This window comes from Triturus cristatus, chromosome 4_1 (genome assembly GCF_964204655.1).
Source record: "Triturus cristatus chromosome 4_1, aTriCri1.1, whole genome shotgun sequence".
Classification (NCBI taxonomy): Eukaryota; Metazoa; Chordata; class Amphibia; order Caudata; family Salamandridae; genus Triturus; species Triturus cristatus.
The window spans coordinates 1,179,502,165-1,179,773,289 of NC_140585.1; the positions used below are offsets into that span (position 1 = coordinate 1,179,502,165).

At 47.0% G+C, this 271,125-nt stretch overlaps 1 protein-coding gene across 2 annotated transcripts; it reads left to right on the top strand.

Moving 5' to 3' along the window:
- The first annotated feature begins 95,472 nt into the window (after positions 1–95,472).
- On the top strand, positions 95,473–243,235 carry LPAR2 (lysophosphatidic acid receptor 2). Of its 2 annotated transcripts, none has more exons than XM_085654415.1 (3): positions 95,473–95,957; positions 209,044–209,795; positions 241,558–243,235. In XM_085654415.1, the coding sequence occupies exons 2-3, from the start codon at positions 209,063–209,065 to the stop codon at positions 241,854–241,856; spliced, it is 1,032 nt and encodes a 343-aa protein (XP_085510541.1). In that variant the 5' UTR covers positions 95,473–95,957; positions 209,044–209,062; the 3' UTR covers positions 241,857–243,235. The 2 variants fall into 2 exon arrangements, with proteins under 2 accessions (XP_085510541.1, XP_085510540.1); XM_085654414.1 differs by lacking the exon at positions 95,473–95,957 and adding an exon at positions 115,349–115,452.
- Positions 243,236–271,125: the final 27,890 nt, after the last annotated feature.

The window sequence follows — 271,125 nt, forward strand, 5'->3', positions numbered from 1 at the left end:
GTCTCCCCGGATAGCTGAACACCCAGGGTGCATGAGCAGAACGTCAGCACTGTTCGGGCACTAGTGCAGTTTATGGCCTGCTGCCAGTGAAGTGGCTGCTTACAAAGTGTACACAAATGGAATATGGCATTCCTACTGTGCCCAGCCAGTTCATTGCCATTCACAAATCTTTTCCTGCGGCTCAAAACGCCCATGCAGGGGTTGTCAAAGGCAGATTCCAAGCTTCTCAGGCGGTATATCAGCCAATGAGAAGGGTGTAAACATGCCTAGTATAAACTTATCTGTGAGTGGACAACAAATTAGCCACCAGCTGATTGGCTGATTGCAACTATGCCTCAGCAGGCAAAGACGACTCTGAGAAGTTGGCCTGGTATATGCTATCCACTAGTTAAAGTGGGCATCTTGCACCAGTCCAAACGACCCTTATGGTGATTAGGTCAAAGATAACCTTTATAGAAAGCTATCCTAGTGGTAGCTATGGAGAGCAGCCTTCAGGCTAGGTCTTGAAGGAATGTAAAGCAGCTTGTTTTACCAGAACAGAACCTCCTGAGTGATCAAATGAAAGGAAAACCACACAAGTGTTATATAAAAAATATGTATTTATTACTAAACACTCTCTACTAATCTCTATACGAGATTAGAGCACAAAGCACACAATACTTAATCAATAGAACAACAGTAAATAGCACAATACACAGCGGGCTCCAGGGGGAGACCGAACCATATACTAAAAAATGGTATAACAACAACAACTTCAATAGACACAGTGCCTAGAGCACGTAGAATCACCGGGACCCCAAGGAACCACCCAAAGGAGTGACACAGGGAGCCCACGGAGGACGGGTGCAGTGTGGGAACACAGATGCGTGCTCGGTACAACTCTATGGGAAAGTCGCGGTTGGAAAATTACAGTTTAAGGACACTTCGGAGAGAACTTTAAGCAAACCCTTTGGAACATAGAAGGATCTAAGGCCAGCACCCTTGTGAGTACTGAGGTACCGGTGTTACCTATCCCAGAGGAGCCGGGTGCATAGGGGTCCAGTGGTGTCGGAAACCCTTGTCGTTTTCAATGGCGTGATGCGAAGAAGTGCTGCTGCCGGAAAGATGAAAAGTGTCCGGTGAAATCCAAGCCTGGATCCGCGGTGAGAAGAATCTGAAAGCAGAGGGGACAGAGTCTGGGTCACTTCAGGGTGACCAGGGGCTCAATAGACGAATGCCCACCGATGTCGGGTGCTTCAGGTGTGAAGATAGGATGCTTGACTCTGCAGCCACGGGAACCAGGAGACGGCGACGATGACCAAAGTCCCGGGTGAGCTGTCCCATGAAGAATGTGGAATGCTGAGGGGTCAGTGTCCGGATTGAACACCAACTATCCTTGGCAAAGGCACCCCACGGGGAGCAGGAAAAAGGTTACGGTGTGGACCAGCAAGGTCCAGGAGACTCTCCAAGCAATGGTGAGTCAAGGCACGTCTGGAGCAACCAGGGAAGCCCAAGGAAAATCAAAGTGACCCTCGCCAGGACTCACAAGCCAACAGACCAGGGATCGCATGGGGACCTCAAGCGGAATCACGAAGCACCAGCCCACAGAGCACTCGTGGAGTGGAGTGGAGGCCAGAGATCTTCAGTGGAAATACTGCTCGGGGACGGGACTACATGTAGTTCAAAGACCAGCCTCAAGGATTGCCAAAAAGCATATGCTGCTGCAAAAGTGCATGGTGCACAGGGGTTAGGGTTGCACGGTCCCCACGAGGGATACTGGTCTTAGGATTACTGAGAGAGCAGATCGACCTCAGGGACGCTCAAAACCCACCTCTTGTGTTGCAGAAATCTTCGGAGTCCTCAGGAGCTCGGGAGATGCAAACCAATAAGATGCATCTAGGTGCCTGCTGCTGCAGGGGAGTAACTCCTTTACTCCAAGGGATATTCTTCTGTCGTCCAGCGAAGTGTAGACTGTCGAAGAACTTGGTTTCTGTTGCAGAGTTTAGTTCAGGTAGAATCCAAAGTCCTGTAATGAGGTTTCCCACTTTATACCCAGGGAAGGGGTTGAACTGACTCTGGGGACTCTCCTAGGGGAGGGGCAGGACAGAGGGGTGGCTACACCAATGTCCTTTGTCCAGATTCACACCAGAGTAGGAGCAAATGGCTCCTGGAACTGGTTTGAGCTGGACTATGCATGGGGACACCAAATGTGCCCCTAGTGCAGACTTTCTGGCACTCTCAGAGTGCACCCACCCAGCCCCAATACACTAAAGCCTGTCTGGGAGGTGGTAACACTTCCCTGTGACAGGAAACCTATTGTCAGGCCTTCCTCTGCTCGAGCTTTGCTCAGCAGCAGGAGGGCAGACTCGTGTCTGTGGCTGTCAGCATCCATTTTGTGATGCCCAGGTCAAGAAAGCTGGTACCGAGTATACCGGTGATCCACATAAGTCCCTCTAGGAGGGTGGAATCATACCTCCTCCACCAGTTACTGACAGGTAAATATGATTCCAAGGTGTTTGACACCAAACACGACATGTTTCTAAGCAGCCGTTTTAAAGTTAGCATTTACCATGAAGTTATAATGCACTTAAATATATATGGTTGGCTGCATCACAGACAACCCAGGAGAATAGGTTCCGAAGGCTGCAGAGGGGCCCTCTCACACAAAACCCAGCACCCTGCCTTCAGGACTGTTAAGGCCTGCCATTGGAGTGACTGATAGGTATATGTGTGTAGTGATTTCAAATAGATATGGGGAACATATATTTAAGTAAAGGGGTGCATGCACCTTCTTACACAGGCTGCAGTAGCAGACCTGTGGTGTCAGTTTGAATGGCCTCTCAGTGGTGGCACATTACAGGCTTCAGCCCCTGGGAGGTCTCTGTGGTACCTATGCCCTGGGTACATTGTGTACCATATACTATGGACTGATAAGGGTACCCCAGAACCCAATCTGGAGTGTACCTAAAGTACATGCAATCAATTTACAGGAGAAAGCAGATAGACTGGGGTCCTGAATAGCAGGATCCCAGTCAGTCTAAGTCAAAAACAGTGATACATCAGCAAAACGTTGGGGTAGTGAGGCAGATCCTACTCTCCTACACAACTCCTTCCCAAACGCAGGGACATTAAACTAACCTTGACCAGTTGAGTCTTCATGTTCTAAGTGGAAATATCTTGAGAGTCCATCTACATTGGCATGGTTACTCCCAGGTCTATGCTCCACTGTATAGTCCATCCCCTGTAGGGAAATGGACCACCTCAAAAGTTTGAGGTGTTCACCCTTCATCTATTTTAGCCATAAGAGGGGCTTCTGGTCTGTCTGAACAATGAAGTGAGTGCCAAACAAGTATGGCCTCAGATTCTTCAAGGCCCAAACCACAACAAAGGCTTCCCACTCAATAGCTGACCAACGTTTCTCTCTGGGGGTCAGCCTTCTGATAATAAAAGGTACTGCCTGATCCTGACCCTCTTCATTCAGTTGTGATAACACAACCCCTACCCCCAACTCAGATGCATCAGTTTGAACAATGAATTGTTTGGAATAGTCAGGACTTTGCAGAATGGGAGCAGTGCACTTGGCCTGCTCCAGGTCATCAAATGCATTTTGACAGCTAACTGCGCTGACCTTTCTTAGGCATTATTTTGGACTGTAAGTCATTCAAAGGGGTCACTGTAGATCCATATCCTTTGACAAACCTCCTGTAATACCCAGTCAGGCCCAAGAAAGCTCTGACCTGAGTTTGGGTAGTTGGAGCAGCCCAGTCCATGATGGTCTGGATTTTGCTCTGCAATGGTTGAACCTGATCTCCACCCACAAGGTGGCCTAGGTATGCAACTTTACTCTGCCCTGTCTGGCATTTGGTGGCCTTGATAGTGAGGCCTGCTTTTTACAGAGCCCCTAAAACATCTTTCAGGTGGACCAGGTGATCCTTCCATGTGGAGCTAAAGACAGCAATATCATCTAAATAGGCTGCACTATAGGCTTCCAGGCCTGTAAGAACTTTGCTCAACAACCTTTGAAAAGTGGCAGGTGCATTCTTCAAGCCAAACAGCATCATCACAAATTGGTAGGGCCCACTAGGGGTTGACAATGCTGTTTTTGGTTTTGCATCCTCAGCTAATCTGATTTGCCTGTAACCAGCTCGCAGGTCAAATGTACTCAAAAACTTTGCTGAGGCCAAAGTATCTATAAGTTCATCTACCCTGGGTATTGGATGAGCATCAGTCCTAGTGACTGCATTGAGGCCCCTGTAGTCAATGCAGAACCTCATCTCTCTCTTACCACCCTGGGTGTGAGGTTTTGGTACCAAGACTACTGGACTAGCCCAAGAGGTATCTGAGTGCTCAATTACTCCCAGCTCCAACATTTTCTGGACTTCAGTCCTGATACAGTCCCTGACATGGTCAGGTTGCCTGTAAATCATATTTTTAATAGGCAGACTGTCACCTGTGTCCACTTCATGAGTGCACCAGGTAGTCTGACTTGGAGTCAGTAAAAACATATGTCAGAACTGATTCAGGAATTGCCTACAATCATTTTGCTGCTGGTCAGTGGGGCTGTCTGCCAACGCTACATCATCAAATGACCCATCATCAGGGTTCTGTGAGAGCAGGTCAGGGAGTGGATCACTCTCTTCCTCCTGTCCCTCATCAGTAGCGATAAGCAAGTCCATGTCTGCCCTGTCCACATATGGCTTGAGCCTGTTCAAATGGAGCACCCTATGGGGGCTTCTGGGAGTTCCAAGGTCCACCAGGTAGGTAACCTCTCCCTTTTGCTCAAGGATAATATGGGGTCCACTCCACTTGTCTTGGAGGGATGCTGGGGCCACAGGCTCTAACACCCATACTTTCTGTCTTGGCTGATAAACAGTCAACACAGGCTTTTGGTCATGCCAGGCCTTTTGCAATTCCTGACTAGCCTCAAGGTTTTTGGATGGCTTCTTCATGTACTCAGCCATCCTGGAGCAAAGACCAAGTACATAGTCCACAATATCCTGTTTAGGGGGTTTGAGAGGTAACTCACATACCTCCTTCACTAGACATAATGGACCCCTAACTGGATGTCCAACCAGAAGTTCAAAAGGGCTGTAACCAACACCCTTCTGAGGAACCCTGTAGGCAAAGAGAAGGCAGGGCGAAAGGATGTCCCATCTACGCCTGACCTTTTCAGGGAGACGTTTAATCATGCTCTTGAGGGTTTTGTTGAATCTCTCAACTAACCCATTGCATTGTGGGTGATGAGGAGTGGTAAATTTGTAATTTACTCCACACTCCTTCCACATAGCAGTCAAGTAACCAGACATAAAGTTTGTAACTCTGTCTGATAATACCTCCTTATTATATTAAAACATTCCCAGGAGGGCCATCGCCACAACAGGAGCTGTGGTAGTTCTAAGTGGAATTGCTTCTGGATACCTAATGGCATGGTCCACCACCACTAGTATGAATCTGTGCCCAGATGCAGTCTGAGGATACGTGGGACCAACAATGTAAATGCCAACCCTCTCAAAGGGAACCCCCACCACAGGTAGTGGTATCAGGGGGGCCTTTGTACTACCACCTGCCTTACCACTGGCTTGACAGGTGATAAAGGAACGACAAAACTCATTTGTGTCCTCTGACATGTAAGACCAATGAAAGTGAGGAACAAGTGCGTCCCAGGTCTTGTTTTGGCTTAAGTGTCCTGCTAATGGGATATCATGTGCCAGTGTCAGTACGAAGCCACTAAACTTCAGTGGTGTAACCAAACTCATGATGGAACCAGGTTTGGGGTCTCTACCCTCTGAGTATAAGAGTCCATCATCCCAGTAGATCCTGTGGGACCCACTGGCACTCCCAGCAGCCTCAGCAGCAGCTTGCTGTCTGAGGGGTTCAAGAGAGGGGCAGCTGAGCTGCTCCTGGCTCAGATCTGCCCTGGAAGGGCCCCCTATCCCCAACAACTCAACCTGATCAGGTTCAAGTTCTTCTGAGACAGTTCCTTCTTCAGGACTAAGATCATCTCCCTCAAGAGACTGATCTAGATTCTGAGGCAGGGGGGAAGACACTGTCTTACCCCTACTGCTCCTACTCTTGGAAGACACCTGGTCCATTATTGCAGGAGCCAGGGCCTGTTCAGTGGAAGACATTTTTGCCTGTGACCTAGTCATGGCAAACACATCTGAAGGGATGCCCAGCATTTCTGCCTGTGTCCTGAGTTCTACTTCAGCCCATGCTGAAGTCTCCAAATCATTGCCCAATAAGCATTCTATAGGGAGGTCTGCACTTACCACAACCTTCTTAGGGCCAGTTACCCCTCCCCATGTGAAATTCATAACTGCCAAGGAAAGGTCTGTCCTAACATTGCTTGCATTGGTCACTTGGTACATCTCACCAAGTATGATCTGATCAGAGCCCACACATTCTTTTGTCACCATGGTGACACTTGCACCTGTGTCACTATATGCCATGGCCTCCTTACTATTGACCAAAGGCTGTTGTCTGTACTTGCCCATATTACAGGGACTGACTAATAAGGAGGCACTATCCATGCCTCCATCACAGACTACCACAGCCTGAGTTGGAATTCTGACAAGGCCAGAATCCAGCTCAGATCCCAGGGCCAACCCTACTACACCCTTATTCTGTGTACCACCACTTTGAACTGAGCTAGGGGGAACAGTTGCCTTAGGGACAGTGGTGGCTGGAGTAGATTCCTTGGCCCTTGGACAACTGGCATCTGTTGTCCAGTGGGACTTCTCTTTACAGATATGTCACCAAAGTTTAGTTTTGCCTTTGCCCTTGTTTGATTGTGACTCCCACCAGATGAAGACTTTTGGGGCCCTTGTGAAGACTTCTGGTCTTAGCCCTTCTCCCCACCCTTATCTGAGGTTTTAGAATCTTGCTTCTTAGAGTCACCACCTTGGTTCTGGTCTTTGTGCTTCACCCTGGTTCTGACCCATTTGTCTGCCTTGTTTCCCGATTCTTGGGGAGAGGTCAGGTCAGAATCAACCAGGTACTGATGCAACAACTGATTTTGGCAATTATTAAGGATCTCCTCCCTCATAATTAAATTATACAATCCTTTAAAATCACATACCTTACTGCCAGGAAACCAGCCTTCCAGAGCCTTTGTAGCACAATATACAAAGTCAACCCAGTCCTGAGTCTGTGCCTTCTAGGTGTCCCTGAACTTAATCCTTCAGTGGTTAAGCCAAACCCATCTATGAGAGCACTCTTCAAGACTGAGTAATTGTCAGAATCCTCTTCTCTAACAGTGAGGAGTTTATCTCTACCTTTGTCAGCAAAGGAGAGCCACAAGATAGCTGCTCACTGCTCTTGACGGACCCTCTGTACTTTACAGGCCCTCTCTAGTGCAGCTATCCATTTGTGGATGTCATCCCCACTCTGATAGGGAGGGACTATCTTGTTCAGGTTTCAATGATCATGAGAATACTCTCTAGTTCTAGGGATGCTGTTGCTGCCACCATGGGACTCTAATCCCAATCTTCTGGTTGCTCTCGGGAGCTCTAGGGATTCCCTGTCTAGGGCCAATTGCTCTTTCCTGAGCCTGAGCCTGATCTTGATTCTCTTAATCTCTAAACATTGGCACTGCTTATCATAAGAGGATTCCCTCTTATTGTATATGGCAGTCCCTACAGAAAGACCTGAGTGATTAGATTCCACAGAGGGTGATCTAGAACTCCAAGGTAAACTCAGTACTCTTCCTGGTGGGGTAAAGAGAGGACCACTGGGGTCTTCTCCCCCACCTACAGGAGGATCTAAGTTCTCCAGGTTAGAATCATCGTGATTGTCCTGGTCAGGGTTTAAGTCCAGGTCACCACAGTTCTCACTGTCTGGCCTTTCCTCACTCCCTGCTCCACCCACTCTACCTACCTCATATGACCCTGGGATCTTTCTGAGGTCATCTAGAAGTAACATCTTTATGAGGCGTTGAGTGCTGGCTCCTTGTCTTCAGTTTCCTCGATGTGCACATTTTTCTCAATTCTTGAAAGGAGAGACTATCATCTCTAGTTGTCAAAGGGCCACTGGCCTCTCCTCTAGAAGACATACTAGTGTTATGTGGTCTATGCACCTACCTAACCTAGTGGAGACTTAGGGGCATATCAACAACAACCGGCGATAATTATCTCTAAGCGCACTTAGCGCTAGGATAATTATCGCCAGCTAGCCTGAATTTTTATCGCTGAGATAGCGTGCTATTAGCAACGCCTATCTCAATAGCGATAAAAATCCTCACGCTAACAGGCTAATGTGAGATTATCGCTGGAAACCCAGCGATAATCTCACGTTACCTTGTTGATTGGGACAGGCAAACTTAGCCATGATATCCTCCTTCCATAGGATATCATGGCTAAGTCAGAAAAATAACAGACGTAAAAAAGCAGCGTTAACCGCGGTTAGCGCTGCTTTTTTTGTCTCTAACAGGGTTAGCGACATTCTTGATAATAGGAGAAATGTCGCTTAGCGACATTTCTCCTATTATTTTACTCTGGAACGCCCCCTTTGCATCTCATTAGAGATGCAAGGGGAAGCGTAGAGTAAAAGGGTGCTAACATGCAAATTTGCATGTTAGCACCCTGTTGTTGATAGGGCGCTAGTTTTATCTCTCCTTTTTTGGCTTTTAAAGCCAAAAAAGCAGAGATAAAGCCCCTAAACTCTCTGGAGCTGGAGAAAGGGTGTGCTAGACACTTGACTTACCCAACTCCAAGTTCAGCAGAACTTACTTTATTCTAATCTTGATGTATTATATGTACCTCATACTTTTAGTGGTTTTCAGTTAATCACTCCATTAGATTTATCTGGTAGAACAATAGCAAGCTTGAATCCCAACCGCTGCACACCAATGTGAGAGGTTGGCCTGGTATATACTGTCCACTAGTTAAAGTGGGCACCTCACACCAGTCCAAACGACCCTTATGGTGATTAGGTCAAAAATAACCTTTATAGAAAGCTATCCTAGTGGTAGCTATGGAGAGCAGCCTTCAGGCTAAATCTTGAAGGAATGTAAAGCAGCTTGTTTTACCAGAACAGAACCTCCTGAGTGATCAAATGAAAGGAGAACCACACAAGTGTTATATACAAAATATGTATTTATTACTAAACACTCTCTACTAATCTCTATACGAGATTAGAGCACAAAGCACACAATACCTAATCAAAAGAACAACAGTAAATAGCACAATACACAGCTGGCTCAACAACATGAATAGACACAGTGTCTAGAGCACGTATAATCACTGGGACCCCGAGGAACCACCCAAATGAACGACACAGGGAGCCCACAGAGGACGGGTGCAGTGTTGGAACACAGACGCGTGCTCCGTACAACTCTATGGGAAAGTCACTGTTGGAAATTTACAGTTTGAGGACACTTCAGAGAGGACTTCAAGCAAACCCTTTGGAACATAGTAGGTTCTAAGGCCAGCACCCTTGTCAGTAGCGAGGTACCGGTATTACCTATCCCAGAGGAGCCGGGTGCATAGGGGTCAATTGGTGTCGGAAACCCTCGTCGTTTTCAATGGCGTGAATCGAAGAAGTGCTGCTGCTGGGAAGATGAAAAGTGTCCAGTGGAATCCAAGCCTGGATCCGAGGTGAGAAGAACCTGAAAGCAGAGGGTATAGAGTCTGGGTCACTTCAGGGTGACCAGGGGCTCGATAGACGAATGCCCACTGATGTCGAAGTCTGGAGGTGAGCTGTCTCACGAAGGATGTCGAAAGCTGAGGGGTCAGTGTCCGGATTGAACACCAACAAGCCTTGGCAAAGGCACCCCACGCTGGCAGAGGAAACAGGTTACGGTGTGGACCAGCAAGGTCCAGGAGACTCTCCAAGCTATGGGGAGTCAGGGCATATCTGTAGTGGCCAGGGAAGCCCAAGGAAAATCAAAGTGACCCTCGCCAGGATACACAAGCCAACGGACCAGGGATCGCGAGGGGACCTCGAGCAGAATCACAAAGCACCAGACCTCAGAGCACTCGTGGAGTGGAGGCCGGAGATCTTCATTGGAAATACTGCTCGGGGTCAGGACCTAGTCCAAAGCACAGCCTCAAGGATTGCCAAAAAGCATATGCTGCTGCAAAAGTACATAGTGGACAAGGGTTCGGGTTGCAAGATCCCCACGAGGGATACTGGTCTCAGGATTGCTGAGAGAGCAGATCAACCTCAGTGACGCTCAGGAACCCTCCTCCTGTGTTGCAGAAATCTTCGAAGTCCTCAAGAGCTCTGGAGATGCAAACTGGTCAGATGCGTCTAGGTGCCTGCTGCTGCAGGGGAGTAACTCCTTTACTCCAAGGGAGATTCTTCTGTCATCCAGAAAAGTGTAGACTGTCGAAGTACTTGGTTTCTGTTGCAGAGTTTAGACCAGGTAAAATCCAAAGTCCTGTAATCAGGTTTCCCACTTTATACCCAGGGAAGGGGTTGGACTGACTTTAGGGACCCTCCCAGGGGAGGGGCAGGACAGAGGGGTGGCTACACCCATGTCCTTTGTCCAGTTTCACACCAGAGCTGAAGCAAATGGCTCCTGGAACTGGTTTGAGCTGTACTATGCATAGGAACACCAAATGTGCCCCCAGTGCAGACTTTCTGGCACTCTCAGAGTGCACACACCCTGCCCCAATACACTAAAGCCTATCTGGGAGGTGGTCACACCTCCCTGTGACAGGAAACCTATTGTCAGGCCTTCCTCTGCTCGAGCTTTGCTCAGCAGCAGGAGGGCAGACTCATGTATGTGGCTGGCAGCATCCATTTTGTGATGCCCAGGTTGAGAAAGCTGGTTACCGGGTATACCGGTGATCCACATAAGTCCCTCTATGAGGGTGGAATCGTACCTCCTCCGCCAGTTGCTGACGGGGAAATATGATTACAAGGTGTTTGACACCAAATACGACATGTTTCTAAGCAGCCATTTTAAATTTAGCATTTACCGCAAGGTTATAATGCACTTAAAAATATATGGTTGGCTGCATCACAGACAACCCCGGAGAATAGGTTCTGAAGGCTGCAGAGAAGCCCTACTCATGCAGGGGCACCCTCTCACACAAAACCCATTACCCTGCCTTCAGGATTGTTAAGGCCTGCCATAGGAGTGACTGATAGGATTATGTGTGGTGTCAGATTGAATGGTCTCTCAGGGGTGGCACAATACAGGCTTCAGCCCCTGGAGGCCTCTGGGGTACCTATGCCCTGGGTACATGGTGTACCATATACTAGGGACTGATAAGGGTAGCCCAGAACCCAACCTGGAGTGTACCTAAAGTACATGCAATCAATTTACAGGAGAAAGCAGATAAACTGACTGGGATCCTGCTATTCGGGACCCCAGTCTAAGACAAAAACAGTGATACATCAGCAAAAAGTGGGGGTAACCATAAGAGGCAGATCCTACTCTCCGACAACCACTTTGCAATCAGCCAATCAACACCTTTGCTTCTCCCTCATTTTCAGTCATTGTTCTTAAACATTTCACCAAGCTGCCCCTTAGAGCCTTCTCCTGGCACTACACTAGCTGCATGGAAACTCAGGTTAGCACATCGGCAGAGCTCACTCGCCCATATAGAAATTGCCTTTCCATTGCGAGTGGGCGAGCCCTGCATGGGCATGATGGTCACACATGACTCAGGTCTGAGCTGAAGCCTGAACATTGCCCTATTATTAACTAGAGTTTTGCGAGATCTTGAAACTGGACCAATTTACTGCTCACGATAATGGGGAGAGGAACCCATTTCAAAATGATCGGCATCCCATATAGCCTGTATAAAATTCACAATTATGCTCCTCCACTCTCGCATCAATCTTTTCACATATTACGTAATTAAATGTCACGGTTCACATGGGTTGGTGAGACACCTTACTTAAACGTTGCCAAAAATTTGCAGGCTCCCTTAGATGGTGGCCTGGGGCTTCCTTACTTCCAAAATTACTACTGGGCTTTACAACAAATTCCATTAAATGACTGGATTTTGAGTGACCAGGGAGTCATGGCAGTGCACCTAGAGCTGGCTATCTGCGAACCTGTGGGTATTTTATCCTCTCTGTATAGTGCGCTGGTCCCCCACATACTCCCTGTGATTGCTAGAATCCCCTTTGAATGATGGAAGGCAGCATTTCGATTTACTGGTGGGAAGCATCAGGTAACCGCTGAAACCCCCCCCCCCCCCTGTGACATGGCACACTTCTTAAACATGTAGTGAGGCTTTGTGGATTCCAGGCCTGGGAACTAAATGGCATCTCCAAGGGTAGGGATGTCTGGGTGGAGGTCACATGAAACCCGTTGAGCAGTCGGCCGAGGAGTATACCCTCTGCAAGAGTCCGTTTTTCTGATATCCAGAACTCAGGCAGGCATTTGCTGTTATGCTTCCGACCTTGACTAAGTTTCAGAACTTCACTCACTAGAAGCAAACCAAGAATCAAACAACTTGGTAAGAAGGGTATATTGCAGATCTACAGGTCATTAACTATTCATTCCCATGACCCATTCCTGAAGTTCAGATAACTTGGCACCATAGATGATGAGGCACAAATGGGACCTGGCTCCTGGCAATATCCTCTTGTCTTCACCTTATACAATTTTAATATCTGCACTGAGTATGCTATCACCCCCTCCAGATTGTGGTGGGTGCACATATCACTCTCTCCCACTCACTGGTGAGCCAAATTTTAAGAGGGCACTTTCCTGCTAATTATTTGGGACTGCCCGATCAAAGCACAGCACTGGTCGAGAGTGCATGCATCTCTGAGAACAGTATCAGGACTTCGCTGCCCCTTGACCTAAAATTTGCATTATTGGGGATCATGGATGGTCGAATAGTAGCCAGAGTGCTTGAATCCTTTGCGGACACAGGCTGGCTCCTTGCCAAACGAGATATTGCCAAGAAATGGCGGGTTGCTATTCTCTCACTCTAATTGAAGAACAGGGAGGCATGAATAGAAGTACAGCAGTGAATGGGTTCTATTTATCATTGAGCTGCCTCGCCCTTGTGCCTCACAAGGGGGCGGAAGGGTGACCCAACAACTAAGTCAAATTTATCAAGCCCTGCATGGCTATCTTGCGTTACCCTGCATGGCTTGCTGAATCTAGAGTAACGCAACGCAACTCAACGCAAATAACTATGTTGTGTTTCTCTGCCCCAAGGAGGATTTCCATAGGAGGGTGCTCCCACGCATCCACCTATGGATTTTGGAGAATTCCCAGATTTACCATTACTGGTAAACCTGGGAATGCGTCAAAATGCTATGCCTCCCCAGGTGAGGTGTAACAAGGAGAAATATCTTTATTCATCCACGTTCTTTCCTCTTTCCATGTGTTCTGCATTCTGCAGCAAACACGGAAAGAGGAAAATCCCTCTGAGGATTGTTTTTGTGCACAAAGTTGTCCTTTCGTGCACATAAACAATCCTGCCTGCAACACAAACACCCTTGCTCCTCTCCCTTTCACGCAGCGAAGCAAGGTGCCTTGCTGCATTGCACTGCATGAAAGTTTGATGAATGTGCCCCTATGTGTTCAAAGCCAGGGGCTGCCCCGATCAAAACCAGTGTATATGTTCCAGATGGAAACAATACATAGACTCCCGTCAAGTGCTGAAGCAGCGGTTAGTCTGATTCACTGGCTTTGTTTTTCATCGATGCGTCTGGTGTTCATTTACTCTTCTGTGCACCTGGTTCATTTTGTAAAAACAAAAAAGGGGGGATTACTGGATAATTCTTGTACTGAAAGAGCTTGTTGAATCCTTATATGTTTATTATGAAATGCAATAAACATTCTTAATGATAAAAAGCATTGGCATTGATATGGTCCCAGAGATAAACCGCTAAACACTATGATACGTTGTGGTGCCCCTTTCCTACAAATTTACGAATGTTGTAATCAGAGCTACCACTCTTCCTTCCACTTGGAAGGGCCACTGGAATTATTTGCCATTCTGTACTGAATTGTATTGTAACTTTTGTATAATGATTATTACCCCTGTGTGGAAGGCTGAAGCACTTGTCAACACGGATTGCAAGCTACACTGAGTAGTGTGTATTGTTGGAAATTATTTGTTTTTGTTTTGAACCTACTATGAAGAGCTGGTTGAGGTATCTTCTATCAATGGAGAAAGGGCTGGCTACTTCCAGGGACGGTCACTAGCAGGGGAAATCGATGGGATAGTGCAGGGAAAACAATTAAGAAAACCAAAATTTACCTGCAGCCTGACATTCGCCGCCTCTTCTGCTCCGACGATGTTCACACAGGCTCCCAGAGCCCCCTACGCCAATCCAGATGCTACTCTCATGCTGGTATTATCCAGCATGAGAGAAGTGTAGGGATTGGGTGGAGCTATCTGATACCATGCTCCAGCATGGACTGGGAGCCTGTCCTCCTGAGCCCTGCTGATATCTCCAAGCAACAGCCTGGAGATATCCAAGTGTGCATGTCGGTTTAGCCGACCTAAGAAGGCAGATCAAACCGACATGCTCATTGACAGTGCCCTGTGTCCACCCCTGCTCCTGCTGGCCCAGCCCTCAAGACTCAGCTGTGGCTCGGCTCTGGGATAAAATAAAATGATAATAAAGCAGTTTTATGAACTGCTGTATTATCATTTCATTTTACATGCGTCTGCTGGTATCAGCAGTGGAGTGAAGCTCCTCCGCCGTAACAGAGGAGCCGCCCCTGGCTACTTCCATCAACAATCTCAGACACCAGATTGCTGCATGTAGCCAAGAGGTGCAACAAGAAGTAGGTACGCGAGGGATGCAAAAAAAGCCCAGAAAAGAACTAAAGTTCATTAGTACTTAAGAGGACAAATAGGTAGGCGAAACCTGCTTTTCCTTGCATATTCAAACCTTATTTCATACATCCAATGAGGTAGCCAACATGTTTTTTATGTGCAATTAAGTAATTTTTTCAAACTTGTCAGATGACATACACAAACTTTTTTTAGGAAAATTAGAAAATATAAAACAATAAACAAATATCACAAAACTCTTTAAAAATTTAAGAATCATAACCTTGTTCAATAATCTGAATACTGGATTTTGTGGCAGAATGATCCAGAGAAAGAGTCGACATCCATACTGTGTACCTTAAATACAATAATACATTTGCACACATACTTATCCCAATTACCCATTATTCAAAAGTATAATAAATGCTGAAACAAAAATGTTATTTTGGGCAAATCTCAAAAAAGTGACTAGATTTCCTGGAGTTGCTGTTGATTATTAATGGATTTCTGAACATTATCGAAGATGATCTTGCAAATTTTACCATGGTCCTCTAACAAGTGTTAGATCTGGGGATTCCGATCAGAGCAAGCAGTACTCTCGAACTCAGCCAGCAAATAGGTGATTTTGGAAACGCTGAAAAGTAGTCGACAAACCCTAAAGTTTGAACATAAATGTGAGTGCTCATAGTCAGAGGCCGATGCTATTTGCTGTAAAAAAATACATTTAAAAAATACAAGAGAGCACTATTCTAAGATAAATTGAGTTTTCTTTGCAAATGTATTTTACGACCATCAAACATGCAACCGAATCTTTTCCAGGCTCCCAAATCTTTCGTAAACCGTTCCTGAACTCTTTCCATTGCCTCTACTTCACAGGAGTTTTGTGAAAAGTTATGCCAATTTTTAAATAAAAAATGAAAAAGATTGAATGCGAGCATAGAGAGCTCTCACTTCTCCACATTTATCCCCTTCACATCTCTTCCCCAATCCTCTTCAACCACCGAGAGATATTTACCTGCACTGATGCTAAAGAAGTGATCAAAAGGAGGAAGTAAATCATTATCTCCTGATAAATTAATCCAGTTTTCTTCTTTCCTAGTTGTGCTCCTCTACTGGCACCAGTTTCTATCGAGATAGGTGATTGTGGTGATCGAGGTCCACACAAGCAGTTATAGTTCAAGATTATTTATTGTAGATGGATACAGGATATGTAGATCAGCTGGAGCAGCCAGCATACTGCTCAGCTAACTCTAAACTGTCACATTTGCTCACAGAGTCCCAACATTCCCAATGACATCACCACTACAACATTCTAGTGGCTGGGCAAGTGGTGGAAAGGATATGTCAATAACATGGACAAGATACTAGGATACTACATAGCCCCCTTTCTTACATAATCAAAGAAAATTAGGAAGGAAAACTGAAACTGGAAAACCATAAAGAGCAAAGAAGTAGGAGAAGTACAGGAACAACAAAAATGATGCAAAGAAGTGAACATACTTCCCCTTCTATGGATAGCAGGAGAAGAGACACAGTGACAGAAAACAAAAAAAAGAATTATCAAGAAAGAACCAATGAATACACCTCACACACACCTATTGGCCAGACAGGAATGCGAAGAGGAAAAGCACAGCAGGAAAAATCAAGAAAACAGAGAAGAAGAGGAGAGAAAACAAAAGATCACTCATACTTCTCTGTTATAAAATATAAAATACAATATAATGTAAACATAACATTGCATTGCAAAATTGAGAATATAAAACAGTAAGGCATACCGTTGAGGAAAAACAGCAAGTGGGATAGAGATCCAGGACATACACCCTATGTGAGGATAAAGATGTACTAAAAGTATAAGAGAATGGGACTCAAACCCATGCAATACTAATACTAGAAAAGACAATTAACTAGAGTATATGGGTGGGAACACATAACCTGTCCCTAAGAATAGAGATGGTTAACAGATGCAAAAGGACTAACACATATGCATAGATGCCCTGGGAGAGGGTAGACACAGTGAATAACCCAGAAGATAAGTGTAATGTGAGCAAATGGGACTGAAACCCATTGTGAACAAATGGGGCTGAAACCCATTGTGATCCCAGAGTAGTGAAGACTAAAAAAACCCTAGCATGCATGTAAACTGAAATAATGGACTCTTGAAGGTGTGTACCTATGGTCCATGAACGTACAATGTTGATCCAACTGAACTCATTGCACAATCCTATGAAGGATAAAAGTTGAGAGAAAGAGAAACATCAGGAAATGTACTACAAGCCAAAACATAGATGCCTGTGATAAAACACAACCACACGATAGCCGGCTTAAATAAGAACCTACAATAATTTGTATCCGTTTTAACATGGTAGATGGGACTGATAACCCACCTTAACAACCCTAATGTAAAGAACAAACACTTGTACTTGCTTGACTAAGAACTGTGACCAATATGTGGTCACGTAATGCATTGCATCGTAACGGGACTGTGGATACCACCGAGACCCACTCCCATCCCTTAGGAAGGGATACCATGTCAGCAAAAAAATAAAATGTGATAGAACCAATGCCAATAAAACATGAACGCGAGAAATTCAAAATAACAAAGTTGACATAAAGCTATAACATGTCACTGTAAACACATAAGTTTATTTTTACTTTGAAAGAAGACATTCTAGTGTTAGATCCTCTAGACAAGAACCACAAACTATAATAACAAAAATGTCAATGGTGTGCCTGTCACCGCGATTCTGTAAGACAGGCAGTCGAAGTAACCAACAGCAGAGAAAATGGCTCCATGAGGCAGAAAAGTTCCAAGATGCACAGAAGACGCCCACTGAAGGTCGAAGGGCACTGGGGCTTGTAGGAAATAAGGACTCACCACTCAAATTGCTGGCAAAGTCCAGTATCTTCTGAACTCTAAACAAAGTCCAAACCTAGAGTCTGCCAGGAAGTCAATTATGGCCAGGACGACGGTTGCCTTGCTGAGATAACCAAGAGGCAAGAAACGGTCTCGAATCCGCGACGATGATGCTGAGTTTGAACAATCGCTTAACTTTATTTCATGAACAGACGTGGTTGGCAAGGAACATGGTTGGAGCACACTACCGTCCATATCATTCTGTGTAAACTGCCTGCAGCGTCCAAACCAAAGGTGGCGGCACGCTAAGCACGCCAGCACGGGGTGACTCACAGCGTGTGCGTGCGCACAAAGATGCAGTGCAGTGAGGCTTGAACGTCACGAAGATAACAATGGCAGGCCCGTCACAGGAGAGTATATGCCGACGTGGAGGAGGTAAGAGCGTACGCATAGGCAATGACACGCGCCTCGTTTTCAAATCACAACTCGGCGGTTGAACTGCCAAAAGTCAATGGAGCTCCCCAGAGCAATTTAATTTAAAAATATACTCACAAAAAGTCCCGCAACAGCCAGCGTAGTAGGGTAGGTCTCGCATAGACACTTGTACAGATTTGATAAATGTACACCCAGCAACGTGAAGTTTTAGGCTTCCTTCAGATGCGACAGCCTTTCACCTTGGGAAACGATCCTTGACCAAACGGCCTCCACTACAGATCGATTTAATTTGATAGTACAAAATGTCCACAGCTGAACCAGTGCTTTAGAATTTCAAGCATCCATTTTTGTGCTGGACCCAGTGTATAGGGATTTCCGCTGAACTTGTAGACACCATACCTTTTAAAGCTGAAGAGACAGCCAGCAAACAAAACATCTTGTAAAGCTCTCATGTGCGTAGCTTTCAAATAAGCAAAGTTGACATGTACAGTGACAAAAACTGAAGTGGCTAGATTTTCCTTGTATGCGCCGTTTCTGTAGATTTGTGCCATGTGAGCAAGACGCTTTGGTTGGAGCACACATCCAGATAACAGTGACATCTCGGCTAGCGCACACATACAGATAATAGTGACGATAGACAGTTGAAAAGCTGTTGTTCCTTACTTTGCTTAAATATACAGGTCCAGTAGATGTGGCTACATGAGATATAGGACAGCACGATGTATGGACACTGGTGGGGATACGAGGCGTGCTGTTCTAGTTACTCTTTTCTTGAGTTTCTTGTTGCTTCTCTCCAACATCTTGACTACTTTGGCAATAAATTCTTTTGTTTAGGACGTAGAACGAGGGTAAGTCACCAGATCGTCACCATAAATTTGTAGTTATCGAGGTCCACACAAGTAGTTATAGTTCAAGATGATTTATTGTAGATGGATACAGGATATGTAGATCAGCTGGTACAGACCCCACCAGGAGAAGCCAGCATGCTGCTCAGCCCACTCTAAACTGTCACATTTGCTCACAGAGTGCCAACATTCCTAATGACATCACCACTACAACATTCTAGTGGCTGGGCAAGTGGTGGAAAGTATATGTCAATAACATGGACAAGATACTAGGATACTACAGTGATCTACCCTTTAAATCAGATATTATCCCATAAAAGTCAAAAGCAAGAATCAGCACTCCGGATTGCAAAAAGGAAAACCATGGGTAGCTAGTTGGGAGAAAACTATAGACCCATCACTTCATTGCCCACTTTAAGCAAATTAACAGAGCAGATATTTCTTTGGATCCCTGGCACTTCCATGAATCATGGCGATTTGACAGCTCTGATCCTTCAAGACTTTTTGGGAGCATTTGACACAGTGGACTGTTCCATATTTATGACCTTACCGAAGAAATAAGGCACGCAGGACAACTAAGAAGCCAGAAATGCCCTCAATCAGTTAGCCTACAACTTTGTTGCTCCAAATCGACCATCATCTCACATGGAATACCACAAGGATCTTCTCTATAACCAATACAGTTTATTGCTTATGTGTGCCCTTTGATTTAGATAATTAAAACCTCAGGGTGTTCAGCAGTCACCTATGTAGATGATATTGCTTAGACCATCTGGACCCAAGTCCATAGCAAATCTGATGGACTGTATTTGTGGAATGCATATCTATATTTCCCAAAATTCTGCTCAAATTAAATACAAACATATCACACATCATGATGTTAGGTAATGATGCAGCAAGCAGTCAGGTTTGATTGTGATCTTTATCCATGGGGACCTCTCGCTGATCCAACAGAAAAAGTAAAATCTCTGAGTCATAATGAATAAGGATCTCTACTTGAAGACACACGTTCTTTCTTTTCCTACTCTCTAAAACTATTAGGAAAAATTATTTGCTTTGTACCACACAACCTTCATGTTTAGGATGTAGAAGCATGTTTCCACTCTAAATTCAATTTTGTCTAGTGCTCTCTATCTGCCTCCCAGGTACCACACTGGCCAAACTAAGAAGAATTTAGAACTTTGTAGTTCAAAAAGTAACCAAATGTCGAAAACATGGCCATGTGTCATAGGTCAGAATCAAAATCAATGGACGTCAAGTTAAGCAGAGGATTACTTTGAAGGGTCTTTGCCTTTTGCACATATGTTTCCATGGAACAGAAAAGACCAGCCTACAAGATCACTCCAGTATGTTTACAGCCTTCAGATGAATCTTTGATTTAACTTTCAATTGTTTGCTATGCCCTGTACCAAGCAGTCTAGGGTTGGAGGCCACTCCCTTCACCTTCTTGGCCACCGGCTATGGTGCCTTAAACCATCCACTCCAATGTGGCTTCTGGATTAGCAAAAACAAAATCCTTCACCACTAGTTCTTTCCTCTATCCATATTTGTTTCTAATATCAATATCAGTTCTCCTTCCTCTGAGCTTGTCCTCTGGTCCAAGAAGCCCGTGTGGGCATTATACAAGCTTAAAATAAAATAAAAATCAAACCAGCTTCGATTTGAGCTCTTCACATTCTGGCTTGCCCACATCTACTCCCTGAGGCACCAAGCAGACTGTAGTGAAACAGCCACTCTTGTGGTTGAGCAAGCACCCTATGATGACCTCCGATTACCACCATTTTAACCGACTTTAGTGTGTTATTTTGACCTAGCCTTGATGTAGGATGGTCCTGCGAATGACTGCTTCACTTCTGTCCTGTAATATTGCTGTCTTTCAATGGGAGCTGTCACGGATTAGAACAGTCTTGCCAGGAGCAGAGGGTGTGAGATGTGCATTTGAGGGCGTGAGATGGGGAGAGAGAGGTGTCAAGTGCACTTTTTGGTCTCAAAGTGATGTGTTGTGGGTGGTGGTACACACATGTGCTCGGTGTTGTGCATTGGTGAGAATTATTATGAGTTCTTACTATTTGCTTTGACATGGCCTCATGTTATCTTGCTTTCTGACTTTACCTTGCTTTAAGCTTTTCTGTGTGCCCAGTGATGCTTGCAAATTGTTTGGGTTATGAGAATTATAGGTGCTTACTATTGGCTTTGACATGGCCTCCTGTCTTCTTGCTTTCTGACCTTGCCTTACTTCTGCGTGCACAGATTCACATTCAAGGTCTTTCTGCTTCTCACTTGTTTTTTGCATTTCACCGACCAGAGTGAACTGGAATGTGTTGTGGGAAGTGTCTGTGGAATGTACAACTCTGCCTTGGAGTCAAAATACGGGAGCTTGGCCAGCCTCCATCTTGGCCTTGATGCAGACGGGTACCAGCCAGCTCGGTTTTTAGGTCTCGCCTGGTGTAGGCTGCGCACATGCGCAGTCTCGCTGGCGAGATTTAATGACTTTGGTTATTTTCTGCAAGGGGCATTAAGCCCCGCCCCTCTTTTCCATTGGCCGGCGTCATCGTTTATGCTAAACAATGGCCAGCCATTGGAAAAGAGGTGTTTGTGACGTTTTTGCTCGGCTTTCTGAGCCGTCCCATTTGGACGGGCTCGTCTGCCTTCCTTATGCCGTGAAAGCTTTCTTATCTTTATGGGGCCATGTGTTTCAAAACACAAGGCCCCATAAAGACAAGAGATCCGGGTGCAGCGAGGTCCTCTTTGTTTTACCTACGAACTAGTCAGTAAAAGTGTGTTCCAACAACGTGTTGAGAGACCCGCTCAGTGCGCGCAGCGACTTCCAAGCGCCAACAGCCAGCCTGCTCGCCTGAATTCAATGCACCGTTCCATTAGACTCCCTAATCCGTGGCCCTTTACCGAGCAAAGGAGCCTCCTGGTATCTCATCCACCAACGCATGTTATGCTTTCAAAGCAGACATGGTCATTCTTCCGACTTAATAGCTCTTTTCTCTACCCACTCGGTTTAACGAGACATGGCATTTTGGGACCTTGCAATGTTTACAGAAGTTACGCATTTCTGTTCAGGTTTACAGACCGGTTATTGGCAGTGTTTCCAGGTCCTGATCTGAATCAAGTCATGAATAAGAAGTGGTAGTGATTCTTGCCATAGATTTTATGTGAGAGATCAAGATGTGGTGGAACGTGCGTGTGTGTTGGGAGAGGAGGGTGTTCACTTTTCAAAATCAAGGGTTTAAAGTTGACAGTCTGTTACTGGCCGTACTTGCAGAGCAGGTTGCAGCATCAATTGTGAAGATCTCATCTTTGTCGTAATTTGTGCCCTGAATAGCTAGTCTGAATTATTTCTTAGCATATGCATCGAGAAAGGCGGTAGCCCCTCTGACTTTTGTAGTAAATGTTCACTAATGTTTAACGAATCAATGCTGGTACACCCATATTTTGCATTAAAAATTAACTGAGTAATGTGGGGGTGGGGCTGCTGTCATGCGGGGCCAGTCACCAGGACCCAGTGTTTTTGGAAAGCTGTGCACGCGCTGCATTAATCCCCGCGCCTCACACCGCCGAGCTGTCTCCTAATTAGAGCTGAGAAGGCAGGATGCGAAGGTGCCCTCCACCCCCCTCTCTACATCCCTCCTCCCTCATACCCCGGGCCTCTCTCCTCCATCCATCTCTCCCTTCACCGGCACCCTCTCTGTGCCTCCTCTCCCCCATCTGTTTTTAGTCGGCCCCCCTCCGCCTGTCTCTTCCATCTCCGGAGGCCCCCCTCCTCACCTCCCTTGAACACTGGCCTGTGGGGATTCATCGCTCTGCACTCCCCGCCCCCTGCAGCAGGGCCTGAAGGCACATACATCCTACACTGTCTGCCCCAGCCCCCCTCACTGCCTCTCGCTACTCAATGGTGATACCTGGAGCGGCAGATAGGCTGGACATTTTATTGACTTTTTTTATAAAGCGCCCACCAGCCTCATGGCTTAAAGCACACAAACCAGACGCTTTACAGAGCTGTGGACAATCGTCCCACGCTTCACACTGCAAGCACCCTCAGCAGCTCTTTCAGCCTCTCCATGAATTGTTTTCGTGTGATGATATTTAACGTGTCTGCTTTTTATACAGCGCTCTGAACCCCGTAGGGGTCATGTTCGCGCTATAGAATATTCCTCAAATAAATAACTAACACAACTACGAAGAGGCGCCTAAAACAAGCTAGAACTATTGGCTTTGACAGTGCTTGTTAGCATTATCAAACAAAAAAGTTACAAGGATGAATTTGTTGTGAATATGTCAATATTAGTGGCGGAGCAAAGCCGTAGGGGCCCCTAGAAGTGTACTGTCAAGTGCCCCATATCCTATCACGCCCCACCCAGGTTTATCAAGAAATATTTGGTGTCAGTGATTTACAAACTGGGGCCAAGGAGTGCTCGGTGCGTGGGGGCCCCCAGGGCACAGTCACGAGGCTGCGAGCACAGCAGACATGGCATGCAGAGGTGGGGCCTCTGTGCTGGTAAAGAGGCTTTTTTTGCACCGCACCAACAGCCCTTCTTACTGGTAGTTTTTAACTTTTCTCCATCTCATCTTTCCGAGTCTGCTGCCCATCTTTAGCCTGATTCTTTCATCACCTTTCCTGCTTTCCACACATCACCCAGCTAAGCTTTCTTCCAGCACTGCTGCTCCTCGTCAATATACTGAAGCTCCCCTCTCACTGGCGCTGCTGGCCTTTACCTCTGTCACTCTTATTTCTGTTTTTCATGGTTTCCCCCCCTCTCCCACCCTGCTCTCTCTCACAGTTTTCCTCGCTTCCCCACCCTGTTCTCCTCTCTCTCTCTCACAGTTTTTCTCACTTCTCTGCCCTGTTCTCCTCTCTCACAGTTTTCCTCACTCCCCATGCTGCTCTCCTCTCCCAGTTTTCCTCAGTCCCCCACCATGTTCTACTCTCACTCCCAGTTTTCCTCACTCCCCCAACCAGTTCTCCTCTCTCTCACAGTTTCACTCGCTCCCCCACCCTGCTCTCTCTCTCCCAGTTTTCCTCATTCCCCCACCCTGTTCTGCTCTCTCTCTCCCAGTTTCCCTCTCTCCTCACCCTGTTCTCTCTCTCAGTTTTCCTCGCTCCCCCACCTTGGTCTCCTCTCTTTCCCAATTTTCCTCGCTTTCCCATCCTGATCTCCACTCTCTCACAGTTTTCCTCACTTCCCCATGCTGCTCTCCTCTCTCTCCCAGTTTCCCTCAGTCCCCCGCCCTGTTCTACTCTCTCTCCCAGTTGTCCTCACTTCTCCACCCTTAACTCCTCTCTCTCATATATTTCCTCACTCCCCATCCTGTTCTCCTCGCTCTCACAGTTTTCCTCACTCCCCAATGCTGCTCTCATCTCTCTCCCACTTTTCCTCACTCCCTCATGCTGCTCTCCTCTCTCTCCCAGTTCTCCTTTTAACTCCCCTTCTGTCCTCTGGTTTCATCCATTTCTTTGAGTTTCCTCTTCACACTCAAACTTATGTCTCTTGTTCATTTGCCTCTGCCATGTTCCCTGCACACCTCTGCTACTCGTTCTGACAATTTTACTCTCTCCTCCATTTCTCCTAGTATTCTTTGCACCTCAGTCTCTCATTAGTCCACTCTATCTCTTCCAATATTCTGCATAGCTCCCACTCTCCTTTCGTAAACTGTATCTCTACTATCTCACTCACCTCAGTCTCGCACAGTTTCACTGCCACCCAACCGCTTGTTCTCCCACCCTACAGCTCATTCTCCCTACCGCTCATTCTCCCTTCCGCTCATTCTCCCTTCCGCTCATTCTCCCACCCCACAGCTTATTCTCCCTTCCGCTCATTCTCCCACCTTCCACTCATTCTCCCACCCTACAGCTCATTCTCCCTTCCGCCTATTCTCCCACTCTACCGCTCATTCTCCCTACAACTCATTCTCTCTTCTGCTCATTCACCCTACTGGTCATTCCCCCACCTTACTGCTCATTCTCCCACCCTAAAGCTCATTCTCCCTTCCGCTCATTCTCCCACCCTACAGCTCATTCTCACTTCTGCTCATTCTCCCACTCCTCCGCTCATTCTCCCACTCCTCCGCTCATTCTCCCACCCTACAGCTCATTCTCCCTTCCTCTCAATCTCCTACCCTACCGTCAGTCTCCCTACCGCTCATTCCCTCTTCTGCTCATTCTCCCTACTGGTCATTCCCCCACCTTACGGTTCATTCTCCCACTCTACTGCACATTCTCCCACCCTACTTCTCATTCCTTCGCCCTACTGCTCATTCTCCCTCCCTACTGCTTATTCTCCCACTCTACCGCTCATTCTCCCACCCTCCTGCTCATTCTCCCTACCGCTCATTCTCTCACCCTCATCCTCCTACCCTCATTCTCCCTACGGCTCATTCACCCACCCTATTGTTAATTCTCCCACCCTACCACTCATTCTCCCTACCTTTAATTGTCCCACCCTACCACTCATTCTCCCTACCACTCATTCTCCCACCCTACAGCTCATTCTCGTACCCTATCGCTCATTCTCCCTACCCCTCATTCTCCCAACCTACTGCTCATTTTCCCACCCTACTGCTCATTCTAAAACCCTATCGCTCATTCTCCCTAACGCTCATTCTTCAACCTGACTGCTCATTCACCCACCCTACCGCGCATTCTCCCACCCTATTGCTCATTCTCCCTAATGCTCATTCTCCCACCCTACCACTCATTCACCCACACTACTGCACATTCTCCCACCCTAGCGCGCATTCTCCCACCCTACTGTTCATTCTCCAACCTGACTGCTTATTCACTCACCCTACCGCTCATTCTCCCACCCTATCGCTCATTCTCCCTACCGCTCATTCTCCCACCCTACCGCTCATTCACCCACACTACCTCTCATTCTCACACCCTAGCGTTTACATTTTTTTTATTTTGGGCACATTGTTAAGTGATTTTACTGAAGCACGGAACGTTGAACCGACGCTGAGACTAGAACCTAGGTGTCTTGGCTTCTAAAGTCAGCAACTCTGACAAGAAGACTCCGCTTTCATTCCCGCATGACTTGTTCCCCTTAGCACTGTCAGCGTTCTTATGGCAGTGTAGAGCGCTATACAAAAAACTACGTTCTCTTGAAATGCCAATCCCTTTGACATCAGACAGTCATGGACTGCACTTCACCGTCGCCCGAGTCCAGAGTGGCCCTGAGGTGCAAGGAAGTCAGTCCCGAGCTGCACTGACACAGAAAAGGTAAATTAAAAATGCTTTATCAACAGCTTCCCCAAAGCCCAGGACACTTCCCCACCCCTCCCACCGCCAGCCCCGCCGCCTTGGTTTCTAATGTAGCACGAATTTGACCCTAAAGTATTGGGCCGCATTACATGAGCACCTGTCACTTTACAGAAGGACACACACGTTCGTTGTTTTCTTTAAATTCTTTTGGGCACGTTGATATTAAGTGATTTTACTGAAGCATGGAACATTGAACAGACACTGTGACTAGAACCTAGGTGTCCCGACTTCTAAAGTCAGCAACTCTGACAAAAAGACTCCACTTTCATTCTCGTATGGCTTGTTCCCCTTAGCGCTGTCAGCGTTCTTATGGCGGTGTAAATTGCTATACAAACAAATGTTTAAAATGCTATAGTTCTCATCTTTCATTAAGTTAAAGGCATTTGCTTTGTTATACAATACCATTAGCAAAGCAAATGGCTTTAACTTAATCAAAGGCGAGACCTATTGCATTTTCAATGCTTGTTTCTAATGAGAAGAGGGCAAGGTTTTCTAGAAGCTTCGCATCACGTTGAATAATGATATTTAAGCTGAGAACCTTCGAGGGCCAGGTGGAAGTTCACCACAGAATAGACGTATTGCTGTGGAGGTGACGGAACTTGAGTCCTGATTGAAACTCCTTCCTGGGCTGTTGAAAGGACTTCCCCAGCTAGAGTTGGCAAGGATGTTTTGCGACTCAGTCGGTGAAGTGTTCCTAACCATTTATATGTATATATTTTCTACTCTTTGCTACCTGTACATACTGCATTTTGTTTTACTTGTTCATTTAAAAGTGTTTGATACCTGAGAGTCTGCAATTACTGATATATTTGGCCTGCCTTTTTAAAATGTTGCATTAATAAACTTGCGTGTCAGTTTAAATGCACCAGAATTTGTTTTCTTGCCTCGCCTTTGGGAGTTCTGGGTTTTTGCCTCGCCTTTGGGAGTGCTGTGCAAAGTGTGTGTTTTAAAGGTGCAGTGGTACATTTGCCTCTCTATAGGGGAGTGCACGGTTTGGGTGTGGCTTATTGGTGAGAAGTCACATTCATTACATCTTGGCGTCACTTTTACAGGATTCGAACGTTAAATTTAAAAGGGGAAAATGGTTTCTAAAATACTTACAGAGTCCCAGATGCCAAATGAGTTATTTCAGGGGGAGCTGGTCTCTCTCAAAGAAGGAAAACAATTTGGTATGTCAGACAGTAACAGTGGTGTCATCTTGAATATATTGTTCAGCATGTATCAAAAATTTGAACATTTAGAACAAGAATGTAGTGAGCTGGAAAAAGAGTTGGCTGATGTTCAATTTGAAAATGAGTTTTTGAAAACAGAACTAAGCATGTACCAGGCTCTGAAGCCATTTGCTTTGACCAGCGATGAGTCACATGTGAAAAATGTGAACTTAGAGAACGTACCAGTTAATCTGCAGGCTTCACAGACGATCTTAATTAATTCTTTTGAGGAGGTTATTCAGCCGGAAAGAAATGTGCAGGGAGATAGACAGTCCAGTCTGTTAGCGATCGCTGGTTCCAGGTATAAATCGGACATGGCAGTGAATGATGAATCTTGCTTTACATGGAAAACTGCTATTTTTAAAAAGGAAATGCAGCAATGTGTTTTTGAATCTGCACAACAGACTGTGCAGAATGTTTCAAACATGTGGTCAATTCAGAAATGTGACAGTGTATCTTGTGTGTCAGTCCAGGAGCAGTGTGATATTTTTAGTTACAGTGAAGAACAGGGAAAGAAGAGTATACTTTTAAATTTAGATGCTGGACAAATACAGACGCTTTTGTGTTTTTGCGCATTGAAAGACACTGGGCACAGGGCAATAGAACATAATGTGATTTATCAATGGGAGGAAGCCAATGTTATAAAGTGGCATATACATACAGAAACTAGTTTTGCATGAACAGTTTGTGCAGGTCTCAATAGAAAGTCCAGGGGTGGAGACTGAGACACAGGATTCCCCAGTGAAGTGGTAGATTGTACTGCAAAGCGCAGCTACTGTGCATGACAGAACATTTAATTCCCTTGCAGATCAAAAGGCTAAAATCTTGGAGACAGAGGTGGTGACACACGATTCAGATTTGGTGTGAATAACTAAATACGAGCATCTAGGAGATAAAGACCATACAAATAGGTGGGCAGAAAATGAAGGGATGCATATCCCCCTAGATTTTCTCAGATTTGTGATTCTTTTGTGTCAGAATGCACAAGCCAGATCAGTCCCACAGAAGGTGAAGGGCGAGTTGAAGAAAGGAAAATTAACAGAGCAGACAGAGCAGATGGAGTGCCTTGGGCTTCTGCTAATTGATAAAGGGAGCACGTATCCTCAGTGAGTGGAGAAATAGTCAGGAAGGAGACTGCCCCAGCCCTTCTTACTGTGCAGGGAAAAAGAGAGTTTCACTCCAATACCAAGAATTCAGAGGCTTAAGCGTGGGTAGAATTCTCAGACAATTCCCCAGAGCCAGCAGTGAACCGTGCAGACAGGAATAATAATATTGTACTTTCAGAAATGCAAAATAGGGACAAGGAAAACGTGCGCTTTTAGAAAAATGTTTCTTGCAAGAAGAGTGATGCTTGTTTCTTTTTCAGGTCATCATACTGCGACTTGTTGGTAAGCCTGATGTATCTGCCCGTGTCTTCATATGGGTGGGACCCTTTCCTTCCCCTCCCCTCCCCTTCCCCCCTCAAGCCTGGAGTGATCACCGGACGAAGCTGACGTCCTGTGGCTGAACGAAGCAGAGGTGGACTTACTTTGCCAAGACCGATGAACTGTTTAGTGGAGCTAAAGTTAAATGCGAGAGGGCTGTGTGTCTTTCACACAGAAGGACTGTTGGTTTAAAAAGAAACAGAACAACAAAAATCTGCTGCAATTGAAACTGTTTTATAAACATGAGATTGAAACAAAATGCGAGAGGGCTGTGTGTCTTTCACACAGAAGGACTGTTTGTTTAAAGAGAAAAAAGAACAACATTGATCTGCATTTGGAGGGAAATGTTTTTTGAGTTAAAGAGTTGCTTTTATTTTTTGGCACAAAATATATAAGTTTGGCTGCTTCAACAGTAGAAGTTCCACTATTGGCCAATTGAGACATTAGGAGCATTACTGAGTTCATATGCTTGCATCATTTATCTTGTGTTATTCTTGCTGAAAATCTAGATATGCTTCAGTTATTTCTACATGCTTTGAATTAATTATTACATGTTTTATGATTTCACAGTATTATATTTGTGCTTTCAGTTCAACACATGAGTTACTGCTTCAACATGTATTTAGGAAATGTAGTTCTTTACTCACAGTTGTGTTTTTCAGTTATGAAATGCAGTCTTTCAATCATGGCTGTGTTTTCAGTTAAGACTTGCTCGGATGTAATTATCACATGCTTTTATGATTTCATAGTTTTATATTTGTGTCTTTCAGTTATGAAATGAGATTTTACACTTGTAGTTGTGTTTTCAATTAAGAAATGTAGTTTTTGAATAGTTTTTGATCTTTCAGTTAAGAACTGCAGTTTTTCACTCGTAGTGGTGTCTTTAGTTAAGAGATTCAGTTTTTGATATATGTATAAATGGTGATAGTCGAAGGTCAGGGGGTGGAATGTAGTGAAAGAGCCACTCTTGTGGTTGAGCACCCTATGATGACCTCCGACTACCACCATTTTAACGGACTTTAGTGGTTTTTTTTTTGCCCTAGTCTTGATGTAGGACGGTCCTGCATATGTCTGCTTCTCTTCTGTCTAGTAATCTTGCTGTCTTTCAATGGGAGCTGTCACGGATTAGAACAGTCTTGCCAGGAGCAGAGGGTGTGAGATGTGCATTTGAGGGCGTGAGAGGGAGAGAGAGGTGTGAAGTGCACTTTTTGGTCTCAAATTGCAGTGTTGTGGGCGGTGGTGCACACATGTGCTCGGTGTGTATTGGTGAGAATTATTATGAGTTCTTACTTTTGGCTTTGACATGGCCTCATGTCATCTTGCTTTCTGACTTTTCCTTGCTTTAAGCTTTTCTGTGTGCCCAGTGGTGCTTGCAAGTTGTTTTGGTTATGAGAATTATAGGTGCTTACTATTGGCATTGACATGGCCTCATGTCTTCTTGCTTTCTGACTTTGCCTTACTGCTGCGTGCACAGATTCACATTCAAGGTCTTTCTGCTCCTCACTTGTTTTTCGCATTTCACTGACCAGAGTGAACTGGAATGTGTTTTGGGAAGTGTCTGTGGAATGTACAACTCTGCCTCGGAGTCAAAATACGGGAGCTTGGCCAGCCTCCGTCTTGGCCTTGATGCAGACGGGTACCAGCCAGCTCGGTTTTTTTCTAATGAGAAGGGGGCGAGGTTTTCTAGAAGCTTCGCTTCACGTTGAATAATGATATTTAGGCTGGGAACCTTCGAGGGCCAGGTGGAAGTTCACCACAGAATAGACGTATTGCTGTGGAGGTGACGGAACATGAGTCCTGATTGAAACTCCTTCCTGGGATGTTAAAAGGACTTCCCCAGCTAGAGTTGGCAAGGATATTGCAGAATACGTCGGTGAGGTGTTCCTAACCATTTTTTTTTTTTTTTTTTTTTTTTTTTTGAAACTGTTTATTGCAATCTCAAAAAGTTACAGGTATGGGCCTACAACCATCTGGCCGGCCGCTAGAGTGACAGAAGCATATGACATACATACAGAAAAATCTCTTGGTGGTGCAAAAAGGGTAAATCAGGAGATGTCAGCAGTGCAGGCCACATAACTCCAAACCCACAATACGGTTTCCTTTTATTGAAACACAACAACACAAAAAAACCACACCCGCAAGGCAACCCGCAGTCCCAAGTGACAGCACGCGCTCCTTAAGTGGGGGACCCCAACCAATCGCCAAACTCTGAAGAGGGGAATGAGAACAGATCAGGGACTGGGGAACCACGTGCCCATGGCTGGGGGAGGGGGTTGGCTAGGGGGACGGAGCTGGTGAGGCAGCCGGCAGCAGTGGCGGCTCGCAGATGTCCCCGCGATAGGCGTTCCAGGGGCCCCAGATTTTCACCCACGCCCCAGGCTTACCCCTCGCAACATACACCACCTTTTCACGAAACATACACCAATCCATGTGTTCTTTCCAGGCCGACACCGCCGGGGGCCTCTGGGATCCCCACAATTGAGCAATGTCACGCTTAGCTATCATGTATCCCAGAGTCACCCACCGCGTCTGCGGAACCGAGTAGTCAGTTGGCTCCCACACATTCAGCAAGCATCTCCTCGCTTCAGGCAACAACGCGACACGCGTAGCCACTCGCAGGATCTCGTGCACACCACGCCAGAATCGCTCCACCTTGGGGCATTCCCACAGAATATGCAGGAAAGTTGCCAAAGCACCACAGCCACGCTTACACAGTCCATCCTCAGCAAAGCCCATACGTAAAAGCCTTGGCCCCGTCACGTAAACCCGGTGGAGGATCTTAAGCTGGACGAAGCGAAGGCGAGCCGGGATGGCCACCTCCTTCGGAGAGGCCACCGCGGAAATCCAGTCCTCGTCATCCAATTCCAGCCCATCAGCAACCCAGGCCTCGCGGAGGCCAGTCAGCAGGCCCGATCGGTCGTTGATCAATTTTTTATATATAAGGGAGATCGTGCTGTCTGGGACATGGCCATCCAGCACTCTGTCCTCTAGGGGGGAAGACTCCGGAATGGACGCGACATCAGGGAAGACGGAGCCCAGCGCGTGGCGGACTTGTAAGTATCGAAAGTACTCACTGCCTTGCAACTGAAACTCCGTCTGCAGCGTCTCGAAAGTTTTGAATCCCCCCCTCGTCCAGAGATCTCCCACGGTGCTGATACCGATCGTGTCCCACTTCTCGAAGCCCTTCGAGGTCCACAGGGAGCCCAACCTCGCAGACGCATAGAGCGGTGACGCCCAGGTCAAACGGTCCTTCCACCCCATAGCTGCGTTAGCCGCGTGCCATACACGCACCATGACACGCGTCGGTCCCGTCAGGCGAGGGTCCGGCGCGCCAGAATAGAGCGCTCGATTGTAGTCGCCACCGGGCAGGAGCATCTTGTCCATTTCAAATGCCGGGTTCAGGGCGGGCCCGTAAAGGCCATGATTAATCGCAGCTAGCTGGGAGGCCCAGTAATACCGTTTAATATCCGGGAGGGCGACCCCCCCATCGTACCACGGAAGCGTCAATTTAGCCAAGGCAATACGTGGCCTCCCATCCCAGAACAGGCGACGCTGCAAACTCTCCACCTCTCGGAAGTAGCGCGCCGGGACCAAGTCCATAGTGTTCTGGAGAGCGTACAGAAAGCGCGGCAACGACATCATCTTAAACAAGGCCGCTCGGCCGAGCGGCGAAAGCGGCAGACGCCGCCAACGCACCACGTCCTCCCTCAAGCGCTGGAGGGGGGCAGCAAATTCCGCTCGTAGCGGGCCACCGGGTCCAGAGTAATATATATACCCAGGTACCGAAACCCCTGGGAAGCAATCTGGATCGGACAGTCCCGTGGTAGGACCGGAGCCTCCCCGGCAAGCACATATACACAGGATTTCCCCCAGTTGATGACGAGGCCTGAGTTGCGACCGAATGAGCGCAAAACATCGACTAGGACGATCAGTGATTTACGCGGGGAGGCGAGATATAGAAGGATATCATCAGCGTAGAGAGACACACGGTCCTCATGCTCGGGGGTCCAGCGGAGACCACGGATGGAGGGATGCCACCGCAGCCACTCCGCCAGGGGCTCCAGGGCCAGTGCAAACAGGAGCGGCGACAGGGGGCAACCCTGTCGCGTGCCCCGTCCCAGTGCGAATGGAGCCGAGACTCGTCCATTCACCACCACCTGCGCTAGTGGGCCGGAATACAACAACTTGACCCAGCCGATGAAGCCCGGTCCGAAGCCAAACTTCGCCAGCATCGCCCAGATGTATGGCCACTCGAGCGTATCAAACGCCATGGTGGCGTCCAAGGACGCCAAGATGGCCGGCTCCCGCACGAACGGGACACGCGCGAGCACCCCGTGCAAGCGTCGCAGGTTAAGGGCCGTGTTACGATGGGGTATGAAGCCGGACTGGTCTTGGTGGACCAAATCGCCCACCACGCCGACCAGCCGGTTGGCCAGCACCTTGGCGAGGATTTTGGGCTCCGCATTCAAGAGCGAGATGGGCCTATAGGATGTGACCCGCTCACGGGGTCTCCCCTCCTTGTGGATCACCACGATCGTGGCCAGACGCTGGTCCGGCGGAAGGGAACCCCGCGAGCGGGCCGCCAGGAACATCGCGCGAAGGTGGGGCGCCAGTACATCCGGTCGCAGCTTATACAGCTCGATAGGGATGCCATTGGGGCCCATGGCCTTGCCAGATGCGACCGAGCGGATAGCAAGGGCAATTTCGTCCGAGGTGGGAGGAGCGTCCAGCGAATCCCTGTCCTCCACCGAAAGGGAGGGCAGCGCGATATCCCGAAGCAGGGCATGGGAATCCTCCTCCGAGCAGGGAGAAACCGGGGAATACACCTCGCGGAAATAATCCGCGAAGCAGGAGACAATGGCGTCCGGCTCGGTGACACCCACACCATCCATCCTCTCGATCAACGGAACCACACGACTCGCTCTCTCCTTTTTGTCCAACCACGCAATCAATTTACCAGCCTTATCACCCACATCATACAGTCGCCCCTGCTGCTCCCTACTGAGGCCCCTGGCCGCCTCCGTGACGAGGGCCCCATAAGCCGCCTGCTTGAGATGTAGAACATGCAATGTGGCATCCGTCACCCCGCTCCCCAGGTCACCTTCTAGTTCAGTAATTTCGGCCTCCACCCGGGTTACCTCCTCCCGCTCGCGCCTCCGGGCATGGGAGATAAGGGAGAGGGCCTCCCCCCTGAGAACTATCTTAAAAGCCTCCCAAAGGGAGATAGCCGAAGGGACAGACCCCACATTCTCGTCAAAGTACCGCTGCAAGGATTTGATCAATTCTGCTCGAATAGTGGGGTCGCGCAGGTACCAGGCATTGATTGGGGCTACCCTGCCCTCCCCCCTCGGGAAGACATCAAAGTGCAACAGTAATGGGGAGTGATCAGAAATACCCCGCGCCAAATGGCGCACCTCTCCCACTCTCCCAGCATAGGCCGCAGGGACAAGGACATAATCAAGCCGCGAGAGGCTACCATGGGCACCCGAGTGGAAGGTGTATTGCAGCTGCGCGGGATGCTTTAGTCGCCAGCAATCCACCAATCCTAGTGTATCTACAAGGCCGGACAGCCACGCCTGTGCCCGGGGGAGGTCCCTGGGGGGATGACGATCCATAGACCCAGAAGCCACCGCATTGAAGTCTCCCCCAACTACCAGAAGCCCACCCGGGAGGTCAAGGAGGAGGCGCCCCAGGTCCGCAAACGTGGTAGACTGCAACCCCGGCGGAACGTACACTGATACAAAAACGACCACTTTGCCCTCCATTCTACCCACCAAGACAGTGTAACGTCCCCTCTCATCATGGCGCACCTCATCAATCTCCAATGGGAGCGAGTTCTTAATCATGATGCCCACCCCCCGCGAGCCCGAGGTGAAGCCCGAATGGGCCGCCAAGCGATAGCCTCGCCGATTCATGGCATGAAAGGAATTACCTATAAGGTGTGTCTCCTGCAGGAAGACCACATCTGGTGAAATCCGTTTCAGATACTGCAGGACCACACCACGCTTAATCCTATCCCCCAGTCCGTTGACGTTCCATGATAACACAGTCAAATCCCTACCCCCCATCATACATGGAAGCCATCAGTCGTCCCCCAAGGAGCATCTCAAAAACAACAATACAGTAAAGGGTTCGCCTTGCGGTGCAAACAAACAACACTCCACCCCCGCCCACCCATCCCAACAGAACTCCCCCCTCCCTGCACCCCTGCATGAGCCCAGACAGCCCCCCCAAAGTGCAGTGTGCCTGTCGCCCCATAGATGAAAAACTAACTAGTCCCCCAGAGGAGGAGGGAAAGCCCCCAATGGACCCCGCACGACCTCCATGGGAGGGGAACATACACGGTCAGTGAATAGTAACAGGAATGTTGTCCAGAGCAAGGCCTACTATTCACCCCTCAGTTCTGATCCAGCGAGCCCTCCCCGCCAACCGCACCCCCCCCACCCCCCCGGCCCCGATCCCCAGGTAGAGTATCCAACCAGTCCCCAGCCGCCTCGGGACGGTCAAAAAAGTGCGTGCGACCATCCACCTCCACCCTCAGCTTAGCTGGAAAAAGCATTGAGTACTTAAGGTTCAGGTCCCGTAGGCGACGTTTAACTCCGAGAAAACTCAGTCTCTGCTTTTGGACTGTCGGAGTAAAGTCAGGGTAGAAATTCACGTCCATATTATCGAGCTTGACCGGTCCCTGTAGCCTGGAAGTCTGCAGGATAGCGTCTCTGTCCCGAAAGTTAAAAATCCGGGCAATAAGAGGCCGCGGCGGGGCTCCGGCCTTAGGTCTTCCTCCGGGGACCCTGTGAGCACGTTCCACCGCAAAAAGTTTACTCAGCCCCCGGGGCTGGAGACGGGTGAGGATCAGGTCTTCCACAAACAAATCTGCCGCCTCCTCCTCCCGTCCCTCCGGAACCCCGACAATGCGAACGTTGTTCCTCCGGGCCCGACCCTCGGCGTCCTCCAATCGACGGTCCATCAGGGCGCTCGCCTGGCCAAGCCGGTGCACCTCCTTTTTAAGGGCCGCCACGTCTGTAGTGAGACTCGAGGTGGTGTGGGCCAGGGAATCGACCCGGTCATTTGTTTTAGACAAGTCGGCTCTCACCAGGCCCACCTCCACCAGGGCCGAGTCTATCTTCTGCGCCAGAGTATCAAAGCGCTGGTCCACCGAGGCCTTCATCTCGGCAATGGCGCCCATGACGTCCCGGAGGGTAGGATCTGCGGGCTGAGCAGACGCCTCAGCCGGGCCCGCGGGGGATGTACGCTGTGCCTCTGGGGATCCCTTCTGGAGGGTGTAGCGGTCCATACTGTTTGACTGAAGTGCCGGGCCACGGCGGGTCGATTTCACCTTTGCCCGGTCGCCATCTTGCTTTGTGGACATGTCGCACTCCCAAAGTCGTGCCAATCTCCTCAAAAGGGCCGATAAACCAGTTCACGGGTTCCGGGGGGGGGTGACCACTGGACCGCAGGACAACTCACAGCCGGCGGGTCAGCCGGGCACCGGGACAAGGCCACACCACCGCACCCCGCTCCGCAACCCTACCTCGCTTGAGGGCAAGGAGGGCGCAAAAGCGAAAGTGAAAGCGCGGGGTACGCGAGTCGCCCAGCCCTGCCCGCCGCTGTTGTTCGCTTTGTCCCCGGATCGCCCCACAACTCCAATCCGGGGGGCCGGCGCGGAGAGGGCCGCAATCTTCGAGCGGTGCTCCCACCAGTGTCCGGGGTCCGATCCGAAAACGGAAAACGGGTGCCGCCTCAGCTCGGGTACACAGACACAGTCCCCTCGTCAAAAAAGGGAAATAATCAGGATTAATTCAGGAGGTCGCGGAGGTCCTCGGGAGCTTCGCACCTACGCGGCCATCTTGGTTGCGCGCTAGGCTCCTCCTCCCTAACCATTTATATGTATGTATTTTCTACTCTGTGCTAGCTGTACATACTGCATTTTATTTTACTTGTTCATTTAAAAGTGTTTGATACCTGAGAGTCTGCAATTATTGATATATTCGGCCTGCCTTTCTAAAATATTGCATTAATAAACTTGTGGGTCAGTTTAAATGAACCAGAATTTGTTTTCTTGCCTCGCCTTTGGGAGTGCTGGGTTTTCGCCTCACCTTTGGGAGTGCTGTGCAAAGTGTGTGTTTTAAAGGTGCAGTGGTACATTTTCCTCTCTATAGGGGAGTGCAGGGTTTGGGTGTGGCTTATTGGTGAAAATTCACATTCATTACATCTTGGCGTCACATTCACAGGATTCGAACTTTAAATTTAAAAGGGGAAAATGCTTTCTAAAATGCTTACAGAGTCCCAGATGCCAACTGAGTTTTTTTTCAGGGGGAGCTAGTCTCTCTCAAAGAAGGAAAACAATTTGGTATTTCAGACAGTAACAGTGGTGTCATCTTGGGGGCGCTAGAGGGCGCACAGCGGAATGGCTGCCTCTTGAGACAGCTCCGCCGGACGAGGACTGAAAATGGCGAAAAAAGCATGACCGGGGACGTTTTGCAGCCAGGAAATGTCCCTGCACTGATCGGAAGCTGCCCGCAACAGAAGGGGAGCATGTAAACAGCCCAGCTGCCCTGCAACTCCTAAAAACACGGGCTAAGGTGGTCTGGGATGCGAGAGACTAACGGCTCCCAAGATGGCGGCACCCGCTGAAGCGAAGACGCGATCGTGCAGGTAGCGGCCCAGCCACTGACGAGCGCTCAATGTGGGCGCTGCTGCCACGGAAGTGCCCTCAGCTCACCTTTGCTGGCGAGTCGCGGTGGCCCTGAAAGTTCGGACGGCGACCGGAGAGCGCTGCGGTGGCGCTGCGGACGGACGCTGCCCTGGACGGAGCGAAATGCTGATTGACGATCAGAGGTGAGGACTGGGCCATGGTGAGGCGGCGCGGCTGGAACAAATGCGTAACGCTGGGCTGCGGTAGCGATCGTAGGAACGGAGGGATGCTGCGGGAAGCCGGAGTGGAAGGATACTACAGACTGCCTGCCTGATATTGTGCAGCCCGGACACTGGTGAGAGACATAGGGGGCTGGGGCGGCGCTGCTCCCGCGAACATCACACGGAGCGCGCCCTGGGGGCTGCCGACTACGCAGGCCTGCCGGTGTGCCGGTGAGAGCTGGGCCGCGCGACGATCGCTGTGGTGCTGAAGGGCGGCGCTGGATCCCAGAGTGCCACAACACAGTGAGAGCCTGAACAGCGGCCATACTACCACGACACCCCCTACCCCACCCGAAGGACAGAAGGCGCTGCTCGGTGACGGTGTCGGCCGGCCCCGGAGACCCAAGGGCGCCAGTGGGCACAATGGGGAAACCAGAGAAGACTCAGTCAAAGCTTCCATTTGAGACTAAGCGCCAGACTAAAGGCGCTGTAATGCCACCAGATGAAGTACCAGGCGCTGAGGAATCGACACCACAGGGAATGGCGGAGACGCTGAAGGCCATCCAGAGGAGCCTACAAGATGTCCATGGCAAACTAGACACTATCACGCTACGTGTCGACAACATGGCGGCAAAACTGGACGCGCACGGAGAACGCCTGACAGAAGCGGAGACCCGAATTGGGGCGCTGGAGGACGTTTCGCAAACCACGACTCAAAAGTTCACGGAGGCTGAGAGACTGATGGAGGTGCTGAGAAACAAGGCAGAAGATTTAGAGGCGCGCTCACGACGCAATAACGTTAGAATCACGGGGGTTCCGGAGTCAACCAACACTGGACGGATGGAGACGTACGTCGAAGAGCTAATTAAGGAAGTTGTGGGCGCGGAGCACCTCTCCCCGATGTTCCTCATTGAGCGGGCACACAGGTCACTGGCCCCGAGGCCGAAGCCCGGGGCGCCCCCGCGGCCTATAGTAGCCAGAGTCCTCAATTACAGGGATCGCGATGCTGTCCTCCGCATAGCGCGTGAAAAACAACAAATCACGCACCAAGGGAACACTCTGGCGTTCTATCCGGACTTTACAATTGCAGTTCAACAAGCACGGAAAGAGTTTAACCCGGCGAAAAAGAAACTTCGAGAGATGGGGGTTGATTATGCCATGCTGTATCCCGCCCGGCTTCGAATAACACACGAGGGACATGCGGCACTGTGCCACTCGCCACGGGAGGCGCATGACCTGATCAAAAAAATCGGTATTAAGCGAAAGGACAAGAGGAGAATCGAGCCACACGAAGACGCTGACTGAACGCCTGTGCAAAAACAAAATGCCAAAAGAACGCCTAAGTGACTCCATACCGTGGGATGCGCCTATGGCCCTGACGGACTGGGCTGCGAAGGGCACAATGGCCGGTAAAACGACTTATGGCAAAGCACAGACGGAAGCTGCAACTGCTGCGTACATACACGCTGGGGACTGTGAGGAACGGATGGACGATGGCGGGGCCGATATGTCCGTCTTGGTGATATAGACCTCCCTAATGCCTGCGGGCCACCGGTGGTGGGACTCCATTGCCGGATGGGACCTGCGTGGCGTGGGGAACAGCCGATCCATGCTGGGAGAGCATAGGGGATTTTACAGGGACTGCGGATGGCCCCGCCAGAGGAGCAGCAGCAGAGACAATTCCTGCCTCCCAGGACTAGATCATAAATGCATAGGTAAGCTGCGGGAGGAGGGCCACCCTAAAGACTGGCGAGAACTAGTTGGCCAGCAGGACAGTAAAACTGTAAATGGGATATTATGAACGCTGCTGCAGCTGCGATGAGCCCTGGGGAAAGTCACTCGGATGCTTACACGGAGATGGGGCCCACTGGGGTCTGATCAAGTAGCTGTCCTTGTCCACATCCATTGAATTGGATGGAGTGGTGTGTTCTCGGCGGTCCCCCCGAAAAGAAGGGAGATCCCCGTATTCAGTTACTTTAATGTTTAAACTTAGTTATGGGGTATGTCTTTGGCATGGTTGGGGTGCTGAAGTGGGTGGGGGGGAGAGGGATCTGGTTGGGCAGTTGAAATGTTGGTCACGGTACAAGAGGCGCACTGCTGAAATCCAAGTACGTTTGCTGAGACAAAAAAACAGGAGGTCACTACCCGCTACGCAAATGATAGGGAAGCGCGCTGGAGGGGGGGGTACATGGGACATACATGCTGACACGAGGGAATGACTGATACAGGTCTGAAGGCGGGATATATTCGTTTATTAACATGGAATGTCCGGGGACTTGGTAACCCCAAAAAAATAAGGCACACGTTGGCATATCTAGACAGGCAGCGCGTAGACATTGCACTACTGCAGGAAACCCACTGCGCACCGTCACGCCGAATACCTGTGGGCCGTCGATGGGCTGAATCAGTGCACTATTCATCTTACTCCTCATATGCGCGGGGGGTGATGGTGCTCATCAGAAAAGGACTTAAATATACAATTGAGAAGGTTGAGAGAGATGACGTGGGGAGGTATGTCATTTTGACTGGTCTCCTGCGGGGGCAACGGCTGGCTGTGGTAAATGTGTATGGGCCTAATGTGGACGATCCACAATTTTACCAAACATTGTGGAGCAAACTGCGCGACCTGCAGACTTCGCACGTGGTGTGGGGGGGAGACTTTAATATTGCACTCTGCGACGCCATTGACCGATCAGGGGCGACTACAGAACCCCATAAGCGCGCACTCCATGTCCTTCAGGACATAATGGCAGATAGAACACTCACTGACATTTGGAGGAGTAGACACCCGGCTGAGCTGGCTGCTACTCATGTGACTACGTCGCGAGGTAGCTGGTCCCGTATTGATTACTGGTTGGTCTCAGGGGAGGTTGCACTGTGGACGAGGGAGATTTGTCACCTGCCTAGAACACTTTCCGATCACAACCCGGTGCTCCTCACCTTGGAGCTCCCAAACTACACGCCACCTCCATTTAGCTGGAGATTTAATGCTAAGGCTCTCATAGACCCCCTATACGCTGATACCATTGGGCAGGCGATACAGGACTACTTTGAAAATAATGCGTCCACTGCGCCTGACTCGGGGGTGTTATGGGAGGCCTGTAAGGCCACTATACGTGGCGTCTGCATCAGCACTAATGCGGGCATCCTTAAAGATATTCAAAAGCAAATCGGAGCCAAAGAGGACGAGCTCCGAGCACTGGAGCGTGAATACGAGCGCACTCAAAATGCTCGGACACTGGGGGACATTCGGACAGCTCTGACCGAGTTCCAAAAGCTTGCGGACGATGAAATTAAATATACCATGAAACGGCAGGTGGCGAGGGCATACGGGGAGGGCGGCAGGCCAGGTAGGCGGTTGGCGACTAACATATGCGAGGGACGTGCACCGCAGAACATACAGGTGATACGCGGACAACTAGGAGAGCGGAAATATGGGGAGCGCGAAATATTAGGGGAATTTATGACTGCATACGGGGAGCTGTATACCTCCAGACCTACGGCCTCCGAGGCTGAAGTCGGGGAGTACCTCGACGATGTGGCGATAGCGTGGCTTTCGGATGCACATCGTGAATACCTATCCCAGCCCGTCACGGTGGAAGAGGTCACAGAAATAATTAAGTCGCTGCCGAATGGTAAGGCGCCGGGTCCTGATGGCTTCACGTGCGAATTTTATAAGGCGTTTGTGGACCAGCTGGCCCCCCGGTTGGTGGAAATGTATGGTAATGCCCACGAGCAACAGCGCCTGCCGCCAACCCTACGCGAAGCCTTACTATTGGCACTCCCCAAGCCACAGAAAGACCCGGAGCTCTGCGACTCATATAGACCACTGTCCCTCATAAACGTAGACAACAAAATATTGGCCAAGTTACTGGCTGCCCGATTGAACCCGCTGATGCCCAGACTGGTCTTACCTGACCAGTCTGGATTCATACCTGAGCGCTCCACAGCGCACAATACACGAACGCTGTTTGCGCTTTCCCATTACTTGACACCAGAGACGAAGGCCGCGGCGGTCTTTCTAGACGCGGCCAAAGCCTTTGACTCGTTAGAATGGACATATATGACTAAAGTGCTGAGAAGGATGGGCTTCCCGCTCATGTTTCTCCAGTGGATTCATCTATTGTATGATGCACCTGTGGCGAGGATTAAGGTAAATAATTATATCTCAGACACCATAGCTATCCGGAGGGGGACGAGGCAGGGATGCCCGCTATCCCCTCTCTTGTTCGCATTAGCACTGGAACCTCTTGCCTGCAGGATAAGGCAGGGACATCACTATTCGGCCCTGCAGTTTCCGCAAAGGCCATTGCACATATCATTATATGCAGACGATATGCTGCTATATGTGAGAGATCCGCAGACCAATCTGAACCCGCTGCTGCGGGAATACATAAAATTCGCGCGGCAGTCTGGTGTCACTATAAACTGGGCCAAATCACTGATTATTCCCTTGACCGACACCACGCACCCGCACCACATAGACTACCCATTGGAGTGGAAAACGGACCCGGTAAAATATTTGGGTGTATGGTTTCACAGGGACCCGGAAATTGTGATCAGGGCTAACTACGGGACGGTGATTGACACGCTGGAGGAGAAGGTGGGGAGATGGATTCAACTGCCTTTATCACTGGCAGATCGTATTGCTATAGTAAAGATGGTGGTACTGCCGAAGTTACTCTACCTATTCGTCAACATCCCCATACACCCCCCACGGGAGGTATTCCGCAGGATTGTTTCGATGGTCCACAGGCTTGTATGGGCGGGAAAGACAGCTAGGGTGGAGATGCGGACGCTCACATTACAATACAGTCAGGGAGGGTTCGGGGTCCCAGACCTCTATCTATACTACCTCTGTGCGCAGGCGCAATACGCACATTACTGGTACCATAGGATTCCATTTCTCACCCACACTGCGATTGAGGAGGGAGATGCATTGCCAATCCCACTTGAGGCGATCATTACTCACCGTAGGCCCCCTTTGCACGCGCGAGACATAAATACTGTTGACGCCACTAATAAAGCATGGCACGCCATGGGCAAAATGGCCAATAAACTACCGCTGTATGCCCCGGCGCTCAGGCTTCAATGGCATCCGTCCATATCGGTAACGCAAGAAAAGTTGGGATTGGACCTCTTGCGCCAAGTAGGCATCGACACTGTAGGAGACTTGTTCGAAGAGGGGACGTTTAAAACACTAGCACAATTAACATACATTAGTAATATGTCTACACTTTTTCGTTTTAACTATCATAGGTTACAAAAAGCTGTAAAGCAGCTGTATCCAACGTACCCCCTAGAACCGCAGACATTAACAGCGCTGCAATGGCTGATAACCACACCTGCAAAAAAACACCTAGTATCAACACTATATATAAAAATGCAGGAGGACATAGCGGGAAACACGCACGTTTCCATGGACAAGTGGAGCAGCTGCCTAGACACGCAGTTAACGGAGGAGGAGTGGACAACGGCCTGCACACTGACGGGGATGCTGACGCCCAATGGCAACCTCCGCATATTACATTTCAAATACCTACACCAGACATACTACACACCGGCTAGACTACACCGGTATGGGCTGCGTGGGGACTCTAGGTGTAAACGCTGTGGGTCTGAAGGGGCAGATTTCCTGCATCTGGCATGGTCCTGCGCAGCAGTGGGAGAATACTGGGAGCAGGTGACGAAAATCCTGGGGGCCATGGTGGGAGGTGGGGTGCGATGCGAGGCCAAAACCTGTTTGCTGGGGCTGCTGCCCGACTTGCGGGCCCTAAAGCGTAGATTCTGTGTGGTTGCGTTACTAATGGCCAAGCGAAGGGTCTCGCTATGCTGGAATGGGAGGAGGAGCCCGAAGCCGAAAGACTGGCTTATAGACTTAACGTACTGCAGAGATACCCTGAAAACTTACGAAGAGGAACTCCCTGCGGGGTCTGCGCCCAGAGACTACTGGGTATACCTAACCCAATATTTGCAAACTGTTTCCACAGAGTCTGCGAACGATTAGTGCGCAAGTGGGCGGAAGATGTGTATAACAGTCCTCTGACCAGGAAATGAAAAGGTGACATGGATGTAGGGTGCTGCTGTGCTGTGACCACCATGTTTTGGTTGTTGTTTGTTTGTAAATTATAACAAATGCCAATAAAAAAAAAAATAAAAAAAACAGTGGTGTCATCTTGAATATATTTAGCATGTATCAAAAATTTGAATATTTAGAAAAAGAATGTAGTGAGCTGAAAAAAGAGTTGAGTGTTGTGCAAAGTGTGTGTTTTAAAGGTGCAGTGGTACATTTGCCTCTCTATAGGGGAGTGCAGGGTTTGGGCGTGGTTTATTGGTGAGAAGTCACATTCATTACACAAACACTGAGATCTATCTTAAAATCTCAAAAGTCCCGTCTCAGAAGGTAGACTTTTTGGACTTAATTTCAACCACCCAGATGGCCTCCCTCAATCTTCTCTCAGAATTATTGAAAAATATGTGGCACAACTCTTGGAAGATGTTTTAACCCAAAAGATAATTTGTGTTAGACTAGGCCCCTCCTGCCGGTTCATCCCAAACTTTCTGCCTTCACCCACTACCTGTGCCCAGGCCCTGTAAATGAAATGCTACTAGTAGGCATGCAGCACTGGGTGTGCCACCCACTCAAGTAGCACTTTAAACATGTCTCAGGCCTGCCATTAAAACATGTGTGTTTAGTTTTAAACTGCCACTGTGACTTGTCAAAATAGCCAGGCCCAAACCTTCATTTTCAATATATGTAAGTCACCTCTAGGATAGGCCCTAAAATGCTCACAGGGCAGGGTGAAGTGTATTTAAAAAGTTGGACATGTATTTTTGAGTATTAAATGTCCTGGTAGTGAAAAACTCTTACATTTGTTTTTCACTACTGCAAGGCCTACCTTTCCCACAGAATAACATTGGAGTTACTGTATTTCATTTAATAAGCACTAATTCCAATTAGGACCAGGTAGACAGGTCGAGTTTGGTGTCTAAAGAATTGCAATTAAAAGCCCTCTTTAATGGTAAAGTCTGATTTTTAATAACAATTCTGAAAAAGTCACTTTTAGAAAGTTGGTATGTTCCTGCATTAGTCATTTGGTGCCTACAGCCTGTCTCTGAATCACATGACTAAGTGTTGTTGACCGTTGGGCTTTGTGTATTCCTCCTAGACAGTCACACACAATTGGGAGCTTAGTTGTGCCTGGCTGGGCCATCAATGGCAGGATGGGAGGGGGGGCTGGACCCAGCCCCACTTACACTTGAAGAGGCTGTGCCCAGCCTCCACACAAGGAGTTGTATACCCCCTGTAGTTAGTCTGGAGCCAGGACCAGGAAAGCAGGGCACCTGTGCACTTCAAAGCCCTGCCTCTAAAGGTGCTCTGCTAGCCTCTATGGATACAGCAGAATCAATGCATCTCCTCTTCTGCGAGGTACAAACCTGAACAGAAGCGACACATCACTGTTGCTGCGTGGATTAGACCCATTGCAAACACCTGCATAGCTGCAGCAACCCGTAACCTCTGCAGAACCTCTAGTTCTACTGATTAGATTTTTGTCATTATGGTCTTGTTTAATTTATTACAGAATGCTCTGTTTTTTGTGGGAATCTTTTTGTATTTTTTTTTCACCTTATTACTGTTTGATGTGTTGAAAAATACTTTATACAATGCCTCTAAGCTAAGTCTGACTGCTCTGTGCTTCGCTACCAGAGGGTTGAGCACAGGTTAATTTAGGGTTGCTTTGTAACTCACCCTGACTAGGATTGTGATTGCTGCTTGACCAGGGCTTTTCCCCAGTTAACCGACATCCCAATTTCTTACAATTTGCAAGTGGGATTGTTTTTTCTGATTAAACCTACCTATGCAATCTTTGAAGAAATCCTACATTACAGTTCTTGTCATGGATTGTATACCTATCTGAGTCGTACATTAGTATATGCACTTGTTATCACTGAACACGGTTGGAATGGGCTATTTACAGTGGTAGTTTTTGCATAGAGCAGTGAAATGGCTATGCAATCTTTGGGGAACAGTTTGTCAGCGCTGTCTATTCTGTTACCAAACTGGTGGACTGGATGTATCTTCAAGGGGTTGAGGATGGGAAGTGGTCTGCAACAAAAAAGCACTGGAACCACAGAATAAAAAAACAGAACATCTTAGTACAGGGCTCCTCTGGTCAGCTTTACTTCGAACTTGGCATTGAGTGATTCCCCCGACATCAAAAGCAAAGGACAGACCTTAGGCCAGAAGATCTGTGACCCTTGCCAGTCATTCCTGGGTGGCAATACCGAATAAATAGAAGGTGGTCAGGCCAGAAAAGCTGGACATTTAATAGGAGAGAGCTTCCCTTCCCTTATCAGTGCACAGAAAATATTTTTCATTTGCATACAATAGGTGGCCCTTCTTATTTCCCCTTCCACATCTTTCTACCTTCCATTACTACTTTCCTTCCTATGCACTGTTATTTTTCATTACAGACCAAAGATGCATCTAAGCCAGATTTTCAGGATATCCACACATGGGAACTTTATAGATAATTAGGAAAAAATATCCAGTTAGTTATTGAGAAAATTTGACAGAGATCAGCACCTTTTGAGCCAACTCATGATGATCCTGTTTTAGTCAGAAGTACTAATGGTAATCTCCACACCTCCAGAGGCGGGCGTAAGTTGGAATATTTACTTTGTGGGGTCTTTCTTAAGTCTGAATCAGGACCTTTTGCATGTCAGGGCACTGTAAGTGGTCCTTCTATGATTAACATTACAACGCACATAGAAAATTGCTTCTGAGTGCAAAAAAACAATTAAGTTGAAAGTTGGCTGTATGGTATTTCTGGTCAGTGGGCTGCAGAGGGCCTATTTTTGTTCACTATCAGCTGTGTGATATCTGTATTGCCACTTTCTAAATTTAAACATCCAACGCACCCTTTCAACTGAAAAGAAACTCTGCTTTCTATGTAGTGTTTGGTCAAACGTCCTCCATTTTGCAAGTTTTTCCTGCAGTCGTCACTCTGCCCACATAGAGGCAAGGCGGGGTGCCAATTGTCCTGCATTTTGATGCCTGCCACTCTTGAGCCCCTCAAAGGACAATCATTAGAGGAGCAGTGGAGCTGCCAGGAATGCCACTTAGATCTGCCTGGCAGGGTGTCTAGCTCTCACTCTTACAGCCCTTTGTTATGTGTAAAAGAGGTGGTTGTTGGGGGCTGGGAGGAAGAAGCCACAGCCCTGGGGGTCCTGCACGATGCCGCTTCAGAAGCACATTCTGCTTTAGAGAAGTAAATACTGCATAAGCAGCCCTGAATGTGTGATTGAGCACAACGCTGGGGTCCTATAGTGAGAATATGCTTTTGGGGTTATTTGTTCCAGTAAACTAGTGGAATGAGGCACAAAGAGAGTATGAGTTGCCCAGGATCAAACAGTTTGTTGATGGAAGAGACCCGAGAATGCAGCACAGTTCTATTTGTTCCAAAGGCTATAAATTGACCACGATGTTGTACTTTGGCGAAATAATTTCAAATAATATCCACTCCAGTGTTAAAACGACACATTTTTACATTTATTCTAAATACTCTAGTTCTTGCTGAAAAGGAAGTAAAGGAATACGCTCACAACTGATTGCCACGGAATACACATTTTGACCAAATGTGGAGGCTGGGATTAAAAATCTTGTCTTATTGTTCCACAACAGTTTCCAACTAGTCCACAACTAAGGTGGCAGTGATTATGATGGCAAGACCAAACGACTACTCTGGCCAGCCCTAGAAAACTGTTTCTATTTTCAGGATATTTAAGTGAAGTAGGATGCTGATATTAGATGTCAAGAATCTAGCCGTGGGCGGCAAAAGAGAGGGTTGTGATTACCACTGTCCCCTTTTATTGGACAACTGGGTCTCTAGATCAATGGCTAAAACGTTCCCACTGGACCATATCTGGTTCTGTCATCTGCCCACCCCAGTGACTTCGCAGCTCATCAGGGGTTCCATAAAGGTTTGTTATAGAAACTTTCTTCCTGTATTGAGGCTGTTTCCGAGCTCCCCCATATTTTTATATAATGAGAAAACACATAAGTAGTGTATGAGGCCTTTTCTTTGCATCCTGCAATGGGCATAATGCTCTTTCCCACTATTTGGATAAGAGAATTGTTTATTTCTACACATGCCTCTCAAAAGTTACTATAGTGAGCAGTCAAGGCTTATTGAAGGAGGTGGTACAAGGATTTGAATTCAAATATAATATGATATAATAATCCCACTTAATAAGCTCAGCATGTGGCTATAGTTATTTATACATGTTTTAAGATTATTTTTATTTAAAGTAGGATGGTATAGAAAGAGACGCCAAATACTCAAACACAAATCATAGGCCTTCACTGCTCCCCAATGAAACCTCACACACACAAAGGGGCCTACTCACAAACTGTATTTTGTACTTATGTTATGTTATTTTATGCAGATTTGAAGAACGAACTGTCACCCGGAAGGGTAACCTGGTGCTGAGCAGGCGTGAATCTAGCTACACCTAGGGCACAGTGGGACTACTCGAAAAAAGAGGTCTTCAGTTTCTTGCGGATTTCAAGAAGTGAGGAGAAGGCTCTCATGTGTAGTGGTAGGTCATTCCATGTTTAGAAACGATGTAGGAGAAGACTTCACTGCCAGATCTGGTTTTCCGTATGCATGGCATTTGACCAAGTAGGAGTCGCGGTGAAGTGAGGTGTTTGGAAAGTTTGTGAAAGCATATGTGATTTTTGAAGTATGCTGGTCGAGTGTTATGTAGTTAGTGCCTTGAAAGTGTGGGTGGAGAGTTTGAATTGTGCTTGTTTGTGACTGGGGAGCCAGTGGAGCTGCTTCAGGTGTGGTGTGAGTGTGGTGTGGGAGGTTGAGTTATTTCAGCTGCCAAATTCTGAACGGTCCGCAGCCTGTTGGTGAGTTTTTTGTTTACGCCTACATCTGAATACAGTGGGTGGGACTCCATCAGATTGACGGATAACTTGTCACCACCGCCACAGAGGGGTGACTGGAGTCCCACCGAGATCGAAATCAGTCCAGTGGGCGATTTCAAACAGACAGGAATTGAACTTAATCCGAGTACTAGATGTCTTGCCCTTGAGGGAGCGAATGATTTGCGTGGTGTCATTTTATGAGAGTAGTATGTTTTGTTATACTACGATAATACTAGAAAATGCTATTCACAAATCTATGTGCAGAATTTCTGCTCCCACCTATCTTATCTGTATCTGGGTGGAGATCTCCGACCCAACTGCCAACTCTCCGCACTATGGTCTGTCGGGGGAGAGTGACTGGAAAATAAGGAATACTTAAGATTAAAGGGAGGGCGGATTTGAGTAGAGTAAGGAAATGTTTAGGAAGAATCAGAAGGGTGTTGACGGAGGGACGCCCACCCACCCACCCACAAAAGAATAAGCTGATTGTTATTCACAATCAGGGCTGGATTGGCTGTAGCGGGCTCTGGGGGGGTCTCCCGGTGGGCCAGAAGAGTGGGGTCCGGTTCTGCAGTGGCGGGGGCCGGTTACGCAGCATTGCTGTAATATTGGCCCCCTGTAACAAAAGCGGCAGTGGTGCTTTGACACTAGCACCACCATCTCGACCCACGCCTCTCCCTAGGGCCTGTTGAGAGGAATCGCCAGGGCTGGTTTCTGTTCCCAGTATGGCAGTGTTCACAATCTGCACTTCTAAAGTTACCACAGCTAAAAAGGTACTCAAAACAGCAGTAAATTACTCCAGCTCAGAGCTGAAGTGTAAATCCAGCAATTTCTTTTCATTAGAAACTTACAATCATGAGTTTGCCTCCATCTCTTTTCTCAGGAGGTGAAGACGTGCAAGTGAACACGTTTGAGTACTTTTACGCTCAGATTTCGTGAATAGCCAAAAGCAATAAAGTTACTCAAAATTGTTAGAATAAATTACACATTTAAATTACTCAAAAGTGTAATTTACCCTATGTGAATACCCCAAAAATGTCTCCGCTTGTTGAAAGTGTCCTGTGAAGGGACAGTAAAAAGGCAGCCACAGTAGTGATTGCAAAAAGAGCTTGGTTCTAATGTAAACTCTGCTTTTATATGCTGTCTTTTCTATGACCACATAGCCTGATGCATTGTAATAAGTCCAGGGTTCTACCTGCTTGGGAAGGGCCAAACTAAATACTTAATTGTGCCAAGCAGCAATAATGTTGTCAATCAGATCCGTGTCAAGGGACATTGACCTTATATCCCTTCTGGGTCTGAAGGCCTGTTTGTTGTCCTTTTTGGCAGGCTGTGTTTGTGTTGTTCGGATCAGCAAGTTGCCTGCCCATCCCTTTCTGTTAGAGGTCACCACTGCCGGCCGCTCAAGGTGTTCAATGACGAAGAGAAGGAGCAAGGTGTGTCTGCGCTATTTATAGGGTCAGGAACTTGAGACGCTGCCAGAGCGCCAGTTGGTGCTTTTATTTAAACTGTAGCTAATATTTGCACAATGCTGCAGTGCAAACGTTAAGGCCCAGAGTCAATGACCACACACAGTCATGCGCCTTTTGTATTAAGAATACACGCCCAGCCAGCAGTCACTGACAGAACGCAAAATGGCGGGCACCTTGCAGAATGTGATGAGGGGCTCCTGAGTCTCCCATATCACACAGATATTCATTGGCCTTGGGCTGAATGGGGGCCCTCTGCAGGGTTGGCCCCCTCCCCTTGCATCGCAGGAGCTGCAGGGGCCTATGTTACGGGTGATTTGTTTTCAAACATGGCAGCTGTTGGAAATATCTGGGTTTCATTTTTGCGTCGCTGTTCACTACCGCCAGAGGTAGGCTGATCAACCGTCCCTAAATTTCACAGACCTTCCATGATTTGGATCTCACGTCCGTTGTCCAGGACACCTTTTGTCCGTAATGTTGGAGTTTGAAGGGAGCAGTGCTGTTTCCCCTGTGAGAAGCCTTAGCTCCCTGATGGGGCCGCCACGCACTCATCCTCGGAGCACAAGTGCAGCCACTCCCCGGCCTCTCACGGATTGGGACGGACCCATCGTCATTCTGTATGCGGCTGATTGCCACATACAAAATGACAATGGGCCAGTCAGGGCTATTACTGCATGTAGTGGCCTCCTCCTGCATTGGTCTAGGGCAGGGCATTCTGTCAGATAGAAGAAATGTACAACAAGCATTGAAAATGCAATAGGTCTCGCCTTTGATTAAGTTAAAGCCATTTGCTTTGCCAATGGTATTGTATAGCAAAGCAAATGGCTTTAACTTCATAAAAAGCTAGACATATGGCATTTTTAATGCTTGTTCAAACAGGGAACCCTCCGTGAAAGCCTCACTTGAAAGAGAGAGTAGTCCACAGATGTGTGTGAATTCTTGACTGCAGGTGGCGGTAAGTTGTGGGTAATAGCGCCAGTTGTTTATCATTTTTTGTGACCTAAAAATTAATGCTAAATAATTCTAGTTAGGATCCCGTTGGTATTTAGGGAGTGAGGATCTTATGTGCACATGGCTGGAAAGTGGCTGAATATCCTGTGTGACGTCTTCCACCTCCATGCAATTTTTGATCCAACAGCGCTTTGCATTCTGGGACTCGCAGTTCTGTTTTGGTTTTCATTGCAAACACGAGTTTATAAATCCAGCATGCAAAGTGCTCTTGCTTAAATAAACATCTAATGCTGGTTAAGGGCTCACCCATATCACGGCGTCACCTCTCACCTTGACACAGATGGTATTTGTGCCGTTTGTCAGCCTCTTTTATAAGACCAAGGCTAATATTGTTTGCATATTGTGTTTATGTCCATTTTTCCAACGTTAGCACCCCTAGAGCAGTATGTTCCTCATAAAACTAGCACCAAGGTATGCAGTGCGACCTAACCACTCAGACACAGGGCTGGACACGGTTGTCCCTTATTTTGTAACGGGCACTGGTGAGTGAACTGGCACAAGTGTAGCGCGCTCCCATTTTAACACTAGTAAATGGGTCTAAATGAATCCACGTACATTAGAATTAATGTGCCTGCGACACATGGTTGTAGCAGCCCAGTGCATTATTGGAATTGTAGTCTCCCTGAGCAGCGTAAACGACAGACAGCGCCTACAGGGAGAAGCTAAGAGGCGCCAAGCTTCCTTGAACTCGTGGCAAAGAAGGACGAGAATGAATGTATTAATAAGGGTTGGAATCCCAGCCAGATAGGTGGACGGAGACATCCCACAGAAAAGCAAACACTATCGGCGGACATCCCAGCCATGACCTCATTAGAAAGAGCTGTGCCGGGGTTGGGGCAGAGGGTGCTTACCCTCGGCCCATACCACAGCTGTGTCCGATTCTGTTCCAAGCGGTTTATTCGGGTAGGAAATAGGCGGCAAAACCTCCAAAAAGTTCTAACAAGTATAAATATGAGCAGTATGGTGCTGCGCAACGACAAACAAAAAATAAATCACAGAGTATTTTCAAAGTGACTCGAAAGAAGGAACAAAATACTAAGGGAAGGAGTACAAAGGAGAGTTGCTTGTGACACCTCAGTTACTGACCCATTACTAAACCCTTAGCAGTAAAATATACCCACAACGTACCCCTGCCCAATAGCATTGGTCCTATTCTGCACTAATATATTTTAAATTTTTGGGTTAGGTGGTGGGAGAGAGGGCAAATGAGAAATCGGGAGTGGGTGTCAGTGGCATGCAACAAGCAGTCACGAGAGAAAGCAACACGACAAGAAATCGGGAGTGGGTGTCAGGGGCATGCAACAAGCAGTCATGAGAGAAAGCAACACGGAGGGGAGCCCACGAGGGAGGGAACAACAAGAAGAGAAAGCAACACAGAGGGGAGCCCACGAGGGAGGGAACAACACGGGAGAGAAAGAAACACGGAGGGGAGCCCACGAGGGAGGGAACAACACGGAGCAGGGTGAACGAGGCATAGGGGAGGGGAGCCCACGAGGGAGGAACAACACGGAGAGAAAGCAATACGGAGGGGAGCCCACGAGGGAGGGAACAACACGGAGAGAAAGCAACATGGAGGGCAGCCCACGAGGGAGGGAACAATATGGAGAGAAAGCAGCACGGAGGGGAGCCCACGAGGGAGGGAACAAAACGGAGGCAAAGCAACACGGAGGGGAGCCCACGAGGGAGTGAACAACATGGAGAGAAAGCAACACGGGGGGGAGCCCACAAGGGAGGGAAAAACACGGAGCGGGGTGAACGAGGCACAGGGGAAGGGAGCCCACGAGGGAGGGCACAACACGGAGCGGGGTGAACGATCTACGCTCGGGAGAGACTTACGTGCTCAAGCTGTCGCCAGAGTGCAGCGGTGAGAGACTCAAGGGCTCAAGCTGTCACCAGTTTGCAGCGCATTAGTGCTGAAGAAAGCAACATGGAGGGGAGGCCACGAGGGAGGGAACAACATGGAGCGGGGCAAACGTGGCACAGGAGAGGGGAGCCCACGAGGGAGGGAACAACACAGAGAGAAAGCAACACGGAGGGGAGCCCACGCGGGAGGGAACAACACGGAGAGAAAGCAACACTCAGGGGAGCCCACGAGGGAGGGAACAACATGGAGGAAGGAAAGATGGGGGAGAGTGCTGGAAATGACAAGTAGCTTTATGCATAAGATGGAGTCTCAGGCTGCTGCTATGTGAAGCAGCACTAATCACAGACAGAAAAGGGGTGGTTTAGTAGCGGGGAGAAGCCTTCTGCTTAAAATGCGTGACGAGCGCATCTAAATAAAACAAGCTCGACCCAGGCGGCCCGCACTCACAATGACAAACAAAGAGTATGTCCCAGCTAATGAAGGAGACTGTGTAGTGCTGCAAGTGAGAGATCCAATCCCGGTGGGCGGGGCCAAAAGTGGACAGGGCGGTAACAAGGAGGGACTAAGAAGCCTCCTTTTCAATCGTGAGCCTGTGTTTTGCATGGAGGATGACGCCAGAGAATGAAGAAGATGGGCGGGGCTTCAACTCCGCCTCCGAAAGCTTCGGAATCTGTATTGATTCCAAGAAGCCCTCGTATGGCGAGGGCCGAGCATGCGCGCTGCTAACGCCAGGCGAGACCTAAAAAGGCCCATGCTGCTACGTATGGATCCTGTTTATGAAAAGAAGCCAGCGAAAGAAGTTAAAAAGAAGGGGTTGTAGTTCTTTCACAGTCTCGTCATTTCAGAACTGATGAATTTTCAATATTATATTCAACGAAGCCATGGTTGCTGCTTTTTTATTTTATGCAACTAACAACCACTGACAAAGCCAATATTTCTGGCTTGTTATAGGTATAATGTTACGTGTTGTATTATTTATCTGGGTGCAATGACAGAAGAAGCAAAATACCAGTCGGGCGGCACCCTATGCTAAGCACAGATTTTTAGCTTAGCTGTTTTAAGCCACACCCTTAATTACATCAAACTCCCCCTTTGAAGAGACCCTCCAGTTTTTTCATCCCACTTAAAGCCCTGGAAACAACACCATGTCACAGTCACCTCACGTCATGGCACTGTACCTCATGCAAGACTCATGACTTCAATGTTTTCAGATTGCCTACATGCAGGGGCACAGTGAACCCTCCCATATCCCACCCCTTTCTTTAGGAACTACAGCATGGGTGGAGTTCTTAAAGGGTCTCTTCTGTCTGCAACTCTGCAGACAAAGGCTCAGCTCATAATTAGGGCTCCCTGTTTTCCGTTTTTACTGATTTCTACAGATAAATACAGACAGAAAACATTGTGTTTCCTGTCTGTATATATTTTTAAAAGTGGAAAAATACAGATAATTTGGCTTCTTTTGAGTGACTCCCCATGCTGAGATTAATGACTTTCAGGCCAGTAGCTGTGCACATTGACAGCATGGGAAGTTACAAAGCTGAATGAGATTTATTAAATTTCTAAATATGTAAACATGTATTTGTGCTATTATGCTAATTTGTTCATATGGGTTTACTATTTTTTGATTTTTGGCTTTGCAATGTGCTAAAACCTGAAAGGCCTCAAAGTATGAGCGCACATTTATATGTTAAATAAATGCAGAAATATACGAGTTATCACCTCATCTGTTCACAAAACACAAAATAATTATGGATAAATACCAATAAGATGGCCAAAAAATAAATATGGAGAAATACAGACGGAAACGTTAAAAAACATAAGTACCACAAAACCGGGAACCCTACTCATAGTTAATGTGACAAGGTGGGTGAATGAGTAAGTGAAGGGATGGGTGGATGGCTGGATGATTAGTGTAAGGGTGAATGGATGAATGAAAGGGTGAATGGGTGGGTAATTTATGTATTTATTTATAGAGTTTGATATAGCGCGAACATGACCCATGGGTATCAGAGCGCTCCAAAATGCTGTAAGTCGTTTAGAATACAGCAGGTATAGCAGTAGTAATATACACATGGTTCCTGCACATACCTTTTCGTATCAGTTTCAACAATAACAAGATTAGGATCAGTTTGGAGTACAACAGGTATCACAGTAATATTATACATATGGTTCCTATGTGTACCTTTCGTATCACAATTAGGGTCCATTAATTGTAGTAATGTACAGCCTAAAGTGCCTTCCTGCTAGCTGATGAGTTTATCCTTACATGCGAAGGATGGATGGATGAGTGAGTGGAAGGATGGCTGAGAGAAAAGGTAATTAGATGGATGTATGGGTGGAAGGGTAGATGGCTGGGTAAAAGGGTCTATGGATGAGAGAAAGGATGGATGGATGAGTGAAAAGGATGGAGGATGGGCAAGTGAATGGGTGGTTGGATGAGTGGAATGATGGATGGATTGATGAATTGATAATTGAAAGGGTGAATGGATGAAAAGATGAGTGAAAGGGTGGATGTAAGGATGGATGAGTGAAGGAGTGAAGGGGTGGATGAATTGAGAGAAAGGATGAATGGATGAGTGAAAGGATTGATGAGCAAAAGGGGCAATGGGTGGAATCATGAGTGGATGAGTAGATGGATGGGTGGGTGTATGGAAAGATGGATGGCTAAGTGAAAGGGGGATGGAGAGAGAAAGGGAGGATGGATGGATGGATGACTGAAAGAGTGAATGGGTGGAAGGATGAGTGGCTGGGTGGATGGGTGACTAAGTGAAATGATGGCTGGATGGGTGAAAGGGTAAATGGCTGGATGGATGAGTGAATGGATGGATGGGTGGAAGAGTGGTTGGCTGAGTGTACAGATGAATAGGGTGAAAGGATGATGGATGGATAATGGATGGATGAGTGAAAGCGTGGATAGAGGGATGGATGAGTGAAATTATGGATTGAAGGATACATGATGGATAGGTTTGCAAATGGTTGAAGAAGTTTGGATATGGATGGGAACACAGATGGAAAATGAACAGTGAAAGACTGAATGATGGATGAAAGAATGATTACACCTTGTAGCCTCCATTATCTTAAGTAACATTTCCTATACATTGACTTTCACATTTATGTGAGTCATTGTCGCTCTATAGTATGTGTGTGATGTAACACACTCCGACACCCTGCCCTACATACTTGGGATGAGTAGCACTATAAAATAAATTAAATACACATGAGAGAGAGTCTATGTGAAGATGAGGGGCATCACTGGAGGGTGGTAGCAAGGCTGGACTGGCCGGACCAGGCATCAGGTGTTTCCCTGGCAGGCTGGAAAGGTGGGGGGCGGTTTTGTTACTGGGGGCTGGCACTGCAAAGTTCCTTGTATATCCAGCAGTTTATAGGCAACAATAAAAGCGACCTCACTTATATTCAGGTGTGGTTCACCAGTGGCTGGTGACAAATGTATCTGCTGAGGCGAGGTGGGAGTTTTGTTTCGTGGCACAGAGGGTTAATATGGATGCTGCAAATAATTTGTACCATGCATATCAAAGAATAGTATTTTATGTGCAGCTCTCAGTGGGTTACTACTTTTTTCACTGAGATTCTTTTGTTACTGTGCAGTTCGTAAGTTACATACGTAATCTGGCTATGAACTGCCATCAAAGAGCTGCATACAAGCTGCATGGTACAGATTACAAAATTGTGTTTTATTCCCAGTCTTTCATTATCCTGATGTTGCTAAAAAAAGGTTTGTCAGGGTAGGAATACATTCTTATCATTAAAGTTAACCCTGTTCTGAATCCTGAGTTTGTGCTTCTTCAGGGCAAGCACTCTTAAAAAATGCCTACCAGTATAGGTGATGTGCATCCTACATCTTGCAGTGTCCCTTGCCTTATGTAACATGTGCTATACACTGATTTACACACATATGATTCATTGTTTCTGTATGTGTTTGTGATGTAAAGTGCTCTGACATCTTATACTGGTATGAGAAGGGCTATAAAACAAATGAAATAGATGTGAGAGAGGCGCTGTGGAGAGATGAGAGGCACTTTTGGTGATAGTGATGGAGTCATTGAAGAACCACATCAAAGATTGCCATATCCTGGTGCTCAGTAAGGTAATCATTTACTATGCTTTAGAAGCTAATACAATTGAATACATAATGCCAAATGTGTTGTAGAATGCACCATGTTTTTGCAAATTTTCATGGTTGTGCAAAAGCAAAGCCTGTAAGCTGCCAGTTTGTTTGTAAGACACAACAACTTTAAAATATATGTAAACAAACTGTGCAAATGTTTAAAACATATCAGTAGATAGGAGACCACAAATGGACCACTTGTTTGTAATTCAGAAGTGTATTAGAAACAGAGTTTTAATAGGATCAAAACAATCAAAACACTTTACTTGGTGATGTTCAAATGATACATATTTGCTAAAACCACATTTCAACACATTATTATTTGTGCGCTATATAGATTTATCAGTAAAACTGCATGATGGCATTTTGCTTCCATTTCAATAGAAAATGTTCTGTATGTAAATGACCGTGCCTTCTTCTGCCCTACAATAATGCCTCAACAGCAAATACAGTTTGTAGTCAGTAGCACACTTCTGTGCATTAATGAGAATCTGCTGTTTAAAGCTCACAGAAATGAAACGGCCCAATCAGTCTACTATTTGCAATATAGAGCTAAAATAATGAGAGCTGATATATGGCTAGCCAGGACATGATATAAAATAATGTCAACTCCTATTTACCCACTCTGACCCATAATAATACCAAATCACTCAGCAGTGTGCAGCCAATTATAGCTCATGCAGTCTGGTTAATAACTCCCTTTTCCTGCTTAATACCCTTAGCCTGATACAAGACCTGTCTTCTCTGGGTCTTATCCATCACTCAGTACTATACCAGCCCCTGTACCAGTCATCACCAGCTGAACAGAAATTGAATGCTTGAAGCGATCTGACACATGAAGCTGGTCACTCGGAGGACTGCACTCTAGTCCAGCACTGCAGGTCCCAATTAGCTGCATCATATGTGTGCCGCTTTACATCTCACAATGTCTATCCGAGCAGATCTTTCCGACCATTTCTCTAAAACAATATGCCTGCTCAGGACCATGAATTGTAAACAAAATATCAGACTGGACATCCAACTGAAGTAACCATACAAATAGGTTTTTTTCATATGAAATACCACAAAAGACCTTCACAGTTGCTCAAAGCTGCACGCATACTGAAAAAGCATGAAGTATACAATTGTCTCAACCTAATATAAACTTCTTTTGACTTTTTTTAATTTATTTTTTTTGCGTTTTATATAACGCAAACTAGACCCGAGGATTTCAGGTATCAGAGCGCTTTACATGAGCACCACTTTCGTTACAGATGGACACATTCACTGTTGTTAGGCACGGGGAGATTAAGTGATTGGCCCAGAATCACAGGAAGTTGAGTGTCATTGCCGAGACTCGAACCCGGTTCCCCAGCTTCGAGGTCAACCGCTTTAGCCGTAAGGCTACTTAAGTGGTCGTCTATGTACTTACTTATATACTATTGCACAACCTCCTCTGATGTGTCTGTAAAACTTACTTTTGTCCTGAAGTTTTGTCCTCCTGTCCGGAATTTTTGTCCTGAATTTTGACCCTTTGTCCTGAATTTTTACACTCACCATCCTGAATATGCACCCATGCCAGTTGGTCACCCTAACCACAGACAGAGTCACAGGAGGGTACATATCAGTTGGCGCTGTAAAAAGACAACACATAACAGGCATAAATAAGACTTGTGAACGGCAAACACTTGTATTGCACGAGGAGATCTTGTATTTTTGCTATGAGTAGCTGCCTCAGGAGAACAGCTGATGCGATGTGCCCTTAAAAAACCCTACCATATAACATTTAAACACTATTTCATAATATTTGGTGGAAAGTAAACCTTTCTTCCAAAATAATCTAGTATTGGAGTGGCAGTTGGTAAATCACAGACCATAATCACCTCAAAACAAGCAATGCAAAGACCACCCTGCCCACTACCAACACCTACAATACACCAACTGACCCTGCACACAAAGGTAAGTCAGACGAGAAGATGCGAGACGAGCACAGCTACAGGCAAAAGAAAGCGCCCGTTCGAGTTTCTGTCCCACACTGCCGCCAGCGCTTAGAAACGGAAATATTAGCACTATGTAGTCGGGGCGGAGAACTCAGCACATAAAAAGATAGGATATGCCTATCTTTTTTGGGGCGTAATTCTCTGCCCTGACTGCGGAGTCTCCACAATGGTAAACTTACTATTAAGTCAGTATTTGTGAATATCAAAACAAACGTAAACTTACACAAAAGTGTAAGTTTACCTTCATGAATTAGGTCCTTCAACTTCAAGTCCTCTTCTGGAGCAAATTAGAAAAAAAAGTAGTAAAGGTCTGGTGCGTAGATTCATGCACACGCGCTGCTGGCATATATTTACAACTCTCTCCATATTTATTAAAGTTCTATTCGCCATTGAAAGCTACACTGTTGGTAGATTTCCATGCCATAGCCTTTGTCCACTAATGCTATACACAGAGATCCTCCACAGAAAGAACACATTTTTAAACTTTTTTATTTCTGTTCAGGTGAAGTGCAGGTATTTGTTAATAGCCACAAATGTCCAAGTTTGTGTTCTCCACATTTAACTTGGAACTTTGATGGAAAGCCCCTCCCCAACCTCATCACCCATGGCATGGGAAGACCTGCTGATGCAAGTAAATCTGTATATTTTGTGTATTGTGCACAGTTAGTGAAGTGTCTGAACAGAAATCTGTAGGTCTTCAGCTTGTAAATCAAAATTTGTGAATTCCCAGATTTCCTCCAGTGCACTGTGGAGATTCTCCTTTGTCTCTAGATTCATTCAGCAAAATCAGTGCAGGATCTCAGATTCCATTGTTACTTACAGTGCCACACTTTATACTACACACTCCCTATAATCTGGGCAATGGGTAGTGTTAATCATAGGGCTTTTGTCGTGACGAAAGCCACAGGTCTGTCTCAAGCGGCTAAATCATGTTGATCACATAAGGAACGACAGGACCATACCCACCCCTAGTATCGTGCCCATGTTTAGGTCGAGCCTATAATAGAGTGAAGATATCTGGCTAAAAAAGACATATTGTTAGCTTACCAAAAATGTACCGTGGTCATAATGCGGCCCATTGCTTACTATTGGTTGGCTTTATTGTCACTCTAATTTACGTGCTTCTTATTCAACAGCTCGCCATGTGTTTTCCCCGCCCTAGAGCATGACCTTGTCACTTGTATCCTTCTGCTGCTCAGTTTTAGAGGATTACATTTTCTTTTGCTTAAGCCCTCCACGAGAGTGCACGTGTTTTCTAGTTCTCTACCTCATAAGCTTCCCTCCTCTCTGCTCTTCATGTGATCTCTCATTCGTGTGCTTTCCTGCCATATTTCGCGCTCTCATAGTGTAATTCTCCATCCCCTTACCCCATATTCCATTTTGTTGTCTCTTGCTTGGGTACTTTTTCCCGTCCCCAATGTTGCTCTCCCCGTGTGCTGCTTTTCGTCTCCCCACCCACTCCTTGTTGCTTCCCGCTCCTATATTGTCACTAACACCTGAAGTTCCATTTTTTATTATTTTTTATTTTCACTTTTTTTTGGAGGAGCCGGAAGCAAATTGCTGCTGGCCCGTCCTCTTTCAAATAAACTTTTGCACTACTTCATTTTGATATTGTTTTTTACTACCGATCGAACTCGGATCAGTACATAAAAAAATAGCATCTGTGTCACACCCATTTGGCATGTTGCATGCACACATCTACAAAATGATGTGCAGATCCAGTACAGCACTTTTTAAAAAAAAATTGTTCATGCTATACAGCGGTGCCGTACAGCATGAACAAAGATATTGGCAGAGCAAATAGGACTCAAGGCGATACCTGTTGGCTTTCGCCAATGCTTGTTAATCTTACCACAAGAAGACCTTAATAAATCGGTAATTAGTGTGCCTCTAGGCAATTTTAAATATACTATTGGAAGCCCTGCACAGCTCACTGAGAAACTTGGGTAGATTAATGAAGCGTTCATGTGTAGGCGAATCGCTCGCTTTGGAAATCGTAGTAGATGATAAAGTGTCCTAGCAAGAGCGCCTAACCAGGGGTCCTCACTAGATATAGAGCAACTTGCCCAGAGTGAAAAACAGACCCAATGATGAAGCATGCCAATATGGCGGGTGTGGGTCCAGCGTCCTTAGATGAGGACTCCTTTCATGAATCTAAATAGGTGTAATGTCTACACTAGTACAGGAATAATTAATGAGGGATCTCTGGTTTATCATAAACTGGTTAATGTATTGATAATAAAAGGAGACTATACAATAGGCATAGTTATTGGCATGTTTACCACGTCTCCATTAATATACCAAACTAGCAGATGAACCATTGTTTCCTGATGGGAGGGTGTCTCCAGAATCATACCTTTTGAAAATGCCCCAGACGTATCTTCAGAGCTTCTTGCAGATGCCCCAGGTTTTTGCAGATTTGCATCAGTTTTTTCTGAAGATTCTCTGGGGTGTGTCAAAATGTGCTTCCTTGCCTCTTGAAGATGCTCCAGGTGTCTCCAGATTTGATCCGGTGCCACTCAAAGAAGGCCAAGGTGTCTCCATATATGATCCAGTGCCTCTTGAAGATGCCCCAGGTGTCTCCAGATTTGATCCAGTGCCTCTCAAAGGAGGCACGGGTGTCTTCAGATTTGATCTAATGCTGTTTGAAGATGCCCCATGTGTCTCCAGATGTGCCCAGTGCCTATGGAGGTGCCCTAGGGGTCTCCAGATTTCATTCAATGCCTCTTGAAGATGCCTCAGGTGTCTCCGGATTTGCCCAGTGTCTCCTGAAGATGCCCCAGGTTTTTCCAGATTTGGTCCAGTTCCTCTTGAAGATGCTCTAGGTGTCTCCAGATTTGACCATTGGCACTTGAAGATGCCACAGGTGTCTCAAAAGTCGATCCAGTGCCTCTAAAAGGAGGCCAATGTGTCTCAAAATTTGACCCACTGTCTCTTGAAGGAAGATGCCCCATGTGTCTACAGATTTGGCCACTGCCGCTTGAAGATGCCCCAGGTGTTTTCAGATTTGATCAAGTGCCTCTCAAAGATACCCCAGGTGTCTCCAGATTTTGATCCAGTGCCTCTTGAAGGTGCCCCAGGTGTCACCAGATTTGCCCAGTGCCACTTGAAGAGATCCCAGATGTCCCCAGGTTCGATCCAGTGCCTTTTGAAGATGCCCCATTTGTTTCCAGATTTGATCCAGTGCCTTTCAAAGAAGGCCCAGGTGTCTCCAGATTTGATCCAGTGCCTTTTGGAGATGCCCCAGTTGTCTCCAGATTTGCCTAGTGTCTCTCGAAGATGCCCCAAGTACCTCCAGATTTGCCCGGTGCATCTTGATGATGCCCCAGGTGTTTCCAGATTTGATCCAGTGCCTCTTGAAGATGCCCCAGCTGTCTCCAGATTTGCCCGTTGCCACTTGAAGATGCACTAGGTGTTTCCAGATTTGCCCAGTGCCGCTTAAAGATACCCCCGGTGTCTCCAGATTTGATCAAGAGCCTCTTGAAGATGCCTCATCTGTTTCCAGGTTAGATCCAGTGCCTCTTGAAGACGCCTCAGGTGTTTCCAGATTTGATCCAGTGCCTCTCAGAAAAGGCCAGGGTATCTCTAGATTTGATCCAGTGACTCTTGAAGAAGGCCAAGATCTCTCCAGATTTGTCCAGTGCCTCTCGAAGATGCCCCAGCTGTCTCCAGATTTGATCCAGTGCCACTTGAAAATGCCCCAGGTGTCTCCAGATTTGCCAGTGACTCTCGAAGATGGCCCGGGTACCTCCAGATTTGCCCAATGCCTCTTGATGATGCCCCAGGTGTTTCCAGATTTGATCCAGTGCCTCTTGAAGATGCCCCAGCTGTCTCCAGATTTGCCCGTTGCCATTTGAAGATGCACTAGGTGTTTCCAGATTTGCCCAGTGCCGCTTAAAGATGCCACAGGTGTCTCCAGATTTGATCAGGTGCCTCTCAAAGATACCCCCGGTGTCTCCAGATTTAATCCAGTGCCTCTTGAAGATGGCCCAACTGTCTCCAGATTTGATCAAGAACCTCTTGAAGATGCCTCTTCTGTTTCCAGATGTGATACAGTGCCTCTTGAAGATGCTCCAGGTGTCTCCAGATTTGATCCAGTGCCACTTGAAAATGCCCCAGGTGGAGGAGCTTCGCGCGCATCCAAGATGGTCGCGTGAGCACAGGGCTCCCCGGACCCTTGCCGCTCCTCGCAACTTATCCTGACATTATCCAGGATTTGTGGACGGATTCTGGAAGATGAACCTTGGCTGAATCCATAACTCTTCTCAGAACGAAAATCGGACCGGGGAGACCTGAAATACAGCGTCTTGCATTTTGGAGGCCCACCTGGAAGCTGTGCCCGGTGCTTTGGTGAACCGTGGGGCCGGGGAGTAGTTAAACAACAACGGCATCGGAGCCTTGCCAATGACCGCGCCCCCACTTTCAGTTTCGCTTTTGCACTTCTGTATGTCCTGATCGAGGAGCTACTTGGCACGGCTGGGGCGTCCTCCGGCCTTGGTGCTGGACTGATTTGTGTCTTTTCCTCAACTCTCCCAAGCGGGCTCTCGGACAGTCTGTGTCTGATCTGCTGGTGCCCCTTTGCTACCGGTCCGGGCGGACCCCACCGGTGAGCATTGCCCAACATGGGGGGCAAGGGGGATCCCGAGAAACGGAAGACCAAGACATCCCAGCATGGAGGACCAGTCCAGAGTAACATCATGGATGGCTATACCCAGGGTAAAGGGACCCCCGGGCCGGCGAGTGCCGTCGTGGAGGACTCCGGTGGGGGCCCGTCCGTCCCCACGGAATTGTCGCTGCAGGACGTTATGGGCGCCATCAACGGCATAAGGGAGACCATCGCCCAGCAGTACGAGGCTCTGGCCCGTAAAATTGACACGGTTGCCATTGATGTTACGTTAATCCGGGCGGATCTCTCTAAGACTAACGAGAGGGTTCAATCGCTGGACTTGAGGACATCCACTCTTGTTGCGGATGTATCAGACCTCCAGGCAACTCTTGGCGATCTAAAGTCTGCAAACGACGCGATGTCCCGGCGGCTGGAGGATTTCGAAGGTCGGGCACGACACAATAATATCCGTGTCATAGGTGTGCCGGAGACTTCCAACAATCGTCCGGTGGACCTTATGGTCGAGGATCTCATCCTCAATCATCTTGCTCCTTCCGGCCTGAGCAAGTTCTTCGCCGTGGAGCGTGCCCATCGTGTCCCAGGCGGTAGGCCTCGACCAGGCGCTCCCCCGAGGCCTATCATTGCAAAACTTTTTCATTACAGAGACCGGGATGCGATCCTGCAGGCCTCGAGAGTGCACGGCCCAGTTAAATATGAGAATTCCTCCGTCAACCTCTTCCCGGACTTCACCCAACTCGTTCAGAAACAGAGAATGAGCTTTCAGGGGGTGAAGCGCCGTCTTCGAGATCTGGACATCAAATACTCTATGCTTTTCCCTGCCAGGCTTCGTGTGGAATATGAAGATCGGACTCTCTTTTTTGAACGCCCCGACACAGTGAGTGACTGGTTGGATTCCCTGCCGGAACCGGGAGACCGAACTGGGCGTACTGGCGGTGCCGAGGGCGGTGGGCCTCTGCAGGAATGATTCTTGGTCCTCCACTTTGACATTTCCTTCTGTGCTCAGCCAGGTTCTACTTCAACTGTATATTTTGTCTATTAATGTTTCGTCTGGGTGCGGGCGGGGACGGGTCCCTTTCCTCCTCTAGGGTCTTTTTGTAGCATGGGATTGTTAGGGCGACAGGCACACTGCAAGTTGGGGGGGCTGTATAGTCCGCAGGGGTGCAGGGTGGGGGGGGGCATTGGTGTGGGGGTGGGAGGGAGGCAGTGGTGGTTGGGTTGTGTGTTTTTTCTTTTCAAGGTGGTGTTTTTGTTTCCTTTCAGTTTCAGGTGTCTGGCTGCGTGCCCGGGGACTCCAGCTTCTTGTGTTGGGATGGGGGGGGGACGGGCTGAAACTGATGTCTTGGAACGTCAACGGATTGGGGGACCGTATCAAACGTGGGGTTGTGTTGCAATATTTGCGTCGATTGGCCCCTGATGTGGTATTTCTTCAAGAGACGCACTTGGTGGGAAATGTATGTCATGCTATGAACAGGGGGGCTACCGACTGGTCGCACACTCTGGCTTCACCACTGGCTCCAGAGGGGTGGGCATCTTGCTGCGCTCTTCCCTCCCACTTGAGATTGACAAAGTTACTCTTGATGATAGAGGGCGCTATGCGTCTTTGACTGGACGGTGGGAGGGGCAAACTCTTTCATTGGTTTCGATCTATGTTCCCCCGGGCCTCCAGAGCTCCACTTTCTCTGATGTGGGTCGTATGTTACTTGAACTTCCTGATAGTCTCCTGCTTGTGGGTGGGGATTTTAATTCCGTGATTTCTGGCGAGTTAGATCGTTACCCTCCCAGGGCCCTCTCTGCCGCCCAGGCGTGGCTCGGCGGGTTCTTGGACACTTTCGGTCTGGTGGACTGCTGGAGGTTGATACATCCGACACAGAGTCAGTACACATTCCACTCCGGGGCCCACGGGAGTCTCTCCAGACTAGATTATTTCCTTATGCCCGCGGCCCAGACCACCCGGGTCCGGGAGGTTAAGCACCTGGCCCGGGGCATTTCCGATCATTCCCCATTGTGGCTCCTCTTCGATACCGGGATGCGATCCGCCGGGCGGATCGCCCCCATTAACCCCTGGTACTTGCGTGACCCCAAGATTCGCAAGGGTCTCATTAAGTCGCTTGATCAGTATTTTCTGGAGAATGAGGGGTCCGTCTTGTCCTCAGTGTCCCTGTGGGAGGCCTTCAAAACGGTCTTCCGAGGACACGCCCTATCCCTGATCGTGGAGGCCAAGAAAGCTAAGAACGGGGAGGTGGTTGCGTTGGAGGCTGAGATATCGGGGTTGGAGGCTGCCTTAAAGACGGGTGTCACTCAGGACGGGCTCCACTCCCTCAACCTGAAGCAGTTCGAATATAAGTCCCTTGTTACGGATGCTGCTCGGACAATGTATAGGGAACAGCAGGGTATGATGCTGGGGATAAGGCGGGTAAATTGATTGCTTGGCTTGATAAGAAGGAGAGAGTGAATCGAGTGGTCCCCGTGCTTCAGACGTCTGAGGGAGTCAGTGTGACTGACCCTGGTGAGATTGTGGAGTGTTTTGCGGACTACTTCTGTGCTGTGTACTCCCCGGTGTCTGCTAGAGATGAGGCTGACGCTCGTCACTTGTTGAAGGATATTGCTTTGCCCTGCTTGTCGGTGGAGGAGCGTGAGCAGATGGATGCCCCACTTTCGGTCGACGAGATTGCAACCGCGATTCGTTCCCTTCGCTCAGGCAGGGCTATGGGCCCCAACGGACTCCCGATTGAACTCTATAAACTGCAACCGGATAAACTTGCGCCATTTCTCCGTCATATGTTCTCGGAGTCGCTTGAACTCGGCTCTCTCCCTGATGACCAACGTCTGGCCACTATAGTCGTGATTCCCAAGGACGGTAAGCCTCGGGACCGTTGCACCTCGTACAGGCCTATTTCTCTGCTGAACGCAGAGCCGAAAATCCTTGCCAAGGTTCTTGCGAACCGCCTGCTTACTGTTATTTGCGATCTGGTGCATCCGGACCAATCCGGTTTTATCCCGCACCGGAATACGGCCCTTAATTTGCGGCGCCTACACGGCGTACTTGCAAGGGCGGAATATCTTTCAGAGCCGGCCATCTTGGTTTCCTTGGACGCCACGATGGCCTTTGATACGATAGAATGGCCGTATCTTTGGGCCGCCCTGGCAAAGTTTGGCTTCGGGCGGGATTTATTAGTTGGGTTAAACTCTTATACGCTGCCCCGCTGGCACAGGTGGTCGTTAATGGGAGGGTTTCCCGGCCTTTCGTTCTTGGGAGGGGCACTAGGCAGGGGTGTCCGTTGTCTCCCCTGCTCTTCGCGTTGGCTTTGGAACCGCTCGCTGCTTGGCTTCGTTGTGAACCGTCGATAAGAGGGATCCAGTGGGCCCCTGGCTTCGAGGATCGTGTTTCGTTGTACGCGGACGACATTCTCTTGTACCTCACCTCACCACGTAAGTCACTCAATGTGCTCTTTGACATCCTCACTTCCTTCGGCAAGAACTCTGGTTTGATCATTAACTGGTCCAAATCTTGTGTCTATGCTATATCCGGTGGCTTTCCTCTCCTGCCTTCTCGTTTTCCCATTAAGGCGTCCAGCTTCGGCTTTACGTACCTGGGGGTGTACGTCTCATTGGATCCTGCTGTCCGCTACGAGCATAATCTCCTCTCTCCACTTCGGGGATTGAGGTTAGACGTGGCCCGTTGGCGTAAGTTTCCCTTTTCCCCCCTTCGGTCGTGCGGCACTTTTTAAAATGATGTCTCTTCCCCGATTCCTTTACGCACTTCAGAACTCCTTTGATATTATTCCGGCGGCCTACTTCCGGGAAGTGGAGAGCTTGCAAAGGAGACTTGTTTGGGGCGGTCGTGCACGTATTGCTCTTGCAAAACTGACTCTCCCCTGGTACGACGGGGGCGTCGCGCTCCCGGACATCAGGAGGTACTATTGGGCTTCCCAGCTATCTGCTATTAACCATGCAACGTACGCACCTGGTCCGAATCCGGCTTTCGAAATGGATAGATTTTTGTTGCCTGGCGGCAACTTTAACAGAGCGCTTTACTCTCGATCGGCTGGGAGGACCTTAACCGGTCCCACTAAGATTGCAGTACGCTTGTGGAAGGCTGCGAATGTGGCCATGGGCTGGAATGATCGCCTGACGGGCGCGACCCCCTTGTTTGCGTCTGAAAGATTGGGAAGCCTCTGGACGGCGAAGGGATTCGAGCGTTGGGACACGATTGGCATCAGCAGAGTAGGTGACCTTTGGGTGAAGGGTGCGGTTAAATCCTTCCCTGCGCTGCAGAGTGAGTACGAATTGAGTGAGAGGGAGTTCTTTCGGTACGTTCAGGTTCGACACGCTTTGCTCTCGGCCATCGGGGCGGGGACTGCAGTCCCTGTGTCTTCGCCACTCGAGGACCGCATACTCGACGGTCACTTGCCCGACAGTACTATTTCCTTTATCTATAAAAAACTAATAAACATTCGGGCGGATCTCCTCGTGCGTCTGCGGGAGGCGTGGGTCGTTGATGGGGTGGAACTGGATGACGAGGACTGGCAGTCTGCGCTGTCCTCCCCTAAGGAGGTGGCCATACCCGCGCGTCTCCGTCTTGTCCAGCTTAAAATTCTCCACCGTGTCTACGTGACGGGCCCTCGTTTAGTTCTGATGGGTTTCTCTGAAGACGGGCTCTGTAGGCGCGGCTGTGGGCTCAGCGCCACTTTTCTCCATGTTCTCTGGGAGTGCCGTGAGGTGGCGGAGTATTGGCGCCGGGTGCATGCTGTCATGGAATGTGTCACTGGGGTCGCCCTGTTGCCTGAGGTTCGCCGATGTTTGCTTAACGTGTGGGAGCCAAACGACTATAATGCGGCTCAGACTCGGTGGGCGGCCCTTGGGAACATGGTTGCTAAGAGGGACATCGCACAGCTTTGGGGTTCCCGGCGGCCTCCCACCGTGTCAGTATGGAAGGAGAACATGGATTGGTGCATGTGCAGAGAGAAGACTGTGTATGTGGCTCGGGGTAAGCCGGGGGCGTGGGGTAGAATTTGGGGCCAGTGGAACGTGTACCGAGGGAACATCTGCACACCCCCCCTCGTGGACTCATCTGATGCTGCCTTGTCCACCTGATCCTGAGGTTCCCGGACTATTACATTTCACCTGTAGATGGTTGTGGCTCTCCCGTCGCCCCCACCTCCCCCTTGATCATCCTCATTGACCACCCGAGGGTGGAGTTGGTACTGTGTGGTCCCCCGGCAGTGGTTAGACGCCCCCTTTTCGATGGTTTCCGCCTTGTTTTTTTTTTGGTGTTATTTTATTTTTATTTTTTTGTTTGTATTTCTAAAATTTCTGTATCCTGATAACTTCTGAGGTGCACTCAGTACGTTGTCAATTTGGCCGAGCCCCAGGGGGCCCATTGCTTCCTTGATGTTGTTGAACATGTATATATTAGCGGCCGGCCCTGGGGGTTGTAGGCCCATGTTTGTATTGAGTTTTTATGTGCAATAAAGGTTTTTGGAAAGAAAAAAAAAGAAAATGCCCCAGGTGTCTCCAGATTTGCCAGTGACTCTCGAAGATGGCCCAGATCTCTCCAGATTTGTCCAGTGCCTCTCGAAGATGCCCCAGCTGTCTCCAGATTTGATCCAGTGCCTCTCAAAGAAGGCCCAGGTGTCTCCAGATTTGACCAGTGCCACCTGAAGATGCCACAGGTGTCTCAAAATTCGACCCAGTGCCTCTCAAAGGAGGGCAAGGTTTCTCACGATTTGATCCAGTGCCTCTTGAAGGTGCCCCATGTGTCTCTAGATTTACCCAGTGCTGCTTGAAGATGCCCCAGGTGTCTCCAGATTTGATCACATGCCTCACAACGATACCCCAGGTGTTTCCAGATTTTATCAAGTGCCTCTTGAAGATGCCCCAGGTGTTTCCAGATTTGATCCAGTTCCTCTTTAAGATGCCCTAGGTGTTTCCAGATTTGTTTCAGTGCCTCTCAAAGAAGGCCCAGGTGTCTCCAGATTTGATCCAGTGCCTCTTGAAGATACCCCTGTTGTCTCAAGATATGACCCAGTGCCACTTGAAGAGGCACCAGGTGTCGCCAGATTTGCCAGTGCCTCTTGAAGATGCCCCAGGTGTCTCCAGATTTGATCCAGTGCCTCTCAAAGATTCCCCAGATGTCTCCAGATTTGTCTAGTGCCTCTTGAAGATGCTCCAGGTGTCTCCAGAGTTGATCCAATGCCTCTCAGAGATGCCCCAGATGTTTCTAAATTTTATCCAGTGCCTCTCAAAGGAGGCCCAGGTGTCTCACAATTTGATCCAGTGCCTCTTGATGGTGCCCCATGTGTCTCTAGATTTGCACAGTGCTGCTTGAAGATGCCCCAGGTGTCTCCAGATTTGATCACATGAATCACAAAGATACCCCAGGTGTCTCCAGATTTTATCAAGTGCCTCACTGTCAGGAATCTAGTGAACGTCATTTCAGTTATGAAGAATCAAGGTTGCAATCATAGGGTTATTGTGAAGCCCTCTAGTTGCAATTGCTGGGTAAACGCTTAAGCAGGAATTGACCTTTCAAGATGGCCGCCCTATTTGCCAGTTCCTCTTATGTACTGGTACTGAAGGAGTGGATCTCAAGTGATTCGAGATTTCATCCTCGGGGCGCGCGCGTTCCACTGCGCACTTCAATTTGAACCTTGACTTGAGAAGAAGTTGTTTTCCTGCGTCACGCTACAGTTTAGTCAAAACTGGTAGCGTTCTTCATAGTGTTTCCACATTTTCTCTCAGAAGGGTAGAGAAGTACTTGAACTAGAAATGCCTCACCACAGTTCGTAGTTTAGGGCAGTTTTTGACAAGAACATTGTTTGTGACGAGAGCTGCCCCTTCAGTCGAGAAGCATTCAGTTTTTCTCTTCATTGATATCCAGAGAAGCTCACCGTGGATTCGCTGCTTCGGTAGGCTTACCGTTGAGCACGAGGTGAGCGAGTGAGAATATCTTCATCGCCCAGAGACAAGTAAGCACAAGACAGTTTAAGACTACATCGAGAACTGAGAAAGTTACAAGGCTTCTATCATACATGCTCGGCCTCCCCCACCCCTCCTTCCATGCGTGCTACCCTATTCTGTCCTTCCACCTTTTTTCCTTCCTAGTGTCCTTTTGCGCGTAAAACCCCTGGGAGCTGAGCATATGGATATCTGTTTGCATTCAAGGATTACCTTGGAGATTAGAAATTCCTTTGAGGAGCCAGAGAACAAAGGGTATTCTCGCCAAGAAGTTTAATCCAATTGCTGACTATTGCATTTCATACATTTTCCATTGGATAGTCGCAGTATAGTGAGAAGGTAGGAAGACAGGCCCATAGAGGTACTAGAGTAGAAGGTTAGGAAGGGAGTTTAACTGTTACTTTTCTCTCCCATGTGCACTAGGAAGTAGCTGTCCCTCAATCCCAGCTGCAACCTCCATAATATCAGAAGAGAAGCAGTTACTCACGCCGAACCTGGTAGGATTAAGGAGAGAGAGAGAGTTCGATCAGGAGGCTGAAGTCAGAAGTAGGTACAAATGTTAGAATTGAAGAGTTGTCTCCCTCTGTGCATTAGGTGCTCCCGTATCATCTAAGAAGAGCGAAGCAGGAGTTCAGGTCCAGCACGAGTGTCTCTTCTCTGTCCACTCCCCTATCTCCCGGCCTGGAGAAGCTGCTTAACGCAGTGAGCTCCGGGAGGAGGGCATTGGGAAAAAGCAGCATTCTGCCTCTGAGAAGATTCCAGTGCACTCTTGACAGATTGAAGTGCCCACGAATTTCTTCACCCAGGCAGAATGGCTGAGGGTTTTAGTTTAAAGGCTTTAGGAGAAATGTTAGAGGGAATTCAGCGAGAAATGGGGACACTTAGTGAGGACTACAAGAATTTAAGACAGGACATACTAGCTTCCCGTCAAGAGACTATGTTACTCTCAAAAAGGGTTAGTGAAATCACGACAGGAGTTCCTTTGTCCCAGTCCTTGCCTAGTAACATTCAATCTGACCAAGACCAACGCACAGTAGCACAGGTAGTGCATTCAGTTTCCCCACTCATTCCTTTGGCCCCCCCAGAAAGATTTAGTGGAGATCCTCAAAAGGCCCAGCTTTTCCTTACGCAGTGCTCCTTACATTTTATGTGTCGTTCTACTCTCTTTCCTGATGCTCAGTCACGAGTAGCATTTGTTTTATCCTACCTGAGTGGGGATGCTGCAAATTGGATCATGCCTTTAGTTTCACGGGATGATCCTTTTTTGTATGATTTTGAACGTTTTAAGGCTGAATTTTTGAGGATCTTTGATAGACGCAGAATCTCCCAAGCTACGGATAATGAATTGTTAGAGTTGCGTCAGGGATCCAAAGACCTTATAACATATTTGACTCATTTCAATAAACTTTTAGTAGAAACAAATTGGCCAGAGGAAAAACGATCTGCCCTATTCTATCGGGGTTTACGTGATGACATTAAAGACACATTGGCACAGATTCCGAATCGCCCCACACAGTTTTCAGAATTAGTGGATCTGGTTCTGGAGATCGATTTCCGAAGTTCAGAGAGGAAAGGAGAAAAGAGGCCAAGAGATTTACGATGGAATTTGCCACGTTTTAATAGAGCAAGATCTGATCAGAGTAAGAGTTCGGGAGCTTCCATGGAAGGTGAACCCATGCAGATTGGATCTGTTCGCGGTCCTTTGACCAGAGAAGAGAAAGAACAAAGAAGACAAAAGAAGCTTTGTATGTATTGTGGGGGTGCTGGACATTTTGTAAAGGAGTGTCCTAAGAGACCTAGGACCGTAGCTTCGGGAAACTCCCAAAACCATCTGTAGGCGGAGTCGCTCCGGTGGTGAAACAAGTGAATCAGACTCCTGAGAGCCATCAAATTATGAACACCCTTCAGACTCAAACTCCACATTTAACCTTGCAAATGACTGTAAGGTTCAGAAAGAAAGAAATCACAGGTGTGGTAATCATGATTGATTCTGGTGCTACTGGCAACTTTTGCGATATTAAATACGCCAGAAAGATGGGAATCCAAGCAGTGCTCAAAGAACATAAATAATCAGTTAGAGCGGTGGATGGTACTAACCTCTCTTCGGGCCCGATTACACACCATACAGAACTGATGGAACTCATCCAGTCTAACGGTCACCAAGAGATGATCCAATTTAATTGACGCCCCTCAATTTCAAATAATCCTAGGTATTCCGTGGCTCTCTTTGCATAACCCCAACATTGATTGGGAAAATCGAACAGTCAACATGGATTCGTCCTTTTGCTCAGAACATTGTTTCCCTCATGCTGAGGAGATCTTGGAACCCTCGTTAGCTACTCTGTTGTCCTTTGGGGGAGAATCCATTGGAGTTATCGATACCTTGGAAATTCCAAAGGAATATGAAGATTACAAGGAAGTATTCAGTGAACAAGAAGCTGAGAAGTTGCCACCACATCGTTCCTACGACTGTGCCATTGACCTGGAACCAGGAGTCGCCCTGCCTTGCAGTAGGATTTATGCTTTGACCGAAGCAGAGAATGGCTACCTCAAGGAATATCTTGATAGATATCTCGCCAATGGGTTCATTAGACCGTCTCAGTCGCCGGTCTCTTCTCCGCTGTTCTTCATTCCGAAGAAAGAAGGTTCCTTAAGGACGTGCATAGACTATCGTGCAATTAATCGAGCAACCATTAAGAACCATTATCCACTACCATTGATTTCTGTTCTTCTTGATCAGATTAAAGATGCACAGATATTCACCAAACTAGATTTGAGAGGGGCTATCACCTTATTCGTATGAAGGAGGGGCATGAATGGAAAACCGCCTTCAGAACCAAATATGGATTTTTTGAATATCAAGTTATGCCCTTTGGCCTCCGCAATGCCCCAGCGGCCTTCCAACATTTTATCAATGACATCATGGGAGATTTGTTGGATAAGATTGCTGTTATCTATTTGGATGACATTTTAATCTTTTCAAAGGATCCTCAAGAACACTCAGGTCATGTTAAGGCTGTACTAGAGAGGTTACGTCAACATCAACTGTATGTAAAATTAGAAAAATGTGCTTTCAGTGTACAGTCAGTGGAATTTCTGGGATTCCTTGTGTCTCCTGGCGGAATCACTATGGACGCCAAGAAGGTTCAAGCTGTAATAGAATGGCCTCCACCCAAGAATGTAAGAGAAATTCAGTTTCTTATGTTTTGCCAATTTCTATTGCAGGTTTATTCAAGGATTTTCGCAAAAGATTGTACCGATTACTCGATTGCTTAGGAAGGGTGTAAAGTTCCAGTGGTCAACTGAGGCGGAACAAGCTTTTGAGTACCTCAAGAAGAGTTTCACTTCAGCCCCAATCTTGCTTCATGCAGATCCAACCGAGCCATTCTATGTGGAAGCAGACGCTTCAGATCAAGCTATTGGGAGAGTCTTGTCCCAGCGGCACAAATCTACTGGGCAATTGCATCCTGTGGCGTATCACTCAAGGAAACTAAGTCCAGCTGAGATCAATTACACAATTGCTGAGAAGGAGTTATTGGCAGTCAAAGATGCCTTCGTCGAATGGAGACACTATTTACTTGGAGCTCGACATACGGTTACAGTGTTCACCGATCACAAGAATTTGCAATTCCTCAAATCCGCAAGAACTTTAACTCCTCGCCAATTGCGATGGTCCCTTTATTTTGCAGATTTTGATTTTGTAATTACCTACCGCCCAGGAAACAAAAATGGCAAGGCGGATGCCTTATCTCGAATTCAGACGGAAGCCACAGAACACCCGATAGATCCACAGCCAATCATTCCAGAATCAAAGATTGTATGTACTCTCTCCTTGACCGACGACAAAGAAGAAATTGGGAAACACATGTCTTCCTCTGAAATGACAGAATGGGCAAGTCAGGAAGAAGGAAGATAGATTGTGAACTCTTTACCATACCATAATGGAACACTCTATGTGCCCACTGCGGAAATTCGAGAACATGTGATGAAAGATTGTCATGATCACCCTTTGGCTGGCCATAAGGGTACCCTGAAAACTACAGATCTAATTCAACGTTACTTCTGGTGGCCCAACATGAAATCCCAAATTAAACAATATGTAGATTCTTGTGAGCTATGTGCCCGAGGGAAATCCACTAGACAGGCTCCCCAGGGGTTTCTGAAACCTTTACCCATCCCAAAACACCCTTGGCATACTGTCACGTTAGACCTCATTGTGGACCTACCATTGAGTAGAGGTTACAACACAGTACTGGTAGTAGTAGACACTTACACTAAGATGAGTCACTTTATCCCAGTAAAAGGGGTTCCTTCAGCTCCAGAGTTAGCTAAGCAATTTAAGCGAACATATAGTAAAGATACATGGGATTCCCAAGATTCTAATTTCAGACAGAGGCCCCCAATTTGTGTCCCACTTCTGGAAGGCTTTTATGAAAGGTTTAGGAGTGGAGGTCAGGCATTCCACTAGTTACCACCCTGAGACAGATGGTCAGACCGAGAGGATGAATCAAGAGTTGGAACAGTACCTTCGGCTGTTCCTTCTGGATCAGGGAGGTGAGTGGTCTGACCTGCTGTGGATGGCTGAATTTGCACAAAACAATGCAAAGAACGTCTCCACAGGCTTTTCCCCATTCTTTTTGAATTTTGGGAGACATCCAAATCCTTTTACCACCCAAGGGGATTTTGGGGTGCCCGCAGTTAAGGAACTATTCACAGAGTTATCCTTAGCTCATAGGTCAGCGGAATCCAATCTATTTAAAGCAAAAGAGAGCTATAAGAAGCAAGCAGACAAGCATAGAAAGAGAGCAAGAAAGTATCAAGTGGGAGATTCAGTTTGGTTGTCCTCGCGCCACCTCAGATTGTAAGGCAATCGTAAATTTCAGCCTCGTTTTGTGGGTCCATTTCCTATAGAACAGGTCTTAGGTCCAGTGACTGTTAAATTGAAGCTACCTGCTCATTTGGGAATTCATCCCGTCTTTCATGTTTCCCTTTTAAAGACTGCGGCTCCAAATCTCAGGTTAGGTAAACCACCTCCCCCTTTGAAAGTTGAAGAACATTTGGAGTACGAAGTTAAAGGGATCTTAGATTCTAAAAAGATTAGAGGAAGAGTATTTTATCTTATTGACTGGAAGGGGTACAGTCCTGAAGAGAGATCCTGGGAACCAGCTGAAGAGGTTCATGCTCCCTTACATATAAAACGTTTTCATTTGCAACACCCCTTCAAACCAAGACCGATCAATCGGTCTTTGAGAGGGGGTACTGTCAGGAATCTAGTGAACGTCATTTCAGTTATGAAGAATCAAGGTTGCAATCATAGGGTTATTGTGAAGCCCTCTAGTTGCAATTGCTGGGTAAACGCTTAAGCAGGAATTGACCTTTCAAGATGGCCGCCCTATTTGCCAGTTCCTCTTATGTACTGGTACTGAAGGAGTGGATCTCGCGTGATTCGAGATTTCATCCTCGGCACGCGCGCGTTCCACTGCGCACTTCAATTTGAACCTTGACTTGAGAAGAAGTTGTTTTCCTGCGTCACGCTACAGTTTAGTCAAAACTGGTAGCGTTCTTCATAGTGTTTCCACATTTTCTCTTAGAAGGGTAGAGAAGTACTTGAACTAGAAATGCCTCACCACAGTTCGTAGTTTAGGGCAGTTTTTGACAAGAACATTGTTTGTGACGAGAGCTGCCCCTTCAGTCGAGAAGCGTTCAGTTTTTCTCTTCATTGATATCCAGAGAAGCTCACCGTGGATTCGCTGCTTCGGTAGGCTTACCGTTGAGCACGAGGTGAGCGAGTGAGAATATCTTCATCGCCCAGAGACAAGTAAGCACAAGACAGTTTAAGACTGCATCGAGAACTGAGAAAGTTACCAGGCTTCTATCATACATGCTCAGCCTCCCCCACCCCTCCTTCCATGCGTGCTACCCTATTCTGTCCTTCCACCTTTTTGCCTTCCTAGTTTCCTTTTGCGCGTAAAACCCCTGGGAGCTGAGCATATGGATATCTGTTTGCATTCAAGGATTACCTTGGAGATTAGAAATTCCTTTGAGGAGCCAGAGAACAAAGGGTATTCTCGCCAAGAAGTTTAATCCAATTGCTGACTATTGCATTTCATACATTTTCCATTGGATAGTCGCAGTATAGTGAGAAGGTAGGAAGACAGGCCCATAGAGGTATTAGAGTAGAAGGTTAGGAAGGGAGTTTAACTGTTACTTTTCTCTCCCATGTGCACTAGGAAGTAGCTGTCCCTCAATCCCAGCTGCAACCTCCATAATATCAGAAGAGAAGCAGTTACTCACGCCGAACCTGGTAGGATTAAGGAGAGAGAGAGAGTTCGATCAGGAGGCAGAAGTCAGAAGTAGGTACAAATGTTAGAATTGAAGAGTTGTCTCCCTCTGTGCATTAGGTGCTCCCGTATCATCTAAGAAGAGCGAAGCAGGAGTTCAGGTCCAGCACGAGTGTCTCTTCTCTGTCCACTCCCCTTTCCCCCGACCTGGAGAAGCTGCTTAACGCAGTGAGCTCCGGGAGGAGGGCATTGGGAAAAAGCAGCATTCTGCCTCTGCGAAGATTCCAGTGCACTCTTGACACTCTTGAAGATGCCCCAGGTGTTTCCAGATTTGATCCAGTTCCTCTTGAATATGCCCCTGGTGTTTCCAGATTTGTTTCAGTGCCTCTCAAAGAAGGCCCAGGTGTCTCCAGATTTGATCCAGTGCCTCTTGAAGATACCCGTGTTGTCTCAAGATATGACCCAGTGCCACTTAAAGATGCACCAGGTGTCTCCAGACTTGCCAGTGCCTCTTGAAGATGCCCCAGGTGTCTCCAGATTTGATCCAGTGCCTCTCAAAGATTCCCCAGATGTCTCCAGATTTGCCCAGTGCTTCGTGAAGGTGTCCCAGGCGTCTCCAGATTTAATCCAGTGCCTCTCAAAGATGCCCCAGATGTCTTCAGATTTTTCTAGTGCCTCTTGATGATACCCCAGGTGTTTCCTGATTTTATCCAGTGCCTCTTGAAGATGCCCCAGGTGTCTCCAGATTTGATCCAGTGCCTCTTGAAGATGCTCCAGGTGTTTCCCGATTTGTGCAGTGCCGCTTGAAGATGTACCAGGTGTCTCCAGATTTGATCAAGTGCCTCTTGAAGATGCCCTATGGGTTTCCAGATTTGCCCAGTCCCGCTTGAAGATGCCTCAGGGTATCAAGATTTGATCAATTGCCTCTTGAAGGTGCCTAATGTGTCTCCAGATTTGATCCAGTGCCTCTTGAACATGCCCCAGGTGTTTCCAGATTTGATCCAGTGCTGCTCAAAGGAGGCCCTGGTTTCTCAAGACTTGATCCAGTGCCTCGCGGACGTGCTCCAGGTGTCTCCAGATTTGCCCAGTGCCTCTTGAAGATGCCCCAGGGTATCCAGATTTGATCAAGTGCCTCGAAGATGCCCAAGGTGTCTCCAGAGTTGATCCATTGCCTCTTGAAGATGCCCCAGGTGTCTCCAGAGTTGATCCATTGCCTCTTGAATATGTCCCAGGTGTTTCCAGATTTGATCCAGTGCCTAGCAAAGGAAGCCCGGGATTCTCCAGATTTGATTCAGTGCCTCTTGAAGGTGCCCCAGGTTTCTCCAAATTTGTCCAGTGCCGCTTCAAAAAGCACCAGGTGTTTCCAGAACTGATCTTGTGCCTTTTAAAGATGCCCCAGATGTCTTCAGATTTGCCCAGTGCCTCTTGAAGATGCCCCAAGTGTCTCCAGATTTGCACAGTGCCTCTTGAAGATGCCCTAGGGGTCTCCAGATTTGATCCAGTGCCTCTTGAAAATCTTAGTGCTTTCCCAGATTTGGGCAAATTTACCTTAAAGACATTGTTGGTGTCTCTTGTTTTGTTCCAGAACATCTAATTTTCAAAGTATTGCTTATTTAACACCATGGGCCGTATCTATCAAGATTAGTAATTTATCAATTACGATTCTGAAAAATCGCAATTCCTAATGTATGAAAGTTTTCCAAGTGGGTCGCAGATTGACCAACCTCATGAATATTAATGAGGTTAGTCGCAGTTTGCGATCCACTAGGAATTGCCGCCATTACAGGGATGGTGGCCTACTCAGGTCAGCAGACCACCATATCTGTGATTGATTTTTAATAAAGCTTTTTTTTTAATGCAGCCTGTTTCTCTTAACGGAAATGGGACTACGTTTAAAAAGAAATGTTTTTTTTTTGTTTGTTTGTTGAAGAAGAAACATCAGTCCCGTGGGCCACTAATTCTTCTTCTTAAACAAACTATTTTTCACATTCTCAGAGGGGTGATGATGGTCGAGGGGAACTGGAATTTGGTCGAAAAAGCATTAATACATAGCATTCCGAATTGGGCTTTGAAAGGGATGCCCCCTTCCAAATACAGAATCAATATTAGGTCGCAAACTCAAATAGTGATTCTGTAACATTACTGAATCGAAAATTGGGTTTCATAAATACCAAAATGCTTTTTTGCTGTTGCAAATGGCCTTTTCCAAAAACATAACAGCTTGATACATCTGGTCATATATTACCTAACATAGAAGTAAGAATGACTTATTTTGTTGGATTTTCTTTTGTGGCAGTTATTGCTGGTTTGTGGAAATAAACAAAGATGGGACATATTCTCAAGAACGTGTGATAACCATCGCAAAAGTTACATAATGCAACCTACAACATCGCAGTCTATCGCGGGAAATGTACTCCGTGTTAACCAAGTATTCACAACGCGGTACCATGCAATAGTCACCAGATAACGTGCCAAATGGCCGCGGTAAGATCAACGGTTGAGAGTGTGGATTATGCACACCTGTTTTTGCAAAGATTAATGTTAAGAATTAACTAATTCAAACTGTGTTGCGTTCAACATTTGACGTATGTCTGCCTGACATGTGTAATAAGAACAAGAAGCGGCCAGGTCCCTTGTGGGCAATCTGGGCTCAAACGTGCACAGCTGGGGTGTTAAATACAACAATATACAAGTTTTTACCATAAATTATACAATAAAACAAATATTTTCTGTTGTTTTCAACATACAATTTATTGATCATTGCATGGTTTCTCGTTTTAGTTGTTGAGAGATGGTTCCACTTAGTGCATCAAATGCCTTCGTTTCTTGGATCAGATATAAATTAGATCCGCTTCTTCTGAAGTGTAAGCCTTGGTGTTTGCTCTATTATCTGTTATGTTGGCAATGGCGTCGAACGACATACTTGATATTAGGTGCAAAAATCCAGTGGTAGGCAGAAAACCACTTAAAAGTTGAGAGTGTGGATTATGCACACCTGTTTTTGCAAAGATTAATGTTAAGAATTAACTCATTCAAACTGTGTTGCGTGCAACTTTTGACGTATGTCTGCCTGACGTGTAATAAGAACAAGAAGTGGCCAGGTCCCTTGTGGGCAACCTGGGCTCAAACGTGCACAGCAGGGGGGTTAAATACAACAATATACAAGTTTTTACCATAAATTACCCAATAAAACAAAGATTTTCTGTTGTTTTCAACATAAAATTCGACGCCACGCCGCAAAAATGCGAAACACGAATGTCTAAAAAGCTGCGATGAGGCCAAGCGCGATACAAAAAGCTGCGAGAACCAGCCACAGGCCTGCAAATCCCACGCGTCTGGGGGAAAAATGCACTATAAAAGCAGAACAAGAAAAACACACGAGAAACAATCCAAAGTGCGCAGCACCATGGATGCACCCTGACCCAGCGCAGAGGCCAACGCGAGCCCCAAAACCCCCACAGACCACCAGCAACGTACAACGGGGTCGGGGCAGGCCAGGGAGAAGAGGGAGAGGAAGACGGGGTGCAGTCCGCAGCAAAACCAGATCAGCGTCACGGAGGTGACAGAACACTACCATCAACTGACCCACAAGTAGATGGAATGCAGTCGGAGTGCCGAGGAGGCCAATCCAGGAGACCAAGAGGCGCTGGCATGATGTGACAACCTAAATCAGGCACAAACCCGCCGCAAACAGGAAGGCTACAATGGCAACAGGAGGTGGCAGTCCTGCGCCACAGGAGGAGCTGGAGGAAAGCTAGGCCACAGTCATAAGCGTGGAGATGGTGCATGGAGTAGGGAGTACGGACACAGCCCGAGAGGACCGAACACAACATCAACAGGGTGAGTAACGACCAGGGACTTGGGGGACAGGGAGAGATGGGCACAATGGCACACATGCCCAACGAGGAGTAGCACACTGCACACCCACAATTACCCAGGATCATATCTCTGATCCCCTTGGCACACTGCAGCACACACACATAGCAAGAACAGCACACCCGCATTGACGACAACGTGGTACAATGCGCAAAGCCGACACTGCAGAACAGAGGACACAACTGGCTCCGCACACGCACAGAAACATTCCTACTACATCTGACAGAGCAGGAAACTGTGCAATGGAAAAGTACGCGTATGACCTTACATCTGTCATGTAGTCTAAATGTACACTGTCCCGCAGCAGTACTCAGCACCTCCCAAACAGTCACAATGTACATTGTCAAACAGTTTGCATGTAAACCAGAACAATACGCCAACATACATGTCAACACAATGTCAACATGCATCTCCCCTTCACATTGCAGAGGGGCACACAACACCTCCAGCAGAGCACAGAAGACAACACATCTGTGATTCCGGAGAGGACCACCACACCTTCGACACCGACGCCCTTCAACAGCCCATGGACATCCCACGCAACCCACCACCAGGACCCGGGCAGCCAAGCTACTCAGAGGAGAACACAGAGCCCACTACAGACCACACAGCAGGAAGCACCCGCAAGCACAGCTGGCTCACAACACTTCCCCCACCCACCAATGGCACCCCAATGCCATGTGTCAGCACGCCAAAAGGAGGTGGCCCAACAGGTGTGAGTGGGGTCCGAACCCATGGAAGGCGAACTAGATCCCATACGTTGGTGTCTATTACACTTCAGTGATCGCCTACACCCCACAAAGGGGACCCACACTGCCATAGACACATGCAGATGCACATTCACAGTACAGAACCACGCCCAGGGGCACGCAAATAGCAGTCACACACCCACATTGGCTTACGAGGGCCCAGGCCACTCCCCTTACAAATTGAGTGGGTGACAACAAAGCTACACGTCCAAGCTCTAACCCTCGGCTTGCGGTGATATGTCTGCGTCCGCTGTACACAGCACAATGCAATGTCGTAGGGCCTAGGGCCCTCATGCATACAACAAGACTACAGGGACACACGCATATATCATGTTAAACTGGCTATGGACACGTGCGCCCGGCCCCATTATTGGCAGGGCCACATGTACAGTGATGCCTGTGCTGGATGTGTGTGGGGTGAGTGTAAGCCAGCCCGCACGGAATGCTTGGTGCTGGCAACCACTTGAACAGTGGACACAAGTGCAACGGAAACTGAAAACACCTGCATAACAGAGTCAAATGCTGAGCAACATGGAGGGAGCCAGAGAAAGTCCAGAGAACACCCAACATGCAAACAGAAGTGTCCGTGAGTTGCAGTGCACTGTGGTTGGGACACTAGAGATGAGCGCGCCCATGTGAAGAAAAAGTCTTGGATTGTGTCCCTTCGAGATATTCCTGATGCAGATGCAGTGGGGTGTGTTAGACCTGCATCATCTTCCTCATCAACGTCCCAGGTCTCCCACACTGCTTGAGATGACATTGCTGCGCAACCTCTCCACAGCACAAAACTCAATCAGTAACGGACGATGGCTTGCGGTGCACTGAGTTAGTGGCACCTGGAGTGCTGTGCAGGGTATCAGGCTGATGATGGCATCCAGGACAGGTGTGAGAGACTTGAATGCGGCTGGCTGTGAGAGTCCTCAGACTCGGGCTGGTGTTGGTTCCCCCAATTTGACACATTACAATATGAGGAGTCTGATGATATCATTTGATTGAATGTGGAATTTATTTTTGACACCATCTTGAAATTTAGGTTCGGGAGTAAATAGAACCGATTGTGTGTGATAAGACTACCTCAGAGTGTACTTCCTGTATGGAATAGGTGGACACCTTGCTCTTTTTGTTACTAATTAGGTGGAAATAAACAATGTATTACTTGTGATCTGTATAGGAAAGCTGTTTGTCTTTTTCGTCATTTGTATATAATTGTTGTATGTATGTGTATATATATATGTATATATTGTGTTTTTGAAAATAGCGTTAAAAACAGGATGAAGTAATTCCGGATTAAAATAATTAAAATATGTAATCTTGCACTCTGTGGTATGTGATCGTTTCTTGTTTAAATTATAAAAAATGAATGACAGGACATTGTTGCAATGATAGGGGAATTGATAGTCCCCTATTGAAAAGTATTGATATATATTGATTCCTCCTTACCATGTTGTACATTTACTAGTGTATAGTTCTTTACCCAGGTATAGGAGGGTAATTTGGGTAAACCCTCACAATTTTTTTAACATAATTGTTTACATAAGATCAGAGCAGGTGTTAGTTTCCTGGTGCTACCGCGCCTTATCGCCTGTTATGCGACTTTATCGCCGATGTGGCTGGTCGTTGAGAATGTTGTGGAGTGGTATTGTCACGGCTTTTTGCTCGGAAATGCCTACTCTGCACCTCATTAGCGATAGTTGCCGGGGTAGTCTGTGGAGATGTTTTTAGAGGATGCTATTGTCTGAAAACTGGTGATATGGGCTATTTGCACCAGCTTGTGAATGGAGCGATGAATTTATCGCGACTTTGAAAGCGATAGAGTGCCGATAACTCAAAGATAGCTCCTTGAGAATATGGCCCGATGTCTTTAGATTTTGTGCACAAAGAAAACTGCCGTCTTTGGTGCTGGAAACCAGGGTTCGAGCCTCGGGGTCGCGTCCACATCCTGTGATTCTGTTCAAATCACTTAATCTCCTCCTGCCTGAATGTGTAATGTAAATACGGTGCTCGTGTAAAGCGCTCCAATACCTTCGGGTCGAGTTCGCGCTATATAAATATGCACAAAAAAAAGACGAACTTTGACTTTTTCAAGTATGAACACCAAGAAGTAATGGAAAAAAGGTTCACTCTTTTTAAATATAGTCTGGTGCTCAATCCCACCCCTGCGTAGATGAGCACCACTCTGGCCGATGGTGAACAACCCTAGACACGCAGATCACAGCACATGTCAAAACTGGAGCGGCAGAAAGCAGCTCTAAGGGTGTTAGCAGAGGACCCCTCTTCCGCCTGCCCTTGCACATCTGGCTGGGCCACCCAGAAGCTGAGGCCCACTGAAGCCCCTCGCCTCACAGCCGGAGGCCTCCCTACCGCCAAGGGTCTGTTGTTGCAGCTGAAACAGCTTCCCTGTGAGAGTGGGGATCAGGGACCCATGTTACCCGCACCAGCGGGAGGCTGCCAGTTACGTCATAGGAGCTCGCGGGAGCTGCATCTTTGTGCATCCCCACGAGGGAGGCCATCGCGAAACTGCCCACCTTTGAACTACATGGAAGTCAGACTGTAATATTCACCCTGTCTGAATGCACACACTGGAGGCCCCCGCCGGTAAAACTGCACTGCTGAACAGCTGCTTCAGTACTCACTCACCTGGGAGATCCCTGCTGTTTTACATCCTCAGGATCGAAACAAGAATTGGCAAGGGCAATAGATCTTGCCTTTGGACCTATTAGCTTTGCCAATTACTTTAGGCTGTGTGATGTATAGCGATCGGGACGGTGTGCAGCATCGTCCGAAAAATAACATTAAAAAAAGATGCAATGGCGGTCTTGTCCTTCCACTGACAAGCGCATGCGTCAGAGCGCAATTTGGTTTAATTTTTTCTATTTACAGAGTCAAGATGGCAGACGTTGCTGGGATCGGTAAATAAATAACATAAAACATTTTTTATGGCGTGAGTGGCAATTAAAACAAGCATTGGCAAAGCCAATGGTTCTTACCTACAAGACATATTGGCTTTGGCAATGATTTCTAGTCGTGCTGCACAACAGCGCGTCTGCTGTGCAGCATAACTGAAAATAACATTTCAAAAAAAGTTCTATCACTCAGCTGTCACATCATGTTGTATAAACAGCCAACACCAATGCACCCATCTACAAAATAAGATGAGAATCTTATTTTTTTTAATACACCGATCAAAGATGAATTAATAAATAAAATCCCATGAATGTGGTATTTATATGGCACAAGAATGTATGAAAGGCAGGTGAGTGCCTACAGAAGGTCCAACAGAAAGACGGAGTCTACTTGTAAATTGAATTTGAGCCCTAGCTGGTTTCTAAGAGTAAAAGCGGCCTGCCACTGCATCATCAAGTTGTAATAGTATTAATCATTATACTAGAAACCATTATCAGTGAGATCATTTCCCTATACTCGCATTCTGTATTTTTTCCAGCAGTACAGGAGGTGGAACTTGGGTGGTGTATGCTTATCTCACAGCAATGCCCTCTAGAACATTCAGTGTAGAAATCACTCCTGGAGGAGACTATTCCAGAGTGCTTGATTTGAGCCGGTAGTTTTCCCTGCAGTTAAAATGTCAGCACTGACACTTATGACAGTCTACCACATGGTGGCGCTGTTTGTCTTATTTAGAGATGAGCACAACAGTTGTTTATTCATTCAAGGTACATTAAAATGACTAAAACCTGCCACCCAAGCCATTCTGTTAGATTTGGAGGCCTGGAAAAGTCTGAATTGTCACACATGTAGAGACCCCAACTTCATCACTGCTGCATATTTACATGGGAGAGCCCCACTTCACAATTGCTGTATATTTACAAGGGAGAGCCCTGCTTCATCACTGCTGTTTATTTACATGGGAGAGCCCCAGTTTATCGCTGCTGTATATGTACATGGAAGACCCCCACTTCATCGCTGCTGCATATTTACATGGGAGAGCCCCACTTCATCGCTGCTGAATATTAACATGGGAAAGCCCAACTTCATTGCTGCTGAATATTTACATGGGAGAGCCTCACTTCATTGCTGCTGTATATTTACATGGGGTAGCACCACTTCACCACTGCTAAATACATAAATGGGAGATCCCCACTTCATCACTGCTGTATATTTACATGGGCCAGCCCCACTTCATTGCTGCTGTAAATTTACATGGGAGAGCCCCACTTCATTGCTGCTGTATATTTACATGGGAGAACCCCACTTCATCTCTGCTGTATATTTACATGGGAGAGCCCCACTTCATCACTGCTGCATATTTACATGGGAGAGCCCCACTTTTCATCACTGCTGTATATTTAAATAGGAGTGCCCCGCTTCATCGCTGCTGTATATTTACATGGGAGAGCCCCACTTCATCGCTGCTGTATATTTACATGGGAGGGCCCCACTTCATTGCTGCTGTATATTTACATGGGAGAACCCCACTTCATCTCTGTTGTATATTTACATGGGAGAGCCCCACTTCATCACTGCTGCATATTTACATGGGAAAGCCCCACTTCATCACTGCTGTATATTTAAATAGGAGTGCCCGCTTCATCGCTGCTGTATATTTACATGGGAGAGCCCAACTTCATCAATGCTGTATATTTACATGGGAGAGCCTTACTTCATCACTGCTGTATATTTACATGGGAGAGGTTTACTTCATCACTGCTGTATGTTTACATGGGAGAGCCCTACTTCGTCATTACTTGAATACTCACATGCGAGAACCCATCAGAGTCTTCACCCCTGCTATTCTAAACACACATGAAGAGCCCACTTCACCAGTGCTGAATAGACACAAAAGGGAACCCCGCTTACCGCTGCTGACTGCACACATGGGGTGCACCACTTCATTGCTCTTGAATGCTCACGAGAGTCCCAGTTCACTGCTGCTGAAAACAGTATTGCTGGAAAATGTCAGTACTAATATTTCTATAAATAACTATTTACGATTATTATTTCTAAAAATAAATACTTTCACAAAGGAACACTTCCCAAATTGTTTATTCTAAATATATATTGAGGTAAGGCTAGTATGGAACAGGTTAAGGGTTTAACGGTTTGATGTTAAGGGTAAAGGGTATGCTGGTTAAGCATATGGGTTCGAGGTTAGGGCTTACGGGTGCAGAGTCAAGGCTTTTGGAGCATAGGGTTAAAGGTTTGAGTAATAGGGTTAAGGGTCTCAGGTATGCGGTTAGACATTAATGGTTAAGGATTAAGGCATTCACGATTAGAAGTTAAGAGGTATAGGATTAAAGGTATAGGGGTTAAGAGTATGGGATTAAGGTTTAAGGGTTTGGGTTAATGGTATAGGTTAAAGTGTTTGGGGCAAAAGATTTAGGGTTTTGAGATTACTGTTAGAGGTATGGGGTGAGTGCTATGGGTACTGAGTATAATGGTCAAGTGTATGGAGTTGGGAATTAGGAGTTTAAGAGTAAGGTTTAGGATCTATGGTTAAGAGTTGGAATATAGTGTTCAGGGCTTTGAAAATATCATTAAGGGTTGGTTTAATATCATTAGGGGTTTGGTTTATAGTGTTATGGTTTAAATAACTGAGCTTTAGGGGTTTATAGGTTAAGAGTTGAGGGGTTATGGGTTAGTGGTAAAGGGTTAAGTGTTCGGTGTGAGATTAAGGGTTTGGGTTGCAAAGTTTATGAGAATAGGTTACAACAGTTAAGACTTTGTAGTAAGGTTTAAGGGTATATGGTAAAGAATTATGGGCAAAGAGTTAAGGTTGTATGGTTGAGAATGTAGGATATAGGGTTCAGGCTACATGGTAAGGTTTATGGGTATATGGTAAAAGGCTAAGACTATATTGTTATGGATTTGGGATACGTGGTTATGGGTTTGGGCTAGGTATATCGTTAAGACTTACAGGTTTACAGTATTTTTGTTATGGGTTGAAGGTTAAGATACTGTTTTAACCCCTTCGCCGCGGCAGGAATTCCGCCGCGGCGCTGGGGGGGGTTTGGGGGCAGCGCGGTGGCGCTGTGCTCGTGACGGAACCGCTCCGTCACGAGCCACGGTTGAGCTGTGCTCATGACGGAGTGGTTCCGTCACATCTCCGCCCACTGCGCTAATCGCCCGCACAGGCGGGGAATTAGCGCCGCGTGGGCGGAGCGGCGGCCAACGGCCGCAGCATGACGGAACCACTCCGTCATGAGCACAGCGCAACCGTGGCTCATGACGGAGTAGTTCCGTCATGAGCAGGGAAGGGGTTAAAGGTTCAGGTTATAGAAGCTAAGGCTATGGGGTTTGGCTCAGTGCATATTGCAGAGAGTCTTGACTGAGATCTGCCTTGCCAGAGACATCCAGTGAAGAGCTTGAAGGGTGGCAGCAATGTGGCAGAATTGCCCCCATGAAGTGGTTTTCTGGAGACATTGTTCTGGGTTCAGTGGAGAGAGTAAAGGAGTAGATGTGCAAGAAGTTCATTAAGTTGTATTCTTCAAAAAAGGAGACCATTGTATTGGTTGCTCCTGATTCCTGTAGGCTAATGATGGCTATGTGAAAAAACAGTTAGGAAACATGATAAATAGCGGACTTTCAAATTTACATTAAAGCATATGAAAACACCCAAAAAGTATTTTGTATCATTCTTTTCTCAACTTTAAATTTACTATAAATTATATATGTAAAAAGGTCAAAGATATATATATATTTTTTGAAAGAGTCAAATTTGTACTTTCATTGGTATGTCCATTTCATGATTTTTTTAACAAATGCCGATCTATGTATTTCAGCCATACGTGTGCACTCATACTTATCTATCTAATGTCACTAATTTTACCAGAGTTGTAATTCTTCAATATATACAAGGTTAAAGCTAAAAAATGGTCTCTGAATTAGATCAAAACAATTAGATCAATGTATTTGATATAGTTTTTTTCAATTCTTTTCTCTATACAGACAGTATAATGTATTCAAAACATTATCACACTTTTTTGTATATCTGAAAATACATAGGATGAACAAGAGCATTCCTATGTGCCATGGCTGAGAATAGGGTCCTACGCACGTTTCAGCAATATGCCTTCATCAGGTAGCCATGTACGAAAAAAACCTTGATAGGATCAGTACAGTCAAGAGTCAGGAACTGCTTTTAAAGGTTGATATTAAGATCAAGGCTCCAGGACTTATTCCTCAGAGTTAACTCATCATGGACCATAAAATAGGGCATATAGGTATCTCTCACTTAGTTATTTCACATATGTTATGTAGACCCTAATTTAGGAAACATTATTAGGGGTACCCCTTTTTGCGCAAACTGGCTAATGATACCTAGCCTCAGTATTCGGCCCCCACCATGCGGTACCATAGTGATAATGCATGAATCAAGATCCGAAACTGGTCTCTTGATTCTGGACTAATGCTGGTGCTGCTGGTCTGATCCTAGGACTAACTATGGGATTGGGAGGGGTGGCAGCCCTGCTTGTTATGCTCCTTTCTTCATGTGCTCCTAATTTGGATGTGATTCAAGAATGACAGCAGGGAAAATAAATGATTTATCATTAGGTACAAGCACCAGCGGTTTGTAATAATTGGTGAAGGACTTTATCATTTACCGGGGGACGGGGTAATATTTCAGAAATTGCCTTTTGTTACTGCAAAGGTCTCCTGATCACCTTGTCCTGAGGAAGACCCTCATATTTCCTTCTGTTTTGAGTCAAAACATCAAATATATCCAGTCGACCCTCTGCCCATCTTTCAGATACTGAACTAGTTGATTTGACTCTGACCATTTTTTTTCCAAAAACAATGTGCAGCAAGATTCCTTTTTATCTCACAATTTGATCACTTTGTACCACCGTTTTTTAGGTCTCCCCTAGCGAAAGCAGCACATGCGCTGCCCTCGCTATTGCGAGAACCTTTTTGAATCGAGTCTGCCGAGGGCTTGCATGCAGTTGTCTGCTTGGACAAACATGGCTGCTCTTTCCATTTGTCCATAGCAAACAGCATGCGCGTGCCCGTAGTCTGTAGGGACTGTGGACAGTCCAACGTCTTTTTGCATTTTGCATTTTGGTGTCCTAGCAACGAAAATGCTGTTTCCTGTACGGCGTGGAAGGTGTCCTAGCAACGAAAATGGTTGTTATTTATTTAGTATTAACCGGCACGTTTCTTAAAAATGCAGCTTACACTGAGTTTGTATTTATTTTGTTGAAAAGCACATTGTGTACTGGGTGTGCATTTTTGTGTGTTTTTGTTGTTAAAAAGGCTGCTTTCAGAACGCAGCTTGCCAGGGTTTGATGACTTAGAAAGTACGCAGCTTGCTGGGGTTTGATGACTTTGAAAGTACGCAGCTTGCCGGGGTTTGAAGAGTTTGGAAGTACGCAGCTCCTAGCAACGAAAATGGTTGTTATTTATTTATTCATAACCGACACGTTTCTTAAAAATGCAGCTTACACTGAGTTTGTATTTATTTTGTTGAAACTTGTGCCGTGTCACTTGGCATTGGATTGGCATGCTACTCACTCTCTACTACTCACTCTCTACCCCTCTACTACTCTCTACTACTCTACCCCTCTACTACCCCTCTACCCCACCCCTCTATTACCCCTCTACTACTCTACCCCTCTACCCCTCTACCACACCCCCTACAACCCCTCTACCCCTCAACCTCACCACTACCCCACTATCCCCTACTACCCTACTACCCCACTACCCTACTACCCTACTACCCCACTACCCTATTACCCCACTACCCTACTACCCCTCTACTACCCCTCTACCCTACCCCTCTACTACCCCTCTACCCTACTACCCCTCTACTACCCCACTACCCTCCTACCCTACTACCCCTCTACTACCCCACTACCCTACTAACCCTCTACTACCTCACTACCCCTCTACTACCCCATTACCCCTCTACTACCCCATTACCCCTCTACTACCCCACTACCACTCTACTACCTCACTACCCCCTTACTACCCTACTACCCCCTATTACCCTACTACCCCACTACCCTACAACCTTACTACCCCACTACCCTACTGCCCCTCTACCCCTCTACCCTACTACCCCTCTACTACCCCACTACCCTACTACCCCTCTACTACCCCACTACCCTACTAACCCTCTACTACCCCACTACCCCTCAACTACCCCACTACCCCTCTACTACCCTACTACCCTACTACCCCATTAGCCCTCTACTACCCTACTACCACAATACCCCACTACCCCTACTACCCTACTACCCCCTACTACCCTACTACCCCACTACCCTACTATCCTACTACCCTACTACCCCACAACCTTATGACCACTCTACCCTACTACCCCTCTACCCCACCCCTCTACTACCCCTCTACCCCACTACCCTACTGCCCCTCTACTACTCCACTACGCTACTACCCTTCTACTACCCCACTACCCTATGACCCCCTTACTACCCCACTACCCTACTACCCCTCTACTATCCCACTACCCCTCTACTACCCCACTAACCCTCTATTACCCCACTACCCCACTACCCTACTATCCTACTACCCCTCCACTACCTCACTACCATACTACCCTACTACCCCACTACCCCACTACCCCCCTACTACCCCACTACCCCCTACTACCCTACTACCCTACTACCCCACTACCCTACTACCCTGCTACCCCTCTGCCCCTCTACTACCTCTCTACCCCTCTACCCCACCCCTCTACTTCCCCTCTATCCTACTACCCCTCTACTACCCTACTACCCTACTACCCCACTACCCTCCTACCCCACTACCCTCCTACCCCACTACCCCATTACCCCTCTACTACCCCACTACCCCTCTACTACCCCTCTACTACCCTACTACCCCACTACCCCTCTACTATCCCACTACCCCTCTACTACCCCACTACCCCTACTACCCCCCTAAAACCCTACTACCCCACTACCCTACTACACCACTACCCCTCTACCCCTCTACCCCACCCCTCTACTACCCCGCTACCCTACTACCCTACCATCCCTCTACTACCCCACTACCCTACTACCCCTCTATTACCCCACTACCCTACTACCTCTCTACTACCCCACTACCCTACTACCCCTCTACTACCCCACTACCCCTCTACTACCTCACTACCCCACCACCCCTCTACTACCCCGCTACCCTACTACCGCTCTACTACCCCACTAACCTACTACCCCACTACCCTACTACCCCTCTACTACCCCACTACCCCTCTACTACCCTACTACCCTACTACCCCTCTACTACCCCACTACCCCTCTACTACCCCACTACCCTCCTATTACCTCACTACCCCCTACTACCCTACTACCCCTCTGCTACCCCACCACCCCACTAACCCTCTACCCCACCCCTCTACTACCCCTCTACCCTACTATCCTACTACCCCTCTACTACCCCACTACCCTACTACCCCTCTACTACCCCACTACCCCTCTATTACCCCACTACCCTACTACTCCACTGCCCAACTCCCTACTACCCCTCTACTACCCCACTACCCTACTACCCTACTACCCCACTACCCCTCTACTACCCCTCTATCCCACCCCTCTACTACCCCACTACCATACTACCCTACTACCCCTCTGCTACCCCACCACCCCACTAACCCTCTACCCCACCCCTCTACTACCCCTCTACCCTACTATCCTACTACCCCTCTACTACCCCACTACCCTACTACCCCTCTACTACCCCACTACCCCTCTATTACCCCACTACCCTACTACTCCACTGCCCAACTCCCTACTACCCCTCTACTACCCCACTACCCTACTACCCTACTACCCCACTACCCCTCTACTACCCCTCTATCCCACCCCTCTACTACCCCACTACCATACTACCCTACTACCCCTCTACTACCCCACTACCCTACTACCCCTCTACTACCCCACTAAACTACTACCCCACTATCCCACTACCCCTCTACTACCCCACAACCCCACTACCCCTCTACTACCCTACTACCCCACTGCCCATCTGCTACCCCACTACCCTACTACCCCTCTAATACCCCACTACCCCTACTGCCCCACTACTCTACTACCCCTCTACCCCTCTACTACCCCTCTACTCCTCTATCCCACCCCTCTACTACCCCTTTACCCTACTATCCTACTGCCCCTCTACTACCCCATTACCCTACTACCCCTCTTCTACCCCACTACCCTACTACTGCTCTACTACCCCACTACCCTACTACCCCACTACCCTACTACCCCTCTACTACCCCACTACCCCTCTACTACCCCACTACCCCTCTACTACCCCACTACCCTACTACCTCTCTACTACCCCACTACCCCTCTACTACCCCACCAGCCCTCTACTCCTCTACTACCCCTCTACTACCCTTCTACAACCCCTCTACTACCCCAATACCCCAATACCCCTCTACTACCCCAATACCCCAATACCCCTCTACTACACCTATACCCCACTACCACTCTACTACCCCACTACCCCTCTACTACCCCAATTCCCCACTACTACAACAACACCCCTGTACTACCCCACTACTACCCCTCTACCCCTCTACCCCCCTTTACCCCCCTCTATCCCCCTCTACCCCCATCCCCCCTCTATCCCCCCTCTACCCCCTCTACTACCCCTCTACCCCTCTACCTCTACCTCTCTCTACTTCTACCTCTCTCTACCTCTCTATGCGCACACATATGCATATATATGCATATGCACTTATATATATGTATGTGTATATACATACATACATATATACATTGCATATCTATATAAATACAAATATAAATGCATGCATACATATACATATATGCTTACCTATGCATGTTATGTACATGAAAGTTTGAAAATCACTAAGATAAGCAAAGGTAAAAAGCCACCTAATTACCAACAGAATTGTTTTAACTTAAACGAAGGCGAGACCTATTGCATTTTGAATGCTTGTCATTTATTTCACTTTATCTGTGCATGGCACTAACATTTCCCTATAGTATCAGCGTTAATCTTGAAAATATTGTTTTGGTTGATTGACTTAATGCAAACTTTAATCCTGGGTCTTTGTCCAGGTGTCATTTTACGAATTACGAAGAGTGTTTCTGATCTCGCGCTCAGTAGACATCAGACGTGTGCATCGGGCGGCTGTCATCCTTGATGCAATTTCATGTTCTAGAGAATGCAGGGTACCTTGTTAAGATTGCATATGCTGGTCTGAAAGGGGCAGTTTGGAGCAACTTCTTACATGTTGTGGTTGACATAACGTGACTAAATCACCCGGTGTGCAGCCACTCCATCATCTGCCTGAGATGCTGAGAATTCATTCTTTTCTCTGCCGGTACTGTACATTGAGCCCTCCGAAAGAAACGTCAGGCTGGCTTCATTAGATCACACTCGCTGCTCAGGCGCGCAACACCCATTGGACGCAAAGGGCTTCAGCCCCCCCCCCCCCCCCTTGTGTGTGGCAGCCCGGGATGAGACAGCTTCCCGGGCACACACACAGCCGCATCCGAGCACTTCACAGGTCTTTAAAAGACCATTTGCATGTTTATGAGGCCTCGCTGTTGTTTCACCCCTTCTAAGAGCCCCTGCAGCTCCACTCTTGCTTAAAGATTCAGCCCCCCCCGAAATGTTTTCTTAGCCCCCCCCCCCCCCCCCCCCCCCCCGAAATTTGGCTCTAGTTGCGCCTCTGAACGCTGCTGCTGTCTGCTTGATCGGCCAGTCACAGGTTTGTACTCCCGCAAGGCGACTCAGCTCTCCATCCTTTCGTGGTTTGTAATGTGAGTGCCATAAAAAGGGGTAATAGTAACACCTGTCCTTTATAGCGCCTTGAAGGGCTGCATTGGTCGAAACAGGTCCATTAGTCTCAGTGGAAGGCTTTACCATCCCCCGGGAGCTCTCCGTTCTGCATTATTATTATTGCACAGATCGGAAGCCTCAAAGCCGTGCTATATACAGGCCACAGGAATCTGGGACGACCTCTCTCCAGATCTCAGGGAAATTTACATCACGTTGTATTCCCAAAGTGCTGAGAACCTACATATTCAAGCTTAAACGTGCTCACGTGTTACCTGATATTGTCAGTGTCACCATAATTAATGTCTGTGTGGTATTTTAGTGCCACTACGTTCTCTTTAGGACACACAAACGAAAACTACAACATTACATAACATAAATGCCCTTTGACATTCTAGCTTCGTGGCACATCTGTGAAATTACAACCTGGAACCGGAAGTACTGCAGCCGGCCTTGTGAGGCCTCGCCGTGCCATTCACACCTAAAGTGATTTTGAATTCCCAATCAACACCTGTATGAAAATGTGCATTGGCCTCGCCCGGGTCCAACTGGGTGGCCTTTCTCTGAGTCCTGCCTCGTCTTTCGTGAATGTATTCATAGTACAGTAGTATACGTTTACTTTCATATAATCGCTTGATTTTGTTTGAAAAACAGAAAAATGTTTAATTGAAGTATTCCTGCCTTGCTTTCGTGAGCACCACCTTGGTACTTACGTGCACTGCGGGGTTATCAGTGGCTTGCCTTAGCTTCGCTGTTGTAAACGCACTTATTACAATAGTATAACCGCACACGTGTTTGCCTCTAAACGCTTCTGTCTGACTGGCTTAGGCGTGCATTTTATGCGCTAGTGTGCATGTCTGCCGTAAATGTTTATGCCGTGTGTGTCTACAACAAATACACGTGAGGCCTTCATCCATGGTGCATCAGGTGCAGTCGCACCGGGCCCAGAGGTCTCAGGAGCCCACTTGCCCATGCTTATTGCTACATTTTGCTACAGAATCATCAGTCGGGCGGTGTGTGCGCATTACTGGCAGCAATACCCAGGCATCTCTGCTCCGCCACCTCTGAATGGGCTGCAGGAGTCTCACATACATGGGATCACTTGGTAAGTGTGACTGTTTCTGATGAATGTTTCTTGCTAAGCTTGCAGTTATGCTCTGCGTTCAGTTGTGGTACACGTTGTGGACTAACCTGTGTAGTAATGCTGAGTTTATGTGCGTCTGTGAGCTCGAGGGCGGTGCAGGTGGGCACCTCCCCTCGGATGGCCGTGGCTCCTCCCCTCTGTGGGCGGGAGGAGGTGAGCAGAGCGGCGGAGACAGGGAGGAGGAGAGCCCAACCGGAGCCTGGGACCTGGGAGCGGCGCAGCGAGCAGAGCTTCGGATCCGAACTGAGGGCAGCGGAGTTTTCACGTCCGAGGTCCGCGGATCATGAGCGTGGGATCCGGTCCCGGTCCAATGTGGATTTGAACTTAGGACACGAACTTTGGGATTGAGCTTTCGGAGTCCGCCCTGCGAAGGTGCCCGGGTGTCCTTTGGAGAGTAGGAACACCAGGAGGTTGTATTCAGACCCTGGAGAGCGTCACTTCAGAACCGACCTCTAGAGAGCAGCCTCGAGCCTGACCCGGATCAGCAGAGCCCATCTGCGGATCCGAGCACCGCGGGGTCTGCCCTCAGTACCGGAGTCCGCATGACTGGGGGGTCGGAGGGTTGCAGGAGCCTGTCTGGCACAGAGGAGCGGGGACACTAGAGGAGACCAGCAGGAGCTTCACTCGCCTCAGGTAAGTGCCTTGACCTTGTATGACCTGTAGCCCCGGGGCTCCCGCACAGCAGTTGCTCCAACACCCAACGGGCTGACCGACCCTCACAGGGTATGGCTCTCCTTCCTGTAGGGTTGACAAGTGTGGGGTAAAGCCGGAGACCACACGGACCAACTGGCATCAGTTGTGCTGCGAATTTCAAGTGACGGGCGAAGCCAGAGACCATCTGACCAAAAAGCAAGAGGAGGTATAATTTGCGCCTGTCGCTCCTCTGTTGTATAGTTCTCATACCTGCCAAACTGCACAATAATTTTGCTGTGTGAGGAGGGGGCGGGGACTCGTGCCAAAAAGTACATAAGAGCCACTTTTGAACCCCACCACGCCCCCCCACCCTAAAAATAGCTCACTGACTGAGGCTGGTACCCATGTCCTGGGGTGTTTTCACACCTCTTAATGGACGTTGGCTTTTCAAAGCCTCAGAAAAACGAGCTGAAAGCACCATTTACTGTGGTTTAAAGCTCGTTTCCCTGCCACCGTGTGATATTGGCTCCTCACCGAGTGACCGTGTGATGGGAGCGGTATCGTGTGTCACACTGCAGCACCGTGTGAGTTGGCAGGCATGAGTTCTGTCGAGTAAGGGGTACATCTGGAGACCAGGTGGAACTACTGACAGCGGCAGGGGCGGGCCCAGCACTCCTCTGTGTTCTATACTCCTGCAAAGTGCCGGGTAAAGCTAGCGACCACCCAGGAAAGGCTGTGGGAGGGGGTCTGCTCAGGGCTGCTGGGCTACTTAGTAGTAAGAAGAGGGGGGGATCAAACTGGAGTGCATGTGCCGGTTTGAAACGTTGCTGCTCTACTCTAAATCGCGTGTGTCAGGCAGAGGTAAGCGAGCGTTGTCTCTGACAGTGAACTCTGTGGTCTCAGCACTTTAGCGAGTGTCTGCGTGTTTGGTGTGTGTGAAACTTGTTCTACTCTGCACTGTGAGGTTTTCACGCCGCCCCCACTGTTCTCACTGCTGTGCTGGTGCGTTAGAAGTTTGTTCAGACTGTGCCCATCCCGTCTTTATCTTTTCTGCTGTGAGACTGCCCTCTCGAGTGTTCAGTATGATGTTGTTGGAAAACAGCTGAGGACTTACAGCATACGTTACATTTACGGAACTTGACGTATACAGGTAGAAGCTGGAAAAGCGTAATGGAAATGGGCATGTCGCTGCTGGTGCAGGGGGGCAAGCTTCGACAGTGTCAGAAGAGAGACTAGTACAGACGGTCTGAGCAGACAGAGTACCGGAAGTCAGCCTTAGGAGAAAAGTAGTGCATTGACGATGGCCTGAGTGGAGGCCACGTGTTAAGAGTTCGAGTTGAGATGCCACACAGTGACATTCACAGAAGCGGTACCAGATGGTCGGACCGGGACATAAAATGAGCCTGTGCACCAAAATAAAAGTGGCTCCGATTAGTGAATCAGCTAGCTAAAAAGTGCCTACATCTGCAATTTGTGGATTTTGAACTCTTACACGCACGCTGTACACACGCAGTGTTTGTGGCAATAGAATAGAAATGGAAAGTAGTAGCAGGCCCCCAGACAGTCAAAAAACCGCCTCACACACTGACTTGTCAAACCAGCTCTCTGGCAATGCCAGATTACCCACTATGTCAGGGTGACCCTGACTTGCCAGGGGAGCCTGATGTTCCTGTGAAGGGTAGATGCTAATTGATGAGTGATGGGGGATGCCATAGAGCCGTCAGGTAAAGGAGGTATCCAGCCCCAACACATCACCACAACAGACACCACAGCGAGGTAGCGTGTCCCTTTCTTAGATGTCTGCTTGGAGTTAGGTTGCAGTGTTTGTTGGATGCCTTCTTGGGTTTTACTTTACAAAACATCCTTTTGTTCGATGGCTTAGATCATAAAATGGCCCTTTGTTGAATGTCTTATTGAGTTTTGGATTACAGATTTTCCCATTGTTGGATGCCTTAGATTACAAAATGTCCCTTTGTTGGGTGTCTTATTTGGTTTTAGATTACAGAATGTACCTTCGTTGGGTGCCTTAGGTTTTAGGTTACAGAATGCTTTTGTTGTTGGATGCCTTATTGGGGTGTAAAATACAGATTTCCCCACATTTTGGCTGTCTTCTTGGGTTTTAAATTAAAGACTTTCCAATTGTTGGATTCCTTCTTGGGTTTCAGTTTCCCCGAATGCCCCTTTGTTGGATGCCTTCTTCGGTTTCAGTTTCCCGAATGCCCCTTTGTTGGATGCCTTCTTCGGTTTCGGTTTCCCGAATGCCCCTTTGTTGGATGCCTTCTTGGGTTTCAGTTTCCTAAATGCCACTTTGTTGGATGCCTTCTCGGGCTTTAGCTTACAGAATGTACTTTTTGTCAAATGATTTCTTGAGTTTTAGATTTCAGAATAGCCCATTGTTGGATAGATTCTTGGGTTTTAGAATACAGAATGTCCCTTAGTTCAACGTCTTCTTGGATTTTAGGTTACAGAATTTCTTTGTTGTATGCCTTAGGTTACAGAATGGCTCTTTGTTGGATGCCCTCTTGGGTTTTTGATTAGAGAATGTCCCTTTGTTGGATGCCTTCTTGGTTTTCAGTTTCCTGAATGCCTCTTTGGTGGATGCTTTCTTGGTTTTCAGTTTCCTGAATGCCTCTTTGATGGATGCCTTCTTGGGTTTCAGTTTCCCGAATGCCCCATTGTTGGATGTCTTCTTGGATTTCAGTTTCCTGAATGCCCCTTTTGTTGGATGCCTTCTCGGGTTTTAGCTTACAGAATGTCCTTTTTGTCAAATGATTTCTTCAGTTTTAGATTTCAGAATATCCCATTGTTGGATAGATTCTTGGGTTTTAGACTACAGAATGTCCCTTAGTTCAATGTCTGCTTGGATTTTAGGTTACTGAATGTCTTTGTTGTATGCCTTAGGTTACAGAATAGCTCTTTGTTAGATGTCCTCTTGGGTTTTGATTATAGAATGTCCCTTTATTGGATGTCTTCATGGGTTTTAGATCAAAGAACAGTTCTTTACTGGAAGCCTTCGATTTCAGAATGTCCCTTTGTTGATGCCTCCTTGGGTTTTAATTTCAAGAAAGTCAAGATGTTTGGTGGGTATTAGATTACAGAATGTCCTTTTTAAGTCGACTTAGAGACATGTTGTATATACTTTGTGCCCATTGCTTTTCATTTGTTTCTTTCAGTGTCCTTCAAAAATTATTGCTTCCAGGTGGTTAATCTTTACTGTTTGTCCCTCCTTTTCATCTGCAGTTCACTCCCACGGAGCAGCGCCCCAATACATGAAGCCTTCCACTTGTTCTATCATAGCAACTGTAAAAGGGACTACTTTTTAGGTCGAGCCTAGAGCAGCGCATGCGCTGCTTGCTCGACTTTTAGTAAAGGGGTTAAAAAAAAGTGCTACCAGATGCTGCCATGGCCGGCCTAGAGCTTGAGTGCATGCGCGCGGACGCGTGCTTTGCGTGCCTCTCTCCACGCTTCAATTCCCTCCCCCTCCCCCACCACAGATCTCGTCACTCTGCTGGCCTCATTAAGTGCATCACGATCACTTTCACTTTCGCATACAACTCCCGGGCTTCTCTTGTGTTTCTTCCCCCACTGTTCTTCCTTTAATTCTGTCTTCAGCGTCAGCTCTTGTTTTCTCTTTCCTACCATTCCCCCTACTTCTCTTAACCTACTGCTTCTCCCACTCACCTTGCGTCTCTTTCACTGCTGGTTTCTCTAGTCCTATACTGTTGCTCTTCCCCGCTATTGCCTCACTAAGGTAATAGGTGCATCTGTCCATCTCGTTTTCTCTCTCCTTTCCGTTGCTCTCCCGCTTGCTGTTTCTGCTCCCCCCTTCTGTTTGTCTCTCCCTGTTGTCTCTCCTTTTTCTCCCCCCACTTCTGTTTCTCTGCCTTTCCCTCTATTCCACCCCTGTATTTTTTGTGTTGCAGTCCAAGGTGCTCTATAAAAATATTACTTTCTCTCTTCAACAACCCACTCATCTCCTGGACTTCTGTCACCACTTCTCCTGCCAACTCTTGCCTGTGCTGCTTGTGAAATTTTCCTTTCCCTCCTCCTGCCTTCAGAAACCCTTTTTTCTTCCTCTCCACATCAGTCTTTCATATTTTTCTCATGTCATAACTCCTCTTAAAACGCACCTGTGGCCTCTCATGATCTGCCCGCCCACTCCTTGTAAACAGCCGCTCGTCTGCGCCTCTTTCTTGCATACAATTAGGTGTGAAAGATTCCATTAATGGACGGAGAGCACTTTGGGTAAAATGTTATTCACATGTGCAATGATAAAAGGTGCCCACCACACAATTTGCACGCTGGTTTACTGTCTGAGCCCACTCATTTTTTCCAGTTGGGCGAGTTTTTCTCTTCTTTGTTGACGACGTTGTTTTGTCATGGAGGCCGACGGCGACATGGATAGAAGGTGGGTACACAGTTGTTCGCGTTTTTTGGGCACATTGCCACCTAGAGTCATTTAGCCAAACCTGATTTTTTTGACCTCCAGCAGTACACTTCGGGTTACTGAGTACATTTGCTTAAGATCTCTGCATCACTGATTTGGTGCATTGGTGCTTTATCAGTATTTATTAAATTGTAGCCTGGTGCCAGAAAATGCCACTTCACAGCACTACTTAGGTCATCAGACTGAGTGCAGGTGGAAATAGTGTCTTCACCAATGTTTGGTCGAAGCACGTCTCAGTGTTGGCAGATGCAGGGGCACTGTGGAGGGTGGTCTATCTGCTTGGTCCGCATTAGCTAGAAGCCTTCTATTGATGTGCAATGGGTTTTAGGATGACACTTGTTATTTGAGGGGGTTGGTCGCAAGATCTGCGTGGCATGTTCATGTTCTGCCACCCTTGTTGAAAAGGAGGGTTTCAGGGCTAAAGTTGCTGCCAGCTTGCTCCATTAGTGGGGCATTGATAGAATTAATGTTTCTGCCGGCATGTTTCTGCTGTGTATTTGGGCTCAAACACGTGGTGGCCAGGTTGTGGAGGCACTGGGGAAATTCTTGAATTCAAAGATTGTCCAGAAGTGGGCAATAACACGTTTCCATCGAACATTTTAAAGATACACTGGCAGGAAGCTCTGTATTTTGCCATCAAGTAGCCTGGTTTTGATTTTACCAGCTCACCAGCTATGACATCATCGCAGCTTGCAACCCATCACACTAACAAGCTCCAAATGGGTCACAAAGCAAACATGGCAGAACCCTGAACATCTCTGAGAGAAGTTTGTCTTGTCAGATCAAACCCTGTTTGCCCTGTGCAGTTGTGAGCATGGGTGAGATAGAACAACAAACTAAATCCATTGACAACACAATCTGAAAAGGGAAGCCCATGTTAGAATTTTGGGCACACTCCAGTGCTCAAAGAGGATTCTCTTACTACAGTGGTAAATTGTTTTGCAATCTGTTGGAGCTCCAGAGTGAAGGAATCAGCCAGGGGTGTGTAAAGATTACAAGCTACCATCAATCCAAAGGGAAGTGACCTCCAAAATTTGGGGTACCATGATGCTCTCCCTGTCATCAGCAGGCATCCACCACGTTGGACGTCAATTCACCAAAATACCAGAGGTAGCGGAAGGTGCTTCACATGCCCCTTGACCTTCACTTTCACTCACACATACATATGCTTGTACATGCACTCACATTCACACATACACACACACTCTGCCTACACATGCACACACATACACACACTCTGTCTTACATAAACACACTCAAACGGCAAGCACGCACACAACATACATACATTTAAAAGCATTTTTTTTACTTACCTCAGCTGCCAGGGAAAGTCATATTCTCGCTATTTGCAAATAATGTAATGTTATTCACTACTAATATAATAAGAAATTGACAAAAAAAACGAGGTGAGTGAAGCCCCCACTCACATCAATAAGGACGAGCTGCTTCTGTTCCTGCCACTGATTTTGCCACTGCTGACGCTAGGGGTCGCAAAGACAGTGCAAGGGGTCACAAGGGGAATGGTAAGTGTGCAGTAGCGACCCTTAAATGACATCCATGTCAAGCACTGGGTGCTGCAGGTGGCTCGATTGGTTGTTGCCGTGGCTCATCTTCCGACAGTCATCACAGAATTGACCGGAGTTCGTTGCGGAAGCGTTGCATTGAACAACCACTCTTATTGGATCTCACTTACAAGGTGCCACCACATTATAAACAAGCATTGGCATAGCCAAAAGGTCTCGCCTTTGGGGCCTTATAAGTGTTTAACCATGCAACATTTAATGTTGTTGCACCAAGGATATTGTGCTGCATAACTAAATACTTATATGGTCCCAAAAGCGAGACCTATTGGCTGTGCCAATGCTTGGTTAGTGGGCTTCAAAAAGCCTGACCACAGCTTTTAGTGAGGCATAGAGCGTGCGGTTACGCGCACAAGCGCACTCGCCTCGCTCCGCCTTCCCCTCTCCGTCTTCCTCGCCTTTAACGTTCCTCCTCCTCCCCCTCCCCCACCACAGAGCGCGTCTGGCGGCCGCGCGTCTTGTTCAGGTAGGAGCGGATCAGTGTCTTTCTGAGCTTTGTGAGCACCGAGTCACTCCCTGCCTCTCTCCTTCACTCTCCCTGTCTTGTCTCCCCCTCTCTCCCATCTCGCAACCTCCTCCTGGCTCATCCACTGACACCCCCTTCCGTTTCTGAGCCTTACCTTACCTTACCTGCCTTCTTTCTGCCCTCTCCTGTGTTCTCATTTGTGCTTCATTCCCGTTTCTTGCTCTCTACCTCCCTGTCCCCACCTTAAATCCACTACTACTCTCACCCTGCATCCCTCCGTCGCCTGACTGTTCCCCTTCTGTTACTACTTTCCTCTTCCTACATATCTCTTGCCTACTTAGTCCATGTTCTCGACTTCGGCGCCTACCTCTGCTTATCGTTGCCTCTTCTTGCACGTCATCTTCCTCTCTCTGCACGACACCTCCTCTTCCCCCTCCCACTTTCTCTCGTTCTTCGATCTTGCTAGGTGTCTATCCTCTTCCCCCTGCCATCTCTGTACTCAGACTGAATGCAGGGAAATGTAAACAGAGTCTTCAAGGCGCATTACTGCATATCATTTTGGTCTTTTTTTATGAACTATGGTGAATGGTGATATTACGATCTTTCTTACTGCGTGTCTGCTGGTGGATTTACAATGGTGATGCGCGCACCATTTCTTTTAAAACATTTTTAATCGCTTAATGTTTGAGTGGCTAATTTTTCATAAATGCTTAACTTCAAGAATACCTAGTTAATAAGCATGTACTTTTGTCTCTTAGTGTTAGGACAGTAAGCTGAAATTTTTAGGTCATTTTCGGGTGTGAACTGCACTCCGGGGTGATGGGTATGTTTATTGTCTAAGGTGTGAAAATCACACATTGGCGTTCTGATATTTAGGTCCTGGGCTTTGCTTCTGGTATCTATTTACTGTATTCCTCTTAAAGATGCAGAATGTTATGCCTCCACCCTTCTTTTTGTCTAATCCAGGAACACCACCCATTAGGTGGTCTATGGGTAAAATGGTCTTTATGAATTACGCATTTGTGTGTAGTGTCTCACTAAGTGCTGGGAGAAAGACTTCTTTGTTGCTGCACTGCTATGGACCCGAAGGTCAAGAGGTCCTTGAACATTTACCTGACCTAATTGGAAGTGATACTGACAATCTTAATGAGTTTGAGATATGATTGGCTAAATTGGTTTATGGACTATCTACCAAAAGTGATTACGATCTTGGAGCGCTACCATTTCGGTAGACGTATGCAAAGGGCACAGGAATCCATTGAGTCTTATGTCACAACCTTGTGTAAGTTGGGTGTTACTTGCAAGTTTGAAGGCTTGTTGGAAGAGTGAATACGCGACTAGTTTATGTTGGGTTGCAGCATAGGAAAGATTAACAAGCATTGGCATAGCCAATAGTTCTCACCTTTGGGACCTTATAAGTGTTTAGCTATGCAACAGTTGATGTTGTTGCACCAAGGATATTGTGCTGCATAATTAAATACTTATAAGGTCCCAAAAGCGAGACCTATTGGCTATGCCAATGATTGTTGAAATCTTCCTCCTCTGAACATTCCACCCATTCGCCAGTCTTGACAGGATGGTCATTTGTTTTGCCTTCTTATGGCCAAGCTCTGAGACATGATGCCTTTCTTTCTGTGTAACCAATCCAACCAGTCAATTCTCCATACTTCTGTTAATCATTTTTGAGATATTTGTGTTACAAAAAGGTGTTGGGCCAACATCAAAGAGTAAAAAATATACACATTTTGAAAGCTACAAAAGCATTTTCTAGGTTGACTATTTTATAGATCGAGCCTGCAGGCAGCACGCCTAAGGTGTTGCTGTGGCTAGTATCTCCTGTTTTTTTTAATTAATAAAAAAAACTCTCATAAAAAGGGGTTTTGGGCGGCCCATCACTTACCATTTATTGCCATCATAATCATTTTTAGGTCTCGCCTGACCCAGCGCATGCGCTGGTCTGGCGAGACTTATTGAGAGGTCTCCAAAAAGTGCTACCAGGCCAGCCTAGAGCTACAGTGCATGTGCGCGGGCGCGCGCACCGCGCTGGACCGTGATTACTTTCATTTCGCGGCCGCTTTGATGTTTGATCGCGATCACTTTCACGGCCGCACGGCCGCTTGGCATAGTCAATAGGTCTTGCTTTTGGGACCTTATATGTATTTAGTTATGCAACTGTTGCATGGCTAAACACTTATAAGGTCCCAAAGGCGAGACCTATTGGCTATGCCAATGCTTGTTCTTTGCTGCCTTCTAACTCGGCAGAACTTGTGACACGTCACTTCCTGCTCTGTGTATGGAGCATGGATCAAGTACATATTGATGAAACTTTATTAGTGTCCCTCACTGCTCGTGCTGTGATTGAGATACTATTTCTTCTTTTTTGGATATTTTTATTAGCTCGAACCTGACCCCTAATGTCTTGCTGCCTACCTTGTGAGCGTCTCTACTGCCCCTGTTACTCTTTCCCTCCTGCCTACACCAAATCCCATTTCAAGTATTTTCAACCACTCCCTATGTTTGCATTTTTATGTAGCTGGAACACAACCGGTGTTAGAAGGGCCAGCCTCAGGGAAGGACAGAATATGTACCTGACCACCCTGCGCCCCACCTTTTCCAGGAGAAGTAGCCGAGCACTGACCGGAGACCCCCTCAGGGCTGGGTCTCTTACCTAGGATCGTACACGCTGATTTAGCACCATGCAACACAGAGACACCACACCGTAGATTCTGGAGTACGTATGCTTTATCTAGAATATCAGGAACTTTATGATCCGCAGAGGCGTATGTACAAGTAGAGCAAGGGCTCAAAAAGTCTCGTTTGGGGTAGGGGTAGCAGGACAGTCTTATGATCTGGGTTAATGCGGGAGCGTATCTGGCGCATGGCTCTCAATCCTCGAGCCGGGGGATACGAGACGATCTTTGGGGCCCAGCCGGACCGGAATGTCTCTCGAGTGGGAGCCGCGAGTCGCTCAGCAGGGCTCAGAGTTCTCCAGGGTGCAAGGTGAGCCGCGACCACGTCAGCAGGGCTCGGATGTTTCTTAGGCAGAAGTCTGTCTCTGCCAGGTGGAGCCGAGACGCTGTCTGCAGGGCTCACTGAGGTTCCAAGAGTTCCGTCGGATTTTGGGAGGATGTTCTTCAGCCGCGACCACGTCAGCAGGGCTCGTTTCGTTCCAGGATTCAACTGCCGAGGGTCCCAGAGCGCTCCTTGTTATAGGTGACTCCTCTTTGATGTCCGGAGCCCTCACGGGCAGCGGTCTTAGCGCCTGGGGGTAGTCTGTTGGGGGTTCCTGCCACGCGGCCCTTTGATCCTTTCAAAGCGGGGTCGGGAGGGATCCCAGACACGCAGCAGGCGTGGAGCTAGCCCTCAGGGGGGCCGGAGGGGCGATCGAAACCATCTCTTGGGATGAGGCCAGGTGTGAATGAAACTACTCCTCCCTCTCCTGCTCACCAGGAGCTCTCTCTCCCCCCAGCCGGCATGGCGCGACTAGGCCGGGGTTGCGCTTGGGTCGAGGGCGGCCATCTGGGGTGCTGGGTCGGGTCACTGGAGGCCGCGAGGCCGATGGAAGGGGAAGGGTGCCCGGTGTTGGGAAGATGGAGGGGAGGACGTGGGTATCTTCAGGGTGCTGGGTCGGGTAGGCTACGTTAGTCAGGGTCGTGTGGGGTGTAGAGGTTAGTCTGGTGTCGCTACGGGTCTGGATGGGCCACGCCACGAGGCCGGGTCCAACAACCGGAATGCTTTTACATAAGCACCAATAACAATATAGATAGCCTCATGCTTTTTAGGAGCAGATTATTACAGTAATTTGTACAGAATCACAGGATGATTAGCTGGTGCAGAGACTCTCACATGGCTGCAAATGTTGACATAGCCAATACATCTTGCATCAGCGAGACCTATTGGCTTTGCCAATGCGTGTTAGGTCTGGGCTAGAGAAAGATTTAGGTGTTTGTCATGTGGGTATGTCTAGAGAGGACTTTTAGTTTATTCAACAGAAACATCTGTTTTTAAAACAGTCACAGAAACATACACTCACGTACATACACACAGACACCTTAATCCACTGATGTGCTCAGCTGTCTTTACTGCTTTGCTTCCACCAACCACAGCTCACAGCATCAGCAATAGTTTAAACAGAAGTGCATATCAGCGCCAGTGCTAGGTGGCCAACACTTTACCCAATGTGTGCTTTTTTTACTTTCCATCATTCATCCCTTTGAAATTTGTAGTCACCCATGTCTGTTTACACTATTTCTTACGGTTATAGTAATTCGGAGCAAATTATGCCCTTTTGACACCAATAAGAGTCATATTTTCCTGTTATGTGCATTAAAATTTTAAAGGGTTTCCATACCTATTCTAAGCACACCTTCCTGCTAGGAAGTATCTGTGCTATTCCAGTAAAACTGTATGCAGTAGTCCATGTGTTAAAATATTTATTACAAGCATATTGCTACCACATTTAGGCGACCGCGTGTTTTCTTTTTTTTTCTTTGTATTTTTGCATCGTATGCTCGCAAAAAAAGCATTGGACCAGCTTGCAATGCAAGACGTAATGTCTTCAGCAGATGCTAAAATGTCCATAGGTTGGATGTCTTGGGTTTTAGATTCTGGAAGCTGCCTTTGTTGTATGTCTTCTTAGATTTCAATTTCCAGACTGTTCCTTGGATGTATGTGTGGGAGTTGGGACTGCCTGTAAAGGTTTGCACTTGGAAGCCACTTAGAAGTGCACTTCTAACAATTGCTATATAGCGCACACACCAATCAGCGGGTATATCTTCAAATGCTCAATATATAGTGTGTTCTTAATTGCCCGGTTGGATACATCTTTTCTCCCTCAGAAGGATGAAACAAATACACAGCGAGCTTAAAGAAGCAGAGCCATGCACCCTGGGACCCAAAACCTGTTCACCTGGTGCCCATGTGGGCTCTCCCTCACCGACTCCGGTGCTAGTATCTTACCTGCATACTTGGCATTTCTCCACCCAGTCTGTGCGTCAGAGTTTGAGGCTGCTTCTCATGTGGGTACTTTGTTCTTGCAACTTTTTTTTTAATACGACACACCTGGTTATGCATATGTGCTTTTCACCTGATGTACACTATAGCCCGCTGCCGGGGGCTATACTGGTTGTTAAAGGCCTTGAACCCGAGTTCGGCTCCTGCCAATAACCCGAGTTCGGCTCTAGCCAGTAACGAGGATGAGAGACTTTAACAACTGGTGTAGCCCGAGGGAGAAGGGCTATAAAACTATCAGAACATTCCACCCACCAAGGGTAGAATGTTCTAAATTAAAAAGGGAGAAGTATGACGATAAACATTGGAATATTGCAGCTCCGGGCTTATACCAGCTATTATAAGTCCAGAGCTACTCCATTGTCTTCAATGGAGCTCTCAACATTCCAATGTTATAATTTCGCTTAATTCTGTGTTGACACCATAGGACCCTTTTGTATGTCTGCTCTAAAGACGACAGCTTTAGCTGTCTCGCTAGTCTTATGTATACAAAATAATTCATAAATTTAAAAATACATACATAAATACAATCATTGAAAGGCCATTGGTCATCCCATCATCCATCAGTCTGTGCAGCTTTCATTCACAGTTTACTGTCATTCACCACGGCATACATCATGAGGAAATGGGTGATCCCATTTTAAACATCGCTGTCTGTGTAGTGAGTGATGGCATTTTCCATGATCACACACGACCAGCATCCTAGAGAGAAGTACACTTCAGTGCCAGAGCTCGTGGGCCAATACTTTACTTTGCCAGTACTTTTTTCTTTCCATTCATCATCTTTTTTTTTAAGGCATCTTTGTGTGTTTGAACTATATCTCGAATTGTATGTGCCTGTGAGAAAGTATGCGTTCTGTTCTAATAAAATGGCTCGCGTTTTAAATTCTATATTTTTTATTTTTGCAAGGATATGATTGCCATGTATATGTGTGTGATTGTGTGTATGTATGTGTGTATATGTATGTGTGTGTGTGTAAGCAGGAGCTTGCCACAGTCAGGGCTTGTATTAGAATGTCACCAGATCCTCCAGGGGGTCTGCTCTATGCATTCATGCTAGCTTCTTCAAAAAACATACTTTTTGTTGTTAGTCCCTCCATAATTGATCCCCCACGATCCTAGGCTTGCACCCCTCATTGGCGGCACCCCAATCTCAGCTCGATATTTGATAGCACAGTCACACCCTACCTCATGCCCCTCACTGAGTGCTCCTCCCTTCCCCAATCTCCTAACTGTCCCTGAGCATGCCTCTGCCTCGCCATCCCTTACCCTTCCTTTGGCTCGCAGTAGTCCCCTTTCTCAAGCTGAAGGCGCCTCCCATTTGGAACATCATGCATCTCCTTGATGGTGCCTCCTTTCACTAAATCCGGTACTCCTCTTTGGGAGTGCCTCCATCCCTCAGTCTCAAACCCTCCTCCTTCAGTTCCCCTCTGTATGCCAATTCCAAACTTCCATACTTGAGCACCCCATAGTCTCCAACTGCTTTTTAGGTCTTGCCCACTAGACTGCACATGTGCTGTCGAATGGCATAGGTATTGTTATCTTACATTGGGTTTTGAGCCTGTCTATTAATTACCATTGGTTGGCTTTATTGTCACTTGTTTGTCCGCTACTAATCTTATTTGTCAGCTTCTATGGTCTTTCCTTCGTCTTTTTTTGGGTCTCGGGTGTAGCTAGTGCATGCACTGCCTCGAGGGGAGACATGCTGTATCTACTTTGTGGGCTTCAGCCCACCCATAGGCTTCCCATTTGCTCCATCGTAGCTCTCCTATTCTTTCTCCCCATTTGTTCATGAAATGCATTTGTAATGCCTCTGCCTGTGTTTACCCCTCCCTGAGAACAAGGATCAAGTCACTATCCCTCTTTTTATTAACAATTTAGGAACTTTTTTCCCCTTCATTTATGAACCCTCCTCAGGAACGCAGGTGTTTTCATTCGCTCCAAGCGCTGTTTTTTTTATTTCCATATTGCATGCCCATGCTGATGCCTGGCTCCTGTTGCCCCATGGCTACACCCCTTGGGGCTGCAGCTTCCAGACCCTCCGAGCACCACTCTTTTCCTTTACTTATGCCCATGCTGCTGCCTGGCTCCTCTTACCCCATGGCGGTGGCCAGGGCCGGACTGGGAACCAAAACCGGCCCTGGCAAAGTACTCGGCCGGCCCCCCGGGGGGTTGGGTGTGCGGGCGAGCTGTTTGCTAGGGCCGGTTTCGGCTGATTTTGTTACAGGGGCCGATATTGCAGCTATGCTGCAAAAACGGCCCTGTCACAAAAATGGCCCCCGGGTCCCAAAACTGGCCCCTACCCTGGCGGCCCACTGGGGAAATGCCTGGTGCCCGCTTCAGCCAGTCCGGACCTGGCGGTGCCCCCAGGCTGTAGCCACCGCTTCCTCCTCCTGTGCCGCGGACCTGCAGCCTCAAGCGCCTCCCAGGCCTGCTGGTCTGTTTCGCACTGTGGATGGGGTTGACCGCTGCCCGCTCCCATCGTCCCAGCACCGCACCTCTGCAGGGCTGCTGCGAGCAAAGCTGGTGCTGTTGGTCAGCTTGCTGCAGTTCTTCCAGATCTGCTGCATGGTGGTGCTCAGCTTTGTGGCTCTGTCCCTCTGCAGATCAAAAACTTGTGCCCCTTCTGGGTGAGATCCTCTGTGAGTATTCTTTACTGTATTGAAAACGATCACTCCCCTCCCAGAGTGAAAGTGGGTCGGAACGCTCTGCTTGCACGCAACAGCGCCATTATCCCATAGCATCTTGGTAGTTGTAGTCCAGTTTTTCACACTAAGTTCATTTTATTTTTCAGCCAATGCCATCTTTCGAAATCGTATCTCTAGACACTAGTGTTTCGGGATTCCTCCCTCATCAATAGAGAATATTTACAGGTTGCTGTACATGCTGCCAATATTCTCAGGTATAATCCTACTCATAGCGTGCAGGCGTTCCAAAGCTCGTCAGCTTGGGGGCGGCTCACGAGAGCCTTTTATCAGTGAAAGTGGGTAGAAACACACTGCTTGCATGCAACAGTGCCATTACCCCCATAGCGTCTTGGTAGTTGTAGTTCAGTTTTTCACACAAAGTTCATTTTATTTTTCAGTTAATGTTGTTTTGCGAAATCGTATCTCTAGACACCAGTGTTTTGGGATTGCCCCTGCACACAGACCCATTCAACTACAAGCAAAATCCTAGTACTTTGTTAGTATACCTTTTCACTTCCCACGCCACACCATCTCCTAGTATTTTCACAGCAACTCCCCGGTATTTTTCCTGCAATCATCAATTATCTTATTATAACCCTTTCCAGTACTCACCAGTTCCTCCTTAACCCCCCTCAATGTCTTTCTTTCTTTTGCCCTTTTCATTGCCGTTAATTCCCCTTTCGGGCAACACACTACAACACACTGCCAGAAACATTCAGTTACTCATATCCCAGTACCTCCCCCACATGCCCTTTCACTGCACTTTACCGTAAATTAAGAAGTGTCCATTGAAAACCAGAGCAGTGGGGAGGATCCCTGCTCTTCTTGTAGCATTTGCAGGAATCAAAGGAGGGAGGAACATAGCCTGGTCAAGAACACATCGCTTTTGAACTTGAAACATGTGGTGGTGTGTTTAGACATAAAACTGATAGTGATGTATACACTGACTCATTCTTTTTCATTGGTACACAGAGTTTCCCTGAAATGATGCAGTGTCTACATTGCCAGAGCAGTGCTTTAACATCTGGTGGGCTGATCCTGCTTGGCTTGATTTTAATGAAGATTAACATGAGATTGGGCGGTAGGAGGAGAGACTGGGATTTTGTGTTTGCAGGAATACTTGCTGATTAACTTCTGTTTCAATTTGTAGATACAATTAAATTGTAAGTGGCACAAAGGTGTCTCTGCGCTTGTTTGTGTTTGCCCCTCACGTCGAGCATGGACAAAATACTTGTGTCCTGCAACTGCTCGCATTCCAAGCATTATTTTTTCCCTTTGTTTAGGCACTCCACAAGAGTGCGTGTTTTCCAGCTGTCTCCCTTGTGTACTTCTCTTTCCCCTTCACTGTACTCTATGTTGCTCTCTATTGCCATTGTGCTTCTCTCTCCTCCCCTTCACGGCTAAAGTCACCAAGAAGAGAGTCAACAGCCAACTCACGAACTTCATCGATGTCAACTCCATCCTTGACTCTTCCCAATCTGGATTCCGCAGCAACCACAGCACATAGACCGCCCTCCTCGCCGCTACTGACGACATCTGCACCCTCCTCGACCAGGGCCACACGGCGGCCCTCGTCGTACTTGATCTCTCTACAGCCTTCGACACCGTCTCCCACCTCACTCTCACCGCCAGACTACGGTGTACAGTGAACTGCCCTCGACTGGATCCGATCTTTCCTCACCGGCCGAACCCAAAGAATCAGACTCCCGCCTTTCCACTCCGCGCCCATAGAGATCAACTGCGGAGTACCCCAAGGATCGTCGCTCAGCCCCACGCTCTTCAACATCTACATGGCCCCCCTCACTGCCTTCGTCAGAAAACATGGGCTCAGCTTAGTATCCTATGCCGACGACACCCAGCTCATCCTCTCCCTCGCGAGGTAACCCGACATCACCAGACTCAGCTTCCAGGAAGGAATGAAAGACATAGCATCCTGGATGAGCAGCAGCTGTCTGAAGCCCAACTCAGAGAAGACAGAAGCTCTCGTCTTCTGACCCACTCCCTCAGCATGAGACAACGCCTGGAGCCCCCCCCCCCCCCGTCCTCAGCACCCACCCCACTCCAATGGACCATGCCTGCAACCTCGGCATCATACTCGACTCCTCCCTCACTATGGCCCAACAAATCAACGCCGTCTCCTCCTCGTGCCACAACACACTCCACATCCTTCGCAAGACCCTCAAGTGGATCCCCCATGAATAAAGAAATACCGTCACCTAGCACTCATCACCAGCATATTGGACTACGGAAATGCCCTCTACGTCGGAATCAACAAATCCCTGCTCTGGAAACTCCAGACCATCCAGAACACCGCTGCTAGGCTCATCCTCGGAATCCCACGACATGAACACATCATACAGAACCTACGACACCTTCACTGGCTCCCCGTCGAGAAGAGAGTAACCTTCAAGCTACTCTCTCACGCCTACCAATCCCTCCACAACACCAGACCCCAATACCTCAATAGTAGAGTCTCCTTCCACGTACCCGAGAGAAACCTCCGCTCCGCCGACCTCGCCTTTGCTGACACCCCGCACATACGCAGAGCCAGAACGGTGGAAGAGCCTACTCTTACATAGCAGCAAAGACCTGGAACGAACTCCCGCTCAACATCAGACATTCCCCCACTCTGCACACCTTCGGGAAGAACCTCAAGACCTGGCTCTTCTGCTGAATCAGAGCGGCACGACCTCCTCCCCGCCCTCCCCCCAGCGCCTTGAGACTCTCGCGGGTGAGTAGCACGCTTCACAAAAACCTGATTGATTGATATCTCCCGTTTTTTTCCACTTGCTTCCTCCATATTGCTTCTGCCCCCACCTGTGCCCTCTGTGTTGCTTCCAGCCCCCACCCATGTCCTTTGTGTTGCTTCCCTTCTGCCCTCCATGATGCTGCCCCTCACCCACGCTCTCCAAGTTGCTTTCACACCACATATGCCTTTGCTCCCCTGGTGCTTCCACCTCCCCACCCCACCCCCTTGCTTTCTCCTACCCACTACAAAACAATTAAAACAAAAAATGACGGTGTCATTTTATAAGTGGGCGCCTGTGTGGTGCCCGCTTCTTGAAAATGATACCCAAAGGTAAAACCTATTGATTTGCCAATGCTTGTCGGCCAAGTCATACCTTGGAACGCTTTTCAACCTTGCTTCCCATTGTGATTATAAATTGCACAACTTGAGCTCTTGCCAGATCAGTACACTCTGTTCCCTCAAACTATGTAATAAGTACTCTCTTAATGGGAATGGACTTCCCGGGTGAGGAATGCATTTTAGTGACTCAAAGACAGTCACAGCACTTAATTTGAGCCAGTGGTTGCCAGTAAGGGCCACACCAAGCGGGACTAACTCTGCAGCAGTTCCACCCTTCACTGCCTTTGATGTAACTTCCAAGACACTCGTTATTGTTCTTTCTCAGTCTCATTATTTCAGAAGTGAAACATTTTCAAATATGTTATCAAACAAAGACATAGTTGTTGGTTATTTATCTTATGCAACTAACATCCATTGAAAAAAGCCACTAGTCCTGGCTTGTTGTAGGTGTAATGTTACTTGTATTAAATATCTGGAGTCAATAACAAAAGCAGCAAAATGATAGTCGGTGGCACACTAGGCTAAGCACACATCTTCAGTTTACGTGTTTTTAAGCCACGCCTTTAATTACCTCAGCCAATTCCCTTTGAGAGACTCCCCCCCTCTCCCCTCCCCCGTCACACCCCCCCCCCCACACACACACACAGTTTTTTCATCCCACTTAAAGCTTTGGGCCACATCAATCATTTTTGGGGACCGGCACTTATTTTTCTTTAGGCATTTCTCGAGAACAAGGGGAGAAAACACTTAGGTTAAAGAAGGAGGGAGAGAAAGACCGGCAACTATCACAAAGGGATGAAGGAGGATTCTGCAAGAGTAAAGATGAAGGGGCAGGGAGCGCCTGATAGTATATTAAAGAGGCATGAGGTGGATTCAAGACCAGGGCTTTAAGTGGGCCGGGTCTCACCGGGTCTGAGCACTGGCAGTTTTAAAGAAGGAGGCCTCGAAACGGGTCTCTATCGGGCTCTGTTTTGTGCCCTGGCACAGACGGTCCGTGTTTTTTCGAGTGTTATAGGGGAAGGGAAATCCTTTAAGAAAGTACTTTTCTCTATGGATTTCCCATCTCTTTTTGAAACTCAGGAGCAGCAACATCGTCGTGGTGTCACCAGGGCTTTAAGTGGAAGCTGTTTCAATATTAATACAAGCCATAGTTGCTGCTCATTTATCTTATGCAACTAACAACCATTGACAAAGCCAATAGTACTGACTTGTTGTAGGTATGATGTTACTTGTTGTATCATATATCTGGATGCAAACGCCAGAAACAGCAAAATACCAGCCGGGCGGCACACTATGCTAAGCACAAATTTTTAGCTTATGTGTTTTTAAGCCACGCCCTAATCACATTGGCCACGCCCCCTTGCAAGATCCCCAGTTTTTTCATCCCACTTAAAGCCCTGTTCAAGACCATGCAGCCATCTTATTCGGCGCGGTGCTTCTAAGCACAGCTTTGGGCACGAGCAAGCATTATTTTAGAAATTAAGCACTGCAGTAGGTCTATACTACGCTTGCATATTTAACTCCTGCTACCTTGTATCCGTTGTGAGTGAACTATGGGCTTTGCTTCGAGTGATCAATGGTAATTTGTGTCATTTTCAGGTAGTTGGAAGGAGATACAGTGTCCATTTCAGTGAAATGAAGGTCCGGTGTCTCGGTGCGGCACATTGGGAGCAATTCCGGGGAATTGCCTTGGCTTTCCGGGGAGCTTCGGCTGCTGGTCATAACTCCTGAGAGGAAACACAGTTTTATTAGTGTAGATGTGCCTTCCTTCCTGGAAGGAGACCCCAGTCCGCGAGTGCTCCCAAGCTACTGTTTCCGCAGAATGGCAACTGCCAGTCCATCAGCTAGGAACCCCAGAGGGGCCTCCAGAGAAAATGAGAACTGAAAATAAGGCTGTAAAATAACATAAACACCAGCCCTCCCTCCCCCTCTTACGTCCTCGTCGGATCCTGTCACTTGTGGGACATCAATGTAATGACGTCTGTGAGACTGGAAGAAAGATTAGGTGAGGGCACCAGGCCCGGGTTAACCAAACCAGAGCTAATCCAGAGGTAAACACTGCGCTTTGTTAAACTCGCAGCCAGCCCGTGAGGTCACAAGGCCTTGGACAAATACGTCTTTTCAGTGCTCCCCAGAAGACCCTCGCCCACCAATCCCCCCTCCGCGCACAACCCTCGGTAGCTCTGGAAACGGAATGATTGGACTCCTGGTGCACAGGTGAGACATTTTTCCCAAATCTGTTTTGCGTGTTGCGGATTCGCATTGGAAGTGAATCGCAGTAGGTGCCGTCTCTCTGCTTTTCGTTTCCAGTTTACACACATGGCCTGTGACCGGGGACGGACTGCGGGGCCTGTGTAGTTTCTTTTCTTGCCTCTGCTGCACTCTGCGTGGTCTCCAGTTTGGTCCGAACACTGAGTTTGGGAGAAGTGTGTGGCGTGGGGAGGGGGGAGGGGAGGTTAGCCCGTTCAATCTTCACCCCCCTACTCTTCCAGCCCCCGAACTCCATCTTTATAAATCTCTGCTCAGAATTCATCGAAGAACCGTAGTATTCGGCGATAGGCGCTTTCTGTCGGGCGTTGGTTGGTGTGATGTTCATATTTCGCAGGGCTCGGGCCAAAGTCTAAAAAACTTTAAATGGGATGGGGTAAGTAAGGCGCTTTGATGTTTCCAATCAAGTTTCCGAAAGCCGCCTCGAGGAGATCGAGGCATAACCGCGGCCGGGTCACGAGATTCTGCGCAGCCCCCCCTTCCCCGGTGCTTCCACAGCCCTGGGTATTGCTTCCTGCTGGCATTACTGGGAGACTGGCACAGAGGAAGCGGCAGCCGCGCGCACCCTCTGCAGAGAGGAAGCGGTGAGCGCGAGCAGCGCCCTGTCCTGTCTGAAGTGAGAGACGAGCTCCTTTGTTTGTCTTGGGTCGGTGGGTAGGTAGGACCTCTGCCCTACACGTGCCAGTTGTGTCTGGTACTTCAGTGGCACGCCTCCGCCCTCCATATCCATGTCTTTTCCGGCCTAGCCTGCGATTCAAAAGCAGAATATATGTATATATCTGCTCATCCCACGTGGGAGGTTCTCCGCAGCTGTCGCGTGCCCTACAGTATTTTTTACGTGCATTTGTTGTATCCTGAAAGTGTGTATTATGCCAGATTTTTAAATTAAAATATATATTTATTCTCCTCAAAACGGTATTTTTGGCAATAAACGTTACCCTTCTACTGGTTAAATAACACCATGTGTTCCCTGCTTCCCACATAGTAGAAAACGACCTAATTCAATTTCCTCTGGCGCCCTGAATGGATCAGTCCTTTACCCATTGTGAGTAGATCTCCCCGGCCGACTAATGTCAACAATCCACTCCTCCCTCCCCATGCACAATCCGTCATACTAACCATTCTCCATCACTGTATTAAGTTTGTGCCGGATTTATTCCCGCTTGCTCATGTTCTTGGGACCGAAGTAGTTAAAATAATAATCAGACTTTAAATGGGCCGGTGCTCTCAGGTACTGAGTACATGCATTTGTTTTCATTTTGAGAGGGAAAGTACCTGCACTTCTCAGCAGAGCTGTGGTACTGCATCACTTTTGTTGGGAAGCAAATAAAGCTCAAGGCCTTACCCGCCTCCTTCTGCCTTCCTATGAAAGAAGCGTCATCTGATCTTTGGCCATGGTATTGGTAATCCAGATATTCCGCAATGAGCCTAGGAGCTTGGTTGATGCCATGCGAGCATTGCGACCCAAAGGATAAAATGTTGCAAAATCACATTTGAGGTGTGGCACACATTTGCTTCATAATCAAACCCCAAATTTACTCTGGAGAATGTGCAGAAGGGTTTGTGTTGGTTAATTGGCATACTCCAGACTGTGGGTACTCACAAAAATCTTCTCGGGGGGCCAAAAAGTACAGTTTGGGTTGTGTCCCAGGGCAGCACCTATACAGTACCACTCACCACCCCCTACTTACTCCCCTGTTTAAAAAAAAAAAAATTAAAGGCACATTAGTGCTGTATCAAAAAAGCTCATTAGCGCTATATTAAAAAATTGCATTTCGTTCCACTTTTATTTACTAATTCGCCTAGATTAGTAAATAAAAAGCGAACAAAAATGTTCACCCCGTTTTGTAGGCCCCAGCATCCAGATTAGCGTGTTCCTTCAAAATGGCACAAGAATGTTTAAAAAAAACAAAACCATTATTTTCAGCCATGCCGCATTACAGCATGGCTGAAAATGATTAGAAATAACATTATGTCTCATACATGAGACCTATTGGCTTTGTCAATGCTTGTTCAGTTAAGGTGTCTGTATTACATTTTATGTCCAATAACATGTAGCTTAACAACCACACTTTAGCTATAGAATATTTTGTTCTTTTCAGTTACCTGACTGGCCCCCTTCCCACACTCACTAATCCTGCCTCGTGGTACTCACAATCACAGTTTCCATACTTTTTATGCCCTTTTCAGATATGAGCGGAGCTGCGTTGCAGAAAGTAGAAGCGAGACTGGATGTAGAAACCAAGCCCATTAGAAAAATCATTAGTGGGCGAACCAGAAATCAAATTCTAGGTTGCAGGGAGGAGACTGTGTACACTGCTTTCCACAAACTTTTGAATCATGATAGGCGGGTTCCTGTCAGGGATTCATCTGTTGTGTAACCTTTTCAGAGCTTGTGTTATTTTAGACGGACAGATCCTTTTTCTCCCCTAGAACGTTCAGACATTACCCCTATGTGCTCCAGGATGAAATGTGATATTCCTTGCTTGGTGTTCAGTTTGATCGGGTGGTGGTGAATACCCCATACATCCTCAGGATTGCAGATAAGGGTTTCATGAGGTCTTCGTTGAAGTTGGCTTTGATTAGTTGAATTATGAACTTACCGTTTCCCCAAGCAATCTTTTTTTTTTAGTGACCCCTCTCATCTGGATGGTATAATGACACTTTTGCAGTGCTTAATTTGAGCCGGTGATTTACAGGGCTCAGCACCAGCACCTAATTGTCAACACCAGCACTTATGATGCCACACGGCGGCACTGTTTATGTAATTTAGAGGTGACCAGAGCAAGTAGTTTATTAATACAATATTCATTAAAACAACTAGTACCTGCACCCAGTCTATTCTTATATGTTTCAGGCTTGAAATAGTCTGAATTGTCACACTAGTGTGATGGTCAGTAGTTGTGTGGTTTCTGACGTTGGCAATGCTGGCAGGGGCATTGGGGGGTGCAAGCCGCAGTGGCCTCCTGACGAGCGCCATGACACATTTCTTTTTCTCAAATTAAGCGCTGCGCCTTTGGTTTTCTAGTTCTTCCATTTTCAGTCAGTGTGCCTAGGTAGGCTCTGGTGAATTTCTCCGCCTTGCAGTAATGGGCTGCACTCCCTTCTTTGATATCCACAAACTATCTCTTATGCTCAGCACTTGCCTCATGAAGTGCAGAATATTCTGCTAAAATATCTATCGTCATTATTTAGCGACAGATTGCCTCCAGGTGTAGAGATCAGGGCTTCTTCGACACAGTGACGCACAACCCTGCGTTTCTTTAGAAGCCCCCTCCCCAATTAACCCAGTCTCGGCCCCTTTCTCCCCCACGCTGCCTTGTGCATCCTTTATATTCTCTTGTGTATTTCCCACCTTGTGCTTCTGCAGCGCCACCATCTGGGCATGCCAGAATTGTTTTATAGCAGCCGCCCCATGAACTGGGCTTCTCTCTGGAATCCAAAGCCCCTTCATAACAATATTATGTCTGAACAGGGCGTAGCTTTCATTAGTGCAGCAGGTGCAGTGGTACTGGGGCCAGAGACCTGGGGGCCCATTAATTCCTGACACTATACTATTTTACTACCACAAAAGCAGTCAAAGGGCCCATTTTCCTTGCCTGCACCAGGACCCATCGCATCCTTGCTATGCTATTCCAGACCTCCCCCCCCTCCCCCCCGCTGATATCAACCAATCAATATTTGTGGAGCGCGCTAATCACCCCCCAGTGATGCCCCTGTAAAAATCTGATTTGCTACACCAAAGGTGACACGTCACGTTGCGCCTCCCTGGGGAAATGCTTTAAAGATGGCACCTTCTTCTGGCCATGACTGGGGTTCCCGTTTACCTCGTCTGCGTAGGAGGTCACCTCCTTCTAGCAGCAACATTCTCACTTCAAAGCCTGTTAACTGAAAAGACGTCTCCCGCGCTGTCTGCTTCCCGTCCGCGTGAGCCCTGGGCCATGCCACTCGCCCGGGGCTGGCTGAGATCGGGACCAGGAGGGAGCATTGCTAACTTTAATGAGGAGGGCTGGCATTCTTTTAAAATCCCGGCTCGAGTGCACTTATGTGCTGCCAAGCAGGCTGGAGAGGGGGCTGCTGTGAGCAGGAGCGAAAAGTTGTTCAGTAACTGGAACCTCAAAATACTGCACTCTCTTCCTGCCTCTGCAGCCCACAAAGCAGTGGCGGCTCCTCTGCTAGGGCCGGACTGGCCTTAGCGGGCACCGGGCGTTTCCACGGTGGGCAGCCAGGGTGGGGACCGGTTTTGGGCCCTTGGGGGGTCATTTTTGTTACCGGGGGCTGGCAACATCGGCCCCCTGTAACAAAATCGGCTGAAACCGGCCCAAGCAAGTTGCTCGGCCGCACACCCCCTCCCCTCCTCAGGGGGGTCAGCCGAGCAGTTTCCCCAGGCCAGTTTCGGTACCCAGTCCGGCTCTTGTCGCCCCACTGCTTCAGCTGCAAGCTGAATGCAAAAAATAAAATGATAATAACGTTTGTTATTATCATTTTGATTTTTGCATTCAGCTGAAGCCAGGGGGGGGGGGGGGGCGGGGCTGGGCTCCCCCCACATCACAGGGGAATGAGTGGTGGCTGCACCTAAAGTGCGCATGACGCTTTGACAGACCGACCTCCTCGGGCAGACCGCAGCGTCATGCGCACTTTGCATGTTCTCCACCCAGGGTATAATGTAGCCTGGGTGGAGAACATGCAGAGCTTGTCCGTCCCTGTCTGAGAGCCGAACCACAGCACTCGGACCAATCACAATGCTACAGCTGCTAAAGCGGTGTTGTGATTGGTTAGGGGATTCTGCAGGCTGGGTGCCTCCTTCCGAGTGGAGAGGGGGACGGCGAATGAAGAGGCGGCGGCCACGGTTTGCGGAAAAAAGGTAAGTGCATTTTATTATTTTAATTTCCCTCCCCTCCCTCCCTCGCCCACCACCCCTGGTCGGTAGCAGCCGCTACTGCCTCAAAGACACCTTGGTACCTGCACCAAACAGCCCCTAATGCCCCTCTTTACTGCTAGATGGTCGTGTTGCTCACCATCCTCGATTGGACATTTCTGAACAAAAATATATATTTGACAACATATTCCTGCAATAAACACACTACTAGTTGTTGCAGTGAACGAATACCCTGCTATTTATTAAGCGAAAAAGTGCCACATACCAAAGGGTGTGGCCTTTCATTAAACCCTGCGGTCGGACCGCAAGTTGCCAACTTTGGAAGCAGGCGGTGTGGATTCTAATCTTCACTTTTACCACCTGACCAATATTGTGTGTTCCTGGGCCGGTCACTTTTTCGCTACAGAGGACGGTAAGTGATGAGACAGGCATATGACGTTATGATATTAAGGATCCTGAGTCAATGGAGAATATTAAAAATATTTTATTAAATAAAAATCTGTGCATTGTGTGGACTCAAAGTACAAATATTTGTAAAGATGCCATTTTATATATATATATATATATTATCGACTGGCGGTCGCCAGTAGATAGTTATAGTTACAACCTAGTTTCCATAGGAAATCTCAAAATTCTATTTTGAATAACTTCGGCGCCGGTTGACGAATCCCCGCGAAATTTTCAAAACTAATGGGGCGCTCCGTTCAGCTCCTACCCTGAAAGTCTCGGGGTGATTCGTCAAGCTGGGGCCGAGAAAAAGGGGGGGTCCCAAAACGCGTTTTCCCCATGCATTTTCCCATAGGACCTTTAGTCGCAGCTACAGCCCGAACGGCTGAACAGAATTACGTGAAATTTGGCAGGGAGGTAGCCATAAGGTCAAGGAAGTGCCTTTTGCAGGTCTGGTGTAAATCTGTTCAGTATTTCCTGAGAAAATAGCATTTAAAACCATATCAATATCTATACGTGCGCACCGTGCGCGCACTGTGCGCGCACCCTGCCGTGCGCGAGCGCAATTCTGATTGGTTGTTAGATGTCGGTAAACATTAGAATCGGTCGAAACCAGGAAGTGTCGGCCGCCATTTTGTCTCTCGCAGTCTGAGGGGGTGAAAAAAAAAGGTGAAGAACGTGAAAAGGGGGCAGAGTGGACAGTTCCTGACCCCCTAGCCTTGGTCAGGGGGTCACAGAAGGACCCCCAAGGGAGAAAAAAACAATATTTTTTTTTTTAAAAAATCGCGAGGTGCGCGCACCGCGCGCGCATGTCACGCACTGCGAACCGTGGGTGCTTGGTACGCGAAGTGCACTGAGTGCCCACAGCGCGCGCACTGAAAAAAAAATAAATTAATAAATACATAACTTAGCATTTAAAAAAACGTACAAATTCACTGAAAAAACCATAGGTTTCACACACGTTATAGTTACGAATTAGCATTTAAAAAACCTTGCAAATTCACTTAAAAAACCATAGGTTTCACACATGTTATAGTTAGCTGGACATTTCACTCGTAAAAAAACAATGAAATAATGAAATTCCCCCGTTATAGTTAGTGCAGGCAACTATAACTCACGCGACCGCAATCCTCTGCTGATGACGTCAGATATTACATCACTGATGACATATGTGTCTTTATGAAAAATAAATATTTGTAATATATGTATAGCTAAAGATTAATGGAAGAAGACATGGGTAAATAAGTGTCTAAATACAGTGATGTAATATCTGACGTCATCAGCAGAGGATTGCGGTCGCGTGAGTTATAGTTGCCTGCACTAACTATAACGGGGGAATTTCATTGTTTTTTTACGAGTGAAATGTCCAGCTAACTATAACATGTGTGAAACCTATGGTTTTTTAAGTGAATTTGCAAGGTTTTTTTAAATGCTAATTCGTAACTATAACGTGTGTGAAACCTATGTTTTTTTCAGTGAAATATATATATATATATATATATATATATATATATATATATATATATAATTTTTTTTTAACAGAAAATAAAATGCTGAAACATTCGGGGCTGGGATTTCGATTTCACTGGGCTTGCACCTGGCTCCACATAGACCCACTTGTGCAACTTCTTAAAGGAGAAGGTCCTGGAGAACCCACCAGCTTTAGACCAGGTAGGGGTCTGCACGTTCGTACGCCCCTGGTGGCCCTGTACGCAGTCCTACACCATACATGTTATTTAGACATCCCAGGGACCTAAGTGCATGCTGGCGACTTAGAGCATGTATAGAAATTGGAAGCTCTACTGTGACATGGGTTTCCAATGAGATTGAGAGGTCTCTGAGTACTGGGCAGCCATCTGCAGTGAACTGACTTATGGTGGGCTTTTTTAGGTCTCACCTACTCCTACCAGGTGGCTTTTAGCTGTCTGTAAGGGAGAAGAATTCCCTGTGGACCATACCAAAACTTGCAGTGAGCTTAGAGCCTGCCTGTTGCTTACCGTTGGTTGGCTTTCTTGTCAATCTCATTTGCTTTCTTTGTAGTCAATGGATTGTCTTCCTCTTCTTGTAATAGTCTCTCCCCTTTAGCATAGCCTCTTTCTTTATTTTATTTTTTATTTGAGAAGCACAATCAAATCAAAACATCATACTTATTTAACAGTCCCCCCTGGATCCAGCCCCCCAATTTTCCCCCCAATTTTACCTTTAGACAAAATAAAATCTCCGACATTTATATATCCTATTGGCTATTCCAATTGGCTATTCCATTCCGCTATTCAAGCGAGACCAGTTCCTCAGACGAGACCAGATAGCCAGCCCCTTAGTTTTCACCCTATGACTTCTTCTAGCATAAACCGCACTTTCCATTCTATATACTGCAAGAAATCTTCCAAGCCAGTATTGACCTGAGGAGGGGAATCCAGCCAATAAGTGGCCAGACATAGTCTAAAAACTGTCATAGCAATGAAAAGAAAAGTCTGACCCACATGTGAAGATACAGAATGTCCCACCCCGAGCACAATCAGTTGTGATGATAAAACAATTTCACAGCCCATCATATTTCTCAGCATATTACTTATATCCTGTTTCATGGTATCCAATCCAGGACACTCAGAAAACATGTGAATGATATCTGCCGCGTGATAATTACACCGGGGACATGTTGATCCTGCTACCCGACCCCATTTAAAAATGTTGGCGGGTGTAATATAAAGATTGAACCATGTTTTAAAACATTGGATCTGAATATTAGCAGCTAAAAAAGAGGACTGGGCTAGGTGTATTGCATCTTCTATTTCTCCTGTCCCCGCCTGTAGAAGACTCTGCCATCGCTCCACATGTTTATTCAGATCATCCACTGTAAGCTCATTTAATGTTTGATATATCCATCCCAATGTAGTAGAGCCGTTCAACAATCCCTCCATTAGCTCCACCCCAGAACAACCACCGGCACCCCCTGTTTTCCTAATTAACCCCTTCCCCGCTCATGACGGAACCACTCCGTCATGAGCCACGGTTGCGCTGTGCTCATGACGGAGTGGTTCCGTCATGCTGCGGCCGTTGGCGGCCGCTCCGCCCACGCGGCGCTAATTCCCTGCCTGTGCGGGCGATTAGCGCAGTGGGCGGAGACGTGACGGAACCACTCCGTCATGAGCACAGCTCAACCGCCGCTTGTGACGGAGTGGTTCCGTCACGAGCACAGCGCCACCGCACCTGCCCCCAAACCCCCCCAGCGCCGCGGCGGAATTCCTGCTGCGGCGAAGGGGTTAAAAAATCTCTTATTTGTAGGTATTTGAAGAACTGCCAGTTGTCTAGCCCAAATCGATCTCTAATCGTCTCAAACAGCTCTACCTCTGATCCATTCATAACATCACCCTCACTCCTTTACCGTACCAGTACCCCATATACCTGTCATTAAAAATGCTTGGAAGATAGCTATTCTTAAATATGGGTGTATAAGCATGTATGAATCCAAGACCAAGCTTTTTCCTGACTGCGGTCCAAACCTTATAGGCGCAGAGTAAAGTTTTAAATGTAACCTTCTTATAATAGTTCAGTTCTATATGTCGTAAAAGACACCCGAGCCTCCTCACCCATTAATAACTCAAAAAAAGATGCAGGGAACCCAGTCTGTGTAGCCTCTGCCTTTTCATTAAGTAATATCCCTGCCTTATGCAACACAGAAGCCCAGTGATAAAACTGCAGATTGGGTACTGCCCACCCCCCTCTTTCTCTTGGTAGTGTTAAAAATGTTAACACCCTCCACAGGTGGTGGTTGGCCCAAATAAACCTAGAAAATAAATGATTCATAGCAACAAACCAGAAATTACAAACATTCAGGGGACTGCCCTAAAAAAAATAGAAAATCTTGAGCAAAAAAAGCATTTTAATAACGTTACATCTCCCTATCATCGTAAATTTGAGTCTCTCTAATCTATTGAACTCCGTTTTAAATTTATAGAGCAGCGGATTTAGATTATATCCTGTAATCTTTGCAACGTCGGCCGAAATTTCTACACCTAAGTAAATTGCACTCTGTACCACTCGAAAGTCATTAATCTGCATGCCTTTACCCACCATAACTTGGGTCTTAGTGGAATTCAGGCGGTAGCCGGAAATTTTCCCGAAGATATCAGCTTCTTTTTCAATCTCCGTTAATGCCATCATAGGGTTCGGAGTAATAATTGCCAGATCATCGGCATATGCCAGTATCTTGGTGCTCCCCCTAAGCTCTCCACTCCTAGGATTCGATTATTGTATTCGATCTTCCTGACCAGCGGATCTATATATAGTGCGAACAATAGGGGGGAGCACGGATATCCCTGGCGAGTCCCCCAGCAAATCAAGACTGGATCCGACATCTCTCCCAACTATTGAAATTCTTGCCACAGGGTTTCTATACATTATTTCAATGACTGTGATTAAGCCCTCCCCAAACCCTCTGTTTTTTAGAGTTGCCCATAAAAACGGCCAGGAGACCCTATCGAAGGCTTTCTCCGCATCAAGCAGGATGAGCCCGATAGGGTCCCTTGTGACTCCTGCTTCATCAAACAGAGCGATAACCCTTTGGATGTGATCTATCGTGCTTCGACCTGGTACAAACCCATGCTGGGTTGGGGAAACTAATTTCTTAATGGTTGTCGTTAGCCGCTTAGCCAGAATTTTAGCGTATATTTTGATATCGCTATTAATTAAAGTGATGGGACGGTAAGACCCCATCTCTTTCCGAGGTTTGCCTTTTTTGGGAAATATAACAATATTTGCTGACCCCCATGATCTAGGAACGTCTCTTCCCGCCTGAGCTTCCAGAAACACTTCTTTTATAAGCCCCTGCAATGGGGAAGCGAAGATTTTATAAAATTCACCCGGTATGGCATCCGTACCTACCGCCTTACCATTAACTAAAGATCTAATAGCTTCATGAATTTCTTCCCCCGTTATAGGTAAATCGAGCACATCCCTCTCCTCTATTGACAAATTCTCATATGAATTCCCAGTTAAATACCTCTGTATGGCTCCCTCCCCACTAGGGGCATCCTCCGTGTAGAGCTGCTGATAAAATCGCTGAAACGCAGCACGGATTTCTGAAGGCTGATTGACTAGCCCTTGGCCTGGGTCATCAAGTTCTAAAATCCCACCCAGCATAATTCGTTGTCTAGTCCGAACCGCTAAAAGATGGCCTACCCTCTCATTACATTCGTAAATCTTAGATCGCCGCGCGCTGTATTTACCTGCCGCCTTGTTGGCCAATATATCCATAATTGACGATTTAACTAAAGCCACCTTAATTTGTGCCTGCTCAACCTCTTCTTTATTGGCAATAGCTTGTATTCATTTTGTTTCTGCTTCACTCAATGCCTGGTATTGTTCTTGGAGGTGTCTTTTTTCCCCTTTACACAGGGGACAATATATACAGTGGGGAGCCGATGATAGCAGGCAGCCCATTAAAAGTGAAAGATCCCAAGGCTACTGGTACTATGGGGAATGCTGTTGGGACCCCCGAATGTGGACACATTTTTTTTTCCCTAAATAAAGACTCTGAATTATCTAATCCCAGCGAAGGGGAGACTTAAGAATTTGATAACACAGGCACGGTGACAGATAGTGCCCTGTCAAACCCTAGCACCAAGAAACACCTACCCTCATTGACCAAGAGAAGAAAGAGAACTCACAGTGGGAAAAAACAGGAAATCGGACAATCGGGTTCAGATGACAGTCGTTCCAGCCAACTGAAATGGGACTATTCGACTACTCCGCTTTTAACAGATGACGCAGACTGAATAGAAGGCCCTAAGACTCAACCTGATCTGCTCTCAATGGAGGCAGTACCTTCCCCGTCGATGAGCCTGATATACTCAACTCTGAAACAGATCCGGGGGAAGCGAGACAAGAACACAAAAGGGCTCACCTTGCTACAAAGAAGCTTCAGGGGGCCATAAGGAAAGTAAATAAATCATGCACCAAGATTGCGGAGCGAACTACGGCTTTGGAGGAGCGGGTGGATGCCTTAGAAGCCCAAATAGAAAATTTGGCTCGACAAGTCACGTCAAATGAAACGCGGATGGTAGATGTGATGTGGAAGTTAGAAGATTTTGAAAATCGGCAGAGGCGCAACATTCTAAGATTACTTGGCATTCCTGAAAATGTGGAGGGGGGGATATTCGCGGTTTTGTTTTGCGCCTACTGAAGGATGGGTTTCCCGAACTTTCACACTAGGACTGGGATACTGAGGTGCCGCGCATACATCGCTTCCCTCGTATGCTCTAAAAAAGGCAGGGTCGGAATGAAGCTATGGAAAAACCCAGGGCTATACTGATTTTCTTTGGCAACTTCCTCCTGCAACAAGCGGTGTTTGAAAAAGCCCGACCTGAATCAAGATGCACGGTGGAAGGCCACACTTTCTTTGTCAGGCCAGATTTCTGCCATATTATGGTGGAGAGAAGTTGGAGGCTTCGCCAGTTAATTATACTGTTTCAAAAGAAAGGGTGTGAAGCCTATTTACTCAGCCCAGCTTGACTTAAGATCATCTGGAAAGGAACCACTAGATTATTCTCTTCAGAAATACAGGCTCAAGACTTTCTTCGGGAAATCTCAGAAAATTAAGGATATAACGGGATTTGAGGGATAATCAGAGATAGTGGCACGAAGAATAACGATTTTCAGTTTGTTTGCTGTCTTGGTTTTACTATCACTTGGGGGTTGGTTTGCATATCGTTTTGTAGGGTGGAGCAAGATGAGTGGTGGGGGTGGCAGCTTTATGTAGGAGGCATCACAAGGGTCTATGGACCTTTTTTGCCTAGGGAAAGAGGATAGGGGGTTGGAAAGGGTGTGGGGTGGGGGAAAGGGGGAGGGGGATCCAGCCATTGATGTTGAGTCTATATTTGTTAATAATTGGAAGGGGAACAGTCAGGATTTGCGGATAGCCTCGGTAAATATATGTTGCTTGAATAATCCTTCAAAAAAACGCAGGATTAATGAGGATATGAAATATCGAAAGGCTGATATAGTGTGTCTCCAAGAGACCCATCTTGAAGCGGGCAGACAAAAGATTGCCAAGTTAGAGGGATACCAACTGATTTCTGTGACAACCCAGGGGACACGTACAGGAGGGGCTGCGATTATTGCCCGTAAAAAAGGTTTAAGGTTCCCACGCTCAAGGTCAGATCAGTATGGGAGATGGGTTATTTCCCACTGCTGTTCGGATAATTACTCCTTCACTTTATGCTCTGTTTATGGGTCAGTTTTGGATGACCCGGCTGTATTTGACTGGCTGAATGTTGAATTGGTTGGCTGGCCGCTACCTAAAATCATGTGTGGGGATCTGAATGTCAATTTAAATAATGAGAATCTAAAACCGGGTGCATGGTTATATCAGGGCCGCAAACCTAAAGTCTTTAATGCTCTGACAAATATTTGCAATACACATGGTGTGTCTGATGCCTGGACTACATTGGAAACCTCAAGATGCAGGATATACATTTTTCTCTGCTAGATTATTTTCTGGTGTCTCAGGAGATGCTAACGAGATCTAACATTATTAAATTCCCTCGGGTATTGTCGGATCACAGCCCGCTCGTTTTAGAGATCTCACTCCATACATTAAAATCCGCTATTTCTCGCTGGACCTTTAATTGAGCGCTTCTATATGAGGAAGATTGTGTTCAACATATGATTGAATGGATCCCTAGATTCATAGAGGAAAATAAAGGCAGTACAATGATTGGGATAATTTGGGACACATTTAAAGCAGGGATGAGAGGTGAAACATTGAGATATGGTTGGGCCTCGCAGGCTAAGGAAAAATAGCATAGCCTCTTTACAATACTTTAATTGACTGACTCAGTTAGGGAACTACTGTGTAGTTTGTCTTTCAGCACTCATGAGGGTGCTGTCTCCTTGTGCTATTTCTCCCCCATACTCAGCGTCTCTCCCCCTCCTTTCGATGCTTGCCCCGACCCACACTCTCTGTGTTACTCCCATCTCCCCCACCCCAGCTTTACTTTTTTTATTTTGAGTCAATCCCCGTCTTAAAATTCGCCCGATGCTCCCCCACTAACTTCCTGTTTGTTGATTCCTCAAAGTCACTTCATTGCTTCCCCACACCTCCAGCAGTCTTAAATATGCTTTAAGAAATGCACTTCTGTGCAAGTGTTTTTTTTTCCTTATCTCTCGCTCAAAGTAGCATTGATGATCTTAGATCAGTAGATTTAATAAATAAAAATACAGTGGCCGCTGCATCATTCAGTTGGACTACGCATATGTGGTGACCCATGCATGTGCATACATCATCACGCATGCATCCACGTGCTGAATGACACAACTGCATGACGTGTATGTGCTAACAAGAATCATTGTCATCTTTTTTTCAATTTTGCCTTTTGCTGATTTATTTTATTTGAAAGGTTTTATATAGCGCTAGCTACACCCGAGGGTATCAGAGCGCTTTCCAACGACAATGAGAAATAAACTTGGACACAACAATAGCAATAGATAAAGCAATTAAACACAATGTTATATAAAAATAAAAGGAAAAATTAAGATTACATATTTGGCAGATTGCATAAATTGTAAACAGAAAACAAAATGAGAGGACCAGAATGAAGTTATAAGTAGTGATATAACAGTATGCCTGGGGGGACTTATTGCACATAGTAAGGAGGGAGGGTATGGTGAGTGGAGATCAGGGGAGTGATTACCCCAATAATTTTTTGAGAAGGTGAATTTTAAGGTTTCTTTTGAAGCTGTCGTAGGAGGGGTTGCAGCGGAGGTCTTTGGGAAGGGCGTTCCAAATGGTTGGGGCCTTGCCGGAGAAGGAGCGGGATTTCGAGGTGTTTCTTTTTTTAGAAGAGGGGGTATGAGAAGAAGAGTGTCGGAGCTTCTCAGCGTACGGGCACTGCCAGCTCTTTTGAGTTTGGTTGAGAGGTAGGTTGGAGCATTCTGATAGAGGGCTTTGTGCGTGATACATGCAATTTTGTAGGAGGATCTGCCGTCGATGGGGAGCCATTTGAGGGCCTTGAGGGCAGGGGAGATGCGGTCGAGGCGGTTGCAGTTGGTTGTCAGTCTTACTGCAAGGTTGAGGACGGATTTGATGGGGGCAAGGTGGATTTTGGGAGTACCGGAGAGAAGGGCATTCCCGTAACCAATTTTGGATAGGACCAGAGATTGGATAATTAGTTTGAAGTCATCAGCTGGTATGAAGGGTTTGATTTTTTTGAGATGTCGGAGTGTGAAAAGTGCACTTTTTGCTGAGTTCTTTATATGAGAGTTGAGTGTGAGTTTATTGGTGATGGTGATGCCCAGTGATTTGACAGATTCGGCGAGGGAGAAAGAACAGTTTAGGGCATTAAGGTCAGCAATCCATGTTTGGATGGGGAGAGGGTTGTTTTTGGGAGAGAAGAGACTGATCTCAGTTTTGTTAAGATTTAGTTTAAGATTGTTATTATGGAACCAGGATTGGATCTTGGTAAGTGTAGTGTTAAGGTGTAGGATATCGGCATGGGACTTTATTTTATAGTACAGTTGTGTGTCGTCAGCGTATAGGTGATAGTTTATATTTGCTTGTTTGAGTATGATGGTCAGGGGTTCCATAAAGAGATTGAAAAGGGCGGGGGAGAGGATGGATCCTTGAGGAACACCTAGGGAGACAGGGGTTGGCCTGGAGAGGCTGTTTTGAATTTTGATTTGTTGGGCTCTATGTTGGAAGTAGGATGTGAACCAGGAAAGGACCGTGCCATTAATGCCGAAACGTTCTTTGAGTGCATTGAGTAGGGTTGGGTGGTAGACTGTGTCAAATGCCGTGGTGAGGTCAAGGAGGAAGAGTAGGTAGCTCTCGCCCTTGTCCAGGGCTAAGTGAATATCGTCGACTATGTTGAGCTGTGCTGTTTCAGTGCTGCAACCTTTGCGGAAACCCGATTGAAGGGGGTCTAGGAGGTTAAATGTGTCAACGTGTTTGTCCAGTTGGCAGAGGGCGCATTTTTCGAGGGCTTTGGAGAGGAGGGGGAGGTTGGAGATGGGGCGGAGATTGGTAGGGTCATTGGGGTCGGCTTTGGGATTTTTGGGGATGGGGTTGATTTGTCCGAGTTGTAGGGAAATGGGGACATTTCCTGCAGAGAAGGAGGTGTTAATGATGTTGGTCCAGTAGGGAACGATGACGTGTTTGAGATCTTGGACGAGTGCGGAGGGGAGAGGGTCTGTAGTGTGGGAGGAGGGTTTGAGTTTCGTTAGGATGTTGAAGACTTCCTGTTCAGAGACGGGGTGGAAGTTATGCCATGTGGCGTTATTTTTGAGCGGTAGGATATTGGGCAGGATTTCAGGAGGGATGTCCGATGGGATGAGGAGTGAGTGAGTCAATGGTGGGTTCAAAGGGAGAGGTGAATAGGGTGTAGTATCCAGGGGGTGTTGAGGGGTGGGCGAGGGTTGGGGGTGGAGGAAAGCACGGTCAATTTTAGCAATTTTTTTTCGCTGAAAAAGTTTGCGATTTCTTCACATTTGTTAGTGGAGGCCACAGGGTTAGGGAGTGCAGGTGAGGTTTGACTTCTAATAATATTGAACAGTTCTCTAGGTCTGTTTTTGGCACGGGAGAGTTGATGACGAAAGAAAGATGTTTTTTCCGAAAAGATGTGTTTTTTGTAGGAGGATCTTGCATTTCTGATGAGAGCAAGCTGGGGAAGGGTGTTGTCTCCATATTCTTTCAGCTAGTCTCAGTGAGTGTCTTTCTTTATTAAGGTCAAGGGTAAACCATGATTTAGAGGGGACATTTTTTAGCGTTTTTGTTTTCAGGGGGGCAAGTTGGTCTAGAACCTCAGTGACAGTTTTGTTAAAGTGCTCAGTGAGTTTGTTAGCATTAGAGGAGGGGGCAGTGAGACTGAGTTGGGATTGGAGTTTAAATTCCAGAGTGCCAGGGGGGATTTTCCTAAGATTTCTGGTCTCAGTTGTAGTCTTATTTTATTGTATCGGGCCGGAGAGGCTGGAGGGAAGATCGAGAACAAGATAAGATGGTGGTCAGACCAATCGATGGGGATGATGTTGGATAAGGATGTCAGATCAAGGTTGGAGATGATGGCGTCAAGCGTAGCTCCTTTGGCGTGGGTGGGGGAGTGGCAGAGCTGTTTGAGGTTGCTAATCTCAAGAAGGTTGTTGAGAAGGATAATTGCAGGGTCGTCGGGCTCATTCCAGTGGAGGTTAAGATCTCCAAGGAACAGATCATTGGAGTTGGAGAGTAGCGATTTAGTAAGAAGGTTGGATAGTTCTTCGGCAAATGGAAGGGATTCACCAGGAGGGTGGTATATGTTATGGAGTCGGATTGGGGGGCAGTTTTTAATTTTAAGTTCGTCTCCTAGGTATTCAAAGGTTGCGCAGTCAGTGTTAGAAATAGAGGAGAGTTGAAGTTCTTCTTTATAAATAATTGCTAAACCTACCCCTATTTTTTCAGTTCTGTCTTTTCTGAAAATAGAGTAGCCAGGGGGGGCCAGGAGGTCAAGGATGGGTGAGGAGTGGTCTTTGAGCCAGGTTTCAGTAAGAAAGGCAATGTCAGCATCCTCGTTGAGGATGGTTTCAGAGATTTCGGACGCATGTCGGACAGCCGAGCGGCAATTAACGAGCATGCAGGAAAGGGGTTTAGGATTTGTATTAGGGGAGGGGAGAAGTTGAATGTTGGTGAGTTGGGGGGGGTCTAGGGGTGCTCGGAGCCTCAGGGACTCTGCTAGTCCCCAGGATAACTGGGATCTTGGAGTGAGTGGGGGAGGGGTCAATAGGAGGGAGATGGTTAAGGTAGGCATTGCAGAGGGCAGAGATGTCGTGGGCGGAGTAGGGATTCAAGGTTTGAAGGGGTCTGTCAGAGCGGGTGAGGAGAGGCAATGTTATCCAATGTTTAGGATATGGTTGTTTTCTGTGGCTAGTATTAGGCGCATAGGGCCAAGAGGGGCGGGCTATGGGTTTGTGGGAATTGATCCAATTGAGATCCTTTCTGAGAAGGGTGAGTTCAGTAGTTAGGGTAGAGAGATTGTGGTTTAAATTACGAAGTGTCTGACAGAGGTCGGGTAGGAAGGAAGTGGAGGTGTCTGGGTTGGAGGAGGGGTTAGGGATGTAGTGTGGAGTATGGAGTATGGAGGGGATGTTGGCAGCTTGGAGTGGTCGTATTGCTAGGGGGCGATACAGCAGGTGGTTTCGTGTTAGGAGGGGGGGTTGGGAAAGGTTAGGGCAAAGGAGGGGTGTATGTGCCGGTGTTGACATGGAGGGCTGGGAATTACATGTGATGGCTTGGCGGGGGGAGGGGGGAGAGGGGGAGAGGAGGGGGGAGAGTATGGGGGGTGAGAGGGGATGCGGTAGCGGTAAAAAGGGTGGAAGTGAGGTTTGTGAGGGAAGGGGTGATGATCTGAGGAGTTACGGGTGTCAAGGGACTGGAAAGAGGGGTACAGGGGAGGTTGCAGGGTGTCAGAGTAGGTCGGTCATTGGGAGGCATGGGGGTTAGGGGGGGTGTATTGTGGGGGTGAGGGGGGGTTGGCTCCAGAGAGGAGGGTAGGATAGGAGTTAGTGCGAGGGCTGTGTCATTAAGGTTGGGGTGGGGGTTGGTCTCTGCGGGGAGGAGGAGAGTTGAGAGGTGGTCTGGAAGGGGGTTGGTGAGGTGATGGGGGATCGGATTGTGACGGGAAAAAGCATCGGCAAAAAGCATAGTCAAAGCCAATAGGTCACAAAGGCGAGACTCATTGACTTTGTCAACGCTTGTTTTCATTTGTTGCATGGCAAACCTCTGGTGTGCAGGTTGCTGATAGGCCAGGAAGGGAGGGCTACCTTAGATTGCTGGCCTCTTGGAATTCTTCGGTGGGATTCTGGCACACCATTGTTGGGCCCCCGGAGTGTATCGACAGATATCGCGAGTGGTGGATAATAGAGGCTTCTCGAGTGCCATAGTGTGTCGCTGGTTGGCCTGAGACGACTATGGTGGGACATGATAACTTGGATGGGTCACTTCCTCTGGCCCTGCTTTCCCCAAGTGCGGTGGTAGTGTTTTAGGGACAATTTCTGTTCCATATCGCTTTACAGGCTTTGATACTCACTAAGAGTTTAACTTAGAAGGATGTCCATGACGTGACTGGGAGAAGGTCGGCTCTCCTTAACAATATCCTTTTGTGTAGTTGCTGTTTCAGTTCGTTGGCACGTGTGTGTCGGAGTTTAGAATAATTCCTTACAAGTTGCTCCAACCGGAAAACTCCACAGCATCTTAACTTAGCCTCCCCAGTTAATGGCTACCTTGATGGCTATTTTTTCTTGCTTATGCTGTTTATAGCATTTTTGAAGATGGCTTGAAGTGCTTTTATGGGTGTGGTGAGTTACTAGGAGTCATTTCATGGTTTTTCGTGAACCAGATGCCACTTGAATTTTGGGCAACACCCTCCTTGCTGGCAGCAGACACAACACAACCGGGGCCAGCTGCTTCGGGCGTGGAGGGCAGACACGTGGCCCTGAGCGCCCGGCAGCTTTCCTCCTTCCTACGCTGCTTTCTTCGCGATTAAAACTCATCAGTGAGATGGTGCACATCTTGTCTGGATATAAAAACTGCACTTTGGACTCTCCCTGAGGACTGAAGCTTGAACGATATCTGCTATTTGGCTGTTACTAGGAGTACCGTTTTTTTTTTTTGGTAAGACGGATGGTAATAATTTAGGGCTGTAACAACCGGAAGCTGTCCAACATGTCTAGCTAAATCATTGTTTCTGGCTGCAGAGGTTTATTTTTATTTTTCTGGGTAGGCCTGGGGAAAAATTTAATTACGCCAGCACAATTTATGAAATTCCGGGATTTCAGATAACGCAAAATTCGGGGAATATCTCGAAAGTTAGCACGGTGTGGTGTCCTGTAGCTTTTCTTTTTTAATTGAGTGGCACCTTGGGTAAAATAAAAAGTCTTGCGAGTTACCAGCAGGTGACTGGTTCGAGCGGAAAATGTAGAGACTTTTTTTTGTGAACTAGTCTAAGGCCGATAAAATGATGTGATTTTGTACACTTTGAGTTGTGGGTAGGCCTAATGGTTAGTCAATCAATGGCTTAGACAGAATATGTAAAATACCCCACACTTTGAATCCTATCTCTCATAGAACAGTAGCTGGAGAGTTTAACTTTCACTAGAAGAGTTCCTTTCACCCTTCCATCCATTTATCCTTTCCCCAGTAAATGTAAATTGATACTTGTATAGTGCATTACTCACCCGCAAGGGTCTCAAGGCGCTTGTACGAATACCGCTGTGGAACCCATCCTGGCTTTTTCTCTGAGGTGTCCACTCCTGGGCACCCCCAAGGTGGAGGCCAGGCATCCTTAGCGTTGTGGGGGCCGTTTTGGAGATTAAGCAAGCTATTGCCCAGAGTTGCAGAGTGGGACTTCATGATTGGAATAGGCACCGAGGGGAGAATTATCAGGTCCGTGGAATTTTGAGCCCAAGACCGACCGAGGCAGGGAATTGAACCCTGGTCCCAGGCCAGACCTCTGCATCAGGGTCTGCCGCTCTAACCATTGAGCCACACTTCTCCAGTCCATCCATCCTTTTACCTATTGGATTATTCACTCTTGCATCCATTCACCCTTGCATCCATTCACCCTTGCATCCAGCCATAACTTGACTCTTCTTTCTTTTCACCATTCATTCCTTCCCCTTCTTCCTTCCTTTCCAGTTTTCGTCCATTCAACCTTCTGCCTTTCATCTTACTTCCAGCCTTAATACCGTGTTATGCATTTTCTTCCCCTTCTATCTACAAATCTTTATTTTCTCAGTGTATACGTTTTGTATCTCGCCTTTCTCTATCTTGCTCATTCTTTCTATCTGCATCTTTCTCTTTCCTTGACTTCCCATGTTCATTATTTTTCTTTCTCCAGCGCTTCTTCAGCCCTTTGCCCACACCCCTTTTTCCGTTACAGTATTAGTTATTATGAATTATTGTTTGCAGACCTGCACATAGTGGAGGCTGTAGATAGTGCTTAATTTGAAGAAGAAGAAAAAAGCGCCACGGCCCTTGTCAGGGGAAACCACAGCTTGCGCCTGCCATTGCTACTGCCAGAGCTGCCAATGACAGTACCTACGCAACTACCAGCTATCACGCCCCCAAAGATATAAGAATGGCAGGTATTGGTTGTTTTGAATGTATATTGAATTAACAAACAACTGTTGATTTGCCCATCTTTAAATTGCACAAACAGCCCCACCATGTGGCAGCTGTCATAAGTGCCGGTGTTCACAATTTGGTGCTTTTGGCAAGCACTGGAAACCACTGGCTCAAATTAAGCACTGCTGTAGAAGCTTAAGTGGGTGGTTCATGACACCATTAATTTCCTGCCATCATGGTTAGGGCTGCCCGGTTATTTGCAAAACACTTCCTTTTGAAAGCAAAGCCTGTCCATTACTCTACTGCACTCGTTAGTTCAGGGCCCGCTCACTCCTTCCTTTCAATGGGTCTGAAAGTACCAGGCTGAATGATGTTATTCTATGTGTAGCTTTTAAAAATAAAAAATAAATAATTTGAAAAACGTTTGCACTTGGGGAGCTACACATTTTATTTCAGTAGTGTGTGGAATCCCAGCCGAGTGAGTCTTTTACTTACATTTTGGAAGAAGCCCTATCATAGGAAATATATATATGCTTGGAAAAGGCGGTTTGAAAAGCAGTTAGACTTGTGTGTAAGAGAGGCCAAGTGAACGTATGTTTAGGCCTGGCATTAGCCAAGATCTTTTGATTTTAGTAAAACTACATATATGTTATGCTCATTTACAGTGCTTTCAGCCAGTCCTCCTCAACCATTGAAGCATCGTTGTGAGATTCACATGTGTCTTCTGCCCACTACAGCACAATACAGCACGGGGCAGTGGGGCGCTCCACCCTGGCCGTCTGCCAGCTTCACTGTGAGTGGCATTCGGCGCTTTCACAATGAGCCAATCCACACACAGAGTAGCTCCCTTGAGTGCCAGGGAGTACTGTGGCAATGTCTGCTCCAAAAAGAGCTTTGCTGTTAGCCAATTTGCTTATATTTTGATGTAGCTCCCTAAGAATGACTTTTTTTTTATTTTTATTTTTAAATGACAAAAGTATTGCCAAAAGGCGGACAGCTGTCGCTTGACCTATTGGCTTTGCCAATGCTCGTTTTTCATATTCACTTGTAGTAGAGGCGGTGCTATTCTCACTGTTTCCATGAAAGTGAGATGGGACCAGGGTCGGCTTTTGGTATAGGCGAGATGGGCCCGGGCCCTGGGTGCAAACTTCAGGGGCCTCACGGAGCTCTCTGCAGAAAGGTCCGGCCCTGCAAGCAGCAGTCCCTCTGCCGTGGCTCCAGTGATTCGGTTGAAAGCGCTTCCAATCATTCACAACGTGTTGCAGCCGCTGTTTTAACACCTTCTGAACCCCTTTCCTTGCCCTCCCAGATACCTGTCACCCCCTGCTGCCACGCACCCACCCCCAACAAACAACTTGGCACCAGCCGGTGGATCTGGTACGGGGGAGGTGTTCAAAGGCAGATCGTTGAGGTAGCCGGCTACGGACTATGGAAAGAACCCCTGCTGCATCGTTTCGTTGATCAGTAGCAGGGTGGCACATTTATTTCCACCCAGTGGAAACCGATGTTTGTTAACCGGCCCCGCCCGCGCCACCAGAGGCCCTGGTTGATGGCCCATTGTGACCGGGTCGGGGTAGTGTGGCGGGTCTCTATGTGGCCCGGTTTAATGGTCTGCTGCGCCGGGCTGCACGGTAGATTTCCCCGATATTACCACATACATTGCCTACAGCAAGAACACCTGCATAGCCGCCCAAACATCGCAAAAAACCTATACAGTGAGTCTGTACAACCTACGCAGCGAGTCTGTGCAAGTTAAAACCGCCCCGATCTGCAACCGAAGGCCTCTCTCTTCTGTCCGCTGTCGCATAGGCCGCTTTCATTTTTGTGCCCGGGCCTCGTTACCGCCAACCCCGCATGGCGAGAAGTTATTAATTACTACCGCCGGCTTGGCTAAAACAGTGTCTGGTCTTCAGAAACCGAAATCGTAGGGGGTACCCACAAACCCATGGCAGATCAGGGTTAAAAGGCACAGCAGGGGTAGGAGAAAGCTTCCTCATGAATGGAAGCCCCGGGGGCAGCAGCGGGACATGTGTATTGCGTTACCCAGTTAGCGCGCGCACAGCCCACAATGCACCTCTTGGACACCCCTTGCTGCTCCTCTCAATGCCTGTGAGGAGAAACCGTGTCAAATGCGGGGTTTCCGAGAGAGGCCCTGTGATGAAAGGCGGGAATTTTTTCAGTGCAGGATGGGGGATGCAGGGTCCAGGGCCGTTCAGCGGGTCCGCTGTTACTAAATTGCAAAGATGGCCCCTTAATAATGTATGCAGCGCACACCTGGCTCCTTAGAAAGGTATTGTTTTCACATTCCTTTTCGAGCGAAGCGTGTCGTATCTCCCCGTCAGACTGAGGTGCTTTATGTGGGCCAGAATTTAAAGGGAAACCAACATATTTTCTGCCAGACAGCTTGAAGGTGGATTACCTTGCAAACTCAGCGTGCACCCTGATGGCTTTAACTTCTGTTTACGTCCAGGCAGCCTTTCATCACTCTGTATACGAAAGGACGCATTTACTTGAGGAGCTAATCGCAACACGTGTTAATTACAGTGACGGACAAACACAAAACGTTTAATTTGTTTTCCAGGGCAAAATATGTCAACTGAATCGGTGAGGGTCTCGCTGAGAGCACCAATAACTAAGAATTATGTACTTGTAAGGTAAACAAGTGAGTGATACTCTGCAATATCTGTGCAAACATTTGCAAATAATCACCAAGCACAGCTTGAGTGAGATGTAAATGAATGCAGGCAGAAATGCGTAAACCGATGCAAATAACGACCAAGCACACGAGGTGTGGACAGACCTGTCAAACACATGCAAATAATAGTGCACAGGGTAAGCAAACACTGGCTGGGGAGGGAGACGGGATGACAAAGGCAGACCTGAGGTAAAAATGCAGGCAAATGTGACAAAACACTGGCTGGGTAGGGAGACGGGATGACAAAGGCAGACCTGAGGTAAAAATGCAGCAGGCAAATGTGACCAAACACTGGCTGGGGAGGGAGACGGGATGACAAAGGCAGACCTGAGGTAAAAATGCAGGCAAATGTGACAAAACACTGGCTGGGTAGAGAGACGGGATGACAAAGGCAGACCTGAGGTAAAAATGCAGCAGGCAAATGTGACCAAACACTGGCTGGGGAGGGAGACGGGATGACAAAGGCAGACCTGAGGTAAAAATGCAGGCAAATGTGACAAAACACTGGCTGGGTAGAGAGACGGGATGACAAAGGCAGACCTGAGGTAAAAATGCAGCAGGCAAATGTGACCAAACACTGGCTGGGGAGGGAGACGGGATGACAAAGGCAGACCTGAGGTAAAAATGCAGGCAAATGTGACCAAACACTGGCTGGGTAGAGAGACGGGATGACAAAGGCAGACCTGAGGTAAAAATGCAGGCAAATGTGACAAAACACTGGCTGGGGAGGGAGACGGGATGACAAAGGCAGACCTGAGGTAAAAATGCAGGCAAATGTGACAAAACACTGGCTGGGTAGAGAGACGGGATGACAAAGGCAGACCTGAGGTAAAAATGCAGCAGGCAAATGTGACCAAACACTGGCTGGGGAGGGAGACGGGATGACAAAGGCAGACCTGAGGTAAAAATGCAGGCAAATGTGACAAAACACTGGCTGGGGAGGGAGACGGGATGACAAAGGCAGACCTGAGGTAAAAATGCAGGCAAATGTGACAAAACACTGGCTGGGTAGAGAGACGGGATGACAAAGGCAGACCTGAGGTAAAAATGCACCAGGCAAATGTGACCAAACACTGGCTGGGGAGGGAGACGGGATGACAAAGGCAGACCTGAGGTAAAAATGCAGGCAAATGTGACAAAACACTGGCTGGGTAGAGAGACGGGATGACAAAGGCAGACCTGAGGTAAAAATGCAGCAGGCAAATGTGACCAAACACTGGCTGGGGAGGGAGACGGGATGACAAAGGCAGACCTGAGGTAAAAATGCAGGCAAATGTGACCAAACACTGGCTGGGTAGGGAGACGGGATGACAAAGGCAGACCTGAGGTAAAAATGCAGCAGGCAAATGTGACCAAACACTGGCTGGGGAGGGAGACGAGATGACAAAGGCAGACCTGAGGTAAAAATGCAGGCAAATGTGACAAACCCCAGGCGGATGGAGACTGCCAAACCGGGCATGACTGGCATTGTGAACAATGAAGCCCATTTTATGATTTGTTGTAACAACTACGAATCAAAATGAACGTTTGAAAAAGAAAAAACGTTGAAGAAACAACGAGGCGCTACTTCGAAGTCTTTGCAGTAGAAACCTGTGGTAATTAAGACAGGCTCCCACAGAGTCAAGTTGAAGAAGATGTCTTTATTATTCATAGAAAGATCCTATCCAACAGACAACCCATCAGCTCCAACCGCTAACCAAGAACTCCCTTACACCTAGATTCTACAGAACTCAAGTATGTCATACATGGCAACAACACCAGTATGACATACCCGGTAACTACGATAGAAATAGAAGATACCACACATCTCCCTTCCCTACAAAACAATGTAAGTAAAAAAACATTAAAAAGAAATAAGAAACTGACAACGTTATTGAACATAATCCTTTAAATAATTAGGCCGTGAAGAATATCTCGAAGAACGTCGGACTCCCACAGCAAGAGTAGTTTCCTCTTTTAAGTTTCTGTGAACATCTCTCTCATTCATCTTGCCGTGTCCATCTTTTAGAACTACCACTCTGTTCAGATTCCATACACGGTGGTCTTGAGTCTTGATAACATTCCTAAATACCTTCATAACAGTCATAGGTTTAAAATACTTTAGATTTGCATTTCCACTTTGTCCAGGTTTTTTGATTGCCACTAAATCACCAATCTTTACCTTTAATAGTTTGACACAATTCCTACTGTCAAAATTAATCTTTCTTCTATTGACTTTACTATCTTCCCTTTCCTTCAGTTCATCTTCATCACACACATCCACTCTACCCTTGCTCACACTATACTCATTAACCCAACTCGGCTCCAAATGTGTGTTTGGAATTTTCCTTCGAAACAAAAAAAATGGGGTTTTCCCTGTAGTTGAATGAGGAATTCTTCTATATTACTCAATTTTTTTAAGAACTTCACTCCTCCAATCCAGAGCTAGAGCTTTAGCAAGAGTAATCGTTTCTTTTAAAACTCTATTAAACATCTCCACCATGGGGCTATTTGCTAGTATGACGAGCGGTGTGCGACCCACTTCGCATTTTGTATTTAAAGCTCCCAGAGCTATGGGTTGACGAGCCCGGATCCCGCACCCGCGCGCCGTGAGAGGTACTATACCTGATAATTTTTGGCAGTCTACAGCACCCCGCATACGTACCTGCTCCCTGCTGACGAGAGGCAATTACCTCGAAACACGTGTCCAGGGATGGCATTTTAAACTTTTTACTCGTGGCATAGGTGTACCCGCCGCTGTCACTACATTCTCCAGAATCCTATGGGGCTATTTGCTAGTATGACGAGCGGTGTGCGACCCACTTCGCATTTTGTATTTAAAGCTCCCAGAGCTATGGGTTGACGAGCCCGGATCCCGCACCCGCGCGCCGTGAGAGGTACTATACCTGATAATGTTTGGCAGTCTACAGCACCCCGCATACGTACCTGCTCCCTGCTGACGAGAGGCAATTACCTCGAAACACGTGTCCAGGGATGGCATTTTAAACTTTTTACTCGTGGCATAGGTGTACCCGCCGCTGTCACTACATTCTCCAGAATCCTATGGGGCTATTTGCTAGTATGACGAGCGGTGTGCGACCCACTTCGCATTTTAAACATCTCCACCATCCCGTTAGCTTCGGGATGATAGAGAGCACATTTCTTATGCAAAATCCCACAAGAACTTAAAAATTCTTCCATTTCTTTGGAGACAAATTGTACCCCATTGTCAGATAAAATCGATTTAGGCAACCCCTCTCTACTAAACAACTTTTTCAAACACTTAATGACATTCGTAGAGTCAATACTAGTTAAAAAAAACACCTCAGGCCAACGAGAGTACATATCAATTATGACCAAGAGATAAATCTGAGAACCCGACATGTTAATTGGTCCTAATATATCCAAGGAAATATCATCCCAGGGTGACTTGGGTCGAGACCTAACAACCATGGGTTGTACCCTGGGTACTTTGGATTTATCACTCACATTGCACAAAACACAGTCACGGATTTGCCTCTCAATAAACTTGTCCATACCTGGCCACCAATAAGATGAACGCAGCCTTTATTTTGTCTTTGTAATCCCAGGATGGCTAACATGACCCAAATTTACTAATTCACTTCTAAGTTTCTCCGGAGGAATCAGTTTCGTACCTCTGAATAATTTGCCAAGTTCATCCCTCAGATAGTGGAGGTGTGGCTCAATGGTTAGAGCGGCAGACCCTGAAGCAGAGTTCTGGTCAGGGACCAGGGTTTGATTCCCACCTCGGCGGGGCTCGGGCTTAATTTCCTCGGACCTGTCTATTCTCGCCTCGGTGCCTATTCTAATCACGGTCTCCACGCTGCAACTCTGGGCAATAGCTTGCTTAGCCTCCACACCGGCCCCAACAGCGCTAAGGATGCCTGGCTTCACCCTGGGGGTGCCCAGGAGTGGACATTTCACAGGGAAAGCCAGGAGGGGTTCCACAGCGGTATGAGTATCAGCGCCAGGAAACCGCAAAGGCGACGCCGCAAGGTGGCCGTCTGGTGACAGTGCGCTCTATAAGTATCTTGACATTTACATTCACATACCAGAAAGGTTTAGTCCCATCCGAACCACATTTCACGCTTACCCAATTACTCTGGATCAGATTCTTAACCTCTTTGAGAGTATCATCTCCTGCTACCTCATCAGACAATTTCTCTTGAGAAATATGACTAGGTTCCACAGCACAAACCCATTCGCCACAATCATCAACATCATTACACTCACTACCATCCTCAGACACCAATCTTGAAAACACATCCGCAACCACATTATCCGCACCAGGAATATATTTGATTGAAAAAGAGTACTCCTGAAGACCAATTATCCATTTAGTAATTCTACTTGATATCAAATCCAAACCTTTATTCTCAAAATTCTCCACCAATGGCTTGTGGTCCGTTCTAACCTCAAAATCAACACCCCACAGAAATTTTTTCAATTTCTTTATAGCCCAAAAGATTGCTAAAGACTCACGCTCGACCACCGAATACCTAGTTTCTGGTTCTTTCAGGCCACGCGAAAGAAACATAATAGTCGTTATCCCTTCAGGACTCATCTGTTGTAACAAGGCACCAAGCCCTTTTTCACTTGCATCAGCTGTCAAAATAGACCTCAGATTAGTATCAAAACTCTGCAAGAATGGCGCTCTCGCTAACTTCTCCTTAATAGATAAACATTTTTCCTGACATGCACTAGACCACGCAAAATTAGTTCCTTTTTTAAGAAGAAGTCTCATATATGCTGTTTGTTCTGAGAACCCTTTAATAAATTTTGCATAATACTCAATCATGCCGAGAAAACTCATAAGCTCATCTCTAGAGCTAGGTGCGAACAACTTATGAATCGAACTAACCAAGTCTTCCTTTGGTCTAACTCCTTTTCCAGAAATATTATGTCCAAGATAATTCAAAGGATCTGTTCTAAATTTACACTTTTCGATCTTTATAGTCAAATTGCCATTGCTTAACCTAGAAAGAATATCTTTAAGACGAGAATCATGTTGCTCCGTGTCATTGCCAAACACCAGGATATCATCTTGGTAAATGCACACGCCTTCAATGCCTTTAAGCAAGCTTTCCATAACCCTTTGAAAAACTGAAGACGCAGAAACGAGACCAAAAGGCATCCTAATGAAACAAAATGTTCCAAAAGGCGTTATAAAGGCCGTAAGATCTCTGCAAGAAGGTTCAAGTTCAATTTGGTGGTACACTGACGTTAGGTCGCTCATACTAAAAACCTTAGCTCCACCCAATAATACTAGTAACTCACTGATATTAGGCAAAGGATATCTGTCACAACGACATTCTTATTCAGTTGGCGCAAGTCTATGCATAGACGCAAATCCCCATTGGCTTTCCTTGCAGCGACAACCGGAGAAAGCCATTCAGTTCCTTCCACCTCTTCAATAATCCCATTTTTTTTAGCTTCTCCAATTCCTTCACAATCTCATCCTTAACAAACAAAGGTACTCCCCTGACTTTACAAGATGAAGGCATGGAATTATTTTTTAGTTTAATTCTGTGTTGATAACCCTTTAAACAACCTAGACTATCATTAAATACCTTTGGAAACTCCATTTTCAACTTCCTCGTGAATTCACAATCACTAGGTTTCTCAACAACACACACCTGGTCTTTCAACAATATTTGAGGAACAGAATTGGGATCTATGTAAACACCAAGCTCACCCTGATGAATCCAATTTATCAGACTCTCACCCCTTTTTGACACATAAACCTTTCCTGAAGTCATCCTGTCTCTATATTCAATCATACCCAAAAAATAACCATGTAGCTTTATTGTTTCTCCTCCGTAAGCCACTGGCGTTTTGTCAGGTTTCAACAAATTCACCTTATGTCTCAACTTGCTCATATAAAATTCATTGGACACAATCGTTATTTTCGCACCAGAGTCGAATAAGACACGGGTTGAAACGCCATCAACTAAAATTTCATCATACGGGCATGACCTCTTATTAGCATGACCACCAATTTCCGAGATGATCTGACCACACTCATATTCATCATAACTCGTATAAGCACCATCGCCCTCACATATATCTATTCTTTTGACTCTAGGAGGAGGTTTAGTTTTACAAACCAATGGATAATGCCCCTTTTTTTTTTACATTTGCTACAGATGTTATTTAGAGCAGGGCATTTTTTATCATTTGCAAGATGACCTGATTTGTCACACCTATAACATCTCAAAGAGGAAGTAAAGCTATTCATCCTTCCTTTGTTATTAACAAACTTCTCCCTGTCTTCTGTTTTGAGAGAAACCTTCTTTTCATTCACACTTTGTACTTTGGAGTCAGCTGTCTTATCTTTGTTAATAATGGCAACACATTTCAACGAATGCTCAATTCTTTTTGCCACCGCAATTACCTCATCCAAGTTAGGCTCATCCCTAAGCCAAAGTTCTTCCCTAACTTTGTCCATGTTGCAACCCAACATGAATTGATCACGCAAATGCTCATCAACTAGCCCCTCAAATTTGCACGAAGAAGCTAACTTCCTCAGATCAGTTAAGTTACTTTCCACTGTTTCTTCATCATGTTGCATTCTTTTGCCAAAGTGATACCTTTCTAAGATTGTACTTATTTTAGGTAGATAATGTTTGTCTAATTTACATATGCAAATTTCATAATCATTTAAACCTCGTTCTTCAACAGTAGACAGTTCGGGTAAATGATCAAAAACATCCTGCCCTTCTGACCCCAAACAATGGAGCAATAACGGCGTCTTCCTTTCTGCACTTAGAGATGCACCACATACCCTCGCATATCTTTCAAAAACTTTTTTCCATTTCTTCCACTTTATTGGAGGTTCACCCGGAGAAGCCAAGAAAAATGGGGCAGCAGTGACATTCTGCATTGCTCCACACTTCCAATGCTTCACCTGATGTATGAAACTCTTCTTTTTTTTTTACCTATCTCAGCATCACAAGAGCAAACACGTTAGTCACTGACTTAACCTTAACCACATGTACATCGCAGGTTGGAGACAAGGTCTTATAGATGTGGTAACCATTGATTTTAGTGTAATCACACGCTGTGACACTAACGTGTTGCTGCACTAAAATCAATGCGTGCGCAGTAATGGGCATCCACTATGTAGAAGCAATGCACCAAACTGTAAAGACAACGCACAAAAACTGTACAGTACTGGTTTAGAACATGCTAGATACAAATCAATATTGTAACCAAAGATCTTAGTCTTATTGCATGCTGTGACACTAACTTGATGCTGCACTCAAAGTAATGCAAGCGCAGTAATGGTTATCTACTATGTAGATGCACTACACCAACTTAAAAAAAACAAAGAACAAAAACTGAACTAGTTTATAACATGCTAGAAACAAATCTAGCGTAGCACAGAAGCGTGAAACTCCGGCTTAGTACCTCTCAATAAATTTGTATTCAAAGTTCATAGCGTGCGTATCGCTTGGGCAACACGTCACAAATCAAGGACTTACAAGTGTAGCGTGCGCATCGCTGAAGCAAAACCCCAAATGCGAAGATATCACGTTAGAAGCGTGCGTGTCGCTATGCGGTAGAATAACGTAAAATTGCCTCCCAGAGCAGTGGGTCTGAAGAACACTTCCTCGTTACCGATTCTTGGACGGAAGCGCAAAGACCCGTAGCTAAGCAACCACGTCGAAACAGGTCATCACGCACTCTACGTTGTCAAGAATCACACGTTGCACGTTTCCTTGAATCTTCCTCTTCGTGACGAACCCGCCACAAAAGAACTGGAACGTCGCGTGCAGAGTAAGTATCTCACTGGAATCCTTGTTTACTTTCAAGTCTTTTTGACTGATTGCGCACTGGTTTACTTCAAAACGGCGGAGAAAAAAAAAAACATCAAACGATACCTGCAATCTTAGTTAAATGCAGGACCCTTTTCTGTCTTTTGAAGGTTCTCCAACGACACAAGCAAATAAGCAGTACACACCGATGGCACACTGATGGCTCCCAACTCACACTCTAATCCTCCCCAGAGATCATAAGTGAGCGCTGTGTGTCGGAAACTGCTACCGCTTTAAAATAGCTCGTTTTTTACACGAAAGTGAGATTCTTGTCAACAAGATTGAAAATAGATGCAGCCTTATAACTTGCAGTCTCACCATCACCTTGGAGAATGACGCGTGTTAGGATCTTCCTCTTGAAAAGGCTGCCAACTACACCAGTGTGGTAATTAAGACAGGCTCCCACAGAGTCAAGTTGAAGAAGATGTCTTTATTCTTCATAGAAAGATCCTATCCAACAGACAACCCATCAGCTCCAACCGCTAACCAAGAAGTCCCTTACACCTAGATTCTACAGAACTCAAGTATGTCATACATGGCAACAACACCAGTATGACATACCCGGTAACTACGATAGAAATAGAAGATACCACACAACCGCACTCTCCCATGTGATAAGCAACAGACGCTGAGGCAGCTCGGGGAAAACTTGGGATTTGTGAAGGAATTAACCCCTTCCCTGCTCATGACGGAACCGTTCCGTCATGAGCCACGGTTGCCGTGTGCTCATGACGGAACGGTTCCGTCATGACACGCCCGTTGGCGGCCGCTCCGCCTGCGCGGCGCTGTTTCCCCGCCTGTGCGGGGGGACAACGCAAATGGGCGGAGTCATGACGGAACCGTTCCGTCATGAGCACAGCCCAACCGTGGCTCATGATGGAGCGGCTCCGTCATGAGCACAGCGCCACCGCGCTGCCCCCCATTACCCCCCAGCACCGCGGCGGAATTCCCGCCGCGGTGAAAGGGTTAAAATACAATTTAGTGGAATTGTTTTACTTCCCAATCTTTGAACATTCAGTGTTTTTTTCAATAAAAAAAAAAAAGGAGATTGTAAGGTAGCAGGATAAGCCCCCTTTTTTTGCAAGAGATTTTTTTTGTTGCAAAAACTATGGAGAATACAGTTGAGCAGCTAAGTTGCCCAACTTTGTAAACAGGGAGAAACGAAATGTATATTTATATACTGACTTTGTATACATTGCTTGTGTGCAGAACAGCTTGAGTAATTATTGCATATTCAGTCTTTCAAAAAAGCCGAATCGTCATACATAGATAAGATGAGTTTTGTGGCGCAGCTGCTTACCGTGCAGGCCTATCATTGTGGGTGTATGTTTGTGTGTGTGTGTGTTGGGGGGCGAGAAGGGTTTTAGCACCCCCTCGCGTTTCATAGTCACACTGTCTGCGAAAACGTTTGTGAATTGCTCGACCTGTGGGGTACGGAGGAGAGGTCAAAGGTCACATGCAAATCCCTGCCATCTGGAGCTGTCTCCAGATTCACATTCCTGCATTGCTGTCATTCCTGGGGGGCGCTGCAAGGGTTAATCCCAAACTGCTGCACGCTTCACCCAGAACGCGCCACACGTTTAAATACATTTTAGCTCCTGATAAAAGAGAAAATGCACACTCCTTGAAGAAAAGAATGAGGCGCCATTTGAAAGTATTCATCGCAGAATTAAAAAAAAATACTAGATCTAAATAGAAATGCTGTATTTGGACCATCCCTTGAATTGTTTTGTGTCGATCAAATAGTTTTCGTCTGTTGATATGTAACCCTGGTGCAACATATGGAATTGCCTTGAAAATGTGCAAATGGGATTGGCCAAGTAATGCCACGTGACTGCTCAGCTACATCCGTTGGTAATACTGCAAGCTTAGAATGAGGATGCGCACTCCGTACGTATGTGTACATTGGGTAGGTTGTATGGGGGAGTAGCCAAAAAACGAAAATACCCCCTAGTTAGAACTAAAGCTCTGATCACACCCAGCAAGTGAGCCCAACCCTTCCTATAAGAACTCCCTTGTCTCTTCTATTCAAGAATCTATCCATTCATGTAGGAAGGTGGAATCTGACTTTATGGTTGCCCCCACTTTTTTCCTGGTGTTTGAATGGTTTTTGACTAGTCTGGCTGGAATCCTGCTATCCAGGACCCCAGCCTATCTGCTTACTCCCTTAAATGATTGGTGTGCATATTAGATGCACTAATGATTGGATACTGTGGTACCTTATGAGCCCCTAGTATATGGTACCTTAGGTACCTAGGGCATTGGTACTTCACAGGCCTACCAGGGGCTGCAGCATTTATTATGCCACCCCTGGGAAGCACTCGCAATCTGACACCACAGGCCTGCTACTGCAGCCTGTGTGAGGTAGTGTTAGCACTCCTCACTGAGGTATAGGTTCCTATATCTCACCATACACACACATATAAACCTATCAGTCACTCCTATGGTAGGCCCTATCAATCCCAAGGGCAGGGTGCTTGGTTTACTATGTGAGGGGGTGCTTCTGCCTGAGCAGGACCCCTCTGCAGCTGGCAGAGTCTATTCTCTGCTGCTGTTTGTGGATGCGGTTAAACCATATACTCTTAAGTGCATTATAACCTCGCGGTAAATGCTAACTTTGGAATGACTGCATTAAAACATGTCGTGTTTGGTGTCAAACAACTTGGAATCCTACCCCCAAACCAGTAACTGGTGGGGGCGTAGGATCCCACCCTTCTAGAGGGGACGACATGTACACACTGTACTACACGGTAGAAATCATCTAGAGCCCTAGCATCACAAAATGGATGCCACCAGCACAGACACCGGGCTGCCCTCCTGCTGCTGACCGAAACTCGCAGTGGAGGGAGCCCAACAAAGGGTTTCCTGTCACAGGGAGGTGTCACCACCTCCCAGACAGGATTTAGTGTATTGGAGCTGGGTGGGTGCACTCTTAGAGTGCTTTGAAGTCCTGCACTGGGGGAGCAGTAGGCTCCTCTGTGCATATGCCAGCTCAAACCGGTTCAGGGACTACCTGCCCCTGCTCTGGCGCGAAACTGGACAAAGGGAAGTGGGTGTAACCACCCACTACCCTGACCCTCCTAGAGGAGTGGTCATAGAGCTAGTCCCTCCCATCTTTTCACTATAAGATACCAAACATTGCCAAAGTAATTTAAATTACACCCGGACGACGCTCAACTAAGAAGAATCCTGGCCCTTCGACATTCCACTATCTCTGGAAGACTGAAGAATCTCCCTTGGAGTCAAGGAGTGACTCCCCTGCTTGGCAGGCACCAAAACTCTCTACAACCGTTGCAAACTTTACCGCTCCCGCCGGAGCCCGAAGTCCCTGCGTCCCCTGAAGCAGATTTCCTGACTTCTCGACGGCCATTTTGAGTTCCCAGCGAAGCTGTGGCATCTGGACCCCACGAGTGACGAGGAATAGCAATACCAGGGAACCATGCACTGATTTCGAGTGCAAGCCCTAATCTACGTCCAACAAAGTTGTGCTTTGGACCACTTGTTGTCCAAGTCCCGAGCAGGTCTAGTACCGAAGATCAGCGGCCTACCCCGTCCCGAGTGACCGTGGGCTGTTGGTAAACTTTTCCTGCAAAGGCGTCTTCGCGGTTGCTTGCCCGTTGGCTAGTGACTCTCCTGAAGACTTCCACATCGACTTCAAGGGCTCGCCTGGTTGCTCTGGGCCTGCCCTCACTTACCCTCGCTGGGTAAGTCCATCAGACCTTGCTGGTCTACACCATTGCCAATCTTCACTCTACAGGAGACTTGCGGCCACCAAGGCTTGTTGGCTCCAATCCGGGTGCTGACACCGTCGACAGCTGCAGACGTCGTGTGACCTCCTGAAACCAGCTGCTGGTCATCGTCGAGCCTTCCTGGACCTCGTGAGCGAAGAGACAAAACACCATCACCGACCTGAAGAGACGCGACAGCTGTGGTCATCCATCTTGCTGGCCACCGGTCACTGGCAAGTGACTCTGAACTCTGTCCCCTCAATTTCTAGGTCTTCTGCAACTCCAATCCATCGTCGGATTCGAACGGACACCTCTCCAGTCGTCACAAGCAGCAAGTCTTCAAGGATCTCCATTGAAAACAGCATCGCGACCCGACACCAAAGGACACCTATGCACCCGGCTTCCCTGGGTGAGGTAACTCGTGCACTCCGGTGCCCAAGTGTGCATTGGCTCTCGAAATACTTACCCTGTAAGTTTCTGGCTTGTTGACTTTTGTGAAGTGCCCTAGAACTGTAAAATACAAACCGCAACATTTGCCATTGAAACGCATTGAAAACCCGTGTGTGTGTTTAGACACTGCACGCGTCTCCTGTGGGCTGATTACTTACCTGCTAACACTGCAGAAGTGAAGCCCCAGCGATTCCCAAGGCCCTAGGCCTCTTACTTTTGCAAGTCGAGTTTGTTAAACCACTATTTTAGTATATGGTCTGGTACGCCCCTAGGGCTACAGCCATATTTGTGCTTAATTTATTGAGAACTGTTGATCTTTTGAATGTTTACCTGGCTCTAATCTCATAAAGAGATTAGTAGAGTATATTTAGAAATAAATACATATATATTTGATATATATACCTGTGTGGTGTCTTTTCGTTTGGTAATTCAAGAGATTATAAGGTAAAACAAGCTGCTTTACATTCCTCAGAGACTTAGCCTGAAGGCTGCTCTCCACAGCTACCACTAGGATAGCTTTCTTTAAAAGGTTGTCTTTAAACCTATCTACCAAGAGTCGAATTGGACTGGTGCAAGGTGGCCACTATAACTAGTGACCAGCATATGCCAGGCCAACTTCTCACATTGGTGGGCAGCATGTGGGATTCCAGCTTGCCATTGTTTTACCAGAAAATCTCTATTTGAATTACTAACTGAAAACCACTTAAGGTACTCAAGGTACATATGAAGTCAAGCTAGTATCAATAAGTTCTACTGAACTTAGAGCTGTTTGTGAAGGGACAAGCACACCCTTGCTACAGCTCAAGCTAGGTCCAGTAGGCCTCAACTAGTGTAGGTAGTACAACACTGCACAACACTAGTATGTCTCACCAGGGTGGAGCCAGTGGGTCCACCCCATCTCAGTACAAAGATATAGCCTACACTGAGCTGAAGGCCTTATGCTTTGAAAGACAACTGAGGGTGGGCAGGAGTCCCTCATCACAACACCTGATAGATCTGTTAGTAGCAGATGACCTGAGACAAGCTCTAGGAGCAAGTGGGTCTGCATCAGGGGGTGGTTCAAACATAGTCTCTGGGTCTGATGATGAAAATCAAGATGACCTGGAGTCTGTGGTCGAAGGGCCAGACCCAGAAGGGTCTGAAAAGAACAGAGGAATTCTCCATAAGAGAGCTGACAGAATGGGAGAAAGGACCAGGCCCCCTTCAAGGGAATCTGACCATTCATACCACTCTGGAAGAGAATCTGTTCACCAGAGGAACTCCAACTTTCCCAGGGAGACCTCCTCTGAAAGAAGGTTCAAGATGCTCCAGTATGAGGAAGCTAGGCTTGCCCTCAGAACCAGGCAATTGGCCTTAGATGGGGAAGCCTTCGAGCTCCAAAGAGCTTCAAAGAAGGAGGGGTTAGATACCCCTGGTGGCAGCAACAGTGTCCCTAGAGGCAGAGATTACATGCCAGATCATAGGAACCTGTCCAAGGTTGTTCCTCCCTACCAGAGTGGGGAAGATATCCACAAATGGATAACTGCTATGGAGAGGGCCTGTAAAGTTCAACAGGTCCCCCAGAAACAGTGGGCAGCAATCTTGTGGCTCTCCTTTTCAGACAAAGGGAGAGACAAGCTCCTCACTGTTAGAGAAGAGGATGCTAATGATTATGAATCACTGAAGAGTGCATTAATAGATGGGTTTGGCTTAACCACTGAACAGTACAGGTTCAAGTTCAGTAACACCCAGAAAGCACAGACTCAAGATTGGGTGGACTTTGTAGATTGTGCTACCAAGGCTCTGGAGGGTTGGATAGTTGGCAGTAGAGTCACTGACTTTAAAGGATTGTATAATTTGATTATGAGAGAGCAGATCCTTAATAATTGTCAAAACCAACTCTTACACCAGTACCTGGTGGACTCTGATCTGACCTCTCCCCAAGAATTGGGAAAGAAGGCAGACAAATGGGTCAGAACCAGGGTTAGGCCCAAGAACCAAGGTGGTGACCAGAAGAAAGATTCCACTAAGCCCAAAGAGAAAGGTGGGGATGATAAAACAGAAAAGTCCTCTGAAGGGCCCCAAAAACCAAGTTCTGGGGGTGGGTCCCAAAATCCTTCCTCTTCCAATAAGAAACCATATTGCCATGTGTGCAAGCAACCTGGCCACTGGAAAACTGACTCCAGCTGTCCAAAGAATGGCAATAAAGAAAATGTTCCTCCCTCTGCAGCTCCAACACCTCCTGTTACTACCAGTTGTAATCCCCCAGGTGGTGGGAGTGCGCCCAAAAAGTTAGTTGGGCTTTCTTGGGGAACTCAGGTGGACTCTGGCCTAACCAGGTCCCCTACACAAGCAACTCTAGTCTGTGATGGTGGCATGGGGTTTGCCAACTTTACCATGAGTCCCAATACCTTGGGCAGGTACAGACAAGAGCCTATGATCAATGGTCAGAAGGCTGTGGCCTACAGGGACACAGGGGCTAGTGTCACCATGGTGACAAGGAGACCAGTGCCCCTAGAACAGCTTTTACCCGAGTTTAGCTACCAGGTGACCAATATTGATGGAATTAGGACAGACCATCCCATGGCAGTAGTAAATCTCAGCTGGGGAGGGGTCACTGGCCCAAAGAGAGTGGCAGTGTCCCCAACCTTGCCTGTGGATTGTCTACTGGGGAATGATCTGGAAATCTCAGCCTGGGCTGAGGTAGACCACAATGCCCATTTAAGAATGTTAGGCATCCCTGAGAGAGTGGATGAGACCCTGAGGGCCTCACCTCCACCCCAGGAGAAAATAAGGGGAGTGAAGCCTGAAACTATGGATCACTCCACACAAACAGAGAGCATATGGGGTGAGGAACAGTCCTCCCCCCACCAGACTAAAGGTAAGGGTCAGCTTTCTAAGGGAACTGACCCTGCCCCTTGTGAAGTAACTGCCCCAGAAGTGGTCAGGCCTGTCCTGGCCACAACTCCGATGGTAGGGGATCCTTCCAAGGTGGCACCCAGTCTGGAGCAGGTACCCTGCCCCTCTCTACCCTGCCTCAGTCAGGCCAGGGCTGCAGAGGTCAGGGAGGTCAGTGGACCCTTAATGGGCCCCTGTCCAGAGGAACCCCCTCATCAGCAGATTAGGGACACCCAGCAGAGTAGTTCTATCCAGGTGAATATTCCTCTACAAACTGAGGGATCCCCCTTACCCCTAGGTACAGGTACCCCCCAAATGGACTTTGTTGGGCACAGGGAAACCTGGGGCATAGTTGCCCCAAACATTCCAATGCCCTCCACTACTCCAACCAGAGGGACCCAACCCCCAGCTGTAGGCAGCCAGAGGTTGACCTTTAGGGCCAGATATGACACAGTCATGGACAGAAAGGCTTCCATGGTGACCAGTGTGCTGAGGAAGTTGAGACCACCCCAAATAGGGCCTCACTTCCAGACTCAGACACCCCACCTGCCTACTTCTGTACCCGAAAGCAATACAGGTAATTTCCCTAGACTTTGGAGAAACTCCAAAACCCCTTGGGGTAGGATTTCCCAAGTGGACCATGAGACAGGGAGCAACCATGCTAGTGCAGGTTCTTCCTTATATGGCCACTCAGGAAATAAAGGCTTAACTGGGCAAGGTTAGCCTTATCTCTTTTCGTTTGGGGGGGGGGGGGGGTTATGTAGGAAGGTGGAATCTGACTATATGGTTGTCCCCACTTTTTTCCTGGTGTTTGAATGGTTTTTGACTAGTCTGGCTGGGATCCTCCTATCCAGGACCCCAGCCTATCTGCTTACTCCCTTAAATGATTGGTGTGCATATTAGATGCACTAGTGATTGGATACTGTGGTACCTTATGAGCCCCTAGTATATGGTACCGTAGGTACCTAGGGCATTGGTACTTCACAGGCCTACCAGGGGCTGCAGCATGTATTATGCCACCCCTGGGAAGCACTCACAATCTGACACCACAGGCCTGCTACTGCAGCCTGTGTGAGGTAGTGTTAGCACTCCTCACTGAGGTATAGGTTCCTATATCTCACCATACGCACACATATAAACCTATCAGTCACCCCTATGGTAGGCCCTATCAATCCCAAGGGCAGGGTGCTTGGTTTATTATGTGAGGGGGTGCTTCTGCCTGAGCAGGACCCCTCTGCAGCTGGCAGAGTCTATTCTCTGCTGCTGTTTGTGGATGCGGTTAAACCATATACTCTTAAGTGCATTATAACCTCGCGGTAAATGCTAACTTTGGAATGACTGCATCAAAACATGTCGTGTTTGGTGTCAAACAACTTGGAATCCTACCCCCACACCAGTAACTGGTGTGGGAGTAGGATCCCACCCTTCTAGAGGGGACGTCATGTACACACTACTACACGGTAGAAATCATCTAGAGCCCTGGCATCACAAAATGGATGCCACCAGCACAGACACCGGGCTGCCCTCCTGCTGCTGACCGAAACTCGCAGTGGAGGGAGCCCAACAAAGGGTTTCCTGTCACAGGGAGGTGTCACCACCTCCTAGACAGGATTTAGTGTATTGGACCTGGGTGGGTGCACTCTTAGAGTGCTTTGAAGTCCTGCACTGGGGGAGCAGTAGGCTCCTCTGTGCATATGCCAGCTCAAACCGGTTCAGGGGCTACCTGCCCCTGCTCTGGCGCAAAACTGGACAAAGGGAAGTGGGTGTAACCACCCACTACCCTGACCCTCCTAGAGGAGTGGTCATAGAGCTAGTCCCTCCCATCTTTTCACTATAAGATACCACACATTGCCAAAGCAATTTAGATTACACCTGGACGACGCACAACTAAGAAGAATCCTGGCCCTTCGACGTTCCACTATCTCTGGAAGACTGAAGAATCTCCTTTGGAGTCAAGGAGTGACTCCCCTGCTTGGCAGGCACCAAAACTCTCTACAACGGTTGCAAACTTTACCGCTCCCGCCGGAGCCCGAAGTCCCTGCGTCCCCTGAAGCGGATTTCCTGACTTCTCGATGGCCATTTTGAGTCCCCAGCGAAGCTGTGGCATCTGGACCCCACGAGTGACGAGGAACAGCAATACCAGGGAACCGTGCACTGATTTAGAGTGCAAGCCCTAATCTACGTCCAACGAAGTTGTGCTTTGGACCACTTGTTGTCCAAGTCCCGAGCAGGTCTAGTACCGAAGATCAGTGGCCTACCCAGTCCCGAGTGACCGTGGGCTGTTGGTAAACTTTTCCTGCAAAGGTGTCTTCGCGGTTGCTTGCCCGTTGGCTAGTGACTCTCCTGAAGACTTCCACATCGACTTCAAGGACTCGCCTGGTTGCTCTGGGCCTGCCCTCACTTACCCTCGCAGGGTAAGTCCATCAGACCTTGCTGGTCTGCACCATTGCCAATCTTCACTCTACACGAGACTTGCGGCTGCCAAGGCTTGTTGGCTCCAATCCGGGTGCTGACACCGTCAACAGCTGCAGACGTCGTGGGACCTCCCGAATCCAGCTGCTGGTCATCGTCGAGCCTTCCTGGACCTCTTGAGCGAAGAGACAAAACACCATCACCGACCTGAAGAGACGCGACAGCTATGGTCATCCATCTTGATGGCCACCGGTCACTGGCAAGTGACTCTGAACTCTGTCCCCTCAATTTCTAGGTCTTCTGCAACTCCAATCCATCGTCGGATTCGAACGGACACCTCTCCAGTCGTCACAAGCAGCAAGTCTTCAAGGATCTCCATTGAAAACAGCATCACGACCCGACGCCAAAGGACACCTATGCACCCCGCTTCCCTGGGTGAGTTAATTCGTGCACTCCGGTGCCCAAGTGTGTGTTGGCTCTCGAAATACTTACCCTGTAAGTTTCTGGCTTGTTGACTTTTGTGAAGTGCCCTAGATCTGTAAAATACAAACCGCGACATTTGCCATTGAAACGCATTGAAAACCCGCGTGTGTGTTTAGACACTACACGCGTCTTCTATGGGCTGATTACTTACCTGCTAACACTGCAGAAGTGAAGCCCCAGCGATTCCCAAGGCCCTAGGCCTCTTACATTTGCAAGTCGAGTTTGTTAAACCACTATTTTAGTATATGGTCTGGTACGCCCCTAGGGCTACAGCCATATTTGTGCTTAATTTATTGAGAACTGTTGATCTTTTAAATGTTTACCTGGCTCTAATCTCATAAAGAGATTAGTAGAGTATATTTAGAAATAAATACATATATATTTGATATATATACCTGTGTGGTGTCTTTTCATTTGGTAATTCAAGAGATTATAAGGTAAAACAAGCTGCTTTACATTCCTCAGAGACTTAGCCTGAAGGCTGCTCTCCACAGCTACCACTAGGATAGCTTTCTTTAAAAGGTTGTCTTTAAACCTATCTACCAAGAGTCGAATTGGACTGGTGCAAGGTGGCCACTATAACTAGTGACCAGCATATGCCAGGCCAACTTCTCACAATTCATCTTTTCACCCTCCCATCCATCTGCCGATATTTACATTCTTCCATCCACTCATTGTTTCATCCATCATTCAACCTTTCCCTATTCCATTCATCCATCCACTCTGCCAGCCATTCATCTAATCCCTTCCATCCATCCATCCACCAGTCAACTGTACTATCCATCCATTCACCCATCCATCCCCTCTGCCATCCACCCTGCCATCTATTCATCCATTCTGCCATCTATCCATCCACTCTGCCATCTATCCATCCACTCTGCTATCTATCCATCCACTCTGCAATCCATTCTTCCATCTCTCCACTCTGGCACAAATCCATTGATCCTGCCATCTAGCCATAAATCCACTCTTCCATCTATTCACCCATCCATCGACCCTGCCATCCATTCACTCACCCTTTCACACACTCTTGCATCTATCCATTCTTTTACTCTGCCATTCTTTCACCTGCCCATCCACATATTGATCCCTTACCTCTGCCATCATTTTACCTATCCAGCCAGTTTTCCATTCACTCACTCGTTCATCCATTCCTTTAGTCTAACTTCCATCCACCTGTCAATTCTCTCAGCCATTCACTTGTCCTTTCACCCACTCATCCACCTATCCACTCATTTATCCACCTACTCTTTCACCCACCCACTCACCCAGCCTTCGTACCATTCGCCCATCCTTCTATTTAATATTCCCTCCATCTTTCCCTTTTCTGTTTATTCATCTTTCTAACTTCCTACCCCTGCGTGCTCTTCTAATGACGCTGCATTCCTTTATAGACTTAATTCTGATTTTTTTGTCTGTCCAGTTGCATACAGAAGAGGTCCATAAAGAACCCCACCCCCTCTGTAGCTGCTAAAGCGGGGAGATCACAACTCCGCTGGGTTGTTTAATACTTCCTACCCTGGGCTGACGAGGAACCGAAGGGCATTTGTAAGCGAGTAGGATGTGACAGTGGGAGTGCTATGGATTAACGACTGTCTGTCATGTGGCCTACAAGGATAATATTTTTTTGTAATCCATTAGGTCTGGGGTGTGTGCTCCTATAGTGTTACATCGCGGCACCTTTGCATTTCTTTGAAGCGAAAAGGTGTGCGCGACAGGATGTGTAAGCATTGGATGGTAGTTTATGGATAGATCGAAAGTGAGAGAGTGGAGTGTGTCTCACGTGGTGTCGTGTGTATGGCAGAGACGGTTCGGACCGTGCCGCAACAGAAAGGTAAGGGGAAAGTATTTGAGAAAATGCAGCCGTGTTCGCAGATACCTACCATTTGGAGTGGCTTGTGTCATACAGTTTAAACCAAGTTGAATTTACGCAAGAGATAGTTCATGAAAGCGAAGGGAGGAATCCACGAGGAACATCTAGGGCCGTATTACACATTATCCTTGTTTGCGCCTGGCGTACCTTTCAAAAGGTGAGATGGGCGCATACAATAATAATGCGCCCCATTAGGGTGTATGCGCTGCCTCCAAGGCAGCCGCGACCTCGCGCTGCCCCCCTCATCTGAAAACACGGAGCAGCTCCTGCCTGCACTTTCAAAGGGGATTAGAGATCCCCTTGCAGGCGGGTGCAGTCAGTGACTGCCTCCGCCTGCAAAGGGATGTCTGGGGGGTCCTGGGACCCCTTTACCCCCTGCAGAGGGGTGATCTCAGGGGGCGCACTGACAGTGCACCACCTTTTAAATGGCTCACTGTCAGTGCGCCTCCTGAGGGCTTCTTTGTCTCTGCGCCTGCTTCTGTAATATGACACGGGCTCAGAGACAAAGTAATTCCCTCATTTGCATAGGGCACGCCCCTATGCAAATGAGGGAACACCCTCTGAAGGAAGCGCTGGCACTTTAAGTTCGCCAGTGCAATTGGTATTATAGAAGGGGGCGCACAAGCGTCTGCGCCCCCTTCTAGCACCCCAAAGTGCCCCAGGGGGCTCGCAAAGCGGATGCAAATGCTTGTTGCGCCCCCGGGGCACCTTCTGCAATACAGCCCCTAGTGTAGTTTATAGTCTAAGGCTTTGATATGGCACGGGGTCCGCCTGCTGCCCTCCTGACCTTTACATGCGGCCACAGTCAACAATAGCACGGAGCTGCTGTTTACTCGACTCAGAACAAACAAAAATATGTTTAATAAACAGTCAAGCATTTATTTAAGGTTAACTGGTGTTAAAGAAAGGAAATAACTAGGGAGTCCTGCACCCCTTATCTTTAGCAACATCTTAATTTTTAAAGCCATCTGGCCACAAAAGTGTAAAAACATGACAAAGTCTCTTCACAATTCAAACTGTATTTAATTAACATGCAGAACCTTTTCACCTTTGTATATCATACTATATCAGAGCATTGAGAAGTATTAAATTAAAAGAGATAGTTTTCAAACATGAATTTAGAAACATTAATTCTCCCCCCCCCCCACCCCCCACCACCCTGACAACAATGCCAATATTGAACTAAGGAGGCAATCTGTTATGTGCACGCTTTGGGTGGCCTGGGTTACTATTTTATATGATCAACATTGTAGTTTATTAAATCAAGCACAGAAGAAGTTTTGTACAGCACGCACCCAAAGTAATGTATTTTAAGGTCCTCTTATGTGTAATAATGAAGAAAAAGGTGGGAAAGTTAAATAAAACTATTGCCCAGGATCACACATTTTGGTAAAGTGAGGAAGCTGGTATTAATTCCAGGTTTTCTAGTTTCACATCGTTCACATTCCAAGGCTTTTTAACGCACAGATAGAAAGACGAGTGCCTTAATGCAAGTCAACAGAACTATGTTATTTATTTATTTATTTTATTTTGAAGGTTTTTTTATAGCGCGAACAAGACCCTTGCGGGTATCAGAGCGCTTTACAGGGCCAATATTGGTGACAGACATATACATAAAAATACTATAGGTTATGTTAATACAGAAGTGGTAACTATTACAGAGTAACAAATATATACACAGATGTATAAATAGTTCAAGTAGATTTGGCCAAGAGAATCGATTTCACTTCTTTTTTGAAAAATGCCGCGAACGGGTTCTGTCTCGTTTCTGGGGGCATAGCATTCCAAATTCTGGGAGTCATTTCTGAGAAAGTTCGGTTGTATGTTTTCTTCTTGGTAAAACGTTGCAGTTTCAGTAGAAGATTATAGGAGCCCCTGGTAGTTCTGTTACCACCCGATAGCACCAATTTCTCCCCTAGGTATCTCAGTGTTTTGTGATGCAATGCCTTGTGTGTCATACAGGCGATTTTCAAATGGATTCTGGCCTCAAAAGGTAGCCAGTTGAGGGCACGAAGGTCAGGGGAGATGTGACAGTTTCTTTGGAGCCTGTGATGAGTCTAGCAGCTGCGTTGATTGAAGCTCTTAGAGGGGCCATCGTCGATCTGGGAAGGCCGCAGAGAGCCACACTCCAATACTCCACTCTGAGATTACTAGAGCCTGAACTGCCCGTTTAAAGTCATTTGTGGGTATGAAGGGTTTCGGTCTTCTTAGGGTGTTCATCTGAAAATGTGCTCCTTTAGTCGCAGCGCTGATGTGTTCCTGCATATTTAGCTTGTTATCCAGAGTTTTTCCCAGCGATTTAGCAGAGTTGATAATGAGAGTTTGTCCATCGAGTTCTGTTAGATGCTTCATCCACTCGCGGATGATGGTTGTTTGGCTGGGGGAAGCGATTAAGAGAAAATCGGTTTTGAGAGTGTTCAGTTTTAAGTGGTTTTTGACCAGCCAGGTCTGCAGTTTTGGGAGCGTTGAATTGAGAGATCTGATGTCCTCAGGTGAGTGGATCTTAATGTAGAGTTGTGTGTCGTCTGCGTACATGTGATAGTGGACATTTGAGGAGTTGAGAAGTTCGGTGAGTGGTTCCATAAACAGGTTGAAGAGTGTCGGGGAGAGGTATGATCCCTGTGGTACTCCTAAAGTGACTGGGGTGGGATTGCATAATGATTGATTGATCTTGAATCTTTGTGTTCTTTTTTGAAGGAAGGACGTTAACCAGTTTAGCACCGATCCAGATAGTCCCATTCTGTGTTTCAAGATGTCTAGTAAGTTGTTGTGTTTGACGGTGTCGAAGGCTGAGGTTAGGTCAATCAGGATTAGTAAACAGGCTTTGTTTTGGTCCAGGATTTTTAATGTGTCATCTATTATGTGGATCATGGCTGATTCGGTACTGTGCCCAGCATGGAAACCTGATTGGAATTTATCGAGCAGGTTGAAGTGATCTATGTGATTGCTAAGGTTGGGAAGTTGCATATTGAGCGATAGTTATTCAGGTCTGAAGGGTCCGCTGATGGTTTCTTTAGGATGGGGGATACCTGACCTGCTTTCAGGATGTCTGGGATGGTTCCTTGCAGAAGAGAGGTGTCTATAATCCTAGTCCATAGAGGCACTAACATTGGAATGAATTCTTTTAAATAGGTTGCTGGGAGGGGGTTTGTGAAGTGATAGGAGGGATTCAGGGCCATGAGCATTTTTAGGATAGTTTCTTCGCTGTAGTGGTTGAAGTAGGCCCAGGAAACGTTGTTTTTTAGGTCGAACTTTGCGTATCAACTAAGCGGGGTCATTGAGGAGATCATGTGTGGATCGGTATGGAATAATCAATCATTAAGCAGGTCTGTCTTTATGTTTTCCGTCTTCGTTGTGAAAAAGGAAGCAAATTCCTCGCAATTGGGCAGTGTGTCTGGATTAGTTTTGGGGGAGTGGGAGACACCCTTAGATTGAGATTTGATTAGTTCGAATAGCCTTCTGGGATGATTCTTGGTCTGGTCTAATTGTTTACTAAAGAAGTCAGCTTTTGATCGTCTAATCTTTCTGTAATAGGAATTTCTTGTGCTTCTTAGTAATTTGAGGTGGTCAGAGAATGGTGCCGCTCTCCATTGTCGTTCGATTACTCTTAGTGATCTTCTATCTTCAATTAGCCTACCATCATACCAGGGTTTTGAGTCTTTTTTGGCAACTTTTTTCAGTTGTAGGGGAGCTAGATTATCTAATACCATGTTCATAGAGTGGAAGTAATGATTAGTCAAATCATGTAAATCGTCTAACCCTTCCGGAGGGAGCATGAAGATAGGACTAGCAGTTGCGAGCGAGACGGGACTGACGTTTTTTAGTTTCCTCTTCCAGATTTTCGTTCTCGTAGGTTGGACAGAGAGTAGTTTAACTGCTTCATTGATATGGAAAGTGATGATGTGATGATCAGACCAGTCACAGGGGAGGATCAATTCAAGCTGGGTGGACCGCTTTGGGAATTACTAGATCGAGGATTGAGCCTTTTTCAAATTTGGGACAAGTTAAGGTCGGATAGGAAAGCTTTGAGGCTATTGACCTCTGGGTCGTCAGGGTCATTCCAGTGGAGGTTAAAGTCCCCCAGGAATATCCAAATGTTCTGTTGTCCGACATTTGTGGCTAGGATATCCATTACGTGTTCAATGAAGGTGAGGTTGTTTCCTGGTGGATGGTAAAATGAATGTAGTAAGCACATTGGCTCGTTATTATTGGTGATGTCTAAACATAGGTATTCACAGGAAGAGAGAACCGGGGAGATGGAGTGGTTCACAGAGAGGTTGTTCCGATGTATGCAGGCAATACCAACACCCGGCCTATCAATTCTATCTAGTCTTGTATGTGATCATTTGGGGGTACTAGTATGTCTAGGATGGGCATGGATGATTCATTTAGCCACGTTTTGGTTAAAATTAGAAGGTCAGGTTAATTAGTTAGTATGAGGTCAGCTATATCAGCGGAATGTCGTGCAGCCGACCTACAGTTTAGTAGGATACATTTTAGCCGGGCCTTGGTAGGAGTAGTGTTGGGATCGTATAGGATGGGTACTCGCATGTGGTTGTTTTCAACAATACCTCTGGAAGCGTGTCTTGTAGCTCGGGAGGCATTGGAAGGGATGCATTGGATGAAGGACAATTTCTGTGTATTATCCGTGTGTGCAATATTAAGGGGAGGAGTCGGTAGCTCGTAAGAATGGAGTAGGGAAGTTAGCTCTTTCGATGACAGAGGGTTTTTCCTTCTGATCGGACGGAATGAGGCATTGGGGAAAGGTACCATTCTGTGTGCGACTGCATCACTAGAGTATTGACCAGCCTTTCCAATGACAGAGACGTCACATCCCTCCTCCCGCAGCCCTCTATTGACCAGGCACCCTTCTCCAAAGTTTCTATTCAAAACACTGCTTGAACCATCCGTTTAGCTGCAAGCCCCCGGCACTGCCCTCTGTCACAACCCCCTTGGTATAGGAGCACTGGACACAGCAAACACAACAAAATGCTCCCATTTGTCAGGTAGGGGAAAAGTAATGAATAAACAGTAACAGCGTCGGAGTGAATAACCGATGAAAAGGAGGGACAAATAGGAAAGATTAACCACTTGGAAGCAAGGATTTGTAAAGGACACTGAAACAAACAAATGGATAGCAATGGGTTGGCTGTAACCACACAAAGTACATTTAACATGTCTCGAAGAAAGAGCGCAGGTGCTTTCTAGGCTTGACTTAAAAATGTGACTGACACCAGTGGATGAAGAGGGTTGGCTGAAATCCCTATACAGTAAAATCAAAATGTCTTGACTAATGCCAGACCTATAAATCAAAAGGAAAACAAATTTGAAATAAAGAACACATTTATAACGTGCATTCTTGTGTAGAGAAAAACACACAAAACAATTACTATGATAAAGCAAGGAGAAAACAAAATAAACAAAACACCAAATGAAGTAAACAAAGTAGCTAATACAGCGTGCAATGCATACAATAAGAAAATGTGTCTTTCTGCGTCTTGGGCAGGGTTTAGCATGCTTAAGCAGTTTCTCATGGTGTGGCTCACGACCGCAGTGGGGTTGGGATGGTCGCTTCGGAGAAGCAGCAAAATAGCTCACGTTGTTAATGCATGTATTGTGTAAAGGTGCTTGCTTCCTGCAGGAAGTTACTGGTTTGAGTGGAGGTACAGCTGAATTAGCCGATGATTTATTACAGTTGATAAACGTAATGTTCTGGTACTGAACACTGGTTTGGGGGCGACAATGCTCCATTCACTTTTACAGACAGCAGCCTACATAGGACCAAACGTATTATATCAGTTCAATGGCTCAAAAATATTCAGGGCATATGATACAACTGCCACGCTTTTTTAGGTCGAGTCTAGCGTTGCAGCGCATGCGCTGCCCGCTTTGTGAGGCACGCTGTAGTAGGGTATGTTTTAGAAGTGGTGTGGAAGCCCCGCCCATATTTTTCATTGGCTGGTGTCATTGTCCATGGTTAATGATAATGAGGCTTCTTAGTCCCTCCTTGTAAACGCCTTATCTCCTTTTGAGACCACCCATCAGGACTGGATCTTTTACTTGCTGCGTTACACTGTCTCCTTTATTACTCGGTAAGCACTTTTTTTTTCATTTGCGCAATGGCGACAGCTTGTTTTAAACTATGTCTGAGGTGATGAGCAGCATTTTCAATTATTCTATTTATGCTCAAATACGTGTTTGTACGCATTGAACGTTCTGAACCAAGTTGAAGCGAAGAATGTAAGACCGTCACGAGGAGCGAATCGCTGGCTGCAGCTCCATTCATGCGAGGAGACAGAACCCAGTCACTGCCAATGTTGGTGTAATGAATGCTGGCCGTAGACCTGGAACCGAGGTATCGCCTGGTGCTTGGATACTAAACGCCATGATCACTCTACTCAGTGGTGCTCGTGGTATACCCCAACCACGGATGAAAAGATGTGCCTCTCGTCAACAGGCACGTCTTAGAGGCATGTGGTTAACCCACGAGCTCCATTTCTGTTGTTCTAAGAACACAAGTGCGTCTTATTCACACGCACTACCCTGTCACGCCAGCCGCCCTTCTCCTTGGAGGTTCACTCCTTTAGAGCCAGTGAATCTCAGTTTATACTCTGATCTGCGGGGTCAGGTGTATTTTTAGCAATCAAGCGTTATCATGGATGTTATACTTTTTCAAATAATGGTTCCTGACAGAATGAGAGAGGCGGTGCGTTAACGGGGTGCCAGCAGGTGTTCTAACTCCACACCCTTACCTTTACGGGTACTTAGAAGAAGAAAAGCGCCCCCGGTCCAATTGGAGTGACAAGATAAAGGCCATACGATTTTGCAGTTCAGTGCATAGTCTCCATGTTAGTATTGTTTACAAAGCGCCTAAACGTAAATTATTCTAGGCGCAATCCAGGCCATTAAAGCGAATGGACCGGCAAGAGGGTTAGAGTTGAATCTTCCTTGTTAGCTGCCAAAAAACTGGGCCCAGGTGTGGGGCATTGTAGCACAAACTCAGGACTCTGGAACACCAAGTGACACTGGTTAACTGATTTCAAAGACCAATGCCTTTAGAAAGACAAGCATTTGCAATGCAATAGGTCTCGCATTTATGCGAGTTTAAGCTATTGGCATTGTAAATGATAATGCCTTTTATTTATGTTTTAAAAACCAAAACATAAATAAAAGGCATTGTCATTTACAAAGACAATAGCTCAAACTCGCTTAAATGCGAGACCTATTGCATTGCAAATGCTTGGTTTTATTTGCTTGCATATTGCATTTGCATGCACATTTTATTATGTTTCTTCGAATGAATAATTTTTATTGGTAGAAAATGAGTCAAGCCTAGACATTCCAGACAAAGCCTACATTTCTAAATGAAACTAGACCTGTAAGAAGGCTGAGCAGTGGCCTGCGGAATCTGGGTGTGGCCTCCCCGTGCCTTCCAGGCACTACGATTTGTCAATTACTGCTCCAGAAAGGGGGATGCACAGTGTACACAAATCGATGACACACCACTGCACGCGATGCCCACCTAGCCTATTGACAGGCATACCCTTCATCATGCAAACTTAGGGAAAGATTTATCACGTTTTCACACAGAGCAGCACAATAATTTGTTGCACTGCGTGAATGGGAGAGAGAAGGAATGTGCCATATATATCAAGATATGGCACATTCCGGTCCTCTGCTGGCACACAATCTGCAGCCCAGCACCAACGCAGGCACCCTTGCGCCATGTAGCAAGGGTGCCTGCATTACAGGCAGGATTGTTTTTGTGCAGGGAGTGACCCCTTCCTGCACAAAACCAATCCTGAGGCATTTTCCTCTTTCTAAGTGTGCGGGGAATTCAACGAGGAGAAGAGTTTCTTTGCTGCATCTCTGGTGGGAAGCGTACAATTCTGACGCATTCCCAGATCTACCTGTGTTGGTAAATCTGGGAATGCTTCAGAATACATGGGCGGGTACGTGGGAACACCCACGCTTCACCCATTTAACACCCCCACCACGTAGAGAAACACAAGGCAGCGACTTGCACTGGCAAGCCACGCAGGACCACACTAAGTAACCTTGCATGGCTCCGTAAATCTCAATATAGGTTTTGCATCCCCCTGACTCCCCTTGCGAGGCATATGTGCGACGCAAAACCTTAATACATCTGGGCTCAAGCTTGCAGTAAGTCCCCTAGTGTCACTGTGATTAATAGTGCCGTACCAGTAAAAGGTGACAGAATCAAGTTGGCACAGGTGTCAGACATGCAGCCAGGCAGGAAGTGGGTCACCGGTTCATGTGAAGTAAACGTGGGAGGGCAGCGACAGCAGGTGTGCTCACGGCACTGAGGTCCTGGGCGGAGTCCAGGAAGGCAGGGCACCTAGCAGTAGCCACTGTTAAAAAAATGAGCTGCAGGAAATAAAGTCAAAAGTTATCCCTCGAGAGTACTGAACCTCCGTCGCCTTCACTAGCAACCAGTGTCATGAGAGTCCCACCGAAACAGAGAGCTCGAGAGACAGTTGGATGATAAGGAAAACCTGATGAAACAGAAGCCAATTGTTCTCAGCCATGGTTCCAAGGGTAACTTTCTGTCTGTTAAGCCAGATTCAATGTAATCTATTTGAAGAAGACATATAAAGGTGCTATAGGATTATAGGCTTTCTTTTGTACTTTTTAGGTCTCGCGAGCCAAAGGCTCGAAGAGACATTTTATAACTGGGCTTTTCAAAGTGCTGCCGTGGCCTAAAGCTACAGTGCACGTGAACGTGCACGCGCGCAGCGCCATGTGTCTTTCCTCCGTAGCTTACTTTCACTTTCGCGGCCGCACGGCCGCTTTGATCGCGATCACTTTCACTTTCGCGGCAGACCCAGCCTCCTCTGCCGGCACACCCACAACTGGCAACATTACTTTTCTACAGCTAGCGCTTTGGTAACTACCCATGGTAACTAGCTCAGAAATGTTAACTGCTCACTCATAAAATTGCTTTTTTGTGGGTTTTTTCTAAGTGCCTGAGGTTGCTTTGGTAGCTGGTCTGGCGTTATTTGCAGCCTTCGACACTGTCTGGTAACATTTTTCTTCTGTAAGGATTTAGAGACTTTAATAGATGTGTGGGGGCCGTAGCAGACTCCCACCCGCACCCCTGCAATACCCAAGGCACTGCACACATCGTCTGGCTGCATCCGATAACGTAACGTGGATCAGAGAGATTTAATAACTAAAGGAAGAACCGCAGCGAGAGACTAACAGCTCTAACACAACCAGCACTCTTCACCGGGAAAACCACAAGCCAGAACCGAGCACCTTTTGCAGCTGTTCCGCCCCTGTCTGTCTTCCTTCTTGTGGGTCCTGCCGACCACCGTACGTGGGTCGGGAACTCGCAACCGATTGCCGACTGCACTAAAGCCGGACCTTTCAAGTCCTCCCGGCCCCTGAGTGTGTAGTGCCGTCCTTTCGTCTCGTGTGTGCTAGTTTGGTAAATATTGTCTTTCCGTGTCTCTAAGGTGGTTTAATACCGAACACAGCAGCTGCAGAGCCTCGCCCGCGTGTCTTGTGATCTTTCCAGCACGCTGATGCCAGCTCCCTGGCAGCAAGTACATAATAACTCACTTATAGGGTCATGGATTCAAATGAATAACCACATCATATTGCAGATTACGTAACTGTTAAAATATAGAGAATATCACGCTCACAGCATTACATAAAATTCTGGCACGGAAGGCAGGGCTTGGCGAGTGGCAGCCACTACCGTCCTTCACATGTCACTCTGGGCTCCTCACGCACTATTTTTAGGTCTGGCTGAAATCAGCTTTATTTGTGCTGCTACCTTTATACATACAAAACATAGGGAGCTTTTATGAACTCATAAATGTTTTCAGAAGAGGGCTGTTTGGTGTTGCCCTAAAACTGCTTTTTAGGTCTAGCTTAATAGAGAGTTAGGGTAAATAGTGTATGATAAAGGACTGTGATAACGACTAGACACAAATGTGCATGCGTCGTTCTGGGAATGTAATTGGTGCCTATTCTCGACTTGTTAATGTCCCGGCTGAAACCGCTTCGTTGGAAAGCGTAGCGCAGCCTGCATATGCCCCTCCGCTCAGACATTCCAGCGGTACCACCAGCCTTACTACTTGCAATGCTATAGGTCTCGCATTTATGCGAGTTTGAGCTATTGCCATTGTAAATGACATTGCCTTTTATTTATGTTTTGATTTTAAAAACATAAATAAAAGGCATTGTTGTTTACAATGCCAATAGCTTAAACTCCCGCAAATGCGAGACCTATTGCATTGCAAATGCTTGTTTAAAATGAATTTATTCATGGCATAGCATTACTAAAGTTATTTGAGTAGGAAAAAAATTATTTGTTTGAGTTACTAACCGCGGGGGTGGTAGATTATACAATTGTGGGCTCACTTTTTAGGTCTGTCTAGAGACAACTTTAGGTGTCTGAAAGACTCCAAGTTTTCAGTTCTTCAAAAAGTTAAATCGTGGCAATAGAGAGTGGACTGGGCATTTGCCTACCCTGTTGAGCCATTGGTTTTCATGTGTTTTTCATGATTTGGTTCAGCTTGGATTATGCTGCCTATCAAGGGCATTGAATTTCACGACTTTCCTGTTCATGTCCCCTTTAGGTTTTGTGGATAGGGTCGTCAAATTGTCATTTTGTTAGACTAGAGGCATCAAATGACTCTTTTGTATCGGAAGTGCTTGCTTTAATGTATGCCATAGCCTGTTATAAAGATACAGTTCTAATCACCAATTTGGTGTCATGACAACATGTTGCATTTCCAGATTGTGTTTTGTTCACAAGGTAAGGAAGTGTGCCTGCATAGATTTTCTGGAACATGGATATGCCAGCCTTGCTCCCCCGCTGCGGGGCCACTAATACGTACCTACAATTCCAGTTGGTCACAGGCCTAGTACCTCATACGCAAAATTTTGCTATGCACGACTTTTAAGTTTACCCATTATAGTGCAAACTCCATCTTCTTGCTTCTTTTCATTACACTCTTCTTTTAGGGTTCAGCTTAATTCTTCTTATGCAGTCTGTCCAGCAAAGGGTCCCTGCTCCCAACTTTCATGTTGTTGTAGCCCGAGATGTTGCATCATAATGGGTTTTTCTTTGCAGGACAGCTGGGGCTAATGCATATTCCTCAGACCATTTTTTGGCGGTGATCGTAAGAGAATCAGAGTGAGCACACACTCCTCCTGTAAAGGCTGAGCATACCTTTGTATCCCAATCATTCATAAGTCCGAATTGGAGGGGGTGAGTGGCTCCTTGAAGACATTTGTGCCAATTCTCCATTACTTTTTGTTCAATCGGGATGACGGACTTTTAATCCCATCTTCCCCTCTTGACCACATTGTGTGATCTTGGACTAATCATTATATCTTTAGCACATAAAATCAAGCGAGCCGGAAGTCCTATGTAATTACTACATTTTGACATGCAGCAGGGGGAGGCTTGGGGCAAAAAGTATGATTTTTATGTATTTTCAGCCTGTGTTCTCCTGCTCTCTGTTTCCATTAGCTTCCTTTCCGCATTCCTGTTCTGCAGCCCCCGGGCCAGTGGTGGACTTGTTATTTTGACTTGTGTTGCTGGTGCCAGCCTGTCTAGCCTCCACCTTGCATGTAGCCGGTCAGGAGCAGGTGTCCAAGGAAGGAGCTCGGATATGGGCTCAGCCGCCTGGTCTATTTGTGCCAGAGACAGACTGGTATATATGCAGACCAACTGGAATTATGCAGCAGTAAAGTTTCAAATTATGTGGTAGAGGTGGCTAATTTATGCAGCAAGAAAAGTCAAATTTGTCAAATTTGGCAGAACTTTTTGTGTCAGTATTTCACTATTTTTTTAAATCGGCAATCACCAGCAGAAAGGTGATTAGCCAGTCTCTGCAAAGAACCTGACATGACGTGCCAGTAGTGTGGCCATGAAATCCAGACATTCCATCACTGACCACTGTTTGTTTTGTAGTTATTGAGTTGGGTCATTAGTATTGTGTTCAATAAGCTTCCTTCGTGTTTGATTGGTTGTTAGTGTACTGTAGTGATTAGCCGTGTTTGGTGTGTGTAATCGGAAGTCTTTACCAATTAGGGGCTCTTATGTGCATTGCGCAGCTTGAAGCGTGTCTCTGACACAATTAAGAGCATTGCTAAGAATGGATTGGGCCATGGAAGAGTCGGGTTTGGTGTACGAGAAAGGGTTGTTTGTTAAGGTTATTGGTAGGGTCAAGGTTAGAAGTTTGGGTCAAAGTTTTAGTAAACTAAGAGATTATGGTTAGGACTTGGCATGGGTCAACGGTTATGGTAAAGGTTTTTTTTTTATTTTGTTAAAGTTTTTTTAAGAGGGTGGCTGGGCATCGCACTTTTATGAATAATCAGGACAAACACAGATTTTTAAAGCGCATGTGGACAGTACCATTGAACAGAACTGAAAGGAACTTGAACATGAGTTGAGAGTGTTATTCACAATAGGAATTCGTGCATTGTAAGACATCCATAAACTGAGCCATTTCAAGGGTCACAGGGAGACGAGCTTGCCTCCGGCCTCCCCCTCACATTCCTTTCTCTGAACTCATGCAGTGAAGCAACTTCGGCCATGAACCTCTTTTCAAGAAAACAGTAAAACCAGCACTGGCAAAGACAATAGGTCTCGCTATTGGCTTGGGGAATGTTTTGTAGCCATGTTTTGCAGTGTGGCTAAAACCAGAAAAAGTACTGTGATGCATTCAGGGCTAATACACTTTGTTTTAGAATGCATTAGCACTGGAGACATCCTAGTCTTTTTTTAAATATTATTTAATCTTGCTGCACAGCAGTCACATCACACTGCTATACAGTGTGGCTACAAATCATTGCCGAAGTCGGCAATGCCCATTATGTGCAGCATGAACAACAAGCAATGGCAGAGCTAATAGTCTCAAAGATGAGACCTATTGGCTTTGTCAATGCATGTTAGGTCTTGGCACAACACACCCGTGAATCTTAGCAAATCAGTTAATCTCCACATGCATGATTAAGAAAAAAAAGATGGCATTTGGCAAAAAAAAACTATCACATAAAAAAAGGTATTGCGTCCATGTCTTAGTGAAAATACATTTGGAAGCAGATATCATCTGTTGTCACAATAAAAGCAAATAACATCTGTTGTCATAATAAACATTAATTTCAAAGGACAAATGGGCTTCTTTGAAGTGCATGTGGCACAGTAAAACATAGTTACAAATGGCAAGAAGTTCAATAAACACAACAGGGAAGTAGAAAAATACAAGCAATACCCAATCACAGGGCACTCGGCGTAAGGACAGCAATCAGGCTGAAGCATCAGTACATGGTCTATGCTCCAGCCAAAATAAGAGGAAGTGAGGTGGCAAGTGCTGGCCAATTAAAAGGCAGCAGTTAAGAGTGACAATGAAGAAACATATGTTAAGCAATGTAAGCCCCTTGTTGTATACAATATCTCTCTCAAGCAAGAGCGCATGAACTGTCACAGGTGAGACCAAAAAAAAAGACTTTGTTCTTCCAGCTAAGGTCATAACATTAAAATAGACAAAGTAATTTAATGTAAATATTCTGAAAGGGAACTGCAGTATGGTAAAAAGAAAACTGCAGCCTGTGGCTGTCATGTAATCAGCGGCCTTAAGATATGCAGTAGAAAATAATTTTAAAAATGTACACCTTACCCCACCCTCCCTCTTCGGTCAGGCCTTGGACCTTTGGATTTGTTTTAGGCGGAGGGGAACAGAATCAGGCACTATACAAAACAGGGTAGCGCTTTAAGATGCAGTACCCTGAAAGGGGTGGTACTAATACATTTGTTCAAGTGTTTTACTGAGATCTCCACTCTATGCCCCACCACCAACCAACACCTGCTTGCTAGATTTAAGACAAAACATCAACCCATTACCAGTCACTCCATAAATTCCTGCAAAGTCTCTCCTTTGGGACTAACACAATCATTTAACTTCATTCCACAGCCATCTTTTCCCTGGCACTTGACGAGGCACGACTGCAAAATCCATCTTTTGAGGACAACCTGGTGGCCAGGCAGCCCGAGTGGGAAAAGCCTACCCTTGGGTGGGTGTGGACTGCCTTTGATGATAATAGCCCAGTTACTGGTGTATGGACAGGGAAAGCGTGTCTCCAGGCTGTCCATTCAGCTTTATGTGCGATGGTAAACAGATCGAGAAAATAACCTGCCACTATTTGAAGTATGTGACGTTTATTGTATGAAAACCTTAAATAAAGCTTTTGAGAAAAAAATAATATATGGTGGGTCCAGAGCTGAATATGTCAATGTACAGGCACCTCTTGACTTTTCAAACAGTTCTTTAGCCTTGTCTCCGGCTTTAAAAAGCAATAAATCCCTTCCTGGCGTCCCTCCATACACACACAAACAAACCTAGGGCCGCATAAGCTTTTTCTTTTCCCATAGAGGTAGTGTTTCCTAAACTTTCTGTAAGCATTAACATTGCAATCGTTTATATAGTCTGGACAAACAGGTGAAACCAGCAAAACAATGAAGAGTCATTGGTGAGCCCCCACCCTTTGCACAGGTAACCTGGAGGGAGAGTGCACTTTTCAAAAAAGAAAGAAAGAAAGAAAGAAAGAAAGAAAGAAAGAAAGAAAGAAAGAAAGAAAGAAAGAAAGAAAGAAAGAAAAAAGCCTTTTGTTGTTGGGATATACAGGGAATGCAGCGCGTAGATTCAGTTGTTGGTCAGTCAAGGTAAAATATAACAAAAAGCTAGCAAATTCCAAGCACTGGCCATGACCCAACACCACAAGAGGAAGAATGTAACTTGTACCACTCAATTAGAGTGGGCTGCTAAATCTGTACAGTAAGTGTGAAACCACACTCTGGCCATGCTATAGTAGAGCAAATGTAGCACTTTGTAAACGGAATGGGGAATAGCGTGTTGAATATAAATATGGAATTATTTGATGACATTTTGATGAAATTCTGTTTAGCGAGTCTTGCCACATTTAAAGGCTGTTACCTGAAGCAAAAAAATCTTTTGATATTCACGAAGTCATGTGGCATTTCCATATTTGCATTGTGAAAATATTGCAGATTGCCAAACATCTTCAATTTTTTTAATGCTCTATATTGAGTGTCACAGTGTTTTTCACCACCGTTGCGGTGGCAAATCGCATTAACTACTTGAACACAAGGCCGAAATATGTTCTTTCAGAACTCTCAAAAACAAGGACAAAATGAAACTTATAGCCCCCACATATCTATGTAAACAAACTAGCAAACACACACAACGCAAATGGAAGAAATAAGGTAACCCATCTCTGATCCCAAGGCAATTAGGAAGAGGCAGGCCTTCACTGTACACACGCGCTCCCACTCATCGGGTCAGCAGATTCCTCTGCGGACATTGCCACTATCTTTACAACTTAAAAGATTAATGCAGCACTGCGGCTCACCAGTCGCTTCTCGTGATATTAAAAGCTGCCAAAAAAGATGGAACTTCTGCAGCTTGACGACTTCCAGCCTCCCTTCCTCCTACACAGCACAAAATGGCAACCAACTGCTGCAGGCTCTGTGCCATGTAGATAAAAGGCATGCGGCCGCCATCCTGAAACATGTGCGCATCCTTCAAATGCGGCAGCAATGGAGACATGAAAGCAGGGGCTGTGCTCATAAAAGGAAGGCGCACAACGTTTACAAGGAGAGAAAAAAACAGGACCGATGGTATTAATTCCGTTTCAACCAAAAAAGTAGTTTTGAAAAACGCATGCTTAAATGATAACTAGTTGAGTGATATTGTACTTGGTCCCTGCTCTCTGGGAGGGATAAACACTGAAAGAGCATGGCAAACGCATACCATGAACAAATGGGAAGAAAGAATAGGAGAGTGACAATGGAGCCAGCAAATAGCAAGCCAATGGGTGGGCTGTAAGCCCACACAGTGAATACAGCATGCCTCGAAGACACTGCACATGTGCTGCCTAGACTCAACCTAAAAGCTTAGTAGGCCAGTTTGTGGAGCAGTATGGCTGCAGTTTTTTGATTTATGCACAAAATGAACAATTCACTTGCAAGTGGGTAAATATACTTTTGTGAGTGATATTGTCATAAACGTACAAATTCACATTATTCCTCCCATTTGTTTTTTTCTGCCCTTGTGAGAGCAACGTTTTTTAGACCATACTTGGGCCTTCTTAGATGTGTACCCCATCAAAGATTCCTAGCTTAACTTACTATCCGGCTGCTTGTCCTTAGTGGCTGGTCTCCGGCCAGTTTGGGCAGCAGGTGCAGATTCTTCCCGCAGTGACTGCAGTCTGATCTACAGCTGGCCCTGCCCTCTAGCATGCCAAAGCCTTCTGAGTCTAATGCTTCCCTCTTCTGACATTATTTGTGTCCGGAGGTCTTTATTTCATAGAGTATAATTGTCTTTCTTGGCCACACCGCCGAAGGGTGGTCGCCCCTCGGAGGCCACCCCTTTAGCACTCCTTCACCATGGCCTATATGCAACCTGTGATCTCCTTGGCACCCCCTATCTTACTAAGGTACTTTTGTATGCTGTCCTTCGACAGGTAAACGTCATCTTCATTATACAACTCCAGGACGTTCAGACTAATTAGGCCATGCCTGATGACGTTGAAGCCCATGTTTATCCGTTGTTTGGCCATGGTAATGTTCAACTTCCTCCTGGACCTTTCCACTGCCCAGTGAGATACCACCCATTTCCAAATAAACCTGCGGATGATCTCGGACAAAATGATCTTTCCAGCACCGAAAACTCTTTCTGCCTTTCTCGAACCGTCCTTCATTTCATTCAATACCTGTCCTCCACACTATAACATGCTTCTTTGTGACCAAGGGGACCCCCCATTGCACTGATCAGTGGTGTGAGAACAGTAAGAATGCTGCTGCATTGCTGTGACCTTGCTTCACCTTCAAATAAGAATTACTCCAATAAATGCAGTACCTCTCCGTCACGATGCGATCTCTGTATGGTGCACTAACATCTCGCAATATGCTTGTGGCACCAAGCAACCCATTGGTCTCAATTGCCAATTAATTATTGCCCCCCGAGTAGGAATCCCAGTGAAGTGAAAGCTATTGGGTGAACAGGAAGGAGGTGATATGCAGACTCAAGTCTGCCTTTGCCCTTAGTGCTCGCAGGTGCCCTTATTGGCTCCCCTTCATCGTCCGAGGAGCCGTAGGGAACTGAGCCATAATCCCAGTTTATCCAGCTCGCCTTGTGGAAGAGAAACTTGGTGAATCAACCAAAACTGCCTGTAGTCTTTCTTGGGAACAATTCCTAAAGTGGACATCACACAAGCAAGTAAGCAGGGACGGGCTCTGAGAATGGTCCTTAAACCCTGCCATTCTGTATCTCTTTCCTGGGCTTTTCCCTGACTATCTCTGGTTGCTCTACTAGCCAGTTGAGGTTTCGGTGTTCCCTACAGCTTACAGGGCTTTCTCATCAAACCCTTCCAGCAGTGCACCGACTGCCTCGGTTCTGTGGTGCTCCTTTAGTAATTGCCTTAGCTTAGCCTTGTGTTTGGGTCTGCGTGCCAAACCAAACTTGTGCGTCCGAGAGTCATTCCATGCCAAAGTTCTCTCAGCCATCGGGTCAAAATTGGGAGACCTGTTGTGAGGATCACTGTTGAGCTTTCTTTTATCTGTGCCACCATTAACTTTTCTGTATTCTGGGATTGTGTGTGGCCTGCCCCAAAAGCAATACAATCATGCCTGAGGTTTATGGCTTTCAGAATGAGCAATCTCCTCAGTCAAACCCCCTCCCAAGACGTTTACAGGACCATCTACCTGGTTATGGGGAGTTACTTTCACCTTACCAAAGGGGTGATTGGCTAATTGGTAGGTCGGTTCACTTACTGGTAAAGCGGGGGAGCGACCGATGCCCTCCGTTAGGCTACCCCACCTTGATCCCTACTGCTCCTCCCCCCAACGGGGGCGCCCTTTGGCACAGGTTTCCGGGTGATCACTCCCGCTCTTTGTGCCCCTACCTCTGGAGGAATCAGGTTATCCCTCTCGCCCTCTAGGAGTCATATTGATGCCCTGCTCTTCCGCTGGGTTATGTCCCCCCCCCCCCCCATTCGATTGGCGAGATGGGCCTCGGCGTTTCTCCATTGCGCTTTTTCCATGCCTACTTCTATTCAGGTTCGGATAAGTAAGGCCGGCACTCGGGCAATGGCTGAGGGGCCGGTATCGAAGTACCAGCTGTGGGCTGCTTTTTTGGCAGCTTTGGGGGCCCATTTGGACTCTGTCTGATGTGTTCAGATGTCGTCAGCGGCCTAGTGGGGCCCTGAATGGACTTTCTGGTGGCAGATGGGCGTCCATTACCTCCCTTTTATCAACGGACAGTGGTGTCACTTCCTCTCTCTCACTGGGCCGGCCAATTAATGTGTGCATACTGAGCGGGGGCGGGGGGCTGAGCAGAAGTGGCCTCACTTGTTGTTTATAAAACTTCGCCGAAGCACTGTTTTGAGGAAAGGCAATATGCAAATGTAGACCACTTTTTTTTAGCGTGTTCGGGTCGATTTCTAATCCCAATCCAACCTTGCTTCTCTCTCCTATCTCTAACCTTCCCTCTTATTCTTATTCATGCGTCCTGTCTCCCCAAACCTACCTCTCCCCATATGCCTCCCATTTTCCCTCGCTGTTTCCTCACTCTTGTCGCATATTAGTGTCTCTTAACCGCCGGACCCTCGTGTGCCTCCTTGCAGGCTTGTTGTTGTGTGAGAGTCTATCTGCCGGATCTAGGAAGCACGGAGAAGTGAACACCGTCAGAATCCAGTCAGGTGCCCGCCTCGCGCTTGCATCTGTAACAACACCAGTTATGATATGGTTTATGTTAAGTGAGCCCTTGAATAGATTCAAGAAGTGTCTAAGCACGTGAGAGAAGGGAGGGTGGAGGAAAGGGCTGCCTAGGAGAGGGGTTTCGAGTTTCCTGGACGGCACCCGCGGGGAGGGAGGGAGGGAGTGGGCGGTCGAGGCGAGCGGAATCTTCGGGTGTGATGATAAAGCATGAATCCTTGGCAGGGACCGGGCCTCTCTATGAGCCAGACAGATAACCCTCACCTCCAGTGAAATGTAATCAGAGGGTTGAAGGATAATCTTTCAACAGCAGCTGGATAGCAGTGAGCGCTCTGGAGCGCTGTTTGAACAGGCCTGGACAGCCCCCCCCCCGCCCCCCCCTGTCAGTGAGGCGACTGACTACAAGTGGGCTAGGAAAGGGCCCTCCAAAGAGTAAACCATACTAGCCTAGTCCCTACAGACCACCACAGGTAGTCTGGGATCTAATGGTCTCCTGTTTACCGCCACAGGTAAGCCTTTCACTCCAAGTTAGGGTTTCTGCCTTACTCGGAGAAAAATACCCACCCGTTTTGAGCTCCTCGAAAGAACACAGCTACCCTTTAAATATACATATCTGCAAATATATATATTTTTTTAATAATTCTTCTTATTAAAGAACTGCGGTCAGCACAGTAGCAATGATAGGTGGACATTGTACACATGGGAGCAAACAATATTCAGAAATAATATTAAGCATGGTGTGGGTTGAGCAAAGTACAGCAACACAGTGAGCTTCACAGTCAGTAGTAAGAGGAGCCTGTGGCGGGGTGCAGATCTCACCTCGGAAGGAGTTCCAAGCCCCCCATATCAGTGACCATTTCTTTGGGCAGCCCCTGGCGAGGTAAACCGTCTTTTCACGAAACATGCACCAATCCATGTGCTTTTCCCAGTCAGCCACTGTTGGTGGGGCCGTGGCTCACTATAGCTGGGCTATGTTCCGTTTGGCCACCATCAGGCCAAGGGTGACCCAGGTCTTACCCCTTCTGCTCAAGTCTGTGGGCTCCCACACATTTAGGAGGCACCTCTTCGCCTCCAATCGGATATCCATTTCAAGCACCTCACTAAGAACAGAGTGTATCCCCCTCCAATATGATTGAATGTGTGCACACTTCCAGATGATGTGCATGAAAGTACCTTCGCCACCGCACTGTCTTCTACATTCTCCTCCCTGTGCTCTCCCCAGACGAACTAGACAGGGCCCGGTGACATATATCCTGTGTAGTATCTTCAACTGAACAAGCCTCAGCCTAGCCGATATAGCTACCTCTCTCGGGGAGGAGAGGACCTCCTGACATTCACATATCTGTAAATATTGCTGTATTTTTTCAACCTTGCAGTTGTGCATGTTTTAAAAAAATAATTTAAAGAACTTTGAAGCACTTTTCATGTGATTTTTTCCCCTCTTGTATTTTCTGTTTTAACTTTTTCTCTAAAAAAGGACAAAATACAGGATTTTGTTGGTTTTCCTAGCTGTTTTACCAGCCTGATTATTATTTATTTTCCAGTTAATAAAAACCATTAGAATAATGAAAACAGTGGCGTCTATATCAGTGTTAAGTTGACATTCGCACAAGAGGTGTGCGAGTCACTTAAGGCTCGAGCCTTTCAGCTCCTTGTACCCTCGGGTCCAAAACGAGCTGTGCTTTAATGTTTATTCTGCCTGTCACACATGCTCAACCATCACGTGGCAAGAATAAAACACAGCATAAACCTTTGGTGTTAGAAAGGAGAGAAAGAGGTAGCCATCTAGTGGGTGAATTGCATTTTGTGAAATCAGAAGACCCATGACCAATCCTGGCTTCCCCACTTGCCCAAATTTTTTGATCCCAGGCAAATATTTAATTATCAGAGACACTTTTTTCTTTTTTTATCAGATATGAGATCAACTTCCAATGCATAGGTTCAGTATAAAAATAATCTAATGAATTAAGGTGAAACTCTTCCGCATGTTAAAAAAAAGTTTTCGTTTTACATGAAATTTGTTTCTGGATTTAGATACCAACAATTTTCAGGGCTCGGCTCGTGCACAGGCTCTGAGAACCTCTGTTAATTTTTCTGCTCACCCCCCACTAAGTGGCACATGCATTTTAAATCAAATCAATAATTGCAAAATGCTGAATCAGCCATCATATAAAAACTAGGGTGGGCGGACCTTGCAGAGTTTTACTTTGCGGATCTCCACTAAGTGACGTTAAAAACTCTGTGAAATTCTGCAGAGTTCTGCCCACCCCTACTATCCTCTAAGATGAAGTTTTGTACTTCTTCTAAGATGACTTTTGTCCCACGTGATCCGAAATTTCCATGTATCCAGTAATGCCATTTTCAGTGAGCACAGAGTTCACGGGGGAAAAAACAGTCTTCGGCCCATTACCAAGCTCACAGGCCGTGCTGTGAGAAAGGTATCCCTGTATGGGTATATCTGCTCACTTCCATGCACAGACGCCACTAGTTGAATTGTGGTCTATAAACAAAAGTAATAACATTGTTATCTAAAAAACAGAACAGTTCATTCTTAAATAATCAGACCAACCATTTGTACCTTTGTTTTTCGAGCCTGGGACCTTGAGCTTCTTGCTCCAGTCCCCAGACTTGCTTTGCAGAGCAGGTCACCTCTGTCCCATCTGCGCAACCGGTGGTGTTCTGTAGACCCCTGCGCGTTGTGTTGTATGTTCAATCTGGGTTTTTTATTGGGGTTGTATTGTCGATTTTTAACACGCTCTGCCACTTTTTGACGTGTCTGCCTTGTGTTTTTTAATTAATAATATTATTCCTTCTCTTCTTTTCATGGTGCAAGTTTAATGGCGCATTATCACTAATGCCATCTCTCGCTCTTAAAATTAATACATAAATGCAGTTATAAGGTAGTGGGGTACGTGGGGAAGACCCCTGATGCAGATGATGCACACAAATGTGCTGTCAGTCAGGGATGTTGCACCGGAGAATCTGAGATGCTTCAGTGCCTCAGGGAGAGAGGTGGCTTTAAGGCGCTACAACACCGAAGAGCAGACTGCACGTAGGACTTGGAAAGGTTTGTGTGTGAGTGGCGGACTCCGCCTTTGGCTGTAGCCGGCCCTGTAGTGGGAGGCAGCTGGAGGGCTGGCCGATCTCAACCCTTCTGCTTGTATATTCCAACGGGGCCTCTCGCGCTGTGCCATGCTGAGAACGAGCATGCCAGCGGCAAGGCCAATGAAAGCATGGGCGGCGGGAGCTCGAGAAGTGAGCGCTCTGCCCATGAATACAACCCAGCGGAACTCAGGAGAATATCCTGGCGTTTCTTCAGCTCAGCCACAACGACGTTTCATTTCATATAAAAAAAAAATGTATTCTGTGTACAACGCTTGTGAGGCTCAGCTTCTGTTACCTTAAAATACGAAAATAATAATTTGCGTTGCTGCCATTGTCCTAATGAGATTTCTTGAAAAACGTAATGCATGACATGAAGCCCGCGTACAAGGAAAATAATGGCTGCATTGTTTAAATGATTTGCTCTAGCATTGGCATGAAACAGACCCTTTTTTTACCAAAGCAAAGCGCCTCCATACATGTTCTCACTCCTAGTCTCAGCTATGCTAGTTTCTGAAAAAGTCTTAGAGAATTTTTTAAATGGGTAGGGCTTTTTGATTTAGTGTTCTACACAGATTGCCGTCTACCACATGTTCCCATCTCTGGCCAGCCTTTCTAAAATCACGTAGTTCATTATTTTCAGACCTATTCAGGCAGGATGTGGACTCCAATTCCCGACATGCAGTATAAAGAGTCCCACATGGGCAGCTATTTAAATGGGACAATTCAAATTGGAGGATCGATGGAAAGAACATTGCTGAAGACATGCTGCCTTTGAAAAAGAACATTTTTGTTTGAAACGCCTCAGGCAAGGCATGTTACTCAGTATTTCATTCACCACAATTGTTCTGTTCCCTAATATCTAAGGCTTGTTGGGGGTGACCTCTGCCCAAAGGCAACTTTTTTTAATGATATATATCTCGACCCAAAGGTATCAGAGCGCTTTACATGAGCACCAGTTAAAGTTACAGATGGACACATTCATTTTTGTTATGCTCGGGGAGATTAAGTGATTTGCCCAGCTCAGTGGCGGCTGGTGGCATTTGAAAGTAGTGAGGCGTAAACGTTTGCGATGAGTGCCTTGTGGTTAGCGAGCAAGCCCAAGCGGCATAATAAGGGTTCGGGAGAGGGGGTTCTCTCCTCCCTAGAGAAAATTTTGAAAAAAGAAGGGACAAAGGGTGCATTTTCAAACAAATTTGAGAAAGCAAGAAGGTTTTCACAATCCCTATGACTTCAGTCAGTCACGCAACATTGATGACATCACCCCCACTCTGAAAATTGTGCCAGCACCTCCACTATCTCCTCAGCATCCCTAAAAACCTTTTGCTTGGTATGAGATAAACCAGGCCAGACAGCATCTCTTCTGCAAAGGCATCAAAAACAAACACTATACTCAACTTCCTTCGAACCCCAGCAGTTTTTAATGTATTACTTATACTTCCTTACGCCACATTCTATTATAATTCATCTTAGCCTGTACCTATCATACCAAATACCTGTAGTGTCAAAGACCAGAAAAGCAGGGAAGTACAAACCCAGGATCACTTCTTTATACCGGAAAACAGTTATATAGTGTTTTTAGTGTGCGCTGTCATATCAGCCTCGCTCCTCTTAACACTGAAAAGGCCGCACTAGAAAAATTATTTCCAGCACTTGGAGAGCCTGGTGTTAGCTGCCTCCCTCCTCGGAGCTGCAGTAAAAAGCTGTAGCAGCTTCCCCGCGCCTGACACAACTGGGCACTAGTCTAGGGAAAGATGCAGGTTCCACAAAAGCCTTCAGTCTCTGAGGCAAGGCGGCTGAGGAAGACAGCCTGTGGCCAGGTTAGGGAGGCTGATGGTTCTCAGGGCCGTTTCTACCATTAGGCAAGACTAGGCGGCCGCCTAGGGTGGCAAAAGGAAGAGGCCGGCAAAAAACATGAGTTTGGGAATATCCTATGCATTAATTATTCTAGCCTGGATGACAGGGGAAGAAGTGATGGTAGTAAAAGGGAGGGGGCGGCATTTTTCAATTCTCGCCTAGGGCAGCAAAACACCTAGAAACGGCCCTGATGGTTCTGGAAGGAGCACTAGGGCGGAGCGTGCCGCTTGTAAGGCTCACAAACAGATGAATCCGAAAGAGCGATCGCTGAGAGGGCTGGGGCACCATCAGTCATACTGCAAGCACACATCTATATGGGGCTTCTCTAGTGCTTGAGATGGGACAATATGTGTGGGAAAAGATCACTGAGAACAGCGAAGGAGTGAAGTTTGCAGGCCAGGCTGGATGATTTTACCCCAACCCTCACACCCGTTCACACCTAGAGGTGGCCACAGATGTCCGAGAAATAACTGAATCCAAACAGACACACACGTCTCTGCCTTTACAAACATACATTTGATTCCACCAACTCATGCTTTGCTGCCCTCCCTGCCCAGGATCAGCCACTTCCAATTCACCAATCCTCACCACGCTACCTCCCAATCCTATATCTCAAGTGCTCCTCTTTACACTGAAAAGGCGACCATAGGCGCCCTAGCAAATTTATTTGCAGGGCTTTATCAGTCTGCCGAGCCTTGTCACGCCACCGTCTATTTTTGACCATAGCCGTTGGAAAGTTCTAGAAGCGTTTAATGCTACTTACAAAAGAAGTGCACGCAGTCGCACTCAATCACGTTTTACAAATCTTTTCACATTTGTGATATAAAAGATTTATATGAACTGAGTTCATATAAAACTTTTCTAACACAAATCTGAAAAGATTTGTAAAGCGTGCACTTCTTTTTGTATTAGCCGTAAACGATTCTAGATCTCGAACTGAGGTGTCACCCGATATCTTGCCACTAGGAAGGAAGGCTAGGATAGTGCAAAACAGTCCGTAATTAATTCGAACAAACTTAGGGCTGGCCCAGTATCCCGTTTGCAGGCATCCATGCGTCCTGAGAGTGACCTTGGAAGACGTTGCTTTTGAAAGAGGGACCCATGCCAGACAGCGATAAAAGGAATCTGGGCTGGGAGGGGGTCTAAGGGTGATCACAACGGGCCCATTTCATAACATGTTTCAATGCACACCTATTGGCAGAGGAATTGAACAGAGGACCGCCTTGCAAAAAGTGCACCCCGCTTCTCTTTCCCTCTCCGTTCTCTGTTTCAGTCGCGCATGACGGGCGGGTGGGGGGAGGAATGGGGTCGTCGCGGGGGGGATGGGGGAGGCGGGAGGAGTTTAATTAAAAAAATATATATATATAACTTACCGTCCCGACTCCCGCGCCACCGCTTCTTCTGGATGGTCCGACTCCCGCCGTCCTGCGTTTTCGAATTCCAGAAGCTCTCATCATCAGGAAAGGCAGCCTCCCTCCCTCCCCTCCGCCAATCACAATTGGTGAGGCGCAGCGGAGAGCGCCCCGGCAGCCTGGCTATTTTCTCCACACAGAGAAAAAGGGAGAGTGGGCGGTCCTGCTTGAGGGCAGGGGGGAATGGCTTGTTGGTCGGCCCTGGGGCCGACCAAAAAGTCAATACCCACAACAGTGGGTAAGCCATTCCCCCCTGCCCTCGAGCAGGACCGCCCACACTCCCGCTCCCAGCCAGGCTCTTCTGCTCTCTCGCAGTGCGAGAAGCAGAAACATAAAATGGTAGTTTTAACCATTTATGTTTCTGCCTTCTCGCACTGCGAGAAAGCAGTGGGGCGACGCCCCCACGCCCCAATGGGGGAGCCGCCACTGCCCAGAATCCTAGGTTGTTGAGCGTCCCTGCCGAGACTCTAACCCAGTTCCACAGCTTAGAGGTCGACCGCTCTAGCTATTAGGCCACATCTTCTGCACCAACAAACCTTGGTATGAAGGTTGCAAGGTCAAACCTGGGCTGTGTGTCCTCCAAGGTGGTCTGTACTCCGTTGGACAACACTTCTCACTCACTTTTGGAGTTCCTGATCAGATGTAGAGTGTGTGTTTGAGTCCCCTCCTCTCCACTGTATGGATCGGTGCTCCGATGTCTTCTCTCTTTTCCGGAAAGTCCTCTACCTTCAGACTTAATAAAAAAAAAAAATAGGACTGAGGATTTAACATTTTGACTATCTCCTCACGGTAACAGATATATTAATGTTCCCATCTTCCATACTTCAGTCACACTAGCGATACTCCCTCACAGCTCGCTAACTTGTTCTGCAGTGCGGAAGTGGGCGGGGGTCAGTACCTCTCTAAGTCCAGCTTACAGAGGTGACTATATCAGAACCAAAGGTGCAGCAGACATGAAACACCCATGATAACAAGACCTCAAGTCTGGGGTGAGGGGGCGGGACCTGGTGTACCACCAAAGTTCCCCACCATTGTGAGGTATGAGCATTTCCACTGATTCGTCACTCATGTGAAGTGATGAAAAATCCCCAATGCTGACCACAGACGTTAAAATTAATAGAACTAAAACCACCCGCCAACCTCTCTGTGTTCTGTTTCCAGTTAGAAATGAGCTAATATATGAAACGGAAAACCACATGCTGGAGAGCTAGCACCCAAAGCTGTATTCTTGAATTATTGACAGTTCTCATACAAAATGAAAAATTAAACAGATAGTTAGTACGTGTATTCTGGTTCTTAGGTCATGCCAATTTACAACACATCAGTAATGTAAGTTTGCGAAACCCGTAGGCATGAGTTGCTATATAGTGTGACTATGTACTGCATTGCAACATTTATACATTTCTTATTACCCCTATGGGGGTACTGAATCAGTTGTCTGCATGGACAGCAACCTACTCCTTTTAGGGTTTGTGGTTGGGAGGGCACTGTCTTTGTTTTTTAGGTCGAGCCTGGGCGACACAAATGCGCTGCTACAAGGCATGCAGTGGTGGAGTATGGACTTGAAGCCCTGCCCTCTCTCCGCCCATATTTGTAATTGGCCTGTGTCATTGTCCTTCATAAATGCTGGCTTCCAATTCATTATTAGGCTTGTTAGTCCCTCCTTGGTACCGCCTTGTCTGCATTTGTTACTGTCCATAACAACTGGACCTTTCCCCGGTCCTGTTACACGGTCTGCTTTATCTTGGCTCTCAGCACTATTTTATTTAATAGCCCACTACCTCGCAGCCCGTTGCCCGCTTTTATTTTATTTACAAATGGGGATCCACTTTAACTATAGTGCCTGCGTTTTCTTATTTATTTTAACAGCACGGTCCGCTTTCAATATAGTGGCCGCACTTATTCGTGCTGATCATTAGCACCCATACGGCGCTTTCACATTCATAGAGGCCGCACCCCTTTCTTTACACAAACCGCGTCTAAAGAAAGGTGCGTGTCCGACATGAAAGTGAAAGCGCGGCATAGGCGCTCTTACCAAAAAAAAACACATTTGTTTGTCTACTTGACAAACAAATCCTTTTTTTCTGTCATAGCACCCATCCCGCGGTTTCACTTTAATGTCAGACACGCCCCTTTCTTTAGACACAGCTTGTCTAAAGAAAGGGGCGCGGCCTTCATGAATGTGAAATCGACGCATGGGTGCTGGTAATTCGCAATGCAATAGGTCTTACATTTGCGAGAGTTTAAGCTATTGTCAATAGCTCAAACTCCCGTAAATGTGGGACCTGTTGTATTGCAAATGCTTGTTGATTCTATGTTGGAAGTGTTTCCATGTCGTGTGTGAGGTGCATCGAGATGTGGTTATGTTAAGGGAAGCAGTGCTTAGCAGTGTGGTGGAGGAATAGGTGTGAGAGATAGACATGCAGTTTTTCGTTTTCAGTACGCTGGCAGCTATGAGCAGCCCTGCAGGTTCCTTTATGGTACTTCTTATGTTCATAGTCCACTTAGACTTTTATTGCACTGGGTTCTTCAGTCTATTTTATTTATTTTAATGTTTATGGTCCGGAACGGCCATGTTTCGAGACAGAAGTGGTGGGGTGGTCTCCTGCGATGGTCTTTGGTAATATCAGCCCATATCCGAAGAGATGTAAAGAAGCAGTCCTGTGTAGCTAGTCGGGACCTGCAGCGGTGGACTTGATTAGAGTCCTCCGATTGGCCAACGATTGGCCGACAGGATTGTGTCATGCCTGCTGAATGGCTGGTTTATGGCCTGGTACTGTTCTCTGTGACGGAGAAGACGCGTAGCACATCAACTTTATCTGATAGTTAGTATTTTAAGCAGTACAAAGGAGTTAATATGCAGACCATATAAGCATATGACCATATGAGTTTCAGTTAGCTGCTGGGCACCGAGTGTTTGAGTATTATTGTGGGCCAGAAGAGTTATATATGAATTGACATTGCTATGTAATAAGCAGGCTAACCATAGGTCAGCCCTTCCCAAATTACCTGGATATGATGAATATGCTGTGTGTGCACTAGTAGGAGTTTGCAGGTCCCCAAGCTAGGAATCTGTATGAATTGTGAATATTCGGAAATGCAATATGCAGATTAGTGGTGGTCTAGGTTTGCAGTGTTGGCGTATATTGGCCTTTCTCCTTTTCCTGCAAAGCAGCGCATCAATGTTGGTTACTGTTCTGTGTGAAAACTTCATAAATCTGCCCCTTAGTTTCTCCAGGCCAACCACTCTTAACATATAATGCCTAGCAGCATGGATGACGCGTGACTCCCACACCTTGTATTCCTCATTGTCTTAAGTAACTTTTCCTTTACATTGGTTTACACACTTTTATGACCGATTGTCTCATTGTCATATTATGTTTGTGATGTAAAGCGCTTTGACACTACACTGGAATGAGTAGCGCTATAAAATAAATGTGACACAGAGGATAAGGGAAGATGAGAGGCACCCTTGGAGAGTGGTAGTGAAGGAATCTGTTGAGAAGGTCATTGCTTGCCAACAAAGATTCTCCTACTGTGCACCACCAAAGCTAAAGCCGGCCGTGGTTCCTGGTCTGTGGGTTGACTGAGTGGTTATCCTGGGCAGCCAGTCATCCCACTGAGCGGCTGTCCTTGTATAGGATGGAAATTTCAACACAAAGATGATGCACGGAATGCTGAACATTCAAGCTAGCCTGGTTGATGATGGGCTATACCCCGAAACCGGCCCCAGGGTGGTTGTTTTCCTACCCATGAAGGGCCTGAGCTGGATTGTTCCCATAGGGGGCAGGGTCAAGACTGATTTGCATACGGCTGGGCTCAAACTGGGCTAGCGTGGTGAGCAAAGAAACATTGGATTTAACCCAGATCTGTGACTGCGGGTAAATGTTTGACAATGTTCAGCATTCCGTCCATCATCCTTGTGTGTTGCTACTGTCCTTGTTTAGGAGTCATCCCAATATGTGGCTGTTCTGGGCTGAGTTGTTTACTCAGTGGCTATCCTGATCTGAGACTTGCCTTATTTAGTGCCTGTCCTGGTCTGCCAGTGGTCCCTCTCCGTGGCTGTCCTCCTCAGCATCTGCAGGCTGTCAGACTCCTGAGGATGCCCTGGTGTGAGGGCGGTCCAAACACCTGGTGGCTGCTATGGTCTAAAAGCAGTTTGACTCACAGATGGCGTGGTCTGCAAGCGGTTATACTCTGCCACTGTCCTGGTCTGCGAGCGGTCAGACAGTGGCTGACGTGGGCTGTGAGTTGTTATTTAGTGGTTACTCTTGTTTGCCAGTGGCCAGACTCTGCCTCTGTCCTGGCCAGTGAGTGGATAGACTCTACAACTGTCCTAGCCTGTGAGGGACTTCCACAGGCTGGCTAGACAGAGGGCGCAGTAGTTTGGCACAGAGTGTGTATAATGAATGCTGTACAACACCCATCGGCTTCCTTGACCTCCCCCTGGCCCAGGGCTGGGGGTGGACAGGTGCTTGCTACAGTGTCTAGGACCGGAACAATGCATTTTCTGTGCGCCATATTATTATTAAGTAAGTGGGGGGTACTCCTTTTATCAAAGCCAGAAGAATGAAAGGCCATGCCAGGCACAGCTGTCATGCGAGCAACTCCCCACCAGGTCTGCATTCTTGCTTCCTGCTATGGTCTGGTATGGCCTACCGCCCCCTCCTCCCCTGACTGTGACAAAAACCAATATAACCTTCTTGTTTGGAATAGGGGGTCGTTGACCCCCGATCGTATTTATTAACAAACAAAACAAGTTATATTCATAAAGACAATAACGCAGAAATGACAAGACAGGATTCGGTACATTTGCTTCAATCCTAGCTTTAACAAAACTCTAATACATAAATGTTCCTATCCTAGTCTAAAACATTGCTGATCACATTTCTGCGTATTCCTCTGGGCCTACGGCAAGGTCAAAACGCTGGCCCCTCCCCCTTTACACCGAATTGTCCCGCGCACCCCAGCCGGGATGCGCATACGCAGGAGGCCCAGCTGACCCGGAAGTACTTACCCCCAGGCAACCCCCAAACGTTCAGGACTTACTCCATAAAGGGGCCATGCAGACAGCGCAGCTTACTTACGCCCGCGTGCGGGTTGGCCAACCAGCCAATGGAAAGAATAACCCCCCCTTTGTCCCCGCACCGTTCCAACCAACCGGTTGTAACTGCCCCTGGAGTCTGGTGAGAGCCACATGTCCCTCCTCTCTGGGCGCCCCACGTAATATGGCGCCCCAAAAGATGAGTCAATTTAGTCTGTCCAACCTATGACCAAACCGCACAGGCCTGCATAGTAGACCGACTATCAGGCCCCCCCCCCAAACCCAAGATCATACTTACCAGTGAAATCCCTCTAGCCAGGCTAAAATGTTGCCCAGGAATAACTCATTACCCAAGCGTGACAGGTGCACCCCGTCTTGTACATAGCACATGTCCCCCCTGATGCACCCATGAGCAATTACTTGTAATCTGGGGGTCCTAAACAGCTTGTCTATCTTGTTATTGATCCTCTGGGCAGAGTGATTGAGAGCCTTCACCGATACCCCCCCCGCCACTGAAGTCTTGGTATCATGGGTGACCACACGATAACCGTCTCCGGGCAGTGCTTGGCCAGCCATGCCGACTCTGACAGCACCGTTTCTAGCAGGACCCGCCTATTGAGATGTACCAAGTCGTTGCCCCCCAGATGCAAAATTATAGCGTCGGGAGGGGTATCCAAAGAAGTGAGCATGTGACCTACCCATTCTCTGAACCTGTCAAAACGCAGGCCACCATAGCCAAAAAAGGAAACCCTGACACCTAACCGCTTTGCGCGCGCTGCCCCATTGCCTGCCATGAAAAAACTGCCTAACCGGGACACGTAAGAATGACCAAAAACACATGCATGACGTTCCGCTGTGCCTTCGGGGAAATCCTCGTTGTCTTGACTGTGCCACGCTCTTGGTGGGGTGTCGCCGTCTTTCTTCCTGCATGACAGGCCGAGGGAACTGGTAGTAGAACAAGAAAAGAGTGCCATCAGTACCATTAACATATAGAGTCATAACATATCAACTCGCACATAACGCCTAAAACAATTGGAGGCCCACCGCCCAATCCTACGCACACCCTCCTCCCCAAGACCCCGCGCAACCGCCTCGGTGGCGGCACCAATCCTGAAGGAATGTGTCCCACAACTACCGGGGTCCAGTCCCGCCCTGCCTATTGCCTTATCTAAAACCCGTTTAAATTGGAACCTTGTCAGTGGATCCCCCCCGTGTGCATTAGTAATGTCCCCCCCCCTACCACTCGGTCTGTATGGCAGGAAAGCCTCCACATGAAAAACCGGGCACCAGGGATTGCCCGGTGCCCGTCTGAGAAACACTACCTGGCCTTTTCCTTGCTGATCTGTCTTTGAACGCCGGATTGTAACCTGCAATGCCCCGTTATGGAAGTGAATGTCACCCAGCTGTAAGCCACCCCCCAGGTCCCTTTTGTTCTTAGCCACCAATTCCCCTATTCGAAAGGCCCCATAGAAAGCCAAAGTAAAGGCTGCCCTGAATAACTAGCATTCCGAGACATTGTCGCACGTCTGGTCTAGCGCCGCCATGACTGATGTCAAGGTAGTCAAACCTATCGGACGTCTAGTATCCGGCGCAGACCCCTGTAACCGCTGCCAACCCTTCAATGCCTTGCGCACTATGAATGACTGCGTAGGGTCCCGCCTGCCGCCCATCTGTGCAAAAAATGAAATGGCTGCTATGTGTCTCCTAGCCACCCCTACCGACTTCCCCTCGTCCCGCAGGGCTTGCAAGTAACAGCACACCCCGGCCGAATCAGCCCAATGTGTCCCACCCTGATCTGTCAAGAAATTACAATATGCCCCAAACGCCCCTTCGTATGCCTTTCTTGTTCCTGGCGCTAGGCTCGCTGCCACCAAGTCTGGTAAGTGTGGGCACCAATCTGCCAGAGCTGTTCGGGAAAAGGCGTTGGGCATGGCGCTGCTCCCGGGAGATGAGCTCTGAAAACCTGCATCTTGAAACGAGATAGAGCGTCAGCAGCATGGTTCAACACCCCCGGGACATGTTTCGCCCTAAACTGAAGATTCAACTGGAGGCATCTCAATACTATCTCCTTAATCAAACGCAAGATCATTTTACATTTTGCTGACTGGTTGTTTATGCACTCCACCACTGCCATGTTATCAGACCAGAACACCACTGCTTTGTTGCGTAGCTGCTCCGGCCAGACCCACAATGCCACCCAAATGGGGAATAGTTCCAAAAAACCAATGTTAGCGGTGAGTCCATTGTCCACCCACCATGCCGGCCAACGCTGTGCCACCCACTGAATGCCCAGAATGGCGCCAAACCCCTCACTGCCCGCGGAGTCTGTCATTAATCCCAACTCCGCGCAAGAAGTGACCGGGCCGGGCCACAGGACCGAGCCATTGAAGTCCCGCAGGAATGCCAACCAAATCCGCATGTCCTGCTTGACCTCACTGCTCAATCTGGTGTGGTGGTGTTTCTGTTTGAGGCCTGACATTGCCTGTGCAATGGACCTTGAAAAGGGGCGTGCCATTGGTACAATGCGTAATGCAAAATTTAACTGCCCCACCAGCTGTTGTAGCTGAAGCAACGTCACCCTTTTAGCTTCCAGACATTGCCTCAGCGTCTCCCCAAACCTAGTCACCTTGTCAGCGGGAAGCCATGAGCACCCCGCGACTGAGTCCAGTTCGATCCCTAAGAACTCTATAACCGGGGAAGGGCCCACGGTCTTTCCCTGCGCTAGGGGTACCCCAAAGCTCTCCATCAAGGCACAGAACCGTTCCAGCGCCTACCCGCACCCCGCGCCCCCCGGTGGCCCCAGGAAGAGAAAGTCATCTAGGTAATGCAGCACATGCCTATGCCCTGTCACTTGTCTGAAAACCCACTCTATGAACGTACTAAACATTTCAAAGTAGGCGCACGACACCGAACACCCCATTGGCATGCAAATGTCCATGAAAAACTTGCCCTCAAATTGGAAGCCCAGGAGGTGAATATCGCTCGGGAGGACGGGTAGAAGCCTGAAGGCAGACTCTATGTCTGATTTTGCCATCATTGCCCCCGGCCCCAGACCCCTCAACATTTCAATAGCCTGATCAATAGATGCATAACGCACAGAGCAGCAATCATCATGAATGGAGTCATTCACCGACTGCCCCCTTGGTGCCGATAAATTGTGAATCAGCCTAAACTCTCCTGGTTCCTTTTTTGGGACTACCCCCAGGGGGGAACAAACAAAGTTATGCACAGGTATTTTGTCAAAGGGCCCCGCCACTCTACCCAACCTACATTCTTTTCCAATCTTGGCTGCTGCCACCCCAGCATTCTGGGTGACCGATACATGATTCCTGCAGAACGAAGGACCCACAAAATTCTCCACGGGAATTCTAAACCCGTCTCTGAAACCCCCTATTAGGGTTTTTGCTGAGGTCGCGCACTTGTATCTGTTTAACCAGGGCATCATGGCGTGGAGGAGGATGGGTGACCTAGCTCTGGTGGAAACCCCTTCCTTCTGGTTTCTTCCCCCCGTCTATCTTTCTGTTTTTTAAGGCACTTTGCCTCGCCATGCCCTGAGTTGCCACAGAAACTGCACGCGTGTCTAAATCTGGATGTCCCTGGTGCCCTAACGCAGGAGCGCCTGTTGTAATCCCAGCAGCATCCCTTCTTTCTGCCCCCCCGCCTTGTGCAGCTGAGGGGAATGCCCGAAAGGGCTGAGGTTTAGGCGGGTCACTGGCAGCCTCAGCTGAAAGGCCGCCCACATGATCCAACCAGGATATTCCCTCCACCTGATTCCACTTTACCGTAGGATCAGATGCCCTGATGCGCCTGAACTTCTTGTCATACTCCAACCACCCCGAGCCCCCTTTCGTCGCCTGCGCCGTGCTGATCCTAGACATATAACAAGCCATCGCAGGTGCTTCCTCAGGGAAACGCTCTGTCACCACTGCCATGTAAATATTGTAGGCCAGCATCCAATGCCTGATGTTCTCCTCAACCCTGTATTTTAACATTTCGTTCGCCCACCCACGCGCGGGCATATAATCCTTCTTCCTCTTCATTTCTTCCCTTTCAACCTCATCTATCAAGAGTGAAAAAATGTCAATGTATGTCCCTTTCCAAATTCTCTCCTTAACCTCCTGCGACAGGTGGCGTGAGAGAGATTTGTACGACATGCGTGCCTCACCCATGCCCAACAATGGCAACGTCTGTGGCTTACCATGCGAAGGTCCCGGGGTTTCCTTGGGGGCCCCGACCGCCGGCACGTCCTTAGGCTTGGCTAGATCGATAAGCTGTTTCGCCCTTTCCAATGCGTCTGCCCCGACAACACCCGCCGCACTCACGTTCAAACCCTTGCCCCCCAGCCAGGGAAACACGGCTGCTAAACTGGAAACAAAATCGGGAGGAAGTGTTGGCACCCCCCCGGGTGCGGGGGGAACAGGTACCGAAAGATCAGGCACCGCTGGCACTGGCACCGCTGGTGCGGGGGTAGGATTTGCAGGTGTGGGGGAAAAGGTAAAGAAAGATCAGGCACCGCTGGCACTGGCACCGCTGGCGCGGGGATAGGGTGTGCAGGTGCTGGTGGCGGGATAACGGGCGTCGCAGGGAGCAAGGGGACAGACCCCCCCACTGGGTTGACAGGAGAAGGCTCGCCCCCCGGTGCATTAGGGGATGCGGGAAGGACAGGCAAAATTGGGGCCCCACCATTCCCAGGGACAACCTGCGGGCCTTTCTTTGCCCTACCCTTCTTCGGCAAGGGGGGAAAAGCCTCTCTTGGGGGTAAAGCGTCCCTGCGTGACCTCCCAGATGGCCCCTCCTGCGCATCCAGCCTCTCTGCCAGCTGCGCCATGGTACTATCCATTTCCCCAATCTTTCTCATGAGCGCGTCCAAAACAGTTGCTATACCCGGGCGCCGCTCGCCACGCTTAGCCTTAGGGGGCATGACTACCCTGCTACCTGTACCAAACTTTTACCGTTGTTTTGATGGAGGAAACACGACCGGCCACTTCACCCCCGCTACCGGAGCCTCACTACTGACTAGCCCAGCAAGGCAGGTGGGCAATAGGCTCCAACCCGCTTGGCTCCCAGCAGCGCCGGGATGCAGACCCTTGTCCGTGTCCTCAGGCACCCTCTGCGCAAACTCCCACGTCCTTGTGCAACGCCCCTGGTCTCAGCCGACACTCCAGATCCGTAGGCACTTTAGCAATGCTGAACTGGCCCCCGCGATCGGTGCTGCTAAAACAAAAGGTGAAAAAATTAATGTTCTGCCGCAACTTGAAGATGAACTCTGCCAGGATCTCGCTCCCTAACACGCAGCGCTAACGGCCGCACTCTGACAAAGCAGTAACCAGTGAAACTCAACAAAATGAAGGCAATATCAGCCCGATGGCAGCACCAGTGCTGCTGAAAAAACACACCCCCTCTCACAAGCGTTGCTGCAAACCCTACTCGTGATGCGTGAGACGAATCCGGTCGTCAGTTTCACAGCGCTCGTCAATTGTACCTCCGGCTCCCTCCGCGATGCGTGTGCCGTGAATAGAGCTCTGTAAACGCACTCGAGAAGGATTTGAACCAGCGACCCAAGCTGTAAATAAAAACCACAACAGGTTAACAGAGACCCCCGAGTGCAGGGGGGGGCGGTGGGCCGTGAGCTGTCCCGCCTTCGCCGCTTCTAAATCGATCGTCGCTTTCACGAGTGCGTTGCCCCCACTCAAGCCCAGTGCTGCCGGTCAATTTCAATAGCACGCCGCGATGCCCAGAGCCGCTGTACCTGAACAGAAAGCGAACGAGTAACCGAGGTGGGGCGCACCCGCTGCCGAGATCACCGTGATCACGCTGCCCGCCGTTCCGTCCTCTCCGACTCGCACCATGGCAACGAACAGTCCGTAAATCCAAAGACGACGACCCTGTAAGAGAAAAGAAAAAACGATTAAAGGTCCTCCCAAGGAAGGGGGGGGGCACATTCGACGGATGTGCTGCCGAGGGGAGGAAGAGATCGTTTCTTGCGCTCCCCCCGGCTTTAAGGGTCCCCGAGGGTCGCCCACGCCCCCGGAAGTGATCAGATCACTTCCGGGGCGCGGGGGAGCTTCCCATGACCCGAAAGTGATTCAATCACCTCCGGGGCATGGCCCCTAGCGCAGGCGGGGCCAATGAGTGGGGCACAATTCGGGGGGCACGGCCGACCACCATAATGGCGGCGGGGCCGATGCTGGCCCCGCCTTCCTCTTTCTGGCGTCTTGGCTTGCACGTTAGCTCAGTGGGTTGATGCAATTGTTGAAGTGGTCCAGTCCTAAACTACATGTTTAAATCCTGGTAAGATCCTCCGGCAGGTAAACGCATACTTTAACGGCCCTCAAACACAGTCCTTTCATTTTTAGCATCGAAAGGATAAAAGGTCAATTTGACCCCTCTAGAACACTGGATCTGTGGGATATGTTCATCCTATTCGAATCTCAGCAGTAAGCACATCAACCTACTGAGGTATCGCACTGCCACCTTTAATTGCAATTCAGGTTATAGGACATTAGCTGACCAGAGTGCAGTGCTTGCTGTGCAGCCGCGCTTCGGAGGAGGGAGGCAGTTTCCAGCCTCCTCTTCCTCTCTGCATTTTTACTTGCCTTTTCTTGCCTCTGGAGCTCTGCCATGAAAAAGTGCTCAGCCACGGGTTGGCTCCCTCCTCTCCCAATCCCTGCCTTAAGTTCTGGATTCCTCATTGAATGTGTGTCAAGCATAGGCTTGTCTGGAGTCCCAGATCTGTGGCGTGTGTCCACCTCGGCGGCAGAGCGCACTGCAGAGGGGTTGGAAGCTCGGGGAGAGGGGGTGGAAGAGGGAAGGGTGGGCGACCTCCGCACGCGGGTTCTTCCGCACAGCGCCCTCCCGCTCTGAGGTGGTCTCCGGCTCACCCCTGGTTTGTTGTTAGTCTGCTCCTGCCCCGGGCAGTTTCCACAACTTTTACAGTTTTCGTCGAAACGGCTGGCTGGATTTTCTGTCGATACACCGCCCTTACTGAGAAAACAAGCATTAGCAGAGTCAATAGGTCGCGCCTAAGGGCTTTATTGGCTGTGGCAATCGGTAAATTCGCTGGGGAGGGCAACGAAGGGTTGGAGGGGAGTGTGTGTGTGTGTGTGTGTGTGGGGGGGGGGGGGGGGGGTTTAAAAGGACAGTTTAAAAAACAAGCATTGGCAAAGCCAATAGGCTGGCCTATGCAAGAGGTATTGGCTTTGCTGATGTGTTTTAGCCAGGTTGTACACCAGCTTGGCAGATGTTCAGCATGGCTAAAAGTTAGTGGCATAAAGGAGAGTGGTGTGGAGTGCCCTAAATTAGAGTGTCGTAGAGTGGGGTGGTGTAGAGTTAAATAGCGTGGAGTGGAGTGCAGTGGCGTAGAGTGGAGTGGTATAGTGTTGTTGAGTGTCATCGAGAGAGAAGTGTCATAGAGTGGAAGAGCGTACAGTGCCGTAGAGTGGGGTGTATGGAGTGGAGTAGAGTGGCATTGTGCTGTGGAGTGGTGTAGAGCGCAATGGAGTGGCTTAGAGCGAGTTGCATAGAGTGCAGTAGAGTGTTGTAGATGAGAATAGAATATTGTGGAGTGGCATAGACTAGAGTAGTGAAGTGGAGTGCATAGAGTAGCATTATGTGGAGTATAGCATCAAAGGGTGGAGTGGCATTTAGTTTTAGAGTGGAGTGGTGTGGAGTAGTCAGTCATAGTCTAGATTGGAGTAAAGCGACATGGAGTGGCATAGAGGGTGTTGTGTAGAGCATCATAGAGTGGAGTAGTGTCATAGAGTGGCTTAACGTTGAGTAGAGTGTTGTAGAGTGGAATGGCATAGAGTGGATTAGAGTGTTATAGAGTGGAGTGGAGTTTAATAGAGTAGAGCCGCGTCATAGAGTAGAGTGGCCTAGAGTGAAGTAGCATTTAATACAATGGTGCTGAGTAGATAGGCATAAAGTGCAGTGGCTTAAAATGTATTGGTTTTGAGTAAAGTGACGTAGAGTGCATTGACATAGAGTGCAGAGGCGTACAGTGGCAAAGAGTGGTGCAGAGTAGAGTGGTGTGGCAGACCATAGATTGCAGTGGCGTACAGTGCAATGACATAGTCAAGCGGCGCAGGGTGGAGTAGAGTGGCTCAGAATAGATTGTTTTAGAGTAGAGTGACACTTCATTTCACTTCTAAAGTCGAGTGGTGCAGGATAGAGTGCATTGACATGGAGGTGAGGGGCACAGAGAAGAGTTCAGTGGCAGAGAGTGCCGCCTTGCAGAGTAGAGTGTATTAGTGCAGTGGTTTAGAGCGTATTGCCGTAGAGTCTATTGGCATAGGCTGCAGTAGCATAGAGTGTTGCAGTGTAGAGTGATGTAGAGAGCAGTAGCATACAGCACAGTGGTGTAAAGTAGAATAGAGTGTCTTAGGGTGCAGAGTCGTGGAGAGCAATGGTGTAGCATTGTGTAGCATGCAGTGGTGCAGAGTAGTTGGAGTATAGCGCATTGGTTTTGAGTAAAGTGGTGTAGAGTGGTATATAGTGCATTGATGTAGAGTAGATTGTTTCAGAGTAGAGTGAAGGGGTGTCGAATGGAGTGGCCTGGGCTGGTAGTGCACTGGTACAGTGCACAGTAGAGTACAGAGTAGCAAAGTGAAGTGGCATAGAATGCAGTAGTGCACAGTAGATTAGATTGGCGTAGAGTAGTGTGGCTCATTGGCACAAAGTAGATTGGCGCAGAGTACAATGGTGTAGAGTGGCAGAGTACAATGGTGTAGAGTGGCACAGTGCATTGGCATAGAGTGTGGTTGCATAGAGTAAAATGGCGCAGTGTGGAGTGCTGTAGAGAGCAGTGACATACAGTAAAGTGGAGCAGAGTAGAATGGAGTGGCTTAGTGTGCAGTGGCATAGAATGTTGCAAAGTAGTGTATAGTGGCGTAGAGGGCAGTGGTATAGAATTTTTTGGGTCGGAGTGCAGTGGTATAGAGAGCAATGGAATAGATCAGAGTAGAATATAGTGGCATAGAGTGAAGTGGCATAGATTAGATTGTCTCAGAGTAGAGTGAAGCGGCGTAGAGTGGAATGGTGCATGGTAGAGTGTAGTGGTGCGGGGTAGGGTGCAGTGGTGTTGAGTGCTGAGGTGCAAAGATAGTGGCATAGATTGTAGTGGCAAAGAGTGCAGTAGTTCATAGTAGAGTGGTGTACAGTGTAGTGGCATACAGTGATGCATAGACTGAAGTTGTGTATAGCGGAGTACAACAGTAGAGTGCAATGACATATTGTGAGTGGTACAGAGTAGAGTGGAGTGGGGTTTAAGTGGAGTATGCATGGTGTGGTAGTGCACTGCTATTACATTATCAATTCAAATGACTGTTACATTTGCACCGACATACAGTTTTACTGGTAAAAGTATACAGAGCACAAACTATAATATGTGGATATGTCATCACCTAGTGTATTGATTGGTTTGGATGATATTGAAATATTTGTTCCCACCACACTTCAGAATTAAAGGGAGTATCGGGAAGGATACTGTAAATGAGGATTGGGCAAGAGAAGGTACAAACTAAAGCTGGTCACCCTAAAACAAATAAAGCCAGCAAATAGAAAGCAAGAAAATGTGAGTTAAAAGTCAAAAAGTCATTGGTGAGCAACGGGCAGAATGCATTCCCAGGAAACTTTCTGAATGTCCCAAATATGTCGTTAAAAACCAGACAGCTGTGCTGTCTGGTAAGCTTCAACTTAAAAAGCGCTATTAAGCGGCCAGCGCTGGCCGCTTCATAGCGTTTTTTTTCTACTTCTGGGAGGGTAGAAAAGAAACACAAGAGGAAACGTGTTAGGGGAGAGAAGAAACAGGGACAGTAGGGCGAGTGGGAGAAGAACCAGGATTGGGGTCGGGTGGGGCAGGTTAAAAAATAAAAAAAAACAATGATGCGGCTAGTAATCACAGCGTGAGCAACAGATGGCTGGCGGAGGGACACACATTTAAATGTATTGGAAGGCAGCAAATAAGAGTGACAACGTTGCAAACTAATAAGTAATGGGCTGGTCAGTACTAATTGGCATTAGGTGGGCCTCTGGGCAGATTTAGAGTTTGGAGGACAAGGTGCTTGGTCGGAACAGCAACAGAGTGCCCTGTCAGGCCAAACTTCCTCCGATGGTCCCACAAAGTAGGGGTCATTAGATGTAAACCAATTGACTGCTCGCCCTATTTTGAGTGAGCAGTCTGATGGCTTTATTTTAATTGTCCGGTATATCCTGACGGTGAGGGACAGTAAAAAAAAAAGGTGATCCAGCACCTTAAGAGATAACTCCCATGGTGTGAGTCACTACTTTTTTATTTTTCTAAAAGAAAACCTCCCACAGGATCAACCATAATGGAAGTTCCTGCCAACGCATGGAGATGTCTGTCGGGCTTGCAGACATCTCTAAATTCTGTGGGTGGGGTAAAGGCAGGGTAGCTGACATGAAGTTGTCTGTCACCCTGCCGGCCTATACTCTGTCCACCAAACTCTAAATGAGGCTCTTGGTCTAGAGTCGCATGGTGGGCGAAAAACTATGATTTGCAAAGCTACCCCAAGCGATTGGCAGTGTTTATACTATATGCAGGCATGTGTCTCATTACCTTTTGGGTGTCTGTTTGCCAGTAGTATGCCTGGAAACCTGAGACCTGTGCAGCTTTCTAAGCTTACTAATGCCGATGTTTGTAAATTCCAAAATGTAGTAAATGTGCATCAATTCAACAAATACTTATGTGGGTGCAGATTTTCTTTTTTTTTGTAAACTGGTCACTCTGCAATGAGAAAAACCAACACAGACCTAGCAGACTTGACTCTGAGCCAACTGCCAAGCCAATAATGTATTTATTTGGGAAGTTTCACATGCCAAACACCCATCCTGAAGCTACACCCCTGCAGATGTGCTATACATTAGTATAGAGTGCATAGTATTGTAAGAGTGAGGAGAGGTGTGTGGGTGCAGAGTCTACTGTGTGAGAAGAGAATGGGCTAGTGAGTACATGAGGTCACAGATGCGCTCAGGTCATGTCACTGCTCTGGATGTCCTGGTGTGCCTGATGATGTGCTGGATTGGGATAGACTGCAAGGTCCAGTGAGAGTTAAGGAAGGTGCAAGGGTGCAGGGTGTCTGACATGGGCAGAGCTTGGGATAGTGTGTTGTGTGAGACCAGAGATGTGCTCAGATCCTATCACTGTGTTTAAGTGTGCTGGTGCGCCCGAGGATGTGTTGCTTGAGTTGAGGTGGTGATCATGGTCCTGGGTTGGATCACAATAGACTGCATGGTCCTGGGCTGAATTGGGATAGAGACCATGGTCTTGTGTTGGATCATGGAAGAGTGCATGGTCCTGGGTTGGATCGGAGTAGAGTGCATGGTCCTGTGTGGGATCTGGATAGAGTGCATGGTCCTGTGTGGGATCTGGATAGAGTGCATGGCCCTGTGTTGGATCGGGGTAGAGTACATGGTCCTGTGTTGGATCATGGTAGAGTACATGGTCCTGTGTTGGATCGGGGTAGAGTGCATGGTCCTGTATTGGATTGGGGAAGAGTGCATGGTCCTGTGTTGGATCGGGAAAGAGTGCATGGTGCTGTGTTGGATCGTGGAAGAGTGCATGGTCCTGTGTTGGATCGGGGAAGAGTGCATGGTCATGTGTTGGATAGAGACTATGGTCATGTGTTGGTTTGGGGTAAAGTGCATGGTCCTGTGTTGGATCGGGATAGAGTGCATGGTCCTGTGTTGGATCGAGGTAGAGTGCATGGTCCTATGTTGGATTGGGGTAGAGTGCATGGTCTTGTGTTGGATCAAGGTAAACTGCATGGTCCTGTGTTGGATCGGGGTAGAGTGCATGGTCCTGTGTTGGATTGGGGTAGAGTGCATGGTCCTGTGTTGGATTGGGGTAGAGTGCATGGTCCTGTGTTGGATTGGGGTAGAATGGATGGTTCTGTGTTGGTTCGGGGTAGAGTGCATTGTCCTGTGTTGGATCGGGATAGAGTGCATGGTCCGGTGTTGGATCAGGGTAGAGTACATGGTCTTGTGTTGGATTGGGGTAGAGTGAATGGTCCTGTGTTGTATCGGAGTAGAGTGAATGGTCCTGTGTTGGATCGGGGTAGATTGCATGGTCCTGTGTTGGATCAGGGTAGAGTGCATGGTGGTCTTGTGTTGGATCGGGGTAGAGTGCATGGTCCTGTGTTGGATTGGGATCTAATGTATGGTCCTCTGGAAGTAGGAGAGGTGCATTGGTGCAGTACTCTAGATGAGGCCTATGAAATCGGCCACACCCCTTCCTGACATTATTGACTGGGACCACACAGACTTTGCTAACCTGTAGAATGTTGGAAATGTTGGAGCTCGTGCCCAGAGAGTTGTAGGGTTGCCCACCTGCATCAAATACCATTTGGGGGCTCCTGCGAGAGTGCCTTCACCATCTGCATAGAGGTGGGCGAGCCACTGAAAGCTTGAGCCAGGCTCGACCCTGAGGCCAAGCTTTGGCTCAGTTTGAGGTGCAGTTGTAATGCCGCTTAAATTGTGTGATTTTAGGCAAATATTTAATTTCACCAAAACTACCCTTTTCTTCAAAATCGCACTGGAAACCACTTTCAAATCTGGGAGTTTAAAATACCAGCTGTACAAAAACCTATTGTGTTTGATTTAATAGACTATAATGTTGCTCTATAATAATCGTGATTCACATGGCATCTGTCCTGCCTATTTGTTCACTAATGGTACTGTTGCCAGTGTGAGTACGGGGCAGGAATGGTTTTAAGTTAATGTTTAAAAACTATCACTGTTAATAAGTTCTTCTCAGTGCAAAGTTTGTACATGTTAAAAAAATAAACTTTTGGGAATTTTGAAGCGACTGTATCATATTTTATGTGATGTTTGATATAGGATTTACTTAGCAAACATTTCAGTACTCTGCTTGCCCATGGGTTGTGAGAGCCAAGCCAGACCCTTGGCTCGACTCGACTCTCCCTGTTCATTGTTTGACTCTCCCACCTCTACCTCTGCATGTTCCATTTGTGGGATTGGGACCTGCAGCGGCGGCTGTATTCTAGGGTAACCATATGTTTTGTAGTTCCCCAGACAGTACCGGGTTTCAGAGGGCTGGCCGGGCCTTCCAATGCTTATCTTAATTTTCAGTATATGTCCCGGTTTTGGCGACAAAGGTAAAGTCATTCTGCAAAGCAAAATTGAAACTATGCTTTCTTTTCAACAGGCACGTCGAAAGTGATTTAAGTTATCTGTTTCTTTCCGGCAGCACAGGAGGATGTTCACTCAGTGCTTGCAGCAGACGCAAGACAGAGTGGGGAGCATGGAGGGGGTGGGGGCCATGGTGGAGGTACTGCCAAGGCTACGTAATCTATACACACTCGTTTACATGGCTTCAAAGAAATCGGGACAGACCAGACATAAAAGCAACACGAAAGGCTTTAGTCCTACCTTTATGTCTGACCTGTACCGATTTTTGCTTCTCAGAATCTGGTCACCCTACTGTATTCTGACTTGCGCCCTGTTGTATCGCGCGCTCGGCCTCCCTCAGCACCACCTCCTCCGTTATTGTACTCGGAGGACAGGGAGCCCTTCACCCGTGAGAGCAGCGCAGATCAGCCGGCGGGGAAGCTCCACAGTCTCACTCCACGTCGTCTCTCTCTTCGGTGTTTTTTTTTTTTCAGTTCCGCAACTGTGCACCCCTCATGGTTTCTATCAACGTGGCTCTGCCTGAGAACCGTAATTACTTCCCGGGGCCTATAATTTGACGTCTGGGCTCGCGCCCTCTGCTGCTATTCTCGGTTGGACTCGTCCACCGCCGCTGCCTCGGCTGTCACGAGCGCGCATCCTGGGCTGGTGCTAGCAGTGAGCAAGGACCCGAGTGCCACATCCTGCCGGTGTGACCAATGAGCGGGTCGTCGGCCTGCTCTGCCCGGGCCCGGGGAGAGCTCCACCCTGGGCAGGTTCCACCAACCACGAACACTGGAGCCGCCGCTGGGTCTGTCAGCGAATGCTGCATCCTGGGCTGGTTCTAGCAGGCCGCGCCACGTGCATTCATACGGGAAATGCAACTAGTGCCCCATCCTGGGCTGGCATTACCAGTGTGTCCCAGAGCCTCCGCCAGATCTCTCAGGGAGTGTCGCGTCCTGGGTCCGGTCTGGCAGTGAGTACCAGATCCTCAACCGTGTCTTTCAGGGGGTGCTGCATCCAAGAACTGTTCGAGCATTGAGTGCCACGTACTCTGTCACTTCCGGCAGCAAGTGTCTCCTTCTGGAAAATGTTCTAGCAGCGAGTGAGGCCTCCTGGGCCGGTCACAGGCTGCATCCATGGGACCCTCTAGTAATGAATGTTATGTTCTGTGCTGTACTCCAGACCGGTTCTACCCACGTGTCCTGGCTCAATTCCAGCTCCATCCTCAGACAGGGCTGACAGCAGGTGTCCATCCTGGGCCGGTTTTTGGGTAGACACCCGCCCCCTGGGTTGGTTCTGACATCAGCTGTCTCTTGCTGGGACAGTTCGACAGTGAGTGTCGCAACCTGGGGCTGCCACATTCTAGGCTGGTTCTGTGGCTAGTACATCGGCCTTGGCACATTCTAGCTCTGAGCGTGTCTTCATGTACCAGCTCTAGCAGCAATGGCAACCTTTTGGGCTAGTTTTATCAATATTTGCTACATTCTGGGCAGATTCTGACAGTGACTCAATGCCAGTACCTACCTGGCTCAAATCCGTCATCGTGGGCTGGTTCTAGCATATGCTTTTATTCGTAAGTACAGCACGCTGGGTTGGTGCTAACATGGCTACATTTTGAGATGGTTCCAGCATCCTTTATGATGTAAAAGCTGGAAATGTCCAACAGTGAAGTCATCACTTGGGTAACTAGAAAAAGGCTGTTTTACCTTTTGTGTATCTTAAATCGATAAATATGGGCATTTTGTCTGAAAACCAAATGGACATCTACTGACAGAAATTCTGAAGACATCAAACTAATAAACATATTTGATGAGTCGTTACAAACACTATATGATGCGCAAAAACAAATGTTCTTTTGTTTTCATAAAAACCTTCAGCAATGATTTTTCATACATTTAAAATTACCAAGTTTAAAAAATAAGCTCATAATGGTCCCTAATCTTCTAATACATTGTCAATTTCTAGAAATATTCCTTGGATAATGTACAACATTTGAGCATGTAATACATAAAAAAACCCTTTTTTTAGTTAAAATACAAAACTGTGGGTTTATGTTAACCTACTAGAATATTAGGGACTAGTCTTAGTTCTTTTTTTAAACTTGTGATTTTAAATGCGCACCATACTCTGATTGTAAGGACTCATCATGTTTATTAGTTAGTGATTTTTAGAAATTCTGTGCTGATAGATGTCCATTTGGTTTTCAAACAAAGGACCAATTTTTATCGATTTAAGATATATACGAAAGGGAAATCAACCTTTATCTAGTTATTAACTACCCTGTCTATTTTTATCAGGTAAGGGTGACTCTCCTTCTTTGGGAGTGTTAGATCACTTGGGTGACCTCATTGCTAAAGGGCTTAGCAGCACAGCTGGCAGGCATTTTTTAAAAAGTCTTTAAGGCGCTTGATCTCAAAGGCTGTGCAAGGCCTCTGAAGTGTGGTGGAAGGTCCCAGTGATTTCGGAGGTGACACAAGGAACGGTCAGGTGCCCCCGTCCCTTAACCTAACCTCGGCAATCCCACGCACGACATGAAAAAGCTTCTCACACAGGTCCAAAACAAGCACACCACCTACGGTGTACCTTGCTGTCTGTGCAGTGAGCACTTTAACACATGGGTAGTAAGTACTATACACATGCTACACAGACTGACAGCCGGGTAATGGCGTATTAGTGCTCCTGTAGGTTACCGAGGGGAGGCATGTGCTTGAAGTGAGGTCCTGTCTTGAGTTGAACCTGGCTGCCATCTAGTGCCATAGCATGTTACAAGTGTTAGAAGGGCTAGCCCCAGGGGAGGCCAGAATATGTGCTTGACCACCCTGGGCCCACCCTTCCGGGAGAAATAGCCGAGCACCGGTCGGAGACCCCTTCAGGACCGGGTCTCACACCTAGGATCGTACACGCTGCTTCAGCACCAGGCAACACAGAGACACCACACCGTAGATTCTGGAAATACGTATGCTTTATCTAGCAATATCAGGATCTTTATGATCCGCAGGAGTATGTACAAGTAGAGCAAGGGCTCACAAAGTCTCGGTTGGGGTGGGGGTAGCGGGACAGTCTTAGGATCTGGGTCAATGCGGAAGCGTATCCAGTGCACAGTTCTCAATCCTCGAGCCGGGGGATACGAGATGATCTTTGGGGTCCAGCCGGACCGGAATGTCTCTTGAGTGTGTGTGTCCACTCTGCAGGACTCGAGTCTGGGTGTCGGAGGTCAGACAATCTTCCAGGAGCCGCGAGTCACTCAGCGGGGCTCAGAGTTCTCTAGGGGTGCAAGGTGAGCCGCGACCACGTCAGCAGGGCTCAGATGTCGTTAGGCAGAAGTCCGTCCCTGCCAGGTAGAGCCGCGACGCTGTCTGCAGGGCTCACTAAGGGTCCAAGAGTTCCGTAGGATACTGTGGGGATGTTCTTCAGCCGCGACCACGTCAGCAGGGCTCGTTCGTTCCAGGATTCAACTGCCGAGGGTCCCAGGGCGCCCCTTGTTATAGGTCGACTCCTCTTTGATGTCCGGAGTCCTCACGGGCAGGGGTCTTAGCGCCTGGGGGTCGTTTGTTGGGGGTTCCTGCCACGCGGCCCTTTGATCCTTTCAAAGCGGGGTTGGGAGGGATCCCAGACACGCAGCAGGCGTGGAGCCAGCCCTCCGGGTGGCCGGAGGGCGATCAAAACCATCTCTTGGGAGGAGGCCAGGTGTGAATGAAACTACTTCTCCCTCTCATGCTCACCAGGAGCCCTCTCTCCCCCAGCCGGCATGGCGCGACTAGGCCGGGGTTGCGCTTGGGTCGAGGCGGCCATCGGGGGTGCTGGGCCGGGTACTGGAGGCCGCGAGGCCGAGGGAATGGGAAGGGTGCCTGGTGTCGGGAAGATGGAGGGGAGGACAGGGGTAACCCCGGGTTCTGGGTCGGGGAAGCTATGCTAGTCAGTGTAGTGTGGGGTATAGGGGGTAGCCTGGTGCCGCTACGGGTCTGAATGGGCCACGCCACGAGGCCGGGTCCAACACATAGCATGTTCCAAGTTGCTGAACCCTGCACAGGTGCCGTGGCTTTATTGGTGTGGGTACATTTGGGTATGCAGATGAGGCGCTAAATTTCATAGGTTGATCAGGAGCCAGTCACATTTAGAACCAACATTTAGACTGCCCGAACAGCCCTAAATGTCAGTATTGCGCTCGTCAGGCGGCGAAGAGTTTGAGTGGTGATGCCCCCGGGGCATTCATTCTTTTGAATGAATCCCTCCCACGCCCCTTTATTTGCGCCAAATGAACGGTGGGGTTGGGGGACAAGGCGACTCTTGAGACTTGCCATCCAAACCTGCGTGGTAGTTATGTAAGATAAAGAAAGGTCACTTTTGCTGTATGTATGGAGGGTGAAGGGTTAGGCCGCTGCCTAACCCGTATCAGCTGTGGTGTATTGTCCGCCATTTTGGATGTTTCGGTGGATCTGAAAAGAACAGCATGATTGTTACTGTCTCATGGGTGTGCAGTGGTGTAACCGTGCCACAGTGTTTGTAGCCGAGTCGTTAATTTTTTAGTGCCCCCTGGCTGATCTAGCGTTGGCGGGGGGTGAATGCTGACTCTTACAGGGAAGTCTCACTTGCCAGAGGCCATGCACTCCTCACGTGGGCTGACAGACAGTCCGAACGCGGGGTAGAGTAATTCAGTTCATAATGCTTCTTCAAAGGGTACGGGACCTGGGCAGAAATGGTAATTTGTTTATGTGAATGTTCTAGGAAGCCAAGGATGGGGCAGTCACACGTGCCTTGATGCACCCTTTGACAAGTCGTCAAGGGTGGGGCAGAATCGGTCGTAAAGTGATGCAGCTTGGGAGGTTTATCGAGGGTGCATGTCACATGCATGTCCAGACTGCCAAACCCAGGCAGGGCCGGGGGCAGCTTCAAACATCCCGATATGTAGGGCCAGCCAGATTTCCTTGGCAAGTCCGCCTCAGAACTTTAAGGTGTTCTTTATATTCAGCGCTGCATACCGCCAAGGCCAACGTCGCAGCACACCATGACTTTGTGGGGTCTCCTACCCAGCACTGGGCCTCATTCCCGCCTCCATGTATCCTCGCACCAGGAGCAGTATGTGGGTAGGTCACCACCGCAGGCATGGCGTCGAACCATTGTCCAATTTTGCATAGTCACCCCGGTTGCTCCCGTTTACTTGTTTTCGCTCCAGCTGCCAACATCCTCCCCTCTCAACTTGTTGCTCAGTTTTGGCCTGGAGGAGTTCATTCTTGGGCAGAACGCATGCCAACAGGGAGTGTTTCGTGACCTGCGCTTCGACACCAAATATCTTTCTGGAAAAACAGGCAATTTTCACCCCATGAAGGTAGACCCTTCACCTGACAGTGGGACAGCAACGCAACCACGTGGAGGCAAAGCCGCCAAAACCTGCTTAAAATCATGCCAGAAGATATTATAAAAGTAGCAAACATCTTTGTTTTTAATTTTTTTTAAATCAAAGTTTGCATTGTTAAGCACAGTTGCTTTTATGTTGGGGCACCACCAGTGACTTCTGTCCGCAGAGGAAGGGTGACAGGTTGTCCTGTGTCTGACATTCAGGACTCGTGTGTGCCCAAGAGTGCCAGTCACTCTGTCACTTGTCCCGTTTCTTGCTTGTACAGCTATTATTTTTATTTTTTATCTTGTGGGACTTTCACTTGGTTCTACTGCCAAGTTGATGGTGTGAATCCCTTCAGGGGCCGTCGGTCTGGAGTTGTGGAAAAGATACCAGAAGTCTGTGGAAAGTGGTGCAGGGTGTGCAGTGGGTAAAGGGCTGAGGTTTTGGGATCAGGTGGACAATGCAATCTTTTTTCATCGTTTACCTGGTAGGGCCTTATTGAAAATGTTTAAAAAAAAACGTTATTTTAAACATTTCTGTCCAGCTTTGCATGTTTTGTGTTTCACCATTATTGTGACAATGTTGCTGTTGAACACAAGAGTTTTGTGATACGTTTGGGTTAGTTTTGTTGTCTTTGTGGAGGAATTATAAAGGAAGGACCTTTCAGGACTGTTTCTCTTTGAACAATGCATCCACCAGGCGCGCATTGGCCTGGAGAGTGAAGTTGCCTTTGTTGTCAAACAATGCCCCAAGTAATGACATTTGGGCATTAATTTCTGGTGAATTAAGCAGCATTCCAGGCTCCGTTGAGGTGCCCACTTGGTCATTAAGCAGATTCTCTGCTTTCTTTGTGAGCGGGGAGCCAATCCTGTCACTTCTATCCATTACTCGTCTTCTGGCAGTTTGTCTGTCCATTGGTTAGGTCCTTCGGACAATTCTTTCATCTCGCCTGTGATGTAGGTTTTGGCCGCGTATGGAAAGTGGCTCATGTGGGCAGCAATATTAGGAGTGTGTGAAATGTACGTAATTTGCTTGTTTGTAATTACACCAAATTTTGGCAAAATTATGCATAATTAGGCAAAATGTGAATCCATCGTTTATCGCTATATTTTAGGGCATGCTGAATGCCTGCGTCAAATATGGCGCAATAGCGCATTTCATGGTAACAAGATAGCGTAAAGAAACAGAAGCACGTAGGACAATTGCTGCTTGCATTCTGTTATTCCCAAGAGTTCAAAGTCACTTTTTACTGCAAATGGCGAATAATTATATGAAGTGGTTTAAAGGTGTAATTTTGGGAGTTTCACAAACCAATGCAGTCATGTAGGTTTTTCTCACAGACATGGTATCTAGCTGTATTGTATATGAATGGCGTTTGTTGTTATTTCATCCATGCGATGTACATGGTGTGCCGAGATTGGGAGTTTTCTCACAGTTTTAGATTGTATCCCATTTACATTTTAAGCTTTAGGATGACAGACAACAGCACCTTTTACTCTGTCTGCATGTAAAGGGGGTAGGGGCAGTATCTGTGCATCAGGCAAGATGGTAGGAAAGGGTAGCATTTTACCTGTAATCGATCAGATTTTATTATCATATTTCAAGTGAAGGAAGCTTGTATTATTCTTACAGAGAATCCCTCGATTGCATGGTTTGTACAATATACCTGTCCTCTGAGTCCAACCAGTCCTATTTCAAAAACCTAGGCACTGCTAAGAGTCGTCAAAGTAATGTGCAAAACATGTTCTTAAGTTAAGACATTAATCTGTGGATCCAGAATATGCATGTCTTTCCTGTGTGGCTTTGTTTAATCACTTTATTGGGGGGAATAGGGTAGGATCTGGTACCCCGAGCATCTTAGCACCTGTATTGAATCAGGCTCTTGTAAGGATGTGACCACTTTTCATTCATAAAGCGCTGGGATTCCCTTGGGTAGCCATGTGCTCTATAAATCTCTAAATCTCTCTATAAAGGGGTGGTGCTGTCTGGTTAACACAAACTGGCTTTGAAAGTTAGTACACGGCTATATGACTGGGATATATCCCTCTAGATTGATACCATCCCAATCATGATCCCATGATTTGCTTTGAACTAAAATACTGTGCTTTTCATTTCAGCTTAGACCCGGCTCCGAGGATGGCCCACTGTTACTACAACGAGACCATCCCGTTCTTCTACAACAACAGTGGAAAGATATTGAACACAAACTGGACTAATAAGGACCGGCTCGTCATTGGCCTGGGATTGACAGTCTGCCTCTTTGCGCTCCTCACCAACTTGCTCGTCATTACTGCCATCGTCATCAACCGGCGCTTCCACTTCCCAATCTACTACCTGTTGGCCAACTTGGCGGCAGCAGATCTGTTTGCTGGAGTTGGTTACACATTTCTCATGTTTCATACTGGACCGAGGACCTCACAGCTGTCTATTAAAACCTGGTTCCTTCGTCAAACTCTTATTGACACCAGCCTCACGGCGTCAGTGGCCAACCTGCTGGCCATTGCTGTAGAGCGGCACCAGACTGTGTTCACCATGCAGCTCCACAGCACGATGTCCAACCGGCGTGTCACCATCTTGATCGTCTTCATCTGGATCGCAGCCATCCTGTTAGGGCTCATCCCGTCTTTTGGGTGGTCCTGTCTCTGCAACATCAAGAAGTGCTCGCGCATGGCCCCACTCTACAGCCGTGACTACCTCGTCTTCTGGGCCATCTCCAACCTGGTGGTCTTCTTGATCATGGTGGTGGCCTACACCCACATCTCTATCTACGTGAAGCGCAAGGCACTGCGCATGTCACAGCACACGTCCTGCCACCCCAAGTACAGGGAGAACATGATTAGCCTGATGAAGACAGTGGTCATCATCCTAAGTAAGTGATTTGTCTTTGGTAAACTCTTTGTTACATGTTATTCAGACCTGTCTGCTCAGCTAATAGCCTGGCTGGGTGTACCCGATGAATGAATGACCGAAATTTAATATAGCGCACAGCTACTCAACTAGAGTGTCCCGGCGCTGACGGAGCAAATGGTAGGACTCTGAAGCGAACTAATTTTTTAAAAGCCAAGTTTTTAAGATGTTTCCTAACAATTACCAAGTCAGTAGTGGCTCTCAACAAAGCAGGAAGTCTGTTCCAAGCCTGAGCACCCAGAAACCCGAAAGACCTGCCCCCCATGCGGGCCAAGCGTACTTTAGGAATGCAAACAAGATCAAAGGAGGAAGATCTTAAGGTTCGCACTGGAGTGTAGTTGATGCACTTATTGAGGTAGCTGGCTCCTTTGGCATGAAGGGCTTTAAAAAATATCACTAGGGCTTTACACTTAAACCTTTCCTTCATTCGCAGCCTGTGTAGGGTCTTAAGGATGGGGGCCATAGGAGATCTAGGTTTGGGGTCTAAGGATCGCCCTTGCTGCGGCATTTTGAACCACTTGCAGGTGCTGGATGAAATAACCGGGTAGACCCAGGTACAAGCTGTTAGCGTAATCTAGTCTAGACATTACCAGGGCTTGGACCACTGTCTTCCTGGTATCCAGTGGCAAGAGTGACAGAAATTTGCTATTAAAGTAACCTCTGCATGTTCAGCACTCTACATGACTACTTGCTCAGGCCACATCTGCAGTTACACTCCTGTGACCGCTCCATTTTACCACCACTCCTCTAGAAAAGTTATCACAGTAACACCTGGTGGCCAGGAGGAGAAATGCAAGAACCCTCAGAACCCCAGCTATTGCTATATGTCCTGTCTCAGCAATGCCCTCTCTTAGGATGCCCTCACCCCCTGCATGGCACCTTAAGGCCCCAGTCAAATGTGTATTTAATCTGTGCTGCAGTGTATGGTAGTGCACGTTGTTTGCCATCAAGGCATGGGACCCAGTCTATCATCGGTGTTACGAATGCTCAACTGTGTTCTTTATCTCCCACTAGCGCATGGGTGAGCAACAGAGATTCAGGAAGGCCAAATCCACACCGATAACCTTGATCTATGTATTTGAATTCCATTTATAGTCATTGTTTTAAAATGTATCTCATGTGATTACCCTGAAAGTCTGTCATGGCCCTACACCCTCCGGACCACCTTTGGACACCCCTGTTCTAGCATGCAACAGGTTAAGTCTATTCTTTAAATGGTCAATAGCCACCAGTGTTCAAGCACCGCAGCCTGTTCACTTCCCGTCCCTGCTGTGGGTTTGGCGCCAGTGCCGACAGCTAGTCTCTCCTGTTCCTGCCACTACGCATGCTCTTTGGGATGCAATTGTCTCATGCTCTCTCTGTAAACCGACGTGTGCAGAGCCCATCGAAACACTTGCAGGTCCAAGGACCACTTTAATTTTAAGCTGACCCTGCCTTACATATACCATGTGTTTTCAAGCAATGTCACGGGGTACAGGAGTGTGTCAGTGAATATAAATATTTGTGTGACGTGAATCTTTTCTCAAACCCTTGGGTATGTATGCACAATGGAACCCCATTACTACAACCATTTAGATAGAAGTGTCCGCCAGGACAGGATCCAGGCCAGGTTTTATCTATAAACATTGACTATGCGAATGGTACCCATTTAGATTAACTCTATGTATCCCATGTGGTTGTCCTAACAATCTCTTGTCATGGTCTTGGCTGCTAGGGATGTTCATTGGATACTGGTTGGATATTAATAAGCACCAATCAACCATTTAATTTGTGATGCGCATGGGTCCCTCGTTTTGCCTCCACGTCTCACCTATGTGACCTTCTTTCTTGTATATTTTTGAGACCATAGAATGAAACCTCTCCCTTTAATTTCTCTCTATCAGTGTGAGGACACTGCCATCTTGACAAAGGTGTGAGTGACGTGTGTTGTGAGGTGTAGTTGCCTGTGTGAGGAGATGGTATTAACCAGTATGAGGGGTGACTTTGATGTTGCACATTGTCATGCGAGGCGAGACTTCTGGGTGTGAGGTGAGATGTCTTGCCCTGGCCCAGATGCTGTTTTGTAAACTGGTTTTCTCGTAGGTCTAGGAGTGGGAGAAACTCCTACTGGTTAACTGTGACTTTGCTCAATAAGGATGGAAATGCTTCTGCACATAACAATCGCCTCTTGGCAGCATTTTGTATAAAATATTTTACACATATTTAGATTATTGAGCCTCTCTACTGGGAAACTTTGGTTGAAAACATTGTTCCATCTGGATCACTGGTCTCTGGGCTACACCTCGCTTGATCACTGACGTCCTGGAGAATTGGGTTGGAGAGCTGGACACCGTGCTCCAGAGGTGCTTGGAGAGCTGGATGACGTGCTTCTGGGGTGGCTTGAGGAGCTCAACACCATGCTTCAGTGGTGGCTTGGAGAGCTGGACACCATGCTCCAGAAGTGTCTTGGAGAGCTGGATGACGTGCTTCTGGGGTGGCTTGAGGAGCTCAACACCATGCTTCAGTGGTGGCTTGGAGAGCTGGACACCCTGCTTCAGTGGTGGCTTGGAGAGCTGGACACCCTGCTTCAGTGGTGGCTTGGAGAGCTGGACACCCTGCTTCAGTGGTGGCTTGGAGAGCTGGACGCCGTGCTCCAGAGGTGGCTTGGAGAGCTGGACGCCGTGCTCCAGAGGTGTCTTGCAGAGCTGGACACCATGCTTTAGAGGTGTCTTGCAGAGCTGGACACCGTGCTCCAGAGGTGGCTTGCAGAACTGGACACCGTGCTCCAGAGGTGGCTTGCAGAGCTGGACACCGTGCTCTCCAGAGGTGCCTCGCAGAGCTGGACACCGTGCTCCAGAGGTGTCTCGCAGAGTTGGACACCATGCTCCAGAGGTGGCTTGCAGAGCTGGACACTGTGCACCAGAGGTGTCTTGCAGAGCTGGACACCATGCTCCAGAGGTGGATTGGAGAGCTGGACACCGTGCTCCAGAGGTGACTTGCAGAGCTGGACACCGTGCTCCAGAGGTGACTTGCAGAACTGGACACCGTGCTCCAGAGGTGTCTTGCAGAGCTGGACACTGTGCACCAGAGGTGTCTTGCAGAGCTGGACACCGTGCTCCAGAGGTGTCTTGCAGAGCTGGACACCGTGCTCCAGAGGTATCTTGCAGAGCTGGACACCGTGCTCCAGAGGTGTCTCGCAGAGCTGGACACCATGCTCTCCAGAGGTGTCTCGCAGAGCTGGACACCGTGCTCCAGAGGTATCTTGCAGAGCTAGACACCGTGCTCCAGAGGTGTCTCGCAGAGTTGGACACCATGCTTTAGAGGTGTCTTGCAGAGCTGGACACCGTGCTCTCCAGAGGTGGCTTGGAGAGCTGGCCACCGTGCTCCAGAGGTGTCTTGGAGAGCTGGACACTGTACTCCAGAGGTGGCTTGCAGAGCTGGACACTGTGCTTCAGAGGTGGCTTGGAGAACTGGATGACATGCTTCTGGGGTGGCTTGGAGAGCTCAACTCCATGCTGCAGGGTTGGCTTGGAGAGCTGTACGCCATGCTCCTTGGGTGGCTTGGAGAGCTGTACGCCATGCTCCATAGGTGGCTTGGAGAGCTGTACACCATGCTCCAGAGGTGGCTTGGAGAGCTGAACGCCATGGCCCAGAGAGGTGGCTTTGAAAGCTTGATGCCATGCTCCAGAGGTGGCATGATGAGCAAAAAAACGATGGATTTAGGCCCAGGGTAATGGGGTGAATGTATGACATTGTTCTGCATTCTGTCCATCAACTGTTGTTTTCGCATTTGTCACCCCGAGTGGGACGGGTATGCCCAGACGTGGGTCCCGTGCTCTCCATGCCACTGGAATCAAGCTATCCTGGCTGAAGAGGGGTGAAACCCCGAAACCGGTCCTTGGATGCTTGTTTCCAGTCCAGGAAGGACCTGGCTTAGCAGTTCGGGCTGGACTGTTCCCATGAGGCACAAGGTCAAGGCTGATTTGCATATGGCTGGGTTAAAACTGGAATGGCATGGTGAGCAAAAAAACGATGGATTTAGGCCCAGATCTCTGTACTGGGGTGAATGTATGACATTGGTTTGCATTCTGTCCATCAAATGTTGTTTTTGCATTTGGAGAGCTGGACGCCATACTCCAGAGGTGGCTTGGAGAGCTGGAAACCATGGCCAAGAGAGGTAGCTTGTGGAGCTGAGCGCCATGTTCTAGAGGTGGCTTGGAGAGCGGGACGCTATGGCCAAGAGAGGTGGCTTGGAGAGCTGGACGCCATGCTCCAGGGGCAACTTGGAGGTTTAATAAGCCTTAGATTCTGCAGAATGAATTCCGAACAAAGGTGTGCTTATGTGGTGTGTTTGGTGCTATGGGGTTTTGTTTCCTCCTGGTTGTCATTGGGTTACGTGCCCTCCCAGCTTGCTTTGGGGTTGCATACCCTTCTACCTGCATTGGGTTTGTTGAGGTTGCATCCCTACCTGTCTGCCTTGGGGTCGCATGCCCTCCTTGCAGCACTTGGGTGTACTCCCTCCTGACTCTACTGTGGTTGCATGCTCTCCTTGCAGTAGTCTTTGATGCCCTGAACCTGCTCGTCCATATTTTACGCAGTGGGCAGTGGCGGGTCTTTTGTGTAAGGTTTCCATGACTTGTCTGGGGAGGAATTCCGGATGATATTACTTACAAGAGCTTTGTCTGCATTCCAGAACAACTGGAAGGAAGATTTGTTGTTAGCACAAATATTTAGTGCATTTACCTTTCAGCAAGTTAAGACTCGCCATAGCAGTTTTACTTCAAAAACGGTGCTGTAAATCCCTGCTGCTATTGCGATCCACGCAACTTACCTGGTTAGGGCACTGGCGCCGGGCTGCCCAGTTTTGAGGTCAGCAAGCCGGTATCTGTTCTGGCAGCCACTGGTTGTGGTTGCATTGCCCTAGGCAATAGGTGATCCCTTGCCGCACTCATGTGGCCACGTGTCTAACTAGATGATTCATGGCCCGTGTGAGTCAGATTTAGCCTTTCGCCTGAAAACTGAATAATGGGAATATAAACAAGCATCGGCAAAGCTTATAGGTAGCACTTATTATACAAGAGCTATTGGCTTTAGCAATGTGTTTTTGCCATGTTATACACCAGTCTAGCTGCTGTTCAGCATGGCTAAAAGTGGCATGGAGTGTCCTAGAGTGGAGTGGGGTAGTAGAGTGTCGTAGATTGGATTTGTTGGAGTAGGGGGAGTAGAGTTAAGTTGTTCAGTGGCAGAGAGTGTCGTGCAGTAAAGTGTTGTAGAGTGGAGTGGTTTAGAGTGGAGTGAGGTGGAATAGGAGTGGAGTGGATTGGATTAGAGTAGTTTCTGGTGGATTGGACTGGGGTAGAGTGGGTTAGATTGAGTGGAGTGAGGTGGATTAGAGTTGGGGGATTGAAATGCAGTGAGGTGGATTGGAGTGGGGTGGATTAGATTGGCTTGGGGTGAGGTGGATTTTGTTGGATTGGGGTGGGGAGGATTGGATTAAAGTAGGGTGTTTTGAGTGGGGTGAATTAGAGTGGAAGGGGTGGATTGGACTGGATGGCGGTGGATTGGATTGAGTGGGGTGGATTGGAGTGGGGTGGACTGGACAGGGTGGATTAGGTTGGAGTGGGTGGATTGAAATGGGGTGGGACGGGTTAACTGGAGTGGCCTGAAGTGGGGTGGATTGGATTGGATTGAGGTGGAAAGGATTGGGGTGGGTGTATTGGGGTAGGGTAGGGTGGATTGGAGTGGCGTATACTTAATTTGGCTGGATTGGAGTGGATTGGATTTGTGTGGGGTATATTGGATTGGTGTGGGGTGAGATGGATTGGATTGGGGTGAGATGGATTAGATAGGGGTAATATGGATTGTACTGAGGTGGGGTGGATTGTATTGAGTTGGGATGAGGTGGATTGTATTGGAGTGTGGTGGATTGGAGTGGGGCATATTTATTTGGATTGGAGTGGGTCATATTGTTATGGATTGGAGTGGGGGATATTGTCTTGGATTGGAGTGGGGCATATTGTTGTGGATTGGAGTGGGGCATATTGCTGTGGATTGGAGTGGGGCATATTGTTGTGGATTGGAGTGGGGCAGATTGTTTTGGATTTGCATGGGGAAGATTGTATTGGATTGATGTGGAACAGATTGCTGCGGGGCAGACTGCTGCATGCAGATTGGATTCAGGCAGATTGTTTTGGATTGGAGTGGGGTGGATTTGGTGGTGAATTGTAGTGGTGGGATTAGGGAAGGAGGGAGTGGGGTGGATTGGACTGGGGTGATTTGGGTTTAAGTTGGATAGATTGGAGTGGGGCGGATTGGTTTGGAGTGGGGCGGATTGGTTTGGAGTGGGGCAGATTGGTTTGGAGTGGGGCAGATTGGTTTGGAGTGGGGCAGATTGGTTTGGAGTGGTGAGGATTGCTTAGGATTGGAGTGGTGCGGATTGTTTAGGATTGGAGTGGGGACAATTGGAGTGGGGTAGTTTGGAGCAGGTCACACTAGAGTGGGGTGTGTTGGGAGGATTGGAATGAATTGGATTTGGTCAGTGGCTTGGGTGGGGGTCGATTGGATTGGTCTTGTGTGGATTTGATTGAGTGCGGCAGATTGGTGTGGGGTGAGGTGGGGTGGGGTGGATTGTCATAGATATGCGTGGGGCAGATTGGAGTGGGGTGGATTGGGGTGTACTGCTCGCTTACGTTTTAAAGCATCATTTTTTTAATTGCACGTATGAAAGAAACAATGCGGCTTTGCAATAAGATAATCCTCACCTTTTGAGAACAGTGCCCACGAACAAAATAATAAGAAAACGTGAATGTAATGTGGGAAAAGAAAATTTGGCGAAATAAAAGAAAGTTAACTGTAGAAAATAACTTTTTGTAATTTTGTTTGTCCTGCTGGGTGCACTTTTGCCAGTCAGATGCCTTCTGTTTGCAGGGCATTAAAAGTTAAAAAGAACATAATAGTACCTCACTCACGTCGGGAGCAGCGGACGGACACTGATTGAGTTGAATCTATCAGTGGTTGGTCCCTGCTTCACCGAGAGGAAGGGAAATGATGTGAGGCCTGCCTTGACGAATTACGAGGCTGTAAAGAAGAGTGCCATGCAAGCCAACTAATGGTAAGCAAAGGGCGGGCTCCAAGCCTGTTTTGTTAGCAACAGTGTCTTGCAAGGAAGATGCATGCTCCAGCGCATGCCCTCGCAGGCTCAGCACTTAAAAACACACACTTAAATAGTTGCAGCAGCAGCTACTCGCACTCTCAGCTCTCCTATCGCTATCTTTATGGTCCAATACAATGAAGTGGAGGGATTTTTTGTGTTTGCTGACCCAATCCTAAAAGTTGTGAATCCTTTCCGAAATTGACTGTGAGTGGAGTGGAAATTGCCGGGCTGAAGGATTTGAGGAGATACAGAGTATGTTTTGGGGTACTGAAGTGAATGCGATGTTACTCTAGATATGACTACCTCCTTTTTGGTTCTATTACAAGAAGGAATTAATTTATTTGATGCTCCTGAGAAATATGAATGTTGGAAGGGCAGATAGTACCAGCTGAGGCAGAGAAGGCTCACCGACACACTCCGAAAAAAGCCGCTCCTGTGTGGAGAAGGTTCTTATAATGGGTTGTTTCTTTCACGCCTCTGTGAGTCGGTGGTGTTTGCATTTCCACAAATTCTCTCCCAGCACCCTTTGAGACTTGTCTCATTTCTCTGCTCTTAGCATCTCTGGGCTGCCCACAGTTCACTGATGTCCATTTTGCGTTTACTGTAAATATTTCCTCCCGGTAATAGCGACTACAGTAACCAGAGCAGTTATCTTTGGTGTGGTGTATACATAAAGTCAGCTGGCGTCGGTGGTAGGGCAGCGGGCCTTAATTTGAATACAACACTTTGAAAACCGAGCGAATTTGGTTCTTCAGAATAACAGCACTCTGAGAATGCAGATCGAGGTGAGAGTTGAGTTGTCAGGATTCTTAAGACTTCCCAGATACAAATTTGAATGAGCCGGAAATTTGAGGCACATGCCTGGCATGCTATTGGAGTGAATGAAATGGAATGTAGTGTTTTACTGGGCTGCTTAGAAAGCAGCAGCAGGTCAGCACAGTTTGAAATTGGTGGAGTCTCCAATGCCTAGAGGAATATCCCCACTGCCTCGTCCAAGCCTCAAGTCTTAACCATTCCATTTCATGTATATTTAGAGATGGCTGCCAGAAGGAATGCATTGAAAATTTAAAGGAGAATCCTTACAGATGGGCTTCCATCCTGGAAGGAGTATTGACAGATGGGGGCGTCTATGTGACTGATGATCTTAGTAGGACATGGCGTTAGATCTTTCAGGTGCATTCAGCGCGTTGATCACTCTTTATTCCTCCAAAGGCTGGAGATGCGTAGTATCTAAAGTACTGCTCTGACCTACGTGTATTCCTCCCTAGCTAACTATCACCAAGTTATGGCATATACACCTTTGAGGAGTCAGTCAAAATCCCGGGGTTCAGCTCTTCCACCTCCAGTTCCCTTGGTACCTTTGATATTTCTTGCCCCTGCGTGATGCCACGGTGCGGGATCCTGTATGTACTCAGATGGTGCATAAATCCTCTCAAGTCTTAAGAAGGGTGCAAGCAAGATATGTTCTAAGTTAGGGGTGGAACTTTGGTGGACCTCTATTAGATTTCAATATTAAATCCAACTACACCAAAATTCTCCTCCACAGGCCACACTCCATTTAATAGTGTTTACCTCGGTCTAGTCACCGAGTATGGGTCCTAGCTCTCTACCTAGAGATGGGTTTTGATCATGGGCCTGCTGGGTGGCTTCAGAGGCGCTGAACACTCCTGGCCTTTATGTTTTCTGCACGTTCCTCAGTAAGACTCAGAGCGCTACTTCTCCCTCCCAACCTGTAGTTCAAGTAATGGACATCATTTTATCAACCTGTCTAGCTCATGGTACTGGCCTTCAGATCATAATGCTACAGATTTGTATCAAATTATTATTATAGTAGGTAACAGCATTTATCTTTTACTCTTGCCACAAGCATCTGTTTACCTGCAGCAAATGCAAACTGTGACAGAGCTTAAGAAGTGGTGACTCTGAAAATAACATCATGTACTGCCAGTCGCGGCCCGTCCACTGTGAAAGTGGTGGGGCGGGGTGGGCCGGATGATGGAGATGGGAGGAGAGGTTTGAGGAGGAGGAGGCCTCAGGGACAAAATTAAAACTATATTTACCTGATCGCCGCCGCCTTCCTCTCCATCGCGCTGTTCCTGCTTCTGGGACATGCTCCCAGACTGCACTGCAGCCAATCATGATGCTGCAGGAAAGCAGGGTCAGGGTTGGCCTGAGCTCTATGACTTTGCGCTCCCAGACAGACTGGGAGCCTGTACCTGCCTTCTCCAGCCCGAAAGCTTCACTGCGCATGAGATGTTTGGCCGGCCTGAAACGGCCAGCCAAACACTACATGCGCTGTGAAGGGACAAGGGAGGGCACTACCACAGCGCATCCCTCTGGATCCGCCCCCAAGACACGTCAGAGTCCTGGTGGCAGGTCCAGGGGGGCTAAAATAAAACTATAATAAAACAGGTTTGAAACCTGTTTTATATGTCTGTGGTGGTGTGGCGGCGCTCCTCAGCCCTAATGGAGAGGCTGCCGCTGTGTTTTTCGATTGAGGCTCTCCGTTGACTTCTGGAGGCAGCACGTTAAATTAAGAGCCATGTCTCAGTCTTTCTATCTTACCTACAAGCCATAGCGCCTAAACCACTCTTTGAACCCAGAGCAGTGCCAATGAACTGGTTACCCAAAAGACTTTGTGTTTACCTGCTATATGTTTAAGAGCCGAAATTTCAATCGTAGACACATGTCATGTTTAACAAGAGCAAAGTAATATTGGAAGCAGCGCACCGACAATCAAAAGACAGCGCCAGGCTTCCATATTACCCAGGAGCTCTCCCTCCCTACCTTCTTTTGTGGGGCATCCTGCTCAGAAGCCTAAGAAACCACTGACCATGGTGAAATCCTGAGGCTACTGAGGTGCTGTCTGGATAGGAAAAGTGAAACCGTAAATCAGCCTGGCACTGTCATCTAGGTAGGGAAGGTCCCATGCTAGGTGTGCCTCTCATGTCACATGTGTATGACTAAAGGTTGTACATTTGATAATCCCTTTAATGTTATGAAGCTAATCATAATTTTCTAAAGCTTGCTTCCATATTGCACTTGGCACTGCAGCATTTAATTTTAAGTGGTGCATGCAGTAAGCAAATGTAATGGTACTCTTCAAATAAAAACAAGGAGTGACTCCTCTCCTAAGAGCATCTCGGACTGACCTCTGCATCCGAGCCAGTGCAGTTTAATCCGTTTTCAGAGCCAGGTGTCATTGGTGCCATTTGCAGGGCAGCCACTTGGTGTCTTCCACATGTCTTCTTTCATTATTGCCTCCAGGCTGTAGCTCCAAGGCTGCTCACAGCTTTGTCAGACGCTCTGTTGGACATTACTGATTGGAGAAAATGCCACTGTATTGGGTGTTTATTGGCTAATTGTGTGTGGTTGTTTGGCAGTGGTGTCTTGCAACTCTGACCTCTGGGGATAAAGACAAACCAGGAACAATGTAAACCGATATGTAAAGAGAGCATCAACACCCTAAATTAGAAGCCATAATATCTTGCATTTAAGATGCAGAATTCACAGAAGTAAATGTTTCAGTATTACAGGAAGAGTGTTTTATATTCATAACATGACAACATTTTTCGCAAATCAGTCCTGTGCATGGAATTTGCTCAGACTTTTTTTTCTTTTATTTTCTACTTCATCTAAAACGTCGAGTTCTGATGTCACAATGCCTGCTGCCAGAGTCCGCAACCAGGAGAAAGGCAGGCTATGGACCAACACTGAAGCTGCTGTTTAAGCAACACGTGTTTTGTTCTTATGGTCTGTTTTTCTAAAGTGAACATTGATCAGAAAAAGGTATAGAAACATGTTAATATTTTGCATATAGTTCATTACAGGAAAGAAAGAATCTCTCTCCGTGTTACTACTTATCACCTTTTTAGTCTGATTTGCATTTAACTGTTTGTCTTGTTTTTGCAACAAATTTCTCCAAGTCTTTTGGCGCACTACAGATTCTTCTTGTCTGCAACCATACCAACTCTTTCCACGCACGAGCAAAAGCCCACGGATTTAAGGCATTTGCGAGACAATTGATGGTGTGACCAACTATTAGAAGGAATAAAATTCCCTCTGCCATACTTTAAAATAACATTGCATGTCACATCAGAGCTACATGACCTTATGAAGAAACTCCTAGTTGACTTGCAGCATCCTTATAATATACGGCAGGGAATGCTTTAGCCCAGATATAATACTGAAACCCTTACTTTGCATTCTTAAAGGATGAAAAGACAAAAATAAGCTGTCTTTATCCCGTCCCCATCTCTAGTGACTCCTGATGGGCGATGCCACAAGCTCCTCTCTCTCATTGCTGTGCAGGATGTCTTATGAACCAGTCTTTTCTCCCACCCGAACGAGCAAATAGGGCTTTTGTTGTTTGCTCTGGGATTTTCCCTCCAAGCTAAATGCAGATAGCAGCTTACAGGCGCTGGTCCCTAAGCCCTGTCTTTGTTTTCTGCCTGTGCCATTGCAATGACGTTATTGGACACTGAAGAGAGCCGTAGAGTTTGTAAACATGATGGCTTATTGCTCCCCTAGGGAGGAGTCTAATAAGCGAGGCCTCCTCTCCTCCCCAAGGCCCCCAGCACTGCAGTGTACCAGGTGATTAACAGGGATTTCTGGGAATGGCTCCCTCTGCAACACTCTCCATCTCAAGTGGATAAAACAGTAAGAAATTGGAGAATTAAAAACCTGGAGTTTGTGTAACTAAATTGTCTGCTTGTGAAGTTAAAGCTGGGATTATAGTTTATCTTAATTTTGGCGGTCTTTGTGCTTTTTAAGAAATGTAACTCCAGAAGCACGTGTTGGCTAAAATTCAGCCCACACGGCTTGTAGACGAGAGGTAATCCCATCATTGTGCAAATACCACTGAGATTATCCGTAAGCATTAACAGGGGATTTTGCATAGCTTGCCTCTTAGTAGCTGTCGCTGATGTTTGCCATGGTTTCATTTTTTACACTGACCAACGATGGCTGGCCTATGTAGAACACCGCTTGTTTTACTGGCGTCAACATCAACTGTTGTAATGCCCTACTCTTTGACTCTCTTGATGTGTGCTCCAGTAAACTCCAACACATTTAACATTTGAGGTTTAGGCGATGTGGCACTTTTTGGCAGCACCAGCACAATACTGGCAAAATTCAGCACCATACATATAGTGAATTTGGAAGGCTTGCTCCCAGTAAGAAAATTTAGGAAGCCTAGGAGCTAGAAAGAACCTGGCAGGCCGAAAGAAGTAGTACAATCTGCCAATGTAGGTGCAGGTCGTGCCCCAGGGGCACGCGGCCTCCGGGGACTGGTGTCTACTGGGACTTTCACAGGTAGGGTTATACATAGTCCAGCCCCCAGGTGAAGTACCATGCCCCCACATGCCAGATGCATTCAATGCTTGTGAACCAGAGGCACCCGCTGTTGTTAGAAATAATACACTTTCAGTGAGTGACGTCACAGGAAGTTTGGGGCACCTGGTCATTATTAATTGGTGAATGCAGAAAAGGGAGGTGCTGATGGGAACAATATAGGGCAGAAGTAGTCGGAGCTGTTTTTTTATGGGGTAAGATATCGTCTTTTCTGGAAAATAATGCCCTACTCCACCCCAGCCAGTCGGGCTTTCGACCCAATCACAGCACGGAAACAGCTCTGTTAGAAGTGGTGGATTCCAGTTGGCTGAGTCAGGAGGCAGGCGAGAAGGCGTTGCTGATTCTGTTAGATCTGTCGGCCGCCTTCGATACTGTGTCACATCAGATGCTCCTGACCAGGCTTCACACGATTGGCATCAGGGGCCTGGCCTGGAAATGGCTGGCATCTTTTCTAGAGGGGAGGGGGCAGGAGGGCTGGTGCAACCCTTTTTCAGCTTCCTCTCACTCACTGAAAGTGGGGGTTCCACAGGGTTCTGCCTTGAGCCCGACCCTGTTCAATATCTATCTCACTCCTTTAGCCGAGGTGGTCGAAACACATAGGGCCAAAATTGTGTCCTATGCCGACGACACTCAGCTGTTGTTTACATGGAAGGCTAACGAGCCTTGCCCGGGGACATTGATCAGTTCCTGCCTTGCAGCTGTGTTCGGTTGGCTGGCCGCTAGCCAGCTGAAATGTAATGTTGTTAAGACGGTATTGCTCTTCTTTGGTAAAGAGGCAGAGATCCCGTTATATGTTTTTTATGCCAGCGGACGCTCCTGCCCCCTCAGCGAATAGCCTGGTGGTGAAAAACCAGGGGTTTAAATTGGATAACCAGCTGCTTTTTCGCGCTCAGGTCAATACAGTAGTTGGCGCCTGTTTTGGTTTGCTGCGCCTTCTGCAAACATTTTTGTTCCTTTTGTCCAAAGCTGCCAGACAACAGGTGATCCAGGTTCTGATTATATCAAGGCTGGATTATGGGAACGGTCTCTACCTCGGCATGCCTGGTTTCTGCTGGACAGGCTCCAGCTGTTCAGAATGCTGCTGCCCGCACCATTTTTGAGCTCCCTCGAAACTCGCGTCTGTCACACTTTCTGAGGACCCTGCACTGGCTCCCTATAAGGAAAAGGATAATTTTTAAAACTCTGCTTGTCACACAGAAAGCACTTTACGGGGAAGGACCTAGCTACCTCAAACGTAGGATTTCCTTCTACTCTCCTTGTAGAAATCTTCGATCTGCTGTTGGCCAATGTTTCCCGTTTTAAAAGGTCCCGGGTAGGCGGTAAGTCTCTCTCCTTCCTGGGGCCCTTCTACTGGAACAAAATGCCTCTTCAGTTGAGAAGCATTGAATCTACACCCTTAATTCGAAAAAAAAATGAAAAACGTGGCTGTTTTCCTGCCCCGAAGTTATTTTCCCATGCTGCGATCTTTCAGCCCAGCGCCAGGACACTCTGTTGAGTAACAGTGCGCTCTACAACTACCCACACATAGACATACCTAGACTGCACTACCCAGTACCAATAGATGCTACCAACTAAACATTTCAGCTTCCAAAGTGTTTGCGCATAAACATTAAAGTTCACACATTTTAAGCGGCATTCTAATTTTCAGTAAGAGGTTTTCGTTATTTTGAAAATAATGCTCTTAACTTTTCTACAAGGGTTTTTGAAATGTTTATCCAAGCTGATTGTTCTCACTCGCGCTCCAGTGTTTCCACTGACGCCCATGCTGCAAGCCTCACCTTTTTTTTTTCTTTTTTACACCAAGCGGCATATGGGCATGTCTATTCTTATGCTCACCGTGCACGGTTTCCAGTTACTCGACATGAATTGCTAAAGGGCACACTCCTTTGGTTATCATACATAGTATGGTGGTGTATACATTCTGCAGAGGACACAAGACTGAATTCTTGCTCGACAGGTTCTCTCTAACTCAGAAGTAGGTGAGTCTGGCTAGTTTGACGACTTCCTGCCTCTACTGGCCTAGGGCCTTGGTAAGACTAATGAATCTGATGACCTTAAGAGCCTGGTCCAGCTGTTGACGTCTACTTCCAATATCCATGATGGCAGGAGGGAGGAGTAGTTTCATCAGGACTTAGGTCGCAGTCAACCACTCCCAAAGTACTCCGCGGTTAAGGTGGTGTTTGCCAAGCTCCGGTGAGTCTGATTCCGTAATGTGATGTAAGTGGTAGGGTGTGTCGCATGATGCGTACATAATAAGTGCGTGTACAGTGAGGTCTAGCCCAGTCAGCACTCACAGTCTGAACTTTGATGTACTTGCTTAGGCAGAAGTTTCTTGCTCAGTAGCCTCTTCCCGGAGCCGCTCCCTTCTGACTCGCTCAAGTCTGTGTTGGTTTTATCCAATAGCACAAGCATTTTCTACAGGAGCTAGTTTGCAAGTGCAAACTCACCATGCAGCCTGGAGACCTAAAGCAAGCCTCTATTGAAGATCAAACATTGCATTACAAGTGCCAGTATGCCAGCCACAGATCTTACCAGGAGAGCTTTCTTCCTATTTCTAGATGAAAGAAACGTAAAGCAAATCAAAGTCGCCACCTGTGATTTTAATTTGTCCTTACCACTGGAAAACAAGATGCAGATACTTTCCCTATGTAAATTTGTCCTGGTGTCTCTATTTTGTGTTTTTTTCTCTCTATTTCTTTTTTCTTGGCTGCCTGTAGGGTTGCTTGTGCCCATGGAGATGGACAAGACACATTGTTTCTCTTCATCGATTGCAGTTAGCTCAGATCAGCCAGATGTTGGTGGTCGAGGCGGTCTCCCTCCAGGCTCCTGTTGGGCATTTGCAAGCACCGTGCTGTAACCACAGTGCGTAGCAGTGGGGTTCTTTGGTTCTTAGATCAGTTAGGATTATGGCCAGGATGGCACCGATTGTCAGTTTTTCAACTATTGTCCAGTAGGTGTGCTGCCCTTATGACGAATGGGCACCTGGGATTCGGGTGTGTGCTTAGTTTAGTGAATGAATCTTGCAGTTTAAAAAAAATTGAAAGCCCTCCACTTCCAAGGAGGGGCCTAACTTCCATTTCAAGTAACCCCCAAGTGGGATGAGGAGAGAGTCTCTTTTCATGGATTTGCGTCTCCTCTTGGTCAAATAGAGGAGCCAAGGAATGCTTTAGAAGTTTCTAAGACTATACTCAGTTTAATGATGAAATATCAGGGACCTCCCCTCGATTGATTAGAATCTCAAATTTGTTATCTCTTTCCACGCAGTCTTAGTCATCTTTGTTGTATATTTTGTATTTTAGATTAGAAACCTCTCCATTTTGAAAACAATGAATTTCTTGCTGCCTTGTTATCTCAAGGTATTATTTAAGAGGTTTCATTTAAAACAGCTTTGAACGTTTCTAAGCTCATAGCAATTCCAGGCATTTAAGCCCAGACTGTCAAAGACTTCACAGAAGGCATTTTCCTACATTTATTATTTATGGATTCGGGATATGAAAGATATTGGTAAACTGGATGTCTTTTTCCCTCTAGTATCTTCCAGGTCTCACAGACTGTGATACATAAAAAAATCACCTTGCCTCTTCTGCCTTCCACCTGGCACCTCCCCCAACATTTGACTTCCTTTTTAGGTCTCGCCTGACCCAGCGCATGCGCTGGTCTGGCGAGACTTATTGAGAGGGCTCCAAAAAGTGCTACCAGGCCAGCCTAGAGCTACAGTGCATGTGCGCGGGCGCGCGCCGCGCTTTACCGCAATTACTTTCACTTTTGCGGCCGCACGGCTGCTTTACATAGCCAATAGGTCTCGCTTTTGGGACCTTATAAGTATTTAGTTATGCAACTGTTGCATGGCTAAACACTTATAAGGTCCCAAAGGCGAGACCTATTGGCTATGCCAATGCTTGTTTCTTGGTGGAAGTCATTTGCTCCCAAAAGTTTAAGCATGCAAGTATTTAGACTTCCAAAGACGAAGAATGCCTTGCACAATGCAGGGCAATTCATTTGTAGGGTTTCCCCTCTATTGATGCTCGTGGCATGGATTTGTGGGTGTGATGAGCAGAGGCTGGCACTTCTCCATCTGGACCAACACCAGTGAGTGAGGTTCATCATGAAATGTCCAGACGTCTCTGAACTGTGCCTGTAGCGCAAGCTCTTGGAAGGCTGTTTAGCTTTTGTGTCTTTTCCACCATAGCAGACGTAGTCCACTGCTCAAGTTGTTGGCTGTGGAAGCTCGAGGTCTGACTTTCAATCCCTGCTGGTCCACTTGTCTAAATTGGTACATAAGGGGGTGGTGATGGATGGAGCATCAGAACCAATCAAACACTCACACCCAGTCAACAGATCTGGGTTTGATCCATCACCGTTCTTTAGCCCACTCTGCCACCCCAGTGATGGATCAAACCCAGATCTGTTGACTGGGTGTGAGTGTTTGATTGGTTCTGATGCTCCGTCCATCACCACCTCCTTTTGTACCGCTTTGTTCGCCATAAGTTGGCAGGGTATGCTCAGACGTGAGTCCCTTGCTCACTTTGCCACTGGATTCAAGCAAGCCTGGCTGAAGACGGCTGAAATGCCAGAAACCGGTCCTAGGAAGCTTGTTTCCGGTCCAGGGAAGGTATGGCTTGGCAGTTCGGGCTGGACTGTTCCCATGAGGCACAGGGTCAGACTGATTTGCATATGGCCATGTCTGAACTGGGGTGGCAGAGTGGGCTAAAGAACGGTGATGGATCAAACCCAGATCTGTTGACTGGGTGTGAGTGTTTGATTGGTTCTGATGCTCTGTCCATCACCACCTCCTTTTGTACCACTTGTCTAAATTGTCTGAGCTGGGCAGTTCTTTTAGTTGCTCACTATCCATCTACTACTTTTTGGGGGAGTTTATCTCAATTGAGTGCGCAAGGAGATTAGGCCAACTGCCATTATACAACACTTTTGTATGTGGTAGACTTTGCTAGACGCCCCACACAACTAATTCATGGTTGCATAGGCCATATACACTGCCATTCGCTCAGTGACTAAACGAGCAGGCATTGGCAAAAGCAATAGATCTTGCCTAAGATAGAGCTAATGGCTTTGTCAATATCTTTTGCTCATGTTGTACAGCAGCGCACTTGCTGTGTAGCATGGCTGAAGGAAAAAACAAGCAATAAAAATGCAATAGGTCTCGCCTTTTATTAAGTTAAAGCCATTTGCTTTGCTAATGGTATTGTATAGCAAAGCAAATGGCTTTAACTTAATAAAATGCAAAACCTATTGCATTTTCACTGCTATAGTCCTCAACATCCTAGTCCAAAAGTACTCAGTTCTGGAAACAAGCTCCATACAGTGTGTACCTACCTCTGAGAAATATTTCTTGTAGCAAATCACATATTATTGTGCTTATTTATTGATTGCAATAATATTGTGTGACCAGCGAAAACTTATTTGAAAAGGAAACGACAGCGGATATCTCCCCGCAGCTTACAAAGACACAGATCCCTTTTATTCCACATTCCCAGGCTTTAAGAAACCCCCATGTCATGCTGCAACTTAAACAGAGTGCGCAGGAGGTGATAAAGAGGCACATTCCAAGCCGATGAAACAAGTAACCTGAAGCTGGAATGCAGCCAGCTCACCATCTGGCACACTGCGCGCCAACCCCTGCTAATTTAAACAAGCGCGGCCGTAATCGATTCATCATGTGCATACATACTATTGTGACCCTTTCAGAGGCGCTATATACAAGTAACTAAGGGGCATATGTATCAACATCTCCATTTGCGATTCTCAAATAGCGATTTTTTGAGAATCGCTATTTGAGAATTGCAAAACGGGATGTATTTAAAAAATTGCACAACTTTTGCGATTTCTTTAAATTCCTCAATTGTGATTAGCAAATTGCGAAATTGCAATTAAGGAATACCTTCCCATTCATTCCTATGGGCCAGGAGGCCCATAGCAATGAATGGGAAGTCCTTCTCAATTTGCGATTCGCTATTTGCTAATCGCAAATTGAGAATATTTTCAAAGGTGCAAGGGTGTCATGATGACACCCTGATGCACCCCTGAAATCAGCATCTGTGCACATATGCCGCACACACATGCCCTAAGGGCATGTATGTGCACCACATGGCACTTTGAAATATGCCAAAAAGTGCATATTTCAAAGAAATCGCAATTTACCACCAACTAGAAGTTGGTGGTAATTTGCGATTTCTTAAGGAGAAATCGCACAACTTGGGTGCGTGTTACATTGCATTTCAGAAATCGCAATTTGCGATTTCTTAAATGCTTACGCAAACTTAAGAAATCGCAAATTTAGCGATTCCTTAAGATTGCGAGGCTGAAATGCCTCATGCATCTCCTTTTGCGATTTTGTATTCGCAAACACTGTTTTTTTGCGATTCGCAGCGTTTGCGAATATAAAATCGGTTGATACATATGCCCCTAAGTAACTAAGCGGGGTTTACCTGCTCTTCGGGGCTCCTGTCTGGTAAAGTATTGACTAAGGGCACCAGAAATCATGCATAGGTGTAATCGCCAACAGTGGCTGCACACAAGAATCAGACCCTCGAAAATGACAACTCAGCGCTATGCGAATCACTGCAAATCACAACGTAGCGCTATACCAATCACTGCCTGCCACCTTTCTGCTGCGCGTCACATAGGCATCAATCATTTATTTTATTTTATTTTATTTTATTTTAAAAGTTTTATATAGCGCTAGCTTGACCAGTAGGTATCAGAGCGCTTTACATACATACTGTAAAGAAAAACAGACGGAAATTGTATTACATAGTAGGCAGGCAGTAAGGAAGCAAAACCAGGGATAGTGTTTGCTCCCCTTCGGTCTAATGATCACTCGTCTTTTCTTTTTATTATGTTCCCTTCTCTGTTTTCCTCCTTAAAACCTCTATCCTGTGCATGCACAGGAGGACCACGGCAGAGTGCACACTCCAGACCCTCCAGGATTTCGCGATTTCGCGATTTCGCGGCTTGCCGCGAAATCGGCACTTTTGTAAAAATGCCGCGATTTTTACAAAAGTGCCCGCGAAATCGGCACTTTTGTAAAAATGCCGCAATTTTTACAAAAGTGCCTGCGAAATCGGCAATGTACAACCCCTGTCAGGTAGTAATAACAGCAAGACCCCAATAATGAAGCATGACGTAAATGAACATTTGTTGTGTGAGGAGTATTTTACAAACATGCAATGTTCCGTGGACCCCTACAGTGTATTTTCTAACTCTAAAACTGTATATGTAGGGGATACATTTATGCGTTGTAATGGCTATTTTAATATTTATACCTTATTATGCTGCCACTGCCTTGTAACAGTGATGTGTATTAAAGCTGTAAGTTTAGCTAACAATCCCAGTGATGAAAATAATACCCATATACCATATATGCCTTTCTTGCATGTACGCAGCCAATTATTCTTGATTCTTTTCAAACTTGTAACTAGTGCATGTTAGAAATACTTTTTTGTGTTGTTAGGTATTGTACATTTTTGCCCTTATTGTGCTGGCCTTGCACTATGTTTTGTAACTTGTAACGGTAACGACAGCACAGTGAGGCCAACAGCCAACACAGAAAATGACTGCTGCAGCATACATAGTGAAGACGTATTAAAATGTATTCACTATGAATGCTTCTGCAGACATCTTCTCTGTTTACTGCTGGCCTCGGCAAACTCACACATGGCAGAGTGAAAACGCTTCCTAAAAGGTCCTTTAAAAGTCAGCTGGAAGAGTTTTCACAGTTGACTATTAAAGGGCAATTTAGTAAGCTTCCTTTTCTGTCTTGCCACTGAAGTCTTCTTCTACGTCCTTTTCCACCGCGGCCGTAACACTACACACTGAGACAGACACACAGACAAACAGAGGCGCACAAACACAGAGACACACACACAGGCACAGATAGACACACATAGATAGAGTCACAAACACACAAGAGCCACACATAGGCAAACACAAACAGACCCACACACAGAGACAGAGATACAGGGACACACTAAAACAGACACACAATGATAGATAGACATAGACAGGAACACACACGAAGAGAGACACCCAAAGACAGAGACACACACACAGAGACAGACATACATAGACGCACATACAGAGACACACACACAGACAGAGATACCAATGAAATACACACAGACACACATACAACACACAAAGGCACATACGGAGACAGAGCGCATACACTAAGACAGAGTGCACACAATGAGGCAGAAACACACACAGACCAAGAAACACATCCAAAGACCCACACACTAAGTCGTACATACAGAGATGCGGAGACAGAAATGAACACACACAGAAACAGATGCCCAGTTGGAGATGTACAGACAGAGACGTACAGACACTGAGGTACAGACAGAGACGCACAGACAGAGGTGCACAAACAGAAACGCACTGACAAATGCAGAGTGGAGCTGCAGGGGCTCTTAGAAGGGGTGAAACAACAGCGAGGCCGCATTAACATGCAAATGGTCTTTAAAAGACCTGTGAAGTGCTCGGGTGCGGCTGTGTGTGTGTCCGGGAAGCTGTCTGGGCTGCCGCACACGACAGGGGGGGCTGAAGCCCTTTGCGTCCAATGGGTGTTGCGCGCCTGCCCACAGGGGTATCGAAAACAACTCCCCATTAAACTCTTCTCCCCTCAATCAGATCACCTGCTGTCCATACACTTCTGTGAGGTGGAGGCAGCATCTGATATACTCAAGACATCTGATGGCCCAGCAAACCGGGAGCGTTTTCTACTCTGCAGGATCCTGATCCAATATAAGTAAAGGACCTGATCCAAGCGGCCTTGAAGGCATGTAAAGCACAAGGGCAAAGAGCAACTCTGTGTGGTGCAGACCTGTGGGCTATCGTCTGCGCCTCTGACCTATCGCGTGACCCTGATTAATCCCATTTAAAATATTAGGTGTGCCCCCGTACCTACTCATTTCCCGTTTCCTTGACATGATGCTAAATTTATAATCTTAATTTATTTATATAACATTAATTTAGAGGTTGACTTTTAAGTGCCATATTTATTTAGGTCTAGCATGTGTCCAGCCGCCCTCAGACTTTCAGGCGAGAAAAGGGTTAAGGATGTGCCAAACACCGGTCCCGCAATGTGTCAAAAGGTGTGATAACTGCTACCAACCTATACTAAAGCAAATGGAGAATTGCATTTCCAAAGGATAACAGCCTTCACCTGTGGGCTGCTTCATCTGTTCCATATTCCAGGTTCCCTATTCAAAGTGGAATACTCTGCTAAAAGAGTTTCCATTGACTTACGGCTGAAAATGAATGATTATGAGTAAAATAAAGTGCCGCAAAAATGCCGCTAAATTTCCATAATTGTGCCGCTAAATTTCCATATTTGTGCCGCTAAATTTGCGAATCCATGCCGCTATATCCTGGGGGGTCTGACATTCCGCAAAAGACACAGCCCACCGACGCTCTGCCTTCTGTGCACTGGTACTGAACCTGACCAGTTCATAGTATCCAAGAAGAACGGTGAACTAGCAGAGAGGGTTAATGCACCCACTCCAGAAGACTGTGCGCTACGCCCTGGTTCTGATCAGGGCGGGGCAGACTCGAACTGTCATCATTCGAAGGTCCATGAAACGAGGGTTCACGTGCTACAGCACAAATATTGCATGCCTCGCCCGGGAAGTCCAAGGAGCTGTCAACTCTCCACGCAAATGTACAAAGCGGTGTTTAATCAGATCTTCTACAAAACACACTGCCTTATGTGGAGGCTGCCACGCCTTCTATTGTCTCGTTTAAGGATAACACAAATAAGTGATAGCCAGTGCTTGAAATGAGAAGTGCCGGTACTCTCCAATTAAAAGTATTACGTCTGTCTTGAGAAGTGCCGGTACTCTTCCTCTCTCAAAGTAACGGCCCATTTAAAGCACTGGCATAGCACACGAGCTCCTAAACCACAAAGATGTCCGAATCAAACATGAGCACGCGCGCACCGCGACTACCATTCCCGCCAACAGCACAGAGCGTTAAGCATTATAGACAGAACTGTCAGGAGCAATTCACTGGGTAAAAAAATGTAATAAAGACGGTATTTATTCCACTTATTATGAAATAACCGTTGTAGGTTATGTATTGTTCAACGGTCTGTCTTCTTACTAAAGGTGTTACATGTTCTACCAAAATTAAATTTTACTGCGTTACACGTACCCCTTTTTATTTTTCAAACGAAAGAAAATATATTTATAATTTATAACAGATGTGTTCCGATATTATATAACAATAGTGGCACCTGTAATTTACAGCGCTCCAAACAGCAAACAAAAGCAAGCGCTAGAACAAAAACTGCGCTTAGTAGTAAATGTGTGGGGCACCTTCCCGAAATACAAGATAATGCATTATTATTGTACGCAGCATGCCTTTCACAGAAGGAATTAAGCCAGTATATTTACTGTCCCTGGCACGTCCGTAAATGTGGAACTAGAAGACGTGTAAAGAATGTTTGTTTCTTTTAACAGTAGAATATTACAATCAACTTGATTCATTTTCGTGAGGTGTCTTACTGTTTAATTGGTTGTATTGGGACATTTTTTATTTTAGTTTTAAATATAATTCAAATTGTTCATGTTTTAAAATGTGCAGTTGTCAATAGGAAAATCTAAAATCTAACAATCACGGACTTGTGCTCTGAGCGTCCCTCTTTAACCACATTAGAAAGCTGCGTGGCGGTGAGGTGAGTGATGGCTTGTGGTGAGTAATGGCTGCATGGCAGGGATGCCAGTGGTGGCTCCGAAGGAGTGAGCTTAGATAGCTACAGGACAGATTTTTGTTGTTTCTGTTTTATATAGCACTAACTCGACATCGGAGCGCTTTACATGAACACCAGTTGCATTACAGACGTACACATTCATGTTTTTTAGGCAAGTTGAGATTACGTGATTTGCCCATAATCACAGGATGCTTGAGCCTCCACCAGACTCGAACCTGGTTTCCCAGGGTCAAAGTCGGCCGCTCTAGCCGTTAAGTCACACCCTCAGTGTGGTGAGTGGAGGTGTACGGTAACCGGTGGCTACATGGCAGTGAGGAGAATAAGGACTGTGTGTCAGTGAGGTGATTACGTGGCTGTGATGTGATGTGAATGCTGCGGGGATAGTGAGCTGAATGGTGGCTGTGTGTCAGTGAGTTCATTGATGGTTGCGTGGCTGTGAGGTGAATGCTCCGCCGTGAGTAGTGGGGTGAGTGGTGGCTGTGTGTCAGATAGGTGAATGGTGGCTGTGTGTCAGATAGGTGAATGGTGGCTGTGTGTCAGATAGGTGAATGGTGGCTGTGTGTCAGTGAGGTGAGTGGTGGTTGCGTGGCTTTGAGGTGAGTGCTGTGGGGGCGGTCAGGTGAATGGTTCCCGCTTAGCAGCGAGGTGAATGATAGCTGTGTGTCAGTTAAGTGAGTGGCGGCTGTGTGTCAGATAGGTGAGTGGCGACTGTGTGACAGTGAGGTGAGTGGCGGCTGTGTGTCAGATAGGTGAGTGGCGATTGTGTGACAGTAAGGTGAGTGGCGGCTGTGTGTCAGATAGGTGAGTGGCGGCTGTGTGACAGTGAGGTGAGTGGCGGCCGGGCAGTGCTCATCTGTGTACTGAGCTCCGCATCTGCTTCGCTGGAGCTGCTGGGCCTTGGCATTCCGCATCCAGGGGTATAGAGTGCCATGCGAACAATGCGTACCAGGGTCAGAGGCACAGCCTGAGGCTGTGTAGTGGGAGGCCGCGAGCTCTTATCTAGCTGTCAGCTTATAGCGTCCCTGCCCCCTCTGAAGCACGCTGCCCTCAGAGGCACTCCCCCGCAGATGGGCTGTGTCTGCACGTACAGAAAGGCTGGGGGGCTCTGCCGGAAGCACTCCAGCTCGTCTCCACAAGTTCCATAGCCATTCTCAAAGTAAACCCCCAGGCCCCCAATCATGCCCTCCGTGGCCAGCGCCCCGGGGACGAGGTGGCCACAGCTCTGTCTAATGATCCACGCCGGAGCCGCCTCGCAGTGCAGGACAGGAGTGAGCAATCACACCGGAGAGGACAGGTGGGGTGCCCGTCCCTCCAGGCCCTCCTGAGGCACCCTGCCCAAGCCTGCAGGGTAAATAAGCGTCACCGTCGAGAAACCTCATTCAGTCAGCTCACGGTGGAAGCAGTCAGATGCTGTGAAGCAGCAGGTATTCATTCACTAGTGCCCCCCCCCCACTGAGTTCACAGGGCATCGCATGCATCTAGCGCTTGCTCAGTTTACTTAAGGCTTGTCACTATTTACCCACCAGTGCAGGCCAGAGCAAAGCCTTCTAAATGTTTTGTAAGTGCTTTCAAGGCACACTTACGTGGGACACGTACTGCTGATCATCATTCACAACCTGAGACACAATGCAGTGGGAGCAAGCACACACGACATCAAACCTCATTTAAAACTGAAATAGGGGATCAGCTTCAAGCTCCTGCTCACAGCCGAAAAAAAAAGCGCTCACCATGACGTATTTGCTCGGCTTTTTCTGCCGTCCCATTTGGACGGCCTCGCCTGCTAAAAGGTTTCTTGTCTTTATGGGGCCATCTGTTTGAAACACATGGCCCCATAAAGATAAGAAAACTTTCACGACAAAAGGAAGGCAGACGAGCCCGTCCAAATGGGACGGCTCAGAAAGCCGAGCAAATACGTCACCAACAGCTCTTTTCCAATGGCTGGCCACCGTTTAGCATAAACGGTGACGCCGGCCAATGGAAAAGAGGGGCGGGGCTTAATACCCCTTACAGAAAATACCCCACGTCATTAAGTCTCGCCAGCTAGACTGCGCATGCGCGCAGCCTACACCAGGCGAAACCTAAAAAGGAAGTATCTTGCTGCCCCACCGCTGGCGGGTCCTAGCGCCTTTTATTGTTTTTGCTGAGAGGGCGGGTGGGAGGACCCAAGGGGAACAAACACAGTCATGGCATATTTTTTTGTGTGTTTATTGCGGGGTGGGAGGCGATGCCAGTGGCAGCACAAAGAGGGTGGCGGGAGGCAGCACGGGGGCAAGTAAGCACACGGAAAATGGTGGGTGGAAGAGTGGCAAGCAGCACCCACAGAGAGCGAGCATATGGGGGTAAGCAAGAAAAACAACAACAGAAGGTGAGAGGGCAGGGGAAGCATCAAAACATTTAAAGTCTATAGGTGGGTGGGGGCAAACAACTACAATGGAAGGCGGGTGGATGCTATCAACAGCACGAGGGAGCCAGCATAAATAAACAAATTTAGTAGAGTTCTTAAACACAAAGAAAAAAGTAGTGCATAAAAAATGAGTAGTGGAAGGCCGCAAGTAATAAGGCCATGCTCCTTTGGAGGGACAAACACATAAAGAGGAAGGAACCATATATCAACTGACCAAGAAGAACTAAGCAAATGACAGTGACAAGAAAGCAAACCAATGGCAAGTAAAGGATGAACTCTAAGCCCACTGTTAGAAAGCAAAAGGCCTTGTAGAGGTGAGACCTAAAATCCCTGTTGAATGGCACCTTCTGAAATACAGAAAACACTACAAGACCATGCAGTCGGAAAACATGAGCTACACAAATTCCGGTAGCATAGGTAATTACCTGACATAACTATGCCTAGTCTAGTTCAAACAATTGCAAAGTGTTCAAACTTCCAGCTTGTAATACTGCCAATTAGCCTGTTACCCCAGGCGGTTGTCTTTTGTGGAAGCTGACCTCCTTGGTAACGTATACTCCAATAATGGACTACTTTATTAAACACATGCTTAACACTGCGACATGGCGATTTTGGCTGCAAAGCGGCCTCTACATGCCAAGAACTCTCCTTGAACTTCCAACCGCAAACAGTTGGCAGAAGCGCCACATGTGCAGTGTTGCTGTTTGCCAAAATGCAGACTGAAGGAAGTCTCAAGTGACATTTGAGTAGGTGTGCAGTTTGTGGCTTAGTTTTTTTTTTTAGCTGTTGTATTCATTCCTCAACTACTCCTACATTTTTAATCTTCTATCATTTTTCTGTTAATTATTCACATTCCGAAGGTTTGAAACCCCCTTAATTAGTCTGAAAAATATTCACATGATTTGCTCATTCCACCTTCTAATGGTCGGGGAGGAAATTAAAAAATTTATATATTTGGCTTGACTCATTTCACAAATATAACCTTATTGTAAAGCGAATAGGCCGCAATCATTCATATAGCAATAGCTTTGTGCATCTTCATCAGTCAGTCCACATCTGTGACTGCTATCCAGCCACTGCCCACATATGATTCATGGAAACATATGGTTTGTGTTTGTGAGTCAGTGTGCCTTCATACTAGAAGGGGTTTGGCATTCGGCCATTTTGAGGCATGTGCTGCCATTTAAAAAATACTAATGTAGCTCACTTGGCACTTGACTGTTTGAAAATCAACAGTCCGCAACCGCTAGCCTGTGTTCTTTTCACAGGATTTTAAGTTGCAGGTATAACCGCTGTGATTTTGCTAGTTCTCTGGTAACCTTCTCCTAAAGCAGAGCTTGAAATGAAACCTAAGTATTTGAGCTCGTAGAGCCAGGCTCTTCCTGTGAAGTGCCATCTACGATCTTGTGAAAAGCGTAGGTGCCAGGGTGACAGGTGCTGGTATTCTCCCTTTGAACAGCTTTGACCAAGCCAAAAGGTCTCACTTTTTGACTTTTTCAATGCAGACCCACTGGCTTTGCCAATGCTTTTTGCTGGTGTGGTTCAGCCTCAGAAAACACAAAAAACATCAAGAATTGGTTAGTTCAAAAGGTCTCATCTTTGAGACCATAATCGCTTTGCTAATGTTTTTAAGCGCAGCTGTACAGCATCCCTGATGCTGGGCAGCACGCTAAGGAAGGATTTCTTTTTTTTTAGAAAAAGGCTATGATACAGGATTTGTTTTCCGTTTTATTTACCAATCCGAACTGGATTGGTAAATGAAAAGGCAAAGAAGTGTGAAAGCTTAACATTTTTTTTATTTTTATTGAAAGCAAGAAGTTAAACTAATTTCCAACGCTTCTATATGTTGCGCTCTTGATGCTGCCGGCACTGCAGCCATAGAGGTGAACACTAGCATCCTACTCCGAAGACATGCCTGGTTACGGATTTCAGGGTTCAAACCCGAAGTTCAACAATGCATCTCAACACACCTTTTGACAAGAAACATCTTTTTGGCCCTGAAGTTGATCAAGCGCGCGAAAAAATAAAAAAAGACACCAATGTAGCAAAATACAAGTAGAGGTTCATTTCGGCGCTCCTTTTACAGGGGAGGATCCAAGTCATTAGCGTCAGACCAAAACACTTCCTTGTACAAAGGTAATTCCCAATCATCTTTTACAAAAGGATTTTTCAGAGGAGGTTATAGGGAAAATACTCCCAGGTGCAGAGGTAAAAACACCACACCCCTCAATTCCCCTTCCCCAAATAAACAGTGACTTCCCTCCTACTATTCCACGCCTGTCGGAGGAAGACTTCAATACTTTCTGCCCTTTTGGGAATCAATAATTACCGACAAATGGGTGCTTGGAATTATCCAACATGGTTATTGCCTGGAGCTCACCAGCAGTCTTCCAAATATTCCACCTTGATATCACAAATTGTCACTAAACCACCAGCACTTGCTTCAACAAGGGGCCATAGAACCAGTCCCACTTCAGTACCAAGGGTCAAGGGTTTATTCCCTTTAATTTCTGATTCCCAAAAAGTACTGCCCGTTAAGACCTTTTCTAGATCTCAGAGAGTTAAACAAATACATACTGTCAGAGCACTTTCACATGGTGACTCTTCAACACGTACTTCCCCTTTTACAGCAGGGTGAATTTATGTCTACTCTAGATCTAAAAGACTCCTACTTTCAAATTTCAATCCATCCGGCTCATCGCAATACCTCAGATTTGTGATAGTAGGCAAACATTACCAGTGCAAGGTACTTCCATTTTTGCGTTACCACGGCCCCCAGAGTATTCACCAAATGTCTGGCTGTAGTAGCCGCTCATCTCAGGAGACAATGTATCCATGTCTTCCCTTACCTAGATGACTGGTTCATCAAAGTGGGCACTTTCCAGAAGTGTATACTACACACTCAGGCAACAATGCACCTACTTCATCAGTTGGGTTTCACAATCAATGTACAAAAATCTCACATGTGCCCTGCACAATTTCAGTCTTATCTAGGAGCTTCCCTCAACACTGTCAAAGCTTTAGCCTCTCCCAATGTAGCCAGGATTCACAATATTCAGTCCACCGTACTACAATTTCAACCCAATCAAACATTACCAGCCAGAGTTTTCATCCAACTTCTGTGAATGATGGCATCCTGCATTGCAGTCGTACCTCATGCAAGGCTTCTCATGCGTCCTCTGCAAGAATGTCTTGCGCGTCAGTGGAATCAGTCACTGGGTCAATTAATCGATCTAGTATTGTTAGATGGCCACACCCATCGCTCTCTGCAGTGGTGGAACCATCAAAACGGCGGCCCTTCATAGACCCGATTCCACAGACTGGGCTGACAGCAGACGCATCTTTAACTGGTTGGGGTACCCATCTCCAACATTACACAGTACAAGGGCTGTGGTTAGACAATCACAAACATCTCCACATCTTCTACCTGGAACTTCTAGCAGTGTTCCTAGCACTCAAAGCTTTTCACATTCACCTTGTAGGCAAAGCTGTCCTAGTCCATACATACAACATGACAGCAATGTACTATGTACAAAAACAGGGAGGAACACGCACTCTCCAACTGTCACGTCTTGCACAAAGCATTTGGAATAGGGCAATTCATCACAAGATTTGTCTCCTAGCAGAACACCTTCCAGAAGTAGACAATCAAATTGCTGACCTGCTCAGCAGATACAGACAGCAAGTTCACAAGTGGGAACTTTATCCCCAAGTTCTTCTTCCCTACTTCTTCCCTACTTTCAACAATGGGGATTTCCACAGATAGATCTGTTTGCCACAGTGCACAATGCAAAATGCCCAAACTTTGAATCCAGGTTCCCACATCATCTATCCATCTAGCCAAAGGCAATGCCCTGTGGATGAATTGGTCAGGGATATTTGCCTACGCTTTTTATGCCGTAGAGCCCACCCGCCTCCCCTGTCTCCTTTAGTTGTTGCAGTTCTCAATTTACATTCATGCGCATGGACATCTCTATTCTACACTTACTAACTCCATTCTCACCATCTGCGGGAAAACAATCTAACAATGGAGCCGATGCCCATGCGCACTATCATCGAAAGGAGGAGTCACTTTACCTCATGACTGCAAAGACTTCTTCGAAGAAAAACAACTTGCAAACATCCTGACCCAACACTAAATGACAGGAGTATGCAAATCATGTACATTTACATGCCAAGAACTGATGCTTACTGAGTAAGTAACATTATCCTTCTTCCCGGGCCGATGTTGGTCACAAATTAGGCCCAATGAGCGTTGGGCCTCTGTTGCGGTAGATGTGTAATAAATTGCTTCCCATTTGTTATTGCCTGCTTTGGTTCTACAGGCCAGCACATCAGAACCCATCATAAACCTAACACAGGCAATATACGCCATTTATTCAACTCTCATGCAGCCCCCAACAGCACTCATTGATCTTTGAGAACATCTCTGTGTCATCAGGCCAGATATATTCATAGGCTGATGAACTACATCAGAATTCATTAAATTGACCTCACAGCTCCATCGTGCATACAGCATGGCAGTCAAGCCATATACTTGCTAAAGTTTTGCTTCCTCAAGAGCACATTCTTTACTCTCACAGCCGTCCCTCGTAAAGCTAACTCAGAATCATAGAACACATCACACCTGTAGAGTGCCACCCGGCCTCTCCCTTACTCTGTATCACCTTCACAACCAGAGACCTGGACGCGGCCAGAAGGTATAAATAAATGCTGAGTAATCGCTGTGGTCACGCGAGCAGCTGGTGTCAGTTGTGCCAGCTTCTTTAGAGTATTTGGATACCTTAAGGACCTGTACGCGTCACCCGACCTTACAACACCCACATGCTCGCAACACAGCAAAAGCAACATCCCATTGTGTTGCTACCACAGCAGCAAACCTCTTCAGACGAGTTTCGCAAATTCATTACAGGACGTTGAGCAGCGCTTGTCATGCCCACTCGTGAAGCGCAGCCTATAAACAATGGTAAAATGTCAGGGGCTGGAAAATGGACACCGTCAGACCCTGAAGCGCAAATTAAATGTCAAAGGCCTGCAGCACACACTCCAGTGCACATACAACACCATCACTAAATAATACATTGAACTACCAATCTTGCATCCATTGAAAAATAAGGTGATTCCAAAACACCGTGGCTGTGGTCGAGAGAAACCACAGAATCATCTGAAAGGGCACCAGACCACACAAATCATAGTAATGGTCCGTTCTGTTAGCAATTATATACCGAATGAATAATGCATTTCAATAGAGAACACGTTGTGTGCAGCTGCCTCTGAGCCCTGTCATAGAGATAACAGAGATACTAAGAATTGCAGATGAACGGAAGAAAGACTAGAGTTGCCTACCTTGCAATGAAACTGAAAAACAGACTGCACTGGAGCTCGATTGTGGAAGAATCCTATTCGGAGCGAGCTACAAGGATTGCTTAGTGGGAATTTTGTGTAGCTGTAGAGATGTATTTGTGTAAGTGTAGCCTGCAGGACACAAGCTCAAAATCCACCAGTACAGATGCAAGTCTCGATTAATAGTTGACTTCCATTGATTGAATATTCCCACCAGTAGAAGCCATGCAAGAGGTTCACCCCACCACATCCAGCTATGACTGCAGAATCGACTATCTAGCTGGCACTCACAGGGCATACATCACTCAGAATAAATTCAGCATTTTTCTGGACCAATCCTGAGTGGTGTATGCAAAGGGCCTGGCCAATTCCCAACAAACCCTGTCCATGCTAGGGAATAGCAGCCATTATATGCCTCCCTCTGCCCAGCAGACACAGCGGGTGTGACTTTCTAGTAGACAGCTAGACAGAAATGTCCATGAGGCTGAGAAAACGGCTCACTCTGCATTTTCGCCTACCACCTGGGTAGGTAAGGCATGTGTGGTGTAATTGTTCTCTGCCTGGAAATTGCTGCCAAGTGGATACATTTAAAAAGTAAAAGTACTGTAATGAAGGTGCACGACTTAATTCAAGAGCCAAGCGCTTATCACTAGGTAATTTCCTCTCTCCGGCAATGGATGTGTTACTTACGTTGAAAGTTTGGCGAAACGTCTGATGCCTCTGAATGCGCCCATATGTTAATGACTCTCTCCTTTTCTCCCCAGGTGCCTTTGTGATCTGTTGGACGCCGGGGCAGGTGGTCCTCCTCTTAGATGGCTTGAATTGTCAGAAGTGCAACGTCCTGGCGGTAGAGAAGTACTTCCTGCTGCTGGCTGAGTTCAACTCGGTCATCAACCCGATAGTCTATTCCTACCGCGACAATGAGATGCGGGCCACCTTCAAGAAAATCCTCTGTTACTGCTGTAGCCGACGTTCAAACTATGGCACCTCCATGAAATCCACTCACATGGAACGGCGAATGCTCTCCAGCAACGGACATAATATGAAGGACTCCACGCTGTAGGAACCTGAGGGCTATAATACCCTCTTGGGTCACCAATTGGCCAGCAATCGAGTGATAACCAGCAGTGAAATAACCACAGACCAAAAGGATGCTTGTGTTTTAGATGGTCTGCGGCCACTCCATGTCCCAAAGTGTAAATGTTATGAGGAACCACTTGTCTTTGGGAATTCTCACAAGGATGTTCACTTCCCCCATGAGCAACACCTATATGTATACTGTGGTCAGTAGTCCTATGGGGTGATCCACTTTTGGCCGATAAAGCCACAAAGACGCATCCTGTCACTCTGGAAGCATGGCTGCTGAACGTCAGTAGAAGCCTCTAGACTGGCGTAGCCCACCGCGCCCCTTTGGCACATTCTATAAGTTGGAAGTGATGTTTGGAAGGCTGCCCTGTTGCATGTGGTTAGCTCGCCCCACAGTATTATGACTTTATATTTCAGTACTTCTATTTCTGTTTCTTTTTATAACTATTTTTTTACTATCTCAATTGTACCAAAAGGACGACCGCAGTAAATTGGGAAAAGCAGGCCATTGCTTTGCAAATCTCTTCGCACACAACACCGTCCATCACAAATCACCTCTCTTGCCCATAGTCAGGGCAACAACAGTTTCATGGACTACAAAGACACTTTGCTGTGGCTCCTTGGTGCCACCATTACAACCACTCTTTCCTCTTCTAAAGGTGCTGCAAATGCAGGGGAGGGTACACATGTTTCTCCTGTTTTTAATTCGCTCCATTAACAGACTTTGTCCGCACATTAGATGCATTAGAAAATATTGTGCTTTTCCTCCACTGAACATTGCAGACGATGCTGCAAAAAAAAGTTCATCTACAGCAGTGCATAAAGCGTGTGTGGCTGCAGTCCTCCCAGGCTATGAGTAAACACATGGAATGTGTTGCACAAACAAGTTGATGTCAACTGTGAGTCATAGAGTTAAGACAGATGCATTGCGCCTTAAAAATGTTTTTACTCTCCAGAAGCATGGTGTATCTTTTTACATATGTTGTATGTATACAAACACTAAGGTCACATAAGTGGACTTCTCTTCCATGGTCACAGGCAGAAGAGTGAGGGTCCTGTAGTTGCAGGTGATTTACAGGTTATTCACTAGCCTGCTCCTACCATTCTAATATAAGTAATAATAGATGTATGGACTACAGTGTTCCACGCCTGCCAGTCACTGTACTGTATACAATTTATCACCATCCAGAGACACTTGTGTGCTAGGTCTTTTCTGTTACAGGCCCTCACTTGCAGTCTGTTCATCTTCTTCCTTGGACTCCACAGCTTTTGTACATTGAATGCTACCTGTATTGTGTCTTTCTGTTTTTTACTGGTTTTAATTCACCCAGTATCTAATAAACCTTTTTTCAGATATACCGACCTCGCAGATCTTGGTCTTTTTCGATGCACAGCCCAGATAGGTCTCTGTTTAATCGCCAGCAAACCTCTAGGCAGGGTGTGAGCCGTAGGGTGCGGGTGGCAGCATGCACACATGCAGAAGCTTTTTGCATGTGTTATCCCTGAGGGAAGTCCCCAGCACGATCCCATAATTGAAGTGTATTTATTCGAGTCATTAAACATATTTTGAGTCATCTCCTGCTGCCAGTGTTTCACAGTTTTAATCTCTCATCAGAAGAGAGCCCTTCGTGGTAGGGGCATAATAAAGGTCCCTTTATCCATACCAGTGATAAAATACCTTAAAACAGAGGTCTTAAAACTTTTTTGCTCTGAGTCCTCCCTGAGCAAAATGGCTTGAAGTCTAGCCTCCCTCCAGACCTTTATGTCAGAGACTGGGGACCGGTAGGGGGAGGGCTGAGTTCAGGATGTGGGGATTATGAGATCATTTCGGGGGTACCCTTTCTACAGGCCATAGTTCATACTAAATGTGAGACTTAGAGCAGAGCACATACATCAGACAAACACCGAAACTGGCTAAAAAACTCTGCTTCCCACTCCTGGGTCCCAAAGCAACTGCTACAGGTGCAGTTAGCAGCTCTTAGTAGCAGCCTGTCTCCTGTGCTCTTTCACCCTTTGCCTGCATTGCCTGGACATCTCTCCAAACTTGAAACAAGGTCATTTTACCTTTCAGTAATAAATATTCCCATGTGTTGCCCCCCATAACCCCAGTGCAGCAAGGGAGCCCTAATTCCAGCAAGGAAAGTGAACCCTGTGCACCTTTTGTAAAGTAAGATAGTCATAAGTGTAATGTAGGGGGCACCTTTCACCCCTGAGCCCCACTGCTACCGCATCTGCTTCACTAATGATGGCTGCTACCAAGTGAAGTGGGCTGTATCTGTGTTTGTTAAAAGAAACAAGGGCCCCCATTTTGCCCCACCTGCTCGGCAATGTCTCTTGGAGTCAAAAGTATGGTGCCTTCACTGTTTCAGTTTTCCCGTCTCCTGGGTCATTGCATTGCGGCCCAAAAGACACTGGCACAGCAAGGGTGCACTGAGTCCTAATGCAAGCAAGAGAGGTCAGTAACACAGCCATAATTGAGGTTTAGCTGGCCCCCTCCACCCACTGGGCCCTGGGGCAGATACCTCTTCCTCCTGGGTAAATACTTTGAGGTCCCTGCGATCTGGACCATCAGGGCTCTACGTGTGCATGTGACCGTGCTGGCCTCCTCCCTGCCACCTCTCAATTCACCTGAAAGGACAACTGCACGTAAACAGAGGCCGAAGTTGGTGGGGTCGACATGCCCATGCTTTTTACATTTTATTGAAACAGTTCTCAGACGGTTTGTTAAAAAACAACCACACCTGAACAGTTAATGCAGACCTTGAGGTGCCTCTGCCTGACAATGAAGGGGGTGTCATGTCTCCTGTGCTGTGAAGCTGAGAGAGGGACAGAGAGCTAAAGAAACAGACCTTCTCACCAAATTGCCTGCTGCTTGAAAGAGATCAAGAGTGCAATTGGTTAATCTCCAGATGCAAAGGCTGCTTTGGCGCCTGTATAGACTTTCATTGATGTAGTCACTTGAAGCTTCATGGTGGCAAAGGTCTATTCTTTTTAAAAAGTAATGTAATAGGGTTATCATCATAGTTCTGCAATGCATCTTTTTAATGGACACTTAAAACAACGTTTGCACTAGGTCCAGGCCAATCACATATTGCTAAAATATATGCTTTGAAAACAATTGTATTGTCTTAAATATTAAATCATTTTGTGACAGCCCGTCTTATACTAATTCATTTACACAATCACAGTGCTTTCTGCTACAGGCTGGAACTTCGTATCACTATAAACACACAAGTCACTATTCCTCACACCACCACCCATGATTCAATACTGTGACTTTCTGGCCACACACACAGACATCTGCAGTGATCGAATTAAAGAAATTGACTTTTCATGATAAGAGTGGATTTCCTACTGAGTATTGTAACTTGCATTAATTTTATATTTAAGGTGTCTGCATTATTTTATATGCAGCAGCCTGAAAGTGAAAAGGAAAAAAATTGTTTATTTTGTACTTTTTATCTACGTCATTGGCCCTGCCACCACACTAAATGACTTCCATCTGCAAGACAGCCATGATCACAGTTGGCATGCTTTACTATGCACTTCAACTGCTGTAACTGAAGACAACCTGGAAATGCGACAAATAGACAAGGTTGCTCTTCCAGGCTATCTTCATTTAGCTGCAAGTACTTTTAGAGGCATTTACACCCCGCTGGAATGCAGCCATGGACCCTCTGACGGGCACGCCCCACCGTTGGAAGGCCTTTGCCGTAAAGTGATGTTCACTGGAAACTTTATGAAGTATCCCCATGTTCCCCAATACTTGCTTAGTAGTATCCTAGAATCCATTTATTGGCTTACTGCTTAATCTTACTTTGACATAACATGGCTACCGTAAAGGATGTTGGGGACCGTGCCTTCTGCAAGGGTTCGGCCCACTGGCTGTACCAGGTTGTGGGACTGCTGCATCTTCTGGACTTTGCCTCACAACACTCTGTCAGAGCACAAGTGAAACTGCCAACATGAGTGTTTCCCATCATGCAAACTCACACTTGCAGCTTCACTAGAGAGTAGTCAAAATATACCATGTCCCTCGAGCTGTTGGCCTCTGTTTGTGTATCCTGTATTCATATGAAGCAATGGGATTTCTACAAGATATAGGTATATGTATGGCTGTTTAGATCCACAGGGCCATGAGGCTTGTGCTATAGACAAAGACGAGCGACGACCATAAACTGAATAGGCCATTCATTGAGATTTACATGTGGTACACAAGTTCACCGGTGGGATTTCACTGAGAAGGGGAAGGGGTGGCTAGTATAAAGATGGCCAAGCCAGGGTGGGCTGGATTTGCAGTGGAGAAGACCTCCCAAGAGCTGGGATTTCTTTTTTTTAACATATTTCAGTTTTCGACCCCTGAAATGTTCATTTAAATGCCTTCATATTCTAGTAATCGATGATATGGAAGAACCAGGAACCTGCAGGCCTCATCAGTACATCTGAGGATTACTAATGAGGAGAAGTGGTATTTGTGCACCAGTTTCCAGAGCAGCCTGTCTTGGCAGAGTGCTCCCATAATTGCTTCTAGTATCCTTTGCTCCTCAAAGGCGTTCCCATCAAAATGGACATTGTTCTCCCATGACTCCTAGTTGGAGTTAAAATGGTGACAGATTGGGCACCCTCTTAAGCAGTTCCTGCATTCCAATCCAACATGGTAGGTGTTCTGCCTTCCTATCTCGACCCACTCTATCATGATACTTCGAAAGTGTTGGTGGATGAGATTACAGGAACAGCAGGTAAAACAGCAAGCTAGGAACCACTTCTAACTGCCACTCTACAACAATCCACACATTCCAACCTTGCACACACCTTGCCTCTCGGTCACAGAGAATGACTTATAAATACCTTGCTGTCAGCTCAGACACATACCGCAGAAAGCTCATTTCTTTGCATCACAAATCGGCTGCCAATGCACCAGTTGGGTTACTCTACTTGGAGATGAACCATAGAAAACAATGCCACCCTTTGCCTGGAGTCAGAACCTCCTCCAATAACCCAAGACTTCTGACCCTCGACCTGAGGATGTATGCCAAGGTTTATTATTATTATCATTATTATTATTTGTAAACATTAAATTATATTTGTAACTATTTTAAATAATTGAACTTAATTGAACAGTATTGCCATTATTTTCTATGGGAGGGTGTTGCAATACTAATGGTTGGGCATGTGGACTTACTCCAGCTCCGAGCAAGAGTAATTCACCACTGTTTTAGGTCCTTTTTGACGGTCGTACGTTTAGAAGTGCAGCTTGTGCATAGCAATGGGCTTACTATTTTGTGGGTGTTTGCATGCCCCTCCCTAAATCTCTACTTACTCCCCCCTACATCGCTCTCATTTAGTAGTGAGTATGTCCCTTTTTCCAGCCACTCCCTTCTACTCCCCCCACATCTGCTACTAAGTATTAAACTTGCATATGTTAGGATCTCCACATAGAAAAGGTAGAGATTTATACTCATAGGTTTGAGAATTGCCTTTTTCTTTATTAAGTAAATAGTACTAATAGTGTAGTACTACTTTACGTACTTCAAAATGCAGTTTGTGCATCAGATCAAATACCATAAAGTCCTCTATAGGGCCCTTCAATCAATCTTTAACAACCTATGAAAAGACAAACATCTTGGCTGTGGAGTAACTTTTTTTGTCCCACTCCATTTTGTGCACATCAGAGTTCAATGCATCCCTGGTATATCATTTGCATTGTGCGTTAACACCTCTACTACCCTTAATGCTACCCACCCACGCTTGCAAACCTTGCTGAGAACTCCAAGGCAAACCTTGTTTTCCTCAACCATGCTTGAATAGTAGAAGACTTTAAAAACTGTGTGACAGTGACTGTCTAGGAAATGCTACCAGGTCAGCTTGGGCCTCAGACAACTGTTTGACGTACTCAAAGATGAGGCCACAGTCTTACCTTTTATTCACAATCCACACTGATTGTATGTATCTATGTTTATGTATAGATATTTGTAGAGGGCAACCTAGCTAGCGGAAAATGGAGCTCTGAACAAAGAGTTACAATTAGGGATTGTACACAGCCAAGTAGGGTGTATCTTAGTGGTTAATCCTATCGAGGAGATGTGTTCTCTGAAACAGTGGATCTTACATTCCTCTCTATTTAAAGTTTGGTACAATTCTAATGTTAATGGCAAAGTTGTTCCAGATCCTGGGAGCTTAGATGTAGAAGGCTTGAAGTTATTTTTTCTGTTTTTGGTGTTTTTTTATTTTTTAAATTTCCAGTCTGGCAACACAGAAAAGGTTGGAGTTAAGCCAACATGGGGAACAGGAGGGAAGGCGATGGCAAGCCAACACTGACAGCAGGAAGTAGTACATGAGGTAACCAGCTGGTAGAGTTCTTAAACACAAAGAAAAATGAGCAGTGGAAGGACATAAGTAATGTGTCCAAGCGCCACGAGAGGAACAAACATGAAGTGGAAGGAAGCCTACAGCGGCTGACCAATAAGAAGCAAGCAAATGTGTGACAGGGAAGCCAACCAATGGTAACCAATGGGTGGCCTCCAAGCCCACTGACAGGAAACAAAAAGTTTAATCAGTGCATTCACTGGGCAAGACCCAAAAAAGGTGTAGGGTGAAAATGAAAGCAAAAGTGCAGCAAGAGAGGGGGTGGGTTTGTGTATGAAGGGAGCATTGATCAGACAGACTGAGGCTAGCATTCTAATTTTGTAACGAAATATTGAATTCAATGCAACGTAAACAAAATATATTGATAACTGCATTGGCACACAACATTTTTCAAGGTTATCTTTATATATTATTTAGACAATTCAAACTTTCAGCAAGGAGGGGAAGCTGTCCTTGAGAAGGTAAGAGGATGCTGACTGGGCAAGGAGAGTTCCTGATCTGGTGGTCTGCACTAAGTCTAATCTACACCTCTGTTCAAATTTCCTGCTACCCGTACTCCTCCAGTGAGGAAGATGTGTTCTGCTCTTAGTTGGGTAGAATTATGATTTCTGAGGTGGCACATCCTGTGATTGGTCCTGGCTTCTTGCGGGAGCCCGCTTGCCCAAAACGGGATTAGAACTAGCCCTTCAGAGGAGCTCCTTGTGTTTGCTCCTTTTTGCTTCAAAATAGGGACTTGTGTTGCTGTTGCAACCCCAGACCTCTCCTCAGAAAACTCGAGAGGGACTGCTTCTCTGCCCTACTGCCGTACCCTGAAAAGGAGATGGTTGCTCTCTGAAAATATATCCAGTGGCGGCCGATGCATGAAAACAGTGGTGTAATTATAAAAAATAAAACTCACCTGATGCTGCATGTCTCCTTGGAGCTCCTCTGCTTCCTGGTTCCAGCAGCCCCTGGGACAACATCAGAGACTCCCTGTGCAATCCCCATGCTGCTCTCATGCTGCATGACAACAGAGCGGGGATTGACTTGAGCGGGCTTGTTTAACGCTCGCTCAGGCACAGGGAGTCTGTGCTCTTTCTCCAACCTGGCTGTGCAATACCACTGGGTCGGAGATACCCAACTGTGCATGTCTGTTTGGCCAGCCTAAGACGGCCAGCCAAACAGACATGCACAGTTAGCAGCGCACATCACTCCGCCCTCCTCCCATGGCCCGGCCCCACCCATCCCCACAAACGCTGGCTCAGCCAGCAGCTGAAAAAATATATATATAGTTTTATTTTTCAGCTGCTGGCTGAGCCAGTGGGGCGATGCTCCTCCACCATGGCGGAGGAGCGTCGCTGAATAATCTTGAAAGGGGCAGCCGCGGCCCGTGCAAGTAAGAGCAGTGGAGTCGTGTGGGGGCAATTCCGACGGACGATGATGAGGGAAGATTATTTATTTCATTTCTCCTCATCATCTTCCACCGAAATCCCCCCTCACACACACACACACACACACACACACACACACGCGACCCCACTGCTCTTACCTGCACGGGCCACGGCTGGAAAGGGGGCTATGTCATGGACTCTGTGACTGAGTTCAGAAACTACCCTGCCCACACTAACTTCACTTGTATCATTTAATAACCCGAATTACAACCTTCAGCGCTTCGCTAATTTGTATGAGTATAGCATACCACTCAGACATGGAAAAAAGGCTGGACGCTGGCAGAATACAATACTAGAATGGGTAAATTACTCTCCCGAATTTTAATTTTGAATCCGTTTTCTACAGACCCTTGCTCGAAGTGAATTATTAGTTCTCCCAAACCTTTCAGGGCCTAAAAATTTTTTACAAAAAAATGATTTGGCCCGAGTTGCATCTGCAGGTTACTGATTCCGGTATGGTCTGATTTTCCATCTGTGGAATTACTCTATCACCTACTGGCAGAATGAGAAATCACGTCATAGCAGATCAAAAAGCAAACATTTGCTTTGCAAGCATTTCCAAATAGGCCTGGCATTGGTTGTCAGCCCGTTGACTTTGTCAATGCTTGTTCTGACATGTTTTATGGAAAACGTTAATGTTGGGGGAGCTGCTGAGCCCTCAGCAATCTAAAACAAGCATTTGCAATGCAATAGGTCTCACATCTGTAAAAGTTACAGCTATTGGCGTTGTAAATGACAATGTTCTTACTTATGTTTTTAAAATTGTAGTGGGGTGATTATTTGGCATGTTTAATTTGTATAGATTTTGTACTAGATAAAATGTTACTGAATGAGTTTGGTATAATTTTATTTGTTGACTGTATTATAAGAGTGCTGGCCTGGGTGAAGGATGTACAGGTGTCTGTGAGCGGCTCACCCTGCATTTTTACAAGCATCGTGCAGGGGATTGCAAACAAACTTCTATAGCGTGACTAAAGCTACTAAACGAAACAACATAATCTTCTGTGGTTCCTGTGTCATGTACCTGAGCTGTGGAAGTCATAGATCTCGGTCCGATGAGACTATTATCTTAGTCCGATGTGTGGAAAGATGTGTTATCTTCAGCCCCCTTCATTTACAAGTGGGGTTGAACGCCACTGGTTTCTCATGTCTGTTTACTCCATTGCTGAACCGCGGCATGCCGCGCTGCTTTAAACACTATGGGGCATATTATCAAGAAACGGCGTTACAATTATCGCCGCTTTAGCGGCAGAAAACTGCTGCTAAAGCGGCGATAATGGGCTTGATAATAAGCCCTTGTGAATTCCAATAGAAGCCCATGTTCTGGTGTCAACCTGGGCTTCTATTGGAATTCTCAAGGGCATATTATGAAGCCCATTTTCGCTGCTTTAGCGGCAGTTTTCTGCCGCTAAAGCGGCGATAATTGTAACGCCGTGCTTGATAATATGCCCCGTAGTACTGCGTGGGTCTGGATAGCAAAGACGGGGGCACGAGTGCTGAAGCGCGGTGTGCCCGAGTGCTGTATGGGACTGAATATAAAATAAGCGCATGTCATTGCTGAACCGTGGTGTCCCACGAGTGCTGTTTGGGGCTGGATATAAATTAGTTGGCTGCCATTTCTGAAGGAAAATCCAAGTAGTGTGTGGGGGAGGGGGTCACCCCCGGTATTTCACGTCTGTTTAATCCATTGCTGAAATGCGGTGTGCCGCGAGTGCTGTGTGGGGCTGGATATAAAAGAGGAAAATAATTTTTTATCTTAACTTTCACATTTCTTTTCATTTACAGAGCTTTCAAAATGTAAAATTTCTCATTTTGTTTTACACACTTTATTAATCTGCAAATATTATTTAATTTTCTAAACAGTTAACAGAACCCTGGAGTCAGTGCTTAATTTGAGCAGGTGCTTTCCGGTGCTCAGCACCGGCACCTACTGCTCAGCACCCATACTTATAGCACCTGTTAAGGAGACATTCATTTGGAAGGCAGGTGATTTTCCACAGAATCACAGGATGTTGGGCCACGCTGAGACTCGAACCTGGTTCCCTAGCTCCGAAATCAGCAGCTGTAGCCATTGGGCCAAGTCCTCTCCAGAATAATAAGTGCCTGGGCTCTTGTCAGGAGGCAGTTTACCCCAGCACATTTCTACTGTTAGCGCTGCCTCTTGAGGAGAGCCCCAGAACTCTTTATTTGACAAATTAACCACTGCCTGGAGTAGGTGTTGCAGACCACAGGTTAAGTATCACTCCACTAGAACATGTACTTGAAAATGTTACTGTTAGAAATGTTCTACCCCATTCAAAGTCAGCATCCCCTACCAAGGTTAAATTTCTCTGAAGAGTTTTATGAAGCAAAATGTCATAATGTGAGATTACTGTGGCAAAAATTTATATCATATAATATAATTCATAACAGTTTAAATGACAGGAGATTAGCTCATTGAAAGTGGATTAGTGTTTTACCTCTAAATGAAAATTGAAAACTAAAACATTCAAAGACTACATCTGCCACAGTGCTACATGGTTTTTAGGTCTCACCTAGGCAGCGTTTGCGCTGTCTCTTCGAGACTTGCTGTATCTAGGATATTGGCTTGAAAAAACATCCATCTTTTTAACTGGTTACTCTTGCTGTCGTTTAGAAATGTTGGGCTTTCATTGGTGAATACACCTAGTAGTCCCTCCTTTGGGGATTTTGTGCCCTCCCATGAAGACTGCCCCTCTTACATGTGTTCTTACTGTTCAGTTTATTTACTCTTAGAGAGAACTCTTTTTTATGTTGGCCGCCTCTTTGCTTGTTAACTGTTCTTTTCACTTGTGCAATAAAACTCTGGTCGCTTGCCATCCTTTTATCTCCCAGTGCCTCCCCCTCACCCTTCCCACAACACTGCTTTGGTCGCTTCATGTCCCTTAATCTCCCTGTGCATCACCCAAACCCCTCCCACAACACCACTTGCAGGCCCCCACCACCCCTCCGCGACCACTGCTGTTTTGCCAGTTTTTTGTGCACATAAGCATGGGGAAATTTAACAATAAGCCCATTATCACAGGATGTTAGCCGGCACCAATCTCTAACACCGATCCCCAGCTCGCCAGTCAGCAGCTCTCACCACTGCGGCATATCCTTTGCCTAGCCATGTTGCAGGATGCAGTAGTATATGTGGCCAAAAGAGCTCCCAACGGACACCTAGTGGCAGCCTGTGGTACTGCACCCTCACAACACTGCTTGGTTTTGTTTTGTTGCAGAGTGCACGTCTTTTGCTGGCTCACCACGGCATGGACGCCTAACTTTTACAGATGCCCGTTTTTGTAATGGCTGTCAATGTGATTCTGTTCATGATGTCCTCTATGACTTTCTTTGATTGCTATATTATTTCTTGAAGGCTTTTGCATGTATACGCATACGGTTTTTATTTTATATTTACTTTCTAAAGGTTCTTTTTGTTCTTTTGTGCTGCCACACACCTTTTTTCAGCACTACAGCCACCATGCATAATGTTTCAAAAGAATAGCAAGTTAATTGCGCTTCATGTTACTGAACACATGCAAGTTAAAACCATGGCATTTTAGTTTGCCAGTTGTTGCCGCACTGCTCCCGCACTCGCTAAGGTATTTGCAAAGAACTATACGAAGCCCCTTTCTCTGCCTATTCAAACTTCCTCTCTTAACAGATATTCATCAAGGATCATACAATGGAAAGTAGTTCATTGCTGTTTATATGGCAAGTACAGATGTGGACGAGAATCCACAACAAAAGATTCACGTGCTTGCATCTACTGCCACCTGCTTGTGTGGTTCTGGAATTCGACATCAGTCAAAAGAAGTAAGATTACAATTATAATCTAAGGAAACTGAGAGCGGGTGCGGTGTTGCTAAGAGGAAGGTGCGCGGCTGCTTCAATGTAGAAGGAGCACTTCTTCAAATAGATGCCCTGTTTTGCACAAATTTAATTTAATTTTGGGGTTCACCGTTGCGCTTCTATGGACAGGAGCACTTCCCTCAAGTGTTTGTTGTATGCTTTAAACACACAACACTCGCTACATCCACATCATTCGCCCAATATTCTTGTAATGTATGCGTTTTGGATTACTAATTGGGAACAAGCATTTGAGACTTATCGCAGTACACGCTTTACAAACGCAGCATTGTCTTTTAATCCATCAGTGCGAATGCATAGGGAAGATGCGCGCATTTCTTTAATTCTACTCTTGTTTATTGGGTTGGCTATGTTTGTTGGTATTACAGTCTACAAATAAGTGGGGGGTATTATGTAGGGGTGGGCGGAATTTGCAAAAGTGACTTTCGCAAAGTATCGCGAAAATGTTAAAAATCTCCGCAAACACGCGGAAATATCGCGAAGATGCAGAAGTTTTTTTCCCACCCGTTCGTGGTATTTTCTGCGTGGTCGTGGCTCGCCAACTTACCCATGCGGTTGCTCGCGGGTGCGGCCATCTTGTTTTCACTCTTCTCGCGGTGCATGATCGCGAGAAGAAAGACGTGAACGCGCGACCAATGACATGACTGCGGGCGTGAACTGTCGCGAGACAGCGCAAATGGCTACCAATAATCCAACATCTCGTGGAGAACGCGACCGGATCGGGAAACCTTGTCGGCGAACGCGGGGATTCAGGGAAGGCGATCGCGCGCGCGCGAGAATGTATTATTGTACAGCGCGAGCAAGAAACAAATTATCGCTAAGCTGCGGAATGCGGAAATTTTGACATTTTCGCGCTCTCCGCAGAACGCGAAAATGTCAAATTATCGCAATTTCCGCCAGCGGAACGGAAATTTAGCCCAGGCCTAGTATTATGCTACATGATTCAGGGCTACTTTTTTAGGTCTCGGCTAGCAAAGGCTGCGCTTCCGCAGTCTCGCTCGCGAGAGATAATGACTTGGAGAAGAAGGGCTTGAACCCGCCCCTCTTCTCCCCTGTTCTCCATTGGCTGGCCTCTTGAATGCTGGCCAGCCATTGGAGAAGAGGTCCGTCACTCCGAACAGGCCCCGTCCTTTTCGGATTCGGGGGCGTGTTTTTTCCAACTTTTCTAATTATCTCCTCCAGCCAATGGCAAGAGGAGAGTAAAGAAAAACACGCCCCCGAATTCGAAACCGCCGCTGCCTTTCTCCGAGGCATTTCTGCTTCGCCTCGGAGAAAGGCGGTGGTGTCCCGGCGTCCGGACGCACAAGTCACTGACTAGATTAACGAACACGTGAAACAGGCCCTGGTCATGCAGATATCCCGGACATAGACAAGATCTCGAAAATTGACGTGGTTCCGGGTGAGAACGCCCCCCCCCCCCCTTCAGTACTTCTAATGCATTTCCCGCCCGTCCTGGTGCACTCTCAGGAGAACACGATGTTTACATTTCTCGGCCACCCACATTCCAAAGTTCGAGCTCTCTGGAGCGTGGGAAATCCCTCCCCGTGTTACATGGGTGATATTTGGGGCCGAGCAGATCTATGCGGCATACATAGTCCCCAGCTTCACCCTTCGTTTCCCGGTATTATTACCCCCTATGCGTGTCCTATGCAATCCACTACGCATACGTGGGCCACAGCTTTACTATGTATATCTCGGACCCACCCACTCTGCACATTGGCTGCTTATGTGGTCCTCAGCTTTACTCTCACGCCCCCTCCGTGCACCTCTGACATGTGTGGACAGTACCCCCACACCACAACCCCACCCCACTTTCGCCTTGTCTCCAGCCGCGGCGCTACCAGTCGACACTGCCTTGCTACGCAGTCTACGGTCTCACCTCTGCCCTCTGTCGTTTGAGGGACTGCGGGTGCGAGGGGCGGTGGCTCTTCGGCTGGGAAAGCCCCTACCGACCCCCTCTGCTGGTGATCTCACCCTATTTTTGCCAGGAGTCTGGGCTTGAGAGCTGGAGTGCGCCCTGGCAGGCAGGAAGGACAGGATGACTCACTAGGCGCTATATATAGACGGACTGCTGGCCCCAAACAATGTCTAGCGCCCCCGGGCCAGCCCCCTCCGCCCAAGCATTGTTCCCCAGCGAGAGAGGGAGGGAGGGGGATTAGTGAAATTCAGTGACCCAGAAGGTCTCCCCTGAGTGAGTGTGCAACTGCCCCTGTGTGGCACAGCAGTGTCTAGCCGCCTCAGCGAGAGAGAGAGGGGGGCCCGGAGAAGGTCACAGTGAAGTCACCAGGCAGACATGTGCGTGGGATCTCACGGGGGACAATGGTGTGCTGTGCCCTTGCTCGTGAGACGCCCTGACTCACCACAGACCTGTGCAGGGTCAGAGGCGCGTGGGATTTACATCATTCTAAGGCAGCGACCTAGGGCAGAACTCCACGTCTGGGCAGGAAACGGGACAGTCCCTGGAGCGTCACTCTGTTACCTTCGCAGCCCCCTCTCTCTCACCTCATGTCCCTGCTAGTGTCAGTCTACAGACTGATGATGCATGCACCTCGCCTTTTACCTGCACATCCGCCTTCCTCACACCGTATGTTCCTGGTAATGTCAGTCTATAGACTGGTGCAGGAGGGCTTCGGCTGGTAGGGGCATCGACCTGCCACTAGAAAAGGGGATTTGTGTGTTAATCCTTTTTGTAAGATTCCGTGAGGCAGTCCTGCAAACTCTGAAAGACCAAGCTTAACAGAATGTCTGACATTGCCCTTCTAATGCAGCACTCTGTGGCTGCGGTACCCACAAGGCACACTTTTATGTGCCTCTCCTTCGGGGTTTGAGTTGAAGTACTTCCCTTATTCTGAGCACTCCTAACCCCTCCTCATCACAGTGGTGAATACAGAACACGACTATCTCCAGTCTTGAAACTTCCGACCACACGCAGCCTGCCAGGCCAGCATTACCCTGCCTTCCTGTCAGGGCTCTGTGTGGGGGTGGCTGCGTGTGTAGGGGTGGCTCAGTGTGTGGGGGTGGCTCTGTGTGTGGGTGGCTCTGTGTGTGGGGGAGGGTCTGTGTGTGTGTGGGTGGCTCTGTGTGTGGCTCTGTGTGTGGGTGGCTTTTTTTGTAGGTGGCTCTATGCGTGGTGGGTCTGTCTGTGTGTGGGTAACTCTGTGTGTGTGTTTAGGTGGCTCTGTGGGTGGCTCTATGGGTGGCTCTATTTGTGTGTGGGTTGCTCAATGTGAGTGGCTTTGGGTGTGTGGCTCTGTGTGTGGGTGCAAATGCAATAGGTCTCGCATTTGAGAGGGATTAAGCTATTGACATTGTAAATAACAATGCCGTTTCTTTAACCTCTTCAATGCCCATGACGAGCTGGTCTCGTCATGGGCCGCGGTGGTGCTGTGCCCATGACGAGACCAGCTCGTCATAAACCCCGCCCGCTAATGAAACGGCCGGCACAGGGCGGGGAAAGGGGCGGGCACTGAAGGGGTTAAATGTTTTAAAAACAAAAACATAAACAAAAATAATGTCATGAGCAATGCCAATAGCTTTAACTTTAACAATGCCGAGACCATTGCATTGTAAATGCTTGTTTAATTTAAGTTTGTGTTTGTAGGTATTACAGACTAAAATATTTTGGGGATATGTTATGTGACACAGCCTTCATTTTAATCAATTATATCTGTGTTTGTAAGCACTTCCCACTTAACTGCGGCACAAACTTCACTGACGCCACACTTCATTTGACTCCATAAAGCTGAGCCATACTGACTCTATCGCACAAAACTTGCAAAATTATAAGCGGGACACATGCTCCTTGGACCATGCGCTTTAATTTTAACGAACACTTCTAAAGTGGGGAAATCTTATAAATGTGTGCTTCATTGGCAGCATCTCTGATGGACGCCGCACTTCTTGGCATACTATCTAATAATCATTTTTAGGTTACATTAAGGCAGCGCAGTAGCACACTTGCACTCATGCGCATTATAAGTTTGTTAAATTGCGTGAAATTTAATTGTATTTCCATGAAAGGCTTTTTCACACAAAGTAACTGCAAATGTGCCTTTATAGCTACTGACTCTGGCATACATTCTTGTGAACCAGGGTTCTGGCTACCGTGGTGGCTTAACATTCTGTGCTTTTCACTAATTGACTTTATGGCTCCCTGCCTTACAAAAAACACAAATGCAGGTCATAATGGTAATAGCAATCTTTACTGGCATGCCAAAATACTGCCTCCCAGATTCAAACAGGTCCATTGCAAAACAAAGGCTGCTAGTATTCTACTTTCTTAGCCCATCTCTGACTCCATCCTGTTGCCTGCAGACAGAAGGTGTGCGTGTGTCAGCGATAAGCTTTCACTTTGTTAAAAGTTGTCGAAAGGCTAACTCCCACTAGGTTCTCTCTCTCTCTCTCTCTCTCTCTCTCTCTCTCATACTGTCTTGCACACCACTCTCGCTCTCTCACGCACTGTTCTATCATTTTTCAAATTGGCTCACTTCAGGTCTTTATGCATAGTTTCTTTACCATGCCTTTTCAAAAATACTGTCATTGATACACACACTGTCCTCCTCGTCTTTTGATGTCTTCTGTGTACACCAGCGCAGCCTCTTTATGCGACTATAGCCTGCTCTCCCCTTCTTTCTCTCTTTCTGACACACTCTTTCTGCTACTCTGTCTGGAATTCATTCACATCTTTGTGCACAAACGACCTATTTCTCTCAATGTTACTTTCTTTCTATTCTAGGCGGCTCTCACCCCATCTACTCACCATGCCAGATAATTCCACTAAACAAATACACTGCACACCACACTATTTTGCCCCACACAATTCCACAACTAACAATTCCAATTCAAACCACATAATTCCACTCCAAACCACATGCATTGACTACACTGCAAAAAAAACCTATAAATAAAAGACATTTTCATTTACAACACCAATGGCTCAAACTCTCACAAATGCGAGAATCATTGCATTGCACATGCTTGTTTACTGAAGCTATCTAATTGAAGGCACGCACCTGTGGAAAGCTCAGTGCTCCTTCGATCATTTCCACAACCATGTTTGGGTCTAATCTTTGGTGTTATTAAAAAAAAAATCCCACTGTTTAGAAAGAGCTGCAAATGCAATAGGAGAATCGCCACTTTCCAGAGAAATTTGGGGGATTTTTTTTCATAAAATGTTTTTTTTTCTTTTTTCCATAGTAGATTTATTTATTTTTTAGAGAGAGAAATACATCCCAGACAACAGTACACTCTGCATTCAGTAGAGAGCTGTTTGAGAGTTCAGAGTTTAACACTTTCCCTCAGTGTAGGAAGGACACCAAATCCAGCCAGGGGGACGTCCAGCATTTGCTGCAACCTTGTTGCCTAAAGAACCTCGCCCTGGTTTACTTCAGTTTATCAGTGAAATAGCCCCTTTCTGGGAGGGTATATTGTGTTTGGATGTCTCCTGGACAGATACTCTAGCGCTGCACCCACATTATTTCAAATTGTAATTGTCGCCTCTCCACATTGCTCGACAAGTGTTCCATTGCCATTGCTTCGTGAGGCGTGATCTTAATACCCAGATATTTAATGCAGGTCTTCACCCACTTAAGAGAATAGCGAGTCATGAGCGCCTGGTGGGGTTGGTGTGTGCTAGGGCAGATTGAGCAGATCTGATTTGTCTATTGTAATTATATACCCATACACGTCATCAAAGTCTTGTAAATGTTTAATGACTGTCAGCAAGGAAGGAGCAGAATCCCCCCAGGGCGGAAGGGCAAAATCCCCGAATGGTCAGAAGGATATCATCAGTGCATAAGGATATTTTATATTCCCCAAAAGGGATTCCCCCACAGAGTGGTGTATGTGAAATGGGAGGGGTTCTATGATCAAGGCAAATATAGTAGTGGTGGGAGTGAGTATCTTTGATGTGTGACACTCTGTAGATTAAACAAAGATTGCATTCAGTGTTTCCTTTTCTGTAGGTAGAGAATAGTTCTCCATAACCCTAGTCTTCAATTCGGGGCCGAATTTATCCTGCTGGTGGACTGCTGATAGAAGATTCCCCTCAGCTCCATTGAAGGCCTTTACTGTGTGCGTGGATGCCAACACAGCCAACGTGTTAAAAATTAATTTTCTTCCACCAGGTGGATTGTGCACTAAATATTATCGCAGGTTTCTCTCCAATTTAGTGACCAAAATTCCAAAGTCTTAGCGAACAGTTTAACATCTACTTTAAGCACAGCAATTGCTCACTAGGAGGCACATATGTGTACATCCTGACTGCTTTAGGGCTCACTGAAACCATAGACTCACTAATGGAGGACATCACAGTTATTTCAGCAAAGCGATTAAAGAGTTCTTAAAGTTTAGAGGCCACCCAATAAGTGAACAAATCAACCATAAAGTCATATATCGATGATCTACTATTGTTGTTGATAGATTTGATCACTTTTCTTATTTCTTCCTCCGCCGCAATCGTATTGTTCTATGATTCCTTTTCTTCCCTCAGTGAGGTTGGGAGCATCTAGTCCGTTCTTTATATTGCTAGTCTCACTGGGGCATATGTCTGCACCACATAGTGAGTCATAGTCTCTCCTAAACTCTTCTAGTTTGTCACTCTCAGTTTTCAGTAGTTCCCCCATGGGTCCGCTACTCCCCTTTTGTATATTCTCTTTAACTTTTACCCCATATCTTACATGCCTACTTTGATACCGTGTGCGTAGGAGTACCATTTTAGATGAAGTATCGCCCATTTAGCTTTGCTCATTTATATGCTTTTCAGGTGGCTTCTAACTGTTCTTATCTTGTGAAGCAGGGCTACGGCAGGGTGTTTCCCATATCTCACCTCTAAACTCTTCAATTCCGCTTCCAATTTTTGCCACTCCGACCATCATGTGCTGCGAGATGCATCATAAGGACGATGCTTTTCCCCTCTGACATCTGCCTTCATGGAATCCCATATATTTTCTGGAGACACCCCTTTGGCCTCCTTCAGTGCAAGTATTCTTCAATTTGTTTCTTTAATTCTTCTCTGAATATTGAATCCCTCAACATTGGATGCAATTTCCGCCATAAAGATCTTCATTGGCTCTCTCCAGTGTTTAAGCTCAGTTTCTTGGGAGCATGATCAGTGACCGCTAGTGCTCCAATGTCTGCAGTGTGAGCTCAAGCCAGCACTGCATTTTTCACCAGTATGTGGTCAGTAGGTGACTGTAATCCTGGTACATGTAACAATCTGTAAACTCCAAGATGTCCCAATTAAACTCTCTAAATACATCTCTCAGACCCACCTCACGCAGAGCAATGCCTCACCGCCCCACCCCATCCCCCACCAGATTGAAGTACCCTGTGAGAAAAATTCCCCCACTGCCATCTCTGTAAGTGTTATTAGAAAGTTCTGCATTCTCAACTTCAGGCATCGAGATTCTGTGCCTCGGATTACAGCCTGTTCCCTGCAGAAGCATTACAGCTCACAGGCCCTGAGGAGGTGACCAAGAGATGGTACACTGCATTGAGATACTGCAGATCCACTCTATGTAAGAGGAAACTTAAGCTGGGGACATGAATGGGGTCTGCATAACTGATGCAGCCTGTAGGCAAATCCTATGGGGTTGTTTTCGACTGGAACAAAGGGAGCAGAGTCACATTCGATCTCATCTGCCTGGGCAACACGCCCACAGCAGGGCCTGCCTGTGAGATGGGGACGCACAAAGGAAGCCGGTATAATGTGCTTGTTTCTCCATCTAATGTTGGGATGTTCATGTCATGTACAGAATAATGACAGTAGGCGTGCGAACCCTGCTCTATCAGCCCAGGCCACGGGGAGCAGTGGCTGCAAAGCATCTGAATATGAACTCCCCCGATGTCCCTTGTTGAGGTGGAATCTGCCGAAAGAGACGCAAAGCAACTTCCCGCTGCATTGGGGTCCCACATTGACCACACCTCCGTTGCCGGTTTATAGTGGCTGGCCAAGTGGTGCCCACTCATAACCCGCTGGAGCGCAGCCTGAGAAGCTGATCACAGTCATTGTGAAACTCAGCCCAAGTTGCAGTGATATGACCGAAGCGCAGAGCCTTCTTTAAAGGGCAGTGGGAGGATAGCATGCACAGGTCAATCCAGGAAAGGACACCAGCCTGCTTGCCGCTCGCTGCCCTTTGCCTTTTACAGGATTGTCATCAACAGTTAGTTGCTGGATGCTGAAGCCTCTGCCTGTCAGCTACCCACTCCACCAGTCCCTGCCGTGGTTCACTGGTGCTTGCTAACTCCGCTTCTCATCATTGGTGCCTACATTTGGCAGTGCCTGCCCTGCCTAGTCTCTAGCATTGCCAGGCAGGACTGGAGAGTGGAAAAGCACAACACTTCCCTCTCTTCCCTTTAATAATAGGAAGCAAAAGCAGTGTAAGAATTTGCATTATTATTTGGGGTAGAGACTACCTACCTCAAGGAATAGTCACAACTATTGTCAGGGTGAACCCTCAAAGTCACTATATTAGCCTGAGCTCAACCCCCTGGTTGCTAAGGCACAGACCAGACAGGCTTAAATTGTGTCAATACGTAAATCATTTATGCTGTATCAAAACAGAATTAGAAAAATAAGAGTAAAATGAAAAAAAACAAAATACTCCAAAACGACAAAAAACTATTAAGGTGAACCAGAGATATGAATTTTTAAAGTTTTAAGTAGAAGTAGCACTAAAAAGCACAAAGCACCAATGGTAGTCAATAGTTGTGGTAGGCTGGGACCTAGGCGCAGTTTGAGGCTGTACCGCAGGTGAGATGCACCAACTAGGTTCATTCTTGTCAAACATTTTAGCTTCTGTCTTAGGCCTTTAAGTCCCAATCCACCACAGGAGTATAATTCTAAAGTCCCCCAGTAGCTCATGAGAGGCACCTAAAGACTCATGCAGTGTCAGGCAGAGGCCAAAAACGGGGACCAATATAGGTCCAGTTGCCCCTGGTCAGCTGAGTACTTTCAGGAATATCCTCTTGCAGCTTGTTACACGGCCCTTTACCTTACACAGAAGGTCATCCAACTTATCCTTGGAGTGCACTTCTTTGTTCTAGGTGCAATAGGGAGCAGGTTCAGTGCTTTAGGGCCCCTCTCAGGTCACAGACAGCAGGTCTAGACTTCTTCTGACCTTTTGCAGGTCCAAGTAGTGTTTTGAAATGGGTGCCTGGAGGTGCCACATTTCTGCATGGCACTGATTAGTTAGGGGGAATTACTCCTGGGCACACCCTAATCAATGGATTAAAGGTTTGTAGGGCCAATCCTACACACTTTGAGCATTTTCAAGATGGCATGTGGGCTATGAGGGCTGGGTGTGGGTGTGGGATGTGTACTGTGGTAATGAGAGTGTCCTCCCACATCTAACACTGAAATCCAGTTTGAGGCAGCTACCGTACCACAACAGACCCAGACTCAGAAGTCTGGTAGGAAAAAAGAAGAGGTAAGAAACAAGTAGGTCCCTAAGTGCAACGATGTTGGATCACAAACTTTTTAACAAATGCTAGTGGTCAGGGAAGTACAAATATGAGAAAAACATAACAGTTATTTGATATCGGAATGTCAACACAACAATTATTAAAAACCAAACAATTTAAAAAAATTCATATATTGGCATTACATATTTATTAAACACAATATCATATAAAAACATTTCATTAAAAAGTACATCATTTTAAGAAAACAGTTGTTGACGCCGCGTTTCGGTGAGTACGTGAATAAACACCTTCTTCAGGACAATTTTCTAAATAGCAAAAACACTCAATTATTATCATATACATTTTGTAGGCAAACCAATTCATTGAACAGTTTACAATCATCGATTTCTCTTTCTTCCTGCATGTTATACCGCATTTTATACACCCTACGTTACCACTAGCAAAAAAAAAATTTGAAACAATATACACAGCACTTTCAGCATTATATTGCATAGCGTGAGAAACCAAAATGTATCCAGTTACTATCCTCACATGTAAGAAAGTGGGGAACACATACCTAACCACAATGTAGATGATGCTAGGAATCAATTTTGCTAACGCATCTGGCGAATGAAAATCTGGCGAATAAAAATCTTGTAGAGAGAGGGGAATGACGATCTCCACCTCGGTTAAGAACCTTGATTTAAAAAAGGTTACAATATTCGTTTACAATTTTAGTTAACTAATTTCAAGTATTACTTCATGGTTAAATCTGGTAATCTAACAAGAATAAAGAATGTCATACGTTATGGATCAAGGAATTCACAGTGCAGGTTTGTATATTGATGCCACCGTTGTTTTATTATGTTGAGTTACTGTGAAACCAAATATTGAATACTAAGTTGAGCTATTATACCCAAGAGAATTGTACGTCTCAGCACAAATTTATAAGACCAATAAAGGGCTTACCAGAATGAACCGGGAATCTGTAACAGACACCATTGTATGGTGATTGGAGTGCTAAAATTTGGCTGATATGTCACAATAATTGGTGCTAGGATGGATCAATTAATGCACGTCCGTTCACAGAAGGACTCCAGGTTACTGCCTGTAACGAGATATTATATGGTAGTAGTATGCTAATAGTTGACCCCTACGGTAGATATATATTGCGCATTAGGTAATATCTTTAGATCCTTCCTATGTTAATACTTTCAAGACCTACCTATACTTCCCTTGTCCCTGACTGGATTGTAAGGGTACCTCCCTTGTTTTTTCCTTAGGAAAAAAGAAGAGTCCTTCAACAATTAACTGTGAATGCACAAGGGGAGGATGTAGGACATACTTGAGGTGGTAAGGACTCATCGTCCTCTCAGGTTGACACAAGAGGGATAGAATGCTGAGAAGGGGGTGGGACGGGGGAGCTAGAAGCAACTATTTGTTATGTTTATAAAGACTGGCTGATGGAGATCTGCGAAGGGGTGGGAAGATGGGAGTTGGGATTTAGGATAGGCAAAGGGGAAAGGCATTACTACTAGATATACACTGATCTTCCAACAGTTTCATAGACTCGAGAAATTGCTGAATGGATATGACATGAGTGTTATTGGAATTATTATGGAAATGCAATTGGTATTATATGTTTAATCAGAAACCCCAATAAAATGTTCGAAAAAAAAACTGTGGATGCACAAGAATTACTTTACATTCTGTATGTATTTTCTCACACTTGCTGTACTTCAAAGACTGAGGTTAAACCTCTGGCTATGTCTTCTGCTGCTTATGTTTTTACCGTGGGGACTTGAGTTTGCAGACTCCTCTTTCTTTGCGGCCAGAAAAAGTAAAATGAATTATTTGAAAATCTTGCTGAGCTACATGAAGTGTGAATGGAAAGGCTATAAGATGTCATTTTTTGTGACACATGTAAAAACCTGTAAATGAACGGTACACATTTACTAGGAAAGCAAACATGAAGAACTTTTTTTTGTAATTCTGAAGTGTAATGGAAGCAAAGGTTTTAATAGGATCAAAAGAAATCAAGACACTTTACTTGGTGGTGCACAAATAATAAATATTCACTGAAACCGATTTCCACACACTATAATTTGTGTGCAATATAATTTTATCAGTAAAACTGTATGTCGCTGCAAATACTAGTGACCTTTTCAATGGAACATGTGCTGCCTGTTAAAGATAATACGCTACCGCACACTGCTTTAGTTACATTCAAAAATCGAACGCCTCATGTCTATTTAAGCTTGGTGAGTCATGAAGGTTTGTTGTACTAAAAAGCAGGTTGTGATTCTAAAGTGTTTAGGAAGCATTGCTTTTGTGTCAAAATCTAAGCCCAGGCACCTTGCGTATTCTGTGGGGTTCAGGGGAGTCATCTCTGCCCATTCAAGTCAGCTTATTGTTTGGTCCTTGGAATCACTTCACACCTATTAACACCCATTCAAGGCAAATTACAGGCAGGATTGTCTCTTAATTAGCCCTCTGGCAGTTCAGGCAGGAATAGGATAACTTTCTAAAAGTTACTTAACCTTAATATTTATTGCAAACTCAATTCATCATTGAATTGCATTTTTAATAGGTATTAGAAATAGCTGCTTAATTATGTTTCTAGCTGGTTCCTTTCCCAAGAACCAGTATTACTATTTTAATATGTACTCTGGTTTTCTACATAGGACAGCTAGACCTTCCAGAATGAAAATAGCTTTTGAGTTCTAGCTACTTTAGGAACATGTTAAAATGAAAAATTCTACATGTCTTACTATTAAATACCATACACACTGTCCTTTGGGCTGGAAGTCCTACATAGGGGTGACTTATTAATATTTAAAAGGGAGGTGTTTACCTGTCAAAGGGGTTTACACTGCTAGGTCTACTTGCAGTTTTTACACTGCTACAGCCAGGCTACAATGGTAGGCCTGAGGCCATGGCAGCACCTCCACTGTAGTGGTGGCCATATATGTGCTACGGCCTGCTAGTGGCATTTAACATTCCGATCCTGGTTACTTTTTGTACCATGTACTAGGGACTTATAGGCAAATATACCAATTAGGAGTATGCCAATTCAACCATGTCTAAAGGGAAGAAAATGCACTTTACTGCTGGTTAGCGGGGGTAAAGTGCATATGGTTCCAAAGCCAGCACAAATATAGGGTGCTGAATGGGCAAAACATCCAAGGTGACCACGCAGAAAAGGCAGATTTCCTGCAGGCAGAAATCACAGGATTCCCCATCTTTCACTCATCCTTTTTTGCTTGAAAGCACATTAAAACTGGCGTTTTCGCACAGTGTTAATGCATACCACAAAGTGAAATATCTCTGTGTACATATTGACTTTTATCCTTATCCAGCACAATAGTACCTATTGGAACATCCTTAAATGGAAGAAAGGCTGAGATGGCACAGGAAAAATCACTTAAATCATTGAGCAAGTATGCCAGATAGTTCAACGATTTAAAGCACCTGCACCAAGTCATCATCTGTTTTGCATGTGGGCGAGTCTTGTATTCTGAAGCAAAGTATGCACCTGTGCTTGGAGGGAAAAGGTTTATCAACATCATGCTGCATCAACCCTGACATCTGTTTCAGATCATGTAATGGGGCTTATAAAAGATCTGTAAGGGAAGTCTTGGCCAATTTCAGTGGCCCCACTGTCTCAAGTCTGTCTTGGGAACTACCCTAAAATCAGCTTCCAAGTAGAAGAGCAAGATGACAGCAGCTGGTTGATCCTCCACAGCCCCTTGAAAGAGGACACTCAGGAGACATACTGCAGCACTTGGGGATGAGCTGAAATCAAACCGTACACCTTGTAGGATCTTCAAATAGACAGCAGTCTGAAAGGACAGGCCATTCCTATCACAAGCAACCACATGTCTGTCTGTTTTCCATAGATGTTATCATGTTTCTCGTCCTATCTTAGATTGGGATTGTGCGATTTATAATAGGAGTGAGTCCTGATTTGGCAATTCCCATCCCATATGATAGCTTTGATGGCATTCTAATTATGTTTGAATCCAGCTTCTCTTGAGAACAGCCTCCTCTAGTATTATTACATATGTTTGCTGAAAACCTGAATGAGGTTAAACCTTTTCTTGCGAGGCCCATTTATAAGTGCAAGCAATATTTTGCATATAGTCGCAATCCGTGAATGGTCGCAACCCATAAATGTGCGCTACATTTTTAGGACACCCAGGGCTATTTTTGATTCCAATCTGCCCCTGAAGGAGAGTACATTCAGCCCCAGACCTCTGCCTCCACCTGAACATTGTTCTTCAGAGTCGCACAATAGGTGACTCATAAGTCAGTACATTTTTGAGTCTTGCAAGAGAGGATGCACTGGACTGCAGAAAGCTGACAGGCGTTCAACAGAGTGTAGCTCTTGGGCAGGTGAGCATTGCAGATGGACTGAAATAAATGTTGTAAAGGGAAAATGGTAGGCAATAGCACTTTGATGCAGTCACTATGCTCCGAATAGACCTGTGCACCAGTCTTGATCTGATGCACCCAATACCTTTAGTAAATGAGTGATATATTGTAAGTTAGAATTATCCCATCAACAGTTACCAAGTACCATGCTGGGATCAGTGGCTGAGAATTAAAACTCCAGGGTGGGGACAGTCATGGCACCTCAACCCGAGCATGCTCAGTCATTGGCAAGGCTCTTGCGATCATGGAATTGAGACACTAAAGCTCTTATCCAAAACATATGTGCAGACCAGCGGCAGTTCGCACTTATAGGCATCGTCAGGTAAGTGTTACCTGACCCTTTTTATTTATAGAATAGCCTATTATTCACTATAGGTATTATATGATAAATCTGTTGACCCTTGGGATAAGCGCCATGCTGCCTGAGGCAGTCAATGTGTCTGAGCACAGGTGCATAGGGGCTCCTGTCGTAACTATGATGTAGCTTTTTTAGGCCTTTGGAAGTCCAGTCCTTGCCTCAGAGGTGTGACATGCTTCAGTATCCCCTATACAGGTAGCTCCAGCCATATTAGGCTTAAGCCTCGCAGTGCCAGGGGCTGGCAGCCATCCTGTCATGTCACCCTCTTCGGGAAACATCGTTTACAACGCGGGGATTACATTGCGATGCCATTACATCGCGGTTTTTACAACGCAAGTCGTTACAACGACTTGCGCTAGATGGCGCTCTAGGACATGGAATAGTATAATTTACTATCCAACACCTTCCCTACTGTACGTAGACTGGAATTGGAATAGTAAATTATACTACTCCTAAGTCCAGCGCCCTCCAACACAAGTCGTTGTAACGACTTGCGTTGTAAAAACCGCGATGTAATGTACCGCGATGTAAATGTATGCGTTGTAACGTCATACATCCCCCTCTTCTGCCTCATCATAGTGTGGAGTGGGGTGCGGAGCATCACTGACCACACCCTGTGATGTGTTAGGTGAGGTGAAAAAGCAAGCAGCTGACATCTGTAGCCTGCGTGTCACTGTGCAGATTCCAGCCTTTAGGTTCCCTGTTTCTGTGCTCGAGTCGGGAGGGAGCTGTGTCCCTGCCCCGGGAGTCCATCCAGCATCGGTAGGTGAAGGTAAGCGAACAAGATCTGTCAAATGAGGTGTGTGCGAGAGAGATAGTGTGTGTGTGAGAGAATGCATGTATGCATGAGTGTCTGCAAATATGTGATGAGTGAGTGTCAGTGAGTGCAACTGTGAGTGAATATTAGTGAGTCAGAGTGTGTGAAAATAAATGAGACTGAGACTGTGGGAATGACAGCGAGACTGAGAAGTAAGGGTGAGTGAGAGAGGCAGTGAGAGGGAGTGTAAGCAAATGTGAGGGAGTATGAGTTTGAATGAGTGTGACGTTCGCAAAAAGTTGATGCTGGCAGGTAATACTTGACATATGGGACACCAATTGCAAAATCCTGCTGCTGACATACTTGATGTAACTCTTGGTATTAGTGAGGACAACCATGGTATGTGGGAGGGCATAGGAGGGCAACCATGACAAAATGCAGGTACTGACATACCAGACATCATTTTTGACATATGGGTCATTCACGGCTCTTGGCATAAGGGGCACCAATAGCATTTTGGTTGAGACCCATGAGAAAATGCTGACCAGGGCACAGTTGAGGTAATTATTGTCAGAGTTCCCCCCTATGACTTACCGTCAGCTGGGTGGGATGTTCCTGCAGAGGCGATAAGAACCACCACCCCGTTCCCCGCCTTGCCCTAGTCGGGGTGTAGCTCCGTCTAGGATAAGGGGGTACCCGGGGTGGAAGCCAGATAGATGCACGGTCTAGAAGGCGCTGGACACACGCTGTGAGGGAAAGAATGGAACACCGTTAGCGTTCTGCTCGTTCCTTCCCCTTCCTCTGTCCTGTGTCGTGCGAATGAGGCCCTGGTTTACCTGGTACGAGGGTATGCGAGCAGCTGGCCTCCTTAGTCTGTTCCAGTACCGATGGTATGCGAGCAGCTGGCCTCCTTAGTCTGTTCCAGTGCTCGTGGACAAAAAAATGATATAAACAAAACCAGCGCTCCTGCGCAAATAATAAAGAGCCCAATCCAACTGGGGCACGGGTGAACCAAAATTATATAAACAAAACCAGCGCTCCTGCGCAAATTATAATGAGGGTGAAAACCCCCGTTCCACTGCACTCCGTCTGTGCGCCGTGGAAGCAAAGTTACTAGTAGAAACGGCTAGGACCGCCGTTCTTCTGTAGGCGAAGCGCCGTTTGTGAAAGACAGCACCTGAACCGTCGTTGTCTGCTGCCGCGTCCTTCCGTCGGCTGGTACTCGTCTTCTCCGGAGTGGCGTCTCTCCTTTCTGGGCGATGACTTGAATTCAAAGCGATCAGTTGCCGGAGTTCCCGGCTTTTGTGCGCGGTCAACCGGAAGTGAGTCTTTTGGCCTTCCGTTGTTGACCCGCAAGAGCTAGACCGCTGACCCTCCTGTTGAGTAGCGGGTGGTGGAATCATGACAGCACCCACCACCAAACAGGACCCCCACCCGGCAGCCGGCGGATCACACCGGGGTGACCGGCCGAGGACAGTTAGGATGACCCAAGTGAAAGGCCCGAACCAGCCGGGAGGCGTGGCGGACATGCGACAGAGGCTCCCACGACCTTTCCTCCGGACCATAACCCCTCCAGTCCACCAGGTAGAAAAGCCGGCCCCGAGTCCTGCGGGACATAAGAATGGCCCGAACCTCGAACTCCATGTGGTCACCACGAAGAACAGGAGGAGGAGGAGCGGAGGTAACACAATCCGGGTGAGCAGCCCGCAGGTGAGAAACGTGAAAAACCGGATGGCACTTCAAGTGAGGTGGCAGCGACACCTTCATGGCAACCCGGTTGATCACCTTGGCAATGACATAGGGCCCCATAAACCGGGGCAACAGTTTCTTGGAACCATGAGTAGTGATGTGTTGTAGGGAAACCCACACCCTGTCACCCTCCTTGAACTGGGGCTCGGCTCGTCTGTGCCGGTCCGCGAACAGTTTGTATGATTCCTTCGCTTTAGCCAGCTCAAACCTGGCCCGTTGCCACAGGTCGCGAAGGAATCCATGATACGCCTGAACAGTGGGCAAAGGACTGGCGAACGGGTCCTCCCAAGGGGCCGTTCTGGGATGCCGACCCTGGAGACAAAAGAAAGGGGACATGCCGATTGCGGAATGTCTGCTGTTATTATAGGCGAATTCCACCAGCCAGAGGACCTCAGACCAGTCGTTCTCCACGGACAGGAGCAAACAGCGGAGGTACTGTTCCATGGTCTGGTTGGTCCTCTCGGCCTGTCCGTCGGTTTGCGGGTGGTACGCCGTGGATAAGCGCACTTCCATGTGCAGGATGCGGCACACCTCATTCCAGAATTGAGACACGAACTGGGAGCCCCTATCTGTAATCACCACCGATGGAACGCCATGCAGACGTATCACGTTGCGCAGGACAATCCCAGCTAAGGTAGCCGCCGAGGGTAGCTTCTCCAACGGGACAAAATGGGCCATCTTGGAGAGATGGTCCACGATGGTGAGGATGGTGGTGTATCCGGATTTCGTTCTGGGTAGTTCCACCACAAAATCCATGGATATGGTATGCCAAGGGTACGGCGGTACCGGAATAGGTTGCAACAACCCCACCGAGGGTTGTGATGATCCTTTTCCCTGAGCGCAGACTGCACATCGCGCGATGTAGGCGTGTACATCGGCG

Bases quoted from the DNA above. Each gene is read 5' to 3' on its own strand.
- LPAR2 (XM_085654414.1), top strand. From the start codon at position 115,430: ATGATTGGACTCCTGGTGCACAG. The intron at 115,453-209,043 runs GTGAGACATTTT...TTTTCATTTCAG, and splicing joins ATTGGACTCCTGGTGCACAG to CTTAGACCCGGCTCCGAGGA. The intron at 209,796-241,557 runs GTAAGTGATTTG...TTTTCTCCCCAG, and splicing joins GACAGTGGTCATCATCCTAA to GTGCCTTTGTGATCTGTTGG.